The sequence below is a fragment of the Botryllus schlosseri genome, chromosome 14 (genome assembly GCF_051294905.1).
Source record: "Botryllus schlosseri isolate E-star chromosome 14, Bs_hap1, whole genome shotgun sequence".
Lineage (NCBI taxonomy): Eukaryota > Metazoa > Chordata > Ascidiacea > Stolidobranchia > Styelidae > Botryllus > Botryllus schlosseri.
In genome coordinates, this window is record NC_137249.1 from 19068333 (window position 1) to 19308569 (window position 240237).

The following is a 240237-nucleotide window of genomic DNA, read 5'->3' on the forward strand; positions in this document are numbered from 1 at the left end:
ATAATTCAGTGGCATAGAGGAAGAAAATCGAAATATGAGTCTTCGCGATGCAGTCAGAAATTGATGGAATTTTTGGAATTATACCATGATACTGTGATCAGAGTAAATACTTGGGCTGGTTTTGTAAAATTGTAAATTTGATGTAAATATAACCAAACGCTGCTTCCCACTCGACAAAATTAAAAATATTTGTAGTGTAGCTTAGCTGCTTGGGTCAAACAAATGATTAACAAAGACTACATGTCCTTGAATACTTGAGTAAGTGCATGTAGACCAGTCTCAGTGGTGGTCAGTAACTAAGTACTTCTACTTTTTTTAAGTACTCAAGTAGTTTTCCGCTACTTGGGTACTTACTTAAGTAGATCTAATTTCCCGCTACTTCTACTTCTACTTCGCCATATTTTGTGATCTACTGACATTTCGCTATTTCAGTTTCTCAAGTAGAAGTAGGTTAATCCTCTAATCAGTAAGATAGCCTGAGGAATTTCGGGGCTGTTTTCACGGAGTATTAACATTTAATTTTCATAAAAGTTGAGTAAAGCCCGAATATTCGTCGCGCTTGGCGCACAGTGGATATGGAGTGACCAATATGATTACACGACAGTATCTGTGATTATAATTCAGGTAGCGAGTTCACACCGCATTGTCGCCCATATGAAATATTTCATCACAGTTTATTCGACCCATCATAACGTTTGAAACTGATTTTTCGCAATCTAGCATTTACTCATCATACCGTCCATGGCGTGTCCTAATCTGTAAAAGTGGACTCCGACTTTTTTTTTAGCTTAGGACCTGTTTTATCATACCACCGCTTTAAACTTTCTGGACTAAAGACATGAAATACATTTTCCGCTTTTAGAAGTAGTATTTATATTTCTCTTTCAATTCCCAGTATCATACTTTGAGTTCTAATTAGTTTCAGTTCTTTGATCTGGAGAACATACATGTTGAAGTGTAAAAGCAAATGTCTCTATTTTTCTAACATAAAGCTACACTATATGGCATTTTTACGATCCATCCATATTTTTTCATTAACGATTACTAATCGCGCAAAGTGCTTTACACCGTATCCGATATGACTTCTCCATATTGCTCTTCGACTAAACTACGGGCCTTATAATATGGGGAGGGCACCACACCATGATATTTTCTAAAACAGGCTTTTCGAGCAAACAGAGGATTAGTATCGCATTTCCATATCAATATTATCATTTTCATGCCACGATGCGGACGAATGCTTATGCTGTCGAAAATTAGATACCTCCTGGTATGCATCAATATGAATCAAGCTCTGCATCTGCACCTTTCGCATAGCTCAATTTGCAGCTTTTGACAATCCATGCGAACGCATGACGATCGTTTTCACAAACCTACGTACTTGAGAGTATATTTAAAGTCAGTCAATTCTACTTCTACTTCAAGTAATTTTAGGTTGCTTATGGAAGAAGTACCTCTACTCGTGCTCGAGTAGATTTTTTTCGTCGCTTCTCTTACTTCTACTTGAGTAACTTTCTTGACTACTTTGACCACCTCTGAGGCTCTGACTATAGTCTAGACCAGGGGTGGGCAAACTACGGCCCGCGGGCCGCATGCGGCCCGCGACACCATTTTGTGCGGCCCGCGAAAGCCTCAAGGAACGTCGTAAAAAAATTGAGAAAATGCGTATAAAAATCGAATTACTGTGGGTACTTGATTAAACTTTTTCTCAATATATTTCAACATGATAATGATAAGTAATATTTTTACCAGTACCGTAACTACCGAACCCCAAACCCCCCAATTGGGGAGCCAAAATTATTTTGTGAATTAACATATATCATGAAGTATTTTTTTAGAAATTTATGCCACATTTTCAAAAAATTTTCGCGCTTTGCGCGATTTATTCTTGTCGAACTTTATTGTTGGGTACCCTTCCCCCAACAAAAAATACGCATGATTTATAGAGATGGGCACTTCGGCGTCGGCCATCACCGCGCCACGACGCACCAAGACATATGAAGTTATAGGCCTTGTAACAATGTAATATGCGACTCCGAGAAGTGTGCTAGAACGATCGCAGCGGGAAGATCTTGGCCGAAAAGGTGTGCCCTTGTTCTGACCAAAAACTTCGAGATATATAGGCCTACATATATTGTTTGATTGTCCATAGGCACCTAAATGACTGGCGCCGAATGTTCCCGTCCTGGCGATTTGAAATTCACAAGAACATTATTTGCCTGTAAAGAAATACCAATTTGAAATCGTGTACGTCTTTTAGTTTAGTACGTTTAGGCGATTTCAATATCTTTTGACATAGCAGATACGAGATCACGAACTAGTATCATGTAACGAAGTCATTATACAAACGGGTACGCCCGATAATGTTTATTTATTATTTAGCGGTCCTACCTTTTCCAACACACCTCACACAGCTCTACCAGTAAATCCGATAACGTGAGCAGAGAGAGGATAAAAAATGACAGCAATATATATGCAATTCCCGATCATATTGACCGATTCAATCATGAATTATAAAAAAATTTCGCGCTTGGCGCGTTGAGACGAAACAAGCACTAAAAGTAAAACCGACTCGTGAGTGCCTTACATAGATTCGTTCTTCGTATGTGGACAAGTATTTATATTTATAATATTTATATATTGTAGAAGCGTATGTAAAGGTAACATTATGGTCATGATGCTGTCAGCATTGTGTGTACTGGAGCTGAACTAAAAGTACAATCAGCATAGCTTATCTGTGAACAGACCGCTGCTCACAGACTCAATTTTACATCCATATTTAATCGGGACAACCGACTTTCATCTCTAATTTTGACCATGAGGACAACCAGCTTATACATTTTCGTCAATGTTTCTAACGCGTATACGTTATCATCAAATCAATGTTTGGTTTGTTTTGAATATACGAATACATATATATTATTTCAATGTCGTCGGTCACTATATAATCATATAACAATATTGGATTTGGGCTTCGTATCCCAATTTTATATTGTGCGGCCCGCGAATGGATTCAAATGCTGAATGCGGCCCGCGAGCTGAAAAGTTTGCCCACCCCTGGTCTAGACATATGCTATTTCACTATACTTCCAAAATTTAGTTTCTGATCAATGTTTATTAGTACGGAGAGTGTGTGTGCTTGTAATCAGTAAAGTGTGTAACGAGAAAATTAGTAAGTTGCATCTCTATGTATTAGTTACTGACTCATACACAAGAGCTACACTTCGATTGTTTATCTACATTTTAATTATATAATTATATTACATAGAAACAATCTAAAATGGTAATATTGGAAGCAAATACAGGTGAATACTAGCTTTCTACACTATTGACTCAAGGGTTCCCTAAAAAATGGCCGACCCAACGAATGCAGCCGCGGAAACCAGTTTTGGGGCAATGGATCGGAAAATGACATTTTTTTAGTCAAACCAAGACCGATCGCCATTTTCCGTAAAATTCTTCCGTTTCATTGTATGTTGATGTCAGATGTAAAAGTGACCCTTTTCACGGATCTCAAAATATGGTAACCCTAACTATGTAGTGCAGGTCGCCCTGCACGCGCACTCTCTCGGTTCATACACAAGATATACCATCTCAAAATGGTACAATTGGTACATTGTCCATCTCTGTATATCACGTGACTTATGTCTTTCCTCTCGTTACCTCGAAACTTGACATTTATAAGCCCGTGTATTGCAATTCCATGCGGACTCATTCCGTCATATTATCTTACTGTATATAAAATCCATTCAACCAAAATATGTAACTGAGGCAATACTGTCGTCGCATTCTCGTTGAGTTGTCACTAGGGCTGGGCGAAATCGAGTACCTGAGTGATTCGATTCTGAATCACGTAATATGCTTCGAGTCGAGTCGAGTAATCGAGTATCACTCATTATGACGTCATAATAGAATGTAATGTGTCAAAGTTCAAATATGTACCGTTTATGCCCCCACAAAGAATATAATGCCTTTTATCCACCCCATAAATGATACATTGGTATTTTTTCGACCATACCGATTTCGTTCCACTTGGTGACAATGTTGTCTGATAATCATGACTTCGGAAATGTGCTACGTCCAGTAACCTTCGTAGCTTTTTACTATATGTTTCGTATGCTGCGATATCGCCAATCAATGATTCAAGGCTTCAGCAGTGCAAATTAGTATCGAAACTATAATTCTCGTTGATAAATTAACTTTCAGTGGCGAGAAGCGTATAATTTCAGTACTCGAAAAAATCGTATTTCACTACTCGACTCGAATCATTAAAATTAATACTCGATTCAGATTCGAGTACTCGAATCATTGTGTGCCCAGCCCTAGTTGTCAGATCAAGGACTAACGCAGGAACGTGCGTCTGCTACTGCAGCCTGCAGGTTAAGTATACCTACCCAAGTAGGCCTACCTATAGTCACAACTTAAGTGGACCCGGGGTCCAACTCTAACAGGTTATCAGACAACAGCACGCCTACTACAGTAGTAGAATATGTAAAATATGTTGGTCTACAACGTGGACTGGATACGATACGAGTCATACGACCTATCGATTAAGGAACCGGACGCTCCATCATTACGCTATCTAGTCGTTTTGGGGGGAATGCTCCCCATCGTAATACTACCAACGTTTATTGGACATTTTAACGAAATATATTGTTCACGCCATTTTAAGATTTGAGCAATAGGGAGTATTGTGAACCTTACCCAATTCCCTGAAGTGAAAACCCGAAAGACCTTCGTGAGTCGTCTATTTGTCGTGTGAATTAAATCGTACGATGTTTGGTGCATTTCGAGATATACGTGTGTAATACCACGTAGAGACATTGATGCATGCATTGGTGATTATTAGCTGACTCGGAAGTCGACATACATTCATGATTATTAGCTGATTCGGAAGTCGATAGACATTCATAAGTACTTCGCTAATTGCGAGAAAGATACATTGCATTTTTGGGCCGTACGTGAGTTGGCAATAAAGTTACAAGTCGTGGAGACAGAAACAAAATATATTCGTCAGTGTGATCCATCGAATACGTGTGCAATAGACAGTAGGGATGGTGTGAACGAGAGGTTCACGTTCGCGTTCTGTGTGTGAACCTCGGAAATTTAGAGGTTCGCGTTCACAACAGAACCTTAGTAGGTTCTGCACTGTGAACCTTTTTTCATATATAACAATTTTCACTTCATTATAACATCGTTGGTTCAAATTTATTGCATTTTAACTGCAGGCCACTCCATGCATGGCGCTGGCAGCATAAAATAGTCAACACTAAACGACCATGCACATTGACAATCTCAAAAGTTTTACTTGCTTTGTTGCAAAAGTTTGCTCGAAAGATCCAGCATTCCGTTTGTAAATATTTAGTGACTCTCTGCTGCGAGCTTGACCCGCAATCACACAACATCACGAGCGAAATAAGCTATGTAGTCAGCGAATGATGCTTAGTCGACCAATCAATGAGATTGATATCGTTTTCTGATGTAAAAAATCTAGCAGGCGCAAGGGGTCAATTTTGACTTCATGTTTACTGTATCATTAAAACCAAATCGGTGCAATTGAGGTGTTGGCTACTGCTCTATATCTTGTCAATGGTGTAATATCAGTAGCAAGCATAACATAGTTGCTATAGGTTAACCCTATGATCAATATAAATGTAGCAATACTCGCATGCCGAATACATTTTCCGGTCTGTCATACGAAAAAGGTGATTCGAGTCTGATTTGAGTCAAGTCGTGACTCGAGCCATCCCAACACTGCTACAAGGCTATATCTGCAACTTCCTTGCCCGGCGGCATATGTACATCATGTAATCATGGTGTGTATGTATATCATGATTCGGTGTATATGCTGCAAAAACATCAAAGACAAAAATACACTTTCTTTTCTCTATATTCCCTGGTAAGTCCTCGTCGAAATGTAGGAAGATATTGATTTTATGCGATTATAATATCATTTGATTGCCCCAGTTGATATATTTGGCGACGTTTAAAACGTCAATATATACTTCAGCATTGTGACGTTATGATGCCTGAGTCGCCACTAGGTATCGTGTACATTAATATAGGCTATCATTTCATTGAAGGATAGGGTTGGAATTAGCAATATGACGTCACGTGACGTCATGAAGTTCACGTTCGTGTTCACATAGAACCTTTCGAAAAGGTTCGCGTTCACACGAACCTGAACCTTTCAGAGGTTCACACCATCCCTAATAGACAGGCTTCGTGGTACGTCAGCCAACAAGGCCGTACGGCGTGGTTACGCCGGTTCGTCGAACGCAAGGGAACACGCAGCGAATCGTAACCGCAACCTTCCGGAGTCAATAATACATCTTGGAGTCAGATATACAATTATACAACTACAAACATTCGCTCTGCGTTATAGACATTAAATATTAATTAAGACCTAGAGAACATACCGAAAATTCACTAACACCGTAAATTAACATATGCCAATGAAGAGGGCCTCAAAATGTGTAGGCGATTTTCTGACAAGAATGGTAGCATTACGTTGCGGATTTTGAAAAGTGATTTGTCCCAGTTATTAAAAAAATCATTGCCCATAGCAGGGGTGGGCAAACTTTTAAGCTCGCGGGCCGCATTCATCATCTAAATCCATTCGCGGGCCGCACTATATAAAACAAGGATTTTAAACAAAAACGCAATATTGGTATTTTATTATATAGTGAGGACATGGAGATAATATGTATATGCTTATTTAAAACAAACCAAACATTGCTTTGATGATATCGTACACGCGCCAGAAACAGTGGCGAGATTTCATAGGCTGGTCGCTCTCAATAACCATTATGTCAAAACTACAGAGATGAAAATCTGCTGTCCCGATTCTTAGAACAGGATTGAAATTTAAATCTCTGAGCAGCGATCTGTTCATAGATTTACTAAATCCACTTTTGGTTCAGTTCCAGGACACACAATGCTGACAGCATCATAACCATGTTGGCTTCAAACACGCTTCTACTATATGTGTATATAAAATATATATACCCTAATTCTACGCATAAAGAGAACGAATTTACCTAAGTCACGCGCGAATCGTTTTTCATAAAAACATCACTGAAATTATTAAAACTGGAGTGGCCAATCTGAAATCACACTCCTGATCCGAATTATGTCTACCTAGTTTAGGATTTCTGTGATGATTAGCAGTTGAAACCTTTCAAACTGCGTGGGCCTTGAGATCGAGTTGTCGCGCCAGAAATTAAACATAAAAAATAATATAAGAAGTATTTACTGTGGAAGCCCTTTCTCCCTCTCTCTCCTATCTGTTATGGTATAATGCTATATCACGTGACTTATCGTTGGTATATGACCTAGCGCAGTGGTTCCCAACCTTTTTCATCTCGTGCCTCCCTAGGCCGAAATTTGAGCCAAAATTCCCCCCTTAGGAGAAATCTACCCGATGATTAAAAAGGTCCGTTTTTACCGCGCAATCACCTGTTGACCGAAGACTAAGACCGGAGGTACGGAGTGTCTGTTTCTAGCAGGGCTGTAACAATAGTTCGTAGACGTCCAAAAACAATGGTCTTGGTCCCAATCAAACAAATTCTGGAAGGCTTGACTCAACAGACCCCCATACTTCCATTTGTGTCTTCGGTTATCATGCACCAATCGCTAATATAACTGCTGTGAAAAATCAGTATGCATAAATTTGCTGGTCTCGCGATTTTTTTCTCAAGTGTGCGTATGCGTTTAGCCAATAATATTGGTATTTTCATATATAGCAGGATTGACCACACTCGAGTCGGACTCGAGTCAGCATTTTCTGATGACTCGACTTGACTCGAGTCATTTTCTCAGAATAGGGAAACGACTCGACTGGACTAGAGACAATCTGTGTATTGACTCGACTTGGAGTCATTGTACATGACTCGAACCAAGCCATATGACTCGTGACTATAAGACGGCCAAGACCGACATTTCATTGTAATTTCGAAGAACAGTAAAGTGGCCTCTATTGGAATTTCGTCTATTGGTCCTGGTACTTGAGAATGCGACAATAAACTGCTCAAAGTGAGGAAAATTAGTATATTATAAATCAAAATCGTTCAATATCACCAAACAGAGTTATATAAAAAGTGAGTTTAACAAGACTTTAACTGGAAACTGAGCTGTCAACACAAGGAATTGGACTCGGACTCGAGTCATAATACCATAACTCGTACTCGACTCTATGCTCGGTGACTTGAACCGTCGGACTTGACTCAATGGTGAATTGAAAATGACTCGACTTGACTCGAGTCAAAACTATGAAAGTGAAATTGACTTGTGACTCGGAGCCTCGTAACTTGGTTACAGCCCTGATATATACCCTGATATATCACATACACGTGATCAGATTTCCTGCTTGACCTCATTGAAATTTAGGACACTCATTCGGTTTCGGCAACATTGCACCAAGTTTAACATGCATTTTTTCGATTGAGTAGCTGTTCACTAAAAATAAAGCAAGGCTAGCGATCTCTTTGACTTGAATCGATGACGTTGGAATATTTTGTCACTTTATGAAAATGTTGACATGAAAATAGAAGATAAATACTTTCGTTAGACGTCTTGTTGTGATAGATTCGGCACGACATTTGCTCGCTTAGAATATATTTGATTGAGAGGATGTCGCTGGCCTACGAAATTGTCTTGCGAACTGCAGCACATCTGAACTAGTTTAAAAAAAAAACAAGGGCGAGCTTGTATGGGAGAAAGAGATTTCAAATAGCATTTGAACATACTTTCAGCAAAAAAACAGCTATAAAGAGCATACGTTCTGATATAACTGGTTGCCAACATGACAGTTCGGACGTGAACATTTTGGGAAATCCGTTACAATTCTAAAGTGGAATTCCTCCCTAAAAATTGCAAAATTCCCTCCAAGGGGGGAATTCCTCCCCGGTTGGGAACCACTGACCTAGCGCATATCGTATAATTGACTCAAATTGAAGAGACTCATGTACGCTGTACTTACTGCTCAAACTATCCGAATTACTATCCACCTATGTACAATATATCTGGAAAAGACAATATTGTCGTCTTTTTGAATTGCCAGTCAAGAACTACCCAGAACACAGGACCTTCGTATCAGCTACTGCGGAAGTATAAACTGTAAGCTGATTTCCGTAGACCACGGATTTGCCATATACTATCGCAGACTAACGGACGGCTACTACCTGATGTCGCATTACCTTAGAACAGTGCCTCTCAAACTGTTCAAGACACGCCCCCTCCTTATGAAGGTGAAAGATCTCGCGCCCCCTTACCGTCATATCACCAAACGAAACCAGGATGCTTGCAAACCTAACGGATAGTTTGATGGCGTGGAAGGTTACGACTGTGGATGATAGATTTTTTAAATATGAAATTTATACTAAATACAGAGCAATCACAATGAATTGAATGTAAATCGCGCAGAGTTTGCAAGTAGTTTGCCCACCCCTGGCCTATAGCCTAAATAACTGTAAAAAACATCTGCCGTCGTTTGGCGTGAAGGTGATACCGGTGGGTGGGTGGGCGATCACGGCAACGGTGTTCTGTTGCGTGATGTTCTTGCAGCCATTGCTAGCTCAGAGAGATGATATTCATTTTCGCCTGCACCATCGAGATGCTTTGACGACGGATACGCGATACGACCTTTAGTAAGGTCATTTAGTTTGCACCTCCTTTTTTCTCCTCCCTGCTATTCGTGGATGCTGAGCGCCTATCAGGATAGCCGCGGATACCGGTTTTCGATTCTTTGGCCGGCAATCGAACCCACGAGGCCCCAACCTACCAATCAAGAAGCCGAACGCATCACCATTACATTAATACGTTGCTTGGCTACTGTTAACCTTGTTATTATGGTATCTGTGGTCATGAACTGTGCACGCGGTTTCTTGTAATCATGATACACCCGCTTTCTGCCAGTTTCTGGTTTGGTCGTCATCAGAGATGCCACTCCTGGTTTTTTCCACCCAGATCTGGGTTTTTTGAGCATCACCTGGGTTTCTGGGTTTTTATCCTTAAAATCTGGGTTTTTTCAACATCCAGTTCGCCAGGTCAGTTTTACGCTCGAGAATTAAATATTCATCATCATCATCATTGGTTTATTAGCAATTTTATCAGTTCAATACACCACAAAAATGCGATACAATGAAAAGACAGGAAGATGTCGAAGCGATAAGGAGTAGTCTATGGAATCTGACACCCACCTTGGCCTAGGCGATGTAAAGAGGAGGCATGCACACTGAATGAAAGTAAAGAAAATAGTATAGAAGAAGAATGCGACAAGAAATAGGGCGGCATGTCATGGGAAGCGAGATCGATAGGTCAGTCGTGGTCCGGTAATCTTGAGGATGGACTGTATTTATTTAGTAGTAATTGCTTGTATTTCGACTTGAATGTGGACATGCTCGTCGACTGTCGGATGGCCGGCGGGATACTGTTCCACACATCAGGTCCGGCATATTTGATGGAGCGATGATCTTTTCGGTCGATCATATGATATTTGGACGACGTGGACGCGCGTGTGTTGTACTTGTGCGCTTTTGATTCAGAGGTAAAGAAGTCATTGAAATATTCGGGGCAACGACCGCAGTGAAACTGATACATAAACTTGGCGATTTCTAGTTTCCGCATATCTTCTATGTTTAGGACGCCGAATCTCTTCAGCAGCGACTTATTGGATGGGCAGCCAGGCCCCTTTGGGGCCCTAGCTATGATTCGGAGCACTTTATGCTGTAGTTTCTGCAGTGGCTTGAGTGCAGTTTTACTGGCAGCTCCCCAACAGAGGATGCCATAATGTAACTTCGATTGGATTAAGGATTTAAAGAGTATCAGGAGAACCCATGCTGGCATGAAGCGCCCAAGGCTGTAGAACAGGCCGCACTTCGGTGATAATTTAGTTTCTAGGGACTGAATATGACTCTTCCAGGACATGTTCGAGTCCAGTAAAACTCCGAGATATTTGGCATTATCTGTGTTGGAAACGGGCTGACCAGCGATATTAACGGTTAGGTTATTTTTTGAATTGACTGTCAGCAATTGCGATTTCGAGGCGTTTATGCAAAGGTTGTTCTGGGCCGTCCACTCATGGACTTTGGGCATTTGGTCACCAGTCAGGGCATCCAGCTCTGCCGTCGAAGATGCGGAAGAGAGGAGGTGAGTATCATCAGCGAACAGTGTGGTGTTCAATGAGGAGGTTTCAAAAATGTCGTTGACATATAAGGTGAAAAGGACCGGTCCAAGTACTGAGCCCTGGGGCACACCACAGGTCACCGTGTGAGGAGAGGACAAGGTGTCTGAGATCGCAACCATTTGTTGGCGTCCAGTGAGGTAACTTTTCATGAGCTCAAGTTGTGGGCCCCGAAGTCCGTAACGCGCCAATTTCGAGATGAGAATTTTATGATCTACGCAGTCAAACGCTTTTTTTAGGTCGAGAAAAATGCTACATCCCACATTTCGCTTCTCTGAGATATCATAGTACTGTTCGGCCACTGTTAGGAGGGCATGAGCGGTTTGGTGTTTGTTTCGGAAGCCAAATTGTTGAGGGGAAATGATAGACATTTTGGCGAGGAATGAGGACAGGCGGGAGAGGAGCAACTTTTCGAATACAATCCGGATGCATGGGAGAACGGATATCGGACGGTAGTTGGTGACATTAGTTCTATCCCCAGCTTTGTGTACAGGGACTACTCTGGCTTTTTTTAGATAGCTTGGGTAGACTCCATTTTCTATCATGAAGTTGAAAAAATGGGCCATATATTGACCGATATGCAGGCTTATCATTTTTAAAAACCATGATGGGATTTGGTCATAGCCGTCGGCCTTGTGCGATTTCAGTTTGTGGATGGCTACTTCTACTTTGTATTTGGTCGTAGGTTCAAGAACAATTGACTGGGATATCGATCTCACCTCTGACCTGGCCGACACAGGTTTTGTAATAGAAGAAGCAATATTTGGGCCTACGTTACAAAAATATTCATTGAAGTGATTCGCGATGGCCGCCGGGTCTGAAAGTTTGTTTCCGGTATCCGAATTCACAATTTCCGAAACAGACTTATGGCCTTTTTTTCGATGTAGGAGAGAGTTAAGTCCTGACCATGTTTTTCGAGTGTCCTTTATGTGTCTGTTGAAAAATCTCTCATTGTACTTTGCTTTTGCCTTGGAAATGAGATGCACGGTGCGATTCCTGAAACGTCGAAATCTTTCTCGTTCATGTTCTGGGCAGTTCTTGGTGTCTATTCGGTTATGCCACCGGTTACGTTTACGGATAAGTTGAATCAGCTTTGTGGTCATCCACGGATTTCGCTTCAATTTTCTTTGACTTCTCGAAAGGCGCTGTAGAGGTGCAAATTGTTCCAGCAGTGATTTGATAGCAGACATAAACTCTACAAATTTTTCGTCAAAGTTGTTTACCGAGATGTGGGGGATGGCTGATGTTTTAAATTGATTGAATGCGGCATCATCGACCGCTTCTTCGTCCACTAACTCTCGTCGTCTGCAGAGGTGATATGTTTCGGGGGGTGTCCTTTGTTGTTCTTGTGATAGAAAACCAATATGGTTGTGGTCACTGATTTTTGCCGAAATGACAAATGGAATGATTTCCATGTCGCGCGAGTTGGTATATATGTGGTCGATCAAAGTCTTTGACTTTTCGGGTATGCGTGTAGGCTCGGTGATCATTTGGTAAAGACCGGCGGATTTGGCGGCGTTGGAGTATGCGTTGCCTTTGTGTTTTAGAAGGTTTATGTTAATATCTCCCGCAATGAAACACATCTTTTTGTCGCTGTTGACTTTGTCCAGTGAGCGCTCCAACGCTTAGATTAGTATGGTCGCAATATCGTAAAATGCACGCACTTCAGTTCGCCATTGTCGATGGATTTTGCTGTTATTGTAACGACAGAGTGTTAAGAATCTATTTCACTACTAAAATTAGAGTCTTCGGCTTGATGCGATGGAGCTTCATTGAATGATGGTAACTTTCAGATCGCAGATGAGAAAGTCATCTTCATATAGGACGATAGCCAGTAGCGAAGTCGGCACTTGGTTAACTTGGTGAACAATTCGGCATGTATCGATAAATATCATGTAAATGTATGACAAGCACATGAACAGACCAGGTGATGATCCGACTAATATGATCCTATTGTTATCTGAGTATATTTATAGTTCCAACAGGGACACTCAGAGGGAGAGAGAGAGAGAGAGAGAGTTAGTTAGTTGGACACCCCTAGCAAGTTAATCAGAGGCATTGGTTGTCAGCACATTCGAACCCTAACCCTAAGTCCCTTACCCTAACCCTGAATTTCATGATTTGGCAGTTATTTATTTCCACTATACATTGGTCTGTGATTATTCCAAATAAAAGTGATTGTCGTAGGATTAATCAATCGAAAGCTACTTTCAATCTGTTCAGATCGCTGAAAATACATGAAATCATCCTTAGAAATAGGGAATGGATGGCATTGCATTAATCTTCCGCCGCGCGATGATATAATTAGTACTGGTACACTATCAACTATTCACGCTGCGCCCCAATTGTATCATTGCGATGCGATGTGTCGAGAGAAATAGCCTACAACATGTTTTTTGTGCGATTCGCAGTGTTAACCAAGTAAAATGTGTATCATGAACGGTTGTAAATTCAATATTAAAGGCTTCAATGACTGTATTAGTGTATTCGACGGCTATCAGGCTCCACTTTCACAGCTATCTCGTAACTTTTGCGTGAAATATAGGATCTGGGTTTTTCTGGGTTTATTTCGCCTCCACATCTGGGTTTTTCCGAAATATCCTAGTGGCATCTCTGGTCGTCATGCTGGCCGGTCGTGTGACCGGCGGCGTAATGCCGTATTGTGTTATGGTGTCGATACGTTGCAGTTTGCGTGTGAAGCTCCGCAATAAAGCATTTCCAATCCGAAGACCGGGCCCGTTACACTTGTATTGATGTTTATGTGGAAAGCCAATCCGACTCGCATAAAACAGAAATGAACAGATAATGTGTTATAGTTAGTTAGTTGCGGATGTTTAAAGGTCGTTATAGTTGCGAGTTTTGAAAAGTGATGAGTGTTGTTGCTCTAGTTCCAGTTGCGAGTTTGGAAATGTTAGTTTATTTAGTTTTAGTTCCAGTTGCGCATTTCGAAAACCCAGTTGTGTACAAGTCAATATCTCCGTCGATGACGACGTGCAAAAATATTTCAACAGACACGCGCCAACTGATGCATCATCGGACCTATTGGTATTTCGCTGATTCGGAGACGACGTTTGTTGCTGCCACACCGCGTATTTACGACATTTTAAAAAATATATATGAAATTTATGTTATTATTATACATAGTCCAATTCTATATTTAACAATACAATATATCAGTCTCTTCCTCCCTTCCTCCCCTGACCGAACGTGGTTGTGCTAAATAATAGGGATGGTGTGAACGTGAGGTTCACGTTGGCTTTCTGTGTGTGAACCTAAGATATTCAGAGGTTCCCGTTCACAAACGAACCTTGGTAGGTTCTGCGCTGTGAACCTTTTTCATTTATTGCAATGTTTCACGTCATTTTAACATCTTTAGTTGAAATTCATTGCATTTCAACTTCGGACCACTCCATTCTCGGCGCTAGAAGCATAAAAATCAACACTAAACGAGCATGCACCATGCCAATCTCAAGAAGTTTACTTGCTTTGTTACAAAAGTTTTCTCGAAATATCCAGCTTTCGGTTTTTGTGAATTCTTAGTGACTCTCTGCTATAGGAGCTTGACTTGCAATTACACCAGAATCATCGTCACGACACCAATGGCAGTGGTTTGAAGCCCGGTTCGGACCAACTTTTATGTGTCGGAGGTTTATGATGGGCTCATTGCTAACCTCGCTGCGATTGCAGTGCATGAAAAAGCCCAGAATGAAGGTGAGCCGAGCCAAAAATTGGCAGCAAAGAGACAAGATTCGGACGCACGAAAACCAAAAGAACCGATGATGGGAGAGCGTGTGAATGGAAGTCGTCCGAAATCTGACGAAAAAGACCTCGAATAACTAAATGAAATTACTGTTCGGGCGCAAATGACCGAATGTTGTGAAATAAACAAACAAACATAACATCAAGAGCGAAATACGCCATATATGTACGTATAGTCAGCGAATGGTGCTTATTCAACCAATCGTTGAAATTGATATAAAGAATACAGCGCTGTAAAAAAACACAAGCAGGCGTACGGGATCCATCTTGATCTGGTATGCTTAATATGTTGTAGAGCTTCTTGGAGGTACAGAACTTCAATATACAATTAAATAGTATATTCATATTGAAATGAACCCGAATATTTTCGGCTGACAATCGTCAGGGGTAATCGTCAGCAACTAGTAGAGAATTGGAAAGAACATTGTATATCAACAATCGTATCACAAAATATGACGTCACCAGCATGAAATTTCGAATGAGAGAGCGTTCAATGTACTATTTTTAGGTGGTACACGAAGTCCTTTTGTTGACAGAGTTTTGGTTGGTGTATTTTGATAAAAGTTGATTCCAAGCAGCAGTTGATTCCTAACGGCAGAAACATACAGCACCATCAGACCGACGGGATCGCAAAGACCACGCATGTACGGACTGCCAAAAACTCACAAAGACAATGTCCCAGTGAGACCTATACTTTCCATGATAGGGTCTGCTCACCATCAGCTGGCAAAATGGCTTATTGACATTTTGGAACCGGTTCGGGAATTGTACGGCACGGAATGTGTTCGCGATTCGTTCACGTTCGCTGGTGAAATACGAAACCTGGATTTGCCGAATCCAGACGTGTTTCTGCGCTCATTTGATATCTCTAGTCTTTTTACGAACGTTCCGCTGCATGAGACTATTGATATTTGTGCCAACGCGCTGTACGGTGGTAAGTTACCACCACCATCAATCCCGCGTAACGTCTTTGTTGAACTTTTACAAGCGGCAACTTGCTCTGTGGAATTTAGCTTTAACGAGGTCATGTTTCGCCAAATAGACGGCTTAGCCATGGGTAGTCCCCTGGGACCTATTTTGGCCAACATTTTCGTAGGGTATTACGAGGGCGAGCTTCTCTCCCAGCGCGAGTCCGCCAAACCACTATTGTACCGCCGATACGTAGATGATACATTTGTCATATTCAGGAATGAATCGGAGTGTGACCAATTTCTCATTCGGTTAAACTCGCTTCACCCGGCCTTGCAATTCACAATAGAAAAAGAACGCAATAACTCATTATCATTTCTGGACGTATTAGTTGAAAAGCGCAATACCAACAAATTTGAAACGTCTGTTTTCAGGAAACCGACATTCACAGGCCAATACCTTCGCTGGAATTCATTCAGTCCTCGACGCAGAAAAATTAACCTCATAGGCACACTCGTGCATAGAGCGTTGATGATATGTTCGGGTAACAAACTGAGTTTAGAACTTGACTACATCCGAAAAATCTTACTTGATAACGGTTACCCTGAACACGCCATCAGCCGCGGCATGGAGAGGAAATTAACGCAATTCAACGCAGAAAAACGAACAGAGCCCACCGCACGAACAATAAAAGATGTTTATATCCATCTACCTTGGATTGGCCCCATTTCCACCCGCTTTGAAAAACAATTGATTTCTGCTGTCGGTAAATGTTACGACACAGTCAAAACCAATGTGATTTTTACAACAACACAACTGCTCCCTTCAACGCGCAAAGACGTGCTTCCTGCACTTCAACAAAGTAATGTAGTGTACGAATATAGGTGCCACTGTGATTGTGGCTACGTGGGAAGAACGTCAAGACGTCTGCAGGACCGCATAAACCAACATGACCCCAGATTTATCAGAACACGTGCGTTACGCGATGTGAAAAGCTCACCCTTAACTCATCCACTTAAGATTGATGCTGATCGATCAAAGGCCATTAATTCTGCCATCGGCAAACATCTGTTGGATAATCCGATTTGTGCGAATAATTATCGAGACGACCGATTTCGAATCGTAGGGCGAGGTCGTTCACAATTCCATTTGTGTGCCTTGGAATCAACTTTTATCAAAATACACCAACCAAAACTCTGTCAACAAAAGGAGTTCGTGAACCACCTAAAAATAGTACATTGAACGCTCTCTCATTCGAAATTTCATGCTGGTGACGTCATATTTTGTGATACGATTGTTGATATACAATGTTCTTTCCAATTCTCTACTAGTTGCTGACGATTACCCCTGACGATTGTCAGTCGAAAATATTCGGGTTCATTTCAATATGAATATACTATTTAATTAATATGCTGTAAAACCAAATCCTTGCGATTGCGTCACATCGGTAGCAAGTGTAGAAACCCGTTTTGCACTCTGCTCAATATCAATGTAGCAATAGTCGGACGCCGAATAAATTTTCCGGTCTGGCCTAGACGGCTAAGGCGTAAGCTAAAATTCCCTTGCAAGTCCTCATCGAAATTGTTGGCAAAGCGACGGAAGATATTGATTTTATGGGATCGATTGACCCAGCTGATACATTTGGAGACGTTTAGAAAGTCACCAAGTATATACTTTAGCATTGTGGCATAATGTGGCCTGACTGAATCGTCGCTAGGTATCGTGGACACTTGGACAGCTTACATTACTATATCACTTCACTGAAATGTAGGGTTGGAACTAGCAATATGACGTCAAGTGACGTCATAGGCTCATGTTCGTGTTGACACCGAACATCTCAAAAAGGTTCGCGTTCACACGAACCTGAACCTTTCAGAGGTTCACGCCATCCCCGCTAAATAAGTTTCAGACTGTAAATTAGCTTTCGCGTATAGTAGTTATACCTGAGTATCAGGGGAGGCCTACCTATATGAGATATTCGATTACCAATTGAGTATTAAGATTGTAGGCCTACGTCGTCATAACACCATGGTCCATGGTCGATACACAAACTTCCAATCCAAAACTTTTATTCGATCGCAAATAATATAATGCAAGTTACACACTACACTGCTGTTTAATTGCATGGTAAGTTTTCGGCCATATTTATTTCACAGCGATTTTGTAACAATGCTGAGGTTCAGGCACTATTTCACGGATATGTGGCTGTACGTGTACACGCAGATATCTTTGGTTGCCATGAACTATTAATCTCTTTGATAGGATGCTGCAAGAGAAGGTTGAGAAGTACTGAGAGCCAGAAGTAGTCAAGAAAGCTACTCCAATAGAAGGAGAAGAGCCAGGTTCATGTTGCTAGATCCCACGAGGTATAGATTGCCCACAGTATAAGAACTCGGCTGGATCATGGGATGCAACTAATAGTTTTGTAACGGTTTGCTATGGAACAGTGGCTCTTAAATATTGTTTACTCCGGCGCCTTGTTTCAGAAAATTTTATAAAATGACGCCGTCCCGAGCAATGTTCCCTCTAATATTTCACGAGTCTGCGCAAACACGCCAACTCACTGCGCAGGCCCTCGGACAACAGTGCGCAACCACCATCCAATGGGGTGATAAAACTAACTACTGGGGGGCTTTGCCCCCCAGACCCCCCTACAGCTCTAGGCTTATTCCGGTACTTATCATGTACATTGGGTGCCTATTTAGTAGTAGCATCCCTAAACGCGCGAAGCGCGAAAAAATTTATATAATTCATGATTGCATCGGCCAATATGATCGGGAATTGCGTATATATTGCTATCAATTTTTATCCTCTCCCTGCTCACATAATCAGATTTACCGGTAGAGGTGATCCAGTGAGGTCTGTTGGAATAGATAGGCCCTCGAAATAATAATAAAACATCTTCGGGCGTACCCGTTGATATAGTGACTTCGTTACATGATGCTATTTCGTGACCCCCTATCTGCTATGTCAAAAGATATTGAAATCGCCAAAACGTACTAAAGTAAAAGACGTTCGCACGATTTCAAATTGGTATTTCTCAACTGGGAAATAATGGTCCCTCGATATGGCATTTGTCTTGTTGTGGGACTCGGATCGCCAGAACAGGAACATTGGGCGCCAGCCATTTAGGCGCCCATGGACATGGACAATTACACATATATTTGTATATATCGAAGTTTTCGGTCAGCACCGAGGCAGTTTTTTTCGCCCAAGGTTTTCTCGCTGCTGATCGTTCTGGCGCACTTCTTGGATTCGCATGTTACATAGCCTTAACTTCATATGTCTTGGCGCGTCATGGTGCGGTAATGGCCGACGCCCAACTGCCCATTTCTATAAATCATGCCTAATTTTTGTTGGCAAAGAGTACCCAATAATCAGATATCTTACAATAATAAAACGCGCCATGATTTATGTTAATTCTCGAAATAATTTTGGACCCCCTTCGAGCTCGGCCCCTCCAATTGGGTGGTTTGGGGTGCGAAAGTTACGGTCCTGAGTAAATCTTACGCAATGTTTATGCCACGCGGAGAAGACTGTCATTCGTTAGTTTCTCGCAGATTAACTTCGAGCTAGCCCATTGTTATTTATAACTTTATTAAACCATGTTATTTCGCCATTCCCAGAAAATAATGCGCTATTGAAATGATATCAGTACCGCTCACGTGTACGAGGCCATACTAAAAAATATCTTCCTTGAGGCGCAGGTGATTGTGAACTCTCATTTCTTCACGGAGCGCAATAGTGACATTTGCGGGGCGCACTTGTACCTCGGTTTCAGACTTCAGTGATAACACTATTTGGCCCTGGCAATGTTCCATCTTAATTTTCACGAATCTGCGCGCCTGCGTGGTTTATTGGACAACAGTGCGCAACAACTATAAAAAAAACATCATTTCTGATTTTTTGTGCGCAGCGTAGATTTTCTGTGCGCAGAGACCGTTTCAGCACTGCGCATTTGCGCACGTGCGCAGCTTAGAGGGAACATTGGTCCCGAGTATATTTTAAGGATCGTAGTTAAGACGAAGAGCATTACAGACAAGCTATATCGGATACTGCACTAACGCTTTGTGCGTTAGTGCTAAAAATATACACCGACCTCACATTCTAGTCCGTGACGCACCTGGCCTTATACAGGCGAAAAGCATCACTCCCCTTTGCATCAATAATAATAATAATAATAATAATAACTAAAATATGGTAGATCGTAAAAATGCCATTTATATTTAATCTTACTCCCGGAAAATGCAATGCAATACTTCACCTATTTGATCTTCAAGTCGCATGTAAGGCCTACCATACGTCCGAAAGAACTCAGGTAAATTAGATGAAATCAACGTCGTAATATGCTGTATGAAAAGAGATACAGATCCTATTTTCAAAAACGCGTAAACCATATATCATATACTTTGTCCAGTAAACGGTGGTTTGAGAGAACAGGGCCGAACGCTCAAAAGTCGAAGACTACCTTTTCGAAATGAGCACACGCCGTGTGCTGCTAGATTACGATATGATATAGTTTCAAAGGTTTTGCCGAACCATTTTTACTGTGATGAAACAAGTCATTAAATAGGTGACTATGCGGTGTGAAAAGAACCGTGTAATCCGTTATTTAAATTATATTAACCGATACTTTCGTGAAAACATATTTGTTTCCTCCTTGTCTCTCTCGTGCGAACCACGACAAAAATTCTGATCTCTGCTTAACCCTTGTGAAGACTCAATTGCTTGTTGCTATACCGTGTAAACAGCCCCTAAATATCAACGTCCCTCCATCTCTCTCTTTCTCTCAAGCGAGGAATTTAATACTTCTACTTAACAAACTGTTATTTGCTAAAAGTAAGTATGTATATCACCTAATATTACCAAATAGAAGTAGAAGTAGTGGAATATTTAGCCTACTTGAGTAAGTAGGCTACTGCAAGTAGAAGAAAACTACTTGAGTACTTCGAAAAAGTAGAAGTATTTTGTTACTGATCACTTCTGCTGACAGATGTACTGCAGGCGTAAATTACAGAATAAATGTTTATAAAAACATCGACCGCGATCTAGTGGCAGCGAGATCCATTTGGCAGACTGCCAAGCGGACTCAAAACAAGTGACATGGCGATACGATCATCAAATTGAGCGCAAGCAGTGAGCGCAGCACCTGCATGGTATAGTTTACATTAATTAAAGTCAATAAAATATGATTCATTTCATTGTTCTTGTATATTTAGGCTGATCAAGTCATTTGCCATCTTCAACGCCGCATCTGCACCTTCACAAGCAATTTTCCACTCATCTGGAATGCACTTCTCGCCATAGTATGCACCGGCGATAGCAGTCGCCATTGATCCGACGGTATCAGAATCATAGCTAAAACTTACAGAGTAAAATGCTGTTCGGAGCATGCCATTGTAATCCGATATCAGTGGCAAACGTTCTCTGTCAAGGCAGTAAAGAAAACTGAAGATAGAGGCAGGCACTGCAGCATGAGCCGTTACACCGGAACCTATCTTTGAATTAACAGTTTGAGGCTTCACCAACTTTTCCTCTTGCAAGATCTCAATTATTCTATTCATTTTCTCTTCGTACACGGAAATGCCTTCGGTGACGGTAGTATTTTCTTTGAATTGTTCCAACAGTTCTTGACAGAATTTAACGGGGCTTTCAATTTCATTGGTGTTCAATGCCTTTTCGATAGCTAATGCTTGCAGTATGGCTCCATTGATCCCTAATGGATGTGTGTGAGTAATCCTGGACTGTTCACCGGCCAATTTAACTATGCTAGGAACGTCATTATGGTGCAAAAGCGTCACTGGCGAAACTCGCATCGCGGATCCGTTACCATACGATCCAGATCCGCCAAATTGTTGTGAAGCTGGTCCGTATACGTCGTTATAATTCGATTGCTTCAATTTTACAAATACATCAACGACATTGCTCCCATAGAATCTCTGGAAGGATGAAAAATAAGTTTCACAGAAAGCCTTGGCAACTTCCCGAGCTTCAAATCTTCCGTGCTGAATTAGAGATAGTCCGAGATCAAACGTCATGCACGAGTCGTCCGTGTAAAGTACTGAGCCCCTTTCGGCGTTTTGAAGATCATTACAATATTCGAGGATATCTCCCAGAGGCTGTTCTCCTAACATACAATCGAATTCTGCTCCTAGGCAGTCTCCAAATATAGCACCCAAGATAACGCCGCTGGCACGTTCCAACAACTTCGTTGAACACATTTCCGTATCGTTTAATAGATCTTAAACTGTGATATGGAGATCATGAGTTAAGATGAACAAAAGTACAGATATCCAACCATAAGGGCTTCTTGGAGGTACAGAACTTCAATATACAATTGAATAGTATATTGTAGTATATATATATTGTAGTATATATATAATGACGATTTTGTGATACGATTGTTGATATACAATGTTCTTTCCAATTCTCTACTAGTTGCTGACGATTACCCCTGACGAGTGTCAGCCGAAAATATTCGGGTTCATTTCAATGTGAATATACTATTCAATATAACCATAAGGATAAATAGAATTCCATATACCCCTGTATTTAACTGATACTGAATCTCATTATATTGAGGCTACAAACTGTAATCAAAACAAAAAGTATGTCGTTATGATGCTCAAACTATAAATATTGAATAAATATATATTATATAGTTACCATAATCGCTTACTGTCTTCATGAACTATCCCATCAGAGATCGAACGCCAGCTAATTGGTAGACCATAACATGAAAATATACTACACTAGAACGAAATCCGTCGCTGTTGCAACACTTGCACAATGTACATTCGGTCATGTTAAATTTCGCTGAAATTCACGGGGATGCTTCAATATTTACCTGTAGCTTTTACGACACCCAATAAACAGGAAATCATCCACGTAAGATAGGCTAGATAGATTTTATATTTTACGAACGGAGAGTTGGTATTGAAACATAAATGTATGGTATCTACTTTCATTTTGGTAAATCGAAGGTTACATCAGATCAGATCTTTGTAAAATGCATACCGCGACTGAGATATCATTCATTGTCTTAATAAGCTACTGACTGAGCAAGTGAGCATTCATCAATGCAGCTTTGAGAAAATGATGGCTATCCCATCATCGTTAAAAGGAGAACGTCCAGAAACTGCATGATTCATGCATTGATACTTTTCGCTACTTTCAGTTTGTCAAGTAGAAGTAGTTTAATCCCCCAATAGGAAAGATAGCCTAACGAATTTCGGGGCTGTTATCACGTAGTACCGACATTTAATTTTCACAAAATTCATGTAATACCCAGAATTTTAGTTGCGCTTCGCGCACAGTAGATATATGGAGTCACAATTATGTTTTAACGAAAGTATCGCTGAATATAATTTAGATACCGGGTTGCGTGGTTCCGTTCACACCGCACTGTCGCCTATATCGAATATTTCATCACAGTAGGTATTGCCCCCTAAACGATTGAAACTAACTTTTTGCAATCTAGCAATTACCTACTACCTAGCACCCCATGACGTGTCCTAATCTGGAAAAGTGAACCTTTGACTTTTTTAACGTTAGACCTGTTTTAGCAGACCACTTTTGAAACTTTCTGGACAAAAGACATGAAGAATATTTTCCGGCTTTAGAAGTAGTATTTGTATTTTTCTTTCAATTACGAGTATTATACGTTGAGTTCTAAGTATAGTTTCAGTTCTTTTGTCTGGAGAACATACATGTTGAAGTATAAAAGCAAGTGTAGTAATGCCTTATATTTTCCGAAAATAAAGCTATATGCACTATATGGCATTTTTACGATCTGCCATATTTTTAATTAACGTATATTAATCGCACTAAGTGTTAAAGCCGTATCCGACACAACTTCTCCGTATTGCTTTTCGACTGAACTAGGGGCCTTATAATATGGGGTAGGGCGCCATGCCATCAAATTCTCTGAAACGGGGTGTTCGAGTAAACAAAGGATTAGTATTGCATTTCCATATCAATACTATCATTTACATCTAATGATGTCGACGACTGCTTATTCTGTCAAATATTGATACCTCCTGGGATGCATCAATATGAATCAAGCTATTTACACCTTCTGCATTGCTGCCGAGCACCAAAAATTCTATACCAACAACAACAACAACAGCAACAACAACAACACCTTCCCCATAGCTTCATTTGCAGCTTTTGACAGTCCGCGCGAAGGAATTACGATCGTTTTCACATACTTACTAACTAGAGTAGATTTAAAGTCAGTCAATTCGACTTCTACTTCAAGTAGTTTTAGGTTGCTTATGTAAGAAGTACTTCTACTCGTACTTGAGTAGATTTCTTCGTCGCTACCTCTACTTCTACTTGAGTAGCTTTCTTAACTACTTTGACCACCTTTGGTACTAAGAGACGAAATTGCATTAGTGTGGTTACTTTACTATTCTTCGAAATTACAATGAAATGTCGGTCTTGGCCGTCTTGAGTCTCGAGTCATGCGCAATGACTCGAGTCCAAGTCGAGTCAATACACAGATTGACTCGACTAGAGTCGAGTCATTTCCGAATTTTGGGAAAATGACTTGAGTCGAGTCGAATCATCAAAAAATCGCGACTTGAGTCATGACTTGAGTCATTACAACCCTGATGAGGTATTCACAGTACTGGTTACCTTATTTTCGAATCGGGAAAGGGGACACTATTATGAAATCATAAAAGTTAGTTTGCCTAACTAGAAAACAGCTAGCTGATATTGCATTATGTACAGGAAATCTTGCTGCATGTGTTCGCTAAAGAAAAAGGTCAGGCTCAGTCTCGACTCCCGAATTTCCCACTTTTCACCTATAGTTATGTGACGTTGACTAAAAAAAGGTCGTTTTTCCGATTTACTCCCGCAAAACCCGTCGTCTATCTTTTAGGCCAAAATTAACGTATTTTTGTGAATTTTAGGCTAGAAAGTTGGACAAATTGTAAGAAAATTGAACGTTTCTTCAAAAAAGAGGACCTATCCTCCTAGCGGATGACGTATGGTAACCGTATGTAACAATCACCGTTCCAATTTACTTTTGTGTAATCAATTACAAGTCATTTAATCGATAGAATCAAATTATGTATATTTCAGTTTTAGATCACCTATATAATGTCCTGATGGTCCAGTAGGGAAGTCGGCAATTGTCTGTTGTCAAACGGCACTTACGACAGTAGAACACAGGGCATATCATTCTGCGAACTTTGTACGAGGACTTTCTATAGCACCTGTTGAACTTTCTTTTTATCCATTCTTACCACCGAAAAGACCAGTTTAACCACTCTTCGTTATAGTTCGATTTATTTATACATTTACAAGTTCAAAACACAAGATTGCGATACAATAAGAAGATCTTGTGAACGATAATTACAGAAATATTCGATGGCATGGGCAAGTGATTACAGATAAAAGCCATGCGCTCAGCCGAGGTAGGCCTACGATTCTTCAAAAGCCTGATCCTTGCCGATCTGAGATTGGAAAGGGTTGTGATAAGCAATCCAGAAAACCAATGCACAGCCGATAACTAGACTGCTGACAGAGAATAGTCATTAATATGCTTCATCTCATTTCTGAAGTTACGCGGCTGACATTAGTGACGGCCAGGTTGACGCGAATAGACCGAAGAGTGGAGGTTGACTTGTTATGGGCAGAGATGCCACTGGGATATTTCGGAAAAACCCAGATGTGGAGACGAAATAAACCCAGATCCTATATTTCACTCAAAAGACACGAGATAGCTGTGAAAGTGGAGCCTGATAGTCATCGAATACACTCATACAGTCATTGAAGCCTTTGACATTGAATTTACAACAGTTCATAATACACATTTTGCTTGATTAACACTGCGAATCGCACAAAAAACATGTTGTTTTCCTCTCGACACATCGCAATGAAACAATTGGGGCGCAGCGTGAATACTTAATAGTGTACCGGTACCAGAGGTGGTCAAAGTAGTCAAGAAAGCTACTCAAGTAGAAGTAGAAGTAACCACGAAAAAAATCTAATCAAGTATGAGTAGAAGTACTTCTTCAATAAGCCACCTAAAACTACTTGAAGTAGAAGTAGATTTGACTGACTTTAAATCTACTCAAGTAAGTAAGTAGTTTTGAAAACAGTCCTAATTCGTTCGCATGGACTGTCAAAGCTGCGAATTGAGCTATGCGGAAGGTGCAGAGAGCTTGATTCGTATTGATGCATCCCAGGAGGTATCAATTTTCGACAGAATGAGCATTTTTTCGCATCACGGGATGCAAATTATAGTATTGATATGGAAATGCGATACTAACCCTTTGTTTACTGGAAGAATATCATGGTATTGCGCCCTACCCCATATTATAAGGCCCCAAGTTTAGGCGAAGAGCAATACGTAGAAGTTTTATCGAATACGGTTTCATCACTTTGCGCGATTAGTATACGTTTATAACAAATATTGTGGACCGTAAAAGTTATATTTAGTGTAGCTTTATTTTCGGAAAATGAGGCATTCCTACACTTGCTTTTATGCTTCAGCATGTATGTTCTGCAGACAAAAGAACTGCAGCTAATTAGAACTCAAAGTATGATACTCGCAATTGAAAGTGAAATACAAATACCACTTTTAAAAAGCGGAAACTATATTTCATGTCTTTTGTCCATAAAGCTTCAAAGGTGATCTGCTAAAACAGGTGTAACTTTCAAAATAGCTGGATTTTCCAGATTAGCAAGACACGTAATGGGCTGCTAGATTACGATATGATTGGTAATTGCTAGATTGCGAAATGGTAGTTTCAAACGTTATGGTGGGCCATATTTACAGTGATGAAATATTTGATATGGGCGACAATAAGGTGTGAGCGGAACCAAGCAATCCCGTACCTAAATTATATTCACTGATACTTTCCTGAAAGCATATTTGTCACTACATAACTACTGTGCGCGAAGCGCGAAAAAATTTCTGGGCTTTACTTGACTTTTATGAATATGAAATGTTGGTACTCCGTGAAAACAGCCCCGAAATTCCTTAGGCTATCTTTCGTATTGGGGGATTAAACTACTTCTACTTGACAAACTGAAAATAGCGAAAAGTAAGTAAGTAGATCACAAAATATTACGAAGTAGAAGTAGAGAAAATCAGGTCTACTTGAGTAAGTACCAGAAGTAGAGGAAAACTACTTGAGTACTTCCAAAAAGTAGAAGTACTTCGTTACTGACCACCTCTGACCGGTACTAATTATATCATCGCGCTGCGAAAGTTCAATGCAATGCCATCCATTCCCTATTTCTAGGGATGATTTCATGTATTTTCAGCGACCTGAACAAATTGAAAGTAGCTTTCGATTGATTAATCCTACGACAATCACTTTTATTTGGAATAATCACAGACCAATGTATAGTGAAAATAAATACCGCAACTGCCAAATCATGAAATTCAGGGTTAGGGTTAGGGTTCGAATGTGCTGATAACCAATGCCTCTGATTAACTTGCTAGGGGTGCAGGGCTGTGGAGTCGGTAAATTTTACCACCGACTCCCGCTCCGACTCCGACTCCACACATTTTCAATATACCGACTCCGACTCCGACTCCTGAGTCTTTAAACGTACCGACTCCGACTCCGACTCCTGAGTCTTTAAACGTACCGACTCCGACTCCGACTCCCGACTCCGACTCCAGCATTATTACCAATTTACTTCGAAAATTATATGCCACATTGTCGGTTGAATGACTATCATACACCCATTAAACATATGCAAACATTTGATTAACGTTGGTATGCTAAATTGTTTCATTGTGGCACAGCTCGAATTATCCACTATGCAATTAATATGAAAGAAAGATTTGCTAAATATCCTTCCTTTTTCAAGTTTTTATAACATGGACTCTCTAATATCCTGAAATGTATGAATCATTCAAATATGACAGATATCCAATCCTGTATAATAAAAATGTAGATAAAAAATCCAAGTGTAGCTTTTGTGTATGAGTCAGCAACTAATAAAGAGATTGAACTTACTAATTTTGTCATTGCACACTATCCTGATTACAAGCACACACACTCTTACTACTAACACACATTGGTCATAAATGTAATTTAGTTAAGTAGTCAAAGACCATAGCCTATGTCTAGTTTACATGTACTTAATCAAGTATTCAAGGATTGGGACTTGCAGTCTTACTTAATCATTTGTTCGACCCAAACAGCTAAGCTACACTACAAATATTTTTTAATTTTGTCAAGTGGGAAGCATTGTTTGGCCATATTTACATCATTTGTACAATTTTACAAAACCAGCCGGTGCATTTGCTCTGTCACAGTATCATGGTATAATTCCAAAATTGCATTAATTTTGACTGCATCGCGAAAACGCATATTGTGAATTTTCTTTCCCTGTGCAACTGAGTTGTAATTTGCAAGTGATGTCAAATTTTATCTATATCAAGGCTGGGCAACTTTTTCGGCAAAAGGGACACATGAGATTTACCAACCATTGCGCGGGCAACTGGAATGTTGATAACCTTTTTTTATTCGTCTGATAGGAGCGAACCGAATTAGGTAACATTGCGAACAAGACTTATATTAATACGCTCTAAAATTGATAACAATATGTCATGCAACTGTGCAGTGCGCAACCAGGACCTGGTCGCGCGAAGCGCGAAGCGCGAATTTTTTTTGCAAGATAATGACTGGATTATATCAATAAATATGTTGCTAACATACATTGGGGGTCGCATCTGTATACTACTGGGCTCATTTGGCAAGGACAGGAATATTCGACGTTTAGACATAGCAAAATCGACGGTATCAGTGAACATGCCTCTATCATTTTGTGCAAATGTTTTGTCGACGATCTCGCGTACAAGCGAAGCCGCATGTTGGACGACACGTTATCTCCTAATTGCGAATATAGTTGGACTCAATTCTGTGAATAATATGTATTTAAAATTTTCCGAAGGGGGCTCAAATACTGAATGCAAGAAATCTAGTGACAATGAATCATGTGAATACCGAGAAAAATTTCAAGTCAAATAAATCTGTATGAAATATACTACTTTATGGTCATATACGAAGATCTGGGATAAATGTGGCTGGCCCCTGGATACGTCAATGCGTCAGAACTGTTGTTTAAGTCATCATCAAATTTCGCGGTCATGCTAATCAAATTTTGGTTGGCCTTGCAATTGTACCTGATGTCATAAATAATTTCGAGAGTTACCTCGCAAGCCACACCTAACCTTCTCGTGTGCCAAATTTGGCCTGCGTGCCACGGGCTGGCCGCACCTGATCTGTATATGGTTATTAATAACCGTGATTGGTGGTACATAAAAATTATATTGAAAATGATTTGAAAGCAAATATTTTCATGATAGAGAAGTTGGAGTCGGAGTCGAAGTCAGGGTCATTCTCACAAACTCCGACTCCGACTCCAGTCAGTATTTTCCCCACGACTCCGGCTATTATAGTTTTCACGACTCCGACAAGCGAAAATTACCCAGACTCCGACTCCACAGCCCTGTAGGGGTGTCCTACTAACTAACTCTCTCTCTCTCTCTCTCTCTCTCTGAGTGTCCCTGTTGGAACTATAAATATACTCAGATAACAATAGGATTATATTAGTCGGATCATCACCTGGTCTGTTCATGTGCTTGTGCATACCATACAGTTACATGATATTTATCGATACATGCCAAATTGTTCACCAAGTGCCGAGTTCGCTACTGGCAATCGTCCTATATGAACATGACTTTCTGCGACCTGGAAGTTACCATTCAATGAAGCTCCATCGCATCAAGCGGACGCCTCTTATTTTAGTAGTGAAATAGATTCTCAACACTTTGTCGTTACAATAACAGCAAAATCCATCGACAATAGCGAACTGAAGTGCGTTGATTTTACGATATTGCGACCATACTAATCTAATAATTGATTTTTGAGCGTAAAACTGACCTGGCGAACTGGATGTTGAAAAAAACCCAGATTTCAAGGATAAAAAACCAGAAACCCAGGTGATGCTCAAAAACCCCAGATCTGGGTGGAAAAACCCAGGAGTGGCATCTCTGGTTATGGGTCACAGCATAGTGTCCAATATGGTGTCGACACAAGCAAATCTCACGCCTCAGTGAAATTGATTCACGTCACAATTTCCATTTGGCTACAGGCAATTTGACGGTCATTTCTGACCGGCTTGCCGAGCTTTAAATTTAGTACAACGGGTATCAATTGAAAGCTGACTCTGCACTGATTACGAAAATATAAATTTTATTCCGCTCGTGGCCCTGGAACCCCCACAATCAGCCTCGAATTTTTCATTGTTATGGAGATTGGCATTGGGACGCAACAATGTTGTCTGGCGAAACGAGAGAGTAGTTCAATAGCAAAAGAGCCAGACAGAGAGAGGTGCAGAACTTCAATATACGATAGAATAATATATTCACATTGAAATAAACCCGAATATTTTCGGCTGACACTCGTCAGAGGTAATGGTCAGCAACTAGTAGAGAATTGGAAAGAACATTGTATATCAACAATCGTATCACAAAATATGACGTCACTGGTATGAAATTTGAATAATTAAGGCAAAAACATCGATTGTGCTCAACAAACTCCTTCAGTTGGCACAAATTAGGTTTTACTCAACTATGCTTGAATCGACTTGAAACGTGGAATTTCTAGTCATACGTAAGTGAGAAAATAAATACATTCAACACGGGATTCTCGAATAAATTTGTTGGATCAGTGGGTGCTAATTAGGAGAAACACTATTGTTTAACATCGTCGGACTGTACATTTTAAACCCACATTCTATACACTGCAAGATTCTTACCTGATCAAAAGCTGATTGCTCTGGCAAGGTCATGTTAATGTTTGTCAAAGTTGTCATGATATTGTTCACAAGAGCTAATCTCTCGTTTCGCCAGACATCATTGTTGCGTCACGCTGCCAATCTACTCGACAATGAATAATTTGGGGCAGATTGTGGGGGTTCCAGGGCCATGAGTGGAATAAAATTTATATTTTCGCAAGCAGTACAGCGTCAGCTTTCGATTGATACCCGATTCATCAAATTTAATGCTCGGCAAGTAGGTCAAAAATCACCGTCAAATTGCCTGTAGCCAGTGGCGGCTCGTCCTATAGGGCAACTGGGGCACTGCCCCACCTAAAATTCTGTTAAATAACAATTCTTCACCATTTATAGACGCACACCTATCTATATAAACCGAAATCACAGCGAAAATCGTATACTTCTTGTCCTTTCGCTTGTAAATGCCCATATATAGTGAAGTCTCTGCGAAAATCGAATTCTCTTCTGTGTTTTCGCTTTGCGAATGCCTAGCCGGGGCTTGCCCCGGTAGCGCTCATAACAAGCTTTCACTGTCTATTCTCTCAAAGCCGCGCACAATAAAGAAACGGTGATTTACTCTCTCCTATTCATAAAATTACCGAGCAACCGGGGCACGATAGCTCTGTGCCTTTAAGGTGTGATGTAACAATCGTATCTATAGCTGAACTCTGTTACCGTCATCTGCGTTTAGTCGACCTTTGCTGGTATAGGTCGATTTTAATGGGGTTTCACACCATGAAAACTCTTGAAACTTGTTCTGTCATGTCGTGATGGTGGTATTTAACACTGTCCCAAGTTTCAGGGTTTCTACTTAAAGTTTAGGGTAGTAATTCCGTTTCCGAAGTTGAGTGTGTGCTGATCCGTCATGTATCGCAAACAGATTTTACTCAAAAGCCGGTATTGGTATCCATTGGTTTTGACGATGTTCAATACCGAGATCGGTTATGACTAGGGCTGGGCAAAATCGAGTACCTGAGTGATTCGATTCTGAATCACGTAATATGCTTCGAGTCGAGTCGAGTAATCGAGTATCACTCATTATGACGTCACAACAGGATGTACTATGTCGAAGTCCAAATATGAACCTTTTATGCCACCACGAAGAACGTAATGCCTGTTATCCATCACATTAAAGATACTTTGGTATTTTTGCACTTCTTAACAATTTTGTTGGATGATAATGACTTCGGAAATGTGTTATTTCCAGTAACGTTCGTAGCTTTAAACTGTGCCTGGTATGCTCAAACACGGCCAATCAATGTTTCACGGCTTCCTCGGTGGAAAATAGTATCAAAAATATAATTCTCGTCAGTAAATTAACTTTCAGTTGCGAGGACCGTATAATTTCAGTACTCGAAAAAATCGTCTTTTACTACTCGACTCGAATCATTAAAATTACTACTCGATTCAGATTCGAGTACTCGAATCATTTTGCCCAGCCCTAGTTATGACTAGGGCGGTTTTTTTTTGACATGTCAAAATTTGTCAAAATTTTGTCAAAATTGTAGCGTTAGGTCAAAATTGTTCATAAAGTCAAAATTTTTTTGACGTCTTTATTTCGTTTGTATCGTAGATTTTGCACTGTCTGTGAACGTATCATTTGATATTTTACAGCTTGTAGTCTACTTTATAGGCCTACTGTTGTAAACGGCGCATTGTCTGCTCATACTGAATCATCAACGGTCAATGGTCAACGTACCGCAATATCCTAACTGGGGCATCATTCTTATATTGAGAAGCGCATGATGAAAAATTGTAATAGACAACATTGTCAGAATGAAGCAACATGGTGCGTCACCAGTAGTGTATGCACATTGCACAACTTGAGTGTTGTAAGCCAACAACTGCTGCTGTTGAACGTCCTTGGCAAGTAAGGACATGCACTTTTTACCCAAGAATATAGGAAAGTATCTCTCGTTGTACTACAATTTTTTAAAATTATTTCCACCATAATACGTATTGCAACCACTGGAATTCTTCATAGAGCCAGATTTCGTTAAAATATTGTTTTTTATATTTACAAAGTTGCCTGTTTCTAAGCCAAAAGCGTTTTTTCAGGCCAAACTACTACATTGGGACAGCCAGTTACAACCGGAAATGTAGATAACTGGTACAATTTTGACATTATTTGGGAAAACACCTAATTTGCATACGTTAGGTCCAAATTTGGTCAAAATTCAGTTTTTTTAGGTCAAAAAAAGTCAAAATTTTGAATTTTTAGGTCAAAATTTTCTTTTTTTTAGGTAAAAAAAAACCGCCCTAGTTATGACATTTGGCACGGAAAGTCTTAATGTTAGTATCGAACGCTGTACCAAGTTTTAAGTTTGTCACTGAACTGTGTTAGTGGTAATTTGGCTTCCTAATTCGAGTGAGAGCTGACTAGTCATTTATCGCTAACAGATTATACGCAAAGCCGGTATTGGTCTCTATTGATTTTAACGATGCTCCTTACCTAGATCCGTCATAAGCTTTTGCACGGTATGTCTTGATTTTAGTATCGAACGCTGTGCCAAGTCTCAAGGTTGACACTCAATGATTAGGGCAGTAATTTCGTTATCAAGGTCGAGTGTGGTAAAGATGTGCTCCGATCTGACACTTTAGCCTACAACACATTGCGGATTTCACGCAAAAGCCGGTGTATCTGCGGTAACGTTAACAGAGATGATGATATCATTCTCAGTTTGCATTCAAATATTTACTTTGATATTATATTCTCCAATGTCAATTTCACCGTGAAATTGTGGCCTTCAAGCCATTTGCTTACAACCCCCTGTCAAGCGCGATAGTTATTTCGTTTTCGATGGCGGCTAACAGCTGATCACTTGATCAGCCTATTCCTCAGTAAATTTTACGCAAAATTCGGTGTTGGTCTGTTCGCATTAATTTTGACAGTGTACCATACCGAAAAGGGCCATGAGGCCACTTCTCGATAATGTCATGTAACAGTGTACCAAGTTTAAGGCTTTCATCCACGTATTTATTCGGTAATATATTTTCCAAAGGCGATTTCGCAGCAGACCTATAAGACAGTAATAAAAACGTATGTGTCGTGTTACAGTCTCCAGTTTCAAGGCCAAAATCGCTTATGCTGTACCGACTACCGAGACCAAATTTCCGAGGCTGCTATTCTTAGTTCTTTAGAATGATGTTTTGGATTCAATAGGACAGGCCCAATCTATGAGATAACAATTGCGTATCTGTCCGAATTCGTTGACCTTTCCAATTAGGCTTACGCTATCTCTCGAGTTATAGTCATTTCCATTTCTGCAGATAATTAGTCAGGTCTAATGCGAACATGAACCGTGTTGAATCTTTGTTCCGTACGCCGTTTACGCAGTTACCACACTTCAAGTCACAGCTCACCAGCAGACCTCTCGTGGCACATACGTTAAAATCACTGTTGCCGGGAAATTCATGTTACCGTACCATCATTAAGTTACTTGTTTACGTTGGAAAACGCCATTGTGACGTCATCTTGATAAAAGTCGCTTGCAGCCCTTGCCCCACCACCCGATATTGTCACGAGCCGCCACTGCCTGTAGCCAAATGGAAACTGTGACGTGATACAATTTCATTGCACCGTGCGATTTGCTTGTGTCGACACCATATAGGACACTATGGTGGAACTAACGAAACAACGGAAGGCAGTGCATTGTTATTATTCACGATAGCGCTATACACGGACATCTGAACAAACAAAATCTGCTGCATGAAAGAAACCGTCCTGTTCTCTTTCACAATCGACTGATGTAATATTTCCATCCGATGATGACGCACAATGCGATTTTATAAACACAGCGTGATGTTGAATAAGTGACCTAGTAAGATAATTAAGCAAAGCATGTAGCAAGCAACCACCGCACAGACTACGGGTAGTATCAGTAATTCGTATTAACACGAGTACTAGTATTAATAACCGATGTATATTTTCATGTATAATCCTGTATAATATGATTAAAATACATTATTTATAAAACAATGGCTAAAACAGTTATACTGAGTGCAGATGGTCTACCCTGCATGAAATAAAATCAATCGCAATGAGCATAAATTTTCAATTGGAGTGTTTATGAAATAAATCCAGGCCTTCTTTGAGCTTCCCCCCCAATTGCGGATTTTCGACTCGCATGCAAAGATAGAAAAATGAGGTGCAGCGTGCAGTTATGTATAATTGCCAGCCTGCTCAATTGCAAGCACTGGATGAGCCTACGCCTTACATCTGGTTAATGCTTTTCTATTAAGTGTATCAATGTAGGTAGAGTGTATACTATACATTGTAAATATATATCGACTTTCAATTAAATAAATGGGCAAAAGAAAACAGGAAACCAAAGAATATCAATATAATCAGTTTTGGGCCCTTGTTAAGCGCCTCCAGCGTGGGCGGTCGTGGGCGTCTTCGAGCGATAGCCCGCGTTGCGCTAGCTCGGTCTCTATTGTCAAGCGCCATGTGGTTCTCTTCCAGCCACCTCTGCGCCATGGCTCCGTCGGAATGTGGTTGATGATGGCGGCGGCTGGTTGATCGTATTGATGCCGCACTAGATGACCGATTAGGCAGAAGCGTCGTTCATTAGCCAGCAAACGGCATGGGACCGTATTTGACACGGCCCCATACATAGTACACCATGATAACTTAGTTTTAGTATCGTACAAGAGGCTTGTTCTGAGAGGCGAATATAATATTTGTCGAAGAAAAATAATATTCAAATGATAAATTCAAAATCAATAGGTCTGTACTAGTCTTGTACAAAAAACTTCATTGACATTCCAATCAATGCTTGATAAGATTTCAAGTACCCAAGCCATTATGTGCAGTTCCAAATATCACAACCAATACAAGCAAATACGTTTACATAAAAATATTTGATATATCGGTGAGAAATTATCACCTAGATGTCGAAACACTGAATAATACATTATATAGTTTGATGCATAGGAGTCGGTCACCGGACTTAGTTGAATCAATCTGTGTCACTTATTATTAGTATCTTTGTTAATACCGATCAGGTCACTTGCCATCTTCAACGCTGCGTCTGCACCTTCGCAAGCTATTCTCCACTCATCTGGAATGCACTTCTCCCCATAGTATGCACCGGCGATTGCACATGCCATAGATCCAACTGTATCTGAATCATAGCTAAAACTGACAGAGTATAGGGCCGTTCGGAGCATGCCATTGTAGTTGGATATCAGTGGTATACGTTCTCTGTCGAGGCAGTAAAGAAAACTGAGGATAGCAGCAGGTACTGCGGCTTGTGCTGATACGCCAGAACCAATCACTGTATTGATGGTTGAAGGTTTCACCAATTCGTCCTGCTGTAAAATTTCAATGACTTTTTTCATTTTATCTTCGTATACTCCGAGGCCTTCTGTGACAGTAGTATGCTCTTTTAATTGCTCAAGTAGGTCTTGACAGAATAAAACTGGGTCTGTAATCTCATCGGCACTCAACGCTTTCTCGATAGCAAGAGCCTGCAATATAGCTCCATTTATTCCTAAAGGATGTGTGTGAGTAATCTTGGACTGTTCACCTGCTAATTTTACTATGTTAGGTACATCATTGTGATGGAACAGTGCCACTGGCGACACTCGCATTGCAGATCCATTACCGTAGGAGCCTGATCCATTGAATTGTTGTAAAGCCGGGCCGTACACATCCCCATAATAATTGATGCGTTTCAATTCAATAAATACATTGGATACATTTCCGCCATAAAATCTCTGAGAGGAAGATGAAAAATATGTCTCGGAAAAATTTCTTGCGACATTGTTAGCTTCAAATTTTCTATGCTTCACCAACGATAGTCCGAGATCAAACGTCATGCATGAGTCATCCGTGTATAGCACAGATCCCTTTTCAGAGTTGGAACCTTTCACTCTATTCTGGACATCTTTTAAATACTTGATGACGTCTTCCAAAGGGTTTACTGCCCAATCATACTCAAATTCTGCTCCTAGACAGTCTCCGAATACAGCTCCCAGGGTAACTCCTCTGGCTCGTTCTAATAATGGAATCGAACCCATTCTACTAATGATTATTAGTATCTAAAAAGATGCAAAGAAATTCGGTAAATAAAAAGATAAATTGGCTAGAATAGCTGTAGTCCATGAATTGTGGTTAAGTGTAGTCGAAAACTGAATTACTCATAATAGATTGGGATTAGATTGGGTGGGTAGAACTGTTGATGAGGAGTCTGTAAAATATAATGTAGGCCTATTGTCAATATGCCCACCCCACCACATTCATGAGTTTATATATACTCCATACTGACTGTTGACTGGGAAGCACAGGAATTGTTTCAAAGTATTTCTATAAATTGGCTCGGTTGGCAAGTCTGGAAATGTGACTTGTGGAAGCCAACTTCCGGTATCAACACTGTGTACAACCCTGAACAAACAAATTAATGGAGTCAATGTTGACTTCCCGACCCGGTCTAGTCTACTTTCTTATCCTCATTATTATACAACATACCGGTATCAAACATGGCGTGTGTACTATGTACGATCTCATCTGACGTACACACATTATACTAGTTAACCTGTAAGTCGATGCCACAATATGCTGAAATACTTGGAGGGTTGGTGCTCTCGCTTTTCAAATGGGCAAGGATTTACTTTGCAAATGACCAAGAAGTTTTCAAATGGGCAAGGATTGATTTCACTTTGCAAATGGCCAACAACAGGGTTGGGTCATCAGCCCCCCATTTCACCAAGACCCAAATGGGTCTTCCCTCCTCAAATTCGGCGAAATCCAAATCCAAATTCAAAACTCCAGATCTTCATCCAAAACTGACGTCAGTTAGTTGGTCCTACCATATGAACCACCACCACCAAGAGCATCAACCCTGGAGACTTGCTTCATTCATACCGTAATTATTTCACTTAATCAGCCAGTCAATTACACTCCTTTCATCAGTACGGACAATCCACGACGATTCACTGCAGGACTGTATCGCTGAATTCGATTTTGAATATTTTATGGTAAAGCTGTCTGTTTTCTTCACTCTGCAGTCTGTACTGATAGATATGCCAACGACGCTGTGCGGGGCGCAGCAAAATGAATGATTGTTGATATGATACGATTCAACGACTACGGCGTAAATAAAGTCGTCAGTTGTGATTTTCACTGCACCCTAGCGGTGGGTTAACAGATCAACCAGCTACAGCCTGTTTCTCTGTAACAATAATATCGTCAATATTCAATTCGTGAATAGGAATTGCTAATAATTTTCGACAACGTGAGTATCTCGCTCACGGAAAGCATTTGTTATCGCTTCGTAGAACGCCTATGCAGTCATATTGGGACATTTCCAGTTGACATCATATGACTACCATATGATCAGGACTGAATACATGAAAAATACAAGTATGCCGGACCCCAATTGTGGAACAGCATCTCGCCAGCTATCCGACAGTCGTCGAGCATGTCCGCATTCAAGTCGAAATACAAGCAATTTCTTCTAAATCAATACTAGCCAGTCTTCAGGATTACCGGACTACGACCTAACATCGACCTCGCCCCATACCACCGCATTCTGTCGCTTGCGTCTTATATTATCTGCATTACTTTTCATTCAGTGTGCATGCCTCTTATTTACTTCGCCTAGGCTAAGGTGGGTGTCTGATCTTAATGGCTACTCCAAGTTGTTTCGACACCTTTCTATCTTTTCATTGTATCGCAGTCTTGTGATGTTTTGAAACGATGAAAATATTAATAAACCTGATTGATTGATTGATCACTACACATCAAGAACCAGCCAGTATTGAGATCAAGTCACTACCTTCGAGTCACGAGTCATCTCAAGTCATTGTACATTTTGACTCGAGTCAAGTCAAGTCAATCGATTTTCAAAGGTGACTCAAGTCAAGTCACGAGTCAAGTCAAAATAAATTTTCGAAGTATGAGTGGTGATGCAATTTCATTATATTTTGCTGGGTGAAAGACTAATTAATTGGCCATACATCTTAAATCAAATAACGAATATAAAGTTAAATACACATGCAAAATGAAGTTATATCGCTCAGCACGCACAAGTAGAACTGCCAATAAAATACGTGAAGCTATATGCTACAGACTGTTATTATCAGTCGAAATAGAGGATCCAATACGAAGCCTCGAGAAGTTGCAACAAATTGATATGGTACAATACACTAAAACATCCGTGATAATAGAAACGCATAAACTACATTCGCTCGATTTCAACAATGGTATATTTATACAATGATTGGAAACTGCTACCCCCTTAACGCTAAAACATACATGTTGAACTAGTTGAACTATAAAAGCAAGTGTAGTAATGTCTTTAATTTCCGGAAATAAAGCTACACATGGCATTTTTACGACCCACCATACTTTTTATGAACGTTTCCTAATCGCGCAAAATGTTTGCACCGTATCCAATACAACTTCTCCGTATTGCTCTTTGTTTAAACTAGAACCTTATAATATGAGATAGGGCGTCATACCATGACATTTTCTCAAACGGGCTGTTGGAGTAAACAGAGGATTAGTATTTTTCCATATCAATACTATCATTTTTATCTCATGATGCGAACGAATGCTTATGCTGTCGAAAATTGGATCCTCCTGGTATGCATCAATATGAATCAAGCTCTGCACCTTTCGCATAGCTCAATTTGCAGCTTTTGACAGTCCATGCGAACGAATTACGATCATCTTCACAACTACTTACTTACTTGAGTAGATTTAAAGTCAGTCAGTTCTACTTCTGCTTCAAGTAGTTTTAGGTTGTTTATAAATTAAGTACTTCTACTCGTAGTTGAGTAGTTTTTTTCGTTGCTACTTCTACTTCTACTTGAGTAGCTTTCTTTCACTCACACAATACCAGATTTTCTTCCCAAGGCAACATCTATTTTCATCGACCCACCAGTAACCTCACAAAGAAATCGATCGACTATGCCGGTCCTGTCATATGGAATGCTATACCCTCATCAATACGGGACCTCCCATACCACTCCTTCAAAAAGGAATTATTCAGTCACCTCATCTCCCATTACCAATGATCCGCTTGTCTCACACCAAATTTTTTAGTTTCGTCAGTATTTTATTTTTATGCTGAGCTGAATTGATTGATCCCAACCAATAATGCATCCAAATTTATGACACAATATCTGTATTTGTTAATGCAGGGTGTGATCAGACTAGTTGACCCTACCCAGAGTCATATCGGTCACACCCTGTCCTATACCGTTAAGTTCATTTATTGTTGTTTCGTGTGCCAATGATGTTTTCTTTACGGTTGGACAAATCAATAAATATCTCTCTCTCTCTCTGACTACTTTGACCACCTCTGCTAGGATGCAATATCTATTTCGACGATGCACATTAATCAAAGTACCGACTAATGCTGCTAAGCATTTTCGCATCGGTAGCATACATGCATGTACGACACAGCCAAAAAAAAATATTAGATAGTGGGTGAGCGTCAGCATAGATGTGCAGAACCTGGAAGGATAAGAGGATTTGAAAATTTGCTGGCATTTACGTCACCTGATTTATTAAAAGAGAAGAGTTGGTTACGATGATTTGGTGAGTAACTAAGTAATTTTATATGTTATAGTATCAATATAGCGACTGTACGTTCATAATGTAAAATCGGAACTAACCGAAAACTATCATCAGTGTACTGGTTGCTAAAATGCTGATATATATAACTTTTCCCCGGGTCAGGGCGTTGAATGTTGAATCCCTATCAATGATGAGAATCGGTACTGTTCCGAACAATATTGCATCGGCATAACAATGCACTAGAATGACATTGAGGATAATCCCTTCATAGTTGGTATTGTTCACATCGACCTGGCGTGATATGTTGTACTCCTCTCAATAGATGGTTGCGGCAGCATGGCGAGGCGATGTTTCACACCAGGGTGTGCGAAAACCTCGGCCAATGCCCATTTATTCAGAATATACCTGGTAAACGTTTCGACACTTCTTCGGTATAAACTACACGTCGTGAAGTGTTTCCCATGAATTGGCTGGTTTGATATTTCAGAATTTTCTCATCAACAGCCATAAATAATCTTCCATGCCATCAAATTATCCGTTGGAATTGCGAGCATTCTGGTTATACTTTTGATGACAAGGAGGCGCGAAATTGTTCACTATCATAAAGGGAGGCGTGCCTAAAAATCTTGAAGATCTAGTGTTTTAGAGTCTTAATAGAAGGACGAGGATAGGCGTTTAAAGATAGTTATAAATTTAACATGTTTAACATTGTTTCGAATCATGACGGCAAAGGGATATTTGTTTTAATTAACCGTCACTTTCTCATTACCTAATATCAACAAATTCACTGAGCAGCATTTATTACCATTGTAATTTAGAAATAAAATTAAAATACGCTGGAGAATATGGCTAACAATTTTTACTCGGCCCGCCAACGGTAGGGGTAGAGTGCGGCAACGCGCCCACCCTAAGCGGGAAACGTCGTAATATCCACCAAACTAGACGAAACGGATTGAATTTCGGAATTTGCGCGCGAGATCGTCCCCCCTCTACCATGATCGTCTGGAAAGTCCAAGTATCAATCATCATATGTAAAATTATCATTCATCTACTTTCATTAATTTGAAGTTTTGCTACATGGGTGGGGCAAAACGCCTCTATTGGCTTTTCACCTCGTTATGTCCTAGTAAATACCGCATGCCACTCAGACCGATAAACAGACGTGTACATTAAGTTTCTAGACTCGTGGTAGCCATCGTTTGCCGATCAGCTACCAGGTGGTTATTATGTGAATTCGCCTTCGGACTGTGGCTTAAACCGAACTACGCGCTGAGAAATCATAAATAGGACCGGCAAACTCTCTGCAGCATCCGTTAAATATGACGTTTCACTTGGTTGTAAAAGGCTCTCTATTGGTAAGAATATGTCTAAAAGTCATAAATTTTCATAAAACGTTAAAAATCTTCATTAGGGCGTTGAAATCAAAGTGGCAGTTTCGTCTGGCAAATTCGCGATATTTGCGATACTGTGACGCATTCAACGCTCGCTTTGTTCTGATATATTGATGTTGGTCGTCTTACCTCGCCTGGGCGTTTTACCCCTCTCTACCCTATTTTATAAAGAGCGTCTTGGAGGTATTTTATAAAGAGCTTCTTGGAGATACAGAACTTCAATATACAATTGAATTGTATATTCATATTGAAATGAACCCGAATATTTTCGGCTGACACTCGTCAGGGGTAATCGTCAGCAACTAGTAGAGAATCGGAAAGAACATTTTATATCAACAATCGTATCAAAATATGACGTCACCAGCATGGAATGATATCTTAAATAAGAGAGCGTTCAATATACTATTGTAAGATGGTACACGAACTCCTTCTGAAGACAAAGTTTGGGCTGATATATTTTGATAAAGGTCGACTCAAGGCACACAGATGGTCGACCTTTATCAAAATACATCAGTCCAAGCTTTATTCATCTTATAATAGTGTGTACCAGGATTTTAAAAGGGTGTACCACTCAGATGGGGTGTACTGGGGTGTACCAGATCCACATTTCAATGGACCAATGACTGGCTATCACAATAAAGAAGCAACTTTATGCTTCAGAACTAGACTTGGACAACTAGAAAATTTTCAGATTTTCCGAATTAGATTGGAATTAGAATTAGAGCTACACAGTTTTTTTGAAATTAGATTAGAATTTGAATTACTTAATTCGCAAACACTTGGAAATTGAATGAAATTGTGAATGAGAAATGAATGCATCAAAAATCAGTTCATATCAAATCACAGAGCATTCCCATAACCACGAGAAGGGTTAGCGTCTGTTCACCAAGCTTGGCTCATTTTGTACTATACCGGAGGTCACTGGAATCGCGGCAGGCGATCTGATTTGAGATTTTGGAAATACGCGAAATAAAGCATTTTGAAATGCTAAAATTGATTTCAGATCTAAATTATTGTTGTTGTTTCAAAATAAGCTACTCGCCTGTGCTCAACAACACTATTCCACACTAGCTGAAACGGCGTCGGCGATGCCAACGGCATTCCATCGATGGAGTCAACTGAGTCAACTGATTCCAATAAGCATATTGCCTTGACGTGAAATGACCCAGACACTGCCAAGACAGAGACGCTTAGAAAACGGCATTAAGACGTCCACACAAGATCAATCTTTAGGATGAGATAGTCTTTCAGCTAGTAACATGTCTGGCTAGCCTAGGGTTGCCATATTTTCGTTAAACAAATTCCGGGCACTCTTGAGCGCCCCCTAGCGGGGTTTAAAATGAGGTATTAACACACAGGGCGTCACACTACTGGCAATGCGTTGCCTACATCGATTGTATACAGGAGTTTTTTTAAACATAGTTAGTGAGTTAACTAGACTGGGGTCGGTATTTTCATTTGGCCTGCAACAGACTTCTTCACGGGCCGAATGAAATTGTCTGGCCCGCCGGCCGTGTGTATGACAGTTCTTTTGTACTGTTAGGTCGATACAGATGTGACTGTGTGTTGTAACCAGGACCAAAACAACACTTAAGCCAATCCCCGCAAAACCCTGGTGTGGTGCCCACCATAGGGTAACCGATGCAACATCTGGTGGGCTTACTCTATGCATCTGGTTTCTATGTGCATTTGGCAGTTAAATTATGTGAATTAATTCAGTCAATAATATTGGTTCTTCCATATATCACTATAAAATTTATCCTGTCTCAGTCCACGTGATCAAAGTTAGCGGTAGAGCTGGTGGAGATGATGACTGAAAATGCAGGCAACGAAATGTTCATGTCACACGGATAAGTCTATTAATGGACCGAAATGCCGGTCCATACCAGCAGGTTGCACATCCGGTTGTTTCCAAGCTTTTATGGTCTCGACTACATTTCCAATTTGAAAATGTTCTGTTGCCCACTACAATATTTGGTAAGCCGATTACTAAAAATATGATCAGCACCTTTGCCCAGACTTACTCGCGGCCTGTGGTAAAAGCTGACTAAGTTAAACACCTGCGCGAACACCAGAAACGGGCCAACGACTCCGATCTTGAGAACCACTAACTTTGACTATGCATCCAAATGGCCTCACCGACTCTAGGATATATACGGTTCTCTTAAAATTGTGATTACAATTAGTCTTATTACAGTAAATTATAATTAGTTTGATTTATATTTTATAGCAGTTTTTGCGAGGACAGGGGTACCCATGCCAAGAGCAGGGATATATATCTTTATATCCATGACCAAAAGTAAAATATGTGACACTAAATCGCACGCAGTGCGACGAAAGATTTCAAGTAGCGTAAGTCGTCCCCAAAAAAGATATAATTTATGTTGATTTACCAAAAATATTTCAGCTCCCTTCAAGCCTTCAAAACTACGGACATTTAGGCATATTTCAGCATTTCCTCCCAGACGCAGTTTAAACAGTGAAATTCCGGACATGTGCGGGAAATTCCGGACGTATGGCAACCCTAGGCTAGCCCCACTATCGATTCATTTGTCGTTGGAAAGCGTTGTCGGGTATTGTGCGCAGCTTATAGTTCAAAATCAAATGACGTGTATGATCTTGATATTTCTTGCTGTATTTGCACTACTTTAATAAAATATTACTTCTTTTGTGGTAACAATGAGCATCGCCCATGTTCGTCAGCGCGGCGTTATACTAATGTAAAATTTTAAAAACTAGAATATTGTAAGCAGACTGCAATCTATTACACTGGTCAACAAAATGAAAACATTTTTTAGGCAGAACATCTGAGAGCCGTTTCCGGGGTTTTTGAGGTTGCTGATTACGAATATCACATTTGTTTTGTCAGATTGGCTCTCTGTCAGAAGATATTTATACCCCTAAAAAAGCCCAAAATTACTGTATTTACCCTTAAATATTTCACTTGGTAGGAAGAAAATTGTATTTTTTTCTCATTTTATACTGCGCATAGATGGCCAATTGACTATGAAGAACCCTCATGTCATTCTCAGTCATTCTATCAATATTAACATGGCATGATGCGAAATATTTGTTTGTCAAAAAAGCAATTTGTCAAGCCTAAAAATTGCACTTTTGCACAACGGGAATTCATATTCTCCTGTATCAATTGGTCATTCTACCAAGATTAAAGAGGAGTATAAAACTATAAAATTTGTCCTTGAAAGCCTTGACTACAATACCCATATGTGTCTCATTTCTTTTGACTGGTAAATGGATAATTTTCCACTGATTTAACAAAGTGTGTATACCTAGTAACCCTATCAAACGTGAAGCTTAAATCTGGTGTCTGGTATATTCGAATACCGATGAAAGATTCCAATTTCACATTAGGAAGGAGTTTACAGCATGTAATTTCTCCTAAGATGTAGTAAATAAAACTTTTTAGATGATCACAAAGCACCCAACTGCAAACAGTTGGTCCGAAAATTCGTATCTGCATATCGAACACTTGAGCACAAACATGAGCATAAAAGCTCACTTCCTGTTCAGTCATCTTGATATATTTCCTTCTCATCTTGTTGATTAGCAAGGGATGAGGTTCTACCAAGACATCAGAACAACAAACGAAAGATACGAGGGCAGATGAGATGAACCATTGCACATGTTATGTCAGACCGTTTCCGGAACCTTTCGAGAAACTGCACTAAATAGATTACAGGCGAAAATCGTACAAAAAACAATTTCGATTTAAAATATATCAGTAATATTGTATTCCAACTGAATTTATAATAGGTGGTTGACGAAAAACTGATGGAATTGACGCCATGTTATTTGAGTATCTATGTAAATACTTATATACATGACTGGAGTTTATTTATGTACATGATATCCGTGACAGCCTGTAACTATGATAAAGCTATTACCCCTAAATATAGTGCTGTTGCTGTATTTTGATTCAAAATGGTCTTCTCTGTGTAAAAATAACAAGTAGATTGAATTTCTAAACTTTATAGTACGACTAACCTATTTTTTTATCTAGTCAATACCGCGAAAATGGGAGATTTTGGTCAAAATAGCCCCATGGGTTATTTCCACAACAAGAGCCAATTTGAAAAAATTAAGATCATATTCGGAATCAGTGCCCTTCAGAACCCCCAAAACCATTCTTACTTTGTCTGCCTAAAAATATGTGTTGACCAGTGTTATGCTAGCAGGCTCTTATTCGTCACACACAATAACTACTATGGCTGCTCGGTGTTAGTAAGGCGATGGCTGCTTGGCACTGAATCTCCCTGCGCGAGAAGGATACACTTGCTAACTCGTTGCAAAATACCCCGGACAAAGAGGCATTTTCAGGAAAACAATAAATTAGATTATAACTAAAATTAGAGCATAGGGACATTTCACAAATTAGATTAGAACTAGAATTTGAGCATAACAACTTCTCACAAATTAGATTAGAATTAGAAATAGAGCATGGAAACACTTCACAAATTAGATTAAAATTACATTACTGGCATTTCGCTCTAATTTAGTCAAATTAGACAACTAGAATTATGTCCAAGTCTGTTCATAACATGTTGACCGGGCGTGCAATATCGTACAGCGTTCATGTTCATATCAGCTGTACGTGGCTTGTAAATTACATTCTTTCTGTGATGTCACAAGTAAATGCTTCTTATTTAAAACGTTGGTAATGGAATTATTGGTTACTTTTGGCGTAGAACGGGATTGAGTTGACATGTTTTCGGCTCCGATACAATGACTGCTGAGGAAACAGCCGCGAGAGCTCAGAAATACTGAATTGGTACTTCTTGCGAGATGCTTTTAAATAGCGCAGTGTACGTAATGGCAGGGGCATAGCCAGGGTGTCTCAGGGGGGGGGGGGGGGGTAGAGTTTGAGAACCACTGTGCTAGATTGCGGTCCGGTAACCTCGAGCTCGGATTTAGTATGTAGCATTTCCAATACGTTGCAGCCTTGTTCACTAACAGGCCAGAGGTGGCCAACCTGCGGACTCACGGTTGGAGCTGGGCAAAATCGAGTGCCTGAGTGATCCGATTCTGAATCACTTACTATGCTTCGAGTTGAGTCGAGTATTCGAGTATCACTCATTATGACGCAATAACATTATATAAGATGTCAAGGTTCAAATATGCACCTTTTATGCCACCACAAAGAATATAATGCCTGTTATCTATCACATTAACGATACTTTGGTATTATTTCAACCCTGCCGATTTCATTTCACTTTGTGACAATGTTGTAGGAGGATCATGACTTTGAAAATGTGTTATTTCCAGTAACGTTCGTAGCTTTGTACTATGCTTCGTATGCTGCGATCCGGCCAATCAAGGTTTCAAGGCTTCCACAGTGGAAAATAGTATCAAAACTACAATTCTCGTCCAGAAGAGCTTCTTGGAGGTACAGAACTTCAATATACAATTGAATAATATATTCATATTGAAATAAACCCGAATATTTTCGGCTGACACTCGTCAGGGATAATCGTCAGCAACTAGTAGAGAAATGGAAAGAACATTGTATATCAACAATCGTATCACAAAATATGACGTCACCAGCATGAAATTTCATGAATGAGAGAGCGTTCAATGTACTATTTTTAGGTGGTACACGAACTCCTTTTGTTGACAGAGTTTTGGTTGGTGTATTTTGATAAATGTCGACTCCAAGGCACACAAATGGAATTGTGAATGGCCTCACCCAACGATTCGAAATCGGTCGTCTCGATAATTATTCGCACAAATCGGATTATCTAACAGATGTTTGCCGATGGCAGAATCAATGGCCTTTGATCGATCAGCATCAATCTTGAGCGGATGAGTTAAGGGTGAGCTTTTCACTGAGCGTGAAGCACGTGTTCTGATGAATCTGGGGACATGTTGGTTTATGCATTCCTGCAGACGTTTTGACGTTCTTCCCACGTAGCCACAATCATAGTGGCACTTATATTCGTACACTACATTACTTTGTTGAAGTGCAGGCAGAGCGTCTTTGCGTGTTGAAGGGAGCAGTTGTGTTGTTGTAAAAATCACATTGGTTTTGACTGTGTCGTAACACTTACTGACCGCAGAAATCAATTGTTTTTCAAAGCGGGTGGAAATGGGGCCAATCCAAGGTAGATGGATATAAACATCTTTTACTGTTCGTTCGGTGGGCTCTGTTGGTTTTTATGCGTTGAATTGCGTTAATTTCCGCTCTATGCCGCGGCTGATGACGTGTTCGGGGTAACCGTTATCCAGTAAGATTTTTCGGATGTTGTCAAGTTCTAAACTCAGTTTGTTACCCGAACATATCATCAATGCTCTATGCACGAGGGTGCCTATGAGGTTAATTTTTCTGCGTCGAGGACTAAATGAATTCCAGCGAAGGTATTGGCCTGTGAATGTCGGTTTCCTGAAGACAGACGTTTCAAATTTGTTGGTATTGCGCTTTTCGACTAAAACGTCCAGAAATGATAATGAGTTATTGCGTTCTTTTTCAATTGCGAACTGTAAGGCCGGGTGAAGCGAGTTTAAGCGAATGAGAAATTGATCACACTCCGACTCATTCCTGAAAATGACAAAAGTATCATCTACATATCGGCGGTACAACAGTGGTTTTATGGACTCACGCTGGGAGAGAAGCTCGGCCTCATAATATCCCACGAAAATGTTGGCCAAAATAGGTCCCAGGGGACTACCCATTGCCACGCCGTCTAATTGGCGAAAATTCTCGTCCATAAAAATAACTTGCATTGGCAAGGAGCGTATAATTTCAGTACTCGAAAATATCGTATTTTGCCACTCGACTCGAATCAATAAAATAATGACTCGATTCCGATTCGAGTACTCGAATCATTGTGCCCGCAGCCCTACTCACGGTTAAACAGCATTAAAGAATAATTATGCGGCCTTCATACAGATAATTAAATTAGCGTGTGTTGGCTACCGTCAATATGAAATTTGAATTACCGAATTGGTTCCCAAATCTTTGAGAGATTTTAATCAAACTTGGAAATTTTATACACGCTTGGCGCGATTCAGAGTGACTTGAATTTTTCGTCTTTAATATCATAAAGAGCCCCACCGTGCAAATACGAACCGCAGAGGAAAATGATGAACCTCATAAAGAAATAGGCTACCTAGTCGGAATCAAGTGCGTCTCACGAATGAAGGTTTTTCTCGTACGTTTGGTCGATTGCAATATATATTTCGACTACACCTACAATCCTAATGGAAGGTCAAAGATAACAACATGCAACAAAGTGATCGATAAAACCGAAAAATACATCATCACTAATTATGTGCCGAAAATCTCAAGAAATCTGTGATGGCACAGAACACCATAGGGGCTCTCCGCAGTGCAAAGTTCCCAGTGGCCAATTTAAGATGAGTATGGGCCTTGACGACTCTCCGCCGGAAGGCCGCCAAATGCTACATATATGTGGAGTGGAATCGGATTGTGGCCGTAAATAGCAAACATGTTGAACACCCCTGGGTCAGGCTTAATGTACGGAATCAGTGTGTTATGTGTTCAGTATGTGTACGAGTTTCGAGTAAACATTAAAAGGGTGTACCACGATGAAAAAGGTTAAAGAGCACTGGCCTGGACTTTGACTACGGCTCGATACCCGACACTGTCATCGTCGAGACGATATCGCAGATACGACGCAATAGGTATGAGCTGAACAATCGACTGCATAACTAGCCTACAGAATTATCGCAATAAATACATGCAATCCGTTTTTCATCAATATATATTTCTTGTAGGGCAAGGGTAAAAAAGACAGATGCATAAATGGTCATGGCCAATTAATATAAAACGCGACGATAAAAATAATATTCAAGGAGACGTGTCACTTTTGTCACCACTCGCTAGTCGACAGTCAACTTTGGCTGGTATCGTTAGTACGTTGTGTTGCATCAGAACGCCGTAAATCCTCATGATGAGAAAGCGATGAACTCGCTCATGCATTGTGAACGCCGATACCGAAACGCGACCTGAAGATTGCAAAGCGATAATGTAATACACTGTACCGGCAGTAGGGTTGTGTTTACGTTTGAAAATGCATTTAATGACAGATGCTCTTGGACAGGGCCGTTGTTTTAAACAATTTTTGTGCATTCACCAACTGTCATAATGATATTGTTTCTGAGATTGCTATTGCATCAGATTCGTTCCATGCTTTGGCGCATCTGATGGTCAACTCGGTGCGCCAGGCTGGAGAGTAACAATTTACCGATTATATTATTATTATTATTAAAGGTTTTCAGTGGCACTTATCACCTGTTAAGGTCTTGTGTGCCACGGACGCAAATAAGATCAGCAAAATTACCGATTATAGGGTGCTTGTCAAATGTCGAGAGGGTGAAAAGTCGCCCGAAAGATTACTCCGAACATTACTGAAAATGTGTCGCGGATCACATGACCTTGATTGGCGAAGTTATTGTAAGTGATAAGCAAATAACCAAAAGCAAGGATGATGAGTGTATACCGGGTCGGAAAATGTACTGGTTGGCTTATTATTGATCTTCGAGTCAGGTTAATAAATATTAGGCAAACATCCCATTCACTTATATATACAATTCATACATACATCAATACTGATACCATCGACTCACATCACTTCTCGTTACGCATGACCCAGGGTCGATCATAAAGTTTAAAATAAGTTGAACTTACCATTTGGCATGCAGATCGCCGTAATGAAATAATTTCTGTAGTCTGTGTAAAACATAACGTTTCCTTTTCGAGGATTCTGAGTTTCTGAAATCAGAACGGTAAAATGATAAAATATAAGGTAGACACGTAATATATGCATGTTTTTTTTATGGATAAAACTGCAACACTCACTTAGGCAGGAATTCTGGAGTCGACCTTGGTCAGACACGAACTCGCGACACCAAAGCTACCTCACCCCGCCACTCATGAAACTAGAGTATTGACACAGGGTCACTAAATTATGACAGTTTTTGGCCTCGTTAGCACGGATATATTTATCTGATGGTCCTATAGTTCAGTTGTCGTCGCAATTACGGCGCTACAAGCAAAATTATACGAGCAGACTGGTAGAAATGCAGATAAACAGTTTATATATGAATTTGACTGTCAGGATACAAGCATTCCTAAAATGATATCGGGTCTAGGCAAAATATTGTGTGTCCTCTTAACAAGGCCCATGGTCACGGCCAGTAAGATCCTTTGGTATAGGCCGACAAAGTAAGCCACAATGTTTTTTAGTGTTTATAGAGCATGATATCAACGCGTTTGAGATTAAACCGATGAGATAAGGCCGTGTCAAAGAGTGAGAACTGGTTTGGCTGGGAAAGCGTCTGCCTGCAATGTTTGATTGTAATTGATCATATGCTGTCCGAGCAATAAATCATCTTTACCTTCACTTAGCATCTTATCACGTACGTCCCCGTATTTCGTGTAAGCCACAATGTTTCTCCACGACAATGCTGGAATACATTAAGCGGGATATGTCATTCACTAATTCACGATTTATTAATCGATATATGTTCTCACCAAAGTTGTCTATGTGATATTCCGAATCATCGACGTGTTCGCCAGCAAGGGTGTATTTCTGATGACTGAAATCACTGCATAAAACATAATCAGTGGGTATGATTATATACTATAGGTATTCCTAGACGGAAATGTGATTCTTACCCGTACTCCATTTCAACCGAAAAAGACGAATTGAGCCCGGATCCTTCACCTTCAATAGTGACGTCTGAGCAAACTAGGACATCCTGTAATTCATCCAAAGATCGCGCAGCCCATTTCCACGGTCCACGATTGATCTGAATCGGACTATGCGTGATACAACATTCAGTATAATGTAGCAGAGCTAGAAATCTTACCCGCGTCCAATCTATGTCGTTTTGTGGCGGCTTAAACGTACACATATTCAATTCAGCTGACGCCAATGATGCGAGCATGACCATGACCATCGTAAAACATACGTTCATAACTGTATTCATTATGTTCATATGACTTTAATTCACTTGATTATGATTCTTGATGAAGTGAGTAGTCAACCCCAATAGACTTATATATATATACCTGCATACACCGTACGCAGATATTGCGGTTACGATGAGAAAAAAGTTTCTCACTATCAAGATTGGTAATTTTTTGCTTTGGGGCATACGGAAAAACTCTTCGAATGCAACGTCATTGCTTAATTGCATGTTTTGACACTAAATCACCGCAATCGTGTTGACAAGCGGTTGATTGCAGTGTTTGCGACTCCAACTAACCCTTTTTCTGTTGATATGAGTCAGTGGATTGTGGAAGCGCAGATAGCGTACACGTTTTGCCCGTTCATCATGCGCCGTAATGAAATTTACGATAGCAAAGTGTGAATAATTGACATTGCAACAAGGAGATGAAAATGGAAACCACCAATAATAATCACTAGGCCTATCCTAAACCGATCAAGGTATATTGCTTGCGTAAAAAAACAATCGGTAGGCTGTAGTTTCTGTCAAAATATTTGGATCAACTACAAACAAATTCTCGTCGCAGCGTTGTTGTGTATTAGTACACAACGGGGAAGGGATGTTTACTGAAAATGCTGTGTCAAATTCAAACATTGCTCTTGTATATGTATAATTCGCAAGATGCGATTTGGAATGCCTTGACACTACTTTGAAGATCTGCATAACATTTCACAATTTGCACATCCCATAGTCTTATTTTCAATGCATTTGATATCCTGCATTTATTAAAATAATGTTCATGTTAAATAATGTTATGCTCTGTCATATGGGAAGGCGGATCATGCGATTTCGGGAGAATTGGACATTCCAATTCGACGTTTGCGTCATTGTATTGCAGCGTAGCTGATACCAGATTCCTTGCGGGTATTTGATTTGCGGTCTTCCACTCTTACGAACTAATGAGAATCGATTTCGGGTGTAGGAAATGCAGCTATTTTCTACCATCTTTGGAGGGTTTCCCCTCGTGCCAAACGAGTGAAAGCAAAAGTGGATCAGGCGTTATATTTGACCGTAATGCACGCCTTAAAATATTAAAATATTTCACGAAGGTTAGGTGTTCGAGTTCCTGTTTATTTATACACCATGCCGCTAAATAGTCTTCTCAAAATATTTGTAATGGCCTACTATAGTGATGTTGAATTCTAGTCAAGTACTACAACAAATGTCCAGTGAACTAGAACTCAATGGGAAACATAGTTCGAAGTAGCCTGTATCCTCAATGGACATTAGATTTCGCTAAAGAGGCTTCCACCTGAGACTCATGAACTCACATCAATATAGGATTTTGTGTAAGTAGCCTATAGGCCAGTGAAATTTTATCCCCCCCCCCCTAATCGTCAAAAAATAATAAAATGAGCAACTATTAGCTTTGCAATCCCAACGCATTGTTTGGGGGCATGGAAGGTGTTATCGCTGTTGAGATACTACTCAAATATGGAAATCGGACTATACAGAGAGCAATAATTGGGCTGGAGTAATGTATCATCCGGTGCACGAAAACAGTTTCGGTTGAATATTTTGTTAAACATAATCAATCATATGCAATGGTAGCAGGTATAGAACATATATATTTTAGCGACTGTAGTGCCTAATCCATATTATTACCCATCTTCAGCTTAGCTCAAATTTACCTGACCATAAGGTAAATCAAAAACCAATGACTCAGCTACACGCAATGACCATTTACATTTCATTCAGGGACATCTTCGGTTCGGTATCAGTCAAAATTAAGCAATTATGCAATTATGACATTTTAAATTTAAATACAATTAGGAATATTGCCATTGTTGAAACTTGGAAGTTTTAGCACAAATTAAACTTTTTACGAGTCGAGTTCAAAAAAACAACATTTCTCTCAGATGCTTTCACGCCCCACCAGTTTGAGAACCAGGGTTGTAACCAAGTCACATGGTTCCGAGTCACGAGTCAATCTTACTTTTGTGGTTTTGACTCGAGTCAAGTCGAGTCATTTTCAATTCATCACCGACTCGAGTCCGAGTCCAAGTCACCGTTTAAAGGGTCAAGTCCGAGTCATAGTGTTATGACTCGAGTCGAGTCCAAGTCACAGTATTGAAGTCATGTTCAGCTCATGTTTTCAATCCTGCTTGGGTGATATCGAATTCCTAGCTTGCCAAACATGCTCATTTTGTCCCTATCAGAGTTTTGGCTACTTCTTCCGGCTACTTCTTAAAATTGTTAGATTGCCTAAAAAAATCAAATTTGGCTCAATTCCAACCAGTAAAAAGCAATGCTATGAAAGAAAATGTTAGCTTAATTACAAATAGAGATTTTCGAATTTTACCGGCTATCTCATGATATTGTTACATTGTGTAAAAATATGATTCATAGCAAATTCCAACTAGAAGAAATGAAGTTATTAGAGTAGAATATTTTGGATATGAAAAAATAGTCGGCTTACTACTAGTATGTAATTATATTATATGAAAGAATTTCTCACTAAAAATACTTCATTTATTTTCAAATCCAAAATTTTCTCCTCTCATATCATTGATTCTAATTTTTAAAATTGAGCCAGATTAAATGTTCTTTTTATGCAACGTAACAATTTCATCAAGTAGCCACCGAGTAAAATAAAAAAGAAGTTACTTTTGAACAGTGCTATTCTACAAACATCACGCAGCATTAGCCATTCACTATAACTCACGTGCACAATACACATACCTAACAAAACCTCAAATTGACAGAGGGTATTGTGTGTTTTCACAGACGGCAGATCAAATCAATGAGTTACAATTTAAAAATACCAAAGTGGAAAGGAGATCCTCATATATGTTACAGGCCTTACAGCAGCGTGGCCTTGGCATATATCCATCCACATCTACTGAATACACGTTCCACTGGTGCACTAGATACAGGAATTGATAAGCATTTTTGAACCACATTGAAGAGCATTGGATACTCATTATTTCGAGTCACCCAAAAATGCAAATAATCATCGCTTTCAAATCTACACATGAGCTTATCAGTCTCTTATCAGATCCATAAGCTAATGGAAAGCAAATTTCGGATCGAACACGCATGATGTGAAGAAGATGGTTTCACCAAACGGTTTGGGATTACCGATAGGCCAATCCAAAGACTCATCAGTTGTGATCATGTTCACATTTACAAACACTCCTGCAAAACGCTTTAAAATAGAAATTTCCAATGCTTCAACTAACGCGCGCAAGTAATTGACAGTGAGGATGTGCCTAATCGCATGGTTGTGGACTGAGAGCAGGGTTGGTACGACCCTGATTGGCATTGGGACGCAACAACGCTGTCTGGCGAAACGAGAGAGTAGCTCAAGAGCAAAAGTGCCAGGCAGCATTGTTGCGTCCCAATGCCAATCTCCATAACAATGAAAAAGTCGAGGCCGATTGTGGGGTTCCAGGGCCACGAGCGGAATAACATTTATATTTTCGTAAGCAGTGCAGAGTCAGCTTTCGATTGATACCCGTTTTACCAAACTTAATGCTCGCCAAGCCGGTCAAAAATGACCTTCAAATTGCCTGTAGCCAAATCGAAATTGTGACGTGAATCAATTTCTGAGGCGTGAGATTTGGTTGTGTCGACACCATATAGGACACTATGGTACCATTGTCTGTCGTTTTTGCGGCGGCATATTTGATATCAGACGAGTGCAACGAAAGCAGTGGTGACCAATAGCGATATCGGCAGAATTCGTCAGATGTGTTGAACTAGCCATTACAATTCGCAAATTTATTCATCTTCAAGTCATATAAAATAAGCCGAGTCATTGACTTGAGTCGAGTCATGCGTAATGACTCGAGTACAAGTCGAGTCAATCCAAATATTGACTCGAGTCGAGTCGAGTCATTTTCCCATTTCAAGAAAATGACTCGAGTCAAGTCGAGTCACAAAAAAAACGTGACTCGAGTCTGACTCGAGTCGAGTCATGACTCGAGTCATTACAACCCTGTTGAGAACCACTGGTATAAACGCAAACGGTTTAGTCGCACAATTCAGGTACCCTTATGTCGACTTCTACCAAATCGAGTCAACTACGAATCTGATGAAAACCAAGCCGAAACAGTTCTATTGATATTAGCTTTACCCGTAGTCCTAGGGGTCAAGAGCGAACCGGTCACAAAAATACCAGTTCTGCCTGTTCCTCGTACAAGCCGCAAACGCGAAACGTGGTTCCAAAAGAGCCGCAGGGAAGATTTTAACCTATTAGGCATATTCAGCCGTAACTCCAATTAAGGTGGCTAAATGGTGGGACGGTTTTTGTGTATAGCTTCGTAATGACGTTTCCAGTAGGGTTACCATATTTTCGCGCTTAGCGCCTCCTAGCGGATTTTAAAATGAGCTCCGAACACACGACGTCCCATTGGCAATGCTTTGTATACGGGAGTGGATTTTTGAACATATGTCATGATTGCGAATTAACTAAACTATTGGGCCATCTCGCATTTGCGCGTTGGTGATTGACAGGGTCCGTATTCTCATTTCGTCTGCAGCAGACTTCTTCACGGGCAGGATGAAATTTTCTGGCCCGCCGGCCGTGTGCTTGATTGGCCTGAAATACTGTTAGGTCGGTGCAGACAACACATTTTGCCAACTCCCGCCCCCAAAACACTGGTGTGGGACCAACCATAGGGTGATCGATGCAACATCTGGTTTCTATGTGCCTCTGGTTCTTCAATTTTGTCATGGATTTCTGCGAATTAGGGTAGTTACTAGTTAGCGTAGTGGTAAAGATAAGCGACTGCTACGCGGCCCGTTTTCGATTCTGCGTCGGAGGTTTATCTGGCCTCTTCTTCCCCAACGTCGCTGTTCTTACGGCGACAAAGATCCAGGAAAAAGACCCGAGGAAATAACGCACTCACAAAGAATGGGAAGAGCCGCGAAATAAAGATTAACATCGACAAAGAACTATGATATCGGGCAACTAGGTCGAGGTGGATGCCAGTTTAAGAGACCGCAACTGGTCGTTCGGCACCCTCCTATCTGTCCATTAGATCGCATTGTACATGTATGTGTCTTGATCAGATGAGAATATGTAGTCTGACGATTAATAAACCACTTTAAAATTTTATCCTCTCTCAGTCCACATGATAAAAGTTAGCGGTAGGGCTGGTAGAGATGATGACTTTGAAAATGCAGGGAACGTTATTGTACATCGCTAAGTCATGTTCATACCACACGGATAAGACTATATATTTATAAGCCGAAATGCAGGTCTGGACCAGCCGGTTGTACATCCGGTGGTTTCCAACGGGGTTGTAATGACTCGAGTCATGACTCGACTCTAGTCCGACTCGAGTCACGTTTTTCAGATGACTCGACTTGACTCGAGTCATTTTCTCAAAATACGGAAATGACTCGACTCGAGTCAATTTGTGTATTGACTCGACTTGGACTCGAGTCATTGCGCATGACTCGAACCAAGTCATATGACTCGAGACTCAGAATGCCAAGACCGACGTTCCATTGTAATTTCGAGGAATAGTTAAGTAATCACACTATTGGGACTTTGTCTATTGGTACTGGTACTTGAAAATGCGTCCAGAAACTGCTAAAAATGACGAAAATTAGAATATAATAAATGCGAACCATTCGATATCACCAAACAGAGTTATATAAAGAGGATTTAACGAGCTGTTAACTGGAAACTGGGCAGTCAACACAATGACTTGGACTCGACTCGAGTCATAATACCATGACTCGGACTCGACCCTCTGCTCGGTGACTTGGACTCGGACTTGACTCGGTGGTGAATTGAAAATGACTCGACTTGACTCGAGTCAAAACTATAAAACTGAGATTGACTTGTGACTCGGAGCCTTGTGACTTGGTTACAACCCTGGTTTCCTAACTTTCGTGGTCGCGACTATATTTTCAATTTGAAAAGGTTCCGTGGCCCACCTTAAAATTTGGTAAGCTGATTACTAAAAAAATGGTAAGCACCTTTGCCCAGACTTACTCACAGCCTATGTCTAATTAAGTTCAACATCTTCGCGATCCCCAGAATAGGGCAAACGACCCCAAGCTTGAGAACCACTATCTTTGACCAAAGTATTCAAGGGGCCTACACGACCGACACTAGGAATATAGGGTTCTCTTAAAATTGCGATTACAACTAGTCTTATTACAGTTAATTATATTTATTTTAATTTAATTGTAGTTTTATTTAGGTACCCATACTAAAATCTGTATATGAGTCACTAAATCGCGCGCAGCGCGAAGAAAATTTCAAGTAGCATAAATCTTCCCCAAAATAATATACTGTGTTAATTTACGAAAGAAATTTCCGCTCCGTTCAAGTCTTCAAAATTCCGGACATTTCGGCATATTTCAGCATTTCCTCCCGGAACCAGTTACTACGGCGAAATTCCGAATATTTCCGGGAAATTCCGGCTGTACGGCAACCCTACTTTCAAGTTACTAGTTTTGTAATGATTGAGCCTGCTGGCCGCTAAGACTCAAGTTACTATTGTTATCAGTGAATGTAAGCTCTTCCCCGTATTTTGTTTTAAATGTTGTATTTTCCCGTTCATGCGTTCTTTTTTGTAATTATGTTTCAAAGACATTTTATTGCTGTTCTCTGCAATTATTGCTAGTATTGGCCTACAATATGAATGTAAGCGTCCTGCCAGAGTTGAAGGTGACTTGCGCAACCGCTATCAAGTTCATTGTTGATCACTGCGCGCGATTGTCGAGCATGAAATGTTTATGTGAACTCGATTTGAGAGTTCGATTGCTCAAGGTTCCTCCTGTACAGCCGCACGCGCGTAAATTTTCGAAATTTTACGTTAACGGCAAGGCAACAATCAATACGAATGCAACACGCCGACATATTGTTAATACGTGATAGAACCATTATGCAAGGCAAATTCGATTCCCCCTAATCGAATTTGCATTTGTGCAATCATTTGATAACCGCAATCAAAGTGCCAGAGAACCGCTGTTTGGTAGCCATTACTATACAGGTTAATCATTGCTGCAATGTATGACAAATGAGAATACAACGAAACTGTGAGGTAATATTGAAATTCCTTTGCATCAACGGTATCAAATAGATATCAGCCCAATAAATTAACATGTACCCTATAGGTACATCGGAGCAATACAGATGGAATGTTAACAAATTTCGTGTTCGTAAATAAGACGAGGTGATGATACGAGGATAAGAAATGCAAGTGAACTGGAAAAACATTTGCAGTGAGAGTTAGCGCGTAACTTGCTGCCTGACCTGCAATAACAACGGGCCTTTGTGAATACTGAATTTTATATTCTAAATGATGTCACGCGGCCTTGCGTAAGGCGTCAGAGTCGAACAGCGACGTATATATCTTGAATTAAATTTTGGCTGAGATCGCTTTGTAGTTGAGGTTCAGCAGTGGCTTTATATTTAAAGGTAGAATTTCAGGCACACGACTTTCAGTAGAAGTTGAGTGGAACCACAGCATAAAACTATTTCTTTGTTTATCATCTGCCCTTGCAACTGTGACATTGACGAGAATTACGCATCAGTCAACAATGAATCACATAAATATGAAACTTCACAAACTTTCAAACAACCTTCAATAGTTCTTTATCATTGACAGCTAACCTATCCAAATCATGAACTCTGGTGTTATTAAAGCGTCAATCTGTCATGTTGAAGCTTTCTTCTTTCTTAATCCATTTATTCTGAATGTGTTGTGCTGGAATAGCAAGAAGACGATGATCAGTCTTCGATTTTCTGGAACATAATTTGAATATATTTGCAGCACAAGATCGTTAAATGCAATTTGTCATCATCAATCAACATTTCTACACATCGTATATAAAGTAAGACGGGATTAAAAAAAATAGGTGAATTTCTGAAAACCGAAATTTCAGACCATTTTATGGGTGAAAAATATTTAGGACAAATGAACGAATGAAATGCATGTGGCAAGGACGTTTAAAATAAATTTCATCAAATCTGTTTGAAAAAAAAGATTGCACCGACTGTCCAAAGCACGCTTAACCTAATTAAATTTGTTAATTGACATGATTACCTATTCGTGAAGTGTTTCTGCTGCCTGCTCGGCGTATACGTGCTACGATTGTTTTGGCGCAGCGACTTCGCGGTGTTCGCAATAATAGCAGCTCACCGCTTCAAAGTGATGTTGTTCACGTAAAATCGCTTTCGCGATCGTATTTTTTGCAAGATCGTATTTTTTGCGATACCAACAAATAGTATGTGGAAGGCAAGAATCCTGTAGTGCCCAGCCTTTTTATGGTTGCGATCCGTCTCCAAATTTGATGAGATGATTACTAAAAAAGATCAACACTTTCGTCCAGACCAGTATCTCCCAAACTTTTTTGAGCTACCGCCCCCTGGACAACAAATAAAGTGCCAGCGCCCCCCGACACCCCCTTACCACGCCTAAATGATAAAACGAAAGTTGTTCTGCATTTATTACAGCTAATAATGAGACGGATGAAGCTGTTGTATTATTATTATTATCATCATCCTCGACATATTAGGTTTGAGTTTTGATGCGAACAATCTCATTCTAAAATCTCCACTCTCCAGTGTCCAGTGTCCACGTCCCGGACTGTCAAGTCGATTTCTGCTGTGAGCCAGAAACTTGATCACGGCACTTAAAACACGTTCTATCAAATATCAGCTGGAAAGGGCAATGACGAAAAACTCGACCCGACTCCAGTGAGAGTATTTCTATTTGATTCAATTGTGTATCCAGAACGATTGATTGGAGATATTGAACTTTGGGTTGAACTCAAATTTGTTCTACACTACACTGAAATCAGCTCCTAAATCATTTCATGCTCGGAAACTTCACAGAATGGATTGAATATCCGGCGAGGAATTTCTAATTGGAATACATCCAGGAATCGTATCACCATCTCCTCGTGCAATTTTCTGAGTTAATTGATTTATGTTTCTCCGTCAAAATGGGGTATTCGAGCTGGACCGGTAGGGCGGTAGCCCATGCAAGCTTGGCAATTGGAACAGGCCACGTGTCGCAAAATTTCGGTGAAATATCACGGGCTTATTGAATCCCGACAGAGCCATTTTCACCTTTATCAGGTTCATCATTACTAAGAACGCAAATTTTGGAAAATATGCCCGTCAAGTGCAAGCGATATCGTTTATTCTCGGAACCAGAAACGCCGTGTCAAAGGCCACCGTCGCGGCACTGTGGTAATCCACGATCGTTTGAAACAACGTAAAATTACGCAAGGCAGTTTCTGTTAAAATGCCATCACGCCTTGCAGTGACCACTAACTGCTCAAATACTTGGTAGTTTTCACAGCACACAATGAACCACGCTTTTCAGGGATACTGGCGTCTGCTAAATTAGTCCATTAATGGGCAGGTTCAACATTGACAAGTAGCAATGGACTTTTCCGGTACAGCTGAAAAGATAGACGGACGACCCTAAATTGCACTGGCTGAATCGATTCTGCATTTTTACTCCGAATTTAGCTGCTTTATTAATCAATCGTTTCAACACTACGCAGCAGTTATCTTCTAAACCTACACCGCTCCATTTGCTCTCAGCGCCCCCTTACCGCCCCACTTTTATAGCCAGCGCCCCCAATCGCCCATTTCATGGTCAGCGCCCCCGTCACGTTCGCGAACGCCCCCAGAGGGGCGCTTGCGCCCACTTTGGGAATCACTGGTCCAGACCTAACTCAGTCCGTATTTGGGAAACTGGATGCTTAAAAAAAGGCTCAACTCCTTCACCTGTACAGACTCACGGCATATTTGGAAAGCTACTAACTAAAAATAAATTAAAACGTCACCACCTCGGCTACCCCCAGAAAATATGGCAAACTGCCCCCAGGGTCGCGACCCCCAATTGAAACCCACTTATTTAATTTTATCACCCGTATAGTTCAATAGTTCACGTCGGTCAACCAGGGTGAGTTGATAAAGTTATTCTTATTTTGACGCCGTCTTTAGCGATTATGATTTTTTCGAAGAAAATAACCTGGCTACCAAGCCTACACGGCAGGTTCAGTCTACAGGGCTGTGAGTTATCAAAATTGGAAAGTAGCTGCGGTAGACATATGCAACGACTGACCACTGTTGAACCATCCTATAATGACAATTGAGCAGTTCACTTGCCTCCCAAATTACACTCAAAAGATCTGCTGCAGAAATTTCATACGGGGAGCAATTTAATTGCCTTTATACAAGAGTTGAAATTGAGGATACAATTACAATACAATAGAACACGGTCGGTGGTTATTACTAGGGATTGTGTCAATGTGAGGTTCACGTTCGCGTTCTGTGTGTGAGCCTCAGAAAAGTAAAGGTTCACGTTCACAAACGAACCTTGGTAGGTTATGCACTGTGAACCATGTTCATATATTATATATATTATCGCATTTTAACTGCGGGCAACTCTATGCATGGCGCTGGCAGCATAACAAAATCAACCCTAAATGAGCATGCACCTTGACAATCTCAATAATGTTACTTGCTTGGTTACAATAGCCTAGTTCGTCCGCAATATCCAGCTTTCCTTTTATGAATATTTAGTGACTCTGTGCTGTGAGCTTGACCCGCAATCACACAACATCAAGAGCGAAATACGCTACATGTAGGTAGTCAACGAAATGATGTATTTTAAACCAATTAATGAAATTGATGTCGTATTGTCGTTGTCTGATGTAAAAAATCCAGCAAGCGTACGGGGTCATCTCCATCTCATGTTTATTGTATCATAAAAACAAAATCCGTGCATGCGATTGGGGTGTTGGCTACTGCTGTATAACTTGTCAATGGGTAATATCGGTAACAAGTATAGAAACACGTTTTACACTCTGCTCAAATCGAACGAGGCAGCACTCAGACGCCGAATACATTGTCCGGTCTGGCCTAGACCGTTAAGGCGTAAGCTTATATTCCCTTGCAAGTCCTCGTCGAAATGGTTGGCAAAGCGAGATATTGATTTTATGGGATTACTAAATCATTTGATTGCCCCAGTTGATACATTTGGTGACGTTTAAAAAGACAGTATGTACTTCAAAATTGTGGCATGGCTCGAGTCGTCGCTAGGTATCGTGTACTACCGAACATATAGGGATGGTGTGAACGTGTGGTTCACGTTCGCGTTCTGTGAGTGAACCTCGGAAATTTAGAGGTTCACGTTCACAAACGAACCTTGGTAGCTTCTGCACTGTGAACCTTTTTCATATATTACAATTTTCTTTTCATTATAACATCTCTGTATGAAATTTATTGCATTTAAACTGCGGGCCACTCTGTGCATGGTGCTGACAGCATAAAAGAAAATCAACACCAAACGGGCATGCACCTTGACAATCTCAGAGATTTTACTTGCTTTCAAGTTTGCTCGAAATATCCAGCTTTCCGCTTGTGAATATTTAGTGACTCTCTGCTGTGAGATGGGCCTGCAATCACACATCATCAAGAGCGAAATACACTACATGTTGTCAGCGAATCATGCTTATACAATCAATCAATGAAATTGATATCGTTTTCTGATGTAAAAAATGTAGCAGCCAATCTCGACTTCATATGGTTATTGTATCATAAAAACCAAATCCGTGCGATTGGGGTGTTGGCTACTGCTGTATAACTTGTTAATGGGGTAATATAGGTATCAAGTATAGAAACACGTTTTACACTCTGCTCAATATCGACGTAGCAATACATACATATAGATTGTCCTGTCTGGCTTATATTCACTTGCAAGTCGTCGTCGAAATTGTTGGCAAAGCGACGGAAGATATTGATTTTATGGGATTATTAAATCCTTTCATTGCCCCAGTTGATACATTTGGCGACGTTTAAAACGTCAATATGTACTTCAGCATTGTGGCAATATGTGGCCTCAGTCGTCGCTAGGTTTAGTGTACTGTACGTAGATATAGGCTATCACTTCACTGAATGTACTCACTACTCACGTAGGGTTGGAATTAGCAATATCACGTCACGTGACGTCATGAGGTTCGCTTTCGCGTTCACACAGAACCTTTCAAAAAGGTTCGCGTTCACACGAACCTGAATCTTTCAGAGGTTCACACATTACTTTCATCCGCGATGTAGGCCTACAATCTGAGAAATTTTCGGTCTATACTGCGGGAATACCTAACATAGACATTTATACCACGGCCGTAGGGCTTGTCGATCAACATTCAACATTTCTGGTTCCTGCCGGGAAAATGTGCAAAAATGTAATGGGAAATGATGTTGTAGGTATGTTTGCGGTAGACTCCTGATTGTATGCTGACCGCTCTCGACGGAACCTGTTACTCATCCGCAAGACGTCGCACTGGAACAATTTCGTCGCGGAAAACTGTGAGCGTTCGCGTCCAAATGACTGTTGAGTGTTGACTGTAGATATTCACATGAAAAGGACGGCGATAAGGACTTGCTTGATTATAGACCAGGATATTAAATTTACGCTGTTGCGAGTCACTACCCACGTATACCATTACCAAGTCATATTTCTGGTTCCTGGGTCATGCCTGTAACATATTATTCCACGACATCGTGAAATTTATCGAGCTCCCGGACTTTTTCATCAAATTTATCATTAACGAAAGTATGTTTCCGCGGGCTATTTCACCGTATCCCAGCAATGATACAAATTCAGTTTTCACTGTTTATTTCCTTCAAGTATGACTACTGACTTTGGAAGAGGACTATTACGTTAGGATGGTACCATAAGAAACATCGGGTTGCATTATTACGTCATTGTAATCCATTCGGAAACGTACCATGACATTTATATCACTAATTAAATCAGGGGCGGGCAACTTCTCCAGACGGCGGGCCGGATATAGCAAAATTAAATACTTGGCGGCTGGATTGCTGAAGCGATGCATGATTCGTCCATGTATCCACATATACAAGGAATAAATCGCATTTAATGAATGTATTTTAACGACAGCAATCTCACTTCAAAGCAATTTCTCGCCGATAATGTGGATTTGAGAACAGCATTGTCATACTATAGATAACTAACCTACGGATAGATACGCAACACACGTCGTCACGCTTGCTTGCCCGGAGGGAATTACGGCTCAGCAATCTGAACGCAACATAATTGCTAATCCGCTAGCTGACGACCCGCGCGCTTAAATTCAACAAAGTTGATCTTATTTGAAAGCTACTGTCGCACTGATTCCGAATATATACATTAAAATCGAATCAGGGCAATGGAACCCCCTTGAAATACACCTCAAAGTCTAAAAATCGGCATCGTTCTAAACAATCGCAGAGACGCAGCACAATGACCATAACAATGGCCCTTGCGTGATTGCGATTGTTCAGAACAATGCCGATTTTCAAACTTTGAGGTGTATTTCAAGGGGGCTCCATTGCCCTGATTTAATTTTAATTGTATATTTTCGGAATCAGTGCGACAGTAGCTTTCAAATAAGTTCAACTTTATTGAATTTAAGCACGCGGGTCGTCAGCTATGAGATTAGCAATTATGTTGCGTTCAGATTGCTGAGCAGTAATGACCTCCGGGCAAGCAAGCGTGACGACGGGTGTTGCGTATCTATCCGTAGGTTAGTTATCTATAGTCATTAGGGTTGTCCATAATTTGGAAAATCTCAAAAAAAGATGCGTATCCATGTCTCATTCTGTAGATTATTGATAAAAAACGTCAATGAACCTGCAATAAGCTCATAGTAAAGTCGTTAACATTTGTCTAAATGCGTTTGAAAGTAGCTGCCGCAGAGTGGGCGTGTTAGCGACCATAGAACGGCGAGAAGGCTAGTAATCACGACATCACGTCTCTTGATTGGTTATTAAGCTATGCTTGAATGATCACGACCACAGCGGCTTGCTGATTATGTGCTTCTATTACTCCAAGGAGATCGCTAACGGCAATGATTATGTAAGCGCATTGTACATTGGTGATTTAATAATGAAATGAGACATCTGGTCATTGAATGTTTTAGTGTTAAAACTATAGGTAACGATAGGTTTAGAGCAACATAGCCTCTTACAGGCATGACAGAGGTGAAATAGCGAATGATTGTGAACTTATAGAACTAAGTATAGATCCAAGAAATACTTATATGATATGCTTGAGATTACGCCAAGTGGTCCTGCTTTTCTGGGTGCAGGTAAGGCATATTAGACAACACCAAACCGGTGCAGCATAACATGTGAGATGGATGCTGGACGCAATCCTGTATGCTCAGAAGATATGTGGGCCGACCAGGTAGCTTACATTGGATTTATGAAGAAGAGTGTAACTACCACACCGCTTCAACCCATCCTTTTTATGTTCATGTCTGGCTTGATTCAAGCATTAGTCGTTATGCAGCCGGTAATGATCTGACATTCATTAAGGACATGCTAAGCAATGCAAGCAAACTGTCTTTTTGTTGGTCCTACCAGCACAGTCTGTGCTTATCTTTAAACCTCTTTGCCCGGCATCATTGAGGACTTTGACAGCACTTGCGGGTATGATTCATTATGCTGCAAGAATCTGACAAGTGCCAAGAATAAATGACTGATTCATCCAGCCCTTACAGCATTCAAGACTTCAATTATGTACCACGACAACAGCCTAATAAGATCAGACAAAGTAGCGTCGATGTCAAGCTTTATATTTGAATTCAATGATGGTACATCCCCTCTGAAACTAGAAATTCGTTTGCCACTTGCATAAGCGCCTTTGCAGTATTTTTCCGCGTGTTTTTGTGCTTTCCGTCAATGAAATCAAGGCATACAGGCTACAACGGTTGCCTTCACAATAAGCCATCCAGTCATGTATTTAAAGATATTGTGAAGCAGCTGTTCTTATAGTTCATCATGTTTTTCGCATCTCAACATGTTCTGAATGAATCCTAAATCATTAGTTGCGGACCAACCTACAATGCACTCACAGAATCACCGCCGTCAGCCGACTCCTTGACCAGCTGATCAACAAGCCGCCAGCGTCGTGATCATTGAAGCATAGCAGATTAGTCAATCAAACGCCATGATTTCGTGATTACTAGTCTGCTTGCCGTTCTATGGTCGCTGACACGCCCAATCTACGGCAGCTACTTTCAAACGCATTTAGACAAATGTTAACGACTTTCATGTGAGCTTATTGCAGGTTCATTGACGTTTTTTACCTATAATCTATAGAATGAGAGATGGATACGCATAAATTTTGAGATTTTCCAAATTATGGACAACCCTAATAGTCATACAGGCGCCGCCATGTCTGCTTCTCTCTGGTCAATTACCACACGGTGCAATCCTTAATTTAGAGTTCAAGGCGTTCGATAAGCCCGGTACCCCAAATTTACCCCAAGATTCATTAGGGTTGCGTACATCGTAAATGCCGATAATGCAAGTCTTCTCGCTTCGACGAACTTACGCGTACGCACCACTCTCGTACGCTGCGCACACACGTATATAACAACATACAGTCACTAAAATTTGACGTTTAAACAAGTAGTGGGGAATCTCGGCAGACTGGGGCCGCGGGCCACATTATCATGTAAGACGGGGAACTGTCCGCGGGCCGGACAAAATCCCGTCGCAGGCCTATGTTGCCCGCCCCTGAATTAAATGTAGACAGGGTGCCGACGAGCAAACAAATTTGACTGACAGCTCCATATATCAAATGCAACTGGCTGGCGCGAGTCAATCACGCGCTCACGTAAAGAACGCGTACAGGACACGCTAAAGCTATCGCGCTTAAAACGCACATTCGCTACAACTGAATGCCTACCTACGGCCCATTTGAGACACGACCATTTTGTATTAGTAGTATTATATTCCAGTTATTAAATCAATCCTAATCCGCGGTTCTATCATTGTAAACCTTTCAAGACGCACGATGTACAACGCTATACACGAGACACGACGCGATGACGTTTATCCGCATAGTGTAGAGCCTACGTACAGTCGTACACTCGTACAGTCGTACAGTTATTATTATTATTATTACACACAGGTATTCACAGTGATGCTTATGGCCGTTTAGGCCTTGTGCGTCACGACACAGATATTTGTACAGTTCATTTTCATTAAATAGCGAATCAGTACCTTCGGCTTCATGCATCTTCTGGCTTTCTCATTGGACGACTTTCATTCACGCGCATTCACACTTTCACTCTTTTCACTTGCATGCGTCCGTCTTCTGGTCTCGGCTGCCGACTTTATGAGAGCGTGGCTTACTCTCTTTCTGGGCTTTTTTTCAACACACTGTTAGTACAGCGGGATCGGCGATGAGGCGCCCAGATAACCTCCGGTACATAGATACATGGCAGACAGTTAATAGGGTGTCGTATCGACTAAGCAGTAAGTACAGTATATTAATCTAACACCCACTATGGCCTACTGGTATACTATAGTATAATATATCATTTATGACCGATAAAACCATGCTTCATCTTAGAGCCCGACCTCTTATTGATTCGCCGATAATATCGAGTCGATGTCCGCTTTGGAAGAATTATTACACTGGTCAACAAAATGAAATTTTTTTTGGCAGAACATCTGAGAGCCGTTTTTTCTGTTTTTTTCGAGGTTGTTGATTACGAATATCACATTAGTTTTGCCAGATGGCTCTAGAAAAGAAAATATTTACATCCTTAAAAAAGCTTAAAATGACTGTATTTACCCTTGAATATTTCACTTGGTAGGAAGTAAATCTTATATTTTTCTACTTTTGTACTGCGCATAAATAAATAACTGACTATATGATGAACACTCATGTCGTTCTCAGTTATTCCATCGATATCAATATGACCTGATGCGACAACTCATTTTGTTAAAAATACAGTTTGTCAAGCCTAAGAATTGTACTTTGGCACAATGGAAATATGTTTTCCCCTGTCCAATTGGTCATTCTACCAAGATGAAAGAGGAGTATAAAGCTATCAAGTTTGTCCCTGGAAAGCTTAAATAAAATACTCATATGCGTCTCATCTCTATTAATTGTAAATGGATAATTTTCCGTAAAGCCAACAAAGTGGGTATACCTATTAGGCCTATCCATATCAAACGAGAAGCTTAAATCTGGAGTCTCTGATGGATCTCAAATTCGAATACGGATTAAGGATTGCAATTTCATAATAAGAAAGGTGCTCACTGCATGGAATCCCATCCAGAATGTAGTAAAGAAAACTTTTTGGAAGATCACAAAGCACCCAACTACACACAGTTGGTCCGAGAATTGGCATCTGCATATGGAAACCATGGAGCAAACCTGAGCATTGAATCTGACTTCCTGTTCAGTCATCTTGATATCTTTTCTGATAATATTGTTGATTAGTGGCAATAGAAAGGGGAAAGGTTCCACCAATACATCAAAACAACAAAAGAAAGACATCAGTGCAGATGCGACGAACATATTATGGCAGACTATTGCTGGAATCTTTCGAAAAACTGCACTAAATTACTTACAACCGAAAATAGTACAAGAACCAATTTTGCTTTAAGATAAGGTATTATTATTATATTCCAACTGATTATTTTGAATTTAAAATAGGTGGTTGACATAAAACTGATTCAATTATTTCAACGTTATTTGAGTATTTAGGTAATTACTTATATACATGATTGAAGTTTATTAATGTACAATGATATCCGTGAAAGTCTCCAACTCTGATAAATCTAATAACCCGAAATATAATTCTGTTGATGTATTTTGATTTAAAACAGTCTTCAGCGTGTCAAAATAACAAGTAGATTGAATTTCTGAACTTAATACTACGACTGAGCCGATTTTTTTTATTTGGCCCATACAACGAAAATATGAGATTTTAGTCAAAATAGCCCCCATGGATTATCTCCAAAAATAGAGCCAATTTGAAAAAAACCAAGGTCATATTCGGAATCAGTGACCTTCAGAACGCCCCAAACCACTCTTACTTTGTCTGCCTAAAAATATGTGTTGACCAGTGTTATCGGTGTCGGCCATATGAGGTGAAGAAATATAGGAATTTTCGTGAGAGAGAGAGAGAGAGAGAGTCTTTATTTTCATCCAACCAAAATACATAACACACGGCAGTGATGGTTGTACAGAAAATATGCTTGCACAGTATTCGGTATTAGATAGGAATGATCGATAAGACCGTGAAGGTCATCTAGTCTGATCACACCAGCATCAAACAGGTACACTTGACTCTAAACCAGTGGTTCCCAACCTTTTTTGACTCATCGCCCCCTTTTCAAGCTCAACGCCGATCATCGCCCCCCAAATTTTGTGAACCGAAAAATCGGTATACAAACTGTAATCACCGGCGGGTTGACTAAAAAAAAAAGTCAACTTTGCCGTTCGATGTCGAATTTTACACTTTGCAACTGAATTTTCGTGGGATGACTAAGAAAAAAAAAAGGTCATTTCTCCGACTTGACTCCAATATAGCCGTTTTAACGCGTCATCGCCCCCTATCGCCCCCTTCGTCATTTTCGCCCCCCTATACCGCCAAATCGCCCCCTGGGGGGCGATATCGCCCACGTTGGGAATCACTGCTCTAAACACTCTGGCTGTAAAAAAGGTTACAGTAGTTAAAAAAAAAATAGAAGAAAAATTAAACGATGGTAGCAAATGATCAATGAAGCAATGTCTGGGCGAGGTAGGGCAACAGTGTTAGTGTAACGGCAAGAGGTGATCAAGGAGAGCTTTTTTGAATCTATTATAAGGCAATTCACGGATATGTGGTGGTAATGCATTCCAGATGATAGGTCCCGAGTAGTCGATAGATCTCTTAGTTAGGTTGCTATTGGGTGGGGGTAAGTAGATATTTCCTTTAGACGAGGATCTCGTGTAGTGGGAGTGGACATTTTTGGCAGGCATGAAATAGTCATCAAACACAGGAGGCAAACTATTGGAAAAATATTTGTGAATGACTTTTGATACTTCGAAGCGATATAGTTTGTCAACTTGCAAAATTCGAAGCTTACGGTAGTAAGGCGATAGTTTGGTACGTAAAGGTACATATGAGATCAGCCGTATCGCACGGTTTTGCAGGGTTCGAATTCTGCACAAAAATGTTGTGCATGCACTTCCCCATACTACGATTCCATATTGTAGGTGAGAGTGGAAAAGAGAGAAATAGATGGTTCGTAATATTGATCTGGAAACCAAAGATTGCAGACGGGTCATTATTCCCACACACCGAGCTAGTTTTGATATTGTGCATTCAATATGCTGCTTCCAAGACATTTTGGCATCAACGGTGACGCCGAGATATTTTGCTGAGTCACATATGGAGATTTGTTTATGATTGATGTTCACAGTGAAACTATGATTGGCATTATTTAAAAGGAGCATCTCGGTCTTATCTGCATTCAAACTTAGTTTGTTTGCTTGCAGCCATCTCGACACTTTTGGGAGTTCCCTATTCACAGATACATGCAAATCATCGACAGTGTTGGAGGTTATGAAGAGGTGAGTATCATCAGCAAATAGGGTTGTGCGGAATAAAGATTCATTAACAATGTCGTTAATATAAATGAGGAAAAAAGTCGGTCCAAGGACTGAGCCTTGTGGCACTCCACAAGTTATATCTCTGGTAGTCGTTCTTAATGTCCCCAATTTCTTTAGAGCATGGTGGTAGGAGGCCAGAAAACTAGAATCCTTGATCGCTAGATTGGGAATATTGCTGTATTTTCTATAGCTTACACTTTGAAGGTGTCCAGATGCAGCCTTTCTAGTTCATTTCATGTTCGAGTACGACTATGCCTTTAGAGCTGTTGAAATGAATGCTCTGAAGCTTTGAAAATGCGCCTTTTGAGGTAGATTCTGCCATATTTGACTATCGGCTTAATTTATCGTAGTTATCGGTGAAGGTGTTGGATATTGGTTTTATCGGTATCGGCTCAAAAATCCAATATAGGTCTGGCTGTACTTAATCTTTCGGCTGTACTTCTTTTTGACGCTTCATGCGTCTTTTCATTCTCTACCTTGCATTCGTCGTTTATCGGGTCGTTCTGTGGCTATTTTGTGTACGAAAAGCGACGGAAGTGAGGAAGAACCCAGATTAACATCCGACACTTTGAAAAGTGCTACAGAATAGTGATTCGATTCGATTCGTGCGTGGATGTCGGAGTCCCATAGAAGTCGGATGTGACGGGAAGTTTTACTGATCCTCGCAAGTAAAGCGTGTGGATTGTATTGAATGTGTCTAGTTATCTAGTACTCTAGTACCATGTCCACATCATTCTTCGTAGAGGCTCAATAATTTGTACTGGTTGTATAGTTCCTGGTATGATTTGCAAGATTTATCAAGTAAAGTGGTCAAATGTCGTTCATATCAAGGGCAAATTAATATTTATATCCCTGTCTTTTGCGCACATCACTCGGTGTGCATGTGTAAGCTATAATTCGCACGCATTTCAACGACCATATAGTTTCACTTCGGCGTTGGTACAGAAGGAAACACTTTATCGATATAGCCGCTTCTTCTTCCTATGCGCTGAGATATCGCGCATGTGCGAGAACGCGGCGCGAGAATGACAGGCGGATGGATAAGCGAAGTCTACCGTTGTTCGCGATAAGCGGTGGTACCATTTGTCATTGCTTTCTTGGTCACGTCGATTTCGAACTCACGGTGACCTTTTCAAACCCGCAATGCCGTTTTGACACGAGTTTAGACCATAATCACTCGCATTAGTTTTGACCAATACAGAATCCAAAGTGCATATTAAATTAGCTGTATGTCAATAAATGCAAGGTCAGTAAGCGTAAAGCTTCTGGGTTTTGTTTTTGATGAACATAACTGTGCTACACAGACTCCATACAATGTGTAATATCAGCTAGTCAGCACTATATTATATAATCGGTAGAGATACTGTGTGATCGTGCTATGGTCGCGCTGTTCCAGATTACACTGACACACAAAATGATACCTGATATAGAAAATGTTCGAATTGTAATGTTTGTAGCTAGCGAATGAATTCGTATTCGGCATATACAGCCTATGCTCCCGAGCCGAGAGAGAGCTTAGAACAGTGGTTCTCAACCTGGGGTCTGCGGACCCGTAGGGGTCCGCGAGACCTCAAACTTTTCAAAATGTTTGATAACCTAATCTTAACTTTTTTTAATTTGAGAAAGCATGAGGTAGATTCGCACCGCAACTGCTAAAACTTCATGACTCACACCATCATAATGATCGCCTCACATGAAATATCCTACTGTGCAAATTAATTTTAATTGCCAAATTGCCAATAACCGACTGATACAAACATATTACTGTTTAGGGACGCTTTGGTGGAGTTTGTGGAAAAAATAAAAATATGGAGATAGTAAGTTCAATCAGGGCAGGGGCGGGCAACTTCTCCAGTCGGCGGGCCGGATATAGGAAAATTAAATACTTGGCGGGCCGGATTGCTGAATCGATACATTATTCGCCCATTTATCCACATATACAAGGAATAAATCGTATTTAATGAATGTATTTTCATGGCAGCAATGTAACTTCGAAGCCATTTCTCGCCAATAATGACGAAGACAATGTGGATTTGAGAATAGCCGCGTCATTATTTTTATCGAATTCACATTTCCGGTATAGTTACGGTAGTTAAAAAAAGGTAGCGCTTAAATACGCGCAAAACTCACTGTCGCATGAATTACATATGAAATGACAATACGAATGAATAGGTTGAAGGTAGAGCCGTAAACAAAATTAACGTATGAATTAGGTTTAAAGAAATATTCCGAAATTAAAATCAGGGAATTGGTAGTTATGTTCCACGGAGATGCCGTGACTATAAAAAAAAACGAACAAAAATAGATTGGTAAATAAGCACGGTGATTGGCAGTGATTTACGCGGTAATATGAAGGTAGGAAAAACCGCAAAATTATACACTCATCGAAATCGAGTTTATGAACAATTAGACAAGTGTAAGCAAATGGTTTGTCACACGACTTTGGAAGGCTATTCGTGCGAAAGTGAAGTTGTATTTGGAAATAATGAATAGTGGATCGGTGGTTATAATTCGATTTCACGGGGTGGAAAAGAGATTTTATCGGGCGGGCGAGAGTGTAATTCCCGACGCAGAATGTATGCGCTAATTTCGTTAGAAAGCAAAACGCTAAGATTCAAATAATAGTTTTTAAGGCCGTAATATAAAAACGAAACTAATGAAAAACGTTCTGTCAGTGTCAGAGCATCACTCAAATCTGGTTCTCTGAATGTCATGGCGATGAATATAGGAACACAAACAACGAATATAATTATATGGATAGCACGAATCGAGCAATAACGAGGAAATTTGCTGCTAGCCGATAAAGCCAAGTGAGATAAATCATTCTCACTGCAAAATGCATTCCCGAAATTCGAAGTCAAGTAAACGGATTTACCGTGTAAGTCTGTAAGTCAAAGCCATTTCTTGCCAATTATGACGAAGACAATGTGGATCTGAGAACAGCATCGTCATGCAGGCACCACCATGCTTCTCTCTGAGGAATCAACACACGGTGCAATCCTTAATTAAAATTTCAAGGCGTTCGATAAGCCCGGTACCCCAAATTTACCTAGATATCAATTCATTAGGGTTTAGTAGGTGACGAGATAGAGCGTGGTTGTTCATTATTATTATTATTATTATAAGTAAAAAACGTGATAGTGGCGCTTATCACGGCACAGGTTTTGTGCGCCACTTCTATACTTGTTTTTACAATCGATTAGCATTAACCAAATATATACATCACCAACATGCACATTCAATATAAGGAGCTATATCCGACAATATACAAACACGATATTTGGTTATACAAATAATGAATAAACAGCATGTATTATAGGCTTACCATACGTCCTCTTTTAAGAGGATTTGTCCTCTTTTTTGACTTTTTTGAAAGTGTCCTCGGAGGACGCCCTTTTGTCCTCTTTTTTGAGATTTTTGAGATTTTGCGAGTGATATGACGCAAATTAGCGCAGAAGTGAAGCTCCGGCGGGTATTTCGAAGGGAAAAGTGGTGGTTTCAGCTCTGAGCGAAAAAAAGACCTTTTTTTTTTTTTTTTTTTTTAGTCAACCGATCATGAAGCGGGTGAAATTTACCTGTTTTTGAGAATTCTTCTCCAGTTTTGCTTGTCTGAAATTTCTGAAAAAGTGTCCTCTTTTTTCATTTCCGAGATATGGTAAGCCTAATGTATTAGCTATACTAGATAAGTCTTCCCGAAGATATCACGAACTGTACAACATTATCCAATATCGTTGGATCTGTTAAAACATCCTTCAACTCCCAATTTATTCGGCTCACTCGCGCAGCATGATGTAGTTGTCTCCTTTGATGTTGATATCTCACACAATGTAACAAAAAGTGCTCTACAGATTCTTCTGCATTACATTGCTGATATAGTGGAGTCTCAGAACAACGGATCTTATGCAGATGTTGATTCAGTCTGCAATGGCCGCTTCTTAATCTTAGTAGAATTACGTCTCTTCGCCGTGTTCCAATTTGAGCTATATCGTCGGTAATTGATGGTCGCAAATTCTTATACGCTCTTCCGGTTTCTGTGCTTCGGTATATCTGATCCCATTCACATCTACAATGGTGTCTTAAGACGGACAGTGCATCACGCAGAGGTAATAACTGATTGTTCCCTTCATCCCTTCTTGACGCAGCGTCTTTCGCTAATTGATCGGCGATTTTGTTACCACGAATACCAGCATGCCCAGGTATCCAGATGAACGTGATTGATTTATTGTTATTTTGAAGTTCTGCAATATATTCTAATATATCATTCACAACGTAGTCATTGACCGATCCATGATTGGCGATGGCGGTTAGGGCACTCAAACTGTCACTTACCATAGCAATTTTACTCTGCGTGTTTCTTTCAACCCACGATAATGCATCTTTGATGGCATGCAACTCTACATAAAATATTGAAAAACATTTAGGAAGCGTCGCAGACAATTTAACATTCAATCGAGAGATGTATACGGCATAACCACATCCTGACGATGTCTTCGAACCATCCGTATATACAAGTGTATGATCACTGTAGTTCGAGAAAATATGGTCCCGGAATACCACCTTAACAATTTCTGCAGGTGAATTTCTGCCAAATGATTTTGTCAATGATGAGTCTACATCAGGTTCCTGAGCAATCCACGGCGGGGTTGTTAATATGACTTGCCCAGATGCGCGCAAATCGCGTATGTCAGCACCACTGGTTAAGGATCGAAAGGTTGAAAATCTCTCATTTATTAAGCTGTATATATCTTCCCATGATTCTTCCAATATCGAATTCGTTGGGTGAGTTTGTTGGGTGCTGAGACAATATCTATATTTTAAACACAGATACAAGTGCCGTAGGGATAGAGGCATATCATTGCATTCATGGTTGTTCAACTGTGTGACTTATTTTATCTCGATATTGAATTCATGAGGCCAGCGGCCGCTACGAAATTTGAATGTGGCCCGCGACATGTTTCGAGTTGGCGACCCCTGGCATAAGCGGTGTCTTACAAAAGTCTAGAAGTGTGCCGTGCTACAAGTCGACGGTTACGGAATCAAAAATGAGAAATATTGGCCTAGTGTAAATGACCATAGTAGTCGACAAACACCATGATTACCACAAATGACACCAGGGTTGAGTACATCGTAAATGCCGATAATGCAAGTATTCTCGTTTCGACTAACTTACGCGTAAGTACTACCCTAACTCGATGCGCTTACATGTCTATAATTATAGACAGTCACTAAAATTTGACGTATGTAAGCAAGTAGTGGCGAATCTCGGAAGACGGGCCGCGGGCCACATTATCTTGTAAGACGGAAAACTGTCCGCGGGCCGGACAAAATCGCTTCTCGGGCCGGATCCGGCCCGCGGGCCGTATGTTGCCCGCCCCTGAATCAGGGTGACTTCGTTAATGTTTGCGAACCCTTTTCGATTTGAAGTTGTCAGTCTCATCTAATTAGTGAACAGTCGTTTGAAATAAAAATTTCTGAAGTATTTCCTCTAATTTGTTCCGAAGAAGGGATTGAAACCTCGCTACGAAATTGATTTTCCATCCTTAGATATACATAACCAGAACCACTATTCCAGAATAACTTCAAGATGAGATGCTACATAAAAATGACTAGGCTAGACGTTATATGTTCATTAATAATATGTTTCTTCATCTTGGTGCCATAAATGTTGCGATCACACCAAAAGTATCGTCGGAAGCGTTGCGCGTTAATATTGCATTAGCCCCCATCCAGTATTCCCTCTAATTTTTGACGAGTCTGCGCACACTCACCAACTCACTGCGCAGACCCTTGCACAACATTGTGTAACGACTAAAAAAATGGTCATCTTTTCGGATTTTTTTGTGCGCAACTTAAATTTTCTGTGCGCAGAGACCGTGTCAGCACTGCGCATTTGCGCACGTGCGCAGCTTAGAGGGAACATTGTCGATCTATCTTTTTTGAAATGGATTTTTGGCACTCATCGCTCATATCAAATCGAAGACGCGGACTTTCAAGACACGACCACGTACTTCAAGAAATACAGCTGTAAAATTAGCTTTGAAATAATAAAAGTCGACCCAATTTCGACATAAATAGTATGATGTTATTTTCAAAATAAGTCATTTTGTTGCTGTTTATTACTAGCCTACAGTTCATATTTGCACAAGAGAGATGACGGTTGCACCATAATTGAGCTAAATTTGAACTATAACTTGAGGGGGTCCGCGAGGGTTAGTGACGGCCAAAAGGGGTCCGCAAAGCCAAAAAGGCTGAGAACCACTGGCTTAGAACGAAGCGAAAACTGTGTATGGACTGGGGATATGTGCCATACTCCCTTTCAATGGTTATGAATAGTCCCCTTCGTGAACATATGGCTGCTTAGTTGACTCTATATGCAGTACTCGCTGATCACCTAGAGACGTCAGGTCGATAGCCATTCATCTGCAGAACATGTGAAAATGCGAGTGCTCTGTTATTGACAATCGTGTTCCTCGTATAGACATGAATAAATAGAAAAACTGAACCTGAGTTCACATCTATGTGTAAGTATTTATACTACTATAATTTCATTTTTATTGAAGCAAGAACACACATAAATCCCCAGAACAATGACTTGCATAAATTCACCACGAGAATCAGTATTACAATATCTTCCTGGATAATTACACCTAAGAGAAGAATAAAAGCACACATTTATCATTCATGACCATTATAACCGAACACATTGTAACGCCATTTTGATTAAGGAGGATTTTCACGAAACAATACTTAATTCCATGAAGTGAAAACCCGATAAGACCTTCGTGAGTCGTCTATGTGTCGTGTGAATTAGAGATAAGGGAATTAAATCGTACGATGTTTTGTGCATGTAATCTCTCGTTACTATGATATATATATATGCGTGTAATGCAACGTATAGATATTCAATCCAATTTCATGATTCGGAAGTACTGTTACGTCGTCGTACGTTGATTCAATAAATTTACAAGTCGTGGAGACAGAAACAAAAGAGTTGTCCGTGTGATCTCCGAATACGTGTGCACTAGACAGGCTTCGTGGCACGTCGGCCAACGACCATCCACTGGCGTGGCACGTCGGTCCGTAGGAAGGAAAGAAACACGCAACGAAAGGTAAACGTAACCTTCTGGAGTCAGATTACACAAGTATAACAACAACAAACATTCGCTCTGCGTTATAATCATGGAACTATGAGTATCCAATATACAGTTTCTTCAAATGCGATATATGTATCTGATATTCAATCTAACACGGTCTATTGTTAAAACGTGTTATCATATCGAAGTCGGTGGAATGTATAATGTGTACTGCATTTTTCTTAGACGCAAGCACCAAGAGCGCCATTCTTCTAAAATCGATAATTCTGAAATGTTTGGTACTGTTCACAATAAGACGGAGAGCCGATGGCCAATACTTTGTGTTTCGTCAAGACGCCATAGATCAGATTAAGAAGCTTGCGTCTGACTCGCCGGTGTCTGGTGAAGGCAGCGACGGAAACACGACCTGTCAAAGCAAAGTTTAAAATTAGCGTAATGAAGACGGCAAGAGATGCATTAATAATGTGTAAGTGGTCTCAGATAATCACGCGTATTAAGTCACGCGTTTGAGACGCTTTTCGATACCGAGAAACATCGTGTATTTTGGGCTCATCAACTTACGATGGTGAGATATGCACGGCCACTAATATCGCAATAGCCATTGAAAAGGCTCCATGTCTCTCTGATTATATATCCCCGCAATGTTTGTAATTTAATCATTTAGCTGCGCCGCTGTCGTCGATTTATGGATGACATTGTATAAGCTACTGAACATTCGATACGTGTAATTGAACACATATTTAAGACTAGACACCGCATGCCCCTGACGACATCACATAATGCGAAATTTAGGTTAGGACGAATATTACATTTCTCAGTACAAATTAAACAAGCGACACATTCACCATGTCGTTAACGGTTTGCAAAGACAATTCGAATGACATATCACGACAGTAATGTTACAACACATGAGGTATGGTGAATAGGTGATGTCGATGATTCCCAGGGAATGTCGAAACTCAATTCGATAAGAGGACAGTAGATTACATAACCCTTCGCAGTTATCCACGATAAAAAGCTTGAATTTATGATACGATAAGTGTATTTTGACATTTGGAACTGAAATTGCAAAGTAATTTGCTATATCTTCGAATGGATGCTCGTGTCTGATTGGCGCTATATATATTCCCTTGGCTTTTCGAAGAGAACTTGGTGTAAACTTTGATGCCTATCGAGAAAAGGAGTTGTAGTATACACGTTGCCCATTGACCACGCTATGGCTATTACGTTGTTAGATAACGGCTGCTGCCTACGCAGTCACGGTCACGACTTGGAACAGATTATTCGGGCTTATCCAAATAAAATCAGAAAACAGTCTAAAATGTTTCTGTGAATACCCCGCGTTTTAAGAATCAAAATGGACTTGAATTAATGCCATTGTATAGCCGGAAATCAGTGACAAATGATCGTGTGACTCGTACAACAAACAACAAACAACAAAAGCGTTATTATAAAACGTTGAAACGCTAATCAATATGCATTGTTAGAAATCGAAACAGAACAGGTAAGAATCCCCCAAAGTACAACAGGTGCATATGAGGCTGGACAAATGAGACAGGAGGCCGAATATGTCAAATTAAAGTTAATAGTGTCCGGCTGGATACTGCATGTGTCAAACGCATGATTGGTTGATTAATGATCAATTGATCATATTGTTTTATGCCGATCACCTGATCCTCAGAATTTCTGTTACAAGAATTAAACCAGACTATAGTGTCATATTGGGCAGACACATTCGTCGAATATCCATGTTTACAGAGAGTCAATGTGTTGGATAGTGTAACGGCATTGGAAAATCCAATTATAATTGCTCGGGGAAATGCGTAAAATGTCGTTAATAATTTGGAGCTCGTGCTCGTCAATGCTATTTCAGATAGTCAATTACAGACCAGTAACCCTTTCTTGCGCGACTATGACCAGACCATGGCATGTAACTCTGCAATAGTTCAGCACCTTCTTACGCATCCAGAGTGTGCAAAATCGTATAACGATAACAGATTTTCAATTCTTGCTCGTGGACGTAGTCTGTTCCATTTAAAGGTTCTCGAATCGAATATAATAAAACTCGAGCAACCGATTCTTTGTCGGCAAAAGGACCGACTCTATTCTCTCCGTGTATTTCATTAGTGTTGCGTCTCTGGCTATATATTATAGCTTATTTGTATTGCACTAATTGCATTTTTGCTTAACGCTCTCGTTTTGTGAAATCTCTCGTTGTTGTTGTTATACTATTCTTACGTCACACTACCTATTTCATCTTTACATTCCGAATTGCAATTAGGGCTGGGCAAAATCGAGTACCTGAGTGATTCGATTCTGAATCATGTAATATGCTTCGAGCCGAGTCGAGTAATCGAGTATCACCCATTATGACGTCATACCAGATTGTAAAACGTCAAAGTCCAAATATGTTCCGTTTACGCTACCACAAAAAATGTAATGCCTGTTATCCATCTCATAAATGATACTTTGGTATTTTTCTGATCATACCGATTTCATTCCACTTGGTGACAATGTTGTGGGACAATCATGACTTCGGAAACGTGTTATGTCCAGTAATCTTCGTATCTTTGTACAATATATTACGTATGCTGCGATACCGCCGATCAAGGTTTCAAGGCTTCAACAGTGAAAATTAGAATCGAAACTATAATTCTCGTTGATAAATTAACTTTCAGTCGCGAAAAGCGCATAATGCCAGTACTCGAAAAATCGTCTTATACTACTCGACTCGGATCATTAAAATTAATACTCGATTCAGAATCGAGTACTCGAATCATTATGCCCAGCCCTAATTGCAATCTCCGTATTATACTGACGGCCACTACCGACGAGGGTCAGTTGAAAAGCTTATAGTGAATAAATTGCGAATATGAATTTGTTGTTCGTTGCAATATTCAAATTCTGTACCACAAGGAACCGAATTATGAACCGATATAATATGTTCTTGCCGATACAGCTGAACTTTTCTACCGATATGAAAATTTGAGGTATAATCCAACTAGAACTTCTTATTAGGTATTAGGAAAGGTATTAGGTCGACACCAACAGCCATCTCATATTCGTGATGAAGCGCTCGTCTCGGCCATCGTTGTCTGCTAGTAGTTAGGCCCGACCAGTAATTCAGAGTAATGTATTAAATGTTTATTTAGTTTTATATGTTGTGTGGCCGATTCTTGACACAGCGAAATTATGGGTTTGTCGTAGGTTGCAAATTAGCGTAAGTATTTACCAGAGAGTTATGAACCAGTGGCTTCGATAAATCGTCCAACGTTTGAGTCGGGTTTCTGGAGGTGAGCTTGGTCGGACTCGAACCCGCAATACCTATTGGTCTTGCAGCTATGGAAGGTTACGTTTCAGTATTTGCTACCTCAGGCGATGGTACACTAAGATTTTAGCAGATAGAAATGTTTCTTCTTACCGTCAGGCATACACGTCGCGGTGATAAAATAGTTCTTGTAATTAGTGTAAAACATCACGTTGCCTTTTCTTTCAATCTCGATTTCTACAAAACAATGTGAAAGAAGTTGAAGGAATAATAATGCCACATGGAAATTAATGGCAAGCCGCCCACCTTGACTAAGCATTCTTGCACTGACAGACTTCGGGAACTTCAAAACGGCGATGTGTCTCCAAGTTTCGGCTGATAAACATCAATAAAACAATATGACATGTCATAAATGCGAATCGTGCACGTATAATGGAGTTGTCCATTGAAACCATTAATTTCGCTTGATGGGTAGCGCGTATTTGATTGACGATATCAGCTATTGTTACTCGATGGAAGTTGACGCATGCCAACGCATATCAAGCTGTATAATTGAAAGTTTTGATATTGAATTCAATCCAAATTTTATTACTTATGCTGGCACCATCACGAAAAGTTGCAAATTCCTAAAATAGGAAAATAATTTTACCACACACTAAATTCGCCAACGACATAGTACTGTGTATATGTGTGTTCGCAATGCAACCATGCCTGCACGACAATGCTCAGAGATGCATAAATTAAACAAATCAAAAGTATGTATCAAATGCCGTGTTGTTCAAGAATTTCTCTTCTAAAAGGATTGGTTGATATACGATAACGATGTGTACAAAATATGGATTAGGATTCGTCGTAAATTAACATTAGGAATAGTTTAGCAGGAAATTAACGATGAGTTTGATAATATGTGTCTATTGGTATATTTTGATTTATAGCCATTAACAACAACCCCAAGCCTCGAAGCAATCGAGGAACTGCCTCAACGAGAAAAGAATTCGTTTATTGTTATGAATTCCGACGCAGATAAAGTTTCTACATTAATTTCGGAAAATATGCATGTTTTTCGTTCATAGCTTCATAGGTCACAAATGAATAGCTTTTACTTACTAAATTCCGTGATATGATATTCTCCTCGTGATTTGTGGTTGCCGGATATATAATATAGCCCTCCGAGCCTGCAGCCAAAATATGTACATTCAGAGTGCTGTGCGTTACGAGATGCGAACGTAAGGTATTGTTCGTCATGCGAACCTTTGCATAAACATTGCAAATGCATATGGTATTTTGAGACATTGTAATCATGATTTTGAAAGCCTCAATTGAATTGTCATGTCAATGCACTTTGTCTGCGCTTTCATGTACAATACATGTGCAATGCATTTGCAGTGCATATACCTCTCTCAATCACGACCAACGTTATCAGTTGAAGTCAGAGTCAACTCGAATGTCGACCCTTTGTGGTTAGACCAATGATTTGTGTACGTTTTTTCTTTGCTTGGGCAAAGCTAAGCAGGCTTAGGGGTTAGGGTTGATAGCTCATATCCATACCACCCGGGTACGATTCCACTTTGGAAATTCAGGTACATCCTGTTTAGCCAACCATTTCAGAGTAATTGCAAAGCATGCACTCACTTGTTTTGATATTCTATCGTGAAGTTTTGATTGCTGCCCTCTCCTTCGCCGTGGATTAAAACATCAGAACAGTGTAGCATATCTTGGATAGGGTCGTGGGTATGCATCGCCCATTTCCAAGGACCTTTTTTGAGCTATAAAGAACACAGTTACGATTTATAAACTGATAGTTACATAAACATATATGTCAAGGAAGTTTATGTGTCATTGTTCAATCAATTAGGCACCGTGGACTTCAATTTGTAGTTTTATCGTCGTTCCGAAAGAATTCATGCTCCGACAAATTCATTAATGATATTTCCACTAATGGGATCCACTTCTCCACTAATATTTATTTCGAGACCAGTTAAGTTGTGATTGTAAATGCAGTCGGTTTGCCTACCCATGAGAATAATCACAATCATAATGGTAACACACCGATAAGATATACATCCAGACTTGAACCGGTAAAACTGTTGGCCCTCAGGCCAAATCAGGTCAGTGCTAATTGTTAATGAAGCTTCCAGTCAATCCCCGATGATGTCAGATACCTATCTGCAGTGCCTACGTTTCTACTGTCATCGACACTATTTTTCGCGTATGCGCAAAGGCATTGAAGAGCTTCTTGGAGGTGCATAACTCCACCAAACAACTGTGTAGTATATTCATATTGAAATAAACCGAATATGGTCGGCTTACAATCGACAGGGTTAATTGTCATCAGCTATTAGAGAATTGGAAATATACTATTTAAATGTATACTGAAGTTCTGTACCTCCAAGAAGCTCTTCAAAAACGATTGTTGATATACAATATTCTTTCCAATTCTGCAATACAGTTGCTGACGAATACCTATGACGAGTGTCAGCCGAAGATATTGAGGTTTATTTTAATATGAATATACTAATAAAAGGCATTAAAGTTTCAGCATCAAATCATTACAATCGTTGGTGTGTTTACCGCTCTATGAACTCATTGTGTAAAAGTATCTTACCCTTCTCCAGTCGACTTCCTTGTCAGGTGGCAAGAACGTGCACATGTTGAAGACACACTGAGACCCACTAATGAAAACAGCCAAGACGACAAGAATGCACAACCTATCCATTTCGATGTTTGAGAATCAGCGTCCTTTCGTAATCTTTCAGAATGTGTAAAATGTCTGCAGACTGCAAGCTATTTATACATAACCATACGCAATAGTTTCTGCCTATCTCTGTTGTTACCGAGAAAAAAAATCAATGCCAACCACCGATAAGGTTGCGACCTTGTAGCGCATTCCGGGTAATGTGCTCAGTCATTGTAGCTAATGCGAGACACATAGAGAAGCATGATCATCTTCTGTAAATATTATAAAATGTAACATTTTTTAATCTTTGAATGAAATAGTCTAATGCAATTTTTTAATTAAGTTGTGACGTATCTGTAACAACAGTTTGTATGCTGTAGTATTCTAATAAAAGTAAAATTTCATTCATAAATTACTGATTTGTTCCAAGAATTTTATTGCTCAAAGACTTTGCAAAAATCGATTTAGTCCTTGAAATTGTATACATGGCTTATCTCAAATATTTCGTCTCAGGAAATTGTATTACGCGGGAAATAAAATTGTCACCAGGCAAGTAAATGCTAATTATCAAAACTTAATTCTCGGATATCCCCGATAGTAATGCAACATTGACCAAGATGTTTTCCTTGATGGGGAAGACTCCAGTGACCTAAATAAACTTTGGATCTTTGGCGAACGTCACCGCTTTTTAAATGACCTGACAGTGTCAACACAAACAGCCAACTCATATTCGTGATGACGCGTTCTAATCGGCCATCATTCTCTGTCGGGAATTAGGCGCGTCCAGTAATCCACAGTAATGTATTAGATGTGTCGTTAGTTTTATATGTATGTGTGGTGCCTATACCTCGTGTACAGCCTTCTTTATAATCAGTCATGTTAACAATATACATTGATTCGCGTTGGTATCTCAATCCCTGCTGCATAACCATGGACATCAAACCACGCTACTCGAGTGCGCCATACGCCAAACGTGTGTAGTGAATTGTTGCAATAGCATATGCGTTGCAGATGGCCAATGACAATGGATACTGAAATTAATTTCCGTGATGATACCATTTAGATCTCTACACGTTGATTTGCAAGTCATTTCCGTGTGATATAAACATTCTAGGAAACAGTAACGGTTGATTTAATGCTCAGTGCGCCAACAGCATTATAGCCTACCTCTATTACAGTAACAATCGAACTGTTGGTGATTTATAGGAGGACTTAATAGCCTTTAAATGAAGTTGAATAATATTACCCTGATTGTTTCCAAATGAATGATCGATGCAGACTGTTTGAATATGTACATTTGGTCTGCACGTTCGGTTCACTTTCATGTTTGGTATGCGAACCTTGATAATTCAGAGGCATAGTCAACACTGTGAAAATATATATGAAATATCAGAATTTTACAATAATCTGAAAATCAATTTTAACTTTTCATCACTCGCTGTCCGAAGTGATAAAACTAAAGAGAAAAGTAAAATAATCCTCTGCACCTGGAAAATTTGTAGGGATTCTAGAAAAGTCCGCTTAAAATAACATGCAATTCCGATTAATTAAGCAACTGGCGCTGACAAACTTGTATGTAATGCAATTAAATTTAAAAAAAAACGCTAAGCAAGGTCAGTTGTACCAGCAACGACAAGCATATTTACTCAGTTACAAATAGAAGTAGCAATTTCGAGGCCATGTCAAACCTTCTTCAAGTGGAAGAAGGAAATGAAGGTATGGAAAGTAGCCACGTAAGTAGTTTCCTAACGTAGATGTCACCGAGAGGTCGCATACTTTTAACGGTTGAACGAAATCTGAGGGAGTGTTTTCGCGACTGACGCAAATAGGTGCAGTATTAATCAGATATCGTGATACAGGGATTATTTTAGCCAGTTGTTCTGAAGATCCCACTCATAATAGTGATGCAAGCATATCCCAAAACTATACCGTGTACTTTACAAAATGCGAAGGACAAAATGTAACTAGTTTTGAGTAGAGGTGAACGCTGTCTGAAAACACATCCACTCCAATAAGGAGTGCAATTTGCAGAGCCGACATGAGTACTCCTAAAATGTAGAACTACTTAATTACCCCTGCCAATATACAGATTCGAAATTAAATAACCTCAATCATGGACACCACGTATAAATGCCGAAGCTGAAGCATTATTATTTATCACGACTCGAGATCTCAAATCCTAGGCATCGTGACTGAGACGAACTGGAAAGATTGGTCTGAAGGTATATTTCTAACGTAAATGCAGAATGTCTTCGGAAATACAACTAGGGATGGTGTAATCGTGAGGTTCACGTTCGCGTTCTGTGTGTAAACCTCGGAAATTTAGAGGTTCACGTTAACAAACGAACCTTGGTAGGTTCTGCACTGTGAACCATTTTCATATATTACAATTCTCACTTCATTATAACATCTATGGTTGAAATTTATTGCATTTCAACTGCGGGCCACTCTATGAATGACGTAAAAAAATCAACACTAAACGAGCATGCACCTTGACAATCTCAAAAATGTTACCTGCTTTGTTGCAAAGGTTTGCTCGAAATATCTAGCTTTCCGCTTGTGAGGGTTTAGTGACTCTCTGCTGTGAGATTGACCCAAAATCACACAACATCAAGAGCGAAATCCACTACATGTAGGTAGTCAGCGAATGATGCTTATTCATATTCAACCAATCAATCAAATTAATATCATTGTCTGATGTAAAAAAATCTAGCAGGCGTAAGGGGCCAATCGTGATTTCATATTTTTATTGAATCATGAAAAGCAAATCTGTGCGATTGGGGTGTATTGGCTACTGCTGCATAACTTGTTAAAGTAATATCGGTAGTAAGTACAGAAACCCGTTTTACACTCTGCTCAATATCAACGTAGCAATACTCACATGCCGAATACATTGTCCGGTCTTGCCTAGACCGTTAAGGCGTAAGCTTACATACCCTTGCAACTCCTCGTCGAAATTGTCGGCAAAGCGACGGAGGATATTGATTTTATGGGATTATCGTATCATTTGATTGCCCCAGTTGATGCATTTGGCGACGTTAAAAACGTCTGTATGTACTTCAGCTTTGTGGCATTATGTGGCTCGAGTTGTCGCTAGGTATCGTGTGTGTACATTAATATTGGCTATAACTTTAGGGTTGGACTTACCACGTGTCGTCATGAGGTTCACGTTCGCGTTCACACGAAACCTTTCAAAAAGGTTCGCGTTCACACGAACCTGAACCTTTCAGAGGTTCACACCATCCCTAAATAAAACCCTCTTAGCATCTGTCGGTATGATTTACATCATTGGGTCTCAACCGCTTGTCCGTGGCAAGTTTCCCACCGATCCGCCGAACAAAGTAGATTTTTATACATCAATTCCAAAATGCAAGAAGCTGCACGCTCTTCCTTTAGGCAGACAAAAATAACATCGAATTTTAATTTGATCTAGAACGGATTTTCCAGCTAGGCGTCGTAAAAGAGACTTCATGCTGTACCTTGGGCGTTCGTCGCAATTATGCAAGTGTTGCAAGCAACTGTTTAACAGTATAGCCTATAACTCGTTTCGGACAAGTAACATGTGAAATCTTCGGAGACTCTTAAATGAGTGTCGCATGATGGCAGTATGATGGCAGTATGATAAAGGATAAGGGAAACAGCAAAGTCGCATTTCTTTCAAACGATACCGAACAATCACTATGAAGTTAGCTGTCTTCCAACAGCACTTCGCAAACTTCGCCTCGCAGAAAATTCAATAGAATCACTTGCAGATATCTAATATCAAAAAGGCAGCATTAAATGAAGTTTCCAATATTAATTACATTGAATTGCATACATATATTGTTATTAAATTTAGGGTTAACTTTGATTTTCACATTGTTCACCGGCCCGCAACATTTGTTCTGAAGTTTTTCCAGTCCGCGAGATTAAAAATGCTGAGAATCACTGACTATACATCCTTTCATCTTCCAGGCTGATACAGAACCCCTTCATATGCTATCCAAGCTACAGTACGGTGGTTGACGAAATCATTTGTCGGATACCTGAAACTTGACATTGAACGTGAAGGCCTTTCTGAACGATGCGTGAGACATCCCGTTTTGGGGATTATAATGGTTTGATTAGAATGTGAGATAAAAGATACTATCTTGTTGAATTCGTCTGATAATTTGTTATTCAACAACGTGCCTAGAAATCTCTAAGTAGAGATGAGAAACAGTATAACAACAATTGAGGGGTTTCTCTTGAATCACGTCCAATCTATGATATTGTCGTATTCTTATAGCTCGTTACACCAGCGGTGCTTTAATGCAGTCGTTCGGTTGAATATAAAACAGGTAAACAATATATGATAATATATAAACAGACCTGTATAATACATTTATATGGATGTATATCGATACATACATCGTCAAGTTATTTCATATACGATCTCCAAACCCAAGTCCATATCCGGCAATGTTTCTCAAGAGTCTCATGAAAATTGTAAATTATTAAAAAACCGATGTCAAAGTCGAAGTCAATATCCAGATTCAAATGATCGTAAATCCAAACCAGATCATTATCTGGGAAAATAGTCTGATCGTATTTTTAAAAGCAAATTCACGGTCATCTGCGTTTATGGGATACATTGTCAGCGTTCCTTATACCGAGATGCCATCATTGTGCAATACGCCCCATATATATATAATCCACTACTCAAGTCATCACGCAGAGGTATAAATAGAAAGCTAATTGGCATCAGACACAACTAAGTTCTTTTTTATTATGCACACCTGAAAGGACATGGCATTCTTCCCGCAGTCACAATTCCCACAAGCAATATTAAGTTTTCCAAAACCACAAAATCCAAACGTGATTTCAAACGCACCTGTTTAAAACAGTTTAAACACTGTTTTAAGCAGGAGACTTGAAATAAAAACATTCAGTCCCTTTTCTATAAAACCCAGTATGTCCTAATGTAATGTCTTAATAATTTTCGAAAGACACGATCTTACAGATTACTTACAGAAATAGCGATCGTTATGCAATTTGTTTGTTTGTTTTGAGGTATTCATGGTGTGTGTCGACTCCTATGGTCATTTACACCAGCCCAATTCTGGACTCGACCTCGGTCGGACTCGGACCCACAACCCATTGGAGTTGCAGATGTGGATTATACCACTACGCTATCTAGCCACAGGTGCGGTATGTAACCCCTCTGCAGTTTTAGTTGTTCCATCACGCTTGTTCTATCAATAAAACCAGAATCACTGGGTGACATTTTATAAATATTGACATGATGTCATGGATTTATTTCGAATTAGCGAACACATAATTGCAGATCAAATGAGTTCGAGGTGGGCAAGTCATTTTCGTGCCCCTGGCGATGACAGTGATAATTGAATGACATTTTAGCGGCTGATGAAATACAGTTATCCATAAATGTGATCTCTTCGCTGACATATATTGAGTTGGTCGTTAGATGGGACTATAGCCACATTGGTTAATTTGTCCATTATATGAAAAAGTCGAACTACTGCTATATTTACTGCAGCTCAGTCTGCCGTGTACGGATGCACCTATGTACTTTTATCAAGTTAGATATTTCATTAATACAAGTTGTGTATAATATCCGAGCATTCCGTGTCATAAATATGCATAGAAATGAACAAAATATTGTAATTCTTCATATATAGGTGGTCATGGTCATTGCTAAAAGGGACTCTGTTTTAACATCATGTATTTTAAATATATCTTCATTTTTAAAGGCAACCATAGTGTTGCAGTTAAATTCGAGCAGCGATAAAAAGGAAATAAATTCATAAATAGTGTTAACACTACATTGACATGGAATTATAGAAGAGTGTGGAAAGACGCAAATTTGCCTGAGACAAAAAAATTAGCACTTTAATAATATTGCGGTTGGTAAAGGTTAAAAATGTCTGTCGCGCGTCGATTTTCGGTCGAAGTATTTGCACAACGTTAACAGAATGAATGCGAAATCTGATGCAAAAATACGTCACTTGAAAAAAAGTTTAAAATAGCAGAGGATGGTTTCGATCCATCGACCTCTGGGTTATGAGCCCAGCACGCTTCCGCTGCGCCACTCTGCTTCGCCTTCTGGAGCCTGCGCCAAACGGTGTCATCTAACACTGAAGGTAACATATGAAAATCATAACCTACGAGTAGATTTGAGCTTTAAAACCTGATATAAATCTGAATCCAGACTCCATCTCGCACGTACTGCGTCTGGATCCAAACTGTCAATATAAATTCCAGATCAGTGATTATTATCCTGTGATAATCTGGTAAACACTTCTAGTCGGTACCCCCGACGTTTGGTAGGCTATAACATGTGACAGATTATCGTACTAATAACGCGAATGTCGCGGTCTGCGACCCGTACTGGCCCTCACAATCGCTGCGATGGCGCAGACGGGAGAGCGTCAGACTGAGATACCTGGTTCAATCCCACGTCGAGGAAGATTTTTAATTCAAATGTTGCTGTTTGGGAGTTTGAGAAAGATGGGACAAACTGGCATAGCGGATCCTTCAATCACGTGTAGCAGTTTGCATATAACCATATCCCAATATATACTCCATTATATATATATAGTTATATTGTCTATTTGTATAAATACCTATGTGTAGCGTCACTAGTCATTTTACAATATTTGCGATTACTTTGACACATTGACGAACTATGACAACGACCAAGTCTTATACATAAATGTCGACATAATTTAGAAGTTACAGTGGCGAGATAGCGTAGTGGTATAATCCACAGCGGCAACACCAACGGGTTGCGGGTTTTAGTCCGACCGAGGTCAACTACAGATCGAATTCCTACCTAAGCGTTGGAGGTTTATCTAGGGTCCTCCCCGCCATCTCATCCGTGTAAGCGGTGTCTCATAAAAGCCTAGAAGTGGACCGTGCTACAAGTCGGCAGCTATGGAATAAAAGTGAAGAAAATTTGCCTGGTGTAAATGACCATAGTAGTCGACAAACACCATGAATACCTCAAACAACAGCAACAACAATATAATTTATAAGTCTATATCTACTCTTTGTGCAAGATTTTTGTAATTACGAAGACCACTGTTATGAATAGTATCCAATATTGCATGATTACTATTGCGGATTTGAACGGAGTTAATTAGACGTTTCTATGCATGTTGAGTGACCTGTAGCGTCATATACTTTTGCGAAAACTTGATTGACATTCCCACACTGCATTCTGTCATATAAAATGTGGAATGATGGGCTATTTGGACCAAGCATATAAATACGTGACACTCCCAGCAGTCAATGATAGACAAGCACAGCGTGAAGTCAAGAATCACATGAGCGCGGTTATCCCTCAATTGAACAACAATTCAAACTGCCTCACAACGTTATTTGACCGATGAATATGCACGCTCTTTCGACAATTCTGTGGTGCAGTGGTTTGTGGTTATCGCGTCTACTTCACACGCAGAATGTCATGGGTTCAAGCCCCATCGGAGCTAGTCCTGCTATTTGCTTTTCCTGTATAAATTATTGGGATTGAGAGCTACATTTAAAAAAAGTGTACTTTGACATCTCGTTAGATGCAAAATGCTACACAAATGAAAAAAATGTCGTAATATTACGATTAAAAATAATCGAGCCATTCGGTACCATTACCGTTGTTCAAAACCGCTAAATTCCAATGTAAGTCTGCCGCGACCCGGGATTGAACCAGGGACCTTAAGATCTTCAGTCTGATGATCCCCCGAGTAAAACACACGATAAACGATGTCTTGAAAAGGTCTGAAGGACAACGGAACTAGTAATTATAATGTATCCTGTTTTAATTATTGCAGTTGGTTACATGTAGATTATAGTTTCATCTGAGTTGTGTATACACGCCAAATGATACGCAAGGTTGGAGAATCGCCCTTACAGCTTCTATTTGTCTATCATGCATTCATAACCACGCGGTTGGATATAATCAAGTAGGCTAATTCGGAGCCATTTTGTCGAGATTTTGAATCTGTTAACGGATGGCATCGATTCAATTCAATTTATTATTAACAATTTCGTCATTTCAATACACCCTCAGATGGATATATGGAGACTTTCCAACAGTCCGGTGATCTCCGGTACTCAATGATGGTCAGTTCAGTTCAGTTCTGTCAAGTGTATAGTTTGCAGTACGGAACCCAGTTGGACTGTGGAAACCAATTCGGGAATCGCGGTGCTACACCGTAAAATCGGGAACAAGAAGTCAAGAACAAGTGGTGTGACACAACTATGGCCGGATTTCCTGTGGGATAGCTGGATCTTTCGCGTTGCCACGCAATATAGCGATGTTTTAATGAGCAATGCCATGTCATTTGGTAGTTGAGAAAACGGTTTCTTTCTCACTGAATATCGCCGGAGTCCTATTCGATACCGCATTTAAGGATACTAACTCGCATAAATGGTTCAAATATATTTATTGCTCATTTTGTATGCGCATAGATCTTCGCTCTGGCGTGGACTTTTGTTCTTGAGGCACTGAAAATGTGAAAAAAAAAATAGTGACCAGTATCCACTTATGTAATTACTAATAATACACGTCACTAACAATGAAAAAAAATTATAAGCTAGGCAACATATGCATGCATTTTGACCTGTAAGAAATTATAACTTTTCGGAACGAAATCTGCGTGAGGCAACTACCCCCATGCAGTGTAAACAATAATCAATCTCTTCTGTAACGGTTGTGAATAGGGTTGTATTTATTACAAAACGTGTTGAAAACATATCTGCCCAAACATGTTTAAGCAATGTTCTAAGTATAGGCCTAGTGCATTTTATAAATTTATCAAACTCGTCTCATGCTTCGGAAAGACCATGTATACAGCGTGGTTGACTTATTCTAGAAATATCCCACTAACATACGATATGGAAACCTCATCGTTCTTCTTATATTTCGACAGTTTTATCTCGACGGTTACATGTGAACTACTCCAGGGGTGACCAACTTATGTAGCCTGAAATATTGACACACATATGGAGCTAAGATGATTTACGCTGGTAACGTCGGCGGGTTCATATATATGCTTATCCTACTAATAAATACAGTTGCATATGGTTTGATTAGTAAGATGTCGATACTTACTCAGTTCTACTCGTCGTAATAGCCTTTAGATCCATCGTAGTAGCCTTTGACATTGTCGTAGTAACCTTTGGATTCGTAGTAGTTGCTTTTCGATTCGTCTTCATCCAAACCGTAGTATCCACGTTCCTGGTCGGCGCGCCTGCGCCGCCTTCTCCTAGCGTCAGACTGTAGGACAAGCCCAATGACGGCAAGAAATAGGAATGTGGTTCTCAGCTGCATGTTGAATATGCGGATGTTATTAACTGCATGTTATTGTAACATCTTGATGAACTATCGAATTCGCAATGCCGTCTCACCTTTGTATCGTTGGAATGCTACGAACGTTCTGGCTCGATGTGGAGCTGTTAATATACGCTTTTATGATGAGATAATTTTCCACATGAAATTGCTCCATATTTTATCACTGCTTCTACCGCACTAGTACAGTATGTTTCACGATTGAATTATGCCCACAAAATGATTTCCGATGATCATCATTGCATGTTTTCGATGATGAGTTTTATAGGAAATCCGCCTTCCGTACGTCCATTCAACTTAATGTATGGAAAATCAATCTGTTACGAAGGAACCGGAGAGAAGCAATTCATAATGAGATGAGGCCAATGTAGCGTTACTACTCAAGTAGAAGTAGAAGTACACCGTAAAGATCGACCTACTCGCAAATATAATTAGCGATTCCAAAACATGTCAAAATTGTTTCAGGTTAAAGTATAATTTATACGCCCGAAAAGTACTCAAATAAGTTGTCTCAAAGCGTAGATTTTGAAGCGGTGTCGCTTAGGCCTATTGTTAACAGTTAATTGGGAATTTTGGATTGTCATACTTTCGAAAGTGTAATCGCAAATTTTGTAAAATGACTAGTTACTCTACGCGTAGGTATTTATATAAATAGATATTATATATATCCAGTTACTCTGATGCTGTAGTCATTTCACTCGACCCTTTCTACAATATCACTCAAAAAAGTGATGCAATCGTACCTAAAACTACTTTCCACCTTCGAAATTTCTCTTTTTAAATTCTAAAAGCCAAGTACTTTTGTATAAAAAGTCGATGTGTGCGAATAGTAATAGCTAAGGCCATTTAAAGTCATTAATGTCATATTTTTTATATGCTTCAGTAAGTCGTGAAATCAATTTTAACGCAAAAACCGCATCCCTATGAGGTAATAAGACAGTTATGAAGTCATATAAAGTCATATTTTGTCAACCCTCATCAGCGTCTGTGGAGCGCTTATTTTCCTTACTAAAGTAACATTCCACACTACATGAAACTATACTACAACAGTGGTTTAAAATAATAAAATTGATGTGCCTTACTTTCATGTTGCGTATGATTTACTCTTTAGTTCCGTGAGTGACGTTGTTCGCAAGTAAAAATACACGATTTTCAAACAAAGTCATAAAATGTCATGTTTTCTAAAAATAATGTCATATAATTGATTTTTAAGGTTATATAAAAATGGCCCTAGTGATAACCTGCCCGAGTACTCCAAAAAGTAGAAGATAGTAACTTGGTTACTGACCACCTCTGATCGCAATTGATATTACCGTAATGGCTGTTGAGCTATGAAAGGATGCCTTATATCACCTTATGATAACGATTTCCTTTACTGGTAGCTGAGCTTAACGCTTTACACCAGGAGTCTCAAACTGAAAAGCGCTCTTGGGCTAATGTTCTGGTTTATGATGACGCGGCGGGCCGCAGCATCAATAGCGGTATTCAATGTGTTTCCAAGCAGGCCTTATGTGACGGGATGAAATTTTCTGATTAATAGGGAGCCGACTTTACACACTGTCATTTCATACACACCGTGAAAATGGGATTTTACTATTGTAGTAACTTCCTACCACTCGCCGTGGCGTCAAGGTGACAAGAAGAAAGGATGTTGAACAGAAACAGCCATCTTGTTGTTGTCATCGCGAAACGTTTGAATCTACACTCGTATAGTCGCTTATTATAACGATGTGAATCGGTATGCGAAAGCAAAAACCATCATTGTGCAGCGCGTCCATTGAAGAGATGCTTGGAAATCGAGCAGATGACCATTTGTGATTATAACACATTGATGCATGTTTAGTTGCGGATCAAATACGTAAGTTCTGTATCTAAACAAGATAGTTATGCTAGACGGCGCAAGGGAGCAGCAGAGTGGCGCAGCGGAAGCGTGCTGGGCTCATAACCCAGAGGTCGATGGATCGAAACCATCCTCTGCTACATTGGTTCGTTTGATAAATCTTAGGGCCTCGTAAACCGGCAATACCACCATACAACAGAACATCGTCCTTTCAGACACCGCTTCTCATCCTGTTTCCACGCAAACAAGGTGTTCGGTGAAATTACATCACTTTTTGTCATCATGTCTGCGTCTCTGACTGTAGAATATGTTGTCATCAATCAGAGTGTGGCTACATTGTGTCATTGGAACGATGGCATATTCTATTTATCATGTTTTTTAAAAATATTGTGATTCTATTTTAAAATGATCCGTGGTTAGTTATTGGTTCAACAAGACCCCATATTCGCATTCAGTATTGTTGGGCTGTTCAGAGAATCTTTGGTACCCCCCAAAACAGTTTGAAAACGCGGGACCTGTAAATAATTTGCAGTTTTTCGCAGGGTTGTAACCAAGTCACAAGGTTCCCCCGAGTCACAAGTCAAACGCACTTTTGTGCTATTGATTCGAGTCCTGTCGAGTCATATTGAGTTCACCACCGAATCAATTCCGAGTCCAAGTGGGGAGCACAGGTTCGAGTTCGAGTCATAGTGTTGCGACTTGGGACTCGAGTCCGAGTTCAAGAAGTCATCATGTTCACTGTTCAGTTTCGAGTTAGATCATGATTAACTCAACGCCGATTTGGTGATATCGGATGCCTCGCATTAATAATTTCCTCACTTTTACTAGTTCTTGGCCCTACTATCACAGCCACTACTGATAGACGAGATGCGATTAATGTCGTAACTTTACCAATCTGCTAAGTTACAATGAAATCCATGTCTTGAACGTGGGAGTATCGAGTCACAAAACTCGGTCGAGTCATGCGCAATGACTCGAGTGCAAATCGAGACAAGTCATATTACATATTTCAAGAAAATAACTAGAGTCACCAAAAATAGCGACTCGAGTTGACATGACTCGAGTCATTACAACCCTGTTTTTACCACTGTGGACTAATTTCTTCACTGCGCGAGGATAAAAAAGCCCATGGTCCCATCCTCGCCGTCTTCAGGACACGCAATTAACTTTGATGGAGGCGTGTCATTATCTTATTCTCAGCCATAATAGATATGACAATTCCAGCGAAAGATTTTCTAGAATCAATTATAGATTCGAATGCTAGATTTATTTTAGTTTCATATCCATTTTCTTCTCTTAAATTCATCGCCATGCAGAGAATGATAGGAAGTTACAGTTCAAAAAATTTCAATCAAGATGCTAACACACACCTTTACAAAGTTGGCGAACCTCACGCTAATCTGCAAGTCTTTGGCGAAACCCGAAAACAAAAATCTGCCAAATTACAGATCAGATACATGATACTACCGAGCAGAGGTATCTAACACGCGGCCCGCGAGATCGTTTTGTGCGGCCCGCGTCGTCATTTTGGATTTTGAAGTATTCGACAATATTTAACTGCTACCTATATATTTTTGTAGCTTTGAGAACTTGAAATTCGCTTTAAAAGTACCTCGAAACCCTGAAACTAGTCATCAAATTTCACTATCACATCACTTTCAGAAGTAACCATGCCGGGTAAGATCAGCTTTCACGTCATATTACCTGTTTATGATAGTAAAACATGACCCGCTGATGATTCGTGACTGAAAATGTTGATTTGGACTTGTGCGCGACCTTTTGTAGAATTACTCGAACTCGGAGTGAATGGGTGATAAAATAAAAATGACTCGACTTTAGTCGGGTCAAACTTTACGATCAGAGAATGACTTGTGACTCGGAACGCGGTGACTTGGTACGACCACGAACGTAAAAAACTATCAGACTGTTATGGGGAATAATAATATATCAAAAGATCGTAGCTTTGCGTTGCGTAGCGTAGCGTATTTAGCTATCTAAGCAGGTAAAAATGACAATGGCAATCGTTGGCATTCTGTTGCAATCTTGATGTATAGTTAGTTACATCCTGCACCATCTTGAGTCTGTTTATCCACGTTATCGCCAATTAAAGGTGGCGAGTGAGGTAGTCGTACGCTTCACCGCTGTAACAATAATGGATTCCTCGGGATTGGACTGTTTTATTACTATAGCACATTAATCATTATATTCAAGTTGTTATTGATCAGTTCCGATACTCGAAGGTAAATCAAACTCCGATGCATGCACGTCATGATTCATGTGTACACTAGCAAGGTGTTATAAGTAATTATTTCGAAAAACTATGCCAAGTACAACAGAAAATTTATTCAAATATTTGAAAATGTGATTTCTTTCGTGCCAGGTGTGAATTCACAATAGTAAATCACATTTCCACGATGTTTGTGGAATGCCAGTCTGCAAGGTCCCGTCCTATAAGGCCTACTTGGTAATACATTAAATACGCCTGTTATTGGTGCTGCGGCCCGCGAAGTCATCAAAAACCATGAAATCAACCCGCGAGCGTATTTGAGTTTGAGACCTCTGCTATACAGTGAATATTGGAGCACAAAATAACTGTGCAGCGTCAAAAGTAGTTTTAAAAGAGCAATATCATTCAAATCGCGATTTTCTAACAAAACTGAATATTCACTGCAAAACAGTGTTCCTTCTGCTGTATAAGTTTAAATCCTGATCTCCGCCAAAGCCTCGAGACTGGCTCCGCGACGCGAACCCTCGGAAATCATCTAAATCCCAGTTAAGAACCACTGTGATAATATTACTGTATAAGTCTGGTGTTTATCAAATTGTTCGCACCGTAGAACCTATAGCCAGTTTTGTTTGCGAACAGGAACAGCTAAGAAAGATATCGAGTTTCGCACGACGAGCACGAACGCGAACACAACGGTCGCGCCACCCATACGCCATACGTCATTAATGAATTCCCTGTACGATAATTGGAGTGAGTGTGTTGTGACTGTGATACAAAATACTGCGGCGGGAATGAAAAATAACTCTCCTTTGCAGATTCAAATACCCCTTTCTCATTAAATCTTGTCAAAGCCCTATTTGAGAGCGCACAAAATGGTACAAATTTCAATCACAGTTTGAAAAATATATATTTATTGTCGTACAATTGTTTTATGGGTGTAGATCTTCACTTTGCCGTTGACTTTTTTCTTGAGGCTCTGAAAATAGCAAAATATTAGGGACTAGTATCGAGTCATGTTAATACCATGAAACAATTCATAACGAGCGAACCGCGATAGGTTGGAGGGACAAGGCATACACACATATTCTATAATTTTGACCTGAAAGAAAGTTATCTTTTTCGGAACGTGAAGGAAGCGAGAACTACTATTCGACTGAAACACGACTGAAACGGTTGGAAGTGGGGTTGCATTTAAAACAAAGCATTCGAATAGCGGGTTCAAAGTCCACCCAACTTTGATATCAGGTTATGTCACACAAGAGGACAAGGCGGGATCATATGCTCATGGCCACTACTAAAACAGCATCTGATCGTTTGTAAGGCCTAGTTAGTAAGATATAGATACTTACTCTGTTCTATTCTTCGTAGTAACCTTTGGCTCCGTCGTAATAGCCCTTGGCACCGTCGTAGTAGCCCTTGGCACTGTCGTAGTAGCCTTTGGCTCCGTCGTAGTAGCCTTTAGCTCCATCGTAGTAACCCTTGGATTCGTCGTAGTAGCCTTTTGACTCGTCTTCATTCATACCATAGTAACCCTTAGATTCATCGTAGTAACCTTTGGCTCCATCGTAGTAGCCCTTGGATTCATCGTAGTAGCCTTTTGATTCGTCTTCATCCATACCGTAGTAACCCTTGGATCCGTCGTAGTAGCCTTTGGCACCGTCGTAGTAACCCTTGGCCCCATCGTAGTAACCCTTGGCACCATCGTAGTAACCCTTGGATTCGTCGTAGTAGCCCTTCGATTCGTCTTCATCCATACCGTAGTAGCCCTTAGATTCATCTTCATCCCGGCCGTAATATCCGCGTTCCTGGTCGTACCGCCTCCTTCTGGCGTAATAACGACGACGTCTGGCCCACCAGGCATCAGCCTGTAGGACAAGCCCAACGAGGACGAGAAATACGAGCGTGGTTTTTAGCTGCATATTGAATCTGCGGAAAATAAATAACCGTTATTACCACACCTTGATAAATTTGTAATTTTCAATCCATTCTCACCTTATTATCGTTTCAGTGCTGTGGTAGCTCTTGAATGATGCGGCGTTCTTGAAATGTCAAACTATTTATATAGCTTTTATGATGGGATGATTTCCACAGAATATTCCTATACACCTAATTACTTCTTCATCCGCATGACAATATGATGCAATATAGGATGGAATCATGTCAATAACAGGATTTCCGTTAATTATCATTGTCTATTTTCACTGATAAGTTTTATAGGAGAGCCTGAAAGCGCGCTCATCTGAATGGTATGTTCAGATGGTGGTATCAGTGCTGGGCTGACTCGAATCAAGACTTAACTCGGATTCAACGTAAAAGAAATGTGGAATAACGCGCGACAATTTTAAGGCTAATTTTCAACTCATCAAACGTATTTCGAAAAACATTAGAAACCTCTCAGTCGCACTAGAAACGACCACGTCACCCATACATATATTTTGTCTGCTGCATTCCTAGTCCATTTATGTTTCAGATATCGTGAATTCCATCAACAGTGACATTTCAGACAAATCAGCATAGACATGCTCTCACTGCCGTCATAATTGCGTCGACTGGCATTATGATATTATCAGGACTAGCACGCACAAATTTACTCCATAAGTTTGGCTTATGTGGAACTATAGCTGAGGGTTCGCCGTGGTTGATAAATTAACCTGTGCATATCTGTGTCACAGAAGTCGGTCGTACATTTGAACCTCCATCGAAGGCTTGCATGGAATTTGGAGACAGGTCTACATACGATCCATAGAGGCACAGATAACAAGCATCTCCACTGGACCTATTAGTCTGGTACTGCCGAAAGCATTGGTTCAGAAACATTATCTGCTAGTGACACAATAGAATAATTATATAACGCTCGTGGTACTCTTGTAAGAGATGAACCTGAGTATTGAAGACTCATTTTCTCGTGGTAATGCGATGGATGCGATAGTTTATACCAGTGTTTCTCAACTTTTAGCGCTCGTGCTCCTTATGCTGTGATGAATGTTTCTCGTACTCTCTATCCAGAATCGAAACAGTACTTTGTCAGGCCATTCCTCAAAACTCTGGTCCTGGACCCCGTAAGGTTTTCAGCACAACTGCTGCGCATTTCAGGGACAGGAGATATCCATTTCATAAGTGTCGCCTTATATATGTTGTAGTTTTAGGGGCCACAAATGTCTATCGCCTAAAATATTTCGCTCTATGTCGATTCAGGAAATAATTTGGTCCTTAAATAGCGTATCATTTCACACTGCATTTCGTACTCCCTGCTTTGGTGCGTCGTACCTCCAAGGGGTGCATGGACCACTGGTTTAGAATCGCTGATTTATACGGACATACACGAACGAACGACTTAGCATTGTTGACAAAAATTTACGTTTTTCGTGGTCAATTGCATGTAGTAGACCTTTATATCTCCTACAGCTTTTAATTTCAATGTAAACAGAAAACACATAACCCATAACCATGAAGATGGAAATGGCAATGTATTATTGATAACAGCTGCACCGATCATAGAATAGGATTTGTCAGCAGAAAACCACGTTCCCGTAATTTGTTCGATAATTAAGATCATATAAACTGAGATCAATGTATGAAACCTTTTACCCATTCTTTACCTACAGGGAATCGACGCCACGTCTCCCTTGCCATTAGCAGGGGTAAGGCATTGGTGTTGCCAGAAGGGGACCAAAGGTTGAGCAGTTTTGAGCATATGTATTCTTCGTGCTTCGCGCGATATATAGTGTTGGTACGCGTTATGTACAGACTTGAATCCAACACGAGGTACGATCCCAAAAAGATCGCCGTCGATAGAATCGTGGCCGAAGATCACGCTGGATGACCCTGCATGTCTTTGCAACCTGAGTCTCGCGGTACAAATATGCGACCAACTGAATGAAATATTGCGCTCCGTGAATAAATGCAAATGGGGATCGTGCACGTCTCAATGAATTTTCTCTTTTAATTGGTTGTGATACGTGTGAGCGATCTTTTAAGTAGCCACAACTTTCGCGGGAGGTCAGGATATAACAGCATTCATCAACTAAGTAAGTAAGTAATTACAAATGACCCGCCAGCATTCACCCTCCAGAAACTCATGAATAGTCCTACCGTATGGTATGAACATGTAGTTGAAGATCTATAATTACGCGCCTTCTAAATCTTTGAAGACGCCACTTCTATCAGCTCCACCGTTAAATCTGATAAGGAAAACGTATATGCCGGGTCGATGCCGGGTCGACGCCCCCAATGTGCTCGAGAGCGGCCAAAAATTATTTCATAGCTTAACAAATTAATTTTTTGCTAGAATCAATAAACTTGAAAATTTCTTCGTGCGATTTAATTTACATGTTTTGATTTTAATATGACTACCACAACCTCCGAAAAAATCCATTTAGTCAAATTAATAGATATTTGGCGCCGAAAATGACCGAGGCATGTTAGCCGAGACGTTTCATATATATATATCCAATAGTCACTTGTTCATATGCGCGCCTAAATGGTTGGTCTACATGACAGTGAAGTCAGGCTTTCGAGTAGCCGTGAAATGGGGTCTGAGGACGAAGCAACCAGGGAAGTTCGGTTGATCACCCTATGGGGCCCAAGGCTAATGCAAGTAACAATATTATTGATCAAATTCATCCAATAATTGTGGAAATTTTCGTGCTTCGCGTGGTAGTAGCCTACATGCGCGCTAATTTCACATAAAATTAGCATTATAACATAGCACTATGTATAATGACCGCCCGAAGAGTTGAGTCAATCACCAAATAAGGGCCAAAACCATTGTTTTTTACTATATCTTTAAGGAAGAGGATTTTATCCCGCGAATGTTTGCCCCTTCCCATTTTTTTCTGGTTAAGCCACTACAGCAATCGGGGGTTAGACAGAGGTACCAGGATAAAATGTAGAAATTTAATTCTAATAAAGCAATTACGCTAATCTCTATTGACAATGTCATAGTTGGTTTTATCGTCACACGTGCTTATCTATGAGCTATTGAAGCAGGATATAGAGCGGTTTCGATTCACATATGCTTGTATGCTTGGCCTATTTTATACGTGTATACTGTTTTTGCTAAACTCCAAAAGATCCTTGGAATACCTGAGTACCTGTGGCGGCATAGAGTTTGAGAATTACTGGCTTATTGCCTTCATGCAGCATTTTAGTCAATAAATGCCGCTAACTTTAGATTGTACTCCCATATTATTCAGCACTAAGCATACTGCATCACAAGCATTCTCACCAACTAACACAAGTTACCCGATTACGCTTATCGTCTTCGTAGTTCAGAAATGCCTTGAAACCAAATAAAGTAAGTCGGAATCGGAATCGGAAAAATCGGAAAAATTGTGATGATTTGACTTGACTCGTGACCCCTCGAAAATTCACGTGACGTGACTTGGCCTGAAAATCTTCTAACTGAACTGACTTGACCCCACTTGAAATAATTGATATTACCATAACGGCTGCTGATCTGTTGTCTAATTTTGTTTGGTGTCTCCTAATTGTGATGATTTCCTTTTTCGCAGCCTTATCATAATGATTTGCAAGGAGTCATTGCATAATTAGTCTCAATCAGGGTTCGGCGATCTACGGCACGCATGACACTTGTGACATGCGAGGTGATTTTTCATGGTCCGCCAGATGATTTGACGCAAGCCACAGCCATGCTTACCGCTAAAAGTGAAGCGGAAGTATGGAAAATCATGACGTCATTAGAACGCGCGCCCATCTGCTATGATTTTGTTAGCAAGCTGATATGCAACACGACGACCGAATGCAACCTATGGTTACGTCCAGACCAATAGGCAAAACTTTTCTCTGCTCGACTTTCCCTAGTTTTCTTGAAAGTTACCAAAATGTAGTCAAATCCTATGTGGTAAGATGTAACGTGTCCCGTGGTTTCAAAACATTTAATAACACGTCCCAAATATGAGTTTTATTAACATCTCGCGACCGAAACTTCATCCACCCAAAGAAATGGCATTATGCTGTTGTAACGCGCATGTATAAAATAGAGAAGGTGCAAAAGACCAGTTGTGCGCTTCGCCGTTCTATATATTACATGATGCATAACAAAGAAATTGAAGGTGACTGCAAGTCAGCATAAAGTAGAGTGCTCTGGTGTGGATTAAATTTACCTTGAAAACTTTCTTCGCGCTTCGCACGACTTAGTTTTACGGAATTTATTGATAACATTATGGGTGCATAAATTTAAATTTAAAATATGGATAATATAAAGAAATGCGTTACAAATTACGAGAGGAATGCATCCTAAAATCGCATGAGGCCGTTGACACTAGGGATGGTGTGAACGTGAGGTTCACATAAAATCTTTCATAAAGGTTCGCGTTCACACGAACCAGAGCCTTTTAGAGGTTCGCACCATCCCTAGTTGGCATGCTTTAGTTTAGGGATGTGCGGAGCAGGACTGTTAGGAACACGCATTTTTTGCAATAATTTAAGCAAACATCACGTGCATTGAATGATGGCTGTGGTGCGGTAGTGACCCAAATGTATACCATTCGCGTCACATACATTAACAGCCACTGGCGTAACCTATTCCATTGTCTGCTTCAGATATGCGATTATTAGGATTACTTGCTTAAAATGGTAATTACGACAAAAATAAGCATATTTGGCACTCAGTGCAGTTGGTATTATCTTGCGATTGTCGTATTTTGGCCCGCTGTCGACCCCTGCAGTGCATCAGGGTCACTATATGACTTGATAAAAGTCATATATATATATATTGATACCTTTTCTAAGGAGTCTCATATTTCCCACACTGATCTAGTGGTTTGTGGTATTCAGACATGGGGTAATCGCGATTAGTAATCGTAATCGATTACAACGATTACAGCATTTTCAAGTAATCGTAATCGCAATCGATTACATTCGAAAAAATTCCGAACTAATCGTAATCGTAATTGACTACTTCCCATATCTAATCGATTTCTTTCTGAAAGAACGATTACTTTTTAATTGTACAAGGACTATGACATAAACTGAGCATTCGTGAACAAGGAAGAGATATTATACCAGGCTCGTGATAGCACAAACGTCTGGTTTTCAAATGCCATTGCTCATTATTACGTCAGAAGTAGCCTATTAGCTTTGCTAGTCATTGCCTGAGGCAATTTCCAGCAAAGCTAATATCCACAGCAAATAGATGTTCGACGTACGTACATTAGTCTGATTGTAAGAACACACGCCGTGCTGTATATCAGGTCATCAAAACGTTCCACACGTCAGTACCTCGCAGCAGGATAATTAATCACCACTCTGCCTAGTTTCAAATAGTAACTTGTGTATTGATGTTTAGTTATGCTTAGTTAAACGCAGTTTGACCGTTGCTGCTTGGCGAGCAGTAGGCCTATGTAATACGTAGGCCTACGTACACCGGACAAAGATTTGAAATTTTGTAGTCGTCAAATAAAACATTACGGTTTCCACAACGAAGCCTTGAAAATCAACAGCTGCTGATATATATCTTAACCGAGCCGTTTTTGCCGTTTCTCGTAACGGCAGATTGCAGTACATTATCTGTATTAAGTCGAAGGCAGAATTTTATGTTCTCTTCATCTTATTCTCATATGACCCTACTTGAAACGGGCGCCAATCGTCATTTCACAATTCTTTACTCAACATTGGGACCTGCCGCCATAGCCATGGGCTTAATATATATCATGTTAGCGTGGGTTGTAGCTAGAATCAGTACCAAAACAGCAATCCGTCCCCCATCCAAACGTTGGTCTTTGGCCGCCATAGGGTGATAGTTTCAAGTTGAAGACTGAATTTTGTCAATAATATTGGTAATCGCATTTTATTATTATTAATAATTTTTATTTCTCTCTCTGCCCCCGATGTCCAGAATTATCTGTAGAGTTGGGGGCACGTAATATATAATTACAACGTCTGGTATCCTTTTATATTTACTTTAGTGTATGTTGCTAATTCGTGACCTCCGGTCTGTTATATAATCAGAAGATGTTATTGTATCCCAAACGTAGCAGACTAAAAGAAAAACTTTCGTGAGACGCACGCACAAATTGTCATGTCTTTAATGCTCTGTGGGTGCCCGGGTGGCATTTTCATTGTGGGCTCAGATTGGAAGGACCGTGGACTATTAGTCACGCCCACCCAGCGCGGCTATTGACAATGGACACATACGCTAAGTTTCGGCCAAGGTCTTTCTATAGTAGCACACTTCGTGAAGTCGCGTGTTGGTTGAAACTACATATGTCATTGGTGTGTCGTGGAACGGTATTGAGTGGAACCTAAATGCCTATTACTATAAATTAGGGTTGCATTTAAAACAAAAATCAATTTAAAGCAAACACGTTCAAAACGAGGCCCTTGTTAAAACATGTTTTTATCATGTTTTTTGTTTTTTTAAGCCATGACGTCAGGAATGTGGATTGACATTGCCAATTGAAAATATAGGGTAAATATAGCTCCTTTGACGAAATATCTGTACTATAACTATTGAACCGACTATTTTGAGGGTTCCAACCCAATATCGATGTACGTCGGCTAAATCGGGTGGTTGTTGTCCGTAGGCTCATGCAACATGTTTTTTGGAAAGTATTTACGCAATTATGGCATAATTTTACAACTTGAAAAAACATAATTTAGTTTTTTTTTAAGTCTTTGATTGAAACATGTTTTAAACAAACTGTTTTAAACAACCATTTGTTTTAAATGCAACCCTACAATAAATTATGTATGCATTTTTTGTTGAGGGTAAGATGTATGCATTTCAAAATCAAGCTTATCTCGAGAGAATTTTCAAGTCAATTTAATCTCTCGAAAATACTCTATAATTTATGTTGGTATACGAAATACTTTTGAGTCCCCTTCGAGCTCGCTCCTCACGCTATTGGGAAATTTGGGGTGCGGCAGTCAGGGACTTGGCAAGAATGCAAATCGTTGGGTGCGATAGGTACATAATGACGTAACAAGCAGAGGTGGTCAAAGTAGTCAAGAAAGCTACTCAAGTAGGAGTAGAAGTAGCCACGACAAAATCTACTCAATTACGAGTAGAAGTACTTCTTCCATAAGCTACCTAAAACTGCTTGAAGTAGAAGTAGAATTGACTGGCTTTAAATCTACTCAAGTAAGTAAGTAGTTGTGAAAACGATCTTAATTCGTTCGCATGGATTGTAAAAAAGTTGCAAATTGAGCTATGCAAAAGGTGCCGAGCTTTATTCATATTGATGCATACCAGGAGGTATTCACATTTCGACAGCATAAGCATTGGTCCGCATCATGGGATGAAAATGATAGCATTGATATGAAAATGCGATACTAATCGTCTGTGTAATGGAGAAGCACGTTTTAGAAAATATCATGGTATGGCGCACTCCCCCATATTATAAGGCGCGTAGTTTCGTCGAAGAGCAATACGGAGAAGTTGTATAGGATATGGTGTAAACACTTATCGCGATTAGTAAACGTGAATAAAAAATATGGTGGATCGCAAAAATGCCATACTCTGTTGGTTATTTCCGGAAACTAAAGGCATTACCACACTTGCTTTTATAGTTCAATATGCATGTTATCCAGAACTGATATTAATTAGAACTCAAAGTATACGATACCGGGAATCGAAAGTGAAATATAAATACTACTTATAAAAGTGGAAAATGTATTTCATGTCTTTAGTCCGGAAGGTTTCAATGGTGGCATGCTAAAACAGCTCTAAAACTAAAAAAAAGTCACATTCCACTTCCCAGATTAGGACACGCAATGGACTGCTAGATTACGATATGATAAGTAAACGCTAGATTGCGAAACATCAGTTTCAAACGTTATGATGAGCCATATAAACTGTGATGAAATATTTCATATGGGCGAAGGGCGACAATGCGGTGTGAACGGAACCACGCCAAAATTATATTCACCGATACTTTCGTGAAATCATACTGGTTACTCCATATCCACTGAGCGCGACGAAAATTCTGGACTTTACTCAACTTTTATGAAAATTAAATGTTGATACTCCTTGAAAACAGCCCCGAAATTCCTCAAGCTATCTTTCTGATTGGAGGATTAAACTACTTCTACTTGACAAACTGAAAATAGCGAAAAGTAAGTAGGTAGATCACAAAATATTACGAAGTAGAAGTAGAAGCAGCGGAAATCAGATCTACTTGAGTAAGTACCAGAAGTAGAGGCAAACTACTTGAGTACTTCGAAGAAGTAGAAGTACTTCATTACTGACCACCTCTGGTAACAAGCAAATGACGCATCTATTTTAAAGGAAGTTTGTTATCTCACTAGGCCTTTTCAGCGCAATCCAAATATTGTCTTCCAATATAACTTCTAAGATGCAAAACAAATGTAATCGTGAGTAATCGTGATTACTTTTCCAATGTAATCGTAATCGTAATCGACTACTTCCTGATTTTGCTGTAATCGTAATCGTAATCGGAATCGCGTCATTCAGAAGTAATCGTAATCGCAATCGATTACATTCATGAAATAAACACCCCATGTCTGGTGGTATTCATGGTGTCTTCCGACTACAATGGCCTAGGGTTGGTGTGAACGTGAGGTTCACGTTCGCGTTCTGTGTGTGAACCTCGCAAATTCAAAGGTTCACGTTCACAAACGAACCTTGGTAGGTTCTGCACTGTGAACCTTTATCATATATTGCAATTTTCTCGTCATTATAACATCTCTGGTTGGAATCTATTGCATTTCAACTGCGGGTCACCCTATGCATGGCGCTGGAAGCATGAAAGATCAACACTAAACGAGCATGCACCTTGACAATCTCGAAAAATTTTACCTGCTTTCTTACAAAAGATTGCTCGAAATATCCAGATTTCGGTTTGTGAATATTTAGTGACTCTCTGCTGTGAGCTTGACCCGCAATCACACAACATCAAGAGCGAAATACGCTAGATGTAGATTGTACGTAGTCAGCAAATGATGCCTATTCAACCAATCAATGAAATTGATATCGTTGTCTGATGTAAAAAAATCTAGCAAGCGTACGGGGTCCATCTCGATTTCATATGTTTCTTGTATCATTAACACAAATCCGTGCGATTGGAGTGTTGGCTACTGTTGTATAACTTGTTAATGGGATGAGACCCGTTTTACAGTCCACTCGATATCAACGTAGCAACACTCAGACGCCGAATACATTGTCCGGTCTGGTCTAGACCGTTACGGCAGTGTTGGGATCAAGTCACTACCTTCGAGTCACGAGTCATCTCGAGTCATTGCACATTTTGACTAGAGTCAAGTCAAGTCAATCGATTTTTGAAGGTGACTCGAGTCAAGTCAAGTCTCTCATTTTTTTGTAGGTGACTCGAGTCAAGTCTAGTCAAGTCTAGTCAAGTCACAATTCAAGTCAAATTGAATTTTCGAAGTATGAGAGATGATTCAAAGTCACTACATTTTGCTAGCTGTGTGAAAGACAGATTAATTGGCCATTTATCTTGAATCAAATAACGAACATGAAGTTTAATATACATGCAGAAAGGCATTGTATCGCTTACGCACACGTAGAACTGCTAATAAAGCACGTGATTAATATAGAACCGAATACAGAGAGAGGTTGAAACAAATTTATATGGTACAATAGCCTTCACTACCCATCTACACATCCATGCGCACATAAACGCACATACTATATTTGTTCGACTTAAATCATACAAAAGGGTTGGTAAAGGTAAGCACTGCGCAACTTAAGCATTGAGTCGTCTAAAAAACAGAGACACATTGCCATTAGATTAAACTACCACTAAGCTGTGATAGTTTTGTTCGCGGTCAATTTACTTGTGATGCAGCAATGGACAATGGAGGATCAGTGTAAAGTAGAATAAGTGAATCACTAGTTGCTCTCGCAAGTGACACCGGCGTATCTTGAACAATCCGAACATACACAAGATATAGAGTGATTTAATCGACAGCGATTACTTGATGACTTGAAATTGACTCGTAAATTTTGCTCCGAGTCACGAGTCAATGCACAGTTTTCAAGCCCCGAGTCAAGTCAAGTCAAGTTATTTTTCCAAAGTGACTCGAGTCGAGTCAAGTCGTACGAAAAAGTTGACTCGAGTCTGACTCGAGTCATCCCAACATCTGCGTTAAGGCGTAAGCTTATACTCCCTTGCAAGCCATCGTCGAAATGTTGGCAAAGCGACCGAAGACATTGATTTTATGGGATTATCACAGTAGTAAGGTTGGATCAAATTGTGCCCCCGCCCCTCAGGCTATTTAGAATGTAAACACTCTCATAATATAATTTGCGTCGGACTATGCCCGGTTTATGATGTCATCACAGAGGAATTAGGCGACTGCAATGCTTTGTGAATTTCAATACCGATTTTCCATGTGTATTTAGCAATATGTATATCAATCCCTACGCTTCTGATGTATGATTTTTTTTTTGTGTGTGTTAAGGACCTTGGTAACATTCAGAGTCTGCAACGATTGTTTGGATATACATTATAGCAATACCCCACCAAACTATAGGCGGTTATATTACTCTTGGCCAGAGATAACTCATCCGTCGATATTTTTAAACTTGATTTTATGTATACAAGTTACGGTCTCTGCAGCCTCAACATTTTACGACTTATTTTCACTAGAACCGTTTTGTTTGATGTAGCGATCACTGGCTTGTAGTATATACGATACGAGCGGAAGGTCGGGATTATGAACAACTACGCTAGGCGAATAGATGACGAATTCATCAGCTCGCAGTATAACCGCTACCTGTATAATGTTTGCATGTCGAGTATAAGGGTATTTAACTCGGCACTAAAATGCCAACGGAATAGCCGCAGGGAGTCGGTTCTCGTTGCTATCATTAAACGAACACCTTCGCCGCAGGTACGCGATCACCGACGTTATAATGATAGGGACAAATTGGCCGCATGAAAGCGAGTCTAATGAATATAACGACAGACAACAAGTTAGTTGAAAAGTAAAACTAATCGTGACCGATGCAAGACGGCGTGAAACAGCGCTTTCGCTCGATTCTTGTAGTGACCACAATTCATACGATTCAGTCCTTTTCATGTCACTAGAATAAGGGTGATTAAACCGACAGTGAAACGCCGCTTCACAATTGCAAGTTAGTGTAATGCAAATTTTACCCTTCAAGGGTTATAAAAGTATGGACGGCAAAAGGTATAATTTTGGGTCGACATGGTGCCTTAGCTATCTATCAATAGGTATGTAATATTTGTTGAAATAGTTGCTATTGATCATAGACCAAGCTTGCTTTCAGAGCTGGAAACTAAACGCATATGAAAATTTACCTAGGTGTTCCCCACACGCATCAAATGTAGGCCTACTCAAGTGTTTATGAGGTGGCGAATAGTTCGATGGTTGTTGGCATGCAAGGACGTCACATAGAATTGTGGAGTTTTCTGTAAACTATAATCCAGTGATCTATTTTCAATCACTATATTTTTCATTAATCTAAACTAAGTACTGTTAGCAGGCAAACCCTAGGAAAGTATATCCTCTGATAAAAGCAGGAGTAATTTGTTATCCGTGAAATAAATAGATGGTGCGACTCTAATGGACATAAAGAAATGAAAATTTTGTAAAGTAGATATTTTTCGGTATGCTAAATTCGGCTACGCGGTGCTAGACTTCTTGGTCGCATGAAATAGGATGTCTTAGCTTCAACCTCAACGCATTAGCACACCGAATTTAAATATAGGCGATAAATAATATACAGTAGCTCCAATTTTAATGAAAAAATAAAAATAAAAAAGCATGAAAAATTGCATTTATCCTGGAACGCACCAAGAAAAACCGTATGAATTTGTAAAGTAGTTAGAAAACTACACTATTCCGCTACACTAAAGACTTAAACAATCCGGATTTTGTATGGTGTATACTAATTTTACATTGCGGAGTATTCAGTAAAGTTCAATCCAGTGAATTCGCGTAGGCTATGCATACAAATGAGGAAAGTTACATCAGCGCGTGTTAACTAGTTGTATTATGTAGCTTGCAATTCATGCAAGTTTCGAAACTTCCACACTGAGTCTTTTAAAATAGATAGAAACGAAAAAAAACTAATCGAAAAAATTTACGAAGTTTGGATGCGGCATATTTAGGTTTTCTAAAAATTATTCATACCCATGACTCGAAATATTGTTAACTAACTTATCATGTTCTGAAGTCTCATACATGCACCGACTCTGTGCATTCAATGTAGGGGTAGCTGACTTGGAGACAGAAAAACACACATATTTGACCGTAACATGGTCTTAGTATGAACCGACATGCATTCGACTTGTGGAAAAATGTGTCGCACACTATTTCACCGAGATTACAACCCTTTCGCGGATATTCGTTGGTGCTATCGATACGGTGAACAGCACGTTATGTATAGCGATATCTCCACAGTCAAATACGCGAACCATGCACAACCATATACCCAGACTTTCGTTGAATATTCACGACACCAACAAATCTGTACATCTCCTTTCCCTCGACATCAATGATAGAATCCTCATCCCAATGCGCGGTACGAATGGTGGGTTCATCGGGTGTAAAATCCAAATCAAATGACACCAAGGTCTGCTTTCTCATTTTCAATATTTCCACCACCGCGTCTTGTCTGTGTCTTAGCACTACCGTGTGAGGATGGCGAAATCTGTGGGTGGTAACACGCATGGACATGATATTCTTCGATATGATCAACTGAAACCACGGATGTGGTGGGTTATCTGAGAGCATCGTCATTATTCTCTAGTCCACGCAATTTCCCTCTTAGTACGTTATGTCTTTCAACAGAGCATTTGAATCGCTATTTGAAAGTATCTGACAACTGTGAACTAATTCTTCAAGTTTGTTCATTGTGGCGTAACGACCATTTTTACGAATCCATAACTGTATCATTTGATATCGTTGCTCGGTTAAGTTATAGCAATCCATGTATTGACATTCGGCAATTTCATTGTCAGATAGCTCAAGTTTTTCGCGTGCAAACCTATACCAGTTCATCAGGTCAATTCGATCCATTATGACGTATATATCATTAGCAGTAATCTTTGACATATTCAATCTACAGCGTACAGCGAATAATCATGTAATAAATATTATACGTTGTATATTGCCTTGCACTTGCTTCAACTGCAATAACAAAGGCGATCAACGCAATGTTGACGTAATCATATCTCAGCGTTACTGGAACTAAGCAAAGTCGCTCTCGTAATATCTAAAGTAATCGCATGTGACGTAATCATGAACATGCTGCAATACGCAATTGAAAGTAATCAACTTACGCAATGACGTAATAAATATCTCAGCGTTACTGGACTGGAACTATGTCATCTCTCACACAACCAAAACCTCTCTCGTATTGGAACCACACCCACAGAAAAAAACTAATCGAAAAAATTTACGAAGTTTGGATGCGGCATATTTAGGTTTTCTAAAAATTATTCATACCCATGACTCGAAATATTGTTAACTAACTTATCATGTTCTGAAGTCTCATACATGCACCGACTCTGTGCATTCAATGTAGGGGTAGCTGACTTGGAGACAGAAAAACACACATATTTGACCGTAACATGGTCTTAGTATGAACCGACATGCATTCGACTTGTGGAAAAATGTGTCGCACACTATTTCACCGAGATTACAACCCTTTCGCGGATATTCGTTGGTGCTATCGATACGGTGAACAGCACGTTATGTATAGCGATATCTCCACAGTCCAATACGCGAACCATGCACAACCATATACCCAGACTTTCGTTGAATATTCACGACACCAACAAATCTGTACATCTCCTTTCCCTCGACATCAATGATAGAATCCTCATCCCAATGCGCAGTACGAATGGTGGGTTAATCGGATGTAAAATCCAAATCAAATGACACCAAGGTCTGCTTTCTCATTTTCAATATTTCCACCACCGCGTCTTGTCTGTGTCTTAGCACTACCGTGTGAGGATGGCGAAATCTGTGGGTGGTAACACGGATGGACATGATATTCTTCGATATGATCAACTGAAACCACGGATGTGGTGGGTTAGAGTCTTGTCGTGATGGTCCGTTTCGAAATGCAAGCGGATGAACTAGACCAAAAGTTGCGAAGATGTGTTTTATAATTGCTCTAGGTGTGAAATAGACATCGCACTCTTGCGGGGAAACAACACGAATTCAGTCTTCACACCGCAGAAACACAGCCGCTTGGTTAACATCACAAAACCGCAATTGAGCTCACGATTGCCATACACGGAATCGCTGTTAACGATGTCTGACTGCGGCGTTTCGACGAGTAACGAATTCTCGTATTTGGTATTGATTGTGACACATAGTCAAAACAGCGACAGTTTTCACAACCCGATACATACATTGAACCAACTGATGTAAGGTGAAACACTACGTTCGCAGCAAAAAAGTTTGCAGGGTATGACCACCACCAACATATAGAGTAGTGAGTGAGTAATTATCCTACATACCCCGATTTTACTATATTCCGAGATCCGGATCACGATTCAAGTCTACCTGAGAATCCGAACCACGCTGTGAAGTTGATATATCAAGTTGTGAACCGTGAAAGGGTTGTAATCTCGGTGAAATAGTGTGCGACACATTTTTCCACAATTCGAATGCATGTCGGTTCATACTAAGACCATGTCACGGTCAAATATGTGTGTTTTTCTGTCTCCAAGTCAGCTACCCCCACATTGAATGTACAGAGTCGCTGCATGTATGAGACTTCAGAACATGAATTTGTAATCCATGATGCTTGTAGTGCCGACCATGATGTTATCCATGATGTATGTAATGTCACACACCTCGTTTACGCGAATACTTGGTATCTATGAACAATCGTGAAGTATACTGGATGTGTAATGTCTTGTTATTTTCATGGAAACATGGGGGTGTAACATGTTTGAATATTGTTCATTGGTTTGTCGATTCAGAGTTGATATCCGGATCCGGGTCCTAGTTTAAGTTTTAGAAAATATGATACCGACATCCCGACATCTTTCGAAAACAAAACCGTGGTCAATGCTTAAGAGACCATTTTTACTATTTTTCATCGCCATAAGTCATTCTGGACCGCGAAAACGCATTGTACGATATAGATGAAACTTATGCAAATCCTAGGATACTCATTTTCAAAGTAGCTTAGATCTCGAAATAAGCTCTGACTCGCTATTCTCCTCAAAGCATGGAATTATCACGAGTATCACCTTCGGTCACTGAAGAAAAGTATGAAATTATATCCGAAGCATATTACTTGACCAGGAATTTTATCATGTACGAACTCGACGGCTCATGCGTTAAGGTAAATACGAAAGCAGAGAGAACCTTACGTCGAGTTAGGGATGAAATGTTCGAGCGACATCGAACTGTCCTAAACGCAGTCTCCAAACGTCTCCGCTATGTTGATGTCGAAGTCAATGAAAAATATAAAGAATATTTACCCGATGAGCGAATGTTCCTGATGATAGCTGATGAAATTTACAAAGATACCAAAGAAAATTGGGGTAGGATTGTCTCCCTTTTTGTGGTCGGTAGCATTCTTGCTCGCAAGAACGAGGATGAACATCACGGGGACCATATAGAAGCTATCATACAGACAGTCGGAAATTACATTGCTAGCAGAAGACTAAAGTGGATTATGAAAAATGGAGGATGGGTAGATGATTTACATGCTTTGCTTAGGAATTATAAATTATCTTTTAGCATGGATATATAGTGTATCTGCTCTCCAGAGCCCATATCATCTCTCGATGATGAAACTCAGCTTTACCCTCCAATTCGGTTCCCGACACGGTAACTTTCCTCCGTACGATCATTAGGGCTTCTATTTTTGTTGCAGGATGGCTTTGTAGGATTCTTTGATAATACCGCTCTCGACTACAATAAAGTTTGGAAGGGACTCGTGTTTGTCGGAATCGGACTGACATCTATAGCAATGGCATTATCAAGATAATGGATGTTCGTATGTTTTGTCTCATGTAATATTTTAGGAATAAAATTCTTCATCGTTTAATCCAGTGGTTCTTAACCTTTTTTCGTCCAGCGCCCCCTTTCAAAAATTATCGTGCTCCAGCGCCCCCCTCAACTTCATATTGTACGGAATGTAATAAAGACGATGAGTAAGAGGGAGGGCCGTAACAGCACTTCGTCAACCCCCCTAAAAACGATTGCCTTGCGCACCCATAGCGTGATAAACCGAACTTCTGAGGGCTTCGCCCCCACGAACCCCATATCGTGATTTTGATGGTCAGCAAAGTTTGTGTGGCCTGGTCGCCCTAGGTACCAAAATTTGCTATAATGCATGGTAATTACATTTATAAGTCGCTATAAACTTTTTATCCTCTCAGCCCACGTAATCAGATTTACCAGTAGCACTGAGTGAGCTGTTGTATAGGAAAATAAGGGGCACGTAATTAATAATTAAACATATCGGGCGTTCCCGCAGGTACAATTATTCGTTACCAGGGCCGTAACAGCACTTCGTCAGCCCCCCTCCCCAAACATAAAACGTTGGTCCTGGGCCCCCATCGGGTGATAAACCAAACTTCCGGGGGACTTCGCTCCCAGACCCCCATTAGGCTGTCCGCTATTTGCTGATAGCCTATTAGGTATCTACATTGGGTGTACATTTACTGAGGGAGCTATTCTCGCCTAGTCGCGCGAAGTGCGAAAAATTTCACTAATTAATGATTGAATTGGTCAATATCATCGGGAATTGCATGTAAATTGAGATCAATTTTTATCCTCTCTCTGCTCACGTAAACACATTTACCGGTAGAACTGAGTTAGGTGCAATGTTCCCTCTAAGCTGCGCACGTGCGCAGTGCTGACACGGTCTCTGCGCACAGAAAATCTACGTTGCGCACAACAAATCCGGAGTTATTACCTTTTTTAGTCGTTACGCACTGTTGTCCAAGGGTCAGCGCAGTGAGTTGTTGAGTGTGCGCAGACTCATCAAAACTTAAAGCGAACATTGTGAGGTTTCTTGGAAACTGTAGGGCCCGTTACCAATAATTAAACATATTCGGGCAGGTGAACCCGTTGGTATGACCTCGTTGCATGATGTTATTTCGTGACCCCCTGTCTGCAATATCAAAAAATATAGAATCGTGCAACAGGAATATCCCTGTCGCCCAATCGTACTAAACTAAAAGACGCACACGATTTCAGATTGGTATTTCTTCACTGAGATATAATTTTTCCCTGCCAGATGGAATTCGTCTTCTGGGGTTCAGATTTCCAAGACAGGAACATTCGGTGTCAGTCATTTAGGCGCCCATGGACAATTAAACCTATATGTATTTTGAAGGCTATATGTAACGAAGTTTTCGGTGTTAATTTGCTCTGAATACTCATTAAGGATATGTCCTATCACCACATCATCTACTGCGAAGCCATTTTTCTCCAGCGCCCCCCATACCGCCCCCCTGAGCCCAGCGCCCCCCATATCGCCCCCTGAGCGTTTCCGCCCCCCTTCAACATCGCCAGCGCCCCCTGGGGGGCGCTGGGGGCAAGGTTAAGAACCACTGGTTTAATCGCATCCATTTTACTGTAGGATGTATACAGTTTCTTCTGAGAATACTCGAAGGATTGCGCCATATGGAAACCTTCTTTATACTTTTAATTTTTTCAAATTTCTACAGATAACGCAGTCGAATACCGACTTTTACGCAAATCTGTTTTGCGTGAACATAACAGAGACCTACACATAGTCAATTTTATTTAAATGCATTGCGACGCTGTCACTTGGCTCTTAATTGGGTTGTTTCATCTGAAAGAACTAATTTTGTCTGTTATAATACTTTATTAGACTTGTATGGCGAGGCGTCTGGTATCGAGAAGTGAGATCGCAAGCAATCATTGAGTCAGTCGTGATGTCTGATTGGGAGTGTCGGCCTCTTATATCCAGCAAGTGTAATGTGCCATATTAGGCCATAAGTATCGTAGGCCCCGCGTGAAGTGTACAAATTTCGATGTTGCGCAAATACCACAAACTTTGCTTGCTTTCAGAGCCGGCAACTAAATGCAAGACAGACTTTACGCAAAAGTTGCTATTCTGAAAATTTTGTCAAGGTAATGGTTTGAAAACTTATACTTGAGCACTCGTACTTCTTGAGAATACCCAAGTAGGTTTTTTGCCTAGATGCACCACATAGTCTCAAGTCCTTATGATATTGGAGTACATCAACTTCATGATAGCTAGAGTATTAAACAGTAATATACCTAGAGTACTAACGTTTTACTTACTCGGAAATGACTACTTCTACCTTATTTTAAAGGATACCTCGTTCGAAGCGAAATTGTATGTGGTTTTGGATAACATCCAAGATGTAGGCTCACTTTGAAGGTTACTTCGTAAAACTCAAATATTGCGCAGTGAGAGTTCGCAAATTCTCGAAGTATTTTTGTTATTTTTATTGCGATAAGTCATTCTGCAGCGCGAAAATGCGTCGTAGGATATAGATGAAACTAGCACCACTCATCAAGACCGCCGAAAACAGTACGTTTCAACATTTAGTAGCAGTAAATTTCTAGTAAAGTACAAGACGTGATGATTTCTGAGTGAGTTAAAAAGTATTGCAGGTATAGTTTAGCTGAAAACCGAATACTCTGAAATAGAAGTAGATGCAGTGTAAATAGTTAATCACTTGATTAAGTTTAGCGCAAACAGATAAAACCTATACTTGAGTAGTACAAAATGCACGAGTACTTCGCTATCGCCTCCCTGCACGTAATAAGTGCTTTTACCGATACTCGTCGGTTTCAGTTTAGATAGAATTCAGAAACCAAATAATTTCATAAACATAAGCTAATTTAATGAATTTACTCGAATGTACTATGCCGCGCTGATAAGATTAATTATAATATACTTATCATGTTACAGCGATTTTTTCTAGCGTAGAAAATCTTTAAAATGTAGTAAGCAGGCCAAATGAAGATATTCGTTCAGTTGAATAAACATAAAAAATACTCTAGACCACTTTATCGGTACTTTACAGTTTCAGTTTTAGATAAAATTTGTCCCTTTCACCTATAATTACAACTCCTCGCTATCTAAACATGTTTAGAACATATTATTTGCGATGATACGAACCCGTGAAGTACTCAAGTAGCTTTTCGTAGGATATAGATGAAACTGACAACACTCACCAAGACCGCTGGTCCACTGAAAAAAGTACATTGTAGCAGTAAAGTCCTACTAAAGTACAAGAAGTAATGATTTCCCAGTTAGTTGAAAAGTAAGTATTGAAGGTATAGTTTGCTGGAAAAAGCGAAAAACTCTGAAATCGAAGTAGATGCAGTGTAAATAGGTAATCACTTCATTAAGTATAGCGCAAGCAGGCCAAACCTATACTTGAGTAGGCCTACTGCAACATGTACAAGTACTTCGCTATGTTCTCCCTCCACGTAAAAAGTGACTAGGTTTTAGACTACTTTATCGGTACTCGACAGTTTTAGATAAAATTTGGTAAGACTTTAAATTTTAAAGTAGTTTGAGCTTACGATTGTATCACCTTGACAAGTAACATTATCAGACATGAAAATGATACTATCACCTAATATAGAAGTTAACGCGCGTCAATGTGCTTCGGAATTCACGAGAAATTGCTTACTAAGAGAAGTATATTCTTGTATACACAATAGTGAAGAGAATCTTTAAAATGTAGTAAGCAGGCCGATGGGTATTCGTTTAGTTGTATAGGCATAAAAAACATTTCCGCGCGCCTTAGTATTAGGTGGTAGGGTTAGGAAGTGTTTTGTTTAAGAGCGCGCGGGAATGTTTTTTATGCCTATACAACTAAACGAATACCCATCGGCCTGCTTACTACATTTTAAAGATTCTCTTCACTATTGTGTATACAAGAATATACTTCTCTTAGTAAGCAATTTCTCGTGAATTCCGAAGCACATTGACGCGCGTTAACTTCTATATTAGGTGATAGTATCATTTTCATGTCTGATAATGTTACTTGTCAAGGTGATACAATCGTAAGCTCAAACTACTTTAAAATTTAAAGTCTTACCAAATTTTATCTAAAACTGTCGAGTACCGATAAAGTAGTCTAAAACCTAGTCACTTTTTACGTGGAGGGAGAACATAGCGAAGTACTTGTACATGTTGCAGTAGGCCTACTCAAGTATAGGTTTGGCCTGCTTGCGCTATACTTAATGAAGTGATTACCTATTTACACTGCATCTACTTCGATTTCAGAGTTTTTCGCTTTTTCCAGCAAACTATACCTTCAATACTTACTTTTCAACTAACTGGGAAATCATTACTTCTTGTACTTTAGTAGGACTTTACTGCTACAATGTACTTTTTTCAGTGGACCAGCGGTCTTGGTGAGTGTTGTCAGTTTCATCTATATCCTACGAAAAGCTACTTGAGTACTTCACGGGTTCGTATCATCGCAAATAATATATTCTAAACATGTTTAGATAGCGAGGAGTTGTAATTATAGGTGAAAGGGACAAATTTTATCTAAAACTGAAACTGTAAAGTACCGATAAAGTGGTCTAGAGTATTTTTTATGTTTATTCAACTGAACGAATATCTTCATTTGGCCTGCTTACTACATTTTAAAGATTTTCTACGCTAGAAAAAATCGCTGTAACATGATAAGTATATTATAATTAATCTTATCAGCGCGGCATAGTACATTCGAGTAAATTCATTAAATTAGCTTATGTTTATGAAATTATTTGGTTTCTGAATTCTATCTAAACTGAAACCGACGAGTATCGGTAAAAGCACTTATTACGTGCAGGGAGGCGATAGCGAAGTACTCGTGCATTTTGTACTACTCAAGTATAGGTTTTATCTGTTTGCGCTAAACTTAATCAAGTGATTAACTATTTACACTGCATCTACTTCTATTTCAGAGTATTCGGTTTTCAGCTAAACTATACCTGCAATACTTTTTAACTCACTCAGAAATCATCACGTCTTGTACTTTACTAGAAATTTACTGCTACTAAATGTTGAAACGTACTGTTTTCGGCGGTCTTGATGAGTGGTGCTAGTTTCATCTATATCCTACGACGCATTTTCGCGCTGCAGAATGACTTATCGCAATAAAAATAACAAAAATACTTCGAGAATTTGCGAACTCTCACTGCGCAATATTTGAGTTTTACGAAGTAACCTTCAAAGTGAGCCTACATCTTGGATGTTATCCAAAACCACATACAATTTCGCTTCGAACGAGGTATCCTTTAAAATAAGGTAGAAGTAGTCATTTCCGAGTAAGTAAAACGTTAGTACTCTAGGTATATTACTGTTTAATACTCTAGCTATCATGAAGTTGATGTACTCCAATATCATAAGGACTTGAGACTATGTGGTGCATCTAGGCAAAAAACCTACTTGGGTATTCTCAAGAAGTACGAGTGCTCAAGTATAAGTTTTCAAACCATTACCTTGACAAAATTTTCAGAATAGCAACTTTTGCGTAAAGTCTGTCTTGCATTCAGTTGCCGGCTCTGAAAGCAAGCAAAGTTTGTGGTATTTGCGCAACATCGAAATTTGTACACTTCACGCGGGGCCTACGATACTTATGGCCTAATATGGCACATTACACTTGCTGGATATAAGAGGCCGACACTCCCAATCAGACATCACGACTGACTCAATGATTGCTTGCGATCTCACTTCTCGATACCAGACGCCTCGCCATACAAGTCTAATAAAGTATTATAACAGACAAAATTAGTTCTTTCAGATGAAACAACCCAATTAAGAGCCAAGTGACAGCGTCGCAATGCATTTAAATAAAATTGACTATGTGTAGGTCTCTGTTATGTTCACGCAAAACAGATTTGCGTAAAAGTCGGTATTCGACTGCGTTATCTGTAGAAATTTGAAAAAATTAAAAGTATAAAGAAGGTTTCCATATGGCGCAATCCTTCGAGTATTCTCAGAAGAAACTGTATACATCCTACAGTAAAATGGATGCGATTAAACGATGAAGAATTTTATTCCTAAAATATTACATGAGACAAAACATACGAACATCCATTATCTTGATAATGCCATTGCTATAGATGTCAGTCCGATTCCGACAAACACGAGTCCCTTCCAAACTTTATTGTAGTCGAGAGCGGTATTATCAAAGAATCCTACAAAGCCATCCTGCAACAAAAATAGAAGCCCTAATGATCGTACGGAGGAAAGTTACCGTGTCGGGAACCGAATTGGAGGGTAAAGCTGAGTTTCATCATCGAGAGATGATATGGGCTCTGGAGAGCAGATACACTATATATCCATGCTAAAAGATAATTTATAATTCCTAAGCAAAGCATGTAAATCATCTACCCATCCTCCATTTTTCATAATCCACTTTAGTCTTCTGCTAGCAATGTAATTTCCGACTGTCTGTATGATAGCTTCTATATGGTCCCCGTGATGTTCATCCTCGTTCTTGCGAGCAAGAATGCTACCGACCACAAAAAGGGAGACAATCCTACCCCAATTTTCTTTGGTATCTTTGTAAATTTCATCAGCTATCATCAGGAACATTCGCTCATCGGGTAAATATTCTTTATATTTTTCATTGACTTCGACATCAACATAGCGGAGACGTTTGGAGACTGCGTTTAGGACAGTTCGATGTCGCTCGAACATTTCATCCCTAACTCGACGTAAGGTTCTCTCTGCTTTCGTATTTACCTTAACGCATGAGCCGTCGAGTTCGTACATGATAAAATTCCTGGTCAAGTAATATGCTTCGGATATAATTTCATACTTTTCTTCAGTGACCGAAGGTGATACTCGTGATAATTCCATGCTTTGAGGAGAATAGCGAGTCAGAGCTTATTTCGAGATCTAAGCTACTTTGAAAATGAGTATCCTAGGATTTGCATAAGTTTCATCTATATCAGTGGTTGTTAACCTTTTTTTTTCCAGCGCCCCCTTTCAAAAATTATCGTGCTCCAGCGCCCCCCAACTTCATATTGTAAGGAATGTAGTAAATATAATGAGTAAGAGGGAGGGCCGTAACAGCACTTCGTCAACCCCCCTAAAAACGATTGCCTTGCGCACCCATAGCGTGATAAACCGAACTTCTGAGGGCTTCGCCCCCACGAACCCCATATCTTGATTTTGATGGTCAGCAAAGTTTGTGCGGCCATGGTCGCCCTAGGTACCAAAATTTTCTATAATACATGAATGAATAGGTGGTAATTACAAATATAAGTCGCTATAAACTTTGTGCGACCATGGTCGCCCTAGGTACCAAAATTTTCTATAATACATGAATGAATAGGTGGTAATTACAAATATAAGTCGCTATAAACTTTTTATCCTCTCATCCCACGTAATCAGATTTACCAGTAGCACTGAGTGAGCTGTTGTATAGGAAAATAAAGGGCACGTAATTAATAATTAAACATATTTGGGTGTGCCCGCAGGTACAATTATTCGTTACCAGGGCCGTAACAGCACTTCGTCAGCCCCCCCCCCCAAACAAAAAACGTTGGTCCTGGGCCCCCATCGGGTGATAAACCAAACTTCCGGGGGACTTCACTCCCATACCCCCATTAGGCTGTCCGCTATTTGCTGATAGCCTATTAGGTATCTACATTGGGTGACCATTTGCTGAGGCAGCTATTCTCGCCTAGTCGCGCAAAGTGCGAAAAATTTCACTAATTAATGATTGAATTGGTCAATATCATCGGAAATTGCATGTAAATTGAGATCAATTTTTATCCTCTCTCTGCTCACGTGAATACATTTACTGGTAGAGCTGAGTGAGGTGCAATGTTCCCTCTAAGCTGCGCACGGGCGCAATGCTGACACGGTCTCTGCGCACAGAAAATCTACGCTGCGCACAACAAATCCGGGGCTATTACCTTTTTTTAGTCGTTACGCACTGTTGTCCAAGGCTCAGCGCAGTGAGTTGTTGAGTGTGCGCAGACTCATCAAAAGTTAAAGCGAACATCGTGAGGTTTCTTGGAAACTGTAGGGCCCGTTACTAATAATTAAACATATTCGGGCGGGCGAACCCGTTGGTGTGACTTCGTTGCGTGATGTTATTTCGTGACCCCCTGTCTGCAATATCAAAAAACATAGAATCGCCCAACAGGAATATCCATGTCGCACAATCGTACTAAACTAAAAGACGCACACGATTTCAGATTGGTATTTCGTCACTGACATATAACTTTTCCCTGCCAGATGGAATTCGTCTTCTGGGGTTCAGATTGCCAAGACAGGAACATTCGGTGTCAGTCATTTAGGCGCCCATGGACAATTAACCTGTATTTTGAAGGCTATATGTAACGAAGTTTTCGGTGTTAATTTGCTCTGAATACTCATTAAGGATATGTCCTATCACCACATCATCTACTGCGAAGCAATTTATCTCCAGCGCCCCCCATACCGCCCCCCTGAGCCCAGCGCCCCCCATATCGCCCCCTGAGCGTTTTCGCCCCCCTTCGAAATCGCCAGCGCCCCCTGGGGGGCGCTGTGGGCAAGGTTAAGAACCACTGATCTATATCGTACAATGCGTTTTCGCGGTCCAGAATGACTTATGGCGATGAAAAATAGTAAAAATGGTCTCTTAAGCATTGACCACGGTTTTGTTTTCGAAAGATGTCGGGATGTCGGTATCATATTTTCTAAAACTTAAACTAGGACCCGGATCCGGATATCAACTCTGAATCGACAAACCAATGAACAATATTCAAACATGTTACACCCCCATGTTTCCATGAAAATAACAAGACATTACACATCCAGTATACTTCACGATTGTTCATAGATACCAAGTATTCGCGTAAACGAGGTGTGTGACATTACATACATCATGGATAACATCATGGTCGGCACTACAAGCATCATGGATTACAAATTCATGTTCTGAAGTCTCATACATGCAGCGACTCTGTACATTCAATGTGGGGGTAGCTGACTTGGAGACAGAAAAACACACATATTTGACCGTGACATGGTCTTAGTATGAACCGACATGCATTCGAATTGTGGAAAAATGTGTCGCACACTATTTCACCGAGATTACAACCCTTTCACGGTTCACAACTTGATATATCAACTTCACAGCGTGGTTCGGATTCTCAGGTAGACTTGAATCGTGATCCGGATCTCGGAATATAGTAAAATCGGGGTATGTAGGATAATTACTCACTCACTACTCTATATGTTGGTGGTGGTCATACCCTGCAAACTTTTTTGCTGCGAACGTAGTGTTTCACCTTACATCAGTTGGTTCAATGTATGTATCGGGTTGTGAAAACTGTCGCTGTTTTGACTATGTGTCACAATCAATACCAAATACGAGAATTCGTTACTCGTCGAAACGCCGCAGTCAGACATCGTTAACAGCGATTCCGTGTATGGCAATCGTGAGCTCAATTGCGGTTTTGTGATGTTAACCAAGCGGCTGTGTTTCTGCGGTGTGAAGACTGAATTCGTGTTGTTTCCCCGCAAGAGTGCGATGTCTATTTCACACCTAGAGCAATTATAAAACACATCTTCGAAACTTTTGGTCTAGTTCATCCGCTTGCATTTCGAAACGGACCATCACGACAAGACTCTAACCCACCACATCCGTGGTTTCAGTTGATCATATCGAAGAATATCATGTCCATCCGTGTTACCACCCACAGATTTCGCCATCCTCACACGGTAGTGCTAAGACACAGACAAGACGCGGTGGTGGAAATATTGAAAATGAGAAAGCAGACCTTGGTGTCATTTGATTTGGATTTTACATCCGATTAACCCACCATTCGTACTGCGCATTGGGATGAGGATTCTATCATTGATGTCGAGGGAAAGGAGATGTACAGATTTGTTGGTGTCGTGAATATTCAACGAAAGTCTGGGTATATGGTTGTGCATGGTTCGCGTATTTGACTGTGGAGATATCGCTATACATAACGTGCTGTTCACCGTATCGATAGCACCAACGAATATCCGCGAAAGGGTTGTAATCTCGGTGAAATAGTGTGCGACACATTTTTCCACAAGTCGAATGCATGTCGGTTCATACTAAGACCATGTTACGGTCAAATATGTGTGTTTTTCTGTCTCCAAGTCAGCTACCCCTACATTGAATGCAAAGAGTCGGTGCATGTATGAGACTTCAGAACATGATAAGTTAGTTAACAATATTTCGAGTCATGGGTATGAATAATTTTTAGAAAACCTAAATATGCCGCATCCAAACTTCGTAAATTTTTTCGATTAGTTTTTTTCTGTGGGTGTGGTTCCAATACGAGAGAGGTTTTGGTTGTGTGAGAGATGACATAGTTCCAGTCCAGTAACGCTGAGATATTTATTACGTCATTGCGTAAGTTGATTACTTTCAATTGCGTATTGCAGCATGTTCATGATTACGTCACATGCGATTACTTTAGATATTACGAGAGCGACTTTGCTTAGTTCCAGTAACGCTGAGATATGATTACGTCAACATTGCGTTGATCGCCTTTGTTATTGCAGTTGAAGCAAGTGCAAGGCAATATACAACGTATAATATTTATTACATGATTATTCGCTGTACGTTGTAGATTGAATATGTCAAAGATTACTGCTAATGATATATACGTCATAATGGATCGAATTGACCTGATGAACTGGTATAGGTTTGCACGCGAAAAACTTGAGCTATCTGACAATGAAATTGCCGAATGTCAATACATGGATTGCTATAACTTAACCGAGCAACGATATCAAATGATACAGTTATGGATTCGTAAAAATGGTCGTTACGCCACAATGAACAAACTTGAAGAATTAGTTCACAGTTGTCAGATACTTTCAAATAGCGATTCAAATGCTCTGTTGAAAGACATAACGTACTAAGAGGGAAATTGCGTGGACTAGAGAATAATGACGATGCTCTCAGATAACCCACCACATCCGTGGTTTCAGTTGATCATATCGAAGAATATCATGTCCATGCGTGTTACCACCCACAGATTTCGCCATCCTCACACGGTAGTGCTAAGACACAGACAAGACGCGGTGGTGGAAATATTGAAAATGAGAAAGCAGACCTTGGTGTCATTTGATTTGGATTTTACACCCGATGAACCCACCATTCGTACCGCGCATTGGGATGAGGATTCTATCATTGATGTCGAGGGAAAGGAGATGTACAGATTTGTTGGTGTCGTGAATATTCAACGAAAGTCTGGGTATATGGTTGTGCATGGTTCGCGTATTTGACTGTGGAGATATCGCTATACATAACGTGCTGTTCACCGTATCGATAGCACCAACGAATATCCGCGAAAGGGTTGTAATCTCGGTGAAATAGTGTGCGACACATTTTTCCACAAGTCGAATGCATGTCGGTTCATACTAAGACCATGTTACGGTCAAATATGTGTGTTTTTCTGTCTCCAAGTCAGCTACCCCTACATTGAATGCACAGAGTCGGTGCATGTATGAGACTTCAGAACATGATAAGTTAGTTAACAATATTTCGAGTCATGGGTATGAATAATTTTTAGAAAACCTAAATATGCCGCATCCAAACTTCGTAAATTTTTTCGATTAGTTTTTTTCGTTTCTATCTATTTTAAAAGACTCAGTGTGGAAGTTTCGAAACTTGCATGAATTGCATGCTACATAATACAACTAGTTAACACGCGCTGATGTAACTTTCCTCATTTGTATGCATAGCCTACGCGAATTCACTGGATTGAACTTTACTGAATACTCCGCAATGTAAAATTAGTATACACCATACAAAATCCGGATTGTTTAAGACTTTAGTGTAGCGGAATAGTGTAGTTTTCTAACTACTTTACAAATTCATACGGTTTTTCTTGGTGCGTTCCAGGATAAATGCAATTTTTCATGCTTTTTTATTTTTATTTTTTCATTAAAATTGGAGCTACTGTATATTATTTATCGCCTATATTTAAATTCGGTGTGCTAATGCGTTGAGGTTGAAGCTAAAACATCCTATTTCATGCGACCAAGAAGTCTAGCACCGCGTAGCCGAATTTAGCATACCGAAAAATATCTACTTTGCAAAATTTTCATTTCTTTATGTCCATTAGAGTCGCACCATCTATTTATTTCACGGATAACAAATTACTCCTGCTTTTATCAGAGGATATACTTTCCTAGGGTTTGCCTGCTAACAGTACTTAGTTTAGATTAATGAAAAATATAGTGATTGAAAATAGATCACTGGATTATAGTTTACAGAAAACTCCACAATTCTATGTGACGTCCTTGCATGCCAACAACCATCGAACTATTCGCCACCTCATAAACACTTGAGTAGGCCTACATTTGATGCGTGTGGGGAACACCTAGGTAAATTTTCATATGCGTTTAGTTTCCAGCTCTGAAAGCAAGCTTGGTCTATGATCAATAGCAACTATTTCAACAAATATTACATACCTATTGATAGATAGCTAAGGCACCATGTCGACCCAAAATTATACCTTTTGCCGTCCATACTTTTATAACCCTTGAAGGGTAAAATTTGCATTACACTAACTTGCAATTGTGAAGCGGCGTTTCACTGTCGGTTTAATCACCCTTATTCTAGTGACATGAAAAGGACTGAATCGTATGAATTGTGGTCACTACAAGAATCGAGCGAAAGCGCTGTTTCACGCCGTCTTGCATCGGTCACGATTAGTTTTACTTTTCAACTAACTTGTTGTCTGTCGTTATATTCATTAGACTCGCTTTCATGCGGCTAATTTGTCCCTATCATTATAACGTCGGTGATCGCGTACCTGCGGCGAAGGTGTTCGTTTAATTATAGCAACGAGAACCGACTCCCTGCGGCTATTCCGTTGGCATTTTAGTGCCGAGTTAAATACCCTTATACTCGACATGCAAACATTATACAGGTAGCGGTTATACTGCGAGCTGATGAATTCGTCATCTATTCGCCTAGCGTAGTTGTTCATAATCCCGACCTTCCGCTCGTATCGTATATACTACAAGCCAGTGATCGCTACATCAAACAAAACGGTTCTAGTGAAAATAAGTCGTAAAATGTTGAGGCTGCAGAGACCGTAACTTGTATACATAAAATCAAGTTTAAAAATATCGACGGATGAGTTATCTCTTGCCAAGAGTAATATAACCGCCTATAGTTTGGTGGGGTATTGCTATAATGTATATCCAAACAATCGTTGCAGACTCTGAATGTTACCAAGGTCCTTAACACACACACAAAAAAAAATCATACATCAGAAGCGTAGGGATTGATATTATCAAGTCGCAGCGCTCAAAATCGCAAAGGTATTCAATACATATTGCTAAATACACATGGAAAATCGGTATTGAAATTCACAAAGCATTGCAGTCGCCTAATTCCTCTGTGATGACATCATAAACCGGGCATAGTCCGACGCAAATTATATTATGAGAGTGTTTACATTCTAAATAGCCTGAGGGGCGGGGGCACAATTTGATCCAACCTTACTACTTATCACATCGTTTCATTGCTGCAGTTGATACATTTGGCAACGTTGAAAAAGTCAGTATGTAGGCTACTTCAGCATTGTGGCATTATGTGGCCCAAGTCATCGCTAGGTATCGTGAACATCAATATATATCACTTCACTGAAATGTAGGGTTGGAATTAGCAATATGACGTCACATGACGTCATGAGGTTTACGTTTGGGTTCACACATAACCTTTAAAAAAAGTTCGCGTTCACGCGAGCCTGAACCTTTCAGAGGTTCACACCATCTCTACAATGGTCATTTTCACCTGATATTTTTCACTATGATTCCGTATCTGCCGACTTGTAGCACGGTTCACTTCTAGGCCCCTTTGAGACAGTGATTACGCGGATTACATGGCGACGAGTATTGATAAACCTCCGGCACTTGGGATGGGATTATGCCGTCGACCTTGGTCGGATTGGACCCGCAACCCATTGATGTTGGAGCAGTGGATCATAGCATCTCGCTTCACACTGATTCAGAGAAGGTAAAATTCCGACATCGTTCGATGCCAATTCAAGTTTCCGAATGTACACGGCATGAGCAGTTCATCACGAATATGTGCTCTCAAGGACAATGTGCCATCGCAGCGTTGCCCACAGTTTTATACATTTGAATCAGTTGTTCTTAACCTCCTCAGAGATTTTTGTGGTCTGGCGCTCTCATATTAAAAAGTACTGTACTGAATACGACGCAGTAGGCTAGTGGTCGAAGCAGGGTTGTAACCAAGTCACATGGTTCCGAGTCTCGAGTCAATCTTACTTTTGTGGTTTTGACTCGAGTCAAGTCGAGTCATTTTCAATTCATCACCGAGTCGAGTCCGAGTCCAAGTCACTGTTTAAAGGGTCAAGTCCGAGTCATAGTGTTATGACTCGAGTCCGAGTCCAAGTCACAATATTGAAGTCATGTTCATTTCATGTTTTAAACCCTGCTTGGTGATATCGAATTCCTTGCTTGCCAAACATGCTTATTCTGTCCCTACCAGAGTCTTGGCACATGTTTATTTAGGTAGATTACGGACAGTTCCTGGCCTCATTTACGAATGCTACAGATAGACGAGACAGGCTGCCAATATGATAACTTTAGTAATCTTAGATCTTAAAATCAAATATCTGTCTTACCAGTCTGATACATCACAAATACAAGCATTCAGTTTTTATTACGAGCATCGACGACAGCTCACAAATAGCTGATTGAGAACCAACGAATTCAAGTCTATATACTATCTGACAGAGAACCTACGAACTCACGTCTACAAATAAGGTGATAGAGAATCAACAGATGCATGCTTATGTAGATGTATTTTCACCAGGCCAGCATGCTGTAAAAGCGTGCATGCAGCTATGTGCAGTCACAAAAAAAAACAGATATACCTATTGATATTACAAAAGGTTTTCCCGATTGCATGACAGACTACATCGCAGCTACAACATTGGAGAAATAATTGGGGCTGTTAAAAATTTTTTTTCCAATTTTTCGGCTACTTCTTAAAATTTTTAGATTGCTAAAAAAAAAATCAAATTTGGCTCAATTCAAACCGGTAGAAAGTAATGCTATGAGAGAAAATTTTGGATTAATTACGAATATAGATTTTCTAATTTTACTGCCTACCTCATGATATTGTTAGATTGTGTAAAAATATGATTCATAGCAAATTTGGCTCAATTCCAATTAGAAGAAGCGAAGTTAATGGAGCATGATATTTTGGATATGAAAAAATAGTCGGCTTACCTCTAGTATGTAATTATATTATATGAAAAAATTTCTCACTAAAAATATTCCATTAATTTTCAAATCCAAAATTTTCTCTTCTCATATCATTGATTCTACTTTTTAAAATTTAACCAGCTTCAGTGTTCGTTTAATGCAACATAAAAATTTTATCAAGTAGCCATCAAGTAAAATAAAAAAGAAGTTATTTTTGAACAGCCCTATTGTACAAACATCACACAACATTTACAATTCATTATTACTCACGTGCACAATGCACAATGTACAATTGTACATACCTAACAAAACGTCAATTGGACGGAGGGTATTGTGTGGTTTCACAGACGGAAGATCAAATCAATGATGAGTTACACTTCAAAATACCGAAGTGGAAAGGAGATCCTCAGATGTATTAAAGCGGCATGACCTTGGAATAAATCCACATCTACTGAATACACATTCCACTGGTGCACTAGATGCAGGAATTAACAAGCATTTTTGAACCTCACTGAAGATCATTGGATTGGATACTCATTCTTTCTAGTCGCCAAAAATGAAAATCATTATCGCCTTCAAATCTACACATGAGCTTATCGGTCTCTTCCAAGTAGGGGAGATGTGGTACCGATGGATCACTGGGACCGAAAATACTTGAAAAATTACCCATGATAATTCCATGATTACACTCCGGGAATTTGTCTACAATTACATGCTTACAGAATCTTTCCTCACATGCAAAAAAATCGATCTGCGTAAGTTATGGGGTCTGTGACGAATGATTTACGTTTTAGGGGGTGTGAAGTAAATTTGGATCGACATTTGCATTTTTCTATATCACCTTTCAGACTAACAAACCCGCCATAATTTTTGATGAGAAGTATAGGGCTTGTATCAGGGTATATTATGGCAGATATTTTTCGAATCAATACCATCCTAGAGTGGACTATTTTCAAGTCAATTACAATATTTATGGGGTTGGGGACCTATGGTACCATAGCCAAATCAAGCAAAATAGATGGACCAACTAATCACTTAACAACAGAAACTCGCCTACTTATATATAGGCTGTAAATCATAGTTACCTGTGGTGCTTTATCGCTATTATGAGGTATTTGAAAGTCAAAATATCGATTTCCGGGTAATATGTATGTGGCATTAATTTTGTAAGTTTAGGCGTAAATCAAAACATGATTTTAGGCCAACACTTGAGTTGATATAATCTATTTTATTCTTGAAGGTCACGACGAAACATTCTTCATTGACTTGCTGTAGCTTAGCTTATAGTACACAACAAAACAAGTTAACAAATTTGAGTTTTTGAGCGTATGTCTCATAGGTCCCAGGGTCGAGTGCCTTTGGACCCACCGGGTGGGGACCGATGACACGTTCGAGCAACAAATTTTAAACGTTCGTAAATATTTTTTGAAAAGGCGGATATTCATGTAAATGTCCGCGATAGGTAGATATTGTATCGAAAGTGTTGAGACAGCAAAAGATCTGCTATTCTCGGCTGAAGATTTGAGGGCCAGAGATCATTTTGCAATTTTTGATCCATCGGTACCACATCTCTCCTACTTGACCATCTGAGTCATTGCATTGGCTCTAATTGAACTTTGCTTCGATTGTTTGCTCTTATAATTAAAAAGTCTTGAGTACTTTGATTGCGTAGGATTTATTACCTCTTCATCACTGGATAATTTAGTACAATATGCATTGCTACTATGTATCATTGTCTGTTGTTTTAACGGCGGCCTATCTGATATCAGACGAGTGCAACGAAAGCAGTGGTGACAAATAGCGATGTCGGAAGAATTCGTCAGATGCGTTGATCTAGCCATTACGATTCGCAAATTTCTCCGTCTTCGAGTCATATAAAATAAGCCAAGTCAATGACTTGGGTCGAGTTATACGTAATGACTCGAGTACAAGTCGAGTCAATCCAAATATTGACTCGAGTCGAGTCGAGTCATTTTCCGATTTCAAGAAAATGACTCGAGTCAAGTCGAGTCACAAAAAAATCGTGACTCGAGTCTGACTCGAGTCGAGTCATGACTCGAGTCATTACAACCCTGGGTCGAAGTCACGTTGAGATTTCGACTTTGGGCCTGAATTTGGAAAATATTAGAGACCAGATGGCTGGTCGACTAATCCACGATGTAAAAATGCACTATTTTCAGGCCTTATCAGATTGTCATTACAACTAATCAGGTCATGGGTTCAAGCCCCAGAGGAGCTAGTCCTGCGATTTGCTTTTCCTTTATACATTATTGGGATTGAGAGCTACATTTAAAAAAAGTGGACTTCGACATCTCGCTATATGCAAAAGACTACACAAAGGATAAAATGTCGTAAGATTACGATTAAAAATAATCAAGCCATTCGGTTTTATTACCGTTATTCCAAACCGCAAAATTCTAATGTAAGCCTGCCGCTACCCTGGATTGAACGAGGGACCTTAAATTCTTCAGTCTGATGATACCCCGAGCAAAACACGATAAAAGATGCCTTCAAAAGGTCCGAAGGACAGTGGAACTAGTAATTCTCATTCATCCCGTTTTAATTATTGCAATTGGTTACACGTAGATTAAAATTTCATCCTAGATGAGGACATACGCCAAATGCTACGCAAGGTTGGAGAATCGCTATTGATAACTTATCTTTTTCTCTCATGCATACACAACAACGCGGTTGCATATAATCAAGTAATTTGGAGCCATTTTGTCGAGGTTTTGTATCTGTTAACGCGCGGCATCTATTTGATTCAATTCAATTTCTTCATAACAACTTCATCATTTCAATGCACCATCGGATGTGGGCGGGTTTCCTGTCGGATAGCTGGATCTTCGCGTTGCCACCCACTATAGCGTGGTTTGAATGAGCAATGCCATGTCATTCGTGTAGTTAGTGAAAACGGGTTCTTTCTCACTGAATATCGTCGGAGTCCAATTCGATATCGCATAGCTGGTTCAAATATATTTATTGTCGTGCACTCATTTTGTATGCGCAGAGATCTTCGCTCTGGCGTAAACTTTTGTTCTTGAGGCACTGAAAATGTAAAAAAATAGTGACTAGTATCCACTTATGTAATTATTAATAATACACGTCACCAACAACGAAAAAAAATTCTAAGCAAGTCAACATATAGATGCATTTTAACCTGTAGGAAATTATAATTTTTCGGAACGAAATCTGCGTAAAGCAACTACCCCAATGCAGTGTAAACAATAATCCATCTCATCTGTGAATAGGGTTGTATTTATTACAAAACTTGTTGAAAATATATCTGCGCCAACATGTTTAAACAATGTTTCAAGTAGTTCCTTTTATAAATTTATCAAACTCGTCTTATGCTTCCGAAAGACCATGTATATAGATAGCGTGGTTGCCTTAGCTTAGCAATATCCGACTAATATACGATATGGAATCCTCATCGTTTTTCTTATCTTTCGACGGTTGTATCACGAAGGTTACATATGAATTACCCCAGGAGTGGCCGAGTTATGTAGCCTGCGATATTCACACACATATGGAGCTAAGATGATTTACGTTGGTCACGTCGGCGGGATCACATATATGCTTATCCCTACTACTAAATACAGTTGCATATGGTTTGATTGATAAGATATCGATACTTACTCAGTTCTACTCGTCGTAATAGCCTTTAGCTCCATCGTAGTAGCCTTTGACATTGTCGTAGTAACCTTTGGATTCGTCGTAGTAGCTTTTAGACTCGTCTTCATCCAAACCGTAGTATCCACGTTCCTGGTCGGCGCGCCTGCGCCGCCTTCCCCAAGCGTCAGACTGTAGGACAAGCCCAATGACGACAAGAAAGAGGAGTGTGGTTCTCAGCTGCATGTTGAATCTGCGGATGTTATTAAGTGCATGTTATTGCAACATCTTGATGAACTATCGAATTCGCAATGCCGTCTCACCTTAGTATCGTTGGAATGCTATGAAAGCTCTGGCTCGATGTGGAGCTGTTAAAATGTTAACTCTTTATATACGTTTTTATGATGGGATAATTTTCCACATGAAATTGCTCCATACTTTATCACTGCTTCATCCGCACTAGTATAGTATGTTTCGCGATTACATTATGCCAACAAAATAATTTCCGATGATCATCATTGCATGTTTTCTATGGTGAGTTCTATAGGAAGTCCGCCTTCCGTACGTCAATACAACTTAATGTATGGAAAAACAATCTGTTACGAAGGAACCAGAGAGAAGCAATTCATAATGCGATGTGGTCAATGTAGCGTCACTACTCAAGTAGAAGTAGAAGTACACTGCGAAGATCGACCTACTCGCAAGTAACATTAGCAATTCCAAAACATGTCCAAACTGTTTCAGGTTTAATTATAATTTATATGCCTGAAAAGTCATCATAAAAGTTTCTCAAAGCGCAGATTTTGAAGCGGGGTCGTTTAGGCCTATTGTTAACAGTTCATTGGGAATTTTGGATTGTCATACTTTCGAAATTGTAATCGCAAATTTTGTAAAATGACTAGTTTATATGAATAGATATTTTTTATATTCAGTTACTCTGATGCTGGAGTCATTTCACTCGGCCCTTTCTACAATATCACTCAGAAACGTGATGCAGAGGTACCCTAAAACTACTTTCCACCTTTCGAAATTTCACTTTTTAAATTCTAAAAGGTAAGTATACTTTTGTGTAAAAAGTCGATGTGTGCGAATAGTAATAACTAGGGCCATTTAAAGTCATTAATGTCATATTTTTTTTTATGCATCAGCAAGTCTTGAAATCAATTTTAACGCAAAAACCGCATCCCTATGAGGTATAATAAGAAAGTTATGAAGTCATATAAAAGTCATATTTTGTCAACCCTCATCAGAGTCTGTGGAGCTCTTATTTTGCTTACTAAAGTAATTTTTCCGTCCAAATCACAACTACAAAGACTCTAACATTCCACACTACATGAAACTGTACTACACCAGTGGTTTAAAAAAAAAATTGATGTGCATTACTTCTATGTTGCGTATGTTTTACTCGTTAGTTCCGTGAGTGACGTTGTTCGCATGTAAAAATACGCGATTTTCATATAAAGTCATGTTTTCCAAAGAATAAAGTCATATTATTGATTTTTAAGGTCATATAAAAATGGCCCTAGTAATAACCTGCCTGGGTACTCCAAAAAGTGGAAGAAGGTAACTTGGTTACTGACCACCTCTGATCGTAATTAATATTACCGTAATGGCTGATGGATGAGCTATGAAAGGAAGCCTTATTTCACCTTATGATAACGATTTTCTTTACTGGTAGCTGATCTTAACGCTTTACACCAGGAGTCTCAAACTCAAAAACGCTCTCCGGCTAATGTTCTGGTTTATGATGACATGGCGAGCCGCAGCATCAATAGCGGTATTCAGTGTGTTTCCCAGCAGGCCTTATGTGACGGGATGAAATTTTCTGATAAAAAGGGAGCCGACTTTATAGACTGGCATTTCATAATCATCGTGAAAATGTGATTTTACTATTGCAGTAACTTCCTACCACTCGCCGTGGCATCAAGGTGACAAGAAGAAAGGATGTTGAACAGAAAAAGCCATCTTGTTGTTGTCATCGCGAAACGTTTGAATCTACTCTCGTATAGTCGCTTATTATAACGATATGAATCGGTATGCGAAAGCAAAAACCATCATTGCGCAGCGCGTCCATTGAAGAGATGCTTGGGAATCGAGCATATGACCATTTGTGATTATAACACATTGATGCATGTTTAGTTGCGGATCGAGGACGTAAGTTCTGTATCTAAACAAGATAGTTATGCTCGACTATAGATAACTAACCTACCGTAGGTTACCGTTGGTTAGTTATCTATAGCTCGACAACGCAAGGGAGCAGCAGAGTGGCGCAGCGGAAGCGTGCTGGGCTCATAACCCAGAGGTCGATGGATCGAAACCATCCTCTGCTACAGTGCTTTTCAACCTTTTTGAGCTCCATTCGCACTTTTTTTTGAAAAATAATTTCATTCGCACCAGTCTGCCGAAATTTAGTACACCAAAAGAAAATGAAGAAACTTCTCACTTTTGTATTCGAAGAGCTCTTGGAGGTACAGAGCTTCTTCATTTTGCATTCAGCGTATCGTATTACTGACTAATCAAGCACTAAAATCACTGCAGTAGAAAAATCACAGATATCGAACTACCGTTGTTCTCAAGAAGTTCGTTGCATTTCCCGGAGGTATCGTTCAGTGATTTACTTGGAAGCTTAAGGGCGAACCCAAGAACAATATTCGCTCGCAACAATATCACTTTCCCACTCAATCCACATGTTGCGTCATCGCGATGTTAATGTGTTCGCATTTAGAACGCACAAAATAGTGAAACTGCACTTGAATCGTAGCATCAATGTTGCGACTAGCACCTTTGGTCCATTTTTCTGACAACATTCGAAAAGATCAGGGATATCTAGTTTTAGATATCCCTGGAAAAGATGCTTCGCGTACTAAGGTATGCTAGCCGATTGGATGGTACGGTGGGCGTTAAAATCAGGAATGCATTGCTATACAAACCCACACAATCCGAGTAATTGATGACTGTTATTTATGGATAAGCTTAGGCTTCATTCTATTCTTATCTATGCAGTACACAAATCAACATATCTTTCAATAACAACGTTCGGCATCCTTGTGTTGTCAAAGCCAACACTTTCACCTTCTTGAATAATCATTACTCACATAAGATTCATGATTACCACATAGTTATATCGGCACGGGTAGCCAACTGCGGGATGGCTCTTACCTCAATCGTACAATATTTGAAAACTGACTGAAATAATGCCAAATTATCTTTACTATCCCACATATCCAGCGACGTGCGGTCCAGTGAGTAAGTGAAAATCGTGAAAACCCTCGATGAGTCGATCATTATTGATGTTTTACATCTATGTTCATAAATAACTATAAATTTGAACATTTTTTCACCCAACATCATCAATTTGAATAATTATTATTCAAAAATGCAGCGCGAAAGAAGAGGTGAGGCACAGGTGAAGCACGGGCGGGTCGTGCCTCGCCTGCGACAATGCAATTCATCATAAACAGCTCGGAATTCATAATAGCTGGTATCAATCAAATGCTTTCGTTACACTGATTTCGAAAATCCAAATATTAACAGTGTCAGAGCACCAGAACACCCCCAAAAAAATCGCCAATGAAAGTGACATTTGGATTTATTACAGACAATGCCATCGCAGAGGAACAATAGCCAGGTGAGGCACAGACGAATCCGCCTCATGCACTATTCGCTAGCAATTGGACAATCGAAACGCACTATCGACTTCGGAATCCAACAGTCTTGTAGGAATTATATAGTAGCGACGGCCAATACGCAATTTAATGCGGAGCCAATACTATATTCCCTTACTTATGTAGCTGTTATGTATTTTATATCCATAGGTACGTTAAATTGTGGTATGTGATAGCTACTTGCATAGCCTGCATTGTCATTGTTTATTTCCTTTATGCTGTTTTCGACTGCAATACCTATAACCCCTAATTGTGGTATGTGATAGCTATACTTACATAGCCTACGTAGTCGTTGTTTGTGGTCAGTGGTGCCACTCCTAGTGTTTTTACACTAGACCTAGTGTATTTTGACTTGACCTAGTGTCCTAGTGCATTTTCTGTCGAAATTCGGCAAATCTGGTGTTTTTTTACTGAAAGAAATTTGTAACTGAGGATGCTATTTTCATGTGATTCGAATAATTTATACCGGTATACTTGAAGAGATAGTAATTATTATCCGTCTAAACTAGAATATTTAGCACAATAGCGACCAGTCCTAGATGTATTGTAGAATATGGAATTGCAACGGCTATCAGTGTGCAAAGAAAATGCTCTGTAGTAGATAAACTGCCCAGTGACTTAATAATTCGATGTGATAAAAGATAAATATTCATTGGACGTAAGACACTAATGTGCTTACACTAATTTTATTTTTAACAGCCTCTAATCCTTGGTTAGGTACACGAGTAAACAACACTTGTTATAGATCTAATGTGCCAATTGTTATAGTTGAAGAAACGCTAAATTCTGCTGTTAACCAAAATGAATATGTGCCAAAATTCCAATATTTTGCATTCAAATATGCCAAATGTCAACACTGACATCAGCTACTATTACCTACATTCCTACATGGTCCGTATACTATATCCATACACGGTGGATGTTTCCGAGCAAGTAAGCAACTGTTACCGATTAAACTCCTTCTTTTTCCATGCAGTGACGTAATCCTCTCGCGCGGAAATATTATCTCAAACTTTGCAATATATACAGTATACACGTATCAGGAGCGTTCCTCACTTGTGGACTAGAAATAGAAAAGCCTAGCTACCAACAAGTTTTTAGAATTGTTTCCAAACGAAAAAATTTACGGGCTCACTGTACTTAATATCGCGTTAAGTTTATTTGAATTATTCCATGTCGGAAAAAGTGAGAAACATGGACAATTTTCATTCGCACTCATCCGGATTTTCCATTCGCACCATTCGCACCACGCTCGTCATTCGCACTGACATTTTTTTTCATTCGCACTAGTGCGAACCGTCACACAAGTTGAAAAGCACTGCTCTGCTATATTGCTTCGTTATATAAATCCTAGGGCCTCGTAAACCGGCAATGCCACCATGCAACAGAACATCGTCCCTCAGACTCTTTTTCGTATCCGGCTCCCACGCAAACAAGGTATTCGGTGAAATTACATCACTTGTTGCCTTCCTGTCTGCGTCTCTGACTGTAGAATATGTTGTCATCAATCAGAGTGTGGCTACTTGCATGATGTCATGATGTCATTGGAGCGATGGCATATTCTATTTATCATGTTTTTTAAAATATTGTGATTCTATTTTAAAATGATCCGGGATTAGTTATTGGTTCAACAAGACCCCATATTCACATCCAGTATTGTTGGGCTGTTCAGAGAATCTTTGGCACCCCCAAAACAGTTTGTAAACGCGGGACTTGTAAATAATTTGCAGTGTTTCGCAGGGTTGTAACCAAGTCACAAGGTTCCCCCGAGTCACAAGTCAAACGCATTTTGTGCTATTGATTCGAGTCCAGTCGAGCCATATTGAGTCCACCACCGAATCAATTCCGAGTCCAAGTGGTGACCAGAGGTTCGAGTTCGAGTCATATTGTTGAGACTTGGGACCCGAGTCCGAGTTCAAGAAGTCATTATGTTCACTGTTCAGTTTCGAGTTAAGATCATGGTTAACTCAACACCGATTTTGTGATATCGGATGCCTCGCATTAATAATTCCCTCACTTTTACTAGTTCTTGACCCTATCATTACGGCCACTACTAATAGACGAGATGCGATTAATGTCGTTACTTTACCAGTCTGCTAAGTTACAATGAAATCCATGTCTTGGCCGTGGGAGTATCGAGCAGTGACGTGCGTCGAGGTTCATGGCTGGTGAGGCACGCCCCCCACATACAAAAGAACAACACGCACGTAAAGAGACTTGAAATGTGAATAACAACAGCAGCGGGTATAGAGAGCATTTTCTTTGCACACTGGTAGCCGTTGCAATTTCACATTCTATATTACATGTAGGACTGGTCGCTATTGTGCCAAATGGGCATGTTTAGACAAATAATAATTACTATCTTTTCAAGTAGGCCTTCCGGTATAAATTATTCGAAGAACATGAAAAAAGCATCCTCAGTTACAAATTTTATTCAGTAAAAAAAACACTAGATTTGCTGAATTTCGAAAGAAAATGCACTAGGTCAAGTCAAAATACACTAGATCTAGTGTCTAGGAGTGGCACCACTACCACAAACAACAACGCAGGCATTGTAAGTATGGCTTTCACAATCACATATCACAATTAACGGTTAAAGGGATTGCAGTCGAACACAGCATAAAGGACACAAACAACGACAATGCAGCCTATGCAAATAGCTATCACATACCACAATTCAACGTATAGCTATGGGTGCAAAATACATAACAGCTACATAATAAGTAATGGAATGTATTGGCTTCGCATTACGCATTGGCCGTCGCTTCAATCTTATATAATTCCTACAAGACTGTTGGATTTCGAAATGGGTAGCGCGTTTCACTCGGTTTCGACTGTCCAATTCTTAGCGAATGGTGCATGAAGCAGATTCGTTTGTGCCTCGCCTAGCCATTGTTTCTCTACGATGGCATTGTCTGTAATAAAGGCGAAGGTCACCTTCCGTGGCGATTTTTGGGGGTTCTGGTGCTCTGACACTGTTAATATTTAGATTTTCGGAATCAGTGTGACTATAGCATTTCATTGATTCCAGTTATTAAGAATTCCGAGCTTTTTATGATGAATTGCATTGTTGCGGGGAGGCACGACCCGCCCGTGCCTCACCTGTGCCACACCTCTCCTTTCCCGCTGTTTTTTTTGAATAATAATGATGCAAATTGATGATGTTTGGTGAAAAAATGTTCCAATTTAGTTATATATGAACATCGATGAGTAACATCAATATAATCATCGACTTATGGAGGGGTTTTACAATTTTCACTTACTCATCCAGACGACAGGTGAGGCACTGCCTCACCTGCCTCATTGGACCGCACGTCACTGGTATAATGATTCGAGTACAAATCGAGACAAGTCATATTACATATTTAAAGAAAATAACTCGAGTCACCAAAAATAGCGACTCGAGTTGACATGACTCGAGTCATTACAACCCTGGTTTTACCACTGTGGATTAATTTCGTCACTGCACGTGGATAAAAAACCTCTTGGTCCCATCCTCGTCGTCTCCAGGACACGCAATTAACTTTGATGAAGGTGTGTCATTATCTTATTCACAGCCATAATAGATATGATAATTCCAACGAAAGATTTTCAAGAATCAATTATAGATTCGAATGCTAGTTTTATTTTAGTTTCATATCCATTTTCTTCTCTTACATTCAGCGCCATGCAGAAAATAATAGGCAGTTATACAATTCAAAAAATATCAATCAAGATGCTAATACACTGGTTCTTAACCTCTAGAAAGTTTGTGAACCTCACGCTAATCTGCAAGTCTTTACCCAACATCGAAAACAAAAATATGCCACATTACACATCGGATACATGATACTACAGAGCAGAGGTCTCAAAAACGCGACCCGCGAGATCGTTTTGTGCGGCCCGCGTCGTCATTTTGGATTTTAAAGTATTCGAAAATATTTAACTGCTACATATATATTTTTGTAGCTTTGAGAAATTGAAATTCGCTTTAAAACTACTCCGAAATCCTGAAACTAGTTATCAAATTTTACTAGCACATCACTTTCAAAAGTTACCATACGGGGAAAATCAGCTTTCACGTCATATTACCTGTTTATGATGGTAAAACATGAACCGCTGATGATTCGTGGCTGAAAATTGTAATTTGGACTTGGGCACGACCTTTTGTAGAATTACTCGAACTCGGAGTGAACGTGTGATATAATAAAAATGACTCGATTTTAGACGGGTCAAACTTTACGATCAGAGAATGACTTGTGACTCGGAACTCGGTGACTTGGTACGACCACGAACGTAACAAACTATCAGACTGTTATGGGGAATAATAATATATCAAAAGGTCGTAGCTTGCGTTGCGTAACGTAGCGTATTTCACTGTCTAAGCAGGTCAAAATGATAATGGCAATTGTTGGCATTCTGTTGCACCCTTGATGTATAGTTAGTTACATCTTGCGCCATCTTGAGTCTGTTTATCGATGTTAATATCGCCAATTAAAGGTGTCGAGTGAGGTAGTCGTACGCTTCACCGCTGTAACAATAATGGATTTCTCGGCAATTGGACTGTTTTATTACTATGGCACATTAATCATTATATTCAAGTTGTTATTGATCGGTTCCGATACTCCAAGGTAAATCTAGCTCCGATGCATGAACGTCATGATGCATGTGTACACTAGCAAGGTGTCTGTAACTAATCATTTTGACAAACTATAGCAAGCACCAAGTAAAATTTATTCAAATATTTGAAAATGTGATTTTTTTCATGCCATGTGTGAATTCACAATAGTAAATCACATTTCCACGATATTTGCGGAATGCCAGTCTGCAAGGTCCCGTCCAATAAGGCCTACTTGGAAATACATTAAATATCCCTGTTATTAGTGCTGCGGCCCGCGAAGCCATCAAAAACCAGGAAATTGGCCCGAGAGCATATTTGAGTTTGCGACCTCTGCTATAGAGTGAATATCGATGCGCAAAATGAACTGTGCAGCGTCAAAAGTAGTTTTAAAAGAACAAAATCATTCAAACCGTGATTTTCGAACAAAACTGAATATTCACTGCAAACAGTGTTCCTTCTGCTGCTTACGTTTAAATCCTGATCTCCGCCAAACCCTCGAGACTGGCTCCGCGAAACTCCGGGGATCATTTAAATCCCAGGTAGGAACCACTGTGATAATATTACTGTATAAGTCTAGTGTTTCTCAAATTGTTCGCACCGTAGAACCTTGCCAGTTTCGTTTGCGAACAGGGACTACTAAGAAAGATATCTAGTTTCGCACGGCGAGCAGGAACGCGAACACAACGGCCGCGCCACCCATACGCCATGCGTCAGTAATGAATTCCCTGTACGATAACTAGAGTAAGTGTGTTGTGGTATAATAAACCGCGGCGGGAATGAAAAATAACTGTCCTTTGCAGATTCAATACCCCTTTCTCATTAAATCTCGTCAAAGCCCTATTTGAGAACGCACAAAATGGTACAAATTTCAATCACAGTTTGGAAAATATATTCATTGTCGTAAAATTATTTTATGGGTGTAGATCTTCACTTTGCCGTTGCCTTTTTTCTTGCGGCGCTGAAAATAGCAAAATATTAGGCACCAGTATCAAGTTATGTTGATACCATGAAACAATTCTTAACGAGCGAACCGCGATAGGTTAGGAGCGACAAGGCATACACACATATCCTTGAATTTTGACCTGAAATAAAGTTATCTTTTTCGGAGCGTGAAGGAAAGCGACAACTACCATTCGACTAAAACACATTGCATTAAAAACAAAACATTCGAATAGCGGGTTCACAGTGCACCCAACTTTGATATCAGGTAATGTCACAGAGGGGGACAAGGCGGGATCATGTGCTCATGGCTACTACTAAAACAGTATCTGATCGTTTGTAAGGCTTAGTTAGTATGATATAGATACTTACTCTGTTCTATTGTTCGTAGTAACCTTTGGCTCCGTCGTAATAGCCCTTGGCACCGTCGTAGTAGCCCTTGGCGCCGTCGTAGTAGCCCTTGGCACTGTCGTAGTAGCCTTTGGCCCCGTCGTAGTAGCCTTTAGCCCCATCGTAGTAACCCTTGGATTCGTCGTAGTAGCCTTTCGACTCGTCTTCATTCATACCATAGTAACCCTTGGATTCATCGTAGTAGCCTTTGGCGCCATCGTAGTAACCTTTGGCCCCATCGTAGTAGCCCTTGGAACCATCGTAGTAGCCCTTGGCACCGTCGTAGTAACCTTTGGCACCATCGTAGTAGCCCTTGGATTCATCGTAGTAGCCTTTTGATTCGTCTTCATCCATACCGTAGTAACCCTTGGATTCATCTTCATCCCGGCCGTAATATCCGCGTTCCTGGTCGTACCGCCTCCTTCTGGCGTAATAACGACGACGTCTGGCCCACCAGGCATCAGCCTGGAGGACAAGCCCAACGAGGACAAGAAGTACGAGTGTGGTTCTCAGCTGCATGTTAAATCTGCGGAAAATAAATAACCGTTATTATCACACCCTGATAAAATATATGATTTGCAATCCATTCTCACCTTATTATCGTTCCAGTGCTATGGTAGCTTTTCAATGATGCAGCGTTCTTGAAATGTCAAAGTCTTTATACAGCGTTTTTGATGGGATGATTTCCACAGAATATTCCTATATACCTAATTACTTCTTCATCCGCATGATGATATGATGCAATATAGGATGGAATCATGTCGACAACAGGATTTCCGTTAATTACACTGGTCTACACACATTTTGGTGCCAAGAAAGTTTCAACGGTTTTAGAGTGTATTTAGGTCGCTGAATTAAAAAATGTTTTTGAACTGGCTCGATTTTTTAAAAAATATTCCATATTTTTGGTTCGAAAAGTGCTAAAAATACGCAAATTGTGACACAGATAAAATTATCTTTGTATACTGCGGTTTTAGGGCATTCTTATGTCGTTGAATCCGAAAATGCCATTAGTTTTTTCCGAATAGACCGTATTCTTTGAGATATTCCACATTTTTGTGTGGAAAAGTGCTCATTGTACGCAAATTTTGGCATAGGTAAATTTCACTTTATATACTACAACTTCGATGAGTTCACATCTGTCTCTTCAAGTGTGTGGATACGGTATTGTTCTATTTTTGAATTTATATCGTTGAAGACGCAATCGTTGACACAGAGAGCCTTCTATACGCGAGTCCTGTTCCATGTGAAAATCAAGCAAAAATTATAAAATTAGGCGATATTAGCGGTAAACAACTTACAGAGGGGGTCAAAGTCGTCACTCTCGCTACTCAAGTAGAAGTAGAAGTAACGGTGGGATTTTTACTCAAGTAGAAGTAGGATTGGTGGTTCACAAGTAAGTACGTAAGTAGGTATTCTATGACTATCTTTGCCTAAAAACTGAAAACTGTCAAGTAGAAGTAGAAGTAGTCATAAATCATGACTACTTAATAAGTAGTACGAGTAGTGCGATTAAATAAAATAAATAAGAAATAAGAAATATCTATATCTCAAAAAGTAAAGCCAATTCAGAGAAACGGATGTCATTTTCGGACTCAGCAGCCGAAGCATACTAAGAAACCATTGAAATATCTTTGGCACCCAAAAATAAAGCCAGTGTTATCGTTGCCTATTTTCACTGATAAGCTTCATAGGAAAGCCTGTACGCGCGCTCATCGGAATGGTATGTTCAGATGTTGGTATCAGTGATGGGCTGACTCGAATCATGACTTGACTCAGAATCAACGTAGAAGAAATGTGGAATAACGCGCGACAATTTTTAGGTCAATTTTCAACTCATCAAACGCTTATTGAGATAGCGTAAATGACCATTGTAGTCGACAAAAACCATGAATACCACAAACAACAACAACAAAAACGTATTTCGAAAAGCATTCGGAACCCCTCAGTCGCACTAGAAATGACCACGTCACCCATACATATATCTTGCCTGCTGCATTCCTAGTTCATTCATGTTTTGGATATCTTGAATTCCATCAACAGCGACATTCAGACAAATCAGCTTAGGCATGCTCTTACTGCCGTCATAATTGCGTTGACTGGCATTATAATATCATCAGGACTAGCATGCACAAATTTACTCCGTAAGTTTGACTTGAGTCGAACTATAGCGAGGGTTCGCTAACTGCGTATATCTGTATCACGGAAGTCGGTCGTACATCCAAAGGCTTGCATGGATTTTGGAGACAGGGCTGCATACAAGACATAAAGGCACAGATAGCAAGCATCTCCACTGTAGCCTACCTATTGGTCTGATACTGCCTAAAGCAGTGATTCCCATCAGCTAGTTACACACCAGAAAAATTGCACAACGCTAGTGGCACTCTGTAAGAGACGAACTTGTGCATTGAAGACTTATTCTCTCGCGGTAATGCGATGGATTTGATTGTTTATGCAAGTGCTTCGTAACTTCTCCAGCGCACGTGCCCCTTACGCTGCCATGAACCGTTTCTCGTACTCCTTATTTAGAATCGAAACCATGTCCAGCCGCCACGAAACTCCGGTATAGCGCCCCCGTAAGGTTTTCAGCACAACTTGAGTGGATTTCATGGACAAGAGGCGTTCAGAGACTGGAGATATCAATATCAAAAGTTTCACCCAGCGTGCCGTGGGTTCAGGGGCCACATATTTAGCACAGTCGATTTCTTTGGTAATGCAGTTTATTTGTGCGGAGGTGCATCTAAACGTAGTAGATATTGGTGTATTTTGGGACGGAAAGTACGGCCGGCGCACAAACGTACCGGTGTCATGCCTGTGTCTGATAGTCCCGCACCAGCAGGTATCTATTAGCGAGATAGCGTAGCGGCATAATTCACAGCTGCAACAATAATGGGAGGCGGGTTCGACTCCAGAATTCCTACCTAAATGTTGAAGGTTGATATAGGCACTCCTCCTAGCCGTCTCATCCGCGCAGGCGGTGTCTTACAAAAAGCTTAGAAGTGGGACGGGCTACAAGTCAGCAGATACGAAATCAAAATGGAGAATATCGACCTGGTGTAAATGACCGCTGTAGCCGATAAACACCATGAATACCACAAATAACAATAACAACCAGCAGATCTCACAGCCCAGGACCAAAGCAAACCGGCGGCCCAAGCGACTCTTTTCTCATTATTGCGAGCAATGCTAGACTCAATTACGTAACTTATGTTTTATTTTTACTTATCGGCCTATACTACTATTCTTTCAGAGAGTATCGTACCCCAAATGAATACAACAATTCGCTTGAAACGGAATTGCCCGAAGGAAATGTTCGATTTGAAGAAATCGCCCAATAACATTTTGTATTTTGTCGATTTGGGAAATAATCTGGTCCTTAAATAGCGTACCATTTCATACTCTATCTCGTACCCCCTACTTTGGCGCTTCGTGCCCCCAAGGGGTGCATGGACCCCTGACCCTTGTTTATCGGGACATATAAGACCGAAGCGATGTTTTCATGTTAACAAACATGTACGTTTTTCGTAGTAATAGGCCTTCATATCTCCTGCAGCTATTAATTTCAGTGAAAACAGAAAAGCAACATTCGCATACTAATGAAGATGGAAATGGCAATGTATTTATAAACGCCGTTGCACCGATCATGGAATAGGATTTGTCTACAGGCAACCACTTTGCGATAGTTTGTTCGATATTTAAGAATATATAAACTGAGATCTGAATATATGAAACCCTTTACCTACTCTTTACCTAGAGGGAATCGACGCCAGGTCTCCCTTGCAGTTATCAGGGGTAATGCCGCTACAACAACCAGGGTTACACAGAGGTACCAGCATGAAATGCAGACATTGAATTCTAATATAGCACCTCGCAATTGCCCAAATAACAACTAGGCCTACCCGAATCTCTGTTGACAATGTTGGAGTTGATGGTTTCATCGTCGCATGTGCTTATCAATGAGCTATTGAAGCAGTTAGAGCGGGGCCGAGTCGTATATGCCTGTATACTTGGCTTATTTTATACACTTATATAAACTGTTCTTTTCCCAGACTCCAAAAGATTCGGAGCATACCAGGGTATACATATGGCGGCTTACAGATTGGGAATCACTGGCTTATAGCCATCATGCAGTATTTCAGTCAATAAATGTCGCTAACTTTGAATTGTACTCCCATATTATTCAGCACTAAGTATACTGGGTCATCAGCATTCTGACCAACTTGCACCTATTAACCGATTACTCATATCGTCTCAGTAGCTTAGAAATGGCTTGGAAACAAGTTAGATACATTTTGAGAAGTGCATCCTAAATGCGAATTCATCTGCATCTGATCAAAAGACGCAAACTGATATTGTCTGATGACTTGAAATTGAGTTAAATTCGGAAAAATGTGATGTTTTGACATCACTCATGTCACTTTGAGAATTCACGTCATGTGACTTGTCTTGGAAAGTTTTCTAACTGGGCTGACTTGACTCCACTGGAAATAATTGATATTACCATAGCGGCTGCTGAGCTATCATCTGCTGTATTGTTTTGTTTACTTTCGCCTAATTATGATGATTTCCTTTACCGCAGGCGTAGCATATGATTTGCATGGAGTCATTGCATAATTAGTCTAAATTACGGCTCGGCGAGCCATGGCACGCGGGCCACCTGTGGTACGCGAGATGATTTTTCATGGTACGAGAAATGATTTGACGCGCACGATGGCAAAATGTGAAACGGAAGTTTTCAAAATGGAAAATCACAACGCTATTGTGACGCGAGCCCATTAACCTATGATTTTGTTAGCAAGCTGATATGATGCACGGCGGCCGAATGCTGCCAATGGTTACCTCTAAACCAATATGTTGAGCTTTTCTCTGCTCGGCTTTCCCTGTAGTTTTCCTGAAAGTTAGTCAGAAGCGAATCATATCTATGTGGCAAGGCGAAACGTATCCAGAGGTTCTGAAACATTTATAAGACGACCCAAATCTGAGTTTTATTGAAATTTTCGCAACCAAAATCTCATGCACCGAAAGAAATGTATTTCCAATGGTGTTATGCTGTTGTCGCGCGCAAGAAGGTGCATAAAACCAGTTGTACGCTTCGCAGTTCCATGCTACATGATACATTAGAAAGAAATCGATGGGTGACCGAAAATCATATCAAAAATCAGCATAAAGTATAGTGTGCTGGGGCTGATTATATTCATCTTTTTCTCGCTTCGCACGATCTAGTTTCACGGAATTTCTTGATAGTAATATGGCTGCATAAATATACATGAAATATGCATAATACACAGAAATGCATTAGCAATTACGCGGGAAATACATCCTAATATCGCATGCGGCTGTTGGCATCCTTTAGTTTAGCGATCTGGGAGCAGAAATGTTAGAAACAGCATTTTTTTGTAATAATAAATTACGTGTACTGAAAGATTAGATAGCTATGGTCAGGGATGGATTCAAAACAAAAATCAATTTAAAACGAACACGTTTTAAACAAGACCCGTGTTTAAAACATGTTTTTTGTACAATTTATCGAATCGGCATGTTTGGTTGCCGATTGATTGCATATTTTTTTCCCCAAACGGATCAATTTCTAATTAAGTTATGCTCGACTAAATTCAGTGACGAGCCCCAGAGAACCGCAGCGGAAGCGTTCCGGGCTCATAATCCAGATGGTCGGTGGATCGAAACCATCCTCTGCTATATTGGCGTTTTTCATCAATCCCAAGGCAGCGATATGCGTGATAAGCATGTAATAACCTGGGGGAGCCCTTACGCTTATCTGCAAGCCTATGTGATATCCCAAATTTTCGCTGAATCACAACAACAAAAAACTTCCACATTAGACATCGAACTAAACATTTAATACACACTGTAGATTAGTCGTGCACGAAATAAACTTTGCATCGACTGAGTCCCAAAATAGCAAACCGATTGAAGTCAGGGTTGTAACCAAGTCACAAGGCTCCGAGTCACAAGTCAATCTCACGTTTATAGTTTTGACTCGAGTCATTTTCAATTCACCACGGAGTCAAGTCCGAGTTCAAGTCAACGAGCAGAGGGTCGAGTCCGAGTCATGGATTTATGACTCGAGTCCGAGTTCGAGTCCGAGTTCGAGTCATTGTGTTGACTGCTCAGTTTCCAGTTAAAGTCTTGTTAAACTCACTTTTTGTAACTCTGTTTGGGGATATCGAATAGTTTGCATTTATAATATACTAATTTTTAGGGATATGTGTGACAATCTCAAATTTTTTTTCGTTTTGTTACAATATCGAGCTTTCCTTTTGTGAATATTGAGTCTCTCTGCTGTGAACTTGACCCCAATCACACAATATCAAGTTCGAAATATGCTACCTGTATAGGCATAGTCAGCGAATGATGCTTATTCAACCTATTAATGAAATTGATATCGTTGTCTATTGTAGAAAATCTAGTAAGCGTATGGGGTCCACCTCGATTTCATATGCTTATTGTATCATAAAAACCAAATCCGTGCGATTCGAGTGCTGGCTACTGCTGTATAACTTGCTAATGGGGTAATATCGGTAGCAAGTATAGAAACCCGTTTTACACTCTGCTCTATATCAACGTAGCAAAACTTGGACGCCGAATACATTGTCCGGTCTCGCCTAGACCGCCAAGGCGCGTAAGTTTATATTCTTTCGTCAAAATCGTTGGCAAAGCGACATAAGATATTGATTTTATGGGATTATTATATCATTTGATTGTCCCAGTTGATACATTTGGCGGCGTTTAAAAAGTCAGTCTGCTTTAGCATTGTAGCATTATGTGGCCCGAAACGTCGCTAGGTATCGTGTACATTAATATATCACTTCACTGAAATGTAGGATTGGAATTAGCAATATGACGTCATGTGACGTCGTGAGGCCCACGTTCGCGTTCACATAGAACCTTTGAAAAAGGTTCGCGTTCGTACGAACCTGAACCTTTCAGAGGTTCACTTCACACCATCCCTACTAATTTTCCTTACCTTCAGCAGATTCCGGTCGAATTTTTAAGTACCAGTACCAATAGAAATCCCAAACGTGTGGTTACTTTACTATTCTCAGAAATTACAATGAAATGTCGGTCTTGACCGTCTGATTCTCGAGTCACATGACTTTGTCCGAGTCACATGCAATGACTCGAATCCAAGTCGAGTCAATACACAGAGTGACTAGAGTCGAGTCATTTCCGTATTTTGGGAAAATGACTCGAGTCAAGTCGAGTCATCAGAGAATCGTGACTCGAGTCGGACTCGAATCGAGTCATGACTCGAGTCATTACAACTCTGATTAAAGAACATGATTTTCGATCAAAACGAAAATAATACATTTGATATTTATTGCAAATCGCGCGTCTTCTGCTATTCCCACAAAATTGTCCATTATACGGTCCGAATCCTATCCGAGTCCGTCCGATGCTCATCACTAATACCATATGATCGGATGTTGGTACCAGTGAATTGGGATGACTTGAGTCATGAATTGACTTGAATTCGAAGTATAAGAAATGCGGGATGACTCGAGACGATTTTCTAATCAATTATCAAGTCATCAGATTATTTCGTAGAGCATTCGGAACCTCTCCATCCGGTACCACAAATAACTACGTCACCAATACCTATCATTTATCTGCTGGATCCATATACCATCTACGGTTTCGCTATCGTTATAATTCCATCAACTGCGACATCGCAGACAAAACAGATTAGACACATCCTCGCATATATTATATATATACTGGCATCTTAACATATTCAGGAAAGCATGGTAAAAATTTAATCAATAAGTATAGCTTGTATGGAACTATAACTAAGGCTTTGGTTGTTTGGTAAACAACCAGTTCATGTGTGTCGCGGAAGTTATCCGTAAATCGAAACCCCATAGGAGCTTATATGGATTTCGAAGACATAGCTTCATACAACCCAAATGCACAATTATACAACATATCCACAGCACATATTAGTCCGGTACTGGCACTGCCTGAAGCAGTGGTTCCCGAATTTTGTTAGCTTGTTGTTGTTGTTGTTGTTGTTGTTGTATAAGTGTAATATTGGTGCTCGACTACTAATGGTCTTTTGCACCAGATCTGTGATGCGAGTATCATATATCCTTATATGTCTTTATAACTCTCGGCCGGTTAGTAGGGCATATTCAATGAGAGTGCCCATGGTAAGGGGATTGACCAGTAATGTTTCCAAGCGGAAAGGAACGGCGTCTCTAATTTGGTCCCGCAGATACTGTCGAGGGCCTTCATACTTGGTGCAGTGAATGACGTAATGCTCAACGGTTTCAGGAACGCCGCAGTTTTCGCACTGTCCAGTATCGTGAATTCCCAATCTATGCAGATGAGAGTTCAGTTTGCAATGACCGGTTTGCAGACGGATAAGTATAGCGTAGGCTCTTCTTGGCAATGATAGCACCGGGGCATGGAAACTCGACGCTCGGAACAAATTAGGGTAAAAGGAATTCTCTGCATTGCTGAAAAACTCTGATATCCATTTGGACTCGCAATGCTCTTGAATGAGGGACTGGCATTCCCTCGCTGTAATCTCAATGGTGCTGATGGGAGTATGCTCGGATGCCGCTTGTTTTGCCAGCTTGTCAACAGTCTCGTTACCGCTGATCCCCTTGTGACTTGGGACCCAAATTAACGTGACTGAGATGGCATTGGAAGATAATACATCACATCTTTCGGCAATTTCCCGAATTATTTCGTTTTCTGTGTGGCTATTTTCGATGGCCGCCAAGGCACTAAGACTGTCCGAGAGAATAAGCAGATCGGCTGATTGTGGGCACTGCTCAACTGCCCAAGACAATCCTTCTCGAATTGCAATCAACTCCGCAGAAAAAATCGAAATTCTTCTGTCTAACGTGAACCTACCAACTTCCCCTAAATCCTGAACATAATATGCTGCGCCACACATTTCCTTTGATTTTGACCCATCAGTAAATATCTTCGTATGGTTTTGAAAATGATGACAGAGATATTCCTTGCATTCGATCTGAATTTGGAGAGGATTCTCCATTTGCTGTGTGAGTAAACACAGATGAGTATCTACTACACAGTTTACAACCGACCACGGAGCAATTGGGCACGTTTTGCGAATGGTGATTTCCTCGAACAATGGCAGTCGTGACAGCATGTTGAAAGTACAGAATAGCGAAGAGTCCGGGAAGATCTCAGGCCAAGAGTCTTCAATAATGTGGGAGCAAATATTTTCATTGTTGGCGGCAATTTTACATCTAGCTACTGCGCATGCGCGCAAGTGGCGTATGTGTACCGGTAATTCCCTGCACGAGTGCAAAAGTGCGTGGACGGGAGTGCTTCCCATTGCCCCGCTGCATATTCGCAATGCCTTGTTTTGAATTTTTTTAATTGTTCCGAGTACATATTTTGGAGATAAGAGATATGCTTCAAAGCCATATTCGAAGACGGAGCGGATAAGTGCTCTATACAATGAGAGAAGACTTGATTTTGAGGCACACCATTGTGTGCCGCACAGCAGGCGAAGTATGTTCAAGCGTTTGTTGCATTTATTCACTACAGAGATCGAGTGTTGTCTGTAAGATAGTCGTGAATCAAAAATGATTCCTAGATATCTGTAGTCCTTTTTAACTGGCAGCAGACAGTTCGACACTGACAGCTGAACCGGTGGTGTTTTGCGTTTCCTGGTGAATAAAACTGCCGCTGATTTTTCGACATTTATTTTGAAACCCCACTCGTCAGACCATTTAGATACTTCGTTAAGGGATTTCTGTACGTCAGATAAAAGCGTATCCATAACCAGTCCGGATTCCCAAAGACAAATATCATCTGCGAATAGGTTGATATTGGAAGTAATGTTTTCTGGCAGATCGTTCATCATGACCGAGAAGAGTAGGGGGGAAAGCACGCTGCCCTGTGGGGTACCATTTTCGATGGAAAAAATTTGCGAAAATGTAGACCCTAGTCTAACTTGCATGGTTCGTTCGGATAGGAAAGAGTCTATCCATCTTATGATATTTCCCGAGAGGCCCATTTTCACCAGTTTTGCTAACATCCCACCGCGCCACATGCGATCGTAGGCTTTCTCTAAATCTAGAAAGACGGCAACGGCAGATCGCCTATTCCATAGGGCTTTGTACACGTCGTCGTGGATTGACAAGATCGAGTCTCTGGATGATCGATTGGTTCGAAAGCCGCTCTGTGCCGGGTGAAGCAATTTGTTCATTTCAAGCCAATAACGTAATCGGTTACATATCATGCGTTCCATAATTTTGCAGAAGTTACTTGTCAGGGAAATCGGTCGATACGAGGCTGGATTACTTGGTTCTTTGTCGGCCTTGAGAAGTGGTATCACTATCGAATGTTTCCAGATTTTTGGGCACTTTCCTTCAGACCATAATGCATTAATACATCTTAGGATATATTTTTTGCATTCGCTGGGCAGGTTAGTGAACATAGGGTAACACAGTTTGTCCTGTCCTGGAGAAGAGCTTTTTCTATGTTTGAGTACCCGTGTTAACTCTGTGAGAGAAAATGGAGCTTGAACCCTAGCTTGTGATACACCATAAAAATTATATAATGCTCACTGCACATTTGTAAGAGAATACATTCAACTTTGAAGACTGATTTTCACGTGGTAATGCGATGAATGTTCTTGTTTATACGAACACCTGCAACTGAAACGAGGTTGCACGAGGTCGTGTTCAATTACAAGTAGTAGTTCGTGTATAGATTTTAATTTCAGTGAAAACGTAAAACCAACATTCGCATAATCATGGAGATGGGATGGCAATACAATGACTGTCTTTGCACCGATCGAATACGATCTGACAGCCGACAATCAAACCTCATATAGTTTTGCACTCGCTTCATCAAAGACTTCCGTAATTAGTTCGATATTTACCATGATATAAACCAGTGATTCTTAAACTTTTCTTCTCCAGCGCTCCCTTTCAAAAATTGCCTGAGTCTGGCGCCGCCCTATTTTAAGGACTGTAGTAAAAACAATGGGTAAGTGGTCGAAGTCCGTTTTCGGTTGAGACCTCACTATTAGGCCACTCGACTAAGTAACGGTATGATTGTATGTGCTATTTTCGCGATCAAATCCAGGTTGTTATAACAACCTGTGGGTAAGGCCTACGGGCTCATAACATTTGGTTCTAGATTGATGTACACATCTCTAACCTCCGATTGGCACCAAACTCTTAACTTAAACATGAATGGGGTAACAACAATAAGCATTATCATCTTTTATGATACGATGAAGAAATATTCTGACGATTTAATATTGTATCTCTCAAATGCAAGTATATATAGTTATTTCTCTTGGCCAAAAATTTCAAAACATCTTTAATGTACAAAGGGCATTACTCTCGAAAGTTTTACAGTAACTACAGTAAGTTTTACTGTAAGTTTTACAGTGCCTTTTCGATTTCGACAGTACGCTATAGAGGATCAAATACCTAGTTCAATACATATTGTGGAAAATATAACCCGAGCTATCAGTATCAGCCGTACCTGCCGCACCACAGACCCCAATTGGGGGGGGGGCTCGAAGCGGGCCTAAAATTATTTGATTATTTCGTAAATTAGCAAAAATTATCGAGTTTTTTGGAAATTTATGCAACTTTTTGAAAAGAATTTTCGCGCTCGGCGCCATTTAGTGTTGCAAAATGTTTGGATTATTGGGTACTCCCCCCCCAAAAAAAAAAATACGCATGAATTATACAAATAGGCATTACGGCGCCGGCCATTACCTCGCCACATATACAATTTCAGGCCATACAGCATGCGACTCCAAGAAGAGTGCCAAAACGATCGGGGACGAGTAAACCTGGGCCGAAATGGACTGCCCTTATGCTGACCGAAAACTTCAAAACATATACATACATATGCCTTGTCCCTGGGTGCCTAGATGGCTGGCGGCGAATGTTCCTGTCTTGACGATCTGATCCCCACACGACAAATGCCTACTCGCAGGGAAAATTTAATTGCCAGTGAAGAAATACCAATTTGAAATCGTGTGTGTCTTTTAGCTTAGTACGGTTGGGTGATTTCAATATCTTTGACATAGCAGAGAGGAGGTCTCGTAACAGCATCATGTGATGAAGTTATTATACCGCCCGAATATGTTTAAATATTATTTACCACCTCTACAGTTTCCAAGACACCTCGTTCAGATATACCGGGAGATCTGATTAGGTGAGCAGGGAGGATAAAAAATGATAGCAACTTGTATGCAATTCCCAATGATATTGACTAATTCAATCATGAATTGTTAAAAATTTTCGCGCCTCGCGCGTTTCGGCGAAGTAATGCGTCTCACTAAACAGCACAATAAATGTCGGTTACTAGTAGCGGCAAAAACGACTAACCTGTAGGAAGTCTGGGGCGTAGCCCCCAGAAGTTTTGTTTATCACGCTTTGGGGGGCTCAAGACCAACTATTGTTTTTTTTTGGGGGGGGGGCGAAGCGCTATTACGGTCCTGAGTATAAGTATCAAATAATTATTGTTTCATCACAACTTGTCACTTTCTGGTCTAACTCTAATCTTTTTCGGAGTCTAATCCTTTTGTAACCTGAATATTACTTGACAAAACCGCACAAACTAGACAATGAAAAGATAGGAAGGCGTCGAAACGACTTTGAGTAGCTAGCGTGACGGGAGTGAGTGTTATAACGGGAGATTGGCAATCCAAAAGTACGCCAGATTAATTTTACATGAATTAAAATAAACCACTGCATTCATGGAAACATGGTTGGTGGATATATTTCGCGATGAGCGCAACGAAAAACGTTGTGATTTGACAGATATGGTTGAATGTTAGTTTGCAATGAGAACTCGGAGATATAGAGAACTATTGTTCCACTGTAAAATCATAAGTCCTTAGTACACCATCTACCACCTTCAGCGCCCCCTGTAACGCCCCTTGAGCCCAGCGCCCCCCATTTCGTCCCCTGAGCGTTTCCGCGCCTTCAAAATCCAAATCGCCCCTTGGGGAGGCTGGAGACACAATCAAGACTAAGAGCCACTGATATAAATTGATATCTAAATAAATAAAGCCCTCAAAATTATTTACATACTAGAAGTTGCAGTAAGCAGGAGGAATAATACCTCTACACACCATCCGGGCGTTGTACAAAGGTACCAGGATCACATGCACACATTTAATTCTAACATAGCAGTCCAATTGCCCAAATGACGACTACCCTGATCGTTTTTGACAATGTCATAGTAGGTGTCATCATCACTAGGGTGGTACTTAAAAACGAATTTCGGAAAGTTGTTGGTCCGACCCTGCCAAAATGTTCCTTTTGGTTAAAATACACATCATGTAAAATTTTATTGATTTTCAATAATGTTTAGAGGTGGCTCAATGGATCCTAAATTTTACCTATATCAGCTATGGAGCATATATGGTAAATTCATAGTTGCTATTGGGTCAACGCTGGAAAGTCCGGATTACATTGTCTGGTTAATAGCTGATAATTGGTGGGGGTACCATGATGGCCAGGCAGGGCTTTGGAGCAGCCGTAAATTTAAACTGCTCCAGCTCCGGCTCCGGAGCTTTCTTCTATCATACATTAGCTCCGGCTCCAGCTCCGGAGCAGCATTATTACCACTGCTCCGGCTCCAGCTCCGGCTCTGAAATTATCGAATGGGCCTGTCCATATCAGGGGTGGCCAACCTGTGGGCCAAATGTGGCCCGCGAGAGGGTTTTGCGTGGCCCGCGAGGTAATTTCCTACTATATTATCGAAAATGAATTGTTCAGATTGTGAACTTGCAATGTCAACCAAAAATTACAAGTCTGGCTGCGACACTTGGGATGTTGATGACTAAAATCAGTTCCGACGCATTGGCAGATCCAGGGTCCAGTCACATTTTCAGTAAATCGTCGTACATTACAATAAACTAAAATAGTAGTGAAATTTTTCTACACGCTTCGCGTGTTTAATTGTCACACGATTTCGTGCTCTGTAGCCTACCCCCTACTGAAAATGAAAAAACGCCTAATTTACCCGATTGAGTCTAACTGTATTCGCAATTGCGGGAGAAAGTCTTTTCGCGTTTGCGCTCGCATAAAGATCGTCGACGGTGAAATGTAGACACAAAATCACTGTCGCATATTATCGGAGACCTTCGATATCGATGTGGCCAGACGCCGAATAGTCGTGTCCTTGCAAACTGAGCCTAGCGGGCGGTATACAGTAGACCCGCAATATGCTCAAGTGATAATATTGACCTAGTTTATTGATAAACTTTGAAAATTTTACCCGCTTGGGGCGGCTAGTGGACCACGCACTCGTTCGTCAATTGCATGTGCCCCTTTAGCCGAAAAGGTTGGCCATTCGTAGTCTATATAGATTAATAATCTACCCATAGGTTAGTTATCTATAGTAATCTAGAGTCTGTCAGCCGTCAGTAACATCCGATGTAGCAACAAAGACATAGGTGCCGCCGTGCTGGCTTGTGACGTCAAAATGAATACTTGTCAATTGTCGATAACATCATAGTTGCACTAGAACGCACTTTACTCTATGCCATTGCTGTGCACAGCATTAAAATTCAGGTCTGCTGTTCAATTATGATAAATCAGCAGATGTGGTTGTTGCATATATAATAGCATCTTATGAAATGCGTCGGAGCCGGAGCTACTCCTCAAATAACAGGCTCCAGCTCCGGCTCCAGCTCCGGCTGAATTTTATGTAGAGCTCCGGCTCCGGCTCCGGCGAAAATGCACGGCTCCGGGGCTCCGGCTCCGGGCTCCGGCTCCGGCTCCAAAACCCTGTGGCCAGCATCATTTTATTTTGCCAAGTAAGCTCTGTTTGATGGTGTTGAGGGAAATTTTGCGGAGGTCAGAAACAGCCCCAAATGCAAACTGCAGTTGCTCCTCGTTTTCTGTGAGATGGGCATAAACATCCTGAAGCATTGCGTTGGACGATCTGTGTGGTCGTTTGATCCAAACAGTGTGAGTGTGAAGCTTTTTCAGCAATAAAACCAGACGGCACCTTCCACTTAACTGCCGGATATTCAAGGCCCCATCGGAAAGTCGCAGGTTTTCTTAAAATTAGTGTTGTATTCTTTGTCGATTTAAGGCTTCTGTGAAATGTGTGTTAACAGGGGCGGGCAACTTATCCAGTCGGCGGGCCGGATATAGGAAAATTAGGTACTTGGCGGGCCGGATTTCTTAATCGATGTATTATTCGCCCAATTATCCACGTATACAAGGTGTAAATCGTATTTATTGAATGTACGTTAAAGACAGCAATGTTACTTCAAAGCCATTTCTCGCCGATAATGACGAAGACAATGTGGATTTGAGAACAGCATTGTCATACAGGCGACGCCATGTCTGCTTCTCTCTGATCAATCAACACACGGCGCAATCAATAATCAAGACTTCAAGGCGTTCGATAGGCCCGGTGCCCCAAATTTACCAAGATATCAATTCATCAGGGCTGAGTAGGTGACGAGATACCGTCGTTGTTCAACTGTGTGGCCTATTTTATCTCGATATTGAATTCATGCGGACCGCGGCTTCTAAAACATTTGAGAAGTGGCCGGCGACTCGTTTTGATTGGCGACCCCTGGGATTAGCGGTGTCTTACTAAAGCTTAGAAGTGTGCCGTGCTACAAGTCGGCGGCTACGGAATGAAAAATATAAGAAATATCGGCCTGGTGTAAATGACTATTGTAGTCGACAAATACCATGATTAGCACAAGCGATATTAGGGTCGAGTACATCGTAAATGCCGATAATGCAAGTCTTATTCCCGCTTCGACGAACTTACGCGCAAGCACCACTCTCGCACGCTGCGCAGTGCGAATATATGTATCAGACATGGGGTAATCGCGATTAGTAATCGTAATCGATTACGACGATTACAGCATTTTCAAGTAATCGTAATCGCAATCGATTAAATTCGAAAATATCCCGAAGTAATCGTAATCGTAATCGACTACTTCCCATAATTAATCGATTTCTTTGTGAAAGAAAGATTTCTTTTTATTTGTACAAGGACTGTGGCATAAACTGAACAGCACTCGTAAACAAGGAAGAGATATTATACCAGTTATTGAGAGCGCAAACGTCTGATTTTCAAATGCCACTGCTCATTATTACGTCAGAGGTAGCCTATTAGCTTTGCTCGTCTTTGCGTAAGAAGGGTCCACACACAGTAAATAGATAATTGATGTACATTAGTGTAGGGTTGCCATACGTCCGGAATCTCCCGGACATGTCCGGAATTTCACTGAAAAATCTTCGTCCGGGAGGAATTTCTGAAATATGCCTAAATGTCCGGAATTTTGAAGGCTGGAAGCAGGCTCAAAAGTTTTTCGTAAATCAACATAAACAATATTATTTTCAAGCAGATTTATGCTATTCAAAATTGTTCTTCGCGCCGCGCGCGAGTTATTGCAACGTATAATGATATTAGTATGGGCACCAGGCACGACCCTCGCCAAAAAATGCAATCAAAATAAATATAAATAACCATCATTTACTGAAATAAGTCTGATTGTAATCGCAATTATAAGCTAACGGTATATTCCTAGAGTTGGTTAAGGCCGATTGCATGCTTCAATCACAGACAGTGGTTCCAAATCTTGGGGTCGTCCGCCTTTATCTGGGGATCGTGATGATGTTGGACGTAATCAGCTTCCTAGGCCGTGAGTAAGTGTGGGCAAGCTGAATTGTTTTAGTAATCAAGTTTTGAGCTTTGCCGCGGAATATTTCAAGTGGGAAATGAGGTCGTGACCATAAAAAGTTGGAAATCACCGGATGTGCAACCTGCTGGTGCATTTTATAGTAGCCTAGTATATCGAAGAATCAATATTACTGACAGAATTCATACATAAAATTTAACAGCCAAATGCCTATAGTAAGTGCCCAGCAAGTTACATCGACTACCCTACGGTGGGCCAAAAACCAGTGCTTTTTTGGCGGAAGGGGGGAGAAAAAATGTTGTTTCGGATCTGATTAAAACACATAAACAGATAGCCGTACCGATCTAACTGTATAGCAGAGCTGTCCAACACAATCCCGACAGGCCAGACACGGCCCGCCAGATGATTTCTTCCGGCCCGTGGAGGAATCTATTGCAAACCTTAGCCAGTAGCAATCACCAGAGCTCACATTACAGATGGCCCAATTCATGACCTATGTTCCACTTCATTCCTGTATAGTGTATACAGTCGATGGCCAATGCTTTGGTAGTGTGACGTCATATTGACGGTCAATGTGTTACACCTCATTTTAAAATCCGCTAGTGGGCGCTAAAGAGCATCCGGAATTTGCTTCACAAAAATATGGTAACCCTACATTAGTGTGATTGTAAGAAAACCCACCGTGCTGTATATCGGGTTATCAATACAGTTCAGACATCACTACCTCGCAACAGGATAATTAATCACATCTCTTCGTAAGTTAAAATAGCAACTTTTGTATTGATGTTTGGTTCTGCTTAGTTAAACTATAGAATGTAATAGTTCTAATTCTATTGTTAAATGCAGTTTCACCGTGGCTGCTTGGCGAGCACTAGGCCTATATGGTACGAACGTACACCAGACAAAGGTTTGAAATTTTGTACTCGTCAAATAAAACATTACGGTTTCCACAACGAAGCATTAAATTCAACAGCTGCTGATATATATCATAACCGAGCCGTTGTTTTGCCGTTTTCGTAATGGCAGCTTGCATTACATTATCTGCATTGAGTTGAAGGCAGAATTTTATGTTCACTTTCTCGTATTCTCATATTATTCTACTGAAAACGGGCGAAAATCGCTATTTCACAATACTTTATTGAACGTTTGGACCTGTTGCCACAGCCATCGGCTTATATACCATGTTAGCGTGGGTTGTAGCTAGAATCAGGATCAAAACAGCAAAAGTTTCCCCCACCCAAACATTAATCTTGGGCCCCCATAGAGTAGTCAATTTTGAAGTTGAAGATTTAATTTAATCAATAATATTGGTATTGCATTATATTGCATTGTTAATCCTATCTCAGCGCCCGATGGCCAGATTTACCTGGAGAGCAGGTGGCGAGTAATTCATAATTATAACATCTGGTATCTTGGAATAATTACTTTATTGCATGTTGTTAATTCGTGACCTCCGGTCTGTTATATAGCCAAAAGATATTGATTGTAGTGGCCTAAACATAGCAGACTAAAAGAAAAACTTGCGTGAGACGCATACACAAATTGTCATGTCTAATGCTCGGTGGGTGCCCGGGTGGCATTTGCATCGTGGGCTCAGATTGAAAGGAATGGACTGTTAGTCACGCCCATCCAGCGCGGCTATTGACAATGGACACATACCCTAAGTTTCGGCCAATGTCTTTCTGTAGTAGCACACTTCGTGGAGTCTCATGTTAGCCGAAACTGCACATGTCTTTTGATGTGTCGAGGAGTGGTATTGACTGGCACCTAAATGCCAATTACTATGAATTATACATGCTTTATTTATTGAGGGGGAGACGTATGCATTTCGAAATCAAACTATCTAGAGACATTTAAATCGCAAAGCTCAAAGAGAATTTCCAAGTTAATGAAATCCATCGAAAATACTCTTATAATATATGATGATTTAGGAAATACTTTTGAGTACCCTCCAGCCACGCTCCCCACCCTATTGGGGAATTTGGGGTGCGGCAGTTATGGATCTGGCAAGAATGCGAAACGTTGTGTGCGATAAACCGTCCTCTATAAAATGGGCAATGGGTACATTATGACGTAGCAAGAAAACGTTCCATTTTTTGTAAAGACAGTTGCTATATCATTAGGCCTTTTCAGCACAATCCATGTCTTGTCTTCCAATATAACTACTACGATGCAAAATAAATGTAATCGTGAGTAATCGTGATTACTTTTCCAATATAATCGTAATCGTAATCGTAATCGCGTGATTCAGAAGTAATCGTAATCGCAATCGACTACATTCATGAAGTAATCACCCCATGTCTGATATGTATATGTATATAACAGTGTTGGGATGACTCGAGTCATGACTTGACTCGAGTCAGACTCGAGTCACTTTTTCGTATGACTTGACTTGACTCGAGTCACTTTGCAAAAATGACTTGACTTGACTTGACTCGGCGCTTCAAAAATGCGGATTGACTCGTGACTCGGAGCAAAATTTACGAGTCAATTTCAAGTCATCAAGTAAACGGTATCAATCAAATCATTGTATTTTGGACATATGTTCGTATTGTTCGCGATACGCCTATGTGCCACTTGTGAGAGTAACCAGTCATTCACTGAATGTACGTTTGAATGATCCTCCATTATTGCATCACAAATATATTGACCACAACGAAATGATCACAGGTTACGTTGTAGTAGTAGTAGTAGTAGTAGTAGAAGTAGTAGTAGTAGTAGTAGAAGAAGAAGAATACAATAGCAATTAACGTATCTATGTTTCTTGGACGGCTCACTGCTAACATTGCGCACTGATCACCGTTACCAACCATCTTGTATGATTCAAATCCATATCAATTTGTTTCAACGTCTTGAGGCTTCGTATTCGATCCTAATGGCTGACATAATAACAGACTGTATAGCATGGTATACAGTTAGTCGCGTATATTATTTGCGGTTCTACGTCTGCGTGATAAACGCCTTCTTGCATGCATATTCATTATTCAACTTTATAAAGTATGTGTGTGTATACATTAGTTATTTGATGCAAGATAAATGGTAAATTATACTGTCTTTCACTCAGCTAGCAAAATGTAATTACTCTGAATCGTCACTGATACTTCGAAAATTCAATTTGACTTGAATTGTGACTTGACTCGTGACTCGACTTGACTTGACTTGACTTGACTCGAGTCACATCCAAAAAACGAGTGACTTGACTTGACTCGAGTCACTTTCGAAAATCGATTGACTTGACTTGACTCGAGTCAAAATGTGCAATGACTCGAGATGACTCGTGACTCGAAGGTACTGACTTGATCCCAACACTGGTATATAATAACATGCAGTCGCTAAAATTTGACGTAGTAAGCAAGTGGTGGGGAATCTCGTTAGACTGTAGCCGCGGAAGACGGAAAACTGCCGCGGGCCGGATCCGGCCCGCGGGCCGTATGTTGCCCGCCCCTGTGTTTGAAGTTATCAAATACATACTCAAATAATCCCTCTCTTTAATAGCAACAACTATATTAGCGTCGGTGCCCTTGTGCAGATCGTCATCAAACATCGCCACGCCAATCAACCCCGCAGACGAAAACCCCAGTTTCCCTACAATCCTCCTCGCTGTAGCTTTAGATATGTCGACAATATTCGCACTCACACTCACATTGTTTGCCTCTAACGACCACACAACGTCCAACGCAATGCTTCAGGATGTTTATACCCATCTCACAAAAAACAAGGAGCAACTACAGTTTGCATTTGGGGTTGTTGCTGACCTCCACAAAATTTCCCCCAACACCATCAAACAGAGCTTACTTGGCAAAATAAAATGATGTTGGCCATCATGGTACCCCCACCAATGATCGGCTATTAACCAGACGATGTAATCCAGGCTTTCCAGCGCTGACCCAATAGAAACTATGAATTTACTGTATATGCTCCATAGCTAATATAGGCAAAATTTCGGATCCATTGAGCCAACTCTAAACATTAATGAAAATGAATAAAATTTTACACAATGTGTTTTTCAACCAAAAGGAACATTTTGGCAGGGTCAGACCAACAACTTTCCAAAATTCGTTTTTTAAGGAACACCCTAATCATCACATGTGCTTAATCATGAGCTGTTGAAATAGTTAGATCGCTTTCAAGTCGCATATGCCTGCATGCTTGTCTTATTCGGTATGTTTTTGTACTGTTCTCTTCATAAATGTCAAAAGATTTGGGGCATACCTAAGTATATGTGGCGGCTCACAGTGTGAGAAGCACTGGCTTATTGCCTTCATGCAGCATTCCACTTAGTAAATATCGCTAACTTTAGAATTAGATTGTATTTCCATAATATTTAGCACTAACCACTAGGCTTACGTCACCCACGACCGTAACTGCCGAGCCCCAATCCCCCAATTGGCGGGTGGGGGGGGGGGGGCGAGCTCGAAGTGGGCCCAAAATTATTTCGTGAATTAACATAAATTATGAAGTAATTCTTTGAAATCTTATGCAACTTTTCCGAAAATTTTTCGTGCTGCGCGCGCTTTAATGTTGCCAGATCTCTTAGTTACGCTACTGGATGACGTTCTCCCAACAAAAATACGTATTACCGCGCCCCGACGCACCAAGGCATATGAAGTTATAGGCCATGTAACATGCTACTCCGAGAAGTGTGCCAGAACGATCAGCAGTGCGAAGACGTTGGCTTAAAAGGAATGCCCGTGTGCTGACAGAAGACGTCGATATATATAAACATACAATGTTTGATTGTCCATAGGCGCCCAAATGGCTGTCACTGAATGTTCCTGTCCTGGCGATATGAACCTCACAACACAAATGCCATCCCGCAGGGAAAAAATATTAGCCAGTAAAGAAATAACAATGTGAAATCGTGTGCGTCTCTTAGTTTAGTAAGTTTGGAAGATTTCAATATCCTTTGACGTAGCAGATAGGAGGTAACGAAATAGTATATTGTAGCGAAGTCATTATACCAACGGGTCCGCCAGAACATGTTTAAATATTTTTAGGGCTCCTACCACTTCCAATACACCTCACTCATCTCGATTACCGGTAAATCTGATTACGCGAACAGAGAGGATAAAAAATTGATAGCAAATATATGAAATTTATGATCATACTGACCGATTCAATCATTCAATCATAAATTATGGATTTTTTTCACGCTTCGCGCGTTTAGCCGAAATCAGCTTACTCGTTAAACAGCACATTCAATGTAGGTGATAGGTATAGTGGCTATAACGGGAAAACTTGAGGGGGTCTGGGGGTCGAAGCCCCCCATAAGTTCGGTATTACCCTGCGGAGGGGCCCAAGACCAACGTTTTTTAATTTGGGCGGAGGGGCTGACGAAGTGCTGTTACGGTTCTGACGTCACCAGCATTTTCACAAACTTACACAGTCATTTGAGTCATATCGTCTTAGGAGTTCAGAAATGGCTTAAAGCCAATTTAGATAAGCTTTGCGAAGTATCGAGTAAATCCATATTCATCTGCAGCTCAAGACCTCAAAACCTCAAAAACTCGCTGACTGAAAATATCTGGCAAAAAATTTAAAAAAAATAGGATGACTTGACTCGTATCACCTTAAAATTCGAGTGACGTGACTGCCGGCGTAGAATAACGATTTACAAGTAGTAAACGCATAATCAATGTAATGTCCTCTGCTGGATGAGTCCAATAGGGAAATTGATCTCCGCCGTACCCCTGAGACTGGTTTATCGAAGCGCTTTGTCTCGCCTGACTATAGGTTGAACCATTGCGCTAATGTTACAGAAAATTCGGATGTTTCACAAAATGACACTAGGGTAAAATATTCGAAGGTTAGTTTGCGAGCACGGACATCTGGCTGGACTATAGAGGTTCGTACGAAATTCACGAACGCCAGCACAGCGGTCGCAACATCCCTAATCCATACGCCCTTAATTGATCCCCTGTAGGATAGCAGAAAAAGCGCTATGCGTTGCAATAAACCGTTTTCAGATGGAACAATGACACGTCCTCATCAGATTAACTGATTAAATCTCCTTTCTAGGTAAATCTCGTCGCAGTCCTATTGGAGAACGCAAATAATGGTGCAAATTTGAATGCCCTCATGAAATATTTTATTGTCGTACACTCATTTTGTGTGTAGATTTCCCTTTGTCATTGACTTTGTTCTTGAGACACTGAAAATATCAAAATATTAGTGGCCAGTATCAATTAATATTATTACCATGAAACATTTGATATCTAGCGAAACCGCGAGAGTTTGGCATAGGCTAGGCACCTATTAAACATTAATTTTCGGAACGAAAACTGCGAGAAGCAATAACTACCGCCGATGTAAAGAATAATAATCCATCCCGACTCACACCGTTGGAAGTAGGGTTGCATGTTGAGCTGAAATATTGCAGTCATATACGTTATTTTACAAGGACCTTGTTTTACACATTTCCGTTGTAAATTCATTTCTATGTTTATCAGAGCAGTAATTCCATAAGGCGGTTGTGAGGACAATTCACAAATCCACGAAATACTGCCGTGAATCAGTCCGGGGATATTTTGATCACCATCGGGCGTTACGAAAAAAATACGCCTTCGATGATATCGGTAACGGTGGGTGGAAATCAAAAAAATCGAATGCGTTCCCGATTACCATGACCATTCATGTCACATAATCTATCTACGCGGACTCGGTCCTATGTAATTTAGAGGATTACCAACAGCGGGCTCGCGCAATTCAGAACTTTGACATCAGGCGGACTCAATTATACTCATGGCTACTACAGAAACAGTCGCTGATGGTTTCGAAGATTAGTTGGTAAAATGTCGATACTTACTCAGTTCTACTCTTCGTAGTAACCTTTGGCTCCATCGTAGTAGCCCTTGGCACCATCGTACCACTTGGCACCATCGTACCACTTGGCACCATCGTAGTAGCCCTTGGCACCATCGTACCACTTGTCACCATCGTACCACTTGGCACCATCGTACCACTTGGCACCATCGTACCACTTGGCACCATCGTACCACTTGGCACCATCGTAGTAGCCCTTAGCACCATCGTACCACTTGGCACCATCGTAGTAGCCCTTGGCACCATCGTACCACTTGGCACCATCATAGTAGCCCTTGGATTCGTCGTAGTAGCCCTTCGATTCATCTTCATCCATACCGTAGTAGCCCTTGGATTGATCTTCATCCTGGCCGTAATATCCGCGTTCCTGGTCGTACCGCCTCCTTCTGGCGTAATAACGACGACGTCTGGCCCACCAGGCATCAGCCTGTAGGGCAAGCCCAAGGACGACGAGTAGTACGAGTGTAGTGTTCAGCTGCATGTTGAATCTATGCGAAATCGAATAACTGTAATTATCGTATTTTCAAGGAGAGTATGGAATTTGCAATCCCGTCTCACCTTAGTATCGTTCCAGTGCTACCGTATAGCTCTTGATCGATGTGGCGCAATCGAAGTGTAGAACTCCTTTTATAGCTTTCATGATGGGATGACAACAACATATAATTGCTCCATAGCATATTTGATCACTGCTTCTTCCGCACTATTGTTACTAACCGACAAGATAGCGTAATGTTGGAGCGTCCGGCTTCTTAATCGGTAGGTCGTGGGTGCGATCCCCGGCCGGGTCAGACCAAAAACTGATTAGTAACACTGGTATCCATGACTTCCCTGATTGGCGCTCATGCATTACTGGGATAGCATGGAGAGGTGATGCAGGACTTAGAAAGCCGTACAAGGCTATATCTTCACCTTCCTTGTCCAGCGGCATATGCACAGATCGTATATGTCATGAGTCGGTGTATATGCCGCAAAAACATCAAGGACAAAAATAAACAACGTCATTTCTACAGGCGATTGCGCTATATCATTATTTTCAATTACAAGTAGAAGGCATTAATATCTCTACAGCTTTTAACTTCAGTGAAAACAGAAAGGCATTGTTCGCATATTCATGAAGTTAGCAATTGTCATTGATTGCCTTTGCGGCGATCATGGAATAGGCTTTGTGAGCAGACAACCAGTTTGCCATAATTTGTTTGATATCAAAGATTATGTAAACTGAGATCTCAATATATTAGGGTTACCATACGTCCTCTGTCAGGAGGATTTGTCCTCCTTTTTCGGGTTTCTGAAAATGTCCTCCGAGTACGCCTAAATGTCTTCCTTTTTGAGATTTTGTCCTCTTTTCTGAGAATTTTGGTTAAACATAGGGCAAAATTAGACTGAGATACCGTAAAACAGCACTGAACAAACGCCCCGGTGGGTATTTCGGGAGCTGAGCCGGAAAGCTGACTTATTTTTTCATTCAACCACCTCATAATGTGAAGGAAAATACTGTATTTTGGGCGCTGAGCGAGAAAGTTGACTTTTTTTAGTCAACCGACCACGAAGTGGGAAAAATTTACCATTTTCCATGATTTTCCTCCGGTATTCTAAGTTCGAAAATTTCGTCCTCCATTCCCGATTCCAAAATATGGTAACCCTACAATATATGAAACCCATGAAATCCTGTACCTATACCGAGAATCGGCTCCACCGCTCCCTTGCCGTTAGCAGTGGTAATACAACTAAACCAACCGGTGGTTATACGCAGAGATACCAGGATAAAATGTAAACATTCAAGTCTAATATAACACCTCAATTGCCTAAACGGCAATCACTCTATAATACCTATCGACGACGTGATAGTTGGTTTCGGTGTCAGATGTGCTGATCTTTCGTTTTTGAAGCCGTTAGCTGGGTTTCAAGTCGCATATGTTTGGATGATTGACTTATTTTATACGGTTGTGCTGTTCATTACCCAAACTCCAAAAGATTAAGGACATACTTGGGCATACATATGTCGGCATTGGGGATTGGGGGGTACTCGAATCTGCATCGAGTATTAATTTTAATGATTCGAGTCGAGTAGTAAAAGACGATTTTTTTCGAGTACTGAAATTATACGCTTATTGCCACTGAAAGTTAATTTATCAACGAGAATTAGATTTACGATACTATTTTCCACTGTGGTAGCCTTGAAACCTTGATTGTCGTATCGCAGCATACAAACATAGAAAAAAGATAATCACGTTATTGGAAATAGCACATTTACGAAGTCATGATCATCCCACAACGTTGTCACCAAGTGCAATGAAATCGGTATGGTCCAAAAAATTACCAAAGTATCTTTAGTGTGATGGATAGCAAGCATTATATTCTTTGTGTTGGCATAAATGCCATAAAAGGTACATTTTTGAACTTTGACATATCACATTCTGTTACGGCGTCATAATGAGTGGTACTCGAATATTCGACTCGACTCGATGCATAATACGTGATTCAGAATCGAATCACTCAGGTACTCGATTTTGCCCAGCCCTTGTCGGCATACAGTTTGGGAATCACTGCTTTATAGCCTTCATGCAGCTTTTCAGCCAATAAATGCCACCAACTTTAGATCTTTATATTATGATCCTATATCCCACCAGCGTTCTCACCAACTTACACAGATCACGCGATTTGTTATACCATCTTGATAGTTTAGAAATGACCTGGAATCAAGTTAGATCGTTTTGGGAAGTGTAACCTGAATGCAAATTCATCAGCATCACATCGAAAGGCGCTGACTGAAATTATCTGGTGACTTGAAATTGAGTCAAACTCGAAAAAAATGTGATGACATGACTTCACTAATGTCACCTTAAAAGTTTACGTCACGTGACTGGTCTTGGAAAATTTTCAAACTGAACTGACTTGACTCCAGTTGAAATAATTGATATTATCATAACGGCAGCTGGACTATCATCTGCTGTCCGGTTTTGTTTACTTTCGCCTAATTATGATGATTTCCTTTACTGCAGGCGTAGCATATGATTTGCAAAGAGTCGTTGCATAATTAGTCTAAATAAGGGCTCGGCGACCCATGGCACGCGAGATGATTTTCCATGGTACGAGAAATGATTTGACGCACACCATATATTATACCCTAGTTTATTCCAAAAGTGAAACAGAAGTTTTCAAAATTGAAAATCACGACGACGTTGCGACGCGAGCCCAACCGCTATGATTTTGTTGGCAATCCTATATGCTACACGACGACCGAATGCGGCCTATGGCTACTTCTAAACCAATGTGTTCAACTTTTTTCTGCTCGATTTTCCCTATATTTATTGAAATTTAGTAGGAAGGGAGTCAAACCCTATGTGTCATGGTGTAACGTTTCCCATGGTTTTAAAACATTTAATAACACGTTCCTTATCTGAGTTTAATTAACATCTCGAGAAACTTTATGTACCCGAAGAAATGGCAGTATACTGTTGCTACGTGCATGTATAAAATAGAGAAGTTTCAGGAAACCAATTCTACCCTTCGCAGTTCTATAGGCTACATGATGCAATACAAAGAAATCGAAGATGACCGAAAATTACATTGCAAGTTAGCATAAAGTAAAGTGTTTTAGTGTAGATTATATTTATCTTGAACATTTTCGTCGCGCTTTGCACGATTTAGTTTCACGGGATTCCTTGATATTATTGTGGGTGCGTAAATATATTTCAAATATGGATGACACCACACAGAAATGCATTATCAATTACAAGAGAAATGCATCCCAGTGTCGCATGAGGTCGTTGGCATTAGGGATTGCGTGAACGTGAGGTTCACGTTCGCGTTCACACATAACCTTTCAAAAAGGTCCCGTTCACACGAACCAGAACCTTTCAGAGTTTCGCACCATCCCTAGTTGGCATCCTTCATTTAGCTGTCTATGGATGTGGGATCAGGACCGTACAGAATATGCATTGTTTTGCAACAAACTAAGCAAACAAACATCATGTATATAGCATTCCACTGGCGCAACCGATTCCGTTGTCAGCTTCAGACAACCGAGTATTAGGATTACTTGCTTAAAATGGTAATTAGGCCTACGTCAAAATAAGTACGTTTGGCACGCCAGTTGGTATTATTTTGAGATTGTCATAGTTTGGCACGCTGTCGACCCCGGTAGTTCATTAGGGACACTATATGACAGGGGTCGGCAACCTTTTGATAATCATGTGCCAGATGTCGAGTGTGCAACTCGTTGGCGGGCCGGACTTTTCATACTATAATTCACACACACTTCAGCATATCACGTTACATTTCGGCGATCTCAATTATACCAATCGCAAAAAGAGCATATGCATTCACACTTAACACAACATCAATGTGATACTTCAAGCCGGTTTCTTTTTGAAAGTTTTTTTTCAAACATCTGGTACCAAGTCAGATGAAGAATGAACTACGACATTTTCTAAATAAGTGTAGTATATGGACGCTGTGAGTTTGTTCTTCGTAAATTTCATTGTCGAAAACACTTGTTTACATGTGTACGTGCTACCAAAAATCGATGCCATTTCTTTTGCATGAATGGTCAAGCTGGGATAAAGACCACTACGAAGGAGGTACTTTTTGAAAAGTCAAGCAGCGATATTCCCATTGTATGAAATATTTCCTTCAATTCGTAACTGTCTTGTCTTTCCATGAGGTCCGTTTGAAATTTTGTGAGAATGATTGATGTCCATATCAAACGGCATGTACTGAATAACCTGAATTTATTTTCTAGAGAACGAATGTCGGGAAAGCGTGAGGAAAATACAGTAACTTGCTTTCTTATAACTGTGTAAAATGCAGTGTTGCAACTCGGTTTGCTCTCTGCCAGTGTAGGAAATTGAGCATAATTTTCTTTGTCCAATTTACATTCCCATAGAGTCACAATTTTGTTTCTAAAGCGAGTATGTGCCTCCACATCTCATGTATCAGTTCTTTCTTCCCCTCAAGTTGCAAATGAAATTTTGGTCAGATATGATGTTAAATCGACCGAGAAAAGCAAGCTTAGATACCTATTCTTAGCCAGCGAACATCGCAGAGATTCAGGACATCGCCTTATAAATTTTCTGCTTCAAGTAAGATGTGGCGAAACTGTCGGTGATTCAGTTTGTGGGACATAGCCTACTAGTAGGCTTATACCGGCTGCGCACCAGTTTTATGTTTTAATGATAGACTACTACAAAGTATTTATATCTGGCAATGCCACATTTTGTTACACAGTTGCAACACTGAAGTTTGAAACTCGATAAGACACGGCGGGTCGTATTCTTGTGATAATAGACCGAGAGCCGACGGCCAAAGTGCATGCTCATAGGGTCTTAGAAGGATTGTAGGTCGGAATCGAAAATATGCACTCCACTGATTATGAATCTGAGCGTCAGCCGTTACCGCTCCGGGGGGTTCAGTTGTAAGCAGGCAAGTAACATGTCTAAAATTGTATAAAAATAAAGTCATAGGTACAGTCCGGAAACTAATTGGAATTGCATCTTCGTTGATTACAGATCAAATAATTTGAAGAGCTGACGTCATAGACCGTCATAGACTATTTTGGATGCATCGTTTCTTTTTCATTTGTATCAGAATCATTCCTGCACGACATTTGGTGAGTTTGCAGTTTTTCTGTTTCGTGCTATTGTGAAATCACAGGGTAATCCATTTTGTAACTGATAAGTGGTTGAAACCATCTATTAAGGACAGTGAAAGACAAGGTCGTGGTGCTGAATCATCAAATTATGAGATTCAAGGACCGTCCCAAAAGTGTCCTGCAAAGTGGATGCTGAGTTTACGAAATGATTCTTTCAAAACAGCTCTTGTGAATTTCCTTATTGTAAGGTCGGGAGAAAACTCATTTGGCAATATTCTGGGAGACAGAATATTTTTCGCCAATATCGGAAACACATGCTTCAAGTTTGCTGCACAAGATGGCATTATGTCCAGGACAGTGGCAGAAGAGTATTTTTGCACTCACGGAGAAGCTGACAGCAGGATCTTTTATTTTATCACTTGATGAAGTTGGATATACCAAGTAATGTTGTTATCCGAACATCCGATACTGATTGCTTGATCAATGCCCTTGCAAGCGTGAATTCGTATCGAGGCAAATATGTATGACTTGATGTTGGCATCGACAGCAGTAATACCAGACGATACATTAATGTTAATGAAATGTATGAGAATTTGGGTCATACACTATGCAAAGCATTGCCAATGTTTCATGCTTTGACTGGCTCAGACTATACAGCATCATTTTGCAGAAAGGGAAAAACTTCTCCATTTAAAGTGCTGGAAGAAAATGTAGAAGCACAAATCGTTTTTGGAGCCGTAGTGAACCATTCCGCACTCACCAATGCCTCGATGGACATCATAGAAGCGTATGTCTGCCAGGTATATGGGAAAAGGAATTTGTAAAAGGTCAATGAAGTAAGGTTTAAAGTATTTGAGGACAAATACAAAACCAGAAAAGACATACTCTCTTGTACCAAGAAACTTGACGCTACCTTGCTGCCACCATGTCAGGAAGTATTGTACTTAAAAATCCATCGTGCTCACTTCGTGGCACGAAGGTGGGCATCTTCAACTTCACTACATGCACCGCCTGAATGCCCAGAAAACTTTGGTTGGGAGATGCAGGAAGGTTGTTACAGAGTTAAATGGTACAAGGGTGATGCAATGCCCCGTGTGTTGGACATAGATGCCAGTGAAGACGAAGAGCTCCATTCACTGCCAATTGGTGATCGTGAAGAGGATATTGACCTCCTTGGAGATTCATCGGACACTGACACGGATGTTGATGACTGAATTTTATACATGGTATTAATTTTATACATTAAAATTATTACAATTCTTCATTTGCTTTCTGATTCTAGGCTACCAGCAGCACTGATGTGTTCGTTTTGATTTAAAATAGTTCTGGTTTGATTGTGAAGAGGATAATGATCTGCTTGGATAGTCATTCGACACTGCTACTGATGTTCAAGACTGACTGTTATTTATGGTGCTCACTGTTCATTTTATTTGTCAAAATTAATCCAATTCCTCATTTGCTTTCTGATTATAGGCTGCCAGCAGCACTGTGGTCGTTTTGATTGAAAATAGTTCTGATTTGACTGTGAAGACAATATTGAGGTCTAGTGGGCTCTGATGCTGATGTTGAGGACTTGATGTTATTTATGGTTTTGATTTAATTAATTCCATTCCATATCGGTTTGGTGATTGTAGACTACCAGCACCGCTGTGTTCGAGTTTGTTATTTGTTGTAATTTGGAAGTAAACAACAATGGGATGGAATGTGCTATATTTTATGTATAGGGAACTCTTTCTGGTAGTATGGCCCTTCAGTAGCTTGAAATTTCGATACCTTATTATTAGTTAATTAGTAAAAAGCTTGCGTCGAGGCTACAACTCAGTATTATTTATCTGGACTCGGAAGCTAGCAATATTTTAGTGCAGACGTAGAGTTTAAATAAGACATTATAATTTTGAAATCTGAAACCTGAAGGGCTAACTTCATGGTAAGTGGTCTGATTTTGCTAATTTGCGAAGACATTGGTGACCTGATTGAATATTCTGACCATCACCACAATAAAACCCATCATTAGCTGTAACAATGTGGCAAGAACTTTTTATAAAAGCCTATCTTCTGACGCCTATATCTCGCGTTACCACCAATATCATTCGTCAGTTCATGTATATTCTGTTAGGCAAAAGGCAGTTCTTCCTTAAAATTTCGGAACTGACGCTGTACAAATGAGTCGAAATTTCAGTTTTATGCAGATTTTCGCTGCCCCGTCACAGCCAAATCCCCCGGAGCGGTAACGGCTGACGCTCAAATTTATAATCAGTGGAATGCATATTTTCAATTTCAAACCTTCTAAGACCCTATGAGCACGCACTTCGGCCGTCGGCTCCCAGGCTATAACTATGATGTCGCGGGCCGGACGATTTCGCATGGCGGGCCGGCTCACACAATCCCAAAGCTCACGCAATCCCGAACTCACACACTCCTTGAAAAGCGTGATTGTAGTACACGAATTGTCGTAAGCGCAAGATTTCGCTTATGACAATAACCGAGCATGGGTAGGGTGTACGGAAAACGACCGTTGCGCAACGCGTGCCTAGAGTAGTGCTCGAGAATCGAGCATATTTCCATTTGTGACTATAACACACTATAAGATGTTTTGTTGCCAAGTGGTAACGTAATTTTTTCAAATGTGTCGATTTGTCATTTACATATACTCGTTGCTCACTGACTTTGAGGAGTAGCAGAGTGGCACAGCGGAAGCGTAACACACTATAAGATGTTTTGTTGCCAAGTGGTAACGTAATTTTTTCAAATGTGTCGATTTGTCATTTACATATACTCGTTGCTCACTGACTTTGAGGAGTAGCAGAGTGGCACAGCGGAAGCGTGCTGGGCTCATAACCCAGAGGTTAATGTATCGAAACCGTCCTCTGCTTCATTGCTGAATTGTGTTTATCACGGGTCGCGAGAACTATTGCTATACCGCCATACCACAGAACTTGGTTCTTTCACGCATATTCCACCCCCATTCGAATTTTGTTCCAACACTTTGAAATTGCTGTAGCAATTCTGTAATCGCATGGACAAAGTTTAATTTGAATCAGCGAAGGCAAGTTAGGAACACCAGTCTTCTGGTAGCTGGTAAACTTTAATAACAGAGACTACTTTTGACAATGCGTGACTTTAGTTGATAATTAACCGCGACTTTGACATCGATATATAATGCTGCATCGTTCAAATTTCATACTATAGGCCCGGGGCTGGCAGACCTGCTTCACGGGCGAGCCACAAATCAACCATCTTAGTTTTGAAATTGCCACAACACAAAAATTAAAAGTACGAATTTTATTCCCTCACAATGAAATGTAGGGCATCGAATGAAGTTTGTTACAGTGTGATGATATGGTTCGTCTCCACCTGAGCTGCAAGCAATGTTTCGTCTAATTTTTCACGAGTCTGCGCAAACACGCCAACTCACTGCGCGGGCACTTGGACAACAGTGCGCAACCCCCCAAAGGGTGATAAAACTAACTTCTGGGGGCGTCGCCCCCAGCAGTGTTGGGATCAAGTCACTACCTTCGAGTCACGATTCATTTCGAGTCATTGCACATTTTGACTCGAGTCAAGTCAAGTCAATCGATTTTCGAAGGTGACTCGAGTCAAGTCAAGTCACGTCACCAGTTAAGTCACAATTCAAGTCAAGTTGCCTATTTGAAGTATGAGGAATGATTACGTCATTGCATTTTATTAGCTGTCTCATATACAGATTGAGTGATCATTGATTCTGAACCAATGAACGAATATAGAGTTAAATATACCGGCAAAAAGGCGCTGTATCGCTCACATATACGTACAGCACAGCCTCAGTTTATAGTTACAAGCGAAAATAAAGTAAAATATTGATGACATGCAACACACATTGCCCATTGACAAATTGACATCCCACAATTTGAGCATGCGCCAAAGGTTGAGGACTAGGATATATAAACTATATTCGAATTCGCTTTCAATCAAACAATAGTTTTGGTTAAGGTAAGAACAGAGAACAGAAATAGACATTTTGCTATTAAATTACTTTACTATACTAGTTTACAACGTAAGATGTAAGTTTCGATCACTTCGCTTGCGATCAATTTATTTGTGAGAGAACAACGGAGGCTCAGTAAAACGCACGATCATTGAATGATTGGTCGCTCTCACGGGTTACACCAGCATTTCGCGAATGATCCGACCTTATGCAAGATACAGTGATTTTTATCGACACCGATTACTTGATGACTTGAAATTGACTCGTGAATTTTGCTCCGAGTCACGAGTCAATCCACATTTATGATGTGCCGAGTCAAGTCAAGTCAAGTCATTTTAGCAAAGTGACTCGAGTCAAGTCAAGTCATACGAAAAAGGTGACTCGAGTCATCCCAACACTGCCCCCCAGACCCCCGGACTATAGGCTTTTTCCCGGTGCTTATCATCGCGCAATACTGGTTGTGTCGCCTAAACGCGCGGAACGCGAACAATTTATATAATTCATGATTGCATTGGTCAATATGATCGGGAATTGCATATATAGTGCTATCAATTTGTATCCTCTCCCTGCTCACATAATCAGATTTACCCGTAGAGCTGATCGAGCGAGGTGTGTTGGAATAGATAGGCCCTCTAAATAATAATAAAACATCTTCGTACGTACCCGTTGGTAATGACGTCGTTACATGATGCTTTTTCATGACCTCCTGTCTGCTAAGTCAAAAGATATTGAAATCGCCCAAACGTTCTAAACTAAAAGAGGTACACCATTTCAAATTGGTATTTATTTACTGGAAAATAATGTTCCCTCGATATACCATTTGTCTTGTTTTGGGACTCGGATCACCGGGACAGCACAAGGGCAGTCGTTTTCGGCCAAGGTTTTCTCGCTGCTGATCGTTCTGGCACACTTCTCGGAGTCGCATATGTTACACAGCCTTCAATGTCATATGTCTTGGCTCGTCATGGTGCGGTAATGGCTGACGCCCAAGTGCCCATGTCTATAAATCATCCGTATTTTTGTCGGGATAGGGTACCCAATAATCAAGACATCCGACAATATTAAATCGCGCAAAAAAATTCGTGAAAACTCCAAAAAAATACATTATGAGTTATGTTAATTCACGAAATAATTTTGGGCCCCCGTCGAGCTTGACCCCTCCAATTGGGGGGTTTGGGGTGCGGCTGTTACGGTCCTGAGTAAATCTTACGCAATGCCACGCGGAGAAGACTATTTCTTAGTTTCTCGCAGATTAACTTCGAGCTAGCCCATTTTTATTTATAACTTTGTTAAACTATGTTATTTCGCTATTCCCAGAAAATATGCGCTATTGAAATGATATCAGTATCGCTCACGCGTACGAGACCATACTAAAAAAAATTCTCTTCCGTGAGGCGCACCTGCTAGTAAATTCTCATTTCTTCACGGAGCGCAATATTTACCTTTGCGGGCCGCACTTGTACCTCGATTTCAGACTTCGGTGTTAACTCTATTTGGCCCTGGCAATGTTCCGTCTAATTTTTCACGAGTCTGCGCGCCTGCGTGGTCCATTGGACAACAGTACGCAACGACTAAAAAAAACATCACTTCTGATTTTTTGTGCGCAGCTTAGAATTTCTGTGCGCCAAGACCGTTTCAGCACTGCGCATTTGCGCACGTGCGCAGCTTAGAGGGAACATTGGCTGCGAGATGTTTGAAATCAATTCAATTTCAATTCAATTCAATGTATTGCTAACAATTTCGTCATTTCAATATGCTCCACAAGACTGTGATACAATAAAAGATAGGAAGGCTGATATGGCGTCAAAGCAGTGCAGAGTAGTTCTTCCGAGTGCTGTTGGGCATTTAGGACAGTGCTGAGTTTTGTTCGTTTTGAGGTATTCATGGTGTTTGTCGACTAATGTGGCCATTTACACCAGACCGATATTCTTCATTTTTATTCCGTAATTGCCGATTTATAGCACGGCCCACTTCTAGAATTTTTGTAAGACACCGCTCACGCGGATGAGGTGGCGAGAAGAACAGTGCTAAGTAAACCATCAGGAAGGAAACAACACGAAAACAACACGCGTGTTAATACGTGTTAGAATGCATCAATTTGTAATCAGGAAAAAACATATTAGCAAAATTGAGAAATGCGTTTAATCAATAAAGAACCGCAAAACAGGCTCAAATAAGCGCATGAGACTCGCAGTTTCCCCTACACCTGCTATAGGCGTATTTTATTTTCGTGTTGCCGTGGTTGCAGCGTAATTGGAAACAGCCGTGGTGGCTTACAGCAACGGACATAACTGGGGAATAAAACGGATTTCCTAGCAACAGCGGGGTAAAACAATGACCTATAACGAGGACAGAGTGTAAAACATATGGAAGGTTGCATTCCACACTATGTAGGCCTACCATAAAATGCAGTGTTTGCAGGTATATGGCCCCATCCCAACATTGCTTGGCACGTCACGCCGATAAAAAATTGTACAGAAACCAAAACAAAGCAACTGGAAATTGATATTACCGTAACGGCTGCTGCGCTATCATCGGATACCTAATTTTGTTTATATTCGCTCAATTATGATGATTTCCTTTACCGCGGGCTTAGCATAATGCTCCACACCGATTCATCGGATTGATAGTTTAAAAGAGGATAATTGATAGCACTGGTTAACACATATTTTTAGGCAGACAAAGTATAAGAATGGTTTTGGGGGTTCTGATGGACACTAATTCCCATTATGACCTTAGTTTTCTTTCAAATTAGTTCTATTTTGGAGATATTCTTAAGGGCTATATTTTGACTAAAATCTCATATATTCGCTGTATGGGCTAGATGAAAAATCGGCTCAGTCGTACTATAAAGTTCAGAGTTTCAATCTACTTGTTATTGTGACAAGCCGAAGACTGTTTTAAATCAAAATACATCAACAAAATTATATTTTGGGGTATTAAATTTATCATAATTGGAGTCTTTCACGGATTTCATGTACATGTAGCCTACATAAATAAACTTTATTATGCATATATGTATTAACCTAAATACTCAAATAACGTTGCATTAATTGAATCAGTTTTATGTCAACCACTTATTTCACTTCCACGATCAGATATCGGGGAGGATCTCATCGCGTTCGCCGTTGCCCAATGAGGCTCGTTCGTGATTCGCGTAGTACCAGACATAATTTACTATGGGAATGATACGTTTGTGTAGGGGGGGGGGGGGGGAGGGGGGATGTTGAATGTGTGTATAAATGGTATTGATGAAACTGCATGTAGAACATTTGAGGGGCCAGAGGCGAGACCCTGTGTACAGGCACTGTAGTGAAATTGAATATTTGTACAAAATACGTCCTATTCGTCTATTCCAGCGTAGTGGAAGTGACTGGTTAGTTTGAATTAGCAAACAACACAGTCTCAAACCCATGTTGCTTAACGATCTAGCGCCATGGCTTTTGAAAGATTACGCCATATCGCTCTTCTTTCACGCACTCTCCCACCCCACCCTTTGAATAGCGCTAGTCAACATGCGTTATCGCAAGTCTGTGACAGTGGTTCTCAAACCTTTTCAACCTGCGGCATATTACAAAAGTTCTAAAACGCTCGCGACACACTTGCAGGAGTGGAAAATTTGCTTTAAAAATTATTTTCCCGTGTTAATGGGCTTGTTTATTAGAGCAGTGGTTACTCAACCTGATTCACCTCGCGGACCGGTAAAATTTCAAAAAATATTTGGCGGACCAGTGGATCTTTGAAATTTGAATTGAATTGAAATTTACCCAAAATATAAACTATTCCACAGTTTTCTTGCAAGTATATGTGGCTAGAGAGAGTGACATTTTAGGAGTTTTGATCGTAATTAATTATGTTATAGATGACACCAATAAGATTTCACGGTACTGAGTTTGCTGAGTCGATGTAAAATTGCCTTGCAAAGAGCAACGTGCTACCGCCGAGAGTCGTTCACAGTCTATCGTACCGAAGGTCTCTGATTCACCCGACTACGCTAACTCGAATAATATTATTCTATTCGACAATATCGAGAGAAGAAGCGTTTCGTAGTCTAGCCAACCACCTTGCCGTGCGACCTTGCTCATTGCCCACTACCACCAGACAGCTTACTCTGGCTACTACGAACACAATGCGCGAACGAAAGCACCGAACATTCGCTATACCTCGCCAGTAGCCATCAACAAAATTAGGGCCGGAAAAGCACTTCGTCAGCCCACCCCCAACACTCGTTGGTCTTGGGCCCCCTCAGGATGATAAACCAACTTCTAAGGGGAGAAGCCCATAGTTTCATGGATGTTTTTGCCAGTACTTGTGAGAACATTCATTCTACTCAGTGCTGGCAAAGAGTTCAAGCGACCTAATCGCTCCAAGCGCGGGAATTTTGTATAATTTATAGCTGAATCGGTCGGTCATATTGACAACACTGGCCAACACATATTTTTAGGCAGACAAAGTAAGCGGGCTTTTAGGGTTCTGAAGGGCACTGATTCCGAATATGACATTAGTTTTTTTTCAAATTGACTCTTTTATGAGATAACCCATGACATAACCCATGGGACTATTTTGACCAAAACCTCCAATTTCCGCTGTAATGGCTAGATAGAAAATCGGCTCAGTAGTACTATAAAGTTTATAAATTCAACCCACTTGTTAATTTTACACACATAAGACTCTTTTAAATCGAAATACAGCAACAGCACTATATTCAGGGGTATTAGATTTATCATAATTATAGACTTTCACTGATATCATGTACATAAATAAACTCCAGTCATGTATATAAGTAGACTATTTACCTAGATCAGGGGTCACCAACGCGGTGCCCGCGGGCCGTAGGTAGCCCGTGAGGACCACAAGAGTACAGCCCGCGATCTATAAAAATAGATCGAATAGCAGCATTCACCGATATTCATCATATTATTACCAGTGAGCTTTTAAATATATAGATTAATTGATCTAGCTATTCTTGTTTAAATAACACGAACAGGCAACTTACAAATGACAATACATATATATAAGCACTTACAATTATGATATCAAATATCCTCAATTACAATTAGTAATATTCCAACATGTAATAGAATCACAAGATATCGAAGACGCAGGGTTCGGGGCACTGCCTATACAGGCGATAAGACGGAATGCCGTCCATGGTCTTTTTGAAATCGGGGGTTCCGTTATAAAAGCTCGACGTCCAGGGCAATGCCAAAGTAGTAAACAACATTTCTTTTCGCTAGCAGATAGCCGTGAAGTAGGGGAGATGTGGTACCGATGGATCAAAAATTGCAAAATGATCTCTGGCCCTCAAATCTTCAGCCGAGAATGGCAGATCTTTCGCTGTCTCAACACTTCGATACATGCTCCACCTATCGCCGACATTTACATGAATATCCGCCTTTTCAAAAAATATTAATAAACGTTTAAAATTTGTTGCTCGAACGTCTCATCGGTCCCCACCCGGTGGGTCCAATGGCACACGACCATGGGACCTATGAGACACACGCTCAAAATCTCAAACTTTTTAACTTCATATGTTGTGTACTCTACAGCAAGCCAATGAAGAATGTTTCGTCACGACTTTCAAGAATAAAATAGATTATATCAACTGAAATGTTAACATAAAATCATGTTTTGATTTACGCCTAAACTTACAAAATTAATGCCACATGCATATTACCCGCAAGTCGACATTTTGACTCTCAAATAACTCGTAATAGCGATAAAACACCATAGGTACCAATGATTTACAGCCTATATATATGTAGGCGAGTTTCTGTTGTTAAGTGATTAGTTGGCCCATCTATTTTGCTTGATTTGGCTATGGTATCATAGGCCCCCCACCCCATAAATATTGTAATTGACTTGAAATTAGTCCACTCGAGGATGGTATTGGTTTAAAAGATATGTGTCATTATATACCCTGATACAAGCCCCATACTTCACATCAAAAAGTTATGGCGGGTTTGTTAGTCTGAAAGGTGATATAGAAAAATGCAAATGTCGATCCAAATTTACTTTACACCCCCTAAATCGTAAATCATTCGTCACAAACCCCATAACTCACGCAGGTCGATTTTTTTGGCATGTGAGGAAAGATTCTGTCAGCATGTAACCGCAGACAAATTCACGGAGTGTTATCATGGAATTATCATGGAGAATTTTTCAAGTATTTTCGGTCCCAGTGATCCATCGGTACCACATCTCCCCTACAAGCAGGTTTTCAATATCTGTCTGCGCATTGCCCATTACGCATTGCATCTTTTGACACAGCTTGTTTCTCTTCCACTCGGCGCAATTTGGTACCATGTTTCTAACTGTCTGTATTCGTTGCTGCTGTCCGGTATAATGAAATCTGTCATGTCTGGAAGTTGAACAGTTAGAGATTGAAATTGTAACACTGCAAAATGACCTCCGCCGCAAAGCCCACCAGGCTGCAGCTAACTTTTGGTGCGTTGTTGACACGGAAGAGTACAGTGGTGTATTATATATGCGCACTGCGCAGCAGCTATGGAGGTTGCAAGCGTGTTTGGTTCAACCTATCGTTGTGAATTAGCCTTTTCGGACATGAACCTCATCAAAAACAAACACAGAACGAGCCTTACTAATGCACATCTGGAACACTCACTCTGAGTTGCAGTGTCAAGTTATATAGCAGAGTACAGCGCACTAGTTGATAGCATGCAATACCAGGCTTCCCACTGACTGATATAGAAACAGATAACATGATGTCCGGTCTAAAGTGTGAAATAATTTATTTCAAAATTTGAGTTAACTGTAGTTGTATAATTTATACCAACATGGTACAAACTAATCAATGAATATCAAAGCGGAAATTCAGTCTGGCACGGGTGAACGGCAAGAGTAAATGGCAGCCCGTCGCTTCAATCCGTACCCAAAAAGTAGCTCTTCGATGCAAAATGGTTGGTGATCACTGACCTAGATACTCAAATACCGTGGCATTAAATCAATCATTTTTAGGTCAACCACCTAGTGTAAATTTGAAATAATCAGTTGGAATATAATATTATTCATTTATTTTGAAGCATAATTGTTTTTTTGTACGATTTTCGCCTGTTAGCAATTTGGTGCAGTTTCTCAAAAGGTTCCTGCAATGGTCTACCATAATATATTTATCTCATCTGCCCTAATATCTTTCTTTTGTTGTTTTGATGTCTTGGTGGAACCTCCCTTCTCGCTAATCAACAAGATCATCAGGAAATATATCAAGATGACTTGACAGAAAGTGAACTTTTATGCTCATGTTCGTTTCAAGTATATTCCCTATGCAGATACGAATTTTCGGGTTCTTGTGATGGGTGCTTGTGATCATCTAAAAAGTTTTATTTACTACATCTTAGGATAAATTCCATGCAGTGAACTCCTTCCTAATATGAAATTGGAATCTTTCATCCGTATTGGAATCGGGAATATATCAAAGATACCAGATTTAAGCTTCTTGTTTGATAGGGATACTATAAGTATACCCACTTGTTGACTCAACGAAAAATTATCCATTTACGAGTCAAAAGAAATATAGGTATTGTAGTTAAGCTTCCCAAGGACACATTTTATAGCTTTATACTCCTCTTTGATCTTGGTAGAATGACCAACTGATTCCGGAGAATATGTATTTTCGTTGTGCAAAAGTACAATATTTAGGCTTGACAAAGTGCTTTTTTGACAAACGAATATTTTGCACCAGGTCCTATTAATATTGATAGAATGACTGAGAACGACACGCATGAGGGTTCTTCATAGTCAATTATATTTGCATGCGCAGAATAAATTAGAAAAAACTACGATTTTCCTCCTTATTCAAGGGTTAATACAGTAATTTTGGGCTTTTTAGAGGTATAAATATCTTCTGTACAAGTGTCAATTTGGCAAAACTAATGCGATATTAGTAGTCAGCAACCTTGAAAACCCCAGAAACGGCTCTCAGATGTTCCACCAAAAAAATTGTATAAATATTGCTATAATTTTTTTAATCCTTTCACGATTCTTAATTAGTTTTCCTTCACTCGCAAATAATTTTTCTCTTTGGTATGTCATTTGTCCGGTGGGGTACAGATTGCCAGGACAGCAAAATTCGTCACCAGCCACCGCCGACGACAGTTTCCGGTCGTACGTAATAATGTTGTCCACGGCCACAGTCTGCCGCAATTCTCCACTACTACTTCTTACTACGTCTAATTATAGTGACTGTAGGTTTATTCTTTCTTTTTTTCCGGACACAAATAATAGTGATTGTTAGTTATTCCTTAGTTCTTTGTTTTCTTTGTGTCCGAGATGCATCCAGATTTCGAAGAACCTATCCACAACTTTCAACGACCACAGATGTCTCATTGAATCCAACAGGTATTGAAGTACATTACGTTAGCAAATTCATTGAATACCGTTTTGGTCTTTATACTTCAAACTAAAAGATTTCATTAAAGACGACGAATCCAGGTGGATATAACGCGTTTAATGCATCGATTCAGGAGTCTGGCCTGCCAAGTAGGCCTACTTCATTTCCCATATCCGACCCGCTGACTAGAGAAGCTTCCCGCCCCTGGTTTACAATGTATTGAACGTAGCCTATGTGTGCTCATAACTAACCACATTGAGTAACTCATTACCATTCTCAATAAATCAGAAGATTTTCAAATGCTAGTCGATAGAAGTGCCGAAAATATGTATGGAAATGCTTCTCACTCTTGATAAAGCGTTTTAGATGGAGGCAGATAAAGAGGTTTGTATTATATTTAACAATTACAAATGATACAACATACAATGCACTGTTCCTTGACAGTCTAGTTCAGTGATTCCCAAGTGCGGCCCCGAGGGCCGCATGCGGCCCCCAGAGAGTCTTCTTGCGGCCCCCAAAATATATTAGGAAATCGGTTATTGACAAAATAAAATATATATTTATAAAATACTCTTGCTTGACTTGACCTCTGTGGTTTTAATTATAGAATTGCAGGAAAGTTGTGCGTATGGACTGCTAGCATTATGTCACTGCTGTTTCAATGCAATGTGCCTTTGTGCCAATGTGCCAATGTAACTTTCCAGTTGAACGAGCAGTAGCTATAGATATAAATAGGTATTGACAACTTACAAAACCGAAGGAAAATCTCTCCCTCGTGGTCGCTTGACTAAAGAAAATAGGCTCAACTCCCGGATAATACAGTTTTTTTTAACATTGAAAAAAAACAACTTCCCGGTCCAGCTATGAAATAGCCGCCGTAGCGTTCCTACAGTGCTGACTCAATGTATATCAGTCGAATTTGGCCCTATACGTAACCAAAACACTAAAAAAAGAACACAAAATCTCAAAAAAGAAGACATTTGGGCGTCCTCCGAGGACACTTTAAAAACAATCAAAAAATAGGACAAATCATCTTAAAAGATGACGTATGGTAACCCTATAACTATAGATGTGCATCACGTGACTCACGGTTGAATACGCCGAGATGTATACTGATTAGTCGGCTAAAAGCAGCATAATTGGTAGTCCTATGTTCAGGGCCGTAACTGCCGTCCCCCAAACCCCCAATTTAGGGGGCCGAGCTCGAAGGGGGACCAAAATTATTTCGTGAATTGGCATAAATTATAGAATATTTTTTGAAAATTTATGCAACTTCTACCAAAAATTTTCGCGCTGGGCGCGATTTCAATTCGCCGCATATCTTGATTATTGGGTACTCTCCCCCAAGAAAAAACACGCAAGATTCATAGAAATGGGCCTATCAGCGTTGGCCATGACCGCACCACAACGCACCAAGACATATAAAGTTTTAGGTCATGTAACATGTGACTCCAAGAAGTGTGACCGATCGGCAGCGAGAAAGCCTTAGCCGTAAAGGACTGCTTTTATGATGACCAAAAACTTCGAAATACCAAAGCTTCGTTATATATACAAAATACGTATAGGTTTATTTGTCCATATAGGCGCCTAAATACTGGCGCCGAATGTTCTTGTCTTGGCAATCTGAACCCCACGGGACAAACACCATCCTGCAGGAAAGAAAATTATATGCCAGTGAAGAAATACCAACCTGAAATCGTGTGATCTTCCAGTTTAGTAGGTTTGGACAATTCTACATTTTTGATATATATAGCAGACATCAGGATGTCACGAAATAACATCATGTGAAGAAGTCATACCTAGTGGTCTGCCCGCCCAAAGACGTTTAATTTTACGGGGTCTGCAGTTTCAAGACACCTTTCACTCAGCTCTACCAGCAAATTGGATTACGTGGGCAAAGAGGAGAACCACGCGATTCCCGATCTTATTCACCGATTTTATCATGAATTATCTAAATATTCGGGCGTCGCGCTGTCTCAATAAACAGTACGATTTTAATTTCGTGGCAAAAGCGAACAACGTCATGCGGGGTCAGTTTATCACCTAATGGTCCTGACGAAGTGCCGTTACGTTCCTGCCAATGGGTATACCCCCGGATATGTTTGATTCCTATTGAGGGGGCCTATACCTTTACAAACACACCTCACTCAGCTCTACCGTTAAATCAGATTACGTGAACAGAGACAAGATGAAAATTGATAGCGAAACATGCAATTCCCGATCATATTGACCGATTCAGTCATGAAACTAAAGAAATTTCTCGCGCTTCGCGCGTTTAGACGAGAAAAGCTGATTCACTCAACGGACGGCCAATGCAGCAGATAAGTAGCGGTAAGCAGTGTACACTGTACAGTTTCGAAATCTCGCTAGGGAAATAAAACTACTTCGAAATACCCATGATGACTGTTTGGGTCCGTTTTATAGCCGTAGTATTCGTGCGGCCCCGACCGTACTCTGAAATTCTGAATTTGGCCCTCACGCCGAAAAAGTTTGGGAACCACTGGTCTAGTTGATTTGAGTTATACATTTATAATGCCTAGTCATTATTCGTCATTACTCAACCACTGCCTTCATCTGAAATGGAATAAGATGGCTGGAATTTAAGCTTTCGAATTGCTGTAATTTTCGTTCACCTAAATATTATCATCCTGTGTATTATGAATCTAATTATTTGCGGGGAAATGAAGCCGATAAATTTCAGATTCTTCTAGATCTGCAGAATGCTCACATCGATAAGAATATCAAGTCGAACCATGGCTTGAAGACGATATGTCTTGGTCAGGTGAGTTGAGGTATTTGCTGCCTGCCTAGCAGATATGAGCATGGATTAGGATTTGGAAGAACCGGATTTGTGAAATTTTGGCAGATCACTATTGGATTCGGTTTCCAGATTCTTTTCAATGGATTAGGATTAGGATTGGATTTGCCGACTCTCGGTGAGAGTGATGTCCTGTGGCGAATCTCGACAAAAAATTTCGTCCTACCAAAGTTACATCACGTACTTTGGCACTCATTTTACGTTTTACTTCTTTTCACACAAGATGTGATGTAGGCTTTCCAAGAGGAGTTCTAAGTTTATATCGGAATAAGATTAGGATTTGAATATACATAATTTCTGGATTACGGCTAGGATTAGGATTTGAAGTTTCCGATTAGGATTGGGTAAGGACAGGGGGGGCCACATATACGGCCGCGACCGGATCCGGCCTGCAATGGGATTTTTAGCGGCCCGCGGAGAGTTTCCGGTGTTATATGATAATGCGGCCCGCGGCCGGAGAAAGTTGGCCATGAAACTATTCGTTTTGTTTGAGTCTACTTACATCTGCAAGCAAGCATTTTCTACCATGAAAATGAACACGTAGAGCAGCCCCAGAGTTGCGTTCAATTCAATTCAATTTATTGCTATTTTTTTTATCATTTCAGAACACTACAAGACTGCGATAAAATGAAAGATAGGAAGGTGTCGAATCGACTTGGAGTAGTCTTCGAAATCAGACACCTACCTGGCCTAGGCGATGTAAAAAAGGAGGCATGCATACTGAATTTAAAGTAAAAGAAGATAATGTAAAAGGACAAGAGACAAAAAGAAGGCATGTGACGGTAGGTGAGATCGGTATGTCTGATCGTGGTCCGGTAAACTAGAGGGCTAACTAGCATTTATTCAGTAGAAATTGTTTCTATTTCGACTTGAATGTGGACATGGCTCGATAACTGTTGGATAGCTGTCGAGATGCTGTTCCACAATTGGGGTTCGGGATAGGCTACTTGATAGAGGGAATGCGATTTATTGTATTCCGTCCTGATCCACAAATCAGATCCGGCATATTTGATGGAGCCATGATCTTTTTTGTCTACCATATGTTAATTGGACGACGTAGACGAGCGTGTGTCGTAGCCTACTCATGCACGTTTGATACCGAAGTAAAGAAGTTATTGCAGTTTTCGGGGCGGTAGAATTCATACATAAACGTGGCAATTTCTAGTTTTCGCATATCTTTTATGTTTGGGACACCGAATATATTGAGCAGTGATTTGTTGGAAACACATCCCGGTCCCTTTGGGGCCCTGAATATGATACGAAAGACCTGATGTTTTAATTTTTGCAGTGGCTTAAGTGTGCTAACACTAGTAGCCCCCAAATCCAACTGATGATCCCGTGTAGTCTTTACTAAGGTTTTCTACGTCCGACATGCTATACCTGAGTTAAAAGAACTTGTCGACAACTTTGATCAACCACAGATGTCATTGACTTCAACAGCTATTGAAGTATATTACCTTAAACAATTCATTTAATACTGTTTTTGGCCTCTATGCTTTCAACTTGAAATTCACACTATATACGATGTATTCCTGTTATAGGTGGATAGATACACGATTACTGCATTGATTTAGGAATCCGGCCCACCAAGTACTTCATTTTCCTATATGCGGCCCGCCGACCGGAGAAGTTGCCCGCCCCTGGATTAGGATATAGAAATTTCAAATCCGTTCATCTCTGCTGCCTAGTCTGAATCTGATTGAGTGAATGTTTGTAGAGAGTCACTCAGTATGAGAAATTGTTTCAGCCGTTTCAAAATGAAAATATATATTGTACAATACTGAACAAATCTGGTGACATCATTCAAGATCAGGCATCTAATCAGTTATAATCGAATGTGATCAGATGTTCATTTGCTTCCAATAAGATTCCGATGATGTAGGGAAATTTATGCATCCTAACATATTTGCCACGCATCTTGACGCTTCAATTTAGAATCAACTGCTTAGTAAACTATTGATCAATTCAGCTGAATTTATATCTTTGTTATGCAAAGTCCCGTGAAAACAGTTCTATTTGACTGAAATCATCTGCTCTGAATTCACACATGAATATTTGGCAATAATTTTAGAGTAACATATCGTTTTAATTCCATGCATATGCAGTCGATACAACGACTTCAAAGTGGAGTCTTCCTTATTTTGTGTTTGTACATCATGAGAATAGAGATTTACAATCATCCGAAAACGTGAGAAGACCCTTTGTGATGATAACACTGGTCAATATGATTGTTGCTTTCTGGCCAAAATGGTGACTATGAAGTCAATTTTCGTACGCTGATTACAAATATGAAGTCGCCTTTTTCTATCACGACATGATTTTTTATAATCTGTGATTTAAAATTTTGCATTTCAGTGTTAAAAACAGCCTGTTCTGTGACGCAGTCCTTGCTGTTGGGTCATAGCTGTAACTATTGTGACGTCATAAGAGTTGGTTGGAAATTAAACATGGAACGGCAACGACCGATTTCGCAGCTTCGTTCCGCTTCGCTGAGTGGAGAATCGTTTTGCGTAAGCGACTGTAGGATTTCAGGCAATCCAAAAGCTATCTTCCCGGGTGCGGAAATTACTGAATCTGGTCTTGATCGAAAGCTACTGTTGCACCGATTCCAAAAAATATAAATTAAAATATGATCAGGAACTGATCCACCTAGAATCCGTCCTCCAAGTCTGAAATATCGGCATTGCACAGAACAATCGGGTAACCGCAACACAATGGCCAAAACAATGACCCGTTGCGACTCTCCGATTGTTCGAACAATGCCGATATTGCACTGCAATATGCACAGCACATTGAATGAAAAATAAAGTGATATTGAGGCTGTGCAGCATTTGAAAACAAAAACCTTTAACAATTGGTGTGCCAATGGTTTGGAGAAAGTCGCATTGACATGGAAAAGATTGTTACTGTTACTAGCAGGGTTGCCATACCGTCCTTATTTCTAAGATTTGTCCTTATTTGAAAGGGCCACGTCTTAGAAAACTCAACTGTCCTTATTTCTAAGAAATGTCCTTATTTTAGACTTACGTCCTTATTTTGTCTTATTTTCAACCACTACAGAACTTCGATCGTTTTCCTCTGGTATCTGTGTTGCATAATATTCTCAAATTATGCTTTTGCGTCGAGATTTCATGACATCATAAATGAAAGGATCTCTCGTGACATACACACCACAAGATTTGACTTCCAAGTTGTGAGATATCTATAGGGCAGTGAGTGGTGGTATAGCAGTTTCGTCTGCACCAAGCTACCGCAGCGGACGTCATTTTAGCATTAAACAGCAGTACCAGGTTCCTGCTGTTTGGTCTACAGCAGAATAAGCTCAAGCTGTGTGGAAGGCAGCATTTATTGCGTAGTGAAAAAAGGTGCAGGGCAGTCGACACATTAGTTGAACAGTTAAAGCTAGAAATCAGTGGTTCTTAACCTTTTTTCCTGCAGCGCCCCCTTTCGAATATTGCCCAAGTCTGGCGCCCCCCGCATCATATTTCAAGAGCGGTAGTAAAAACAAGGGGTAAGAGTTCGAAGTCCGGTCGGTATTTTCAGTTCTGGACTTCACTATTGGAAACACCATGAATCGCGTCCGAGGACCACTCGATTAATTAACGCTATGACAATGTATGCGCTATATTCGGGATCAAATCAAGGTTGTTGTAACAACTATCGGGAACGGACTCACACCATCTGGTCGATCAACTTTAACATAAATGTATTCGAAACAAAGCAATCCATGTTATATAACGGTCGTGTAATGTTGCTGATCTTATGATACCATGAAGAAATATTCCGAAGATTCAATTTTGTAGCTTTCAAATACAAATGATTTTAGTCAATCATTTTGACCAATATGATTGAAAGCAACTTTAATGTAGGCTACAAAGGGCTCTCAGTCTCGCTCTTAAAAGTAGCACAATGTCTCTTTCTTCGATCTCGACGCGCTGTTCGCTGCAGTGTAAAATACCTAGTTCGAAGTATTTCTTTGATATTAGCCCGAAGTAGCGCAATTTATTTAACATGAATTGTAATAAACCACTGCATATATGTAAACATTGAAGAGTATATTCATATTGAAATGAACCCGAATATTCTGGGCTGACACTCGTCAGGGGTAGGGTCACTCGTCAGCAACTAGTAGAGTAGACGAGTGTCAGCCGAAATTATTCGGGTTCATTTCAATATGAATATACTATTCAATTGTATATTGAAGTTCTGTACCTCCAAGAAGCTCTTTAAATATGTAAACAATGTAGCAAATAGCGGCGTCAGGAATTTCGCGCGCAGCGCGACGGCAAATTCCGAGATTCAGCGGATTGTGTCGAATGTTAATTTGCAATGAGAACTCAGGGATATAGGCTTTAGAACTGTTGTTCTACTATATAATCATATGTCCCTACTGTACCCTCTACTGCGACGCCATTTTTCGTCAGTGCCCCATACCGCCCCCTGAGCCCAGCGCCCCCCATATCGCCCCTGAGCGTTTCCGCCCCCTTCAAAATTCAAATCGCCCCTTGGGGGGGCGCTGACAACAAGGTTAAGAAACACTGCTATAAATCATTGATAAATGTATCTAAATTATGTTGCACTTGCGCATTTAGTTTTAGCTAATAGTAAGGCGAAATCGGATTAGTTAAAATGAGCAGGCGTAAAAACGTTTTTCGTGACGATTATGAGAGAGAATTCAAAGGTATCTAACGAAGCTTGAACGGCGAGTGTTTCGTACATTGGAATATCTGCAAATGTGACATTAACCTGGAGGCCATAGGAGAGACCGCTATTTCAACTCACATTGGTATCCCAAAACAAAAGAAGTGTGTCATAATGATCAATTTGAGCCCGTCGATGTATACTTTTTCCACAAGTCGATCAGCACTAACGACCACAGACTACAAGGCAGCTGCTGCACGAGGGTACCTGGGCATTCCATACTGTCAAACACCAGCAATCATTCCTCGCCAACGATCGTACATCGCAATTGTTCAAAGCAATATTCCCCGCTTCCAACATCCCAAATAACTTTTTTCGGCCAGGACCAAGACTATAAGCATTGTTATTGGAGTTCTTGCTCCACTCGTCAAAAAAGATTTTGTTTAAACTTGGTGTACGGCCTTTTCCGTCTTGATTGACACCTCTAATCACAACGAGGTCAAGAAGGTTGGTTTATCACCCTATGGGGGGCCAAAGACTAATATTTTTTTGGGGGGAGGACTGACGAAGTGCTGTTTCGGCCCTGAGTAAAGGTAAACCTAGACCTGAGCCGTCGTGAGAACCAGTAAGCACTTTCCAATAACAAAGAGTTGCTGAAGCAGATTGTTTTTGGCGAAAAGTACAGAATTCGATATGCCCCGGCTCGTATAAATACAAAGTATTTTTGGGTCCATGTCGATGGCAACCCTGGTTACTAGAGTTTTTTTTTTGTTTTATTCAATGTCAAAAATGAGCATAAAATTCAACATCCAATCGAATTGCGCAATATGACCGATTTCTCGTGGGCCAGATGTCACAATTTTATTTCCTTCAAGAGTTTTACCAACAGTAGGAGAAGATTCTCTCGGTGAAAATGCCTCGTCTGAAGAATTTTCTCAGCATGAGTGCGATGGTGATCAGCAGCTACGTTAACTTAAATCAAGCTGTTCTAAATAAATTTGTCGAAAATTTTAATTTGTCAAAGGAATCTGCTCTTACTGTAGGTTCCAAATTAAAAGTCAAACGTATACTACGCACTGATACGCGTGTTACATGCGTCGTGATAGTGAATACACACGCTTCGTTGCCTCCGAACCTTCTTTAGTTCATCCATTGTGTCGATGTTTAAGGTCTCATAGAGACATTGGGAACTGAGAATTCCGCCGCTTTATTTTTACATCAAGCTTAAAAGCTGTAATGTCGCAAAATGCAAATCATTGTGCTTCTACCCCTGTAGCTCAGGGCCGGGCAACATACGGCTCGCGACGGGATTTTGTCCGGCCCGTTGCCCCAGTCTGCCGAGATTTCCCACTACTTGCTTAAACGTCAACTTTTAGTGACTGTATGTTATTATATACGTGTGTGCGCAGCGTACGTGAGTAGAGTTTACGGGTAAGATTGTCGAAGCGAGAAGACTTGCATTATTGGCATTAATCATGTACTCAACCCTAATGAATTGATATCTTGGTAAATTTGGGATACCGGGCTTATCAAACGCCTTGAAATCCCAATTAAGGATTGCACCATTTGCACCATAGTGTCCTATATGGTGTGCACACAAGCAAATCTGACGGCTTAGCGAAATTGGTCCACGTCACACTTTCAATTTGGCTAAAGTCAATTTGACGGTATTTTTTGACCGGCTTGCCGAATATTAAATTATATAAAACTGGTATCTATAGAAAGCTACCGCGGTACTGATTGCAAAAATATATAAATTTTATGCTGCTAGTGGCCCTGGAACCCCAAAATCCCCCTCGGATGTTGCATTGTAACGGAGTTTGGTATTGTGACGCATCCATGCCATCTGAGCAGCTCAGGAGCAAGTGCGCACGCGATAAGAGTGAGAGTGTGAATGCTCAATTGGTTGCCCAATAATGGCCATGACGCTTGCGGTTTGCGCTGCTTTCACTTGCTCCCAGATGGCGTGATTGCGTCACAATACCAAATACCGTTATAATGCAACATTCGAGGCTGATTTTGGGGGTTCCAGAGCTACGAGCAGAATAACATTTATATTTCCGCAATCAGTACCGCGGTAGCTTTCGATTGACACCCGTTTTATCAAATTTCGCGATCTGCAAGCCGGTCACTATAGGACACTATGATGAGAAGCAGACATGGCGTCGCTGGTATGACAATGCTGTTCTCAAATCTACATTGTCGTCGCCATTATCGGCGAGAAATGGCTTTGAAGTGACATTGCTGTCGTTAATATACATTTATTAAATGCGATTTATTCCGTGTATAGTGGATAACTGGGAGAGTAGTGTATCGATTCAGCAATCCGGCCCGCCAAGAACTTGATTTTCCTATATCCTGCTCGCCGACTGGAGAAGTTGTCCGCCCCTACTGTAGCTGGTACAGCTGGCATCAAAGGGTCTTACGAAAATATGAAACTTTTGATTTCAACTTTGAAATATAGTACTCAAACTACTCAAAAGTGTAAAGTTTCTGTTGATTTTAACTCATAAATTTGCTACTGGTTTAACTATCCTTGTTTTATGCGTGAATGGTACAGTAGAAATCATTGACTTAAAAGTAAGTGGTCGATAAGGGAATATCTTCAACCAGGCTTTAAAATGTTTTGGGGCCTGCTCTTATCAACAGATCTAGGCCAATGTTGTATATCCACCATTACATATTAAACTGGATCTCATGAAAAACTTTTTAAAAGCTTTGATCAAAGAGAGTGCATGTTCTAAACACATTCTCCAACAGGTTCCTCACTTGAGTTAATACAATTGACCCGTAGGACAGCGCACAGAACTGATACAATCAGGAGGAGGAGTAATCGTTGCGAGTAATGACTGACTCGAGTATATTAACTGACTGATTATAGTCCAGACACAATAAGTCTCCCGTTGCGTGTATTGTAGAATGGTGATCAAACAACCAAGACTATATCATATCGTTAAAATACGCTGACAATACTCTAGATAAGAAATTACATTAATATCAGTCAGATTCAAGAGCGGCGTGTATGTCCTGTTTACAGTGCAACAGCTTACGCGAGGAATGAATCGTGGTCTCACTTCTTCTCACATCCAACGAAGTGACTCGAGCGTGACCAACCATTGATACAGACAAAAAACACCGTCACAACAATAGAGAGTGTATTTGTTTGACCTCAAATAAGAACACTCACGCTTTCAAGTAATGCCGTTCCTTCTACGTGCCCTCGTTGCAGATAAAAATTCGGGATTTCAGTCAAATAAGCTCGTTAGGTTTTGGAACAAATTTCAAAATATCTAGTAATCAATTAAAGCAATGTATTGATTACCTTTGCTCCAAGTACATTGTTATGAAATGTACCTATTGAATTGTGATATTTTGCATTTGCGCAATAATACGCGTTTGTGTGGCTAGACTTTGCTATGCCTTCAATTTGCATTGTTTCTGGTTTTCAGTGGCACTGCACATTAGGGCTGTTGAAAATTGAAGCATAAATAAAATGCTGGTTATGTATCGTTTTTTTCACACAACTTATCAATTTCATGGGGTAGCCATGTTGAAAATTTTCTATATCTATTTTTTATTAAATAAGTACAAAACTTTCTTCTCACATATCATTGCTTTCTACAGGTTGGAATTGTAGCAAAATTGGCCGGCAACGTGTTTTGGCAACCTAACCATTTTATCAAGTAACCAGTAAAATTTGAAGACAAAGACGATATTTTTAACAGCCTTACTTTACATACCTTCCTTGCTTCATTTTCAAACCAAGTTCTTTTACTGTTATTGTTGTTCTCTCTTGCTATGATATATCCATATTGAACTGTGTAATATGCTTTTGTGTGGATTACTCTTTGTTTCTGCTTTCAATTTGTATTGTTACTTTTATAACGACAATTTACATGCACTGCTTCGTTTAATGATCATTCTTTACTAACCGATTCTTTTGCAATGTGAATAAAATATTGTTTCGAGCCAAACCTGTGGACGTGGAGCGATTGATAGATTGCAGGTTTATAGTTTCGATCTCTGCAGCGATAGGTACGGAGATGGACACGGGATAGTGGACAGTGGACACACATCTCCAAGCCACACGCCATTCTGACATATATTGCTACCACACAATTTGGCATCTAAAATAAATCGATTTTCGTGTGTTTTGCTGGTGCATAGGTGCAGGCATTGGAGTTTACAGTGCAATTATCGAGAGTTAAGAATTATTCTTGAAATTTTCTTTGACCTACACGCGCGGGGTTGATTTTCGATTTTAATATAGTAGACTCCTTTGTAATCTGAGCCCCACAGTAAAGATGCGAAAAGCAGGAGAAATATGACACGCCCTATAAAGAGATATAGTCTACCCCAGTGGTGGGCAAACTTTTGAGCTCGCGGGCCGCATTTAACATCTGAATCCATTCGCGGGCCGCACTATATAAAATTGGGATTATAAACCAAAACGCAATATTGGTATTTGATTATATAGTGAGGACATGTAGATGCTTATTTAAAACAAACCAAGCATTTCGTTGATGATATCATACATGCGCCAAAAACAGTGGCGAGATTTCGTCGGCTGGTCGACCTCAACAACCAATTTGTCAAAACTATAGGGATGAAAATCGGTGGTACCGATTTTTAAAATAGGATTTAAATATAAATTTGTCAGCAGCGATCGGTTGATAGATTTGTTAATTTCACTTTTGGTTCAATTCCTGGATACACAATGCTGACAGCATGATAACCATGTTAGCTTCAAACACGCTTCTACTGTGTGTGAATAAAATATAAATACCCTAATTCTACGCATACAGAGAACGAATCTACCTAAGACAAGCGCGAATCGTTTTTCATAAGAACATCACTGAAAAAATTGAAACTGGAGTGGCCAATCTGAAATCACACTCGTGACCCGAATTACGTCAATCTCGTTTAGCATTTCTGTGATTTTTGGCAGTTTGAACCTTTCCAACTGCGTGAGCTTTATTATCGGGCTGTCGCGCCAGACATTAAACGAAAAAATAATCTAGGAAGTACGTACCTTAGAACAGTGGTTCTCAAACTTTGCAAGAGACCAAACTTTGCCCCCTTACGATGGGGAAAGATTACGTGTCACCTTTATCGTCATATCACAAAACGCAACCAGGATGCTAGCAAACCTAACGGGTAGTTTGATGACATGGAAGGCTACGACTGTTGATGAGAGATTTTTGCATATTAAAATGAGACTAAATACAGAACAACAACTGTGAATTGGATGTAAATCTCGTAATGTAAATTTTTTCAGTTGATCCCAGCTTCGCGCCCTTCGTAAGATGCTTTTACCCCCTCAAGGTGAGCGCGCCCGCCAGTTTGAGAACCACTTCCTTAAAAATATCATGGTGAAATATACTAAAAAGTTTAATCAAGTCCCTGCATTAATTCGATTTTTAGTATGCATTTCATCAATATTTTTAAAAAGTTTCTTTAGACTCTCGCGGGCCGCACAGAACGGTGTGGCGTGCCGCATGCGGCCCGCGGGCCGTAGTTTGCCCACCCCTGGTCTACCCAGTTCTTGTCGTGTTCCCCTCATCACGAAGGAAACTTGTTTCTGGTAGGTATACGTTTGCGCGTATCCAATATCTTTCCACTATACCGACAATCTTGATGGGAGGTCAAGAAATAATAGCATGCAACAATTGGCCCGCACCACCACTACACCACAGTCACAATTCAGCTACTGATTGCGTGTTGATCTAGACGAGGGGCTCCCAACATGGGCGATTTTGAGAAATAGGGGAGGCGAAATGACAAATGGGGCGAATAGGGGGCGATTGGAACGAAATGTTAGAACGTCAAGTCAAATATCTTCAATCAAATACTTGGTTTATTGCTAAGTTCAATATATGTTCGATCGATGTTGATAGAAAAGTGGTTCAATACTTGACCCATCCCAGCATGCGACACGTAGCTTCCAGTCACAGAAATATGCCTCACATCACAGTGATTCTCTGCAAGCCTTATGCGAATCCTCGAAAAACAAAATCTACCACACGACAAATGCAAAAATACTTCACTATAAAATACTCGTGCACAAACTGGAATGTGAACTGTTGTGCAGTTATAAAAGAACTAAACCACTAAACACGATTCTTGCACGATACAAAATTAATAACGTGACTTCTGCTGTGTGAGACGAATGTGGGACTTCATCTCCGCCGTGCCCATGAGACTGGTTCATCGAAGGCCTGTGTCTCGCCTGACTATAGGTTGGAACCACTGTGCTAATATTACAGTATAAATCGGATGAAATAAATTATACTACTGTAGAACATTCCAAGGCCAGTTTGTCAGCACGAACCTTTGACATATGGTAGGGTTACCATATTTTGGAAATGTGAAAAGAGGACACTTTTTTAAAATTTTCAGACTTGCAATACCGGAGGAAAATCCTTAAGAAATGGTAAATATTTGCCTCTTCATGTTCGGTTGACTAGAAACAAGGCCAACTTTCCGGCCCAGCTCTCGAAATAGCCGCCGGAGCGTTACTTCAGTGCTGATTTACTATGACTCGCTCCAATTTCACCCCATATATTTCAACAAAATTCTCAAAAAAGAGGACATATGGGCGATTGGGCGTCCTCCGAGGACACTTTCGAAAATGTCAAATAAGAGGACAAATCCTCTTACAAGAGGACTTATGGTAACCCTAAAATATTGAGCTTCGCACGACGACCACCTACGCGAGCACAACGGTCGTTACATCCCTGAGCCTGCGCCATTAATTTGATTCACTTTAGGATCGGTAGAGCGAGCGTTTTATGATGCAATAAACCGTTTCTAGAATGAAAAGTGACATGTCCTTTGCTGATCAACTGAATAAATTCCCCTTCTCATTCAATCTCATAGGAGCCTTGTTCGAGAGCGCACGTAATGGTACGAATTTGAATGACCCATGAAAAATATTTATTGCGGTACACTCATTTTATATGCGTGTAAATCTTCACTTCGCCGTTGCATTCACTTTGTTCTTGAAGCACTGAAAATATCAAAATATCAGAGACCAGTGTCAACTTATGTTAGTAGCACGAAACAATTTATATCGAACGACACCGAGAGATGTTAGCATACGCTGTAGGCACCTGTTAAACATTATTAATTTTTGGAACGAAAACTGCGTGAAGCAATCACTACCTCCGATCTAAAGAATAATAATCCATCCCGACTCACCCGGTTGGAAGTAGGGTTGCATTTAAATCAAATTGTGTTTAAAACAACTGCTTAGAACCTATTTGAATACAAGTAGAAAACCAAATATTTCAGTTAACACATTCTGCATGTTGAGCCGAAATATTGCAATTATATAGCCTACGTTGTTTTACAAGGGCCCAGTTTTACACATTTGGATTGCAAATTCATTTCCATGTATATCAGAACCGTAATTCCATAAGTCGGATAAAGTAAGGTCGAATCACAAATCCACGGAAGACTTGCCGTTAATCATTCCGGCGAAGCTTTGAACTCCATTGGGCGTTACGAACAAAAACAATTCCGATTTCGATGATATCAGTTACGGTGGGTGGGAATCGAAAAAAAATCGAACGTGTTCCCCAGTACCATGACCACTTAACTTCACCTAATCTATCTTTGAGGACTCGGTCCTGTATAATTTAGAGCAGTGGTTCTCAACCTGGGGGGCGCGCCCCCCTTGAGGAGCGTGAAAGCATCTGAAGGGGGGCGCGAAGAAGCGGTCAACTGAAAAATTTTTTCGCGCTCTGCGCGATTTACCTCCAGTTCACGAGTGTTTCTCTATATAGAGACCGAATTTCATATTTTTGAATTCTCTCATCAACAGTCATAACCTTCCATGCCATCAAACAGTCTGTTGGGGTTGCAAGCATCCCGGTTGGATTTTGTGATATGACGATAAGGGGGGCGCGAAATTTTTCACGTTCATAAAGGGGGGCATGTCTAAAAAAAGGTTGAGAACCACTGATTTAGAGGATCATCAATAGCGGGCTCATACTATACCGAACTTTGATAACAGGTAAAGTCACATAAGGCGGATTCATGTACTCATGGCTACTACTAAAACAGCCGCTGATGATATCTAAGCATATAGTTAGTAAAATATTGATACTTACTCAGTTCTACTCTTCGTAGTAACCTTTGGCTCCGTCGTAGTACCCTTTGGCTCCATCGTAGTAGCCCTTGGCACCATCGTAGTAACCTTTGGCTCCGTCGTAGTAGCCTTTAGCTCCATCGTAATAGCCCTTGGATCCATCGTAGTAGCCTTTGGCCCCGTCGTAGTAACCTTTGGCACCATCGTAGTAGCCCTTGGATTCATCGTAGTAGCCCTTTGATTCGTCTTCATTCATACCGTAGTAACCCTTGGATTCGTCGTAGTAGCCTTTGGCACCGTCGTAGTAGCCTTTGGCACCATCGTAGTAGCCTTTGGCACCGTCGTAGTAACCTTTGGCACCATCGTAGTAACCCTTGGATTCGTCGTAGTAGCCCTTCGATTCATCTTCATCCATACCGTAGTAGCCCTTGGATTCATCTTCATCCTGGCCGTAATATCCGCGTTCCTGGTCGTACCGCCTCCTTCTGGCGTAATAACGACGACGTCTGGCCCACCAGGCATCAGCCTGGAGGGCAAGCCCAAGGACGACGAGAAGTACGAGTGTGGTGTTCAGCTGCATGTCGAATCTATGCAAATTTGAACAACTGTTATTTTCACATCTTAAAAAGCATAGAGGTGAGCCGTGCTACAAGTCGACAGATACGGAATGTCATGATCAAGATTATCGGTCTGATGTAAATGACCACTGTATAGTCAAAAAATTGCCATGAATATCACACACATACGACAACAACAACAACATCTTAAAAAAGTATGGAATTTGCAATACCGTCTCACCTTAGTATCGTTCCAGTGCTACCGTAGCTCTTGATCGATGTGGAGCAGTTGAAATGTCAAACTCCTTTTATAGCTTTCATGATGGGATAACTTTCACAGAAAATTGCTCCATACTTGATCACTGCTCCTTCCTCACTATTGTTTCTACAGACGATTGTATTATGTCAACAAAAGGATTTCCGATGATTATCATTGCATATTTTCACTGATACGTCTCATGAAAAACCCTCTATCCCGACGTGTAATAATTTCAATGCAGATGTTGAAGCTGGTGTTGGGATGACTCGAGTGATGACATGGCCCGAATTCATCGTATGTAAAATGTGTGTGGACTCGTCACAATTTTCACAAGCATTAACTCATAAAGCAGACTACTTCGCAGTACATTTTGAACCTATCAGCCACACTAGCTCGTCAATACCTATCAGTTTACAACTGGTTTCATTGTCCATTTGTCTTATTTCAGAGTTCTTCAACTTAATCAAAGACAGACAGCTTCGGCAGGTCTCCTCTGCCGTCACGATGGCCTTGAATAGCATCAGAGGATCATGAGAGTCAGTATGCATGAAAGTATTCCATAATGTCGTTCGTGTGGGACTATACCTGAGGCGCTACGCATTGTTCATTTGCGTGTCATTGACACCGGTAGTTGAATTCGAATCCATATCGAAGGCTTGCATAAATGATCAAGACACTGCTGCCTACGACGCCAGACACACAGATATTCGATGGTTTGTTGAATAGTTGACGTTATGTTTTACTGAGAACCGGACTAAGTGTTTTCCTGGCGTTTTTAATGGAATTTACGTACACACTCAAATCTCTACACTACTCATACGAGTTTGGCACTCAATGCTTCCTGAATATTAGTCCGTAAAGAAGGAATAACGTAACGTATCGTAATTGATATTACCGTGTCGGCTGATGCGCTATCATCGGATGCCTGATTTCGTTCACTTTCGCCTAATTATGATGATTTCCTCTACCGCCGGCTTAGCATGCAGTAGTCGCATAGTTGGTTTAACTGAGAGGCAACCAAGGACATTATCGTCGACGCCGGAGTATTTTTATTCGTACGATCAAGACATACAATACAATTAGGGTTGCATTTACAATAAGACCTTAACATGTTTAAAACAAGGCCTTAACATGTTTGTTTTTCAATATTCAATGGTGACGTCATAGTGGACTGGCATTAACAATTGAAAATATAGGGTAAATATTAGGGGTGGTGTGAACGTGAGGTTTACGTGGGCGTTCTGTATGTGAACCTCAGAAATTTAGAGGTTCACAAACGAACCTTGATAGGGTCTGCACTTTTTCATATATTACAATTTTCACTTCGTTATATAATATTTGGTTGAAATTTATTGCATTTCAACTGCGGGCAACTCTATGCATGGCGCTCGCAGCATAAGAAAATCAACACTAAACGAGCATGCACCTTGACAATTTCAAAAATTTTGCTTGCTTTGTTACAAAAGTTTGCTCGAAATATCCAGTTTTCCGTTTGTTAATATTTAGTGAGTTTCGGCTGTGATCTTGACCCGCAATAACACACACTATCATCAACACACTATATGTAGGCAGTCCGCGTATTATGCTTATTCAACCAATCAATGAAATTGATATCGTTGTCCGATGTAAAAAATCTAGAAACCCGTTTTACCCTCTGCTCAATATCAACGTAGCAATACTGAGACGCCGAATACACAGCACGATCTGGCCTAGACCGTTAAGGCGTAAGCTTATATTCTCTTGCATGTCCTCGTCGAAATTGTTGGCAAAGCGACAGAAGATATTGATTTTACGGGATGATTATATCAATTGATTGCCCCAGTTGATACATCTGTATAGACGTTTAAAACGTCAATATTTAGGCCTACTTCAGCATTGTGGCAATATTTGGCCCGAGTTGTCGCCAGGTATCGTAAGGCTATCACTTCACTGAAATGTAGAGTTGGAATTGGCAATCTGACGTCACGTGACGTCATGAGGTTCACGTTCGCGTTCACACAAAACCTTTCAAATAGGTCCGCGTTCACACTAACCTGAACCGTTCAGAGGTTCACACAATCCTGAGTAAATAAAACTCCGTTGGCGAGATATCCACTTACTATAGCTGTTAAACGGACTATTTTGAGGGCTCCAACCATCCCATATCGTATACGTCGGCTATATCGGCCCGATAAATTAAAAACTTTCTACTGCACGAATTTCACTTCTACTGGCCTATTATCGGGTGGTAATTGTCCGTAGGCTCATACAAAATGTTTTTTGGAAAGTGTTTACACTATTATGGCACAATTACACAACTTAAAAAAAAAACAATTTATTTTTTAAAAGGCCTTTGTTTAAAACACTGTTTAAAACATATTTTAAACAAATTGTTTTAAACTTTTGAACAACCATTTGTTTTAAATCCAACCCTCCATGCAATGTACGCCGCGATACACAACATGCCTGCGATGTTATGAGCAGATGGGAGGACGCTGAAATGACCAGTTACGTCTTTTAATCTAGCATCCACCTCGGCCAAGTGCCGGATGCCCCATATTGTTCGAGCTTGATCTTTTAATCGGCTATCTTTCTTTGGACTCTTTTCCTTCGTCTTTCTAATTCGCTTCCTTGTGCGGGTATTTCATCTGGTATTTTTTCGTCGTAAGAGGGAGTGAAGCAGGGAAAGGTGATAATGGTTTGTTCCAGACTACGCTATGGAATATCACCAACGACATATCTTCCTGATTACTTTGAATTCGATGTCATTCACTCGTTGCATTAGTGACCAATAAAATCAATGTCACCATCACCTAGCAACCTATATCTGTTCTCACGTGTAATGGGATTGTCTTTGACAAATTGCTCATTTTCCGCCTATCTTCATACCTCGCCAATATGTCTATAATTTCCCCTCACACATTTGACTTCCACAGCAAATACCAAACCTTACATACTCTCCTGACATTGGCTGAGAAGTACTATGCCATTCTGTAGACGCAAAATGTGGGGCTTATAGTATTTTCCTTGGTCTTCAACATGTTGTCCTCTTCTCATCCGGTTACTTATGTTACCCAAGTCTCATTGCTTGGGCCTCTCCGCTTAACCTAATATGTCAACGACATTTTTGAAATCTCATCATTGAGTATCAACACTGTTCGCTGATGATACTCACCTATTCTCTTATGGATTCACTACGACAAAGTTGAAACCCCGACCATTGATCTAATGCCCAAAGTGCATAAGAGGAGGAGGGCCAATAATAACCTTTGTGTCAACGCAACGAAATCCAAATTACTTGCCGTAAATTCCGGAAAACACCGAACCGTTAGCATCGCTGGTCAACCTATTTCTAACGCGGAAAATGCGAAATACCTCGGGCTCATACTAGACTCGAAGATGTCATGGAAGCGTGACATTCAGTCGCTAAACGCCACATTATCACGGAACTGATGGTCTGGACTTGAGCCAGGACACGAACACCACTTCGTCAGCCCCCTAATTCGTTCTTCTTAACACCCCATCTAGGGTGATGAGCCAAACTTCTGGAGGCCAAGCTCGCCCCCCAGACTCCCGTGTCTAAGCTTCTCGACACCCATACTGCATTGTTGTGAAACGGGCTAGGGCCTGTGTGGTCTAGTCGCGCGAAGCGCGCATAACTTTTCAGAGTCAGAACTGAATTTTGTCATTAGTCTGAGAAATTGTTAATATTTGTCATCCTCTTTCATCCGATGTGATCATATAGAATCTATTTAGTTGAGGGTGATGGTGTATTAAAAAAATTGTGGTCAACACATATTTTTAGGCAGACAAAGTAAAAGTGGTTGCATGCAGATACGAATTTTCGGACCAACTGTTTGTAGTTGGGTGCTTTGTAATCATCTAAAACGTTTTATTTACTACATCTTAAGAGAAATTATATGCTGTGAAGTGAACTCCTCCTAATGTGAAATTGGTACCTTTCCTCGGTATTCGAATATACCAGATACCAGATTTAAGCTTCTCGTTTGATAGGGTTACTAGGTATACCCACTTTGTGGACTCAGTGGAAAATTATTAGTCAATTAGCCATTGATGCGCTGTATAAAACTAGAAAAAACCACGATTTTCGTCCTACCCAGTGAAATATTTAACGTTAAATACAGTAATTTGGGGCTTTTATATGGGTATAAATATCTTCTGACAAAGAGCCAATCTGACAAAACTAATGTGATAGACCTATTCGTAATCAGCAACCTCAAAAACCACAGAAACGGCTCTCAGATGTTCTGCCTAAGAAATTTATTTTCATTTTGTTGACCAGTTTAAATAATTATTTATACAACTACACAGAGGCCGTGGTTATCAAATACTCTGTTGCGTGTTGTCATTTTGTGATCTACGCAGGCTGCTATACAGATGTCAGAAGGCATTGGAATCGTCGAAACGTACCAGACTGAACTAAAAGAAAAACCTCTCGTGAGACACACACCATTCCAAGTTGACATTTATTCACTGGATGCATTATTTTCCCAGATTACCACGACAGGACATTGAGGCACCGGCTGTTTAGGCGCATATATGAACAATTGACATGTATCGAAGGCGTTAGCCAACATGCCGCGATCATTTTCGGCCACCGTTCTCTCGCCTACGATATTTTAAAGACCACTAATCGGATTGTGATTGTTCGATATACTTCATAAGAAACGCGAGGTTACTATTACATTTCAGTTGCATGCATCTGTTGCAATTAAATTTAGTGTGAATTTTGGTTCTAAAAGTTCACCGTTCCGCAGCATTTGATTTGAAGTTTTACCGGTCCATAAGATCAAAATGGCTGAGAACCACTGCTCCAGTACGGTTCATGCTTTACAACACTGAAAATACCACAAAAATATGTGTTGTTTTCCTCTCGACGCATTGATATGAAACAATCTGTGCGCGGCGACTATATACTCAATGCCCAGTGTTGTAATATATCATCGCGCGGCAAATGTTCGTAACAATGTCATTCCCATATCTGAGGGTGTGTTTTCGGGTATTTCCAGTGACCTGACCAGATTGAAATTGGCTTTCGGCTGATTAATCCTGGGAAAACCACTTTTATCTGGGATAATATGACAGGCATGTCCAGTAAAAAAATAACTTGCAAATAATGAAATTCAGGGTATGTTCAAAAATACTGATAAGCAACCCATCTTACTAATTGATCCGTGAATCTTGATTGGCATTTTTGCACTCAGCGTCCAAAAAAATGATAGGAATCAATTACTATCGGAAGCAAACAATTTTTGAATATTTGTTGAAGTGTTGCCGTTCATGAATGGCGTACCAACATCTGGTCATGCCATGAGTGGACATACGCGTGGAAGGTTTCCCATGGAAATTACCATCATTAAAATATGCAGACATCGGAAATCCTTTGGTTACCATAATTCAATCGAATATCTACACCAGTGGTTCCCAAACTTTTTCGGCGTGAGGGCCAAATTCAGATTTTCAGAGTACGGTCGGGGCCGCACGAATACTACGGCTATAAAACGGACCCAAACAGTCATCATGGGTATTTCGAAGTAGTTTTATTTCCCTAGCGAGATTTCGAAACTGTACAGTGTACACTGCTTACCGCTACTTATCTGCTGCATTGGGTGTCCGTTGAGTGAATCAGCTTTTCTCGTCTAAACGCGCGAGGCGCGAGAAATTTCTTTAGTTTCATGACTGAATCGGTCAATTTGATCGGGAATTGCATGTTTCGCTATCAATTTTCATCTTGTCTCTGTTCACGTAATCTGATTTAACGGTAGAGCTGAATGAGGTGTGTTTGTAAAGGTATAGGACCCTCAATAGGAATTAAACATATCCGGGGGTATACCCGTTGGCAGGAACGTAACGGCACTTCGTCAGGACCCCGGGCTCCCATTAGGTGATAAACTGACCCCGCATGACGTTGTTCGCTTTTGCCACGAAATTAAAATCGTACTGCTTATTGAGACAGCGCGACGCCCGAATATTTAGATAATTCATGATAAAATCGGTGAATAAGATCGGGAATCGCGTGGTTCTCCTCTTTGCCCACGTAATCCAATTTGCTGGTAGAGCTGAGTGAAAGGTGTCTTGAAACTGCAGACCCCGTAAAATTAAACGTCTTTGGGCGGCAGACCACTGGGTATGACTTCTTGACATGATGTTATTTCGTGACATCCTGATGTCTGCTATATCAAAAATGTAGAATTGTCCAAACCTACTAAACTGGAAGATCACACGATTTCAGGTTGGTATTTCTTCACTGGCATATAATTTTCTTTCCTGCAGGATGGTATTTGTCCCGTGGGGTTGAGATTGCCAAGACAAGAACATTCGGCGCCAGTCATTCAGGCGCCTATATGGACAAATAAACCTATATGTATTTTGTATATATAACGAAGCTTTGGTATTTCGAAGTTTTTGGTCATCATAAAAGCAGTCCTTTACGGCTAAGGCTTTCTCGCTGCCGATCGTTCACACTTCTTGGAGTCACATGTTACATGACCTAAAACTTTATATGTCTTGGTGCGTTGTGGGGCGGTCATGGCCAACGCTGATAGGCCCATTTCTATAAATCTTGCGTGTTTTTTCTTGGGGGAGAGTACCCAATAATCAAGATATGCGGCGAATTGAAATCGCGCCCAGCGCGATAATTTTTTGTAGAAGTTGCATAAATTTTCAAAAAATAGTCTATAATTTATGCCAATTCACGAAATAATTTTGGTCCCCCTTCGAGCTCGGCCCCCTAAATTGGGGGGTTTGGGGGACGGCAGTTACGGCCCTGAACATAGGACTACCAAATATGCTGCTTTTAGCCGACTAAGCAGTATACATCTCGGCGTATTCAACCGTGAGTCACGTGATGCACATCTATAGTTATAGGGTTACCACACGTCCTCTTTTAAGATGATTTGTCCTATTTTTTGATTGTTTTTAAAGTGTCCTCGGAGGACGCCCAAATGTCTTCTTTTTTGAGATTTTGTGTTCTTTTTTTAGTGTTTTGGTTACGTATAGGGCCAAATTCGACTGATATACATTGAGTCAGCACTGTAGGAACGCTACGGCGGCTATTTCATAGCTGGACCGGGAAGATTTTTTTTTCAATGTTTAAAAAACTGTATTTTCCGGGAGTTGAGCCTATTTTTTTTAGTCAAGCGACCACGAGGGAGAGATTTTCCTTCGGTTTTGTAAGTTATCAATACCTATTTATATCTATAGCTACTGCTCGTTCAACTGGAAAGTTACGGCACATTGCATTGAAACAGCAGTGACATAACGTTAGCAGTCCATACGCACAACTTTCCTGCAATTCTATAATTAAAACCACAGAGGTCAAGTCAAGCAAGAGTATTTTATAAATATATATTTTATTTTTGTCAATAACCGATTTCCTAATATATTTTGGGGGCCGCAAGAAGACTCTCTGGGGGCCGCACTTGGGAATCACTGATCTATACCATACTCGCAATTTTCCATACCATAGCAACATTATTCAACATCATTTTGGTACATTTTTCATACTTACACGGTTAACAATCTCTCAGATAGCCTACAATTCTATTTTGATGTTCGTTAATCCGACGATGTTTACATTCTAATTATCAGGGCAAGTTTTTGCTGCACTTAATTTTAACAAATGTTGCGGAAGAAAGTTGCATTTATTATTATTTTTCAATTATTTGGGACAGGACAGGCTGGCAACTCACGACCAACTCGCTACATCTGCACATCAGGCGAAGAGGGCCAGATGTATTTAGCAGGAGTTGCGCCTCACACCAAGCGGTTTTCCTCAGAGACATAAATTTTAAAAAAGATGACTCAAAGTGTCAGGCCTAAACTTTTTCAACGTAAAGGCTGTTGTTGCTTTTCCTGAACTAAACCGCATGCTTTCTGTTACGTGATAGACGAGGCAATCCTGATTTGACCGTAATCGACATGCGTTGTGGTCGATGTAGTATTGTAGTGAAAGGTCAATGTACACACTGTAAGCAGCAGCATCAATTTATTTTGATGCATACCGGTACAGCTTATTCTCGCATGATTGAGTTTGACACATGTGCATTGTGCATTTAAAGAGAGAACTTTAAGAAAATAGATTGCCTTTTCCCTAAAAATTGATCAAGGTATCACGGACGCCCAAATGCTTTCTCGCGGACGCCCAGGTTGGGAACCGCTTCCCAACACGAAGAACGGGTTCGCTCACGATCCTGTACTCTATGAAATGCAAGTGGCTGAGCGATCAAGTATATTGCTTGTTGAAATGACTGAAAACGGAACGAAGTTCGGAAATGATCGACGTATTATTACGAATGTAATATAATATTTATGCTTCCAATGCAGTTGCAGCAGCAGAGTGGCGCAGAAGCGTGATGGTCTAATAACCCAGAGGTCGATGGATCGAAACCATCTTCTGCTATACTGCTGAATTGTGTTTATCATGGGTCTCGGTAACTAATGTTATACCTCCATGCCACAGAACTAGGTTCTTTCACGCATATGACGATTAGGGCTCTTCAAAAATGACCTTTTTTTCAAATCGTACTGGCTACTTGATAAAGTTGTTAGGTTACCTAATTTAAGCCTACACACAAAATTTGGTTCAATTCCAGCCAGTAACCGCTTTGCTACAGGAGAAGAAAGTTTCTATTTATTACCAACACCCCATGTTTTACTCTTTCTTTATATCTCCTGTAATTTAAATAACAATTGAACTCACACTGATACACTATACACTCACACTAACCCATAACCGCATGGCATATCCAGCCTTCATTTCACAACCCTAACCTATCACAGAGTAAAATATCCTTAACATAACTCTAACCCACTACCTCATTATATCAACCACAAACCACAGCCCTAACCCACGACCCTACATTACATCTACATTTTGTATATATAAAAAAAAAAAATTAACTCACATATTACCATTGTGATGAAGATGCGCCGCTGTAGAACTCGATCAAAGTAAGGAGTTTTCCATGATCACATTTGCTTCCATGTGCCACAAACTCAACCAACCAAGCATAGCATACGTTAATTACTAGGAGCCATATTCTAGAACACAAAAAGCTATGTACTATGACGTCACAAACCATATCATTCGGTCGTCAACAACTACGGTAAACATAATATTTACAAATTCAAAAAATCACTATACTTCTACTTGCCATCGCCAGCAGCTTCGAGCTACTACTACGAGCAACAATTAACACCATCCCAACCATCGTGTCACCAAATCCAAGGTTCGTGTTATTACCCATTACCCAAATATTTTAGTTTTAAATGACTTTAAGTTAATATATTTTCTTTGCATTAATTTCTGTTACACTCACCTTAAATGCTTGATGTAAATATGCTCTTTACTTCTATCTATCTTATCATTTTATATCCATTTCGTAATACAGCACTATGGATATTACTCAAAAATTTAAAAAAAAAAGACGCAACTGCTCCTTCGGGTGTAAGCATTACCGGTTATTTGCGACAGAAAAGGAGAGGCTAAGGCCCTACCTATACCTTTATACCCCTGACGACGTAAGGTGCTATGGTAGAGTTGCTTTGGAACGAGTCAATATCCATTTTACTATATTCATTCCCTTTGCTTATATTATGTTTTCACGAATTTATATATATTTTGTTTTATTTCTATACATATATATGAATATACATTATACATATATCTGTTTGCAACGAACAACACTTTCATATTCAAATTCAGTACCACATGGAACCTATATATCGTTTTGTTGAATATCTACTACGTCATACATCTATACTACAACTCCTTCACTTAATTACATCTAAACTTTTATCCACTACTTTTCCAGATTTTTTGTTAGATTATATCTACCCAAAATACCAATCTTTGGATTTTTGTCGGTAGGGTTAATCCCGCCTATGACAGCTTACGGAGGAAGATCCTTTGGTTAAAACACCAAATGTCTTGTTTATCGCTATATTTTAACGACATATCTACAATTAAAACTCCAACAAGAACTTTGATGGATCCATCGCGCTTTCTCTATACTGCGCCCTTGCGGGCGCAGCTCATAGTTTTTGTCGCTATGCTGCCTTCGGCAGCTTATCACTTTGAAAATTTTCTGTTCACCCCATGAAAGTTTTAAGGCTGTCTATAGAAACGATGCTCACCAAATTTGGTTCAATTCCAACCAGTGGAAGCGGAGGTATTGCCTTCGAAAAATTTTGATTTGAATAAAATAGTATTTACGGCGAGCACAAATATAATAAATAAACAAAGAATCGGTCACCGTAAATACTATTTTATTCAAATCCAAATTTTTCGACGGCAATAACTCCGCTGGAGTTTATTACTGGAAAATTTTATGATTGGATAGAAACTCTTTCTGCCGACAGAGATCAAGATTGGTCAATTTTCTTATAGTTGTCTCGAAGACAGACAGATGGAAAGCAGATCTACATTTAGCAATCACGGTGAACAAACTGTCCTTGTAATGACTGGCAGAGACCGGATAATTCATTAGATGTTGACCGAAGAAGGGAACTGCATGTTATTTACAGACATTATATTTGCGCATCCCAGTAAAACCATGAAAACTGGCAAGGGATGAGGCTACTACATATTCCATGTCTCCAACTAATCTTCACTTCTATTTTCTGCAACTACTTTCATAATTTCAATTTCCACTTTCAGCCTTTTCTCTGGATTCATACTTCTCCAAGAGCGGTGCAAGCATGCGTGCGAATAAGTCAACTTCGTCTTCTTTCTCATCTACAAAAATTAAACTAGATGCATTCACGATATTTTTTTCATAAATAAGATTGTAATAATTACCTGCAGTAAGGCGTTCAATCGCAGAAAGAATGATTCGCTCACGATCTGACGACCGTGAGTCTTGTTTGTTTTGCTTTCCTGGAACCAGTTTGCTTAATGGCGTGCTGCAATCACTTGGCAACGGTGGTGCTGGATCTCCAGAATGCAATGGTCCTGTAGAGTGATAGGCCATCTATTCTATATACATAACGAAATACAATTTGACAGGGTGTTCACAATTAATATTTGTAACTGAACTGAGCTGCTGGTAACTAAAGTCCTGACCAATGTTCCCTCCAAGCTGGGCAAACGCGCATCGCTGATCCTGATACGGTCTCTGCGCACAGAAAATCTAAGTTGTGCACAAAAAATCCGAAGTGATGACCTTTTTTTAGTATTTACGTACTGTTGTCCAAGGGTATGCGCAGTGAGTTGGTGAGTGTGCGCAGACTCGTCAAAAATTAGAGGGAACATTGGTCTTGACCAACGTCTTTCATGTTACATGAAATTTGAATGTTGTACTAACCTTGATTCTGCAAACCGCCATTCAGAACTTCAGTCAGGGTCAAAGTAACTAGTGGGTCATGTGTATCTAGAGGATCTTGTGTATCCATGGGGTCATGTGTAATGTATCGACGGCATTATGTGTATCCTCCAGGGAATCCTGTTCTTCACTACAATATTCGTCGACGTTTGAATATGTGCTGGAATAAACATATGAATTTATTTCATGATAGGAAATCGTATCTAATCAGTACCGTAACTAATAGTCATTTACCTTCGGATTTCAACAACTGCATCCAGAAAATCAAACATTGGCATTAGCTGCCACGGCCTGTATTTTGACTTTCCCGAACCAGATCTGGTTTGTTCTTGCATATTCTTTTTCTCCCGTCGATATTTATCACGGAGATAATTCCATTTCTTTTACATTCATCAACTATGAGAAAAAATAAGCAAAGCAATTGGTGAGTAGTTCGAAGTACTGTACGCGTTTTTTTTTATAATTACCTGGAAATTGTACATCCCAGCTCACGCGTTCCCAGCAGTTTGCATAGCCACTTTGTCGCCATACGATTTGTGTGACTTTAAATACAGCGCTGGGAATTGCCTTACCAATTCGATCAGTACCTCCGGATCCATTAATGCAGATTGCAAAATCACAGCCGTAATAGACATCGTGCCGGGAATGTTTGTTGTTAGCGCGCGAACAATCAGCTGATCTCAGTGACGCCTGACTGAGCACAATTTACGCTGCCAGTGTGAACCTCAGGTTCGCTTCACATAGTTTAGCTTAGTTTAGCCTAGCTTAGCTTATTCTCAGTGTACACCGCCCTTTAAACGCTGAGATCTGGTTAAAGGTAGTAGAGTAGGGTTACCATATTTTTGTGGCCCAAATTCAGGATATTCTTTAACGTACGCTAGCGGTTTTACAACATGGTATGAACACATTGTCTGTCAATATGACGTCATACGAGCAAGATTTTGCTTACCGACTGCATACAAGCGTGGAGTGGCACATAGGTCCTGAATTAGGCCATTTCTATTGTGAGGATTAGTGATTGCTTGTGTCTGCAACAGATTTATTCACGGACACGGCCCATCGGTCGTGCGTTTGACAGCATGACAGACTGTTAGGTCAGTGGGGTTATCTGGTTTTGCGTTGTTGCCAGCAGGTTCGACACAACATTTTTTTCAACCCCGTTCCGCCACTCCGCCTCCAACAATAAATACACTAATATTCGTTCCACCATAGCGTAATCTATGGAACTTTTGGGGGCTGACTATATGCACCTGGTTATTATATTTTGTGAATTAATTCTGCCAATAATATTGGTTCTTCCATATATTGCAATAAAATGCACCAGCAGGTTGCACATCAGGTGGTTTCCAACCTTTTATGGTCGCTACTTCATTTCCAATTTGAAGATGTTACGTGGCCATACTCAAAAAAATATTGAGCTGATTAATAAGAAGGTCAGCTTGCCCAGACTTAAAGCATATTTTTTAACTGAATACATTCAACATCTTCGCGATCCCCAGAATAAAGACATACGGCCCCCAGGTTTAGAACCACTGTCTTTGACTAAAGCATCCAAACGGCCTTAACCAACTCCAAGAATATACCGTTTTCTTATAATTGCGATTACAACTAGACTTGTTTGAGTAAACCTAAATGATGTTTTTTTTATTTATTTTTTATTGCAACTTTTGCGAGGGCGTTGCTCCCTAAAAAAAATCAATATGCGTTACACTAAAGCGCGCATCGCTTCAAGAAACATTTCAAGTTGCATTAATATGCTTAAAAACAATATTGTTCATGTCTATTTACGAAAATTTTTTGAGCTGACTTCGAGCCTTCAAAATTACGGACATTTAGGCATATTTCAGAATTTCCTCCCGGACGCAGTTTTAACGTTGAAATTCCGGACATGTCCGGAAAATTCGGGACGTATGTCAACCCGAAAGTAGAGTCGACTGCTTTCCTACCGACGAACAAGTGAAGGACAATCAATAGGTTTGTTTACCGACCTAATCGATTTACGCACATGTTGGTTTCATCGTTCAGCCAACTGCAAAGATGTACGACCCACATATCGAGTATAACAGGGGCATTGGAATTTATATACAATATTACTCGTTTGTAAAGCAGGAAGCACACCCTTGCGGGTTTGAGGTATGAGCGGTCGAGTCATGAACACCACTCGGGTATTCAACACAAAATAGCACGATTGCACTGATGACAGAATCTGATTAGAAAAAGCAGTCTGATACTGACTCAAGCCAAGGGAGATGTATGCATACAGGGCATTTGTCTGCTCCACGAATCGGCGACTGTTTGAATTGGTCATACTTTGCCAATTCGGTTTTCGTTTGAAAATATTTCTGCATGCTAGTTATTGTGCCGGTAACTCTCAACAAGGGGCACACAAAAAGTCCTAAAGTTAATAAATTCGTTCCTGCAATGAATGTAGTTGTGAAAGCAATACTCAAGTTCAGTACCGCCAACCATATTTTCAAAATTTCAGACTATAGGCCAGGGGTCGGAAGACCTGCTTTATGCTCGAGCCGCAAATCAACAATCTTAGTTTTGAAAGAGCCACAGCACAAAAATTCAAAATACGAATTTGTTCAGTTACAATGAAATGTAAGGAATCGAACGACGTTTGTTATCGTGTGGTGATATGGAGCGTCACCACCTAAGCTGCAAGATGTTTGAAATCAGTTCAATTTCAATTCAATTTCATTTATTGCTAACAATTTCTTCATTTCAATATATCACAAAACTGCGATACAATGAAAGATAGGAAGACTGATATGCCGTCAAAGCAATGCGGAGTATCTCCTTCGAGTGCTGATGCGCATTCAAGAAAGTGCCAAGCTACAAGTGCTAAGTAAACCATAAGTGAAGAAACAACACGAAAACAACACGCACGTTGTTCATACGTGGTAGAATGCATCAATTTGTAATTAGGATAGACCTCTTTAGCAAAATGATGAAACGCGTGCTATAATTAAACAGCCGCAATCAAAGGCTCAAACAGCCGCGTGCCGCTCGCAGTTCTCCCTACTCCTGCTACAGGCCTATTTTATTTTCGCGTTGTCGTGGTTGCAGTAGAATAGGAAACAGCCTTGATGTCTTGCTAAAATGGAAATGATGGGAATTAAACGAACTTCCTAACAGCAATGGGGCAAAACAATAACAATAACAAGGGAAGAGTGTATGAAATATGGAATGCTCCCTTTCCATACTATATTATGTAGGCCTACCACATCATGCCGTGTTCGCATTTCGCAGGTATATGGCTCGATCTCGACATTGGTTGGCACGTCACGTGGATAAAAACCTGTACAGGAATCAAAACGAAGCAAGTGGAAATTGATATTACCGTAACGGCTGCCGCGCTATAATTAGCTACCTAACTTTGTTTACATTCGCCAAATTATGATGATTTCCTTTTACCGGGGCTTAGCATATAATGCTCAACACGGAGTCGTCGCATTGCTAGTTTAAAAGATGATAATAGATACTTCCTGCATTCGTGGAATTCCCACAATACATTTCAGTAGAGATTAGTATCCACTATCGCTATAACCAAGTCAACCATTTCGCATGACTTATCTTGCATCGATTCACTTTCAAAAAATAATTTCCCACTTCCCGGATCAGATACGGAGTAGGATCCCATCGCGTTCGCTGTTGCCCAATGAGGTTCCTTCGTGAATCGCGTACCACCAGCCATAATTCGCTTTCGAAATAATATGTGTGTATGCGTATGTGTTAGTTTGGGGTGGGGGTGGGGTCTGATTATGAATGTATAAAGCAGGGGTCACCAACACGCGGTCCGCGGAACGCTTCTTAGTAAAGCATTTTGAAATGATGAAATTGATTTCAGTTTAAACATATTTTTGTTGCTGATCAAAGTAAGCCATTCTCGTGAGCCCAATACCACTAATCCTCACTGGCTGATACGGCTTCGGCGATGGTAATATCATTCTATGGAGGAAGAATTTGTTGATATGAACGGGCATATTGCCTTGGCGTGCAATGGCCCACGACTGCCAAGACCGATACGCTTAGCAAACAACTTCGGGCTTCCCAAAAGACCAAACTTTACGCGGAGATACTTTTCCAGACCGTTTCCAACCCCTATATACTATCAATTCTTCAGTCCATGGGTGACCAATCTACCAGAGATGAGCGGATTTGAAATTTCTATGTCCTAATCCAATCCAAATCCGAACTTTCAAATCCAAATCCAAATCCTAATCCATACCTTTTTCAAATTCAAGTCCATGTCCAATCCTAATCCGATTCCAACTGGAAATTCAGAAAAAATACTAATTTATGCAATGGAGGGATTCGAAAATTTTCTTTCACAACCAACGATTCACTTGATTCAAGATAACTTAGTAACCATAAGTACATTAATACCTGATCTGAATAAAATTTGTCGCCATTCGCCACACGACATTTCAATCTCCCAGAAAATAGGTAAATCCAATCCAAATCCTAATCCGTTCTGAAAAAATGTCTAATCCAAATCCAATCCAAATCCGACAAAAATTTCACAAATCCTGTTTTTTCAAAACCTAATCCTAATCCATGCTCATCTCTGCAATCTACGGCAGTAGAAGGACAATTATGCGTCAGTCGACACTTAATTCGATTAGGACGTGATGGCGGCTGTGAATATGTAAATTGAATTTACGAATTGACTCCCTAATTAATAGGAGGTGTGAATTATTCTTGAAATTTTCTTCTCACAATGCGCGGTTAAATACCAGTTGATTTTCGATTTTAATATAGTGGACTATAGCGTCTGTTGAAATATGATCCCCACAGTACAGATGCTAACAGCAGAAGAAAAAGATGCGCCCACAAAGAAATATCAATTTGTGATCATGTCATCCTCATGACGACGTAAATTTGTTTCCGGTATAGGCCTACGCTTAGGCGAATCCAATATCTTTCCAGTCTACCGACAATCCCGATGGGAGATCGAGAATATGACAGCACGCAACAAAGGTCCACAATAAAAATTGGTCCACCCAAAGAAGCAGCACAGAATGTATAACTTCCCTAAAATTTTGAAGACCCCTACTGCATAGGGTTACCATACTTCCTCCTTTAGGAGTATTTCTCCTTCTTTTTCAGGTTGTTGAAAATCTCCTACGATTACGCCTAAATGTATTCCTTTTTTGGCAACTCGTCCTCCTTTACAGCTGTAGAGCTAAGATAATGGATAGATTCGAGTAAAAATCGGCATAAATGATCGAAAGTGACGCCCTTTATTTTAATCAACACCACTGATTTTTTTGGGAGCCGAACGAAAGTGATGACATTTTTTTAGTCAACAGCGCTAATTTTTAATAATAAAAAGTGTGTAAATTGGGAGCCGAAGTAAAGTGTTGACCTTTTTTTTAGTCAACCCACCAAATTTTACAGCAAACTGTAAATTAAATTTTTTGAATATTCGGAAAAAGTGTCCTCCTTTCCCGAATCCAAAATATGGTAACACTACTGTTGCATCAAGTCTACCGGTGAATCTGATTAGATGGGCGGAGAAAGGATAAATATTTGATAGTAAAATGTGAAATTATATTATTATCAATGACGAAATGCATTCATGAATTTGAATGAATTTTCGCGCTTTGCGCGATTGGAATGCGAATCTCTTGTCTATTCATAACACGACTATACACGATTTCCGTGCTCATAGTAAGCCGATATGAGTGAATAGAGCAGTCTGGAGTTTGCTGGCAATGGACAATTGGACATGAACGAACAGTTTATGGTGGGTATACGGCCTCCAGTTAGTTTATTACGAATATGCACTGGAATGCGGCCGTATAGGCTACCTAGTACCTACATAAGTAATCAAATTGCGGCCGTGAATGGCAAACAGGTTGGCGGCCCCTGCTTTAGTTGCGGAAGAGTGTTATCAGTTATCGTACGCAGCTCATAGTTCAAAATAGAATGAAAGTGATGATCTTGATATTTTTCGTTGTATTTGTATTTCTTGAATAGAATTATTTATTTTGTGGTAACTATGCCCGTCGCCCATGTTAGAGGACACGACGTTGTATACTGACGTAGAGTTAATCTACGTTGCCTGTTTTTATCTCGATATTGAATTCATGCGGCCCGCGACCAGTTTTAAGTTGGCGACCACTGGTATATAGAGTAGTGATGAAACTGCCCATAGAAGATTTGAGGGTATAGGTGTCGAGTCCCTGCGTACAGACAGTGTATAGTGGGAATGGATATTTACAAAATATCTCCTTTTGTTCTATTCACACATAACGGAAGTGGCTGGCTAGTTAGAAGCGGCAGACAACTTGGTCTCAATCCTATATGTTGCTATAAGATCTGACGGAATGGATTTTTACAGAATATACGCTATATCGTTATTCCTTTAAGCACTACCCTACCACAACCTTCAAATAGTGCGAGTCAAAGACAGTGGATACCAAACATTTTCAGGTTGTGGCACACTAGACACTCGCGGCACACTTACTCATGGCGTAGCGAACGCAAGGCGGCGTTACGCGATTCACGAACGAGTCGTATCTACTGGCAGACATGATGGAGGTGACAATTTCGAATATTTAGGGCACGTTTCATGACCATGTTCCATTATTCATGCCTCACAGACAAGAATATTCTTGAGCCAAAATGGTCCCTTATTTTCCCGAACTAGCAGATTGCGCAGAATAAAGCATTCACACTGCCTCAAGGGATAGCCTGGCAAAAATATATTGGTTCTTATAATTGCGAGTACAGGCAGAGGTGGTCAAAGTAGTCAAGAAAGCTAGTAGTTGAGAAAACGATCCTAATTCGTTTACATGGATTGTAAAAAGATGCAAATTGAGCTATGCCAAAGGTGACGAGCTTGATTCATATTGATGCATACCAACAGGTATCCAATTTTCGATAACATAAGCAATAAACATTCATCCACATCATGATAGTATTGATATGAAAATGTGATACCATAATCTTCTGTTTTCTCGAACAGCACGTTTTAGAAAATAGCATGGTACGGCGCCATCCCCCATATTATAAGGCCCGTAGTTTAGTCGAAGAGAAATACGGATAAGTTGTATAGGATACGGTGTAAACACTTTGCGCGATTAGTAAACTTTAATAAAAAATATGGTGGACCGTAAAAATGCCATATTGTGTAGCTTTATTTCCGGACATTAAAGGCATTACTACACTTGCTTTTATACTTCAACATGTATGTTATCCAGACAAAAGAACTGATATTAATTATAACTCAAAATATATGATACTGGGAATTAAAAGTGAAGTATCAATACTACTTCTAAAAGTGGAACATGTATTTCATGCCTTTAGTCCAAAAAATTTCAAAGGTGGTATGTTAAAACAACTCTAAAACCCAAAAAAGTCAAAGTCCTCTTTTCCAGATTCGGACACGCCGTGGACATGCTGGATTACGATATGACAAGTATATGATATATTGCGAAACATCAGTTTCAAACGTTATGATGAGCCATATATACTGTGATGAATTATTTCATATGGGCGAAGGGCGACAATGTGGTGTAAACGGAACCACACCAACCCGCGACCTAAATTATATTCACCGATACTTCCGTAAAATTATACTGGTGACCCCGTACCCACTGCGCGCGAAGCGCGACGAAAATTCTTGACTTTACTCAACTTTTATGAAAATTAAATGTTGATACTCCCTGAAAACATCCCCGAAATTTCTCAGTCTATCTTCCTGATTGGAAAATTGAACTACTTCTACTTGACAAACTGAAAATAGCGAAAAGTATGTAAGTAGATCACCAAATATTACGAAGTAGAAGTGGAAGTAGCGAAAATCAGATCTACTTAAGTAAGTACCAGAAGTAGAGGAAAACTACTTGAGTACTTCGAAAAAGTAGAAGTACTTCGTTACTGACCACCTCTGAGTATACGGTTAATATAGGACAGCTTATATAAAACAGGTGTTCTCAAATTTTTTAACCGCGGCCAAAATGTGAGTGGGCATGTATGAAATATAAAAAATAGCGACAATCAGTTATTCAAAACGCAGATCTATGAAGCATGTATGACGCAGGTGTTTTCTAATGTGCATTGTTTTCTTCTGTGGGCGCATTTGTGCTCCAGGGCTCTGATTGCAAGGACCATTTCGATGGCCGGACATATCAATAGAGAGGGTTTTGGCCAACCAGAGACGGTTTTAACGCCGCCGATTTTTTTTGCACCGCACTTGACCCGAACGTATGTTGACCAAAACTTCATATCTTCATGTGTCCTGATGCGGAAATGGTGTGCCCAGAAATGCCTGTGCTAATAGCCTCGCACCGTAGCATATTGCCACCCCTAGACTAAAGCATCCAAACGCTCTCCGACGGTGTTAAGCGATACCAGGAAAACACCATTCTTTCCCAATTGCCACAAATGGATCGGAAAATCTCTGCAAGAGAATACAAGCAGTACAGGGGATTTCTCCGCTGCTAGGGCTCTCAAGAAAAGAATCATCGATACTGATACGACTTCAGACTGGGCATTGTAAACTGAACGCCCATTTACATCGCTTAGGACCTTAAGTTATCACGGCGATGGTCTTTGTACGACATGTGGCGTGTCCGAAACAGTGGAGCATTTTTTGCTTCAATGCACTCGCTATAACGTGCAGCGAAATTATTTATTGGACATAGCAGAACAAAACCACGTGCCCATCGATATTGTAGCTCTACTCGGTAACCCCTACACCATTGTACCAGTCATTGAATATGTGTTTTAACCGAGAGACAGCTTTAATCTAGTAGAGAATATAGACTAACAATATTTAGGTTTGGTGCAAAAGGCTAAGCACCATAATCCCCATATACATACATACATACGGTTAGAATTATTTTTGTAAATTATGCTACTTCGCAACTTCAAAAGCACTGGTCTAATGCTAATCAATATACCCAAGATGTAGGTAGCTCTTGGTTTCAAAAAGATTGATGACCCCTGGAATAAAGCATTTTATGCTATTTCAGAGGCTCCTCACTCGTTCCATAGTTTTTAACATAGCAACATACGGCTCGCAGGTCGCGAGGGGATTTTGTCTGGCCCGCGGACAGTTTCCCATCTTATAGTTCATAATGTGGCTCGCTGGCCAGTGTCCGGTCAATACCGAGAAAACCACTACCGAGAATGAACACCACCAAGAATGGATATTGCCGAGAATGCAGTGTATGCATTGCATGCATGTTATGTATATAGACAGATCGTGTAAATGTGCATGACGGCCTTGCCACATTCGGTGTCGATTCTCAGATATAAATTTCTTGACAAGTCTTCATCAGTATGTTAGATTCTCGGAAATGACCGTTCTCGCGTACGTAGAAGCGAGAAGACTTTCATCGTCGGCATTTACGATGTACTCAACCCAGTGGCGGCTCGTGACAATATCGGGTGGTGGGGCAAGGGCTGCAAGCGACTTTTTATCAAGATGACGTCACAATGGCGTTTTCCAACGTAAACAAGTAACTTAATGATGGTACGGTCAGTGGTGGCCCTACGAACGGGGGGGGTCTGGGCGAGACTTACCGGGGGGCCCCTTATAAGTATCTATCCGAAACTTACGGATACGGATACGGGACTTTTCTAACAAATGCAGGGATTTGATGATGATTGACACATCTGTACGGAATCATATTCTTGCTTGGTGCACGGATTTCCATGTTTATTCGTCATTCTCCTTGAAAAAAGCGCAAAATCCAAATAGAGGGGGGGGGGGGCTTCGACCAGGGGGGGGGGCGGGCGACCGCCCACCCCAAAAGCCACCACTGGGCACGGTAACATGAATTTCCCGCCAACAGTGATTTTAACGATGTGCCACGAGAGACCCGCCGGTGAGCTGTGACTTGAAGTGTGGTAACTGCGTAAACGGCGTACGGAACAAAGATTCAACATGGTTCATGTTCGCACTAGACCTGACTAATTATCTGCAGAAATGGAAATGACTATTCCTCGAGAGATAGCGTAAGCCTAATTGGAAAGGTCAACGAGTTCGGACAGATACGCAATTGTTATCTCATAGATTGGGCCTGTCATATTGAATCCAAAACATCATTCTGAAGAACTAAGAATAGCAGCCTCGGAAATTCGGTCTCGGTACAGCATAGGAGATTTTGGCTTTATTACTGTCTATAGGGCTGCTGCGAAATCGCCTTTGGAAACTATATTACCGAATAAATCCGTGGATGAAAGCCTTGAACTTAGTACACTGTTACATGACATCATCGAGAAGTGGCCTCATGGCCCTTTTCGGTATGGTACACTGTCAAAATTAATGCGAACAGACCAACACCGAATTTTGCGTAAAATTTACTGAGGAATAGGCTGATCAAGTGATCAGCTGTTAGCCGCCATCGAAAACGAAGTAGCTATCGCGCTTGACAGGGGGTTGTAAGCAAAGGCTTGAAGGTCACAATTTCACGGTGAAATTGACATTGGAGAATATAATATCAAAGTAAATATTTGAATGCAAACTGAGAATGATATCATCATCTCAGTTAACGTTACCGCAGATACACTGGCTTTTGCGTGAAATCCGCAATGCGTTGTAGGCTTAAGTGTCAGATCGGAGCACATCTCTACCATACTCGACCTTGAAAACGAAATTACTGCCCTAATCATTGAGTGTCAACCATGAGACTTGGCACAGCGTTCGATACTAAAATCAAGACATACCGTACAAAAGCTTATGACGGATCTAGGTAAGGAGCAACGTTAAAATCAATAGAGACTAATACCGGCTTTGCGTATAATCTGTTAGCGATAAATGACGAGTCAGCTCTCACTCGAATTAGGAAACGAAATTACCACTAACACAGTCCAGTGACAAACATAAAACTTGGTACAGCGTTCGATACTAACATTAAGACTTACCGTGCCAAATGTCATAACCGATCTCAGTATTGAACATCGTCAAAATCAATAGATACCAATACCGGCTTTTGAGTAAAATCTGTTTGCGATACATGACGGATCAGCACACACTCAACTTCGGAAACGGAATTACTACCCTAAACTTTAAGCAGAAACCCTGAAACTTGGGGCAGTGTTAAATACCACCATCACGACATGACATACCAAGTTTGAAGAGTTTCCGTGGTGTGAAACACCATCAAAATCAATCCATACCAGCAAAGGTCGACCAAACGCATATGACGGTAACTGAGTTCAGCTATAGATACGATTGTTACATCACACCTTAGGGGCACAGAGCTATTGTACCCCGGTTGCTCGGTAATTTTATGAATAGAAGAGAGTAAATCACCGTTTCTTTATTGTGCGCGGCTTTGAGAGAATAGACAGTGAAAGCTTGTTATGAGCGCTACCGGGGCATGCCCCGGCTAGGCATTCGCAAAGCGAAAACACAGAAGAGAATTCGATTTTCGCAGAGACTTCGCTATATATATGGGCATTTACAAGCGAAAGGACAAGAAGAATACCATTTTCGCTGTGATTTCGGTATATATAGATTGGTGTGCGTCTATAAATGGTAAAGAATTGTTATTTAACAGAATTTTAGGTGGGGCAATGCCCCAGTTGCCCTATAGGACGAGCCGCCACTGACTCAACCCTAATGAATTCATATCTCTGTAAATTTGGGCTACCGGGCTTAACGGATTGCACCGTGTGTTGATTGATCAATGATCAGAGAGAAGCAGACATGACGGCGCCTGTATGACAATGGTGTTCTCAAATCCACATTGTCTTCGTCATTATCGCCCAGTTTGGTTTGTTTTATTGACAGTCATAATTGGCGCTTTCTACAACTTGGTTATATGCGCCCGCACGGTAAATTTCATACACATACACATGAACATATTTCAGCGCACTTGTCTTGAGTTAGTTGCTGCCATCTTTCAAGAGTTCGGCTCTCTCTTCCTCCAGGCTTTTCAATGCGCTGAGGCGACATATAGAAACATGGCAGAGCCGAGACTCGAACCAGCAACCATTGGGTCGTGGCTGCAGTGCTTAACCAACTGTGCCACTCGCTTCCCCCATTATCGCCTAGAAATGGCTTTGAAATGACATTGCTGACGTTACAATACATTAATTACATGCGATTTATCCCTTATATGAGGACAAATGGGTGAATAATGTATCGATGTGTTCAATTTTCCTACATTCGGCCCGTCGACTGGAAAAGTTGCCCGCCCCTGCCATAGTTGATACATTTTAGTTTGGTGATGAATATTTTGACTTGAATTTCAAGCCGTCTCCTCCAGGGATGCCCCTGGGATATTTCGGAAAAAACAGATTTGGATGCTAAAAAACAGAAGCTCCAGATCCTATAATTCAGTCATATTACTATATGAGATAGCTGTGAAACTGGTGAATGACAGGCATCAATTATAGTCATACTGACATAGAAGTCAGTTTTATCCTGAGCTGTATAAATTCCAACGGTTCACACTACATACAACACTGCAAATCCTACAAATTATGTGTTGTTTTCCTTTCGACGCATTGCTATGAAGTTATCGGTGCGTGGCGACAATACTATAGGGTTGCAATTAATGCAAAAATCAATTTAAAACAAACATGTTTACAACAAGAACTTTGCTTAAACATGTTTTTCATTTTGTTTAAGCCATGACGTCACGAATATTCAATTGTGACGTCATAGTTATAGCTAGTCACAGCTATATCGGGCAGTCGGCATATTGGGATCAGGTCACTACAATACGTAATGGCATTTTGCTAGCTGCCTGAAATGCAGATAGAGTGGTCACTGATTTTGAGCTGGTGAACGAATAAGAGGTAAAATACACGCAAGAAGTCGCTGTATCGCCCACATCTATACGTATAAGTGTTAAATTACGTAGGCCTATGTAATTCCATAGCCTCAGTTGATAGTTACCAGCCAAAATAGAAAATAAAGAAACGAATTGATAACATGCAATACGTTATTTACGTACATATATAAGTGGGAGTATATAGGATTATATAAACTATATTCGAATTCAGGTTTGGTTGAGGTAAGAAAAGAGAACAGAAATAGATATTTTGCTATTAAATTACTTTAAAACTAGTTTACGACAACGTAAGCTACAAGCTTCGATCACTTCGTTTATGGTCAATTTATTTGTCAGAGAACAATGGAGGCTCAGTAAAACGCACGATCATTGACTGATTGTTCGCTCTCACGGGTTACTCGAGCGTTTCGCGAACAATCCGAACATATGCAAGACACAGTGATTTTTATCGACACCGATTACTTGATGACTTGAAATTGACTCGTGAATTTTACTCCTAGTCACGAGTCAATCCACATTTCTGATACGCCGAGTCAAGTCAAGTTAAGTCAAGTCGTTTTTGCAAAGTGACTCTAGCAGACATGGGGTGATTACTTCATGAATGTAATCGATTGCGATTACGATTACTTCTGAATGACGCGATTACGATTACGATTACGATTACAGCAAAATCAGGAAGTAGTCGATTACGATTACGATTACTTTGTAAAAGTAATCACAATTACTCACGACTACATTTATTCTGCATCTTAGAAGTTATATTGGAAGACAATATATGGATTGCGCTGAAAAGGCCTAATGAGATAACAGACTTCCTTTAAAAAAGATGCGTCATTTGCTTGTTGCGTCATTATGTAGCCTACCTATTGCCCATTTTTATAGTGGACGATTTATCGCATCCAACGATTTGCATTCTTGCCAGGTCCATGACTGCCGCACCCCAAATTTCCCAATAGGGTGAGGAGCGAGCTCGAAGGGGACTCAAAGTATTTCGTAGACCAACATAAATTATTGAGTATTTTCGAGAGATTAAATGAAAATTCTCTCCAGATAAGCTTGATTTTGAAATGCATGCGTCTTCCACTCAACAAAAAAAGCATAGCCTACATTATTTATAGTAGGGATACATTTAAATCAAATGGTTGTTTAAAAAACTTTGTTTAAAACATGTTTTGAACAAAAACTTTAAAAAAAAAAAAATTATATTTTTTTAGGTTGTAAAATTATGCCATAATTGTGTAAATACTATTCAAAAAACATGTTGTATGAGCCTATACGGACAATAACCACCCGATTTAGCCGACGTACATCGATATGGGATGGTTGGAACCCTCAAAATAGTCGTTCAACAGTTATAGGACAGATACTTCGTCAAAGGAGCTATATTTACCCTATATTTTCAATTGTCAATGTCAATCCACATTCGTGACGTCATGGCTTAAAAAAACAGGAGTCAAACATGTTTGCTTTGAATTGATTTTTGTTTTAAATGCAACCCTAGTGTATAGTAATAGGCATTTAGGTTCCAGTCAATACCGTGCCACGACACACCAAAAGACATATGCAGTTTCGACCAACACGCGACTTCACGAAGTGTGCTACTAAAGCAAGACCTTGGCCGAAACTTAATGTATGTGTCCATTGTCAATAGCCGCGCTGGGTGGGCGTGACTAATAGTCCACGGTCCTTCCAATCTGAGCCCACAATGAAAATGCCACCCGGGCACCCACAGAGCATTAAAGACATGACAATTTGTGTCTGCGTCTCACGAAAGTTTTTCTTTTAGTCTGCTACGTTTGGGATATAACAATATCTTTTGATTATATAACAGACCGGAGGTCACGAATTACCAGCCTACACTAAAGTAAAACAGGATACCAGACGTTATAATTATGAATTACATGCCCCCAGCTCTACAGGTAAATCTGAACATCGGGGCCGAGAAAGGATTAAAAATTAATAATATTAAAATGCGATTACCAATATTATTGACGAAATTCAGTCTTCAACTTGAAAATATCACCCTATGAGTGCCAAAGACCAACGTTTGGACTGGGGGACGAATTGCTGTTTTGGTCCTGATTCTAGCTACCCACGCTAACATGATATATAAGCCCATGGCTATGACGGCAGGTCCCGATGTTGAGTAAAGAATTGTAAAATGAGGATTGGCGCCCGTTTCAAGTAGAGTCATATGAGAATAAGATGCAGAGAACATAAAATTCTGCCTTCAACGATTATGATGCAGCTGTTGATTTTCAATGCTTCGTTGTGGAAACCGTAATGTTTTATTTGACGGGTACAAAATTTCAAATCTTTGTCCGGTTTACGTACGTACTACATAGGCCTACTGCTCGCCAAGCAGCATCGGTCAAACTGCGTTTAACTATAAGCATAACCAAACATCAATACACAAGTTGCTATTTTAAACTAGGCAGAGTGGTGATTAATAATCCTGTTGCGAGGTACTGATGGCGTGTGGAACGTTTTGATAACCTGATATACAGCACGTCGGGTGTTCTTACAATCAGATTAATGTAGCCTACGTACATGTACAATGTTCATCGAATATATCTATTTGCTGTGGATACTTCTTACGCAATGACTAGCAAAGCTAATAGGCTACTTCTGACGTAATAATGAGCAATTGCATTTGAAAATCAGACGTTTGTGCTATCACGAGGCTGGTATAATATCTCTTCCTTGTTCACGAATGTTCAGTTTATGTTATAGTCCTTGTACAAATAAAAAGTAATCGTTCTTTCACAAAGAAATCGATTCGATATGGGAAGTAGTCGATTACGATTACGATTACTTCGGAATTTTTTCGAATGTAATTGATTGCGATTACGATTACTTGAAAATGCTGTAATCGTTGTAATCGATTACGATTACTAATCGCGATTACCCCATGTCTGGACTCTAGTCAAGTCAAGCCATACGAAAAAGGTGAGTTAAAAAAACATTTTTTATAAAGGCCTAAAAACCATTCGTTTTAAATGAAACCGTAGACCAGTGGTCGGGAACCTTTTTTGTCCAAAGAGCCATATTGACCCCATATTTTCGATTTTAACTTCCAAAGAGCCATACATTTTAATCAACTAATACGTCACAATTGAAAAACCGTGACGTCATGGTACCGCAAATTCGTCGACTTTCGTCAGTTGTACGAGATCATAGGTTCGCATTGACGATATTCTTAAATGCGAGGACTCATGGGGACATAAGTAGGCGGAGCCAAACACGATGGTCACTACACAGCAGCATGCATACCCACTGTAATGTGTGATACGTCAGTGACGTGGCTTCGGGGGAGGCACGTGAGGCAGTGCCATACCTGTCTACTAGATTTTGAACATTTTTTATTACGAAAATCACGCAACTTGCCTGTTGTTCAAAAATATAGCGTGAAAGGGGAGGTAAGGCATAGGTGAGGCACGGCCGGGATGAGCATAGCGTAGATAGCGTAAATATCATAGAATTTAAAATAATTGATAACACTGGTTAACACATATTTTTAGGCATACAAAGTAAGAGTGGTTCTGAAGGGCACTGATTCCGAAAATGACATTAGTTTTTTTTCAAATTGGCTCTTGCTTTGGAGATAACCCATGGGGACGACATGAGGGTTCTTCATAGTCAATTATTATATATTGAAGTGCAATATAATTAAAAAAAACTACGATTCTCTTCTTGCCAAGTGAAATATTCAATGGTAAATAGAGTACTTTTGGACTTTTTTAGGGGTACAAGAGCCAATCTCTAATCACTAATGTGATATTCGTAACCAGCAACCTCGAAAACCCCAGAAACGGCTCTTAAATGTTCTGCCCAATTTTTTTTCGTTCTGTTGACCAGTGTTATAATTGAATGTAATTGCCGCACCGATTCCGATTCGATTTCTCAATTCTCAAAGTATTCGGCGGTAACACAACGTTGTGCCACACGGCTACATTTGAACAGCAACTACCAAGCTACGTTGTCAATCAAGAACGTGGATCACTATATGGTGTTGTTTGTAAGTTGAATTTGTAATTGTGAATGTCACTTCCACAGAGTTCATTTCTCGCCGTAGATCAGGAAGACAATGTGTATTTGAAAACTGCATTGTCATACAGGCGTCGCCTTGTCTGTTATTCTCATTGGGTAATCAACACATCGTGCAATCCGAGATTTCGTGGCGGATACTTCGAGATTCGGGAGTGATATTGGTCGCAGGCGAGACAGCAACTTGGGTTTGAGGATTTTGAAAAGGGGGTCCTATCCCCTAACCCTGAATACGCCACTGTATTAACCTCTCAAATACATGTTTATACTGCCACAAGATTACAAGAATAATTATACTGGTCGTGTTGACGATTTAATAACAAGTTGCTGCAATATTGATAAATTATGCACAAAATTTGAATTTTCGCAAAGAGCCATACTTTATGCCCAAAAGAGTCATATATGGCTCGCGAGCCATAGGTTCCCGACCACTGCCGTAGACAATAATCAATAGTGCAGTATATCATATGACTGCGAATGTTCGAACAATACCATTCCACATCTCTGAGGGGGATTTTTGGGTATTTCTAGTGACCTGAACAAATTGAAATTGGCTTCCGATTGATTAAACCTGGGACAATCACTTTTATCTGGGATAATGTGCTAGACATGTATAGTCAAACAATAAACTGCAAAATAATGAAATTCAGGGCACATTCAAATGCGCTGAAAACCAACCCCTCTAACTGGTCTGTCAATTTTAAATGGAATTTTTTGCATTCAGCGTCCAAAAATTGACAGGAATAAATTTCTTTTCGGAAGAAAACAACCTTTGAAAATTTGTTAAACAGTATTATCATTCATGAATGTCGTACCAAAATCCGGTCATACCACGAGTGGACATATGCATGGAGGGTATCATATGGAACTTATCATAAAAATACGCAGTCGCTAGAAATTCCATGTTGTCATAATTCAATCGAATATATAGAAACACACTGAAAAAATAAACAGGATTTTAACATTGAAATGGAATGAGTGGCTCAATTCCAGGGTTAATTCCCTGAAAACGCCGACATGGTTTTTAATGTTGAGCAGACGGGAATAAGGCCTTCTCCGTGTGTATGGGAATCCAGGAAGAGGGGGATTTCAATACACATGAGTCACGTTAAGCTTCAGTGATGCAGCTTGAAATGACTTGAAACATGGTGATCGGAAAATAGGGAAATCGCTTGTAAACGTATAAAACGTACAGAGCGAGTATAAAATGGAAACGACGAATATGTATAGCCCCTTGACGGCTTGACATAATCATTTGTCTGAATCAGTGGTTCTTAACCTTGCCTCCAGCGCCCCCGCCCAAGGGGTGCTGGCGATTATGAGGGGGGCGGAAACGCTCAGTGGGTGATATGGGGGGCGCTGGGCTCAAGGGGGCGATAAGGGGGCGCTGAAGAAAATGACTTCGCCGTGGATGATGTGGTAGTAGGACATATTCTTAATGAGTATTCAGAAGGAATTAACATTCTACAAAATATGTTAAATTCCGAAATTTTGGTCGCGCTGCGCGACGATGTTTGCGACATATGTTTACATAAATGTAGTGGGTTATTATAATTCATATAAAACGAATTGCACGTACTTTTAGATCGCCAATTTCGCGTTATTTAAAACACTGCCGTCACACCTGCTAGGGTTATTTTCAACAAAATGTTTCGAATTAGGTATTATATCCCGCAGCGCACAGCGTGTGAAAATCGAAGAAGGAGGCCCTGTATACCCCTTTTGATTGAGAGTGAGAGCCCTTGTACATAAAATAAGTTTTGAAGCTTTGTGCACGAAATGAATAACTAAATACACCTATACTTGAGAGCAACAAAATTAAATCGTCAGAACATTTCTTCATCGTATCATAAAGGATGATACTATCTCGTGTTGTGGTTCACAACCTCACTCTCACATGAACGTTATATAATATGAGTTGCTTTGTTTGGAATACATTCATGTTAAAATAAATACCTGGGTACGGTACTAAATTCAATGTGATCAGATATATGCATCCAATTCTCACTTGGCATACTTTTAGTTACACAACGCAATAAGACAAAATCCAATACCATTAATTTCCCCGTATTGCCAATCGGCGATGTGAATTCTGGAGGGTTCGAACCACAGGGTAAGATACCGTACCCGATTGTTGCTGATATAACAACCTTGATTTGACCCTGAATATACCACGCACAATTATTATATGGTTTATTATAGTCGAATGACCCTCGAGCGCGATTAAAGCGCGAAATATTTCCAATACCAAAGTCCCAAAAATACCGACTGAACTTTGACCTCTTACCAAGACCGAAACTGCGTCAACCCAAACCCCCAATAGGTTAGCTCGAAGGGTGCCCTAAATTATTTCGGTGAATGAACATATATTTAGCATCATGTTTTTTCGACTCCCCCACGGAATAATACGAGAATACGCATAATTACGAATAGAAATAGGCATTTCGTCGTCGGCCATTACCACACCCCGATGCACGAAGACGTATGAAGTTCCGGTGAATATGGGACTCCGAGAAGTGTGTCAAAAAGATCGTCAGACAGATGACCTTAGCCGAAGAGGCCCTTATGTTGAGCATAAACTTCGATGTAGATAAGTCTAATTGTCCATAGGTGCTTAAATCGCTCGTGCCGAATTATCATGTCGTCACGATCTGCACCCCACAGGACTAATAACATCCATCAGAGAAAATTATTTGTTAGTGACGAAATACCAATTTTGTATCGTGTGCTTTCTTTAGTTTTTTACGTTTATATAGCGGACAAGAGGTAACAAAATAACATGTAACGATTTATTTGTACCAACGCGCATGCCCGAATATGGTCAATTATTAATTACCTGGCATTCATTTTCAAACAGCTCACTCAGCGCTACTGGTAAATCTGATGACGTGAATTGAGAGGATAAAAAGTTTATAGTGACATATATATGCAAGTACAACCCATTTCATTCATGCATTATAGAAAACTCTGGCTCCTAGGGCGATCACGCCACATAAACTTTGTTGACCATCGAAATCACGCGACGGGGTTCTTCGAGGCCAAGCCCTCATGAGTTTGGTTCATCACGCTATGGGTGCCCAAGACTATCGTTTTTAGGGGGGCTGACAAAGTGCTGTTAGGGCCCCCCTCTCACCCATTGTCCTTACAATATGGGAAGGGGGCGCTGGAGCACCATAATTTCAGAAAGGGGGCGCTGCAGGAAAAAAGGTTAAGAACCACTGGTCTAAATGTAAAATCTGGAAATTTTGACAAGTTGACAAGTTGATGATTAGAAAAATGTCATGTATCGGCCATAACGTCTTTACATGTGATTTAACGAGTACCGACACCGAGACACTGTAGTACACGTCTAGATTTCACACTATATATTTCCTATACTTCTATATTCGAGCATGCCAGCACTGACTTCGCATGGTTAGTGATTACTTTGAAGTCGCAAATGACTTGGTTTGAAGCTTTGTTGGTCCATTGGGTCTCCGACTGGGGGGCGTGCCCCCTTGGGTGGCGTGAAAGCATCTGAAGGGGGAGGGGGCAAAGCTGCGGTTAACCGAAAAAGATTTTCGCGCTCTGGGCGATTTACCTCCAATTCATGATTTTTGTTCTGGGTATAGTCCGAATTCCGTATTGGAGAATTCTCTCTTCAACAGTCATAACCTTCCATGCCATCAAACTATCCGTTGGGATTGCTAGCACTCTGGTTGCATTTTGTGATATGACGATAAGGAAGACGCGAAATTTTTCACTGTCATAAAATGGGGCGTGTCTTAAAAAGTTTGAGGACCACTGTATACGATCTTTTAGATAGATTGCGATACATCGTTTGTCGTTTCTCCCTTCACGCACTCCCACAAACCTTGAAAAGCGTGAGTCGGCAATCTGATAGTCGCAGTCGCAAAGAGTTCACTAGTAACAATATGAGCAGTGTTGGGATCAAGTCACTATACCTTCGAGTCACGAGTCATTTCGAGTCATTACACATTTTGACTCGAGTCAAGTCAAGTCAATCGATTTTCGAAGGTGACTCGAGTCAAGTGAAGTCAAGTCACGAGTCAAGTCACAATCCAAGTCAAGTTGCCTTGTCGAAGTATGAGGCATGATTACGTCATTGCATTTTGCTAGCTGTATGAAATACAGATTGAGTGATCATTGGTTCTGAAACGATGAACGAATATGGAGTTAAATATGTATCCAAGAAGGCGCTGCATAGCTTACATATACGTAGAACTGTTACATAGCCTCCGCTTGTAGTTACCAGCCAAAATAGAGAATTGAGAATAGAAACCGAATTGCTAACAGCAAATACATTACCCATTTACATATTAATATGATACAATTCGAACCTGCGCCAATTGTTGGGGAGTATATAAATTGTATTCGAATTGAATTTTAATAAAACAAGAGGTTTGGTTAAGGTAAAAACAGAGAACAGAAATAGATATTTTGCTACTAAATTACGTTACTACTAGTTTACGACAACCTAAGCTGTAAGCTTCAGTCACTTCGTTTCTTGTCAAAGTAAGGATGATGAATACCAACGGACGAAGGATGATGGGCGAAACGGAAAAGAACGATGCGAAATCTGAATGTGTATGGGAGAGTGTGTGCATTGTGTTTGTATATTTCATGTGTGTGAATGCGATTGCGCGCGATAAAATATAAATTGAAATTATATGTAATGAAATTATTTAAGCAATAAAAATGTTGGCGGACAGCCAGAAGAAAAAAAGCCAACGCAGATAGAGGCTCAACAGGATCGAAGACGAGAAAAAAATAAGGATATGAACGAAAGAGAATAGTTATATTTTAAGTTACATCGTTATACCTTTTCCGTTAGGAGAAAAACTGAAAAACGAGGAAAAAAACAAAAAACTGTTTAATTAAGTCCCCGAGCGGGAGGTGGCACTACAAATAAGAGAGGGCTGCCGAACGCCGGCGGTTACGGCGAGCCGGATAAAAAAATGAACGTCGTTTCTATAGACAACCTAACACTTTCATGGGGTGAACAGAAAATTTTCAAATTTTTTGTCATTCATTTTTATATAATAAATAGAAACTTTCTTCTCCTGTAGCAATGCGGCTTTGGAACTGAACCAAATTTGGTGTGTAGGCTTACATTAGTTAACCTAACAATTTTATCAAGTAGCCAGTGCGATTTCAGGAAGAAAGTCATTTTTGAAGAGCCCTAAGATTTACGTTTGCGTTCTGTGTGTGGACCTCAGAAATTTAGAGGTTCACGTTCACAAACGAACCTTGGTAGGTTCTGCACTGTAAACCTTTTTCATATATACTATTACAATTTTTACTTCATTATAACATCTTTGCATGAAATATATTGCATTTCAACTGCCACTCTATGCATGACGTTGGCAGCATAAGAAATCAATACCGAACGAGCATGCACCTTGACAATCTCAAACATTCTACTTGTTTTGTTACGAAAGTTGGCTTGAAATATCCAGCTTTTTGTTTGTGAAAATTTAGTGACACTCTGCTAGGGTCTACGCTCTCTCTCTCTCTTTTTCTGAACTAAACCGCATGCTTTCTGTTGCATGGTAGACGAGGCAATCCTGATTTGACCGCAATCGACATGTTTTGTGGTCGATGTAGTATTGTAGTGTAAGCGGCAGCATCAATTTATTTTGATGCTTACCGGTGCAGTTTATTCTCGCGTGCTTGAACTTGACACATGTGCATTTAAAGAGAGAACTTGAAGAAAAAAGATCGCTTTTTCCCTAAAAATTGATCAAGGTATCACAGACCCCCAAATTCTTTCTCACGGACGCTCAGATTGGGAACGGCTGCCCAACACGAAGAAAGGGTTCGCGCACGATCCTGTACTCTATGAAATGCGATAGGCTGAGCGATCAAGTATATTGCTTGTTGAAATGACTGAAAACGGAACGAAGTTCGGAAATGATCGACATATTATTACCAATGTGGTATAATATTTATGCTTCCAATGCAGTTGCAGCAGCAGAGTGGCGCAAAAGCGTGATGGTGTAATAACCCAGAGGTCGATGCATCGAAACCATCCTCTGCTATATTGCTGAATTGTGTTTATCATGGGTCTCGGTAACTATTGTTATACCTCCATGCCACATAACTAGGTTCTTCCACGCATATGACCATGCGTGACTTTGGTTGTCAGTTACCCGCAACTTTGACATCGATATGTCATGATGCATCGTTCAAATTTCATACATTAGTATTGCTTTCACATACATTCATTGCAGTAACGAATTTATTAACTCGAAGACTCTTCGTGTGCCCCTTATCGAGAGTTAACGGCACAATAACAAGCATACAGAAATAGATTCAAACGAAAACCAAATCGTCAAAGTATGACGTAATAATACAATAATAAAAAAATGAACGCGAGGCAAAGTCAGCTGCACCCGTAATCATAACAAGAGACGAGTGGAAATCAAATTATACAATACAGGGAAGACAACATAAAGACAAATATCGGTAGGTATTAATAAAAAAATTTAAGATCGCATAGAAACTCCTTCTGCCGACATAAATCAGGATTGGTTTATTTTCTTATAGTTGTCTCGAAGACAGACAGATGGAAAGCAGATCTACAATTAGCAATCACGGTGAACATACTGTCATTGTAATGGCTGGCACAGACAGGATAATTCATTAGATGTTGACCGATTGCTGAGTTAAACGCTGGGACCTGGTTGTAGGAAGTAGAGTAGGGTTATCATATTTTAGTGGCACAAATTCAGGATACTCTTCAGCGCTCACTAGCGGTTTTACAACATGGTATGAACACATTGTCTGTCAATATGACGTCATACGAGCAAACTTTTGCTTACCGACTGTATACAACCGTGGAGTGGCACATAGGTACTGAATTAGGCCATTTTTATTGTGAGGACCGATAATTGCTTGTGTCTGCAACATATTTATTCACGGACACGGCCCACCGGTCGCGTGTTTGACAGCCTGACAGACTGTTAGGTCAGTGGGGTTATCTGGTTCTGTGTTGCTACCAGAAGGTTCGACACAACATTTTTTTTAACCCCGTTCCGCCCCCCCCCCTCCAACAAAAAAACACTAATCTTTGTTCCACCATAGCGTAATTGATGGAACTTTTGGGGGCTGACTATATGGACCTGGTTGTTATATTTTGTGAATTAATTCTGCCAATAATATTGGTTCTTCCATATATTCCAATAAAATGCACCAGTAGGTTGCACATCAGGTGGTTTCCAACCTTTTACGGTCGCTACCTCATTTCCAATTTGAAGATGTTACGTGGTCAATGGTCATACTCAAAAAAATAATGCACTGATGAATAAGAAGGACAGCTTGCCCAGACTTACGGCATATTTTTAACTGAATACATTCAACATCGTCACGATCCCCAGAATGAAGACAGACGGCCCCCAGGTTTAGAACCACTATCTTTGACTAAATCACCCAAACTGCCCTAACCAACTTCAAGAACATACCGTTTTCTTATAATTGCGATTACAACTAGACTTGTTTGAGTAGACCTAAAGGAAGGTTATTTTTTATTTATTTTTATTGCAATTTTTGCGAGGGCGTTGGTCCCTATAAAAATCAATATGCGTTACACTCTAAATCGTGCATCGTTCTAAGAAAAATTTCAAGTTGATTTAATATGCTTAAAAACAATATTGTTCATGTCCAGTCCATTTACGAAAAAATTTTGAGCTGGCTTCGAGCCTTCAAAATTCCGGACATTTAGGCGTATTTCAGGATTTCCTCTCGGACGTAGTTTGTTATCGTGTGGTGATATGGAGCGTCACCACCTAAGTCACGTTTGAAATCAATTCAATTTCAATTCAATTTCATTTCATGCTAACAACTTCTTCATTTCAATACATCACAAGACTGTGATACAATGAAAGATAGGAAGACTGATATGGCGTCAAAGCAATGCGGAGTAGCTCCTTCGAGTGCTGATGCGCATTTAAGAAAGTGCCAAGCTACACGTGCTAAGTAAACCATAAGTAAAGAAACAACACGAAAAAAACACGCACGTTGTTTGTTTGTTTGTTTTGGGGTATTCATGGTGTTTGTCGACTACTATGGTCATTTACACCCGGCCGATAATTTTGTTATTTTCCGTAGCTGCCGACTTATAGCACGGCCCACCTCTAGGCTTTTGTAAGACACCGCTGACACGGATGAGGTGGCGAGGAGGAGCCTAGGTAAACCTCCAACACTTAGATATCGGAATTCGGAAGTCGACCTCGGTCGGACTCGAACCCGCATCCATTGGTGTTGCAGCCGCGGATTATACCACTGCGCTATCTCGCCACACGCACGTTGTTCATACGTGATAGAATGCATCAAATTGTAATTAGGATAGACCTCTTTAGCAAAATGACGAAACGCGTGCTATCACAAAGCAGCCGTAATCAAAGGCTCAAACAGCCGCGTGCCGCTCGCAGTTCTCCCTACTCCTGCTACAGGCCTATTTTATTTTCGCGTTGCCGTGGTTGCAGTATAGGAAACAGCCTTGATGTCTTGCTAAAAGGGAAATAATGGAAATAAAACGGATTTCCTAACAACCACGGGCAAAACAATAACATATAACAAGGGAAGAGTGTATGAAATATGGAATGCTCCCTTTCCATACTACATCATATAGGCCTACCATATCATGCCGTGTTCGCACTTCGCAGGTATATGGCTCGATCTCGACATTGGTTGGCACGTCACGTGGATAAAAACCTGTACAGGAATCAAAACGAAGCAAGTGGAAATTGATATTACCGTAACGGCTGCCGCGCTATAATTAGCTACCTAACTTTGTTTACATTCGCCAAATTTTGATGATTTTCTTTACCGGGGCTTAGCATATAATGCTCAACATGGAGTCATCGCATTGCTAGTTTAGAAGATGATAATAGATAGGCCTACTTCCTGCATTCGTGGAATTCCCACAATACATTTCAGTAGAGATTAGTATCCACTATCGCTATAACCTAGTCCACTATTTCGCATGACTTATCTTGCATCGATTCACTTTCAAAAAATAATTTCCCACTTCCCGGATCAGATACCGAGTAGGATCCCATCGCGTTCGCTGTTGCCCAATGAGGTTCGTTCGTGAATCGCGTGCCACCAGCCCTAATTCGCTTTAGAAATAATATGTGTGTATGTGTATGTGTTAGTTTGTGGTGGGGGTGGGGTCTGATTATGAGTGTATAAAGCAGGGGTCACCAACACGCGGTCCGCGGAACGCTTCTTAGTAAAGCATTTTGAAATGATGAAATTGATTTCAGTTTATACATATTTTTGATGCTGATCAAAGTAAGCCATTCTCGTGAGCCCAATACCACTAATCCTCACTGGCTGATACGGCTTCGGCGATGGTAATATCATTCTATGGAGGAAGAATTTGCTGATATGAACGGACATATTGCCTTGGCGTGTAATGGCCCACGACTGCCAAGACCGATACGCTTAGCAAACAACTTCGGGCTCCCCAAAAGACCACTGAGCTTTACGGGGAGATAGTTTTCCAGCACGTACCGTGTCTAACCCCTATATACTATCAATTGTTTAGTCCAGTGGTTCCCAACCTTTTTCGACTCATCGCCCCCTTTTCAAGCTCCACACCGATCATCGCCCCCCAAATATTGGGAACCGAAAAACAGTACTTCGTCATCCCCCCCGAAAGAAAACGTTGGTCTTTTGGCCCCATAGGGTGATAAACCAAACCCCAGACCCCACTCAGCCAGTGGGCTTTTTGTCGCTACATATCAGCTATACCCTATTTCATGTACTGTTTGGTGTATCACCGTATTTCGCCTAAACGCGCGAAGCGCCACAAATTTATATAATTGATGTTTGAATCGGTCAATATGGTCGATGTGGTATGTTGGAAAAGGTAGGACCCCTCAATAATAATTAAACATGTTCGGCGGAATCGTTATTATATTGACTTCTTTACATGATGCTATTTCGTGACCTCCTATATCTGCTATGTCAGAAGATATGGAAATCGTCAAAACGTACCAGAGTAAAAGACGCACATCATTTCATATTGGTATTTCTTTACTGGCAAATAATTTTTTCCTTGCGGGATGGCATTTGTCCTGTAGGCTTAAGGTCGCCAGGACAGGAACATTCGACGCCAGCCATTGAGGCCCCTATGGACAATTAAACATATATGTATATTGTATATATATTGAAGTTTTCAGTCAGCACAAGGCCATTTCTTTTGGCCAAGGTCTTCTCGCTGCTGATCGTTCTGGCACACTTCTCAGACTCGCATGTTACATGCTGGCCTCTAACTATTCATATGTTTTGGTGCACCGTGGCGCAGTAATGGACGACGCCGAAGTCTCCCATTTCCATAAATCATGCGTATTTTTGTTGGGTGACGGGTCCCCAACATCAAGATACACGAAAACTTTTGAAAAAGTCGCTTGAATTTCTAAAAATTACTCTATCATTCATGTTAATTCACGAAATAAATTTGGGCTTCCTTCGATTTCGGGCCCCCACTCCCAATTGGGGGGTTTGGGGTGCGGTAGTTACGTTTCCGACTCCAATATAGCCGTTTTAACGCGCCATCGCCCCCTATCGCCCCCTTTGTTCTTTTCGCCCCCCATC

The 240237-nt window shown here is 40.3% G+C and overlaps 9 protein-coding genes, 1 long non-coding RNA gene and 3 other non-coding genes across 31 annotated transcripts; 3 read left to right on the top strand and 10 right to left on the bottom strand.

The window, feature by feature from the left end:
• Window positions 1–20973: 20973 nt before the first annotated feature.
• Window positions 20974–22136, bottom strand: LOC145456368 (ADP-ribosylhydrolase ARH3-like). Its single transcript, XM_080334442.1, has one exon. The coding sequence runs from the start codon at window positions 22069–22071 to the stop codon at window positions 21049–21051; it is 1023 nt and encodes a 340-aa protein (XP_080190568.1). The 5' UTR covers window positions 22072–22136; the 3' UTR covers window positions 20974–21048.
• Window positions 22137–26442: 4306 nt separating this feature from the next.
• LOC145456343 (uncharacterized) lies at window positions 26443–29014 on the bottom strand. The gene is made up of 2 exons (XR_013920581.1): window positions 27480–29014; window positions 26443–27394 (listed from the first exon to the last, which is right to left on the bottom strand). It is a non-coding gene; the product is annotated as an uncharacterized LOC145456343 (long non-coding RNA).
• Window positions 29015–34669: 5655 nt separating this feature from the next.
• On the bottom strand, window positions 34670–36751 carry LOC145455718 (ADP-ribosylhydrolase ARH3-like). Its single transcript, XM_080333694.1, has one exon. The coding sequence runs from the start codon at window positions 36686–36688 to the stop codon at window positions 35636–35638; it is 1053 nt and encodes a 350-aa protein (XP_080189820.1). The 5' UTR covers window positions 36689–36751; the 3' UTR covers window positions 34670–35635.
• Window positions 36752–49305: 12554 nt separating this feature from the next.
• On the bottom strand, window positions 49306–51639 carry LOC145456400 (uncharacterized). Its single transcript, XM_080334515.1, has 6 exons — window positions 51434–51639; window positions 51240–51373; window positions 51096–51169; window positions 50960–51028; window positions 50250–50333; window positions 49306–49567 (listed from the first exon to the last, which is right to left on the bottom strand). Exons 1-6 carry the CDS (start codon window positions 51560–51562, stop codon window positions 49410–49412), a joined length of 648 nt encoding a protein of 215 aa, XP_080190641.1. The 5' UTR covers window positions 51563–51639; the 3' UTR covers window positions 49306–49409.
• A 26489-nt stretch (window positions 51640–78128) lies between these two features.
• LOC145455647 (uncharacterized) lies at window positions 78129–84166 on the bottom strand. The gene is made up of 6 exons (XM_080333631.1): window positions 83936–84166; window positions 82963–83096; window positions 82438–82505; window positions 81637–81705; window positions 81484–81567; window positions 78129–78468 (listed from the first exon to the last, which is right to left on the bottom strand). The coding sequence occupies exons 1-6, from the start codon at window positions 84044–84046 to the stop codon at window positions 78314–78316; spliced, it is 621 nt and encodes a 206-aa protein (XP_080189757.1). The 5' UTR covers window positions 84047–84166; the 3' UTR covers window positions 78129–78313.
• Window positions 84167–90012: 5846 nt separating this feature from the next.
• On the bottom strand, window positions 90013–90084 carry Trnam-cau (transfer RNA methionine (anticodon CAU)). The gene has a single exon. It is a non-coding gene; the product is annotated as a tRNA-Met (tRNA).
• A 2327-nt stretch (window positions 90085–92411) lies between these two features.
• Window positions 92412–201624, bottom strand: LOC145455785 (uncharacterized). Of its 17 annotated transcripts, none has more exons than XM_080333800.1 (7): window positions 201477–201624; window positions 200787–201265; window positions 143809–143971; window positions 143750–143766; window positions 99030–99050; window positions 98752–98900; window positions 98291–98378 (listed from the first exon to the last, which is right to left on the bottom strand). In XM_080333800.1, exons 2-6 carry the CDS (start codon window positions 201256–201258, stop codon window positions 98758–98760), a joined length of 816 nt encoding a protein of 271 aa, XP_080189926.1. In that variant the 5' UTR covers window positions 201259–201265; window positions 201477–201624; the 3' UTR covers window positions 98291–98378; window positions 98752–98757. The 17 variants fall into 17 exon arrangements, with proteins under 17 accessions (XP_080189924.1, XP_080189926.1, XP_080189923.1 ...); XM_080333797.1 differs by adding an exon at window positions 98955–98996 and having other exon boundaries at window positions 98752–98858; window positions 143750–143971; XM_080333798.1 differs by lacking the exons at window positions 98291–98378; window positions 98752–98900 and adding exons at window positions 92412–92491; window positions 93099–93163 and having other exon boundaries at window positions 98955–99050; window positions 143750–143971.
• On the top strand, window positions 95244–95315 carry Trnam-cau (transfer RNA methionine (anticodon CAU)). The gene has a single exon. It is a non-coding gene; the product is annotated as a tRNA-Met (tRNA).
• Window positions 114091–115387, top strand: LOC145455923 (induced myeloid leukemia cell differentiation protein Mcl-1 homolog). The gene is made up of 2 exons (XM_080333954.1): window positions 114091–115034; window positions 115218–115387. Exons 1-2 carry the CDS (start codon window positions 114564–114566, stop codon window positions 115329–115331), a joined length of 585 nt encoding a protein of 194 aa, XP_080190080.1. The 5' UTR covers window positions 114091–114563; the 3' UTR covers window positions 115332–115387.
• On the bottom strand, window positions 119091–122137 carry LOC145455924 (induced myeloid leukemia cell differentiation protein Mcl-1 homolog). Its single transcript, XM_080333955.1, has 2 exons — window positions 121695–122137; window positions 119091–121511 (listed from the first exon to the last, which is right to left on the bottom strand). The coding sequence occupies exons 1-2, from the start codon at window positions 122076–122078 to the stop codon at window positions 121398–121400; spliced, it is 498 nt and encodes a 165-aa protein (XP_080190081.1). The 5' UTR covers window positions 122079–122137; the 3' UTR covers window positions 119091–121397.
• On the top strand, window positions 136409–136480 carry Trnam-cau (transfer RNA methionine (anticodon CAU)). The gene has a single exon. It is a non-coding gene; the product is annotated as a tRNA-Met (tRNA).
• On the bottom strand, window positions 166464–167932 carry LOC145455797 (uncharacterized). 2 transcript variants are annotated; one of them, XM_080333816.1, is made up of 4 exons: window positions 167779–167932; window positions 167360–167708; window positions 167204–167305; window positions 166464–166549 (listed from the first exon to the last, which is right to left on the bottom strand). In XM_080333816.1, exons 1-3 carry the CDS (start codon window positions 167895–167897, stop codon window positions 167210–167212), a joined length of 564 nt encoding a protein of 187 aa, XP_080189942.1. In that variant the 5' UTR covers window positions 167898–167932; the 3' UTR covers window positions 166464–166549; window positions 167204–167209. The 2 variants fall into 2 exon arrangements, with proteins under 2 accessions (XP_080189942.1, XP_080189941.1); XM_080333815.1 differs by having other exon boundaries at window positions 167204–167708.
• A 10376-nt stretch (window positions 201625–212000) lies between the features above and the next one.
• On the bottom strand, window positions 212001–213611 carry LOC145456584 (uncharacterized). 2 transcript variants are annotated; one of them, XM_080334716.1, is made up of 5 exons: window positions 213286–213611; window positions 213053–213214; window positions 212801–212978; window positions 212296–212448; window positions 212001–212232 (listed from the first exon to the last, which is right to left on the bottom strand). In XM_080334716.1, the coding sequence occupies exons 3-5, from the start codon at window positions 212886–212888 to the stop codon at window positions 212138–212140; spliced, it is 336 nt and encodes a 111-aa protein (XP_080190842.1). In that variant the 5' UTR covers window positions 212889–212978; window positions 213053–213214; window positions 213286–213611; the 3' UTR covers window positions 212001–212137. The 2 variants fall into 2 exon arrangements, with proteins under 2 accessions (XP_080190842.1, XP_080190843.1); XM_080334717.1 differs by having other exon boundaries at window positions 212801–213214.
• Window positions 213612–240237: the final 26626 nt, after the last annotated feature.

Excerpts from the sequence above, each read along its gene's own strand:
- LOC145456400 (XM_080334515.1), bottom strand. The coding sequence starts at position 51,562 with ATGAACATAATGAATACAGTTATGAACGTATGTTTTACGATGGTCATG. Across the intron at positions 51,170-51,239 it reads TCGGTTGAAATGGAGTACGG|TGATTTCAGTCATCAGAAAT; the intron begins GTAAGAATCACA and ends TGTTTTATGCAG. Across the intron at positions 51,029-51,095 it reads ATATCACATAGACAACTTTG|CATTGTCGTGGAGAAACATT; the intron begins GTGAGAACATAT and ends AATGTATTCCAG.
- LOC145455785 (XM_080333788.1), bottom strand. The coding sequence starts at position 201,258 with ATGCAGCTGAACACCACACTCGTACTTCTCGTCGTCCTTGGGCTTGCC. Across the intron at positions 143,972-200,786 it reads CTACTACGACGGAGCCAAAG|GTTACTACGATGGCGCCAAA; the intron begins GTTACTACGATG and ends ATGGGGCCAAAG. Across the intron at positions 99,051-143,749 it reads CTATTACGACGGAGCCAAAG|GCTACTACGACGGATCCAAG; the intron begins GTTACTACGAAC and ends ACGGTGCCAAAG.
- LOC145455797 (XM_080333815.1), bottom strand. The coding sequence starts at position 167,897 with ATGCTATGGAGCAATTATATGTTGTTGTCATCCCATCATGAAAGCTAT. Across the intron at positions 167,709-167,778 it reads AGCACTGGAACGATACTAAG|ATTCAACATGCAGCTGAACA; the intron begins GTGAGACGGGAT and ends GATTTCGCATAG.
- LOC145456368 (XM_080334442.1), bottom strand. The coding sequence starts at position 22,071 with ATGTGTTCAACGAAGTTGTTGGAACGTGCCAGCGGCGTTATCTTGGGT.
- LOC145456584 (XM_080334716.1), bottom strand. The coding sequence starts at position 212,888 with ATGGATACACAAGATCCTCTAGATACACATGACCCACTAGTTACTTTG. Across the intron at positions 212,449-212,800 it reads TGGCGGTTTGCAGAATCAAG|GACCATTGCATTCTGGAGAT; the intron begins GTTAGTACAACA and ends ATCACTCTACAG. Across the intron at positions 212,233-212,295 it reads GATTGAACGCCTTACTGCAG|ATGAGAAAGAAGACGAAGTT; the intron begins GTAATTATTACA and ends TAATTTTTGTAG.
- LOC145455647 (XM_080333631.1), bottom strand. The coding sequence starts at position 84,046 with ATGGATAGGTTGTGCATTCTTGTCGTCTTGGCTGTTTTCATTAGTGGG. Across the intron at positions 83,097-83,935 it reads AGGAAGTCGACTGGAGAAGG|CTCAAAAAAGGTCCTTGGAA; the intron begins GTAAGATACTTT and ends TGTTCTTTATAG. Across the intron at positions 78,469-81,483 it reads CGCGACGTGTATGCCTGACG|GTCGTGTTTCCGTCGCTGCC; the intron begins GTAAGAAGAAAC and ends TTGCTTTGACAG.
- LOC145455923 (XM_080333954.1), top strand. The coding sequence starts at position 114,564 with ATGGAATTATCACGAGTATCACCTTCGGTCACTGAAGAAAAGTATGAA. Across the intron at positions 115,035-115,217 it reads TTATGAAAAATGGAGGATGG|GATGGCTTTGTAGGATTCTT; the intron begins GTAGATGATTTA and ends TTTTTGTTGCAG.
- LOC145455718 (XM_080333694.1), bottom strand. The coding sequence starts at position 36,688 with ATGGGTTCGATTCCATTATTAGAACGAGCCAGAGGAGTTACCCTGGGA.
- LOC145455924 (XM_080333955.1), bottom strand. The coding sequence starts at position 122,078 with ATGTACGAACTCGACGGCTCATGCGTTAAGGTAAATACGAAAGCAGAG. Across the intron at positions 121,512-121,694 it reads TTATGAAAAATGGAGGATGG|GATGGCTTTGTAGGATTCTT; the intron begins GTAGATGATTTA and ends TTTTTGTTGCAG.